The sequence below is a fragment of the Pangasianodon hypophthalmus genome, chromosome 25 (genome assembly GCF_027358585.1).
Source record: "Pangasianodon hypophthalmus isolate fPanHyp1 chromosome 25, fPanHyp1.pri, whole genome shotgun sequence".
NCBI classification, from domain to species: Eukaryota; Metazoa; Chordata; class Actinopteri; order Siluriformes; family Pangasiidae; genus Pangasianodon; species Pangasianodon hypophthalmus.
In genome coordinates, this window is record NC_069734.1 from 12,258,325 (window position 1) to 12,480,850 (window position 222,526).

A 222,526-nucleotide genomic window follows, 5' to 3' on the forward strand; every position below is an offset into this window, starting at 1 on the left:
TAATTCTCTCAGTTTTTCACCTCCTGTTCTTTCTTCATTCGTCTTTCTTTTTTCTTGTCCTTCTCTCTCTCTCTCTCTCTCTCTCTCCATTTCAGTAACTATTTTTCTGTGATCACCCCTTTCTTTCTCTCTTTGCCTTTCTTTTCCCTTTCCCCCTCGGCCCTGGCACGGTGCCACCTCGGCATGCAGCTGGCCCACATCCACCTGCCAATAAACACACATATATATGAGGAATTTTCCATGCCCATTACTAACGGGAAGCATTGTGGGGTTTTATTTAGACTTGTAAAATTCTCCCTGTGCACAGCTGTCCCCCAAATAGACATATTAATTAGCTAAAGAAAAAGGAGAGCTGTGAAGTACAATCCTTGTTAATGGCAAGTGGGGTCACATGGACATGGCTCTTCTATCTATTGTGCGCTGCTGTCCAAATGAAGAAATGATGTGATCAGTGCCTAAACAAGCATCTTAAATCTTAATTAGAGCTGAAACAATGGCTGTAAAATTCATTGTATAGCAATCATCCAACCTGAAATAAGAGTATTCTGTACCCCTGTACATTTAATGCTGTATAACACCCATAATGGTGTAAAAAGGATTTGTTGGAGTAATATTTATTTGGACTGAAGATTAGTGAGCTGTCTTGTTTTGCGAAAAATGGCTATTAATTTCTGATATCGCATATTTCAGTGTAAATTCTAGTGAATAAAAACATAAAACAATGTCCATCACACCCATAAGTGGACAAACACAAAGTTGGAAACACACAATTGTCTAGAATGACTTTGGATGCTGTAGCATTAAGATTTCTCTTCACTGGTACTAAGAGGTCCAAACGTGTTCCAGCATGGCAGTGCCCCTGTGCACAAAGTGAGCTTCATGACGACATGGTTTGCCAAGGTTGGGGTGGAAGAACTCGAGTGTCCTGCACAGAACCCTGACCTCAACCCCACTGAACACCTTTGCTGGCTGCACACCAGGCCTCCTCACCCGACATCAGCGCAAACCTCTTGCGTTCTTGTGGCTGAATGAGCACGAATCTCCACAGACACCTTCCAAAATCTAGTTGAAAGCCTTCCTAGAAGAGTGGAGGTTATTATAACAGCAAAGGGGAACAACTCAATATTAATGCCCATGGGTTTGGAATGGGATGCTCAATACTCAGGTCCACATACTTTTGGCCGTATAGTGTATTTTCCTGTTCCTATAAGAGACTACTTAGAAGTATTTATATTACCTCTACCCTTATCAGGAGAATCCTGCAGAGACAGGAGAAAGGAGCCCTGACCAAGACTAGGTGTAGGTTTTTCAATGGCTTAAATGTGAAATCTAATCTTCAGTCATAACTGACTTGGTTTCTTGGTGGGGATTTGAACTAGTTTACCTCAGCTGGATTAAACCTGTAAACATCTCATATTTCTCATAACAGTTCCGTGCAAATTAGTTGAGGTTTGTGTAGGTGAATGTAAGAGTGTGGGGCAGTAAAACATATATTTAATTTGTGTATTTCTCTTTTTTCTTTGTCAGTGATTAGTACTGTCTGTTGTATGGTTCTTACTGTCATTTCTATATGCTGTTACACAGTCTGCTTTGCTAACTAACTAACTTGAAAATTTCACAGTGATTTTCCTAGCTGGTGTTTTGTTTGGTGTTAAATATCTTCTGTAGTCATGGCATTGATAAATTAAGATATTACTACCACATGTTAACAACACAACCAGGCAGTAGGTTGACACCTCCAAACATCTTCACAAATAACAGACGATAGGAAGGACAAAAAACAGGTCAACAGTGAAAAAGCAATCAGTAAACAACAATCACCTTTGACAACATATTGTATGTGTGTAATTTTGCCACTAAGGGAACATCATACTGTGAATCGGGAATGGAGGATCTTTCATGAGCACGTGTGTGTGGATATCAGTGGACCTGGCGTCCTGGGTCAGGAGGGCTGATGCAGGGAAAATGAGTCATTTGTGGTTTTCTCGAGGTATAAAACATCAAACAAATGAAGAAATTAATTTTTAATTTAAAAAAGTTGCTCATACAAAATCTTGAACAGAAGATCCAATACAAGTGCCACTGACTTGTCATACAGTCACAAAAAGAGTCCTAAAACCTCAAGTAGACTTAAGTCACATAGCACAAACATTTATTCAGTCCCTAACAAATATACAAATCTCAAAGCAACAGTGCCTCAGAAATGAGTTAGTACAGTGCAGACTCCCAGTCTCCTCTTGTATATAAATATCAGCGTGGAGAGGGGGACCTGAGAGAAACCAGGGCCTCAAGTGTCATGGTGTGATGTGAAAGGCAAAGCTTGACCATCAGGATGTTGGGCAACAGCCAGCCTCCTTGTGTTTGGACAAAAGTGAGATTCTGGAGAATGTCTTCGAGCAGCTCCTGCACTGATACTTCTTAACGTCTGAGTGCGTCTGCAGGTGAGCGCGCAGGTTAGAGCGATCAGCAAATGCCCGGCTGCAGTGAGGACACGAGAAAGGCTTCTCACCTGAAACACAAGTACATTACAGAGAGTCAGACTGACCAACAGACAAAAAGATAGATACACATACAGACAGACAGCTGGACATACAGACTGATTAACAGACAGACAGACAGCTAGATATACAAACTGATAGACAGACAGCTAGACATACAGACTGATTAACAGACAGACAGACAGACAGACAGACAGCTAGACATTCAGACTGCTTAACAGACAGACAGACAGCTAGACATACAGACTGATTAACAGACAGACAGCTAGACATACATACAGACAGACAGACAGCTAGACATACAGACTGATTAACAGGCAGACAGAGAGCTAGACATACAGACTGATTAACAGACAGACAGACAGACAGCTAGACATACAGACTGATTAACAGACAGACAGACAGCTAGACATACAGACTGATTAACAGACAGACAGACAGAGAGCTAGACATACAGACTGATTAACAGACAGACAGAGAGACAGCTGGACATACAGACTGATTAACAGACAGACAGAGATAATTAATTTTCACAGCTGAATAGTTGAAGTGACTCTGCATTCTGTGACTGTGTGTGTGTATGTGTGTACCTGTGTGTGTGCGTATGTGTCCCTGAAGCAGCCAGGGCCTGGAGAAGGCTTTCCCACACAGCTTACACACACAGGGCAGTGTATGTGTGCGGATGTGCATCTTCAGAGCACCGAGGCTCACATACTCCTTGTCGCAGTACTTGCAGCTGAAGTATTTCTGACATGGCCACTCGCACTGGAGCTGTCTGTGTTTGGCCAGGCCAGAGAAGGTGAAATAGGTTTTATGACAGTCAAAACACTCAAAGTGCTCCTGGATGTTGCCCTTAGAGGCAAGTCCTAACAGGGAAACAGTAACGTTGGACACCACGCTGTCCTGCAAAGCTCTGTCGTTATGATGACGTTGAAGTGCTGCAGGCTCAGAGGCTCGCAGGAGGTTCTGACTCACGGGTACGGCGCAAGTGTGTCCTTCTGAAGGCAGTCTGGAGTCCTGTAAAGGCTGCGGCTCAATCACCGCACAAATGGAGCTCATCTGTGACGCTGACCTTATGGCTGGGCTCATTAGGCGCGGCCTTGGGATTAAACTTTCATCAGGATGAGGAGAGGTGAGTTTGGAGCACGTGGACAGCACAGGGATGACTTGTGTGTGAGGATCTGTAAAATTATCAACATGGTCTCAGTGACAATTTTCATGTTTCAAAAATATTTTGTAAATAAGTTAGAATATATTTAATATACGCTGGTAGATTACACTTATGGAAAAGCGCATATGTTTTTCACGTGACTGTGAGTAATATGTGAAGGCGTTATTTATATGCCGTGCACTGAAATTGTACACGTGAACTTCATCATGTGAATATTACGTTTTAAAAAATTTACTTAAACAAATTATGTAAAAAAAATTATGTGGAAATAAATGAATCATTGGAATAATCACATGAAAAAGAAGTCTATATGTGAAAATATGTGAAACATAACATGTGAAGTGTCTAAAAACCATGTCTAACTTTCACATGTGAATCATGTGATTATTCGGGAGGGACGTTCCTGTGACTTTCTGTAAGAGCAGTGGTTGTGGTTCTGTACACGTGACATGAGGGTTGTGAGTTCAAATCCCAGACCCACCAGGGACCCACTTTTGGGGCAAAAGCCCTTTTACCCTCACCCTCAGCTCTACGCTTGGGTTGGTTCATGAGTGAAATGAATAAATGTGATTAAGCAGTTATCATAGAATTTCCATAACTCGGATCCTTAATCAGAAAAACATGATTAAACTTTTAATAATATAACTTAGAAATAGGGAAATTAAGAGTAAGCACATATATTTTGCATTTCCTCATTGACAAAAAATGGTTCAGCATAAAACACAATTTCTTCCATCAGCCTGAAGGTTACTTTTGTAACAAATAAAAGATGTGCGTCTTTTCCATAAATACATCTGCAAAAATCTTTATATACCTGCATCAAACTACAACATTTTAGTTACCAGTGGGACTATATTACCACTTGCATGACTTCCAGGTTTTCAGTATAAATTCACGTTCAAATTTTAAGAGGCAAAACCTGGAGTATGGAATGATACTAAATTACCATAAGGAGAAGAGGATTGCTTTGTATCACAGTGTTCAGCTACACGATGACATTCTGCTCATTTTTCTAGAATACAGTCACACTGTGTCCTAAACTACAGCAGCAGGTTGTATGTCATCACTGATGTGTATGTCATATTTCCTGAACAGATTTTGGGTGTGATCGACTTCCATAACGTGTTACTTAAAAAAAAAATGAACATATTTTGACTGACTGAGCACATTTGGTGTAAGGACAAAAAAAAAATATATTATTATTATTATTTTTTTTTACAGTTTGCTTAACCATTCCCTTAAATACTTACCACCAAAACACCTATAAAGTGACTTCTTGCTCTAAGTGAATGTTAAAAACTTGTCTAAAACCTGTAAAATGAGTGGATTGAACTGTAGTCCAGCTATTTTGAATGGATTTTTTCAGCGAGTGTTTTCACTGAGTCAGTGTTAGGGATACAATCTAAGAGAGCTTCCCAACCATTTTTTTCTCGGCCCAGCTGCTTAATTGCAGATAAGTTCATTGCTGAATAGTAAAGTATGTCCTTTTCTCAGAGGAGGTTAAGGGGCTTGTTTGCTTACGAGAAAGCCTGTGAAAAAAACCCCACAGATTTCAGGCGAATCATGCTCTAGCGAGCCCCCTTCACCATGTTTAATGGGACCCTTCAGATCTCCAAAACAAGGGCTGACAATAAAAGCTCCTCTTTTGGGAGAGATCCTGCACCTGCTAAACTCAAACTGCGCTTGTTGGATCTGTTGCAAAGGTTTGCTTCACTTCTGTCATGACTGACTCGTCTCTGATGCAGAGCATCACCAAACTAGCAGCTCATCGATCCTATAGTCTGTTCGTATAGACAAAACAGTGCAGCTAAAACAAAGCATGCACCATGTCAGACTTTTAAAGTGTTTCAAAACTGCTTTAACAAAGTAAAAAAAGTCTTGCTTTCAAGAAATACAAAGTCGGTAATAATAATTTGTAAGGGTTATAGCAGTGGTGCCAAATTCAAGTCCCTTAGGCACAGAGTTCAGTACATTTTAGGTGATTTTCTTCAAAAATACCTGATTCAACTTCCCACTTCACTCGCAGGGACTCTAATTCCTAATTCCAGGGAATTTACCAAAATGTGCTTGACTCCAGCGGTCCAGGTCTGAACTCTGACCCCTTTGGTCTACAGTCTACAAACTAAAAAGTGTATAAATCCATTGTTCCTGCATGGCCCAGTATGGAATGTGAAAATAACTCACCACCACTCTGTGAATCCAGCGTGCCATAGTTGGGCTTCTTGTGACTGAGGTGTTTTTTCACCAAGAAAGATCGAGGCATCTTAATATCCTATGATAAGCTTTTAGAAACTTTTTTAAGCAGATGCGACTCCTGTCTCAGCATGCCAGCATGGAAAGAATCACGGTTTATGCCCAGAGACAGAGATGGCAGGTTTAAATAAGTCTAGCTGATGCTTGAGGGCTGTCTCACAGGGAGTCAGGTGCAGGGGGCAAGCTGCTAATTAGCATAAACATCCCAGACAGCCAATAAGAGTAAAAGAACAAGTGGAAGAGGGGCGGAGTCATATTTCGAGCTGCATACCCCAACAAAACAGGTGCATGTGGGCCTGTAGGATCAAAATAGCAAAACATAGCCACATGTGGCACCGTCTTATGGGAGTTTACAGTGGGAATATTAAGGCTTTTGAGGTTATACATAGATTTTGATAGATTGCTAAGGAAAATATTTAGAAAATCTGGATATAGAGATTTATTGAATGGATATATTTGTGTTATTGTTAATTTATTAATTTTCTGTTATTTACTGATGTTTTTGCCACCAAATAAATATTTAAATGAAACATTTAGAACATCCCCCATTTTTTTTTAGGCTTTTATTGATATTTATGCAGTTTAATGGCTCAATGTACTCTGAAATTAAAGCAACAAATAAACAATTGCAGATTAAAAAAAAAAATCATGGAATTGTTTTGTTCAACAAAATTTAATCTAAATTTTTGCAGACATAACAGCTGAACACACCCAAGGCATTCTTTCTACAGTGGAAATTAAACATTGTTCAGAAAGTTAGCTGTTGTCCTGTGAGCCCCCTATCACACAAGCCACAAATGTGTTGCATTCGTAGCTTGCTTTGCTTTCACCCTTCTGTCAAGTTCATCCCATACTAGCTCAGTGGGTTTTAAGTCAGTGGCCATTCCATGATTCGAAGCTCACTGTCTTGTTCTTGTCTTCTAAGGCAGTTCTGACATAGCCTGGAGATATATTTTGGCTCATTGTCTTGCTGTAGGATGGACCCCTGACAAACTAGGCATAGAGCAGGTGGTATTGAATGGCGCTATGGTAGCCCTTTTGGTTCAAGGTGCCAGTCGCTCTGTGAAAGTCACCAACACTGGATCCAGCGAAAGCTCCCCAGACCATCAAGCTTCATCCTCCATGTTTCACAGTTGGTCACTGAGTTGGTACACTGAGGAACCAACCTTTCACCTACTCAATGCCATAAATGTCAACTGCGTACAAAAACCCTGTGGAATAAACTGAAACTGAAAGTTAACTGAAGTTTAATTGAAGCTTTAACTGAAAGTCTATTAGACCTTCTTCCAGTCTTCCGTAGTCCACTGGCGATGCTGCATGGCCCAGACGAGCCTCTTTTTCTTATTTTGCCATCTTAGCTTTGGCTTTCTTTCTACCACTTGATCTGTCAAACCTGCAGCTCGAATTCTTCTCTTCATCTTTGAAACTCTGACTTGCTTACTTCAACCAGTGTTAAACTGTGTTTGAAGGTGCTGTCCTATGAGCTGCCTATCATGCAAGCTGAGCAGACTCTCAGAAACTTGTCTTCTGATTTTGTTATACCTTTTGATAGTTTAGGAAACTGTACTCATTGACACCCTGGCTTTCTTTGCAATTCCTCTGAAGGGTTTACGTTTAAGGGTTATAATGTTCTGTCTTTCTTCCTTTGTTAATTGCCTTTTTCTTGCCATTATGTTGGCAATATACTACATCCTGCAGTGCAATATTGTCCAAATACTGCCCCAGAGGGTGTAGTGACACAGTGTGCTCCAACACCACTTTTATACAGTCAGAGGGTTTGTAAGTAATCAACAAGTTGGGACATCTGTAGGAATTGTTTGTATCAACTGTCAAAGCTTAATTTACTTACACTGCAACAGAACAGCAGTAATTTATTAACCAATGGTTCCCTGAAAAAGGCATTTTTTAATAACTCTGAAATGTGCATTATTTTACAGTTTTCCATTTATTGTTCAGTTTTTTTCTTCCTTAACCTCTGGCAGTTTACCACATAACTTTTTAATATTTCAGGTTGTTCACTGGACTTGAAGTGCTTAAATGTCAATTATAAAATGAGGGTGTTCTAAAACCAGTAGTGTGTGTGTGTGTGTGTGTGTGTATACATATATATATATATATATATATATATATATATATATATATATATATATATATATATATATATATATACGTATGTATAGTAGCTGATGTGAAGTGGATTTACACACACCCACATTTCTTTCTCTCTTTATTTTCTCACCACATGAACCTCACTGGGTTCTCAGAAAGCAGATCTTATTGTTAGAAGGAGCGGTTGAGATGTATGTGTGTGAAAAGGGCAGCTTTGGTACTGATGAATTGGGTTAACAAAACATGAACTGAAACTCAAAGCATTTACATCTGAATAGATGAGCTATTTAAAAAAAAAAAAAAAAGTCAATTATTTTAATACCAAAATAACTATATGAAATATAGGTTAGGCTATTAGACTAACCCACAAATGACAATATTTCCATAACAATGAAGCACCCAGGTCAAAATTATTATTACAAAAGGGCCTTTAAAAAAATGACCATTTGCTGCTGACAAGTCAATGAAAGGCAGTTAAAAGTACATTATAAGTATGTTGAAGTAGGTGAAAGAATTTTTGTTCTCAAAACTATAATTATATAGCTTGTCTATTTTTAAAATCAAGAAAGCGGAGGATACAGTTCCTGTCTTTTTTCATTTTCTGTGAAAGCTTACAGTTTATAAATGAAGTTTATACATTATTATTATGCCTCACAGCTCCAGGGTCCTAAAGTCAATCCAGGCTCAGGTTAATGTCTGTGTATAGCATTTCTGTGCATATACTCCCTGTGTCCTTGTGGGTTTCCTCTGGGTTTTCCAGTTTCCTCCCACCTTCCAAAAATATGCCAGTAGGTGGATTGGCTAAGATAACTTGCTAGGTGTAAATGAGTGTGTGAATATATGTGTGTGCATGGTGCCCTGTGATGGACTAGCATCCCCCCCAGGGTGTGGGATCCACTACCACCAAGCTGCTCTGGCAGGAATCAGACCAAACGGTTAGAGAGGGACAGACATGTCCAACCAGCTCCACAAACTTTAGTGTTCTCCTTGCATGAGACACAGAGAAGCATCTCTGAGAAACTTATGGACATACTAAAAACTAATCAGGTTAAGAAAGTGTGTGCAAGTGTTTTAATATAGTTTATAATTTCACAAATATTTACATGTAGTATTATCTTCTACATGTTAAGTTAGTGCAAAGCATCAAACAACATACTAATTTAACAACAATTTCAAAAGCTACATGTCTAGTTTTTGACAGTCAGTGTACACATTATGATATTGAGTTTTTTTCGCAGAATGTTTCATCATGTCCTGTCTTGCCTATTTTAAAAAGAAAAAAAACCCATCATAATCTTATATATATATATATATATATATATATATATATATATATATATATATATATATAACAGACTAAGGGACTAACATTTCAAGAAGTAGAAAATAGTAAATAGTTACAGATTTTATATTAACCTCATATTCACTAGCAGAAAAAAAAGTACAATTCAACAATTAACATCCTACCACACTCCATACTGGCATGTGGCAAGATGGTTGACCTTAATATTAGACCAAGCTGGAAAGAGGGAAAGATCTGTGACTTTGAAAGAGGCTTCATTATTGGTTCACAAGACCCTCAGGTGTCATTTCAGTAGCAACAATGAATAAAGTGACATCTGCAGTTAGATCTATGGCAAAGACATCAGTAATAAGGCATAGTGCAATATGTAAGGAAGTGCAATATGTAAGGAAGTGCAATATGTAAGGAAAAACAGAAGAGCAACTGTTCTTCAGGTGACTGAAACTGTCAATTCAGGATGTCATCAAATTGTCAGTAAGAATAGTCGGGTTGCAGTGCATAAACATGCCATTACAAAGACAAAAGCATATCTGAAACTTCAGTGGTGCAAAAACTATATTATTTTAACTGATTGCCTACATGCTATGATGATAATGGCCCCGTACACAGGGCAAGAAGGCTCACTGAATGGTCTAATGAGGATGAGAATGATGTAAATCACGTGCTATGCTCTTCACAGTCACCAGATCTCACCCGTATTGAACACCTGTGAGAGATTTCGCAGCAACATGTTACACAGTGCTCTGCACCACAGTCGTTAAAAACACCAACTGAGTAAGTATCAGTTTTGCTTTTTTTTTTTTTTTAACCTTTCTGTACATCTGCATCTAAAATGCCTACAAGACTACAGATCAAACTAAAAATCAATGGCACCATCTAGTGGACCTTCTTTTCACCTTACACAAGATATTCCATACTGGGTTAAAACTATACACCTCATACTGGATATCTTATATATCACCTAGGTTAAACTCATCAACAAGAATTTAAAACACTAAAACTCAATGAGACAAACACATTTTCATTTTCTTTTTGTGACTCTTGGTCCATCGCTCACATTTCGAAACCTTGGGTTAAATCCCTATCGCTTGTAATGTGCCATACGGTAAAGAGGTGTTAAATATTTTATATGATGACCTAAAAAATGACTAAGAAGAACCAAGTAGAAAGTTCATAATATAATCTTATCTGAAACAATGGTCAACAAATATTGTGAGATTTACAAAAGAGGCAAACTGAACATTATCACTCTTAAATACCCTAGCTCTACATTTACATGTACATGTACTTATAGGCTACATGTACACTCACTGAGCACATTATTAGGAACAGTATATTAATACTGGGTAGGGCCTTCCTTTGCTCTCGAAACCACATCCCAAAGGTGTTCTATTATGTTCATGAAACCAGTTTGAGGTGACCTTTGCTTCGAGACCCGGTGCATTAACATGCTGGAAGTAGCCATTAGAAGATGGGTAAACTGTGGCCATGAAGGGATGCACATGGTCCACAACAATACTCAAGTAGGCTGTGGCATTCAAGCAACGATTGGTATTAACATTTCCCACACCATTGCACCACCTCCACCAGTCTGGACTGTTGACACAAGGCAGTTTGGGTCCATGGATTCATGCTGTTTGCACCCAATTCTCACCCCACCATCTGTGTGCCTCAGCAGAAATCAAGATTCATCAGACCAGGGTACATTTTTCCAGACTTCAACTGCCCAGTTTTGGTGAGCCTGTGCCCACTGCAGCCTCAGCTTTCAGTTCTTGGCTGACAGAAGTAAAACCCAAAGTGGTCTTCTGCTGTTGTAGCCCATCTGCCTCAAGGTTTGACATGTTGTGCATTCTGAGTTGCTTTTCTCACCACAGTTGTACAGAGTGGTTATCTGAGTTACTGTAGCTTTTTCTTTCAGCTCGAACCAGTCTGGACATTCTCCACTGACCTCTCTCATCAACAAGGCGTTTCTGTTAACAGAGCTGCTGCACTATATATATATATATATAAACACACACAAACACACATACATATATATACATACACACACACTCATGTAGAAAACTAGGTGAAATTTAAACTAAATGTCCCTCGTAACCTATAAATTAGGGGTGTAATGCAATGCAATAACACTGTATCTGTTCAGTGCTCAAAATATTCCTATCTGTATTTGGATTTCAACCCAAAGTGGGTTTTGTTTTTATTTATTTTTTAAATGAAATATGACCCTATGTCCACAGAATCAGTGGAAAAACAGAAACCCATAGGTAGAAATACCAGCACCATCTGTGAATTCTGCCTCTGACCGCTCATCACTCCAGTCCATAATTAGTCTCAACTAGAGATGTGCTTGGGACTATTACTTGTAATCCCACTTGCACAATTACTTTTGTTTGTACTTGTCCAAGATATTTTCAAATGCATTTAGTTGCTCTGTAAATGCATTGTGCAGCACCACACATTCGTGCTAATGAACGTTCTTTGTCCTGCAAGCTCCACATCATGTCCACATAAAAGTAATTACATAAAACAGCAAAACAGACAACAGCTGAATGAAACACCTACAAATCTACATTCAAAATATTACCTACATCCTGTATTTTAGTTGGGTTAAGGGGAGAGCTATGAAAATAGCAACCTCAATGCAAGTGCTAAGCAATGTTCCATTACAAGTTCCCAACCTTGGTCCTGGATTAAACTCATCAGCAGCTAATTATCAGCTCTTCCTGAGATGAAGTGGGTGTGTTTGTGCAGAACACCAACATGTGACAGGGGTAGTCCAGGACCAGGGCTGGGAAGCTGTGCATTAAAGGAATATACTACAAAGGTAGTTACTTAAAGATACCATCAGTGCAGATAGTACAACATACCCTGTGTTGTACACCAGTTTGAAGCAACATTCCAGAGTATTGTAGTGTAGGGAGTAATGTAGTGCAGTGCATGAAGTGGCCAACACATATTGAGCATTCAAGCCTTTGACTGATTACCTCTACTCATGCAGAAGATTGGCTTGGTTCTCAAATAAAAATAAAGCAACTAGATATTTTACACTCTTTTAGCCAAACTTAGGTGACAACCTGTATTTCACCATCCGTGACGCACACCCTTGCAGTGCCACAGCAATGTGAACCATTTGGTTTTTACAATACATGTTTAATAGTTTTTCACAAAAATATGATTATGCCTAACATTTGGGTCATTTATCCATCGACTTGTGCTCAAGCTTTCCTTACATGTTTTAATCATCACATTCAAAACCTATTATTCAACCTTGGGACAGGAACTCAAATGCCTGTCTCCAGGACCATTAGGATTAAGTTATTCAGTAAAGAATTCAAATACAACCTTATTGATGGCTGGCTCCAAAAGAATGTTTAATAGCACAGCCAATATCAATAGCCATACCTTTTTAAAAAGAAATTTATAAAAAAAAAAAAAAAAAAAAAAAAAAAAAAAAACACTAAATGGTGTATATAACGTTTAATATATAAAAAAGTAAAACATACAACTTAAAAATGGCTATACAGAAGGAATTGCATGGTACAGAAAATGACACATGTAAAATATTTTCATTATCTAAAGTCATTAAAACAGAAATGGGGGTACCAACACTTCATAAAATTTTTTATTGATTAAACATTGTACCTCAGTGCTTTGAAAACCATGCAGTAAAGGTCATCCATCAACAAATGATCCAGAAAAAAAATAGCAACTCTCTTAGCAAGGTCTTTTGGCGCGTTTTAGACAGTGCCGTTCCAATATTAAGCATAAGCCAACATGGAAACTAAAACTGTCCCATATTTACATCCATCCATCCTTGTGCTTCATGCCTGACAAGACTTTTCAGAAAGATCTCCTCTCTCTCAGTTCTTAGTCCTCTCCTCCTCCATACATGTCAGCTAGTTTCTTGAAGCGTGGTCCCCACTCACCAATATAGTCGTAGTCCTGATCTCCTGAGCTGGAGGAGTTCAGGGAGCTCAGGGATCCTGCCTCTGAACCACCACCCTCATAATCAAACACCAGTAGGGAGTCATAGGGGGGTGCCGTGGGATCGTTATCGGCCGCCTTCAGGTTCTACAGCACATAAAGCAAACGCAGATGTAATAGATATGGAGGCCAACTGTACAGATGCCATGTGCAATCTGAAGAGATTAATACTTTTAATGCTAATGCACAAAGCTAAATTTTACTTCACTGCCTGGATTCTGTAAAATGAGTCTATTCTGCCAGTCTTGGCCCATAGGCAATATACAGTATAGACAGACCCCCCCAAAAAAAACAAACTTCAATAAACTTACTTCAAGTTAACCTGTTATGTGGTGCAGCTACACTTCTCACACACACACACACACACAAAAAAAAAAAAAAAAAAAAAAAGTACACATCTTACGTCGTCAATGAAGGTGCCAATCTCCTCTGGATTTGCAGGCCGTGGCCGATATTGTGGAGCAGGCATAAAGGTAGGAGCCACATCATTACGGAACACGTCAGGACGGTTGTCAAGGCCCCTGTGCAGAACACTCAGGTCATAGTCCTGTTGAAAAGAATTATTGCCAAAATAGGATGAGACCACTGGTTTTAAAAAACAAAAACACCCACAAACAAGATCCACATTTAAAAGGGGAAAAAAAAAAAAAAAAACCTGATCATCCTCTCCACCACCCTCTTCATCGTAATAGTAAACGTTGTCACGGATATCATCATCATTGATCAGGGGCTGCTCCTTCTTTGTGTTTTTTCTTCTGAGGAACAGAAGCAGCAGCAGGACCAGCACTGCATAGAGAGGGGCAGGTCACACCAACATCTATGCCAAACTCGACACTAAATTCATATTACTAGTATTTAAGGAGCTGAATAGTAAAAAAAAAAATCAGCTTTGTTTATTAATTTTGCTTTTTTAGTAAACCTTTTAAATTGCTTTTGAACATATAAAAGAATAGGTGAAAAACATCTTACACAACAGAGCCAAAATAGCCCCCAAAATTCCAAGCACCCCGGAGAGGCCGAATGCTCCCGCAGCTTTGTCTATGCATTTAACGTCATCTCCTCTGCAGTCACATACACTGGCCTGGACAGTGTTGTCTTGCGACTGATGGCTGCTGTCGTACACCCTCATAACAACATTGTAAATTCCCTGCTCAAGTGGAGTCTTAAGTGAAAGTATAATCCCTGTTTCTGTTTCAACAGGAGAGAAGGAAAAAGAACAGAAAAAATGTTTAAGTACACAACCTCTACAGATAGTCACTTAAAGTCTAAAGATTTTGCTTACTTTATCACTTATGTACCATGTCCTTTATTCAAGTTATGTTCTGAGAGTTCTTTATTCAAAAGAGTCAGCAATTTTAAAAGATGTTTGATACTGCTAACTGTTCTGAAACTCAAAATCTAAACAAACGGATTCCCTCCAAAACCATACCAATTGCACCATTAATACTGGTTTATACTTCAGCATTGAAGCATGATTGTCATGACACAGAGAAGGGGTTTATGGGTAAGCTTGTGTCTTGGTTGTGGTTTAGGTCAGTACTCATTACTTGCCTGTATGATGATTTGAACATCATATCAATTTAAAATGATACATCCCATTTTAGCAATACTAGAGAAGTGCTTTATTCCTTGAATAGGTCAACACCTGCCATTTACAGATTGCACACCAATAACGTGCTCAAACAGCAAAGATCATTTTTCCATCCAATGTAACTCATCTGACTGCAAACCCAATGCTTTAAGGAGCACGAACAGGGAAAAGGCTTTGGGTACACTGATCATGGGCACAAAACATTACTTAAATTTTTTGAAAAATTAAACTACGCATCAGCCAGTCAGCTTAGAAAACTGCATAACATGGAATTTAAAACTGCATATATTCTCTTAGGTACAAAAAGAAATTTATGATGTAATTTTTCTGGTTGCTTTACAGATTAGGACTCAATATAGGAAATTATTTTGATACTTCGAAAAATGAATAAATTATTTAAGCCATGTTTGCTAATAATTGGAAATCTCCCGAACTCTATATGGTGAAATTTAATATCCATTAGCACTGTATCAGAAGTAAAGCTTAACAGTTGAGTAAAAGCCTACTTGAATCGTTCATCCTGGCAGTCCAATTGTTCTTGCCATCTCCTTGCAGCTCCACATTAAAAGGAGCAGCAAAGCCAGGCCCATCCTTATCAGTCACGGACAAGACCACTGGAGAGGAATCCTTATTACATACTGTGATGAGCCTCTCTTCAATTACTGGAACATTATCATTCACATCCTTCAACTCAATCACAAGGGTACCAGTACCAGTTGCTGGAATCTCATCTGCAAACACATGCAAGAACGTGTCAGGAGACCAAAAAAAAAAAATAATAATAATAATAATAATAAAAAAAAACCACCACAAGGGGGGTGTTTTTTTTTTTTTTTTTTTACCATTATCCACAGCAAAGATTAGGGCTCTGTATTTGTCATCTTTCACAAAATGAGATTCTCTGTCCATAGGACTCCTGACTCTGATTACCCCAGTGTCTGCGCTAATATTGAGCCAGCCAGCAGGATCATTGCCTACCCGATACCTGAAACACACAGCATAATACCAAATTATTATACCAGTGCCTGAGAGAAACCCATACATCCAACATTAAGGTGTACACTGAGGAAGCTCGTACGTCACTTTCTGGGACTTCCCAGTGTCCGGATCAGTGGCAGTGTACAGCGTCAGCTGACTACCAAGCGCTGCATTTTCTTCTGCGGTAATGACCTTCTCCACTGGGTTGAACACTGGAGCCTCGTTCACGTCAACAACATTTACAATCACCGTGGCAGTGGAGGTAGGCAAAGGTTTCGCAAACGGAACCTCATTTTCTACAGCCACCACCAGTGTGTATCTGTTGTTGCTCTCAAAGTCCAATGGCTGTGAAAATATGTATATTAAAATTATGTAAGTGTACAAAATCATTAGGGCACACATAACTGATGACATTTCAAACTAAGTTGTGCACTACCTTGACAGTAGTAATGATGCCCTCCTGTTTGTTTGGTCCTGTGCTAATGTTGAAAAATCCACCACTGTTTCCACTAACAAACTTAAACTTTGCTGCCCAGGCAGCTGACTGTGCATCGTCATCATCAGTCACTGGCATTTTCACCACCACAGCTCCCACTGAACCCTCATCAACGGTCACCTCGTACTGGAAAAACAAAGGCTTGCATTAATAGTGAAGGTGAAGACGACTTAAGTAATTTAATCAAACTTGGTAACTACTTTATCATAAGTTTGAAATACCTCTAAGAACAGAATTAATATTTAAAGATTTGGAGCAAAGATTCATTTTAAAAGCAATAATTTAAAGCAAACCATTAAAACCATAACCATTAATTTCCTTACCAAATTTTTCAGAAATTTAGGAGCATTGTCATTGCTGTCCGTTACAGTAATAACAGCTTTTCCAGTGACGGTCAGTCCATTTCCCTGCATATCTGCTGCTCGAATCTCCAAAGTATACTCACTATATTTCTTAAATACAAAACATTTTATAACTTTAAAACCACATTCAACATCAATTCTATGTATTTACATGCAAAAATACGTTAATCCAAATTAATTTAAACTCCACAATTGGAATAAATTTACAGTTACATCTACCCCAACAATTTAAATGCATGTTTTACTCCAAACCAAATTTATGTGAATACAGCGAGTAACACTTGGTGTTAACATTACCTTATTAGAAAGCGCCCTGTCCCAATTTAGAAGTAGCTAGGGTTCAAAACCTACTTTCAATGAGCCTCATTTTATCAATCTTTTACTAAAACTGTGTGCAAATGTAAGTAAAAGCCAAGCCGGACTTTTAAGACAAAAAAATAAAAAATAAATAAAATAACCACACCACATTATAGAAAAGGTGATTTAGTTGCAAATTGAGGTAAAAAGAAAATGACTCCACATGAAAACAGAGCAAGAAAATATCTACTGTATCCAAATGATCACAGACACCAAGTACATAATTAAGAAAACTACTATGTTTAATATTTATTTTAGTTTTTTCTTGAAGTGTTTTGGGATCTCTTGACCAGAAAGCTCTCCTAGACCAATGCACCCTCCCTGATGCAGTGATGGAAAAGCAGGAAGTACGTGTTATATAGAAGAAGCCAACGATGACACGCAACACACTAAGTAGTACACTGCATAGGCTCACTGCAGCTTGAGACAGTCACTTGCTAATAAAGTGTTGCACAAGATGCCGCCAAACAGAAGAGACTGGCACACTGGACACGGCAGCTTTCCCTCCTTTTATGCAACTTGAACGACTGCTCTTATTTATGTAAAAACTCTTGTGTTAAAAAAAAAAAATTTATGAAAAAAATCTTCTATTCAGCTTCATAAATGAGGCTCATTAATAAAGCCTGGAACAATCTGTACCTCACATCATTATGCACTGAATTGATTGGATGCCTATTCCATGCAGCATCCAACTTTATTATTTTACAACCTTTTAAAATGTTTAAAAAAAATTTTTTTTTTTAAAAACCCTTGTTATTTTGGTCAAAATGGACAGAATTCCAACAAACATGATTCTACAAGATTCCAATTGTGTAAATAAAAGTTTACATTATTTAGAAATAATTAAGTGTTAATAGAAATAGTATGCTAGTTAATATATTATCCATCTTGTTTGATCACACAAATTTCTGCCAGCCAGACTACTGACAATTAGAATGTATATAATTGTAGCTAGTGAGAAACCTGATTTGTGCACTCACCTCTCTGTCCAGGCCATCAGCATTCACTCGAATTGCTCCACTGACAGGGTTGATCGCAAACATGTTTGGACTTGGCTCTGGTGGAATCTGACCGAGGATGGAGTACCTGATATCAGCGTTGTCAGTATTCGGATCATCCGCATCAGTGGCACTGACTGTCATGAACTCAAATCCTTCAATCAGAAAGTAATAAGACATGAAAATCTGAGTAGTTTGAGTAACAGTAATGATGGACTATATGGACACCTGAGCAAGACACCCACATGGGTTTGTTGAACACCCTATTCCAAAAGCATGGCATTATTATGGATGGACATTATGGATAGAGAGTTATGAAGGCTTTAAAATAACTACCTATTTTTGAAGCTTCTGGTACACTGCCAACGAATGGATCTTGAGTGAAGACAGGATGGTTATCATTCTGGTCCAGCACTTGGACTATAACCTCCATGGGAGGTTCTATAATATTATCAGTAACTGAGTGAGCACTGGCTTGTAGCTGGAGTTTAAAAAAAAAACAAAACAAAACAAAACAAGGGGGGGGTTAATTATTAAAACTTGAACCAATATTCTTGTATGGGAGAATCTTTTCTGATGCTTGATGACAGATACAGACAAACTGAAAAAAGTCTCACCACATATTTATCTTTTGTTTCTCTGTCTAGAGGCATTGACACATAGAGCCAACCATTGTTCCTGTCTATTGTGAAAAGTCCTACTGGAGGCTGGTCTGCTCCTTCACCACTGATGCTGTACACCATCTTTGTTTCTTTGGCATGACTGGACTTAATCTGGGCACGAGAAGGGACAACTTGATATAAAATAAAAGATGCACATGGAAGATTCTTTCTCAAATTACAGATCAGCTCTACATACCTGCACCATCTGCTTGGGGAAAGGCCCACGATCCTTCTCAGAGATTGAGATTGGAGGAATCACCCACTCTCTTTTTCTCCTCCGCAACCCACCTGATTTTGGAAACTCAAGAAGTGGGAGAACTGAGGATGATTCAGTCTATAAAAACAATAAACAAAGAACAAATAGCACACTCAGTACCATGACTCCAGTAGTTACTCCAAAGACCCACTGTCTACAGCAAGGAAGACTGCACAAATGGGTCAGTTTAAAACATTAGCTTCAGCATCTCATAACAGCATTAACTACTCATCCAGCTGTAACTGTAACGCCAATATTAACTTTTTTTTTTTTTTTTAAACAAGAAATTGTTATTCTTGGATAAGATCTGTCAAAATGCCTTCAGTAGATATAAAAGGTCTACACGTCCTTAAAATTGCAGGTTTTTGCGATGTAAAAAAAAGAAACCCAAATAAATCCTGTCATCTTTTCCCACCTGTGATACAGCAACCAACAAAATTCACCTTCCAGCATGAAAACAACCCAAAGCACAAATCCAAGGGTATGGAAGGGGAAAGAAGAAAAAAAAAAAAAGAAAAACAGTGGCTTCAGAACAAGATAAACATTTTCACTTGAAGATGGCTGTGCACAGGACAGCCCCTTGCAATTTGACAGATCTGAAGCATCTTTACAAGGAAGAGTGGAATACAATTGGGAAATCATAAGTAGCTCGACCCTAAATAAATAAATAAATAAATACATGACCTAGCGTGTATTACAAGCAAAAGGTGCTTTAACAAAACACTAGTTAAAATGTATGCACTAGAGATAAAACATGCTGTTAGTGGTACACTTTAAGGAGAGTTATAAACTGCATACAGCAATTAGTACCAGTCCACTAATTTAATTGGACATACAGCATTCCAACACTGCTGTTATTTAGTGTAACAGCACAGGTACGTCTCCACTGTTTGTATCACTCTGCTTGTCCATGTCCGCTACACAAAATTCCAATTCTAACAATAGTTTGCTACATTACTACACTTACTATGGGCTGTCAATCAGTGCATTGCATGACAACTCAACACTCTAGCTGTGGCTTCTTTGGGAACTACGTTGGGACAGAGCTAAAATAAATAAAATACTTGGTCATATTGTGTCTGAAATGTCAGTTACTCAATTTTAATTTCTTGTTTAGAAATAGAACTGCTGTATAAACGCAATCACACTTGCAATGGTGCTTATATCAGGATATTGTTTAAAAGGGAGCCACATGAAACGTTCCTGCTTACTATGATAAGTGGCTAAAAACAGTGAACTTATGGACCTCAACTTGCACTCCCCCTCCAAGTATGGAGCCACCATTTTGTTAGCAAAACTAAATATTGATGCGTTTTGCAAAGACATCTGAGTACTGCGATTTATTTTTGCCATATGGCTCACCCATGAAGGCAAGTAAGCAAGTCCTCTTGACTATACACACATTTTTCAGTGGAAACAAATGACTGTATACTACTTTAGACAGTTCTTCAAAATACTTCAATGACATTCTGCAGTTTGTCCAGCAGAGGTCAGACTAGTTAAGAGGTGTACCTGCACAGCCTCAACCGCCCCAACGTCTTCCTGCTGCCCGTGATGGTGGCCAGCTCGACCCTGATGTTCCACTCTCACCAGCGCAGTGTGTTTCTTTCCTCTGGAGTCCCAAGCATGGACAGAGAACATCTTATGGCCATTATGAAGAGTGACCTGTCTCTTCAGCTTCACTGTGCCATCTGAGGCTACATGAAACCGCTTATCAGCGGAATCAAAGATGGTCCGCGTTCTTCCACTGCAGTCATCGAAAACAACTGAACAGGAAACAAGAATTAATGGAGTCGGTATTTAATAATAATAAAACATTTTTAGTTCAAAGTGCTGAAGAATTCTGAAATCTTTGGGCACTCATCTTGTCTAAAATACTGGTTGTATAAATTGCAGTCCAACGTTAAGACTGCAGTTAAATTTCTAGTCTGACATTAAACAGAGCAGCTAAAAAAATAAAATAAAATAGGCATGCGTAAAAACATTATATGGACTAACATGCACAACACAAACATGCACTTTGTCTAGACCTCAGTAAAACGAAACCACAGGATAACATTTTGCATAAAACACACAACAGGATTTCATGGGGATTCCACAGGGTCATAATAACCAGCAAGGTAGAGGACACCACGTTACACGTTAAGAGCTAATATAAAGGCTTGTAATGAGGACGTGGTGAGCTAAATCAACAGCAAAGCAAAAATAATTTGCCATCAGGCAGGCAGCTTAGCAAGACGTGTGGGTGTGATGGAGGATCACCTTTGTGATGGCATTCCAACTCACTGAAACAAAATCCAGTAGCTTATACCAGTGGTTCTCAAAGTGGGGTCCAGGGACCCACTGGGGGCTGTGAAGCCTAGCCAGGCAGTCCTTGAATTTTTTTTGTTTTATTTACAGCGGTGGAAATCACAACTCATCATTATCAAAAGTTAGTGTGTGTAATAAAAAGTTAATATTATTAGCCTGACCTTATAGTTATTAACCTGATTATAAACATTCTACTTGACTGGTCACTTGAAATGAATGGGTTTAGTTTAAATGTTAATAGCTCAAAATAAATAACTTCAAATAATGTCAACTTGGACTTAAATGTGTTCTGTCAGTGGAAAGTTGAAATGAAAAATAAATCTTACTTATTGAATGATAACGAAAGAATAAGCATCTCCATGATTAAGGTCAACAAGCTTCCAGTCGATATAGTACACAAAATAAAAGTGAAATGAATATTAGCCTAACCACATATGGTCAGATTAATGACAGTCTTTGGTTTTAGCCAGAAAAAAGAAACTAGCCTCTGTGGAAAGTACCTAAATATATATTTGCTGAGGCTTGAACACTGTCGCCATATAAGCTTTGCGGAAGTGAAAATTTGTACACCTGGTCTTGTTCAAGCTTGTATTTCCACACCCATAGAAGCTCAAAGGGAGCGAAAGCACAGACCATGAGCTCAACTTTCTGAACCAGCCATACACACGTTAACACCCGCAACAGCCTAAGGATGCAGTACAGTTCACAAGCACTTGATCCATTCTAATACAAATCAAGTAGCACCTCGGAGGAGACACAAAGCACACCATTTTCAGGTAATTAAGGAAAGGACCATTCTTATTCAAGCTGAACGTTAGGAATGAGCTGCTGGGTGTTTAAACACAATACAGAATCGGTAAAAGAAATCAGAAGCAGCTGTAGCAGCTGAAAATAAAATGCAGGCTATATAAGCAGCTGTAGTCTACCAAGCAAGGCTACAGTCCTTATCAAACAAAGCAGCTCAGAGTTTCAGGAACTCAAGGTAATAATACAGAGTCACTAGAACACATTTATCTAAAACTGAGTGGCCTTCAGCTACTGAGATCAAGCATACACCCCAGTGCGCTTTGGTTTGAACAAACTTCACTAAACTTAAAGACCAAAAGGTACTTTACAACTAAAAGTGGAATAAGACTGATTGATTCACCCCAGCTAATAATTTAAATGTGAAATAGAGCACACCCTAGTTTGCAAACCAAGTCGAATGAGGGAATAAAACAAGTTAAATATACAGCAAAATTATCTGAAGCACCCAAATGTAAGTTAATAATAAAGAGCAAAGCAAAACAGACGCCGCTCAAAAGCAGTCCCTAATTATGTATTAAGTTGGAAACCAATTAAAGACATACAAACAAAATGTAAGCCAAGACCACAATCTTTTTTTTAGCTTTGCTTTTTTCCATAATAAATGGGAATGTGTGGTAATGTACCTGTGCCGATCCTTGTGCCAATCTGCAGGTGTTCTCTGTGAACTCTGAGGAGGAAAAGATCAGAAGCAAAGCCAGGAGAACATGGCGTCGACTCCACGCATCCACCGCAAAGGACCTGGGTGACGAAGAAAGACTGTTTGTTTCGCTTAGCCTTTTTTTTTAAGCGAATTTAATTAAACAAGTGGTTTTATGCGTTAGAAGAGAAAACGAGGAACAATCATATTTTGAATGGTTTAACTCGTTTTCCGAACTTGTTGAAAAAAGCGACACGTTCGTAAATTCAAACTAGAGCAAATATGGCATGACGCCAAGAGAGAAACACTCAGAAAATATATGTATATATCTACCTGCAGTAAAACAAACAGAACTCCCAACCACGTATCCCATTTAGGCTCCATTCGACGCCGGGTGGAAAAAAATTCAAAATATAATCCTTTTAATCTGAGAGAGCAAAGTGCGCTGCCACTGCGTGAAGATTTTTAAACTAGTCGGCGGCGATTTGAGGAAATAAGCTTCAGCAGGTAGTTTCGGCTGTGACGCAACCGCAGCCAGGTGACCTCGCCCATCCGCTCGCGCGCGCGCGCTCCAAATATGGACACTTCTGCCGCGAAGCTCCGCCCACCGCCAGGTAAACTCTCCAGCACATCCGAGAAAACTCGCTCAGCAGCTGCAGCGAAAAAAACAAAACAAGACTACTACTAATAACAATCATAATGAAGAGAAGAATCAGGTCATAACTGCAAAACTCAACGCATGCACCGCTTCCTCTACAGACCTGCAGTTTCAGAAGTATTCAGACGCTCACCTTTCTCAAAACACAAGCAATAAGGAAATCCTGTAGCCTAATTCCACCGAGTTGTTTGTAAAAGCTGAATCATAGCTAACCTTCAGACTAGATCTACACAAACAGTCAAGCAGCTGTGTGTCATTCAGATTCCTGGAGTGGAAATTGACCAGCTATGGCTGAAACGAGTTACACTGCATTTATACTTTACTTTGCAGATGTGCAGGTCAGGCTGAGAGGCTTGATAGTGTCACTCCAGACTGTTCACATGAGAAAGAGCTGCAGTCTGCTGTAAGGTTCAGAGACGGAGTGGAGCTGAAAGAGGCGTTTATACTTAATGATGCGAATGAAGTGCCTTTACAACTACTTCAGCAAGTCACTCAGTCTGTACTACTCGCTTGTTGTAATTGTGGTTGTGTGTTATGTCAGTTCTGTTAATCAATCTTCATTTGAGCTCTTTATCAAAGAAATTTTGGTATTATAAAGGGCTATATATATATATATATATATATATATATATATATATATAATGTGTGTGTGTTTATTTATTAAAATTATGAAAACCTAAACTTGGCTGGAAGTTTAAAACAAATGGGAGGTGAGTTCCCAGCAAACACTATTGCATTATAATCTTCACTGGCAGCTTACTCAGGATTTCTTTTCTTACTCATCATCTGCAGTACAGACTGGTTAGACATGCATTAATAATGCAGTAGAGATTATGGACTGCTATCACTTCTTTACACCACCTGCAGGGAAGAAAAAACATATCTAATAGCTAGCCTTGTGTTTTAGTGATGTTCTGCCTATGCATGTATTTAGTCTATTTATTTACAATTTAAACATTAAGTGCAAATAACTAATTAGTCTGTGTGTGTCTTGCCTTTATTTTCAACAACACTAACATTAATAGGAAACTTCTCTGGTTAATTTTATATATATATATAAAGTGACACTGTAGCTTCCAAATAGCAGTGCTTATTAATACAGTCAAAGAGAGAAGTGGTTAAGATCCAAAAACCTGGCCCTGAGACAAACTGAAACATTGCTATTTTTCCTCCAGTGTGATCATGAGTTTTCAATGTGATCACACACACACACACACACACACACACAGGACTGCAGTTTATTTCTGACATTAAAGAGAAAAGAGGCACAAAACCCTACTCTCTTTCCACCCAAATAAATGGCAAGTACTTTTCCCTCAATGGAAAGTAAAATATCAAACATTAATTAAAATTTCAGCTAAGCTAACAAAGTGCGAGCCCCTTTCCCTTTTTACCTAACTAGCTAGCTACTATAGCTCATTTAGCAAAAAAACAAAACAAACAAAACAAAACAAAAAAACAAAACAAAACAAAAAACAAACAAAAACAAAACAGTTTGACTAACGTACTTTCGCCTTTTTTTTTTTTTTTTAAATCACCTCTCATTATATTTATAATTTACACACTCTGGCCCATATTTTAGATAAACTAGTTTAGCTGTGCTAGTTTGCCACCTGTTTATTTGGACATATGGATACGGCTAATATAGCTAAGGTATGCGACAGTAATATAACTAGCTAAAATTTGAACTAAAACAATTACCTTCATTGCTCTTTGTGAGCTTTAGTAAGCTTAAATAGCTTGTATTTTACTGTTATCTATCTATCTATCTATCTATTTAATTATTTATTTAAAAGTAATTGTTCTACTTAGCCGTTTCACCTGCAGCCACGAAAAGACAAATTACCTCAGGGATTTTTATGGGTTGCCAGGTCTGCATAAAAAGCCACACTGTAAGCGGTATATAATAAATAAACCTATAAACATGACAGTTACATTCATGCAGGTTTGTACAGGGCTAATGTAGGAGAGTGCCTCACATGATCCCTTGTGCACGTTTTATTTTATAGATAAAATTTAAAACACGTTAAAATCAGTTCCAAAATAAAAAAATAAAACACCAAAAAACCCTTACAGGAAAGTAAGAAATCACACCATAACCGCGGACCTGGCAACACGGAACGTACTCTATTTCCAGTTCCTTTGCAAATTTTGGACTAATATTAAGTTCTGTCATTTTACTTATTTATATATTTTGAGTTATTGTACAGTGTTATATTAGTATTATCCAAACATGATTTGTAGATACATAAATAATGATTATTGTAAAATAAAAATAATTATTCTAAAATATTTAAAAAAAATTATAAAATATGAAAAAAAGGTCAGAAGAAAGTATGTCATTTGTTTTCAGAGGTCTGTGTAAATATGTTTCTCTGAATTCAAAAATGGGTAGCATGATGATGATTCACATGGTTTCCTCATGTCTGTGTGGGTTTTCTCTGGGTACTCTGGTTTCCACCCACTGTCCAAAAACATAGCAGCAGGTGGATTGGATACACTAAATTGCCCCTCAGTGTGAGTGTGTGTGCTTAGTGCCCTGTGGGACAAGTGTCTCATCTAGGATTGTCCCCGCATTGTTCCCGTGATAGGCTCCAGATCCACTGTAAACCTGAATTGGATAAAGTGGTTACTGAAGATGGATTAATGAATGAATTAAAAGAAAAATCTAAAAATTTCCTCTGAAACGGTCTTGATAATATATTTTTGTCATTACCTCATTTCGTCTTTCAACTGCAAAATACACATCATGACATGTGGACCACTCTCAAATAAACCCTTTCCCGACAAAGCTGTCTATAAAACATGTGTACTGATAGACCAGGCTTGATGTATAATGATGTATAATAAAATCCATCAAAGCCTGCTATTGTCTTTAAGTTTAAGGGATGGTCTTACAAGAAAAGCCATCCAGCTACTGCCCAATGTAATGTAATCTCCCTGTGTCACTCCTCAGAAAAGTCTGTGATGTGTGTTAGTGTAAGTGTTTTTGTATGAAATCTGATTTTTCTGAGTGCCACTTCAAAATGGCTTTCATGTAAGCATCATAACCTCATTGCACATCCTGCACAGTTTCACTGTCACTAGAGGAGCCAGTGATAAGCTGAGTTGTGTATTTTGCCCTATTCTTAATGGGTGTTCAACAGTGTACAGTAGTTTTCTAGTGTAGGATTGCACCTTTGTAAAGACATTTTGCCTATTGTGTACCCAACATAGTAACTTAATAGTACTCCTAGAATTCTCTATTCTGCGAACATAGCGTGCTTCTCAAACTTCTCTACAACGATGGAATGAATACTAGCACCAACAATGTACTTGGCTTTGCTAATTACCAGTCTCAAATTCCTCTGACCAGCAGGGAGAGAAGAGAGAGGATTGTGTTAATCATTTGTTTGGATTCTGTGTATCTGTGGTTGTAGATTAGCCCCAGAGGACAAATACCCCAGTGGGGTTAAACAGTAAAGTTTATGCTAACATGTGACCATGAGGAGGGATTGTGAACTGTGTCTGCACAGTTTTCCCAGACTGAACCACGAGGTCAGTGAGTACACACTTGGGGTGAGATCTTCACTTCAGCATTGCAGCATAATGCCTCTTTTTAATATCTCAGCTATGTCTGACATATTTCACTGGAATTTTGATATAAAGTGAACCTTGGCTGGTTTGTTTTGGTGCCTCTTTATCAACTTGAGATGTGTAAAGACACTTTGTGTGCCAGGGAGGAATCCTGGTTTAGCCGCTACACCAACGAAGAGAATGTTCTTTCACTTAAGCACCAAATCTCAGAACTTCTTAATTTACTGTTTTTTTTTATACAGAAATAGCACATATTAATGACAAAGGTTAATAATAACATTGAACTCCAGTACAAAGTAGATACAAAACACACACAGAAATACATCTAATCATGGTTCCAGGTAGTGAAATGAATTTTGACATTTTGACATTTTAGCTGTTAAGCTGATATGATCATTTCCACTGACGTAATTGTTTAGCTGAGATAACATGCCTCACAGACAAAAAACTAATTGTTCATTTTGAAGATGCTACACATATAGATGTTTAATGTACGTATTTTTGATATTTTATGTAACATCTACAGCTTCCCTGGTTTGATCCTGAGCTTGGGTTACTGTCGCATATTCTCCCCCTGTTTGCTTGTTCATCCATCTCCCACAAACATTAGGTAAATTGGTAGGTAAATTGGCAACACTAAAAATTGCCTTTAGGTGTGAATTAATGTGTGTGCATGGTGACCTGTGATAGACTGGCATCCTATGCAAGGTGTATTCTCACCTTGTGTCCAGTGTTTCCAGTATAGGCTCTGGATCTCTACCCTGATCAGTATAAAGCAGTTACGGAAGAAAGATGAATGAATATTTAATGTTTTAGTGTAGGAAGAGAGCATTATATCATTTGGGCATGTGGTTAGACTGTTACTTCCCTGCGTTAAAAGCCATGGTGATAATTTTCTTTTTCTGAAAGAGAAACAAAGTTTTGCAGTGTAAGGCAGGGTGAAAGGTGAAAGATACCACCAGTGTTACTCATACTACATTTGACTCAAATAGAATACTCTCATGAACAGTCAACATTAAGGTGTGTCCCGTAATAAATAATAAAGCATTTCAAGATATGATGCATCGCTGTGATTACTTTTCTCTTGTTCGTAACAACGTCGGCCACATTTTATATGTATTTTGAGGGTTGGGGAAGATTGGCAATATATGCTGAAATCCATTATAGACTTAGAAATACACTGAATTGAACAAATGTATTTGACATGCATTATAAAATATATATGCTCCTGCATTTAGTGTCCCTGTGGGTTATAATTATTTAGCAGGGCTTTTGAAGTGACTGCACCACCCTACAGTGGCCTGTGTTTTTCGGCTCAGAACAAGGCAAGTGTTTTGTATACAGCAGCTAAGAAAAAGGCGTTGATTATGTGATGAAAGCCATTTTGGTTAGGAAAGGCAACAGCAACAAGCTTTTGTGAAGGACCTTGCTCTTAGCCACCGCCTTTAGTGTGGTCTAACAATGATTAACCAGCCACATTTCTTTTTCGAAAGTAAACATTCGGTACTGTATGGAGCCAGGTTAAAGAGTTAACAAAACATGAAGATTCAATTAATACACTGGACATTCGAATGACAGGCTATGCACTATATTAGTTAAAGCTACCCCTTAGAGTATTTCGCTGATTTTACTCTAAGCTTCCACTGAAGTGCCTTTACCAGCAGACAGATGGGAAACGGACTTGTTTTGACCATGAATGATAGATGTGGGCTGTATTGTGGTCGGAGAACAAGCTATGGGAGATTTCTGAGTGAGTGTTGAAAGAGTGCTGTGAACTGGGTGAGGCTCTGTAGCTGACAGTAGGGGGAAGGGAGCTTATCTCTTCATGGACAAACCAGTTCTGTATTGCGCCATCAAAGCTTCCTACTTATCCACTTCAAAGTTACACACTGTGCTTTTGACAAAACTGTCCCACTCAGAACGAAACTGCAATGAACAATCACAAGGGCAAATGTTGGCTATTACATGAGCTTTTACCAAGCATAATGCGCTGCATGGTGTATGCTCAGTAATGGGTCTGGACTCTAATGAACACTGATGATAAGGACTAAAATGCTGCCCTCAGCCAATATCCCTCCCCTTCTAGCAGCTAAAATGCAACCATAAGCCAATATCCGTCTCCTCCTTCCAATGATTGACCCATCGCCTTTAAAAGCCCATCACAGACGAAAGCTGCTTTTAGATTGCATGAAATGTTTATGCTTACGCAACTTTAAGAATCATATTAGCATGCGGTGTCAAGTTTCCGAAAAGCGTCATCATGAAAATGCATCTTAAATCATGCTCTCAGAGCAGCTGACATGAGATGGGTTTCATGGCCAGAAGACGTGTCCTATCTTGTTTTACCCCATTTCTTGATGCTTTTGTTCCATGGAATGTGTGACACCTCCCGGCTCCTGCTGATCCAAGTGTATGGCTCCATGGCTGGAGGCTAATGCTAGTCTGTGGCTGTGTAGATGAAACACTTCCCCTTGCCAGTCAGTACTGCATGCCAACTTCATTCAATCTTGTGGCTTGATGAGACACAGTTTCAGTATTGACTTTTATTCTTCTGCTATAAGCAATACCACGGTTATTATCAGGTATCAGGCAGAAACTGCAGAAATGGGCAGCGAAAGGTCTTCAGTGAAAGGTCATTACCTGGAGTCTTGCCATGTGAAATACACACACAACCCCCCCAAAAAGTCCAAGAAATTTAGTTCAATTTAATTCTATTGTGATATACAAGTAAAACAGTACCTTATGGTGGGGATGGTCAGAAAAAAAACTTGAATGACATCACTCTAGCTTTATAGGAATGTTTTTCCTGTGTTAAAGTAAATTTCTCATGTGTGTCTTTGTTTAAGTATTTGCACAGGAGTTCAACTCGTGTTGCATGTCATCACATTCTTTGCTGTCCCACCGACAGGTTTTCGCTCAACTCAAGCTTTGTTGACACTAAATATTCTCTCTTGACACCGTCTTTGTTCATCAGGACAAACTGATCTCTGTTGGTATTGTGTTTCCTGGTCAGTCGTGGACAGGAGGCAAAGAGGGGGTTGCTGATAATGGCAGCCTCAGGGTTAGATGGCCTGTGTTTAGCCCTGAACAAACCTGCCACACCCAAAATCTCTCGCCAGACCAGTCAATCTCTTACCTTAAACGCAATTGTCAACAAAGAAAGTGTGCTGTGTGAATTCCTAGTGCGTACGCCTACAATGGGCTACAGTAGATTATGCACTGTGGCAGAAATATTTAAAAAATTCAAACAGAACACAATGAGGGAAAAAGCTAATTTCTGTAATTTTGCACTAAAGCAAATTTCTGATCGTCCACAGTTTTGTTCCTAAAAGAAAACGTTTTAAACGTTTTAAAACGTCGACTGTTGCTCATAAAAGCAAAATACAAGCACAAGTATCTACCAAGACCGTGGACAGGTTGTGATCTTATAAACAGCGAGAATGCAAATTGCATGTGGAAGGTGTGTTACCAGGCTCTGTATAAGCGGGTATTTCAGGCTGAGACAGGCTTAAGGGCACAATGGAGCGTCACACGCACGACAGGTGCTGAGTTAAAACACCTTTTCACAGACATTTTGGGTTTTTTAAAATTAATCAAATGAAACAATTAAACAGCTAATTAAAAAAAAACACACTAATGGAGTGATACACTGTAGTGTCACTAATGAGGCTGCATTTTCAACTGTCTAAATGATCAATCCTGTGTTTCATAAATAAGAACCAACTGATGTTTAGTGATTGCAAAATATCTTCTACAGTTTTATTTAATATATATTGTAATTTTGATGGATCCCATATTCCAATTAAATCACCACCTGTGTATGTCCTACTGTTGATGTGTGCACTCTGCTGTTCAGGGTTTAACAATGCCTACATGTCTGACTTCCTGTCTGTGTTCATATGAAATGAATAATTTACAAGAAAAGAAACTAAAGCATAGACATGAAAGCAGTGATACACTGTAGTGTCACAAAACCTGTTCTTGGCATGTTCAAGCATGCGTAAAACACAATGACGAAAGCCAAAACACACAAGCTAGAACATGAGTGTTTAACAAAGTGCCACAAGCCAACTCACCAAACAATATTTTATAAAGGGGATTTTTAATGGGGATTTTTTTTAATGTTGCCAACAGTATTGACATTTAAATCATTTACCCTGTCAGGAAAAATAACAAAATAATTCAATTCTGTTTTATCGATTGTCCTTGTCGTCATTTTTAAATCCAGTTTAACATAGTTATATAAACCCTTTTAAACACCCATATGACAGATCATGTTTAAAGTCAACAAATCAACAAAAATGGTTATCTTTTAATAAAAAGAAAAAGTTTATTTCTCCAAATATATGTTTAATACAGGTGTTCAATACAAAATAATCTATAAAACAGGAAGGTGTTGTGTCTGCTTGATGAATAATCTACACAGTCAACCAGTGACTGTGTGTGTGTGTGTGTATGTGTGTGTGTGTGTATATGTGTGAGATAGAGAGAATGAATCACCCATTATCAGTCTAAAAGATCAAGGGACTTTCCAGCCTCTCAATAGAATTTTTTTATCAAGTGGTCTAATTTGTATTTAGCTCATTTTTTCCATTTTCATTGAAGACAGAACAGCATTTCTATGGAAAGCTAGTTTGGCTACCAGCAATATACATTGTTAAAAATCTGTTCAACTTTCCGGGGCAGCAAACACATTTGATGCCTCTCATTTTGCTTAGAATGACACAATAGACAGTCAGTTGGATCAACAAAAAAAGATGACCATTTCAAAATTTGGATGTAACTTGATGTATAACTTCACAACAAACAGAAAGGTGATGAATTAAAGGCAAACGGTGGTTCCGTTATGTTGAAGGGGCATTTTGCTGGCGTGGGTTTTGTCCATTTATCCCCTTAGAGGAAAGTGTTAATGCAAATCAGTGTAAAGTTCTTCTGACTATTCTTTATCTTTATCCTGTGATGAAATATTTCTATCCTGATAATAGTGGTCTCTTCCAGGATGCACATCCACCGGGTACAAGAGCTCATTGAATGGTTTGATGAGTAAGAAACTCTTGTAAATCATATGCTATGGCCTTTACACTCACCAGATCTCAGCCCTCATGAACACCTATGGTGTAGATTTTGAAGTGTTAGACAGCACTCTCCACCACCATCATCAAAACACCAAACTGAGGGAATATCTTTTGGAGGAATGGTGTTCATCCCTCCATTACAGTTCCAGAGTCTTGCAGAATTATGTCAAGGTTCACTGAAGCTTTTCTGGTGGCTCCTGATGGCCCAACACCTTAAGAATATGCTTTACGTTGTTTTCCCCTCTAATTTGTCATCCGTGTATATAATTTTAGGATTAGGTGATTATTATGAATTACAGGACAGAAGGAAATGCTGTCATCTAGTGGTTAGAGTTTTAAAATTATTATTCATTTCATTATGAAAAAACATTTATCTGTGTGAATTAATATCTGTGTCTTAGAAATGATCACATTTCAGAATTTTAGTTGTAAAATTGGAGCATTTTAGTGATGTTTCCAGGGCAGACCTTAAAAATTTTTGACAACGAATGAGTATCAATTACTAGATTAGATTAGTCTGTGAATTTATGTTTATATTGCATTTCAAAATGCAGTATGTTTATACTGCATCTCAAAAATGAAATTAATGATAGACATAAGATTGATAGGATAACTGTGTCGCTGTTGCAGGAAGACAGTTGGTGGATTTGCATTTTTGCATTTTCTCTCTCTCTCTATAAAGAAAGAAACATCAAATATTAGCCCACAATCTTAACTCATCAATGACAAACTGTTCTGATCTCAGATAACCATTACAGAGTAAACCTGAACACTGAGAGATTCCCAAGTTCTTTCTGGGGACTTTCCCAAAAGAATAAAGAGTGGAAACATCTACAAAGTTGAAAACTTTCATAAATATTGAACTTTTATGAATATAAAAATAAAATTAAAAACTTAAACTGAAAATGAAGAATGAGCTTGAAATTTAAAAAAAAAAAAAAAAAAGAAAAAAAAAAAGAAAATGAGATTCAAGAAGTTTAGTAATCTTTTTGTCAGAAATGCTATATGAATCCTAAACATCACATAATAAGTTCTTTTAATGTACAGTATACCAGACAGTTTATTTATTTATTTAAATTGCAGGCTGTTCCACAGTTAAGTAAAGGAGACTGTATGGCTAATATTATACATCCTATTGAATTTGAGCTTTGAATTAGTTTTTATTTAAGTATTAAGAGCACTATTATGACTTTTAAGAGAAAGAAAATTGCTGCCATCTTGTGGCTACGTTCTCACTGAACTGACTCCAAGAATGAAAGGATTAGTTCTGCCCAGACTTTTGTCCAAACTTTTCTGAAAGGCAGACTCAAACAAATGTGACATTATGTATCACAACCAAACCTTATATGCCTGAACGTAATACACTAATTACACAGATTACTAATTACTAATTACAATTAACAAACAGCTGAGACAAACAACTGTTTTGGCTTCATGAGGGAAAAAAAGGGGGACAAGAAGGCATATGAGACACATGGGCATCTCAGACTGCACTGAAAGACACATCCACTTGAATAAATGTAGAAACAATGTAAATATCCAGATTTAAAATGTGTTAAAATGTTTCATTTTCCTGAAAACCCTTATGGATATGGATAAGAAAGCAGTGACTTACTGCTAACACAAATTCATTCACAGCATGTTTCAGCGTGCATGAAAAGAAAAGATAAACAGACAAGCTGGAACAAAGCATCACAAACACAGAAGAAATGTGATTATAGGAAGAGTCGCTTGTTGAAGTTGCAGGCATTGCCGAATCAGTCATGATTAAGGGTTTGGTCAAACCTCTGAGCATTCAAAATGCCAATCTTGTCAGGGTTATTAAAAGACTTCCATTAGCTACTCTTCTGTTTCCTCCACAGTCAAGATGTATTCAAAAAAATGTATTCAGAAACAGTCCAGGTATATGACCATGTCTTTGTGAATGTGTGGGTATGTTCGCAAGAAATGTTTCTGAACCCTTTGGAATGACCTGGATTCCTGCATTAATTACTTATATTAATAATATATGGCTTGATCTTCATCTGTCATAACAACAGACAAACACATTCTACATAAAATAATACGCAAACAACTGATCCTCTAACGATTAATCATTTACTGTCCAGGCAGGAAAAAGTACATGAATCATTGTTTTTAATTACTGGTAGAACCTCCTCCAAATGTTTTTGTAGCTGCTGATTGGACTTGCACAACGTTAAGGAGGAATTTTAGACCTTTCCTCCCTTAGCTGTTTCAGGGAGGAATGATCTGTTTCAGTCATTAAAATAGTCTGCATTTTGTTTCAGTTATTTAATATTGCTTGCATTTCTTGCATAAACAGCCCTCGTCAGGTCATGCCCCAGCATCTCAGATGGGTTATGGTCTGGACTCTGACTTGGCCATGGAATGAATACATTTTGAACTCAGTTTCCCTCAGTTATTGCAGGCTGTCCATAGAACATACTCTGTATGGCTATAGGGGATTGTTGAACATTCCTTTCCAAAGTTGGTCCCAAGTTTGCTGCTACAACAGCCTCTACTCTACTCTTCTGGGAAGGCTTTCCACTAGAGTTTGAAACATGGTTGTGGGAATTTGTGCCCATTCTGCTAAAAGAGCATTAGTTCGGTTGGGCATTGATGTTGGACAGGAAGGTCTGGCATGCAGTCAGCATTCCAACTCATCCTAAAGGTATTCAGTGGGGTTGAGGTCTGGGCTGTGTGCAGGTCAGTTAAGTTCTTCCACACCAACCTTGGCATGTCTTTATCGACCTCGCTTTGTGCACAGGGGCAGTCATGCTGGAACAAATTTGGGCTATCCCTGTTAGTTCCAGTGAAAGGAAATCATAATGCTACAGCATACAAAGACATTCTAGATAATTGTGTGCTTGACAACAGTTTGGATGAAGGCCCACATGTGGGTGTGATGGTCGGGTGTCCACATACTTCTAAATATATAGTGAACAATCAGTTCTTTTCTTAGTTTGCCAGAGCAATAACTGCATTTCGGACAAAAGGACAGGAGAACCCCACCAGAAGAAGCAACTCACCTGCCTCACAGGTATGGGAAAAAGCCAACAAGATTCTTCCATGGTGTATGGCATAAAAAAAAGCTCCATGTCCAAACTTTCATTACTGCAGTACAGAGTTTAACATGCGTTTCATAATGTACAGACAAACCCACCATGGATGAACTCAACTCAGTGACCATTAGGAATAACATAAAACATGGCGGTGATGAACAACTGAGTGCACTCCACTGGAAAATGGGTATACGAAGGCATTTGAAGTTCATGTTCATCTTGGGCTGTGCTGGATGATGTACTCAAAGAACAGTTTAATGTAATGTTGCTCTTTTAAAAGTGGAACTTGTTATACAGTTGAGTTAAAGTTTTAAAATACTTGTACTATAATAGCTTGGATTGGATTCTCCCTCAAATGGGAGAGGAAATGTCTGGCATCCCCGATATGACGGCAAGAGTCCCTGGGAGCTGTTAGAGGTAGCTGGTGACAGACTTCTATGGGTGGTATAAGGAGACAGTGGCAGTGCACTTGGAGTTATCGCTGAAAGGAGAGGGGCTACGAGCACTGCTGGATGTTTGTCCCAAGGACTGCCGACACTGAAGATGGCCCTAAGACAGTGCTATGGAGAGAGTCTGCTCCTAACTCCGCCCCTGCTGTTTGCCTACCCTCGCTCTTTTGTGTGCATTACGTTCATGTTCGGTGCAGCTGTTTGTATAGTTCAAGCTAATTAAAGAGCGCCCTGTTATCATGTGCTAAGCCTTTCAGCCAGTTTTCTCTTCAGCCTGATGCTACAATATTTACTAATTTCAAGTTTAAAATTGTCTTATTCTATTGGCAGATAATTTTGCTTCTTTCCAGAAATAAGCAATAAGCAAAATTATCTGCTAAGACAATTTCATACTTCAAATTAGTAAAATCAAAAATCTAGAAATAGACTTTACAATCTTATATTTGTTTGAAAAGTATATAATAAAGAGACATATTAGTTGAATGTACCTATTTTCAAGATATATTTACTGCCAAGATATCATTTTTGTAGTGAAATAAAGGCACTTACTCATTCGCATTCATTTCCCATAATACAGCAAATGCCAATTAATAAGTCAGGCCTTAAATCAGCATCAGTAGGAGTGGAGTTGTTAGCAGCCAGGAACTCTGAGTCAACTGATAAGACATTCATAACTTGATGACTCATTAAGTCTTTTTCAACTGAGTTATCGAGTTTAATTTATTAAATTAGTGACATGAGTCTGACTTGAACCTGGAATTAAGATCCGATATTCCAGTACGAACCATTACATAATATCCATACACACAACACAAATACTTTTTAAAAGCAGCTTTGCAAGAACCCCACCCCACTCTCTTCCCTCAGATCAGGCCAACAGACCTCCGGGTACACCTTTTGACTAGCACCCACAGATGCGCAGACTCTAAATTAGGTCCCTATGTTGGAGAATCAGAAGCCTGAGTGAATGTATGAGTGCATGAGCTATAATGCAGGTTCGAATAAAACAAAATCATTCAGATATGTTTTGCTTCACAGGCAAGGCATTTCTAATTTCTGAATATTTTTAATGCAACACACAAAAGAGCTATTATATCAAAACATATTGCCACAGACATGAAAAAAGATGACATTCTTCAGTTTTGTTTCATGCATTGCTCTTTATTTCATTATAAGTAGTATGATGAAGCAAAAGTAATTAGTATGCTATTACTAGTTTTTGCAGAACTAAAAGTTCTTTAGTGTATTTGCGTAATTTGGTGTCATGCAATTCACGTGAGATAGATAACACAATTCAAACTGACCATTTCTTGAAATTCTCTCATCACCCTATGCAACTCTGGATCCCTGTGCTGTATCCTATCTATTCTACATTGAGAGTGCAGCAGTGGGAGTGTAATATAGTATAGTATATAGTATAGATATTTGTTTGGTTATGAGTAAAATATACTATAGCAATACGCTACCAACATGCCAAATATGTCAGTGAAAAACATTAGGTCTTTAGTTGCTTGCTTAGTTGCTTTCTTGCTGTTTCAAAGATCATTGAGACAGGGATGATGATATCTGCAAAGATTAACACAAGCAGTGAAATCTTGTCATCTCCTGAAGAATGCTCTTTCTCCTAAAAAAAACCCAAAATATATTAAAAATAGAAATGAACTATTATTACATTTGGAAAATATGGTTGAGTCATCCTGGGAAATAGATTGTTTTTTTTTTGTCGTCTCAGTACCCCAACAAATCATACATAAAAGGAAATAATGATTTTGAAGTAAAAGAGAAGAATGTCAGTTTTAATGTAAGGTTGTTTTATATCTGTATTACATGAAGTATCTATACTGTATGTAACTCATTCCTTTGTTTCACCAGCAAACAAGTGTGTGTGATGTGTCTTGTGACTGTATAATACTCTATAATCAAAAAACTTACCAATGAATCAACCAAAGTATCTTGAGATACCTACTGGTAGAATTATGGAAGGCAGCTATTTATCTTTATCTTTGTCTGAACTTTTTTCTGTGTTTTAAGTTACAATATTAGTTTTTATTACAGATATCGATCTGCATCTATATGAGCCATTCACTTTGAGCCAACATATATGTATGTACCATACACTTTCTAATGATCATTTCATTTCATCCTATCGTCCCAGGGTGCAGAGCCAAAACAATTATATCACTGTCCAAATATTCATAGATTCACAATTGTTATGAAAAGGAATCTGCCTTACCGAGGTTTTCTCAAACTGTTACAGTAATAACAGCCTTTCCTCTGCTTTGGAGGCCATTCCCCTGCATATCTGCTGCCTGAATCTCCAAGGTGTATTCAGGGTATTTCTGAAAGAAATAGTGTTCACTACTGAAATCTCTTCTCCACAACTCGAAATCTCTTCTCCACAACAACTCGTTTCTGCCCTCACCTTTCTGTCAAGTCCTTCAGCATTCACTTGAATCTCTCCACTGATGGGGTTGATCTCAAACATATTCGGTTGTGGCAGTGCAGGATCCTGACTGATGATGGAGTATCTGATATTTGCGTTTTCAGTCTTAGGATCATCTGCATCAGTCGCTGAGATGGTCATGAACTCAAATCCTTTAGCAAGAGGGTAATGAAGATTGTGAAACATTGCACAGTCTGGAATAAATAATAAAGCTATTAGCTTTATCAAAGCTCTCAACACAGTATTGATCTAGCTACCTATATTTGATCCTTCTGGTACACTGCCACGAAATGGATCTTGGGTGAAGACAGGCTTGTTATCATTCTGGTCAATCACGCAGATGGTGATTTCAGTAGGTTGCTCATCACGAGTTGCACGGACTTGAAGCTAGTTAGAACAAAAATAAAAACTGGAAATGTCTAGACAACGTCTTGTATGTCTTAATTTTTTTCTAGACAATATCCAGAAGCTCCCTTTTTGCCAAGTTAACTTGATGTTTTCTTATAAACAATTTAAGAAAATACAGTACTGTGCAAAAGTCTTAGGCACTCTATTTTTTTAAGTAGAAATTTTGTCTTAGATGCCTTTTGCATTATTGCGTCAGTGAAAAAAGAGTGTTTGTTTTTTAATTTGAATAGAAAATGCTTGTATTTCAGTAAAGAAAGTAGCATATTATGTAACAGACCAAAAAAACACAATGAAGGCTGTCAGGGATTATCTGCAAAAACAGAAGCAAGTATGATAATCAAAGTCTCGAGAAAAACTGTGAAAAATTTCATTCATTGCTTTACGGCGTTTCTTTATGTGCCCAAGTCCTTAGCACAGCATTGTATCTCAAGACAGACACAGACAAAGCTTTCTAAAGTTTGTGTGGCTGCAACAACAAAGACAAATTTGAAAACCTCCTCTTACCACATACTCATGTTTTGTCTCTCTGTCTAAAGGCTTTGTTACAGACAGCCAACCACTGTCTTTACTGATGGTGAAAAGTCCCACTGGGGGCTGGTCTGCTCCTTCACCACTGATGCTGTACACAATCTTAGTTTGCTTAGCATGCCTGGACTTAATCTGAAAATAAGGGTAACAATTTAACCTAAAATAAAAGATATATAGGGAAGATTATTGGCTTTAGTCTAAGGTCAGCAACACACCTGTGTTAATTGTTTAGGGAAAGGCCCTCTGTAATTCTCTGGGAAGCAGATTGGAGAAATCTCCCATGTCCGAGGGGCTGTCTGTAGGACAAACAAAATTAGACAGCATTCACATAGGAGTCAGTAAAATATAAAGAACATCATCAGACATGTTTGATGTCTGAAGTTTGCGTATTTATTTTTGGACTGGAACTATAAGGGTAATGTGGCTAACGCATAAGGGAAACCTATAGCTACCGATTGAACAGCATGCAAATTGCATGTATAAATCATCAAATCACATCTTTATAAAAACTGTTAACAGCCTTACCAAGGTTACATCCTTGCCGTCAGTTACCAAAATAACAGCAGTTCCTTTGCTTGACAAGCCATTACCCTGCATATCTGCTGCTTGGATCTCCAAGACATATTTAGAATATTTCTGAAAAAAGATGATGTTCAAGTTTAAGTGATGAGGTTTAAGTGCTGTAATTAACTGACATACACATCAACTTCAGATACCGAGAAATCTGATTTGTGCTCTTACCTCTGAGTCCAGTCCTTCAGCATTCACTCGAATCACACCAGTGACAGGGTTGATCGCAAACATGTTTGGACTTGGCTCTGATGGAGACTGACTGATGATGGAATACCTGATATCAGCGTTGTCAGTGTTCGGATCGTCTGCATCTATGGCACTGATGGTTAAAAACTCAAACCCTACAGTAAGAGCGTAATGAAGATTGTGAAACCTTGCACAGACTGGAATAGATAATAAAGATATTAGCTTTATCAAAGCTCTCAACACAGTATTGGTCTAGCTACCTATTTTAGATGCGTCTGATACACTGCCAATAAACGGATCTTGGGTGAAGACGGGTTTATTATCATTCTGGTCTATTACATCGATGGTGAACTCCACAAAGTCATTATACATATTGTCCCCAACTATGTGGGCCTGAAGCTGTAGAAAAAGGCAAACATGTTGAGAGACTAAGGCCTTGACGAGCATTCTTTTATAAGAGCAGTTTTTCTAGGGATTTGAATTTGAATGTCAGGTTTTGAGGGACCTGACACACTGAATTCACATGACTCTAATATATGCTTACAGGCTGCTAAAGAAAGCACATAAAGACAGATCCAGATGAATGTCTTTATGTATAAGAATCTCTTACCACATACTTGTCCTTTGTCTCTCTGTCTAGAGGCCGTGCTGTATAGAGCATTCCAGTGTTTTTGTCCATAAGAAAAAGTCCCACTGGAGGCAGATCTGCTCCCATACCACTGATGCTGTACTTCACCCTAGGTATTTTGGCATGACTGAACTTAATCTAGACACAAGATGAAATAACCTAAGATAAGATAGATATACAGTACAAAGTATCTTTGGGCAAACCTACTTATTATTATTTTTTTTTTTACTTTGTTTTATACTTAGCGTTTTTTGAATTATCGATAGACAAACATGAAATAGCATGTGGAATTAACATTTGGCGTGACCAAAAAGTGTTTAACAAACTGTCTTATATTTTAAATTATTCAAAGACAGCCATCAGTTACTGTTGATATAGCCCACTTTGCATTCTTTCAGTTTTTCATAAAATAGGCACTTGGAATCCTCTCCCAGCTGGTTTAAAGAGATTCCTAGATGTTTTTTCCTTTTACACTACATGGCCAAAAGTTTGTGGACACCTGACCATCACATTCATATTTGCTTTTTGAACATTCCATTTCATATTTAGTCCCCCTTTGCTGTTGTAATAACCTGCACTCTTCTGGGAAGGCTTTCCGCTAGATTTTGGAGCATGGCTTTGGGGATTTGTCCATTCAGCCATGAGAGCATTAGTGAGGTCACGCACTGATGTCAGGCGAGGAGGCCTGGGGAACAGTCAGCATCCCAATTCACCACAAAGGTGTTCAGTGGGGTTGAGGATTAGGGCTCTGTGCAGGTCACTCAAGTTCCTCCACACCAAACTTGGCAAGCCATATCTTCATGGAGCTCGCTTTGTGCACAGGGGCATTGTCATGCTAGAACAGGTTTGGGCCTCTTAGTTCCAGTGAAGGTAAAATTGCAATGCTACAGCATACAGAGACATTCTATATAATTGTGTGCTTCCAACTTTGAGGCAACAGTTTGGGGAAGACCCACACATGGGTGTAATGGTCAGGTGTCCACAAACATTTGGCCATATAGTCTAATTTCCAGTCCAAATCATCCCAAACTACCTTTATCAAATTTATTGACTGTTGAGGACAGGTTACTTTATGCTACTTCATATCTGGTTTGGGGAGAACTATAGCTATTATTATAATTAAAAGGGAAAAATAAAGGAGATACACATGGCGGTAGTTGCAAATGGAAGTAGCAAGCATATTTTTGGTATTTTCACGACCATCAGCATAACCAATATTCTCCAGTAGAAGAGCTTAATTGTACAAAGGATATGATCCCATTTAATCCCACTGGTCACAATTTTGACCAGAATTATGTTTTGATGGTGTTGGTTGTAGCATGTATCCAAAAGGTGCATGTAGCAAGTATATCAGAAGAGGCAATAACCTCCCACAGAGTGGCGTAATTGTAACAAGGGGTCAGGTTAAAATGAATGCATTATCAAGGTGTTCTGCAAAATATCCAATCATATCAGTTCCTCTCATTCTCTTTAAAACCCAGAGTGTGTACCATGAGCCCAGGGCAGTGATATTTTATAATGATATACAATATATTATTTCTATTTATATGAATTTCCCTTATAGAGTTCACATTGATTATTGGTAAAAATAATCAGTTAACTGACATAACACAACAAATATGTTTTATGTGTGTTCAAGCAACGAAAGATAGGACCTTAAGTTTATGTCATCTAATTCGTAATTTGTGTTTGGCATTTAACTGGTTTTGTTTAGAACCCAGAGAAACAAACAATCAAACAAACAAAAAAAATCCAAGCATATCAGATGTGTTCGAACTTTTGACAGGCATTTCATATTGACGATTTTCAGCTTAAGTAAGCATATACCTGCAGTATCTCCTTAGGGAAATGCCCTCGTTCATTTTCAGAGATTCGGACTGGAGAAATCGCCCACTCCGCCTTCTGCTAGATTAAATGAAAACAAATAATAATGATTCAGTAAAGATCTTATGATATGTTTCACTTCATATTCCTCCACTGTCAGTTTTGTAGACTACTCTCAAATAAAACTCTGAAGACACATTAACAACTGATAAAATAATAGGCCTATAGGCCCGAGAATGTTGTCTCACAATTTCCAGAAACAGTGCTGCAGGAGATCATCTCACAGCAGTATTATTTAGCCAGCTACCTGTAGATTATTTTCTCCACACATTGTTCTATCAACCAAGTTCATATTAATTATATTGATCAGTAGAGGATATGTTTTAATTTGAGTTTTTTAAGCAAGCAATAATGTTTCTGTTGTTGAAGCAGATTGATTTGGATTTCCTTCACTGACACTGACAGCATCAACAAGACCTTTTGATAGCTCCTAACTTCTTAAATTAATAATACAGTAATGTCATATCTGGCCAAGAAACTACTTAACAGAGACAAAAAATCACAAGTATGTAAATGTTGAAATATTCACTGCCATGCACTGTACATACATTATTTGGGAAACAAATATAATTAATTAATAATTTGTGGTTTATATGAAGACTTTTGATTTACATGAAAACTCTGCAAACCACAACTATTAACTGTCTTACCAAGTCCTTGTCACTGCTGCCTGTTACAGTAATAACAGCTTTTCCGGTGACTGAAAGACCATGTCCCTGTATATCTGCTGCTTTAATCTCCAGAGTGTATTCAGGATATGTCTGAAAGAGGTGATCATATTTCCTTTATTCATTCTACATCAACTCCAATAATTGTAAAACCTGATTTGTGCACTCACCACTCTGTCCAGGCCAGCAGCATTCACTCGAATTGCTCCACTGACAGGGTTGATCTCAAACATGTTTGGACTTGGCTCTGGTGGAATCTGACCGAGGATGGAGTACCTGATATCAGCGTTGTCAGTATTCGGATCATCCGCATCAGTGGCACTGACTGTCATGAACTCAAATCCTTCGGTGAGAAAGTAATAAGACATGAAAATCTGAGTACAGTTTGAGTAACAGCAATGGTAGACTATATGGACAAAAGTATGTGGACACCTGACCAAGACACCCTATTCCAAAAGCATGGCATTATTATGGATGGACATTATGGATAGAGAGTTATGAAGGCTTTAAAATAACTACCTATTTTTGAAGCTTCTGGTACACTGCCAACGAATGGATCTTGAGTGAAGACAGGACGGTTATCATTCTGGTCCAGCACTTGGATTATAACCTCCATGGCAGGATCTATAATATTATCAGTAACTGAGTGAGCACTGACTTGTAGCTGGAGTTTAAAAAAAAAAGAGAGGGGGGGGGGGGGGGGGGGTTGTTTAAATTATTAAAACTTGAACCAATATTCTTGTATGGGAGAATCTTTTCTGATGCTTGATGACAGATACAGACAAACTGAAAAAAGTCTCACCACATATTTATCTTTTGTTTCTCTGTCTAGAGGCCTTGACACATAGAGCCAACCAGTGTTCCTGTCTATTGTGAAAAGTCCTACTGGAGGCTGGTCTGCTCCTTCACCACTGATCCTGTACACCATCTTTGTTTCTCTGGCATGACTGGACTTAATCTGGGCACGAGATGGGACAACTTGATATAAAATAAAAGATGCACATGGAAGATTCTTTCTCAAATTACAGATCAGCTCTACATACCTGCACCATCTGCTTGGGGAAAGGCCCACGATCATTCTCAGAGATTGAGATTGGAGGAATCACCCACTCTCTTTTTCTCCTCCGCAACCCACCTGATTTTGGAAACTCAAGAAGCGGGAGAACTGAGGATGATTCAGTCTATAAAAAGCAAAGAACAAAACAGGACATCTATAGTGCTACTCTGATTTGGAATTACTCTGTGTACAAAGTTCTGGCTACTATTCATTTTCCAGCAAACAGGAAATTTTACAGTTTGTCCAGCAGAGGTCAGACTAGTTAAGAGGTGTACCTGCACAGCCTCAACTGCCCCAACGTCTTCCTGCTGCCCGTGATGGTGGCCAGCTCGACCCTGATGTTCCACTCTCACCAGCGCAGTGTGTTTCTTTCCTCTGGAGTCCCAAGCATGGACAGAGAACATCTTATGGCCATTATGAAGAGTGACCTGTCTCTTCAGCTTCACTGTGCCATCTGAGGCTACATGAACCCGCTTATCAGCGGAATCAAAGATGGTCCGCGTTCTTCCACTACAGTCATCGAAAACAACTGAAAACGAGATAGAAAACATTGATATTCTGGTATTTCTGGATCTTTATGGAGAGGATCAGCAAGCCTATTTATCAAATACAAAAAGGTGAAGCCATGCATTTTTCTAGCTCTACACTGAGATATGAAACGAGATTGTTGTGGTAATGTTGTCCTACTCGTGCCGATCCTTGTGTCCCTCTGCAGGTGTTCTCTGGGAACTCCGAATGGGAAAAGATCAGAACCAAATCCAGGGGAACATGGCTGAGACTCACCAATTCCACACCACAGAACCTGGCCAAGGAGAAAAAAATAAAAAAAAGATTGTCACTACCTGTCTGTAATTCCTGAAGTTGCAGACTACAACCCCAATGATCCTCAACCTACAACCTCTTCACATGTCCTCCAATTAAGCTCCTTCTGTTCACAGTAACCTAGAAATCCTACCAATATTAGTGCTTCTTTACTCCAAACACACCAAACTAAATAAATCAGCTGATTAACAGCCCTTCCTGAGTTGAAGGTGGGTGTGTTAGAACTGAGAAAACACTAAAATGTATACGTCTACACTTTAACTAACTCTAATGCCTGCAAATTAAAAAAAAGTCATAATCAAACTGTATGAAAACTTTTGTAAACTGAGATTGTGGCAGGGTTAGTATTCATACGTTACCTTAGGTCTTTATTCCTGTAAAATAGAATGAAGTCCAACCACAATCACCCCATAAAAGTATTTGATTGCTTTTGTAATTCGATTACATAATCCATATTAAATAAAATAGTTACCATATAGCACTACTGACAAGAGGACTATATAACTGATACACAGGAGAAATGATTTACCTTGATTAAAACAATCACAGTTACCAACTTCACACTGCTTAAGGACTCCATTCGATAACAAAAAGCCCCACAAAACTTTAACAACAACAAAAAAAATTAATCGTGTTAATCCAGGCTACAGTGCTGTTTCCAATGCATGGATTTGGTCACATCTGTGAGTTCAAGCAGTTGTTTAAGAATTTAAGATGATTATGAGCATATTTTGGGGGGTGTAACAATGGTCTTGAGGTTGTTAGAACTTGTCCTTTCTCATTTCCAGTAAAGAGCACTGACATTTCGGATAAGGAGGAGGAGGAGGGGAAGCTATAAGTTGATTAGACTTGGCCTTCTTAACATGTCTGAACCTTCCAGCATTCCTTCAAACTGAAATATTTTCAGTTTCCTTACTTATTTTAAATACTTGAGGAGTCTTCTAGCTGGTAGATAACTGTTAGTGAGTGGTGTGTACACAGGGCCGTGTGTACTAAGCTGTTTGTGTCTAATTTCAGATGGAATTAGGATGCATTCTGCTTGAAAACTGTCCGTACAAGCCTGTTATGTAAATAATGAGGCTTATGTACCATCTGTGTCACACTTTACATTTCATTTTATTATTTATTATTTTCACTGTACTCAGTATACACTATATGTATGTAGTGTAAAAGTATGTGGACATCTGATCATTACACCAATATGTGGTCCTTCCCCAAACTGTTGTCACAAAGTTTGGCTCCGCTGTGGCACAACAGTGAAGAGTTCACCTTATTGTCCACAGATCGTGAGTTTGAATCCCGACAATCCAATGCCAATAGTCCAAGTGAGCAAAACTGTCTGTGTTCTCTGGGTGGGAGGGATGGCATTATTCCAGTCACAGCAACACTAGCCAATCGTGCAGGTCTGTGAATTCAGGTATGCAGAAGAGGGAAGATAGCTCTTTCTGCCAAGTGTGTTAGGCTGCTCCGTGACACTGCATGAGCAGCAGTTTGAAAAGATGTGACTGAATGGCTTCACCTGTCATGGAGGAAGCACGTGTTAGCCTTTAATCTCCCCAGTTGGTAGCTGTCTCATCATAGGAGAGATCTGTCTGGTGGGTGGGAATTGAGGATTAAGGAATTAGGGATAAAATGGGGGGAAAAAAACAAACTAAAAAAAAACTGTTGCCACAAAGTTGGAAGCATGCAGCTGTCTTCTGCTGTAGGATTAAGTTTTCCCTTCACTGAATCTTAGGGGCTAGACCTGTGCACAAAGCAAGATCCACAAAGTCATGGCTTGCAAAGTTTGGTGTGGAAGAACTCGAGTGGCCTGCACTCAACCCCGCTGAACACCTTTGGGATGAATTGGAATGCCGACTGCGTGCCAGGCCTTCTCACCCAACATCAGTACTTGATCACACTTATGCTTTTGTGGCTGAATGAGCACAAATCCCCACAGCCATGTTCCAAAAACTAGTGGAAAGCCTTCCCAGAAGAGTGGGGATTGTTACAGCACCAAAGGGGGGAGAGGTGTACACATACTTTTGGCCATATTGTGATTTTAAACATTCATGTATGTAAATTATATATTTTGTTTACTCAGAATAAGATCTTTATCGTGTGTACATTTGCCACATAATGATGTCATTCACCCAATAATCTCATACACCAAAACAGTATTATAAAAAACACATGTCTAAAGAATTCAAAGATTTTAAAACTGTGGAAGTTTAATTAGGAACTTCATGATCATATGCAGAAATTAAATATAAATATATTTTTAATTTTATTTTATTTGTCAATATTTGTGATATTAATTTTACTTTATCATATTTTATCTTTATTTTATTCTTGCTTTATTTCATGTGTATTTGTGCCTTGTCTTTTACGTATGCTGCAGGAGCACTCTAAATTCCCCTTGGGAACAATAAAGTGTTATCTTAAACAATTTGTGAGATGTCTTTAAAATTATATGTATTTATTCAGTGTGTAGGCCTATTCAATTTGTTTTTGTATAATTGGTTATTTTATAAATTAATTTGTCATTTTGTCATTGTCAAATGATGGACACAAAAAGTGGAAAAAATTATTTCAAAATCTCAACTCAACTCAACAGTGCCCATTCATCATTTGGACCCTATAAAAGTGCCTAGGGTTGGTACTTGAAAAATATAATAGCTTCCCTATACATACATACACACACACACACACACACACACACACACACACACACACACATATATATATATATATATATATATATATATAATAATATAAAAAAAAGGATTTCTCAAGGATTCTTTGGCTGGATAATGGTTCCTATTAAAGTCTGGAACCATTATCCAGCCAAAGAACCCTTAAGAAATCCTTTTTTTAATTATTTAGGTGATTTAATTATTAAAGTGATTTTATTTATTCCATGTAAAAGGAAAAAAAATATTTCATAATATCCCAAGGATTGTGCAATAGGAATAGATTTACTACTGGAACACTAGATGGCTGTAAATATCTCTGAGATATATACTCACAGTTTGTCCAGATTGTGACCTCAAACCAAACTACATTCAAGTCTAATTTTCCATTTTTTACTTCATTTTAATCTCAACACACACACACACACACACACACACACACACACACACACCTGAATCTGTGTTTAGACTGAGATTGTGTTTAGGTCACAGTTACCTGGCAACTGCTGATTATGCCAGTGTCCTTCATGGTTTTCTGTGGTATTTGTGCTGCAATAAGAGTGAAGTGTGGTGAGGGTGAATAATCTATTCAGCATCGAAGATTCTTTAAATGCTGTTCATAATGGCCCTAAAGGCGACGTTGGTAATGAACTGTCACCACAGCAGCACACGTAACTTCAGTGGTGTAGGGCTAAAGTGCATGGCTGGATGGTTCACTGTGATGTCTGTTAAGAAAGAATGATGCGAACAGTTTGACAGCTGGAAAAAACAAGAACACATAAAACAGCATATACTTTTAAACAAGTGTTTTGCTTTGTAATACATATTGGCAATTTGGCCTAAATAGCTTGTTAAAGAGCACAAACACAAGAGGTGGGCCATTAGATTTCTTCAGTGATAGTGGTTCCTGGATGTCTAACAATTTCATCTGGCAGATGCTTTTGTTTGTAAGTGACTTACAATGAGACAAATTCTAATCCAAACAGCAAATTCCAATCCAAGCAGTGGTGTTAAAGGATTCATAATATAAACACTGGAACCATCAGGTGCTCTGGGGAAAGAAGGTGCCTTGTTTGCTCAATGAAAACAGTCCTTTTTTTTAGGCAATAATATTCAAAATAACATCTCAGGCCTATAATTGCCAATAACTAAATAAAATACATGATTTATTAATAGAAACAGCTCGACGCTATTGGTTTTTAAAGTGAGTTCACTGTGACAATTTTGAATAACATGCAAGAAAAAAATAAAGAAAATGCTTTGTAAAAAATAGTGATTTCAATAAAGTTTCAAAAACAGAAAAAATAAGTTGTATATTTTGCAATTTCACTGAATTATTGTTATGTATTTCTTTAATATGGAATCAGATCACTGTGTCATTTATAAGAAATATGAAAGCAAACTTCAGATAGTGCCGAGACATCGTGAAATTTCCTATTTCTGGAGGCAACAGATAACTTAGGCTGTCTTATAAGCCAAAATAGAATTAAACAGGTTAATTAAGAGTCAGAAGAATGGAAGGATAACATAGAGATATTTGGCATTGTGATCGATTTACTACGATATATTTCTGCAATGTGGACCTCACTAAAATTTTGCTCCTTGTTAAGGCCCTGAGTGCTAGCAGTCAGGAATACTAAGTACCAGTCACAAAGCAGACAAGATAATATTGCAGTAGAATAAAAAACTCCAAGAAACAAATGACAAAAGTAACTCATAACACTCGGTAGTACCACAAGGTGGTGATATCAGCTCATGTGTTTCACTTGCACACTACAGTGATCGGATGGAATATAGGTGATGATGAGCAACTCCATGTACGCAGATAAATTCCACCTGTAGAAACATCATGTACTTGAACTCGAGGACAGCAGATATGGGGAACCAGTGAAGTGAGATGAAGAGGCTATTGTATTCATTCACATATGTTATGCAGAGAGTACCAGGCTTAATCGAAACATTAATTCATGATTAAATGAAGTTAAACTACAAATCAGTTCAAAGTGGGCATGTGAGCGTTAATAATTGTGTATATTGTGTATATTTCAATAATCTTCTTTAATTTACAGACCAGATATGACAAACTAAAAGGCTTATTTTTTCTTTTCTCATCAATACAGTCATTTTCGTTACAATATTCTTGTTGACTGAAAAATGTACTGAAATATATAAATCAGGAAATAAATCATTAAAACTTTTCTAATCTACTTCACACAGGTTTTTTTTTTTGATTTGACATTCAGATTTTCACACCTATAACTATTAATATAGTATATATATCACAAATTGTTAAAATATATTACATTATGGTCTAAAAACACTATTGACATATATGATAAGTGCATATTTAGTATAGTTTTATGGTTAAAATGTCACTTAAACTCAAAACTACTCAAGATATTAAGAATAATCTATGTCAGAGTTTTTTTTAAGACCTATGATTTATTTAGAACCAGAGTTTATATTTAAGCTCTATGAACCAGTGTGAAATTATATAGCTGTTCTCTCCAATTCAATTCAAGTGGGTCTTATACTTGGGGCACAGCATCCAAACATCCCATTTTACCAAAACACACTAGGTCCATGAACCCTCCAGATCTGTGCCTTTAGCTGAGAAAAAAGCTATTAACAAAAGGCTTGACTAAACAAGCAGGTTTTCAAACTAGACTTAAAGACTGAGACTGTGTCTGAGTCCCGACACTAATTGGAAACCTGTTCCATAACTGTGGGGGTTTGTAAGAGAAATCATATAGTAACATTATATTTTTAGCAATATTTCATATCTTAGCAACATTATATATCTTAGCAATATTTCTGAGATGAAAGAAGGCTATCCTAGTAATATTATCTACATGAGCTTTAAATGAAAGACTGGAGTCAATAATCACACCAAGGTCTTTTACTGCTGCACATGATGAAACAGAAAGGCTATCCAGTGTTACTATGTAATCAGAAAGCTTACTTCTAGCTGCATGTGTTCCGAGTACAAGTACTTCTGTCTTGTCAGAATTATGTTGGAGGAAGTTAATAAGCCTGCAGTGTCTAATGTCCTTCACACATTCCTCAGTTTTATTAAGCTGTTGTCTCTCATCTGGCTTGTGTGTCATCAGCATAACAGTGGAAGCTAATACCATGTTTATGAATAATTTTACCCAGATTTATCATATATAGTGAAAAGATCAGTGGGCCTAGAACCGAGCCTTGTGGAACACCAAACTTTACTTTAGTATGCATAGAGAAGTCATCATTTACTTCTACAAACTGATAATGATCAGTCAAATAAGACTTTTAGATCTAATTTTATTTTAGTTAGGTTAAATAGACATTACCCTATGTAACTTGCAAACAGTGGACAGTGGAATGAATTTTGTTTCATCATGAACATGATGCAACACATAATACACAACACTGAGAGAGGAGTACAAAAATTACACAATAAATACAAAGGACAAACAATACTCAGGATGATAAATACACAGGGCAATAAATACTCAGGACAATAAATGCACAGGGCAGTAAATACAAAGGACAATAAATACACAGGGCAATAAATACAATAAACAGGACAATGAATATTCAGGTCACTAAATACACAGAATAATAAATACAGAATAAATATCCAGGACAATAAATCCTCAGAACAATAAATACAAAGAATAAAGACACAGCACAATAAATACTCAGGACAGTGCATACTAACTAAACAGGACAACAGGGCAGTATTGGATGGAAGAAACCTGTGCAAAATTGACTGTAAAACTGTAGACTGTAGACTCTACATAGTTTGGGTAAAAATAAAAATAAAAAAAAAAAAGATGGTGAAAAATGAAACAGCAAGTCCTTGAAAGCAAAACTTTTAAGTCAGTTTCCATCAGAATCCCAGGAAACAATTAATCTTTAATCATGGAATATTAGGCTACAACGGCTTATGAAATGCTCATGTACATTTCTATATATAAATGTGCAGATATAAAATATTAAATATATAATATAAAATATAAAAGACATAAAATGCCTGAAGACCTCGTCCTTGAAAATTTGAACATGCAAGAGAATTAGTCAGAGTTGGGGAAAAAATATATAAAGAAAGTATTTCTATCAATTTTAGAAAATAATGTGAAAGTATAAAAGTTTAAGGAAAAATCTGAAAATTGACAGTGGGAAGCAGAGCGTATTTAAAATGTTCAGTAAAATTCTAATAACAGTCTGAGCTACCACATTGTAAAAAAACACCGTAGATTATGGTATTATCATACTATACAGGTTCTCAACCCCGGTCCTGGTGTACTCCTGGTGTGTTGGGAGCAGGGAAAACACTAATATAATATATGGCCAAAGGTTTGTTGACACCTTACAGTGAACCCTAACCCACTCCTTGTTGAACATCCCATTCCAGATTTAGTCCCTCCTTTGCTGTTAAAATAACCTCCACTCTTCTGGGAAGGCTTTCCATTAGATTTTGGTGCATAGATGTGGGGATTTGTGTTCATTCAGCTACAAGAGCATTAGTGAGGTCAGGCACTGATGTTGTGTGAGGAGACTTGGGGTTCAGTCAGTGTTCCAGTTCAACCCAAAGGTGTTCAGTGGGGTTGAGGTCAGGGCTCTGTGCAGGCCAGTAGAGTTCTTCCACTCCAACCTTAACACACCGTGTCTTCATGGAGCTCGCTTTGTGCACAGGAGCATTGTCATGCTGGAACAGGTTTAGGCCCCTTAGTAATCCCTGCTGAAAAAAACAATAGAAACCATTGCAGAAGTTCTAATGGCTTCCACTACAAATACCATTACAAACCATCAGCTTACCATTATTGGTCCTGCTACCAAAAGAAGGCAACAAATTACCAGGAGAGACCCACAGGGGCCATTACAGTTTCCACTGAAACCAATGCAATTCCCATTATAACCATTAAAGCCGTAAATTCTATGAGGGTTTCTATTGTTTTTTTTCAGCAGGGACAACAACATCCTATACAACTGTGCGCTTCCAACAGTTTGGAGAAGGCCCACATACGGGTGTGATGCTCAGGTGTCCACACACTTTTGGCCGTATAGTGTATGTGTAGGACAGTGGTAATCTATGACCAGGGTTGGGAACCTGACCCCTAATAAACAGGCTGTGTAGTGTACACGTGGTGTAGGCTACTATCTTGACATACAATGTAGTACAGTAGTACAGTAGTAGTATAGGCTTTGGATGTAGTTATAGTTGGCTACACCACTACTACAGCCAGCTTTTATCAATAACATCATGGTCTCAGAGTTATACTTTAGTGGGAGTGTGCACAGGATGCTACATGGAAGAGGGTGTGTGTTTTAAAGACGCTCACATACACACACATACACACACACAGCCAGTGCTTGTACTATTAAGTTGCCAGTAGGCGTTCCTACTGCTGGTTGTCATAGTAACACGTCTCAGTGGGTGGAGCAACTAGTACTTCACTTTTAACAACAAACCAGTTTTCTTGCAGCTAAAATGAAACATTCTGGAGGGAGACCGTTTGTGTATAAAATTCACCAGTGTGTATATGCATCATATCACACAAGATGAAGGAGGAGCAGTGTGTCCTCTTTGCCACTGCAGCCATCTACGTGCTGCGAAAACGCCAATTAGCTTAGCTTAGCTAATAGCCTTACTGTGCGTTCAAGTGCTCCTGGGAGTTCGTGTTTATGAGTTGGGAAGTCGTAATGACGTCAGGTGCGTCACTCTGGTCGGAGCAAGATGGCGGCGTACTTTCTCTTAATTAACTACTAAAAAAGAAGGTGTTGTTTTGCTTTTTTTTATATTTTTAATCAATGTATGAAGCTGCTTTAAACTTTATCGTTACATATTATATCATAATTGTACAATGCTATCGTATTTTGTGCAGGCAATTAGCTTATTTTATTGTAAATAAAAAGCCTGACAGAGACACGTCACTGCTAAATACATTCAATTTCAGCTAATACACCCTCAGCTACAGACGCTGCATCCACCGACTCCACCATGTTTTCTTACTGACACAACACCCCCAACTCGGAAACTCGGAGCTCAAAGAAAATCCCGAGTTTCCCTCTCGTAATTACGACTTTTTGGTGGTTTTACAATGTAAATACGATCTTTCCGACGTGACTTGAATGCAGCGCGGTTAAAGCGAGGGATCACGTGCGCTCCTCTGTCTTCACTCCTATTGGTAGTCGCTGAAGTCAAGTCGCTCCAAATTTGCATAAAGTTACGTACAGAGGCGCAGGTGAGCGCGAGCGTCCACTTCCGTCACAGTGCGGGGCGGAGCGTTCTCACCTACCACACCCCTACTCACTCACTCACACACACACACACACACACACACACAGGACAGTCAGAGTTTGAAAGGAAGAAGAAAAAGACGAGTTCCGAATCAACTGCCTGGTTAAATGCGCATCTGCTGATCTCCTGGTGAACAACTTCTCACTTTCTGAATTTTAATCAAAGCCAGGTGCTGCGGTTGAAATCTCAGAAATGACGGACGCGATAATACCAAACGGATGCAAGAGCAGCGGAGTGGCTGAGAATGACTACTTCCGAAAGGTGAGAGTCACAGAGTTTCGGTGAGCGTTCGACTGTTTGGGCTTCGATAAGTGACCTGTGTGCTGAGCCACTCACCTAGTCCTGCTTTCTGCCCAGTTTCTTCAGCATTTCTCACAGAGTCTCTCTCTCTGTCTCTGTCTCTGTGTCCCTCTCTCCGTCTCTCTCTCTCTCTCTCTCTCTCTCTCTCTCTCTCTCGCTGTCACTGTGTCTTTCTCTCTGTCTCTCTCTCTGTCTCTGTCTTTACTCTGTCTCTCTCTCTGTCTCTGTGTCCCTCTCTCCGTCTCTCTCTCTCTCTCTGTCACTGTGTCTTTCTCTCTCTCTCTGTCTCTGTCTCTCTCTCTCTCTGTCTCTGTCTTTACTCTGTCTCTCTCTCTCCGTGTCTCGCTCTCTGTCTCTGTTTCTGTCTCTCTCTCTGTTTCTCTCTGTCTCTGTGTCCCTCTCTCCATCTCTCTCTCCCTCTCTCTGTTTCTCTCTCTCTGTCTGTTTCTCTGTCCCTCTCTCTCTCTCTCTCTGTCTCTGTGTCACTATCTCCGGCTCTCTCTCTTTCTCTCTCTGTCTTTCTCTCTCCCTCTCTGTCTCTCTGTGTCTGTCTCTCTCTCTCTCTCTCTCTCTCTCTCTCTGTCTCTCTCTGTCTGTCTGTCTCTCTCTCTGTTTCTCTCTCGCAGTTTTTTTCTCTCTGTCTCTGTGTCGCTCTCTCTGTTTCTCTCTGTCTGTCTCTGTGTCCCTCTCTCTCCCTCTTTCTCTTTCTCTCTCTCTCTCTCTCTCTCTCTCGCTCTGTTAAAAGGTAAAAGTAAGCTTTGCCTGGTTTCTGAAAGAGCACATGCTTTTGTAGCTGTGTGTATCACTGAAATGTTATGTTGTTATGTTATGATTGTAGCACACAACCAAAGGCAATGAGCTTTTAAAAGAAAAAAAAAACTGAATGTTTTTCTCTCACTTAGAAATGTCAAGCTTATGTTTAGTTGTATTTTATTAATTTATTTTTTATTGTGTAATCCAGCATGTAAACAACAGCAACCTGAGCTAAAGGACTGAAACTGAACTGCCATGTTTTTGAGAAACACACAAATGTGGGATAAAAACAGAAGGAGTCAGGTTTTTTGCTTTTTCTGGTTTTTATTTGATAAATAAAAATAAAAAAAGTTATTAATAGGCCTAGATTGAATAACAAGCCAATTGTTATTGGAAAACCCGTGGCCTATGACTTCAGATCAAACGCATGAAGTGAAAATAAAGCTGTTTAGAAGAAAGGAGAGTTGGCACTACTTTTGAGCGTGAAAGAGAAATGGACAACATAACTCACTGGACATCCTGAGTTATGGCTTATGAATTCCTTTGAGGTATTTATGCCCAATACACATTCCTTTAAAGTCTTTCCATTACTGCGTTCTTCCCACGAATGATGGATTTTGTCTTTGCATGAGATACAAGTCTTGGTTTGGAATTTTAACGTTAAGAATCCATGGTCCTGCCTTAAACAAGTGCAGTGAAATAGCACTTATTAGCGTATGTGTGTGTGTGTGTGTATACGTATTAAGTAAAGACTGTAATTATGTAAAACATGACGTTTGTGTGTTAGTTTAGCTGGTCCGATCTGAGCGGAGGAACCTGTGTGGTCACATATTTGCTCATTCATCCGTGTGGTGTTGTCTTTTTTGTCTAACCGCATGTGTATCCAAGTGCTGAAAAGAGTCTTTTGTCTCTGTGGAAGCACAGCTTTGCTTGTGAACTGTATCTGCCCTTCTGCTTTGTCCTGTTCTTCCTGGAACCAATAAAGTGTATCGTAGCCAGAAACTATTCGGACAATGAGATTGAAGGGTGTAACATCGCCGTCTCACATAAACTGACCGTTCTCATGAGCACTTGTCTGATCAGCAGCAGACTGTACAGGGAAACTGCCATTGCACTGGAACTTAAATATAATCAACTAATCTAGTTCTAGAGTGAATGTAGTTAAGGATATCAGTCTGATTGAATCATTTTTGAATTTTATTTTATTAATTGATCCATCTTGTAGTGTCACCAAGACTCTGACAGCTTTACATTCGGTTCCAAAAAGGTCCCATTGAGCACTTTAAGGGTTCCTTTAGTCTGAAATTTTGGGAGAAACGCCAAAATTTCTATGTAGAATCTTGCATTATGGGATTTTCCTTTCAGACACTATTCCATGTAGAACCTCTTCAAAAAGCTAGAATATCCAGCTGTGAACCCGTCCAGCTGTGAACCCATGACTGGGGTTGGTTTAGAGACAGGTGGTTGAATAATTTTGAGTTAGAGAAGGAAAAGTAGTGGCCCTGCAATGGACTGATGTCCCATTTAGGGCGTATTCTTGCCTCATGGCCAGTGTTTGAGTGAGTGAATCCATTGCAGCCATGACCAGGATAAAGCACTTACTGAAGATGAATGAAGGAGTAAAAAAAAAAACACAAAAACCCTGTTTCACTTAAGCTGAAGATTTTAGCTAAGCAGATTTTCGACTGTAGAGAACTGATCCTTGCAGTATTTATAGATAAGTTGAAACATGATAACATGAAATAAGAAAAGTTTGTGGCCAGTGGATAATGATAAGTGGGGTATGGTTTCGGACTAGTAGATCAGAATAATGCGGCATGAGCACGAACATGAAGATAACTTGCCGGAGATCATTTTGTGCCAGCTCATGAGTGGTTAATCGGGGTTAATGATTGTTTTTGATCAGATTGTTTTAGGCCAATCGATGAAGAATGAGTGGTGATTAGAGCAAATAGTTCTTTTGTATAATAATTCAAGTCCAGCATGAACTCAAGGTCGTAGCCAGGTAGAGAAAATGGATTGGGCTTGTTTATGGGATGATTGTTAGTAAGACTTGGTCTTGGTATCGTGCATGTTGCAAGATAGTTTTGTGACAGTAGATAATGCAGATTATTTTGGGTCGGTAGAGAATAAGATGTGGTTTGTTGGTTTTGGGCAAGTAAGTCAGTATTTAAGGAATGTTTTTGATTAGTAGATTGCTTTTAATCTGTGGATATTACAGAGTGGGTGGAAGGTGTTGGGACACAAAGAAATGGAAGTGGATGGGTGGTTTTGGTCATGAAGATGAAGAGAGGGTGGGGATGGTTTCAGGAAAGTATGTAATGCGGGTTAGGGGATGCAGATTTGGTTTGGTAGCTGTTGTGCTGTGACTATACTTTTGGCAGAGTAGATAATCTGTATCGAGTGAGAAAGTTTTAGGATAATAGAAGATGAGTTGAGAAGTGGGGAGTAATTTGATAATGGTAAAAGTGGCAGATTGGGGAGATGGTTTTGAATCGTTGCTTCAGCTGTCTCTGTGGCCAGAGAGTAGGAATCGCAGATTCGGCATGTTCTACTTGTCTTTCCTCTGTTGACGTCGCAACTAGCCAAAATCAGCATGCAGCCAAACCACACACACTAATGTAGCGCAGATGTTTCGGCTTCTCCCGAAGGCTGGGAAGAGTTGTATAATTGTAAAATAACCCTGCTACGTCTCAGTGTTCCAGACAGAACAGTAAACAGTAAACGATTAGCATGAGAACTAGTGAGAGAGCAATAGTTGTGGGTCTGTTCTTTGGAAATTTTCATATTGAATTTCATATTGAATTCATATTGTATTGAATGTAGCGAAAGCTGAAATCAGCTTGAAAATGGATGCATCATGCAATAATTATAGTAATGGTGTCTGTTTTTCAAGAAACTGTATAGGTGTGTAAGAAGAAAGCAAGAGAGAGAGAAAGAGCGAGAGCTAACCTATTGTTTAGCTCTCGTTACTGGTCTCCTGATACAGTTTCACTCGACTGATAATTGCTTGTGGCAGATTTTCCATAGTGATCCACAAACTCTGTGCTGTTAGAGACTCTGTGAAAAGCTGGTGAAATTATGGCATGCTTGCTACAATATTTGGGGTTGGAATCTCCTGGGTCACATTTGGCCACAGTGACCATCCCTCTCATTAGGAAAAATGAAAGTTGTCAAATGTATAGTGACAGCTTTTGTTCAAGTTCAAACACATTTTTCTTAAAAAAACACTAGTACAGTATATGTAGTTTTGAGCGTCGCCTAATTCATCAATGAAATGGGCCTCTGCTCTTTTGGTAGTTGGTAATATCTGCTTTAATGTAGACTTTGGTATCATCATTATACCTTTTGCTTTCAGAAACATTTCCTTTTAGGATGCTTTCATATTTGTTAGTCTGTTTCCCAGGTCGAAATCAGAGCAAAATTGTTGCTTTTGATTTATTTGGTCGTGTAGGGCTGAAAATGCGCTCGTAAATCTCTTTCAATCAGTGGCACAAAAAGTTAAACGATCCTTTGGCAAATGTGTAGAGATTGGAGCATGGAGCTAAATAAACGATTAGATAATTATATAACTAATAATCTTTTTGTGTATTGCATCTAGTCTTTATTTAGTTTTTTTGTTCACCTGTCCAAATATCCGGAGCACGTTGAGTTTCTGCAGCGCTACAGCTCTGTCCTTTGGCTCAGTTTCTCCTCATAGCTCAGTTTAGCAGCAGCTACAAAACAATGCTGCAACCGAAAAAACCCGGCAAAATACAGTTCCCGCAGTGGGTTTGATTCAGAGTCAAATCTCTTTCTCACTGAAATCAAACCATACTAGAGTTCAGTTGAAACTGAAAACAGACCACCTCGCTCCGATTCGCTCAGACAGCACCTGAATGTGATGTGTTGCTGAGTTCTCACCTGTCTAAACAAAGTGCACCAAGGGGGAAATACACCAGGGATTGAATCAGACACAGTAAAAGACACAGTCTGTACACGTGAAAGCTCCCTTAGAACCCCCAAAAGTTCAGTCTCGCTTTGAGAGTCTGTTCGAGCTAGAAACATGTTTAATTCCTGTGTAAGCATGATGGAAAAGGACGTCTCTGGTGGGTCAGAACGTTTCTTCTGTTCACCAACTGATGGTTTTTGTCTCTGCATTTGAAGGGTGTAATGTGCCTCCTATCTCAAGCAAACAAAGTGATAAGGATACCATTTCACTATCCTGAAGTAATCATGATAAATGTCAAGAAGGTGTAGACCAGGGATGTCCAATCTTATCCACAAAGGACCGGTGTGGGTGCAGGTTTTCACTCCAATCAAGCAGGAGCCACACCTGACTCCACCTGTTTAATCAGTTGACCCTGGGTTTCAGTAGACTCAGGTGTGGCTTCTGCTTGGTTGGAATGAAAACCCATGTATAATGTGTGTGTATGTTAGACTGCACCTGTCCTGTAGTTACTTGGCTGTTTTTGTAGCTCTTTTAGCAGGTGTGTACTTTGCGAATGTTCCCAACCCACTAAAGTAAATATTATTAACTATTTCTCCATCCACAGCAGAAACTTTCGGCAGGTTTCATGACAAATGTATCGAAGCAAGATTTTTATTTTTTTTTTTATTATTTATTTATTTATTTTTTTTAAATAATTGACTTCCTAAGTTTTTTTTTTTTTTCCTATATGCATAGATATGAGTATTAGACCCAAGACCAAGTGGTGTACCGTGCCTTTGTGTGAGATAATCGCCGGGCGCTGGGTATTGTGTGGAATGTTTGTGTACGTAAGTGTTGAGAGGGCTTTTCTAGAAAGAACCCATCCTGAGCGACAGTGATTAATGCGCCTCTCCATTCAGCAAACTTTATTTAGGTGGGGCTGAAGAATGTGATGTCATTTAGCCGGGAATGTTCCACTTTCTGTCACGTGTTCTCTCTCTGTGAGCTGGTCTTGGGTGCGACACGCTTCAGTGACACAGTGTATGAAGTATGTACACAGGATATGGATGCCATTTAGACAGTATAATATTAAAATGCCTAAGCCTTGAGTAAGAGCTGGTAGTGATAACAGTTAATGCTGTGTTATCTCAGTATGACTAACTCCAATATATTGCTTCTGTTTATGAGTCCCTCTGTGTTATTGTTTATACAGTGTATTTAGTACATATAATTAAAAAAAATTCATTTTTATTAGTGTAGTAGTCAAAATCGTATTTAGGCATCCACCAATCTGATCTTTGGACCAGTATTGGTGTAAAACACTGGATCATCATTAGATCAGCTTTAATATATATTTTCAGTCTGACACTCTGGGATGTTTTATGCCATGAACACGTAATGGTGTCTGACATAAAAGATCCTGCACGTGAGCACCAGACACACGTTGTCCATCATACCTGCGATGTATCGACGGTTTTTAGATTTGTATTAAAAATGTGAACATGGAAGACGTATCCATAATTGTATTAATTAATTAACTAAGAGTCTTAGTGCACCTGTTTTTTATTCAGCTTTTTAAAATCTCTCTCTCTCTCTCTCTCTCTCTCTCTCCCTCTCTCTCTCTCAGGGCTGTAACCCGCTGGCTCAGACCGGTCGCAGTAAGCTTCAAAACCAGAGAGCGACACTCAATCAGCAGATCATCAAACAGATGAGAATGAGAGCGGGAGCTGAGAATCTCCTCAAGTATGTAACACATGCAAACACACAAGTGCACAAAGGCAGTGGCTCTCACGTACTTACATGTACACCTGCAAACCCACACACATACATATACATACACATACACATGTACAGTTAATGCCGTGTTATCTCAGTATGACTAACTCCAAGATATTGATTCTGTGTTATTATTTGTACAGCATTTAATGAACTAGAAGGAATGTTCTTGACTTATTAGTGTATTAGTCAGAAATATTGGTGTAAAACACTGGATCAGCATTATACATATATGTACATACATATAAGCCTTTGCACCTAATTCATAACACACAAAAATTTGAAATGAAGGGAGGACAACAACCATTTGTTGACATTTACACTGGGCAGTTTAAATCCTGTCAATCACTTGTCTCTTAATCCTGTCTTAATGTTGCCATTGTCTCACATCCATCCTGTAGATGTTTTTATAACGTATGATACGTGAAAGAGTGAGTGCTGAAACATGCGAGTAATCTCATGTCTCCATCTTGAAGGCTGGCTTATATGCTGATCTCATGTTTGACAGCAAGTAATGACACACCTTGAGAGAATGCCGTGTGCGAGCGTGCGAGTGTGTGCTTATTTCAGCGCCCATACCTTAGGAAAATACAAACATAAGAGTATGTTGGATCATCTGGGTTTGTGTTCTTTGGCCTCTTGGAGTTAAACAAAGTCGAATGTGGATAACTGTGACTGTATGTGTTTATTCTAGCATTTATTTTATCCTCAAGACTAGATATATTTCATCTCGTCTTACATTTGTGCTTCAGAGTTGTTAATGTAATTTTCCTTTTCTTGGATTAGATTATATTCGGGTGTTTCCTTTAAATAGGGTGCGCTGGGATTTAAATTTCCTATGATTCATTCTTACAAGAATAACAATTTATTTCCTGATTTACTATAACATAATTGCGTGGTTTATCTGTTTTTATGACTGGGAGTCCAAAATCAATTTCCTGTCTTGATTAAACTCGAGAAGGCTGTGATAATAATTAACCTGAAAAACATAATCTTGTCATAAGGAGTTTTTGCTGTGACTATTTTCTTTGGCTTTGTACGACCCCACTGAGTAAAAGTGATGCTACCTAATATGAAATGTCTTATGCAATTTGATTTTCCAGAGCAGTAACAGAACAGCTCCTGGGGAAACAACAGAAGTAAACAATAGGGAGACACCCATCATCAGAGCAGATCATATCAGCTCACATCTGGTTCAGTCGTCTTTAAAATATGAGATGAATGATATAATGGAGAAGATGAGAGGAAGTCAGTTTATTCATTTCTGTCTTGATTCAACATTGCCAGGAGTTCTGTGGTTTTCTCCCTCCGATCCTTGCTGACTTATTAAACTTCCACTTACTCCTTTGTGCTGATCCAGAATCAGGTTTTTTGTAGTTTAACCTTAGTGTCTGAAATGGCAAGACTGCATGCAGGTCAGTGAGTGATCACAGTGCCCGAGGCTAAAGAGTTTCATTAGTGGCCTGGAAACCCTACATACCCAGATGACTGCCATAAACTTAGTTTCCTGTTGTGTCTGTCTGTGTGTGTGAGAGAGAGAGAGAGAGAGAAGCGCACACTCAAGCCTTGGACTTATCAGTTGCTATAGCAATGTTTTATGTTTTTGGTGTTCCACAGTAGTATTGCACACTTTCGCTGGGTTGGTCTTTCAGTTGAAGAATGTGATTAGTTCCTCTGATGTCCTTGTGGCCTCCAGTTTCCCATGATAGACTTCTCTTCTCTTCTCGTCTCTTCTCGTCTCTTCTCGTCTCTTCTCTTCTCACCGTGCAGCCAGAAAAGCCCCCAAAAGGACATCAACCGATTTTAAAGTCCTAAATATCCAGTCTACACTTTTTATTCTGAATTTGTGGCTGTAGTATAGGACTGCTCTCACTTGAACTGTTGGCCATTTAACAAAAAAAAAGAAGAAAAAAAACTGTGATGGTGTTAATAGTCCACTACATCTGGCTGTGCCAGTGTAAATCCACTGTTCACACTAAAAGTATGCAAACTAAGCCATTAGAGACATAACCATTGAGACTCAGCGTAGCAGAGAAAGAGATTTGCATTTCCTGTTACAGGGCTGTAATCGTGTAGGTGTACAAAAGCATAAGAGCAGGTTGTCGATTCCCCCATCTAGAATAACACACTTAACTAGGTTTCATTTCTGACCTTAACAATATTTCCTTAAGTGGGCTCTCCTTCATGTGTGTAAACAGATTACCAAAAAAGTGTCCAAGAATAAATCCTAGTGCTCACACAGGTGATGCAATATTTCACCTCTGCTGTTTTCCACATATGTTACCACACACTGGGAAAACACACTGTCATGCCCAGTATCATCAGCGCCATTATATTTCCTCTTATTCAAATAAAGCCAGATAGGCTTTAACAGCACAGTGGTGTGTATCAGTGATAGCCAGTAGCCCTGCTACTGATGGAAGTCTGTTAGACCCAGCTGTCTTTTCATAATAATGCAGAGTGAATGTGCTGGAAACAGCATGCATTTTACAGCTGTGAGAGAAAAAAAGTATGTATTATATAACACACACAAATTATTTAGTGTTATTGATGGAATATGTAAAATAAACTCTTACATTTAGTTAAATGGTAAAGCTTCCTAAATTGGCAATCACCTCAGTTCACTGTTTTCTGTAGAACATATACAGTGGGGTCCAAAAGTTTGAGACCACTAATGAAAATGCTTTTATTATGAATGCCTGTTAATAATCTTAGAATTTCTTAGTATTTGGTGTTAGTATGTCCCCCTTTTGCTTTAACGACAGCCTGCATTCGAGCTGGCATGACGCCACAATTTTGCATAAAATGCGATGATCCATGTTAGAGCAAATCCATTCGAGTGTTTTCTAAACACATGCTTCAGTTGAAGGGATAATACTGACCTTTTGTACAACAGGGTTACCATGATCAGTATCATAAATTTGTTTACATTTAAATAGTGACTAGTGCAGAATCTTGAATATTCAAGATTGGGAAAGCGTCACCTGGTCTTTTTCCAATCTACAGCTGTCCAGGTTTGGCGAACCCGTGCCCACTGTAGCCTCAGCTTCCTGTTCTTGGATTATTCCTGTTCCTCAGATTACTGTTCTTTCACTGTAGTGAAACCTGAAGTGGAGTCCATTCCATGTTGTGCATTCAGAGATGCTTTTCTGCACACCATGGCTGTAAAGAGTGGTTATTCGAGTTACTGTAGCTCAAATCAGTCTGGCTATTTTCCTCTGACCTTACTCATCAGCAAGGTATTTTCACCCGCAGAACTGCAGCTCACTGGATGTTTTTTGCTTTTTGCACCATTCTCTGTAATCTCTAGATAGTACTGTGTGTGTGAATCCCATGAGATCAGCAGTTTCTGAAACACCAACAAACTTGCCGTAGTCAAAGTCACTGAGATCACATTTTTGCCCATTCTGATGTTTTTTATGTGAACACTTAAAGAAGCTCTTGATCTTTATCTGTGTGATTTATGTCAAGGTGCTTTTGAAGCAGTTTGGGCAGCTTGTGGTGGCCCAGCTCCTTACTCAGACAATTTATGGTGGTTTTTCCTTTAATTTGTCACCTGTCTATATATAACATCACCGATAAGCCAAAGATTAACAACCTTTTTAAAGCTGCTGATCACTCCTGTGTAGTGGTTAGAAAGTTTAGCCCATTCCACTGTGCAAAACTGTTCCAGTTCACATCTGTTCTTGGGATGTTTGTTTTAATAACTTGTTTTATATTTTTCTATAGAGTTTTATTTGAGATTGAGGTCAGAGCTCTGACTCTGACTGTCATTCTCAAATACAGAATGTCTACTGTTTGTCACTCTGATTTAAAACCCAAAAGAGGTTGAGTTATGCAACACCATGGAGAGGTGATATAGATTTTTTTTTTTTTATAGATGTAGTATGCACTGATCCCTGAAAGTAAAGTAGTCTCATAATAGAATTGTTTTACATGCATACATATGCATTTCTTCTCTTTGTAAACAGTTCTGACATTAGACATTAGAAATCCTTTTCCAGTCTTCTGAAGATTTACAAGGTTTCTGTTGAGGCCCTGTGAAATCTCTTTTGATCATGTAATATTACCCTTGAAGAAAATTATTGTAAATTACAGGCAACCAATTATATGGGTTTTTTTCTGAGAGAGAAAGTTAGACGCACTAATGAACTAACTATAAAACCTTTCTCCAGTTACTCTTTTCTGAGGAGGTCATTATCCTAGACGTTCACATACGTTTTCTATCAGCGACCTTGACTATGTAAACCCTTTGCTAAGTAACAAACAGTCTGGTTCTAAGAAAAAGTTGTGTGTCTTTGATAAGCCTGACTTTATTATTAATATATGCCAAATCGGAGCCACTCGATGTAAGCAGCTTATGCAGAAACCCAGAACTCACGAACTGTAACTAGAGCTAAACTTAATATTAATCCTAACATAATCTGGCCTCAGTGTCACATCTAGAGTACCCTTCTCTTCATAACAAGGAAACTGCATGCCATTCATTTCTTCAGATAAGAGCATCCCTAATGAACCTCTTTTGAGATTATTGTTGCTGTGAGGATGGGCCTCAGGATAACAGAAGGCAACCCCTTAGAGGCCCCAGTGTCAAGGATACACTATTCTAACAGTGTGGGTACAGCCAGGGCCATGTTTATATATACACCCACTTACACAGGGTCATAATGTACATCAAAGGAGAGAGTTCTAAATGGTTCATGGGAGATATGACACCTGGAGCAAGGCTGTAGTTCAGCACTTCACCTTTGACACTTAAAGCTGTAACAAGATATAATCCTCAGAGGTCACAGTGACACAAGCCGAAGCTCGGTCAGTACATACTCTAAGCATAGTCATCCTTGTACCGAATAAAAACAGAACACACACACACACACACACACACACAAAAGAAATTTGCCAGCTGTGGAAGCATGAGTTAATGGAAGTGCTGGCTATGGTTTCTAAAAACAAAAAAAAGAAAAGGGAACTGCTAAAAATAGCATATATATATATATATATATATATATAATATGTCACTCAGAGTTATACCAAACTAGCTTACTACCTGTTCACTGACTCACTGTTTTCCTAAACTAAAATTGCCTGATTTTTGCTTGAACCCAGTGAAAACCGAGTCTTTGTTTGGAGAAAGTGAAGAAATTTACCTTCCAGTTCAATATAAAGAACGGCATACAAAAACGCTCGGAGATTTTTGATCTATTTTTATCTGAGACTTTGTACTTCTCAAAGTTCACACAGGTATACCGATCACCCAAGAGGCATTTAATTTAAAAAAAAAAGAAAAAAAAAGGTTTTGTGAAGACTTTTCAAACTGTGAAATGTGAGCTTGCTGTATAAATAATGATAATTGATCACAATAGCTCTTTCACTGTCTCTTTCTTTTCTGAATGCATGTGCTTGTAGTCATATGTCTTCGGTATGTCCGCATTCTTTCTGTGGCCTTTGTGTCAGTAGAACAGGTTCTGTTGATCTCCTGTTTTGTGTTATTTCCCACTTTCCACAGAGACACTGTGTTAGTCTCAAGACAGTTGGTTTGAATGTACAGGATAATAAACTGTCTATTAGAATATTATAGATATTCTTATTTACAATGTAGCACACCTTAGTCTGTTTGAAATACTTTCATTCTGCCATTAAAACTAATTCAGGAGTTATATATGAGCTCAGCTAGTGATGACAGGAAATGAGCTCCAGAACTCCAAATGAGGACAAGTCATGTCTGAGATTAGATGATAATGTGGTATCTGGAAACCTTTAGGCACAGAATGTGTGTGCTGTACTAGTTAGCTAACTTTGATTACTTTCTGTGATGAACAAAGTAGCTTTCATTATTATGGTGTACTCTGATAGATTTGGCTAGGTAAAGAATAAAAATGACAGGATATGCTATTCTAGGAAAATAAACCGTTGTTAAGTTGATTATTTTCTAATACCAGACCATTCTGAATAGTTTTATTCCTCTCATGCCACAACAATTAGCAAACATCTATAATTGTTTTATTTATTAAAGAATGACATACTTTACTTATCTTTTTTTTATACTCTGGAGACTCCTTCCAAAATGCTACAGAAACTTTGCAGAAAATGCCACCATATCAACATTGACACATGTTCTTATAGAAATAATAAAATGTTTTGAATAAAGCACATTAATAAAACATTTTTGATTTGTCTTGTAGCCAGCGGTACTGTCGGAGCTGTCGTGATAGAAAATTAATCAATCTTCTGACCAATCAGATTTGAGAATGCAACAGCGCTGTGGTATAATGTTTAATAAATTGCAGAAATGAGATGCAAATTGAGACTCAGGCACTGATATCCAGCTTGTTTCAACATTTGACAAATGCAAGCCTTTTTACTAGCAGTTAATTCGGAGCTAGCGAGTATTTAGAAGGTCAGAATGACATGGAGGCGTTTCCAAATACGTAGTGATTCAGAATTTGTAATATATGTAAAGATGTCGAGATTTTGCCAGACCAGTTTTAGTCATTTAGTGGCATTAAAAATAAAACGTATTAACAGTTAATTATTCTACATAGATTATTTTTGGTGGATTAAACATACTATAGTGTAAAGATGTACTTTTAATGGCTACTTTTTGTTAAATGGTTTAACCCAGAATCTAAATTCACAGTTGTATTTGTTAGCGGGACTAAAATAGGTTCTCAACAAAGAGAAATGGCTTATCTAAAACAAACAGGCCACGTCAGGCTGAATTTGAAGGTGAGGGTTGAGAGAAAGATGAATCCAGTTATTGTCTTGTTTACATAGAAACGATGGGACATCCGCCAAGATAAAAGGCTGACTCACTGGCTTTTTCTGGGCAGCTCTTGTGCTAATGGCTGGTGGAGATCGTTTGTGTGCTTTTGAGCGGACCATAGTACTTGCTGTGTAGTGCACCTGCCTTGTCGGCCATTTTTCAAATCCTGCCTCTTGGTTGCAGCTGAAAGATATCCAGTAGCCATTCTTTCTGTTTCATTCCTTTGCAGTGAACTTAATGTTTATAAGGCATCTTTAATACCCTGCCTCTGGTAAAACCAATGGGTCAACCATTATATAGAAAGTTTAACAAACTGGCCAAAAGTGTTGAGTACAGCAGATTGTAAAATCATTCTGGGGGACGATCTGCTGGAATGGACTTCTTGATCATTTCTTAAGACATCTAGATGCCCCTAATATACAGCAAATAAAGAAATGACGGGCAAGAATTTATTCTACCTACTTAAAGTGTGTGTAGAAATGCTTTGCTGATGCTGAACTTTGAGCTGGTTATGGGTACTTATGACAAGTGTGTGTCGAAAATTGCTAAGCTGCTCATTTGAAGTTGCTGAAAGTTTGACAGGTTGACACAAGTGCAAAGTTGTCTGCCATGTCAAATGTCAAAGGGGAAAAGCTGTTCAACCCACATGCTTGAACAGAGGTGCAAACATCTATTGTTTAGCCGTAGAGTATGCTATTTTTGACCCCTCGCTCTGGAGATTTTCAGCTAAAGCAGCGATCAGGCGAAGCACGAATAAAATTCACTCAGCAGAAAAGCAGGTTCCCTGAAGGGGAATGTATGCGGGATATGAAAGACACGCGTTTGTTTCCAGTAGCGGCTACTTTTCGCTTTGCACTGACTTTTATCTAGGTGAACATTGACCTGGGAAATACAGTAGCCTCAGGCTTGTGGCCAAAAGATGGTTTAAAAAACTGGAAGAGCTGCTTATTGTTAAGTAGCGCTCACACCGGACTTTTGCATGGTTATCCTGGTTATATTTTATTATTAGCAATGTTGGCACCTCTGCATAAGAAAGAGAATCATACAGGTGTGTGTGTGTGTTGCTGTGGACATACAGGTTCTTGTCAAAACTGATGACACAGCTGTTTTTGTTTGTTCCACAAAAAAGTGGCCATGAGTAAAGCTCTTGTCAGGAATCTAGGGTTTTTAAAATAATGACAGAGAAATCTTAAAAGCAAAAACTTCTAATTTTCTCTCTTTCACTGTCTCCCTCTCTCTCAGGGCTACAGCCAATAATAAAGTACGAGATATGGTACTGCTGGAGTTGAGTTACGTGAACTCCAACTTGCAGCTTCTTATGGAGCAGCTGGAAGGTCTGAACAGTTCAGTAGAGGTTTACCAGAATGTGCAGTAAGTACACACACACACACACACACACACACACACACACACACACACACACACTGATCATATTACGATCCTTGCGAGTGCCTTCCATTGACAATAATTAATGCAGCTAATTAATGCTATGCATACATGTAAATCCAACCTTAAACTTAGTAACCAAAAGGAAACATTTTGACTGTAGTTTTTATTTTATTTAAACTTATTAATTATTATTAGTAATTATTATTTATAAAGCATATTTTCAGTTTCACAGTATTAAAGTTTCATGTTCTAGTTTATGACTAGGTTGCACAAAGAAACATTTAAGCCTTCACCTGGATAAAATCCAAGCTTATCTCTTAACCCAGTTGCACCATCATTTAATCCTGGTTATATTTTTAGAATTTTATACACCTGGTATTTTAGCATTTTTGTTTGAATGACCTGACTTTTAATACTCTAAAACAGACGTGTACTTTGTACTCTTACCCATGAGGCCCACTTTCCAGTTTTTTGAGAACTAAGGTTTGGCAATGGCCAACATGTGAGATTGGGTTAAGGGTACAGGCCTTGCGGAGAGTGTCCGTTAATATCGGAGAGTTCAAAACACCTACGCAAATATCAATTGGCTCATCTGCCATTTTTATTGTGTAAAAGTATTTTGGTACTTTCCATGTCACCTCTCACCGCACCCTCCCCTTGCAATTCCTTCTCCCAGTTTGAATGCCTCTACTGTGAAATGTGAAAATCTTACCAAGGAATAGGTATAAGCGAATTGTTTATTATTGAATGTTTGAGTTGAGAAATATTAGAAATATTATTTCTAATATTCTTAGGGACACCGCATTCATATTGTACAGTTAATACTAGCACTGTCTAGTAATAGTGATTAAACTGTAATAAAGCATAAGAAAAGCCTGGTGTTCAAAACCAGTAGCTTTTAGAGTAACATTGTTGCTGTTTATTTGATTAGTCATGGTTTAGTGATTTATTCATCACAGGCCAGGTTTTAATATTTTTAATAAGTGTTTAATCACTGATTTATTAAGCCACGTGCACCATGAAAGAACCTGAAACGTAGATCAACAAATCCTTGATTAGCTCTAAATGAAGTATTGCTCTCCAAAATACTATTCCAGAGTTTAAGAGCACACAAGAAAAACTAGAAGAAAAATTTCCACTGTTTGAGTTGGAAGTGGTGTTTGGGATTTACAGTAGGCATCAACTGAGTGAAGTGGTGTGTTTGCTGAAAAGAGAGAGAACCATGATGAGTCAGCAGGAATACAGGACAGAGGAGGACTGCTCTCTGACCAGGACATTCTGTACCTCTTACTCCCCCCCTCCAATCCTTTTTATTGTCATTACGTAGGATAAACCTGGCTGGTGTTTAAGGAAAATGCTAGATGAGGCTTAATAAGCACACACAAACACACACTTGCTCTCGAAAGATTATAATCAAGGAGCCTCCCCTGCTCACTGCTTGCTGAACTGGTTCAGATGCTGCCAAACATGCCTTTTTGAGCCTGTTAGACAGGTAGACATAAACACACCTTCTATACATGTTTTTAAAAAAAAAAAAGAATGGAGAAAGGTGTTTATGAAAAATGAGAGAGACTCGTTAGTTACCTTGTCTCAAATCAACTATATGCAGGGACCTCACAAATACCAAGAAATACTTTTTGCCTCAGGAACAATGCTGCACTTGTTGCTGTTTTTTAGCATGCAGAAGATGGTTTCAGAGAAACTTTGGCACAAAGCTTTAGTGGCACACGAATGAGATATTCGTTGCCTGGTTCGATTTACAGGTCTGGGTCTGGGTTGGTCTGGGTTACACTATATACGTTAAAGTGCATTATGGCATCTTAGTAGTGTCATGTTTGGTTGAGTGAGAACGCTGACCTCTGGTCCATGTGAAAATGGTGATCTGCCTATCACTTCCAGTGACTTTGGGTGTGGTTTACAGTGTGTAAACACAGATCAAGTTTTACGCTGGTGGGAAAAGCCATGCTGTGATATGAGGAAATGCACTTCTTTCAGTATAAATTGAATAAAGAAGTGAGTGTCTGCAGCTCAGAAAGGCTGAATTATCCATGTACTGCAGTACTTTCAGGGAACTTTGTACTCTCCAAGAGTGAAGCCTTTCAACGATCACTGTTAAATAGCTAGAGCGAGTATCACACTGAACACTCTCTTTAACCGTAAGATGATCTTAGCTTTATGATGCTTTTGGGAAACTGGACGCTGATAGCCAGTGTTGTGCAGAAACAATGAAAAGTAAAGCAAATGGCTTGTAAGATTATGTGAACATGCATCCATTTTTTTTTTTCCCCCAACATGCACTATATGACCAAAAGGATCTGGACATCCGAACATGACACCCACATGTGGTTCTTCCTCAAACTGCTACCACAAAGTTAGAAGCACACAATTATCTAGAATGTCTTTGTATGCTGTAAAATTAAGTTTCACTGGAACTTCACTGGAACTAAGGGACCCAAACCTGTTCCAGCATGACCGTGCCCCTGTGCACAAAGTCAGGTCCATAAAGACATGGCTTCCGCTTGGGATGAATTGGAACACCGACTCCACCCCAGCCCTCCTCAACCGACCTCACTAATGCTCTTGTGGCTGAATGAGTGCAAATCCACACAGCCACACTCCAAAATCTACTGGAAAGCCTTCCCAGAACACTGGAGGCTGTTTGTAACAGCAAAGGGGGACCAACTGCTGGGATGTTCAGCAATCATATATTGGTGTGATGATCAGGTGACCATGTACATTCCCGGGCAAAAGAAAATAGGGCCAAGCCCAAAAATGGCAAAATATTAAGCTTTTAATGATCTTTAATGGTCAGGAACTTAACAAGAATTAAACAATTAGATAAAGGAACTTGGTATGGGAGAGCTTTTCCCTCTGATTTCTTTAAATGTTTAAGCCTTGTGGCCTTTAATGGGCTGCATCTGGTGTGGCAGATAACCAAATAATGACTAATCTTTTAAGAAAAAAAAAAAAAACATCCCAGATGATATTTTTGGAAAATTTTTACACTCACATGTATTAGTTTGAATTTTTCATCAGACATTTTAATCATTGTCATGATTTTACCTTTGCGTACAAGAATACTATATATGTGAATTTTCCTGCAGCAAAAGTATACGAGCAAATGGTGGCACAGGAGCTCTCAGGAGTGTGTTTGTTTCATTCTTGCTAATTTTCTGACCAATGATTTATTGTTAAAACCATTAAAAGCTTAGTGTTTACCATTTTGGGCTTGGCTTTATATAACACTTGCTTTGTGTTATACTCTCTCTAAACTGTATCTATTTGTAGATTTTTTTTTTTGTTGTTGTTGTCCCTCATAAGAATAACCTCACAGACTGCAAGCTTAGAGAGAGAGAGGGAGAGAGGGAGAGGGAGAGAGGGAGAGGGAGAGGGAGAGGGAGAGAGGGAGAGGGAGAGAGGGAGAGGGAGAGGGAGAGAGGGAGAGGGAGAGAGGGAGAGGGAGAGGGAGAGAGGGAGAGGGAGAGGGAGAGAGAGAGGGAGAGAGAGAGGGAGAGAGAGAGAGGGAGAGAGGGAGAGAGGGAGATTATAAGTCTGTGCTCAAGTGGTCCCTTTCTAGTAGAGATTCCTCGTCTCCAATAACAACCGAAAAACAAAAAGAGTAATTAGTGGTCAGATGGCAATGAGCTGAGACCCGTGTGTGTGTGTGTGTGTGTGTGTGTGTGTGTGTGTGTGTGTGTGTGTGTGTGTCTGTGTGTCTGTGTCTGTGTCTGTGAGTGTGTGTGAAAGCGTCCTTGAGAGGCCTGCTTTATTGCCTTTGAAAGAGATTTCTCCCAAATCTCAGGCATCTGCAAAAGGCCATTAATTCAGGATAAACCCTTCTTAAAGAGGGCCGGCTGTCTTCTGTAGCAGACTGTGCATGTAAGCGTGTTTACTAGAATAGTCTCAGCCTGTGTGCATCCAAAATAAAGCAGCCTGACAACGCACTATCACCTGCAGTCAATGTGTATCTAATCCTGAAGATAAGATTAAATAAATAGAACAGTAGATAGAGTACAGGGTCTAAAACACAAGTGTCTCACACAGCTCCGAGTGTATTTTTGACTGTAGGGCCCTTTAGTGTAAACAGCTCTGGCGGACAAATCAATGTAACACAACACTATATACAGGTCAGGAAATGGTGCTTTTGTGTGTATGGTAGGAACAAAATGGCATTGTTTCTAAATGTAGGTATATTTCTTCCTAATAACTGTCTGAAGGCTGCTCATTGTTATGTGCTTGTAATGAATAGTTTTAGCTATTTAACTAATAGCTGAATGAATATTTTATTTTTTACTTAACAGTGAGAAACCATGACAGAATGCTCATGTTATTTTTCTTAATATTGCAACTGTTAGATGCTTAGTAGTGTATTCAGAACATACAGGGATAAAAAAAATTGTGTACTTGCAGAATATCATTTGTGAAAAGGCAATATGGGGTTGCAGTATGGGCTGTGTAATATGAAGGTTTAATATCGATATCGTGAAGAATTACGTCACAATACACTTGAGATATTGTGGGTATTGTGATTTATTTATTTTTTTAACATTCGTAAAATGTTTTAAATGACCGTTATAACCTTTGATTGGAAGCGGTTGATTTAAAAATCTGAATCTAAAAATCTGTTTAATTTCTTTTCCTCCGTTTTAGTGGTAATAATTAATTTTTGTCATGAAAGTATTCTCAAATTTTGATGTATTTTTGGTTGTATTTTCGGACCCTGTATGTCGCTAAGCTCGCTAATGTCACCTTCGTTTGTGTCACAAAAAAGGCCAAAGATTTTGATCACAATTAAAACTGGATGAATTAGGAGGGTCTATTGTATATATTTATTTATTTATTACAAAAGATACTTTATATTGTCCAGCTTAGAGGCTGGAACAGTGGAACAGCACACAGAAATAGGTAGTGGATCATAGATCATCCTTAGTCATGCAGTTTTATACGCTAACATTTAACTGCTCTGTGGTTTTTCCCCATCAGGAATGAATTTCTGTCATTCTGACCAGGCAAGAAGGTGGTCTACCTTCGAGTTATGGCTGATTTTGAGAATCTGTAACTTGCCTGTCGTTTTGCCGCTCTTATATTCTTGAACTTTTTTCTTTTTACAGTGGTTCAGCCATAATCCCTCTCATTCCTTTGGGCCTGAAGGAAACAAAAGACGTGGACTTTTCTGTACCTTTCAAGGTTTGATTGTGTTTTATTTATTTATTTATTTATTTTTTTGGCAAGATAAACAGACGTGTTCTTAGGAAATATGGCATGAAGAAGGATGATAAAGTCTTAATTTGTTGTGCAGAAAGTGTGCAGTACTATGTGAAGTATGAATGTCATGTGTAAACTGGGATTTCGTGTTTTCTAATAATGAGTTTGGGTTTAGTTTGTAACCCATCATTTCTACAGTAATGACACAGTGTTGTGTGATTATGTCGACTCTGGCTTTGCACTCAGCCACTGTGTATTTAGAGTGATGGATGATGTGTGTTTGGGTGTGTGTGGGTGTATGTGTGGGTGGGTCTGTATGTGACAGTTCGTGGGAATGCCTTATAATATCTGATGGTTTCAACAAAATTTTGCGTATTTTTGGCAGGATTTCATCCTTGAGCATTACAGTGAGGACGGTACACGCTTTCAGGATGAAATTGATGATCTGATGGACCTCAGAAAGGTATTAATTGACAATAACAGTTGACTTCTAAGCATCAAGCATAAAGTCTTTCATCCTTAGACTTTCCAGTTGTCAAAGATATGACACAGTGGTATAAGAGGACTAAAACCCTTCAGGACTTTAGATTATTGATTATTTTCCTATAATAGCACACCCGGTCATGTTTTATTCTTTACAAATAACACATGTTGCAGAATTATACATGAACATCTGTAAAATCGTTTGGACATCTGATGTGTGTTTTGAGCAGGCATGCCGCACTCCAAGCCGTAACGATGCAGGGGTCGAACTACTCGCCAGCTACTTCAGCCAGCTATCCCTCCTGGAGAGTCGCTTCTTCTCCCCCAACCGCCCGATGGGCATTTTCTTCACATGGTGTGTTCCAAGTCCAACCGTATAAAGTTACACTAAGTAGCATTTCCATTTGTCATTAGCACAGCTTGTTCGTTTGTAGTGTTTGCTGGTCACATGACTTTTGAAATGACACATGATGTTCAGGGTCAGGCTGACTGATGAGTGAGTAAGTAGGAAACATTACGTAAAGTCCTTGACTTTCTTGCCAATATTTATGGTGCTTAGCATTATTAACAGTTCATCCAGTTCTGTAGTTGCATTTAACTGCAGCCTGTACTTGTAGCTGTACCTTTATTATAGAGATACTTCCTTTTAAAAGTGTGTCATCATGTGTCATCGCTCAACACACCACTGTAAGAAGCACAACAGGTCTGATGAGTTCTTGGAAATATTTAGTGATGCATGAAAACCCAGAGAAGGAAATAAGTTTTGTGTGAAATTTGGCTTGTGCAGGTACGACTCTTTCACTGGCATGCCAGTGTGCCAACAGAATATAACCCTGGAAAAGGCCAGCATCCTGTTCAACATGGCTGCCCTTTACACGCAGATTGGCACACGCAGCGACAGACACACACAGTCCGGCCTAGAGGACGCCATCACCGCCTTGCAAAAATCAGCCGGTTAGTCCTGACAGCCTGAACCATCATTTATTGAAAATTATATTTTGTATTTGTATTAATTTATGTATTTAAGACGGACAGCGTAACTATAGTTCCATCTATTTTTGCTGGTATTTAATTTTGCTGATATTTGCTTATAGAGTATTATGTTGTCAGTTTTTTTAATTCTCAGGGTTTTTTTTTTTTATTTTTATTTTTTTTTAGCTATATTGAATTTCAGTCATTTCAGTTCACTGAAGTCATGGTTGCTTGAACTGCAGCTTGATTGCTTGAATTGCAGCTATAGTTTTTCAAGTGTAAATCTCACAGAGCTGCCACAGGGTACTTTAAGTTACCAAGGCACCTGTTGCCAAGACACCAGTGCATAGAATCTCAGGTCTTAAATGAAAATGAAACGGGAGAAAATGGAGAGAGAGATAAGAGTCACAGACCACGCAAGGGAATTGGCGTTTCGGACAGTGGTGTGATTGTGAAAGCAGAATTTTTTTTCTAAATAGGAGGTTTAGGAATTTTTGGATATGGTAAATTCTAAAATAAACTCTCAGACACCATTTTTTAAATCATTCCCCACTTCCGACACCCACAGAGCTGCTCTTTTATATTCATTATAAGGAACTAAAATAAACGTGTGGTGGTCTGGGAAAACCAGTCGGATGTCGCTGCGGCTAAGTTCTGGTAATCAGTCAAAAAAGACTGGGTTTTGGCCAAAACTGGGTTATTGTGCAGAAGAAACCATACATTTCTTTCACTGAAAGAGTAGAAATGTTTCATTTTTTTTTAAATCTTGCATAGGGCATAGGCTGTCTTCCTGCAAAGATTATGCTGTGTAAGGAGCCAGTTTAACAAATGCAGCAATAAAAACGGTCAATCTGTCTAAAAATGGCAAAAATCTTGCTAGCCAAGTGTGATTTCCTCACCCACTGAACATCAGGTTGTTGGATAGCTAAGTGCCAGTGTTAAACAGACATAAGCCTAATTAATTAAGTTTGTGATCTGATAGTGGCTGACAAAATGTCTGTGCTGCAGTCAGAATGAAACCCTTAAATGCAATTTTCTCGTTTTAGTCTTCAGAACTATTATAGTACAAAGTAGTATGAGCTGAACCCATTTTTTTCTGGTCTCTTTTAAACATTAGTGCTAGAGGCAAATATTCAGTTATTGATGGCTTAAAAACAAATTTCATAGTTCACAGTTGGCTTGGTGTAACTTGTACCATAAACCATGTTTTACCTTTACCATAATATGTGTATTATGTATGTATGTATAAGTGAGGGGGAACAAGAAACTCAGATCCGTGCCATAATGTTAATGATTTGTACAGGAAGAGTTGGATGTTTATCTAGATAAAACACAGCAAAGTTTTTCCTTACTTAAACAATAGATCTTTCTGATACTCTTTATACCACCAGCATGCTTATAATAGCGTGTATGCTGATTGTCTCATCTTGAACTTATAGGTGTGCTCAATCACCTGAAGGAAACGTTTACACACACTCCCAGCTATGACATGAGCCCAGCCATGTTGAATATGCTGATAAAGATGATGTTGGCTCAGGCTCAGGAGTGCGTTTTTGAAAAGATCACTCTGCCTGGAATCCGCAACGAGTACTTCAGCCTGCTCAGGATGGCACAGGAAGCTGCCAAGGTACTGCTTTGATACCGCATGACTTCAGGCAAAACTAAACAAATCACACTTACCCATAGCTTGTACTGGAGGGTTAATTAAAAAGTTTTAGTCAACATCACTGATATATTTTGCAGACGACAATTCATTTGTCCACAGTTAACATTGCTAACAGTATTGTACATTATCGTCCTTTGTGTTTTGTACAACTTGTTCATGTGTGTTTTTATTGCTTAAATGTTGTGTTTGCAGGTAACAGATAAACTTCTTAGAAAATTTTAAACCTTTTGACGTTCACGGATCTGTATATATATTGTTTCATAGGTGGAAGAAGTGTATGAACAGGTGCACCAGTCCATGATCCAGTCCCCTGTTAAAGACAATGTGCCCTTTTTCTGGTTCACAATGGCGCAAGTGAAGGCCTATCATTATCGCGCACTCGCCCATTACTTCATTTCCACCTCCCTACTGGACCATGAGTGTAAGTCAATAAACCAATCATGCAGCCTCATTTTTAATACGTTTGTACAATAGCCGAGAAGGAACCCAGATGCTACCACCACCATGCTTCACTGTGGTGTGTTCTCAGGGTGGAAAATGTCAAGAGGGTGAATGTATGTAAAGCATTATACATACTGTATGTACATACTTGCATACATTAATTATATAGATTTTATAAATCATTTGTAGGAATTAATGATGTATCCACAATATAGAATTACTATATCCACATTTTAACATATGAGGCCCAAGGTTCTTATGTTAACTCTTGGCATCTGCTGATTGGCTGAAAGCTCAGTGTAACCTTTTAAAGAGACATTTTCAAGTTTTCAGCCCTTTCGTTTTCCACAAGGGAGCAGTGAATTGGGGTAACTAAGTTTAACAGAGTCACCTTACATTCAGAGGGATTTTAATGAGGCCAGACCGGTATACAGAACTGTTATTGAAGCCTGCTGAGCGTGAGCCAGAAGTCAAAAGGAAAAGACAGAGAAAGAGAAAGGGAGGGGAGAGCAAAAGCAAAAGCAAGAGTGCACACATGGCTGTTAGCAAAACCTTTATTCTTTTTCAAACACAGTGGGAGTTGCTTCTGGCTCAGGACTATAAACTGTTCACGTAGAGGGCAGAAATTTTATCAGTTCTCTCTGAGTGCCAGGAATGGCAGCCTCCCTGCTCAGATCTGAAAAATCACAGATGCCTTAAGGATGCGGCTTTAACATTAAACAGATCTCAGACAGTGAATCTTTGTAGAGAAGCCTTTTACAACAGGACTTGCTGGATCTTAGCAAAAAAATTGTCCTCCTTGCATCAGTTTTAGTTTATGTAGTTGTAGTTAAGATGCATTGACTGAGCAAAGTTTGCTTCTTTGGAGCTTCTTTATTGAGGAATGTTTAGTGTCATGCAGACTGCTTGTCTATATCTTGTATAAATTCATCTATAATGTCACTTTGTATTAGTGATCATTACATTTGTAGACTTTCTATAAGTACTCGTGTGTGTGTGTGTGTGTGTGTGTGTGTGTGTGTGTGTGTGTGTGTGTGTGTGTGTGTGTGTGTGCGTGCTGATATTACAAGACTGTAATGAGGGATAAATAGATGAATGAGAATGAAAACAAATAACATTGAAAGAATTAAATGAATGTATATGCGAAAGTTAAAGCAACATTGTAATGTGTGTGTGTGTGCGTGTGTGTGTGCGCGCAGTAACCCTCAATGATGATGAGGATAAACAGGAGAAGGCTCTCTCTCAGGTGTATGACACAATGCCTGATGGACGCGCTCCCCTCGAGATCCTGCGCAAGAAACAGGAGCGGCGCCGCATAGGTGAGACCCTTCACACTACTACTTTTCATTCAGCTGCTACATGAAACATCTGTTTTCCAAAATGAGCATTTCTTTCTTTCAAATCAAATGGTCCATTCACTGTTTAGAAATGGATGTACTGTTGAGCCATCTACATCACAAAAATGGCATTATAAACTGTAATAAAGGAGAGAGACACCCAAAGCCCCTTCACACCTCCCCATCTTGCTCTACCCCATAGGTAAAGCTCACCTGAAGCGTGCCATAATGAACCAAGAGGACGCTTTGCGTAACCAGAGCCTGTGCCCTCACCTCCGCAAGCTGGACATCCTCAGTACCATTCTTGAAGCCAGCCACAAGCGCTCACTTGCAAAATTTGAGCAAAACAACACAGAAGATGAGTTCACTGATTACATGGAGGCACCAGACATCATCTGTGAGTTGGTCTAAAATCCATCTGAGCTAGCAGATGGAATTTTGATTTTTCTAAACATTTAAAATATAAAATTTAAGAATGACTGTTACCACCTCGAAGACTGTTTTCTGTTTGTCCATTTATACTTGCATTTAATGTTGTTGAATGTCTGCAAAAACAAGTTAGTTCCTGTTATCACTTGTGTTACAGCAGCTATAATCAGTTGTTCCTTCATTAGCTTTCCTTCTTCCTCCTTCTGAGTTCATAAGGAAAAACATTGTTGAGAAACTGGAAAGCTGAAGTTCTCCAGCCTGAAGTCTTTGTGCTCAGAATCGCAAAGAATAACTTTGTGCTCAGAAGTTCAGAATAGTTATTGACCAGACATTCTTCCAAAAAAAGCTAAATCAGAGTCTCTGCTATACAAATGATAACGTATTAGAGCAAGCACATTAATATAAACTTGCAGCCAAATCTACTGTCAGAGCTACTGTTATAGAAAATCAACACCTTCTGACCAATCAGAATCGAGAACTCGGCAGTGCTGTGGTATAAAGTCCATTAAGCACATTAGACATCTTGTGTTAGAGAAGTCCTGAGATCACAAAGCACTTTCACTAGAGAACAAACTTATGATGATATTGATTTAAAAAAATTACTTAAAATTCAACATATATTGTAAAAGCAACAATATTTCATAATGTTTGTACAGAAAGGCAGCACATTTTTCCCATCATCTAAGCAGATGATGATGATGCCAGTCTTGTTTATAACACAAACACAAGATAACGCTCTTTTTTTTTTTTTTTTTTTTTTTTTTTTCCCTTGTGCAGCTAAAACCGAGCAGAAAGCAGAAATGGAATTTCCCGCCACCACTAAGGTGAAAGTCAAAGACTTGTTCCACCGACTGGTATGTGGGCAACTAATTTTTCTACTAGTTTTTCCACATAATCCTCAGGGTCTGTTCACAGCATAGCAATGCTTTTTTTTTTTTTTTTAAGGATTTGTATTGTTAGGAAAAAGCATCAGTTTGACTCGTGCTTGTTCGGCTTGCATGCTGTATTGAATACACCCTTACGAAAGCTTCTCCACACCGTTCAGCTATAATAAAGTGTTTCTTCTAAAGGCCTGCTTTTCTGGTCTTGTTTGATCAGTGTGAAGAAGCTTTAAACTGTTTACCAGCACTAACATGGGTAACAGTGGTGAAATACTGTTTGCACATCAAAATCTCTGTTCACACATTCACACACACTTGCACACAATTTTCACTTTCATTTATGAATTATTATGGAGTTCCTTATCTCACGAGTCAGATTTTTAGCTGTCACTTGCACTTAGCTCTGATACTTTTTGTCACTAAGCATGACCGTGAACTTTTAAATATTTTCAATCCACTCACTGTATCTTGCTCCAAGAAAAGCTCATTGTATCAGGGTGTTTTTGTTTTGACAAAGGGCAGGAAAGTGTACAAAATATACCAGCTGCACTGTAGGATGAGGGTAGAGCATCTTCAGATGAGAAAATGAAATTGCAGAAGTTGAATTAATTTTAGTTGCGATATGTAAGTTACAATCACATAAAGTGTGCGTCTGTGTGTGTGTGCGTCTGTGTGTATGTGCGTCTCAGTTCAGCAGTCCGAAAACTGTTTAAGACACTTCATCAGCTTATAATATTTCATAAATATCATAAACTTGCCCATTTCGTGTTATTTTTCTTATTCTGAACAATAGCTCACAGAAGGAATAAAGAACTGATTAGCATGTGAACTGTAATACTGCTTATTGTAACTTGCTTATTTATGTTCTATTGTAGTGAAATTGGCCCAACTGGACACTACTAAGAATTTTTTTTTTTAATCTGCTTTGGTCATTTCCTTTAATATAAAATCATTTAAAGTGTTTTAAAGATACATTTGAATTACAGTGATTCTCAGTATTGGCACGCATGCCTAGTTTCTGCATTTGAGGCTTCGCTTTACATTTTCCCTGAAAGGCACCTAAAAGAGGTATACATAGTTTTAGCCTGAAGGATGGGTTTAGTTAAGAAGATAAAGTCGTGTCATTGTTTTCTACGCATTTGCAGTGCGCCTCACAGGCAGCTGACGACTTTTGTATAGGGAATTTGAAACCAACCACTTAACGTGATAATGATTTAACTTTAGACTTTCTTTGTAAATCGGAAACAAAAAAGGTGATTTGTAGAGCCCATGACTTTCCACCCATCTCTTATTTATACTTCACTACCGCTACCAAGCATGAGAAGCATGCATTTTGTGTGATTTTCTTAAATATTGTATATATTATTTTAATAACTTTAATGATGTACTTTGCGTATTTAATATATGCTGCAGTATATTGGTATAAAATCAAGTCTGGGGCAGTGAGACAGTTTAGCTGCTGACCTCAGGCTGCATTATGTTTGGCCCTTGAAGCTGTGTGTGTTTTACACTGTTATCGTACTGTGTTCTGCGGTGCGTTGTCATGCTCAGTGTCATTTGTGTGTCGTGTGTTGCAGGGCCCCTTGTCGGTATTCTCAGCCAAACAGAGGTGGACAGCACCACGTACACTCAGGTTAAAGGCTGAGGACAGAGACATAGGTTTCACACTGAAGGGGGATGCACCTGTCCAGATCCAATCACTCGACCCCCTATGTCAGGCAGCTGTGAGTACACACACACACACACACACACACACACACACACACACACACACACACACTCATATAAACACACTTTTAAATTTATTTGCTTAGCCGTCTCCTGAGAAACGTCTGTCATTTCCTTTTCACATTATATATTTCTGAAGTCCTATTTCACAGTGCTTTCCTATTCATACAAATTTAAGCTTTATTTAATGAAGGAGCTTTGACTCGCCATGTATCTGTCTCTTTCTCTTTCTCTTTCTCTTTCAGCCTTCCATCTCATTAGTAGTTTTGTAACGTGATCAGGCATTATGGGAAAGGAAAAACAGATTAGTTGGATTATCTATCACAGGTCTCTCACATGGGCCTTTTATAGTAGACCTATCATCATTATTAGACCCTAGTCCTCTAAGCTCGCTCTCCCCTCCCCTTGGATATTCTCCTTTTCTTCCTTTTCTTTTCCTTATACATGACACCTGGTTCTGGGTTCTCATTCTCTTAAATCTTTTGAGCTGTCTAGAGCAGCTGCATTTGTTCAGAAATAGCCTGTGTGCACACACTCTCCTCTTCTAGAGTACATCACATACTCTACATGGTGTGTGTTTGTGAATCAGCCTGCACTGCTCTCGCTCTGATAAGCACTTTGTAAATATTGGCAGCGCAGAACAAAGCACCACTCTCTCAGAACATGATTTACTCTACCTGCAACCTTTTATCTTTCTCTTACTCCCCTTTTTTCTCTTTTTCTTTCTTTTTTTTTTTTTTTGCTGTTATCGCTTCATCACCAGGTGGATGGCCTGAAAGAGGGCGATTACTTGGTTGCCGTTGGCGATACTGACTGTAAATGGATGGGCGTGAGTGATGTCATGAAGTTGTTAAAGGATGTGGACGGGGAAGGCATCGACATTAAAGTCATCAGCATGATGGACAGCAGCGTCCAGGCCATGGTAACTTTCCCAACATCCTGAGGTCTTAAAGAGCAACTCCAGCAATTGTTTTTATTTCCTGAAAAGGTTGTGGATTGGAGTCAAGGACCGTTTCATCTTGTCTGCTGCACACACTGTTATGTGTTCAGACCTCTTCAATATTCATTGTTTGACCATCATATAAAACTCCATTGAACATCAACAGAAGTTCAGTGACAAAACCTAAAATGCACATCATCACAGAAATGGAGCTGTAATGTTCATTTATTGTGCAATCCAGGATTTAACAATTCTACATTCGCAGAAAAAAGGGGACTACACTGTACCTTTCCTTGTCACAGGAGTGGTGCCTTTATGTTTTCAATCTTTAATATGTCTCTTTCACCTGGACATAGTCTACCTTTTAAAAAAAAAAAAAAAAGGTTTAAGATACATAATTTTATCATAATCATAATAATACCTTTTAGAGTAAAGCTTTAAAAGTTTCTGGTGCACCTTTCTAGGTAATAGATACCCACTAAGGGTACAAAAGGTGTACGATTGAGGGTACCACCCCTTTTTTCTGAGCGTGCAGCTGCCTGTGCCTTGCAATCTTCATTCATTCATTCATTAAGAGTGGAGCTTCACTTCTATTCTTTCTCGTCATGGGTAAACACATCATGCCAATTGGATATTCGACAGATTATTATAAATGCAGTTGAGCAAAGATGAAGCTGTGAGCAGGACAACACAAACAAAGCCAAAGTTTTGCTCTGGATACATTTTCTTGAAGGCACAAACCCAGTAGGCTTTATAAAGTCGAGATCAGCGTCTGGAGACTTATCTAATCCTATCCATAAAGAGGCCGTGTGGCAGAAGGTTTGTTTTCACTCCATACCATAGGAGGAGGATGCAACTGTGTATGTATTTGCAAAGGGTCAGTGTGGCTACAGGTTTTGAAATCAGGTGTGGCTCCTGATTGGTTGGAAAGAAAAGCTACAGCCACACTGACCCTTTGCAGATAAGATTGCAGTAGTATTCCATCATGTTCTCCCTGCTTACTGGCAAGGAAATGCTCAGTTACAGCGTCCTTCTATGGTCAACCCACACAAACGTATCTGACTGAGGTGGGCATGGTGGCTGGAATAGAGAGTGTTGGAGTTGCTCTTTAATGATGTAAATGTCTGGTTTTCACTCACTAATAGAGCTGAAAGGAAATGTCTTTTTTTTTTTTCTTTCTTTTTTTCATGTTGTGTTTGCATGTGCTTTATTTGATCACTAAAATTTAGTATCTTTTTATTAATATTAGAACCTTTCTAGAGTCTTTGTTATGCATAATCTCTTCAATGTGTTTAATTTCTCCAAAAACAGCCTACAAAAAGCGCCACATTCTCGGGCGGCCTTCCAAAAACCTACTCCATGATCTGCCTGGCTGAGAATGATGACAAACACCCAAAAGCACGCAAAGTCAGCAAGATGTCGTCATTCCTCAGCTGGGGGCTGAAGAACAAGCACAAGAGTGCCAGCACACTTAGCCTCCCCACAGCTGACTTCAAACCCTCCATCCCCAAGTCCTTCAACGACAGTGGCCTGTACTAAACACACACACGCGCACACACACACACACACACACAGAGGACACTGACCTCCTGATTGTGGCACCGTGCTTTCAGGCACAGGTACAAAGTCGACCAGTCAGTGGTAAAGTAGTGAAGGGGAAAAAAACTTTTTGCACACAGTCCTTAGGACAGATTGAGCAAATGCTTGATGTTTTTCTCTCCTGGCAAAAAGTTTGTAGTCATGCAAGTCATTGTGCCCTTATAGTTACCATGGTTAAAATATAATTACCACACATGGTTTTTGAACATCGATAAATATATAAATGTGTTGTGTATCTGTTATATTGTGTCTGTGTGTGCTATATATGGGAGGAAATTTTTTATTTTTTATTTTTATTTTTTTTGAAGCCTAAACTGTCCAACAGGGAACTGATACTTAGTGACATAATCTTGCCGATAGCTATGAAGAAAACGGGAGGACTCTGTGCTTTTACCAATCAAGAACATTCAACTGCTGCTGCTGTAAATATTCTTATTTCACTGTATTTTTCTATTGAAGAGTCAGTGATTATTGTTAGGTGAAGTTACTTAGGTTAAATGTATAATATTTGTGTATGTATATATATATTTTTTTCCTTTAAGCTAGTCTGTCCACAGTTCCACAGGAATACACTAAGGAATAGAGTAAAAGATTCATCAAATACATTAAAACTCTTTAAAAATATTTAAAGATAAAAATATTACAGCAAGGTTAGTGTGAAATATATTGGAGTGTTATAGTTTGTGTAATGTGAATATCCAGTGGGTGGTTCATGTATTGTGTTAATCTACCAGTACAGTGGTTGTTTCTGTATTATAAAACGTGCTTTATTATCCTTTTTTGATGTAAATGTAGACAGGAAGATGAGTTCTGCCAGGACTCTGGTGGTGCTTGAGTTCAATATATTGCCAACCTCAAGCTTGAAGGATTAAAGACGGACCTCATTCAGTATGGAAAGACTATTCTTATTTTTATGTAGGCTATTTGCTAACACCTTCTGAAGTGTTAGACGTATTTCACTGTCTACAACGTAGATACTTGTACACATTTGATAATCAAATAAATAAAATGCACATAGAGAAAAAGATCTATAAATAGAAGTATGTATTCCTTTTGACGTATTTAGTGATATAGTCCCACTGTGGCTAGTTGCACATAGGTGATGCTGTAGGTGAGAAGTTGAAATGTTTTTATTTTTTTTATATATATGTAAAATGGTCATTTAATGTTTGTGCAATTAAGTATTTGATGTCTTTACACTATTCTCTATTCTTCAAACAACTTTTAAGTCTTTTTTTTTTTGGTATTATTATTATTATTATTATTATTATTATTATTATCTGTGTGTGTGTTGATAGTGTCCCTTTAAATTGTCTAATTCCCCTTTAAGAATCTTTAAAGTGACTTCTGAGTATTGTTGTATACATGTCATTGTCTCTGTGTACACCAGAGCTGCAATATCTAGACTTATTTTTAACACATGGATTTTTGGGATATTAATAAAAATGAGAATTAGTGTAATGTTAGACGATTTTAAGACCTCATCAAAGGTAGTGGAGGTCACATGCAGGTTGATTGTTGCGCCTTGATTATGATTATAATAGCACAATATTTTAAAAGGGCATATTTATATTTATATACTGTGGGTCAATTATTAATGTATTAGTCAATGTAAATGAGCCTTAAAGGGCAAACCTCCATAATGGTACTGTATCCATTGGGGTTTTGGCATTTTGGATTTTTTGCTCTTTGCTTTTCTGTTGCACTCTACTGTTTATTCTGAGTGGAATTGAGGCTCATTTGGTGATTTTTTTAAACATTTTTTCCCCCCTCTTCTTCCTGTCATTTTGTTGTATACAAGCCTTGAATAAAAATAAAATAATGGGTGATATTTGCTTTTGTTGAGTCAGCTGATTAATTTTATCACATGTTTGTGGCTTCAACTGCCTCAGCATAATCATCCAAGCTTAAAACATCAGAATAATAATGTGCTTTAACTGAATTTAAATTAACCAGTATTATAAAAATGTTAATACACTTGATGTCACTCACAAAAATTGTTAATAGAGATTTAAAAACTATATATATACGGCATACGGCAACGTGAACAACCTACTGTAGTGGTGTTTTCATGCCATATTTACAACACCTGTAAATGTATTCATTCTTACAGTGATTCTACGAAATGGGCAGGTTGCGTCATTTGTTCCTGAAAGCGGCAGTTCTGAGAAAGCGGTTCATGATCATAGCCCTCGAGTGTTGCATGTTGTTTATGTGAAGGAAACCTGAGCACACGATTAGAACTGTACACAGATTAATGAACCAGGGAATACCTGTCCTTCTGCGTGTCTATTTCCATATAACACACTGAATATGTGGGTCAACCGGTGTACTGAGCTCAGATCAGCTCTCCTCTGTCTGTATCACTGTATTAATTACCACAGGACTGAAAATGCTGATCTGGAATGTAATGCAAGTGCCTTTTTAATTAAAAAAAAAAAAGATCAAAATGCTACTAAGTAGGAAGAATCTGCTGTATGTTTAAAAAAATTCACAGTTCAGAAGTTGATATAGCATGTGTGAATGTAATAAAGCTTCTTTGTATGTGTACTGGTCTTTAGTAAAACTGACTAAACTGGAAAGGAGAGGTATAATGTCTTTGAGGTATAAGGTTTCCCTTAGTCTTGCTTGCAGGTTATTTCCTTTATCTAGTAGAATGACTATAGAATTCAGTTATAAGCTTATCTGAGGTCATCTTCATCACATCACGAACACGGAGACCATGCAAAACTTTCACTTACCAGACAAATAGAATAGAACAGTTAGCAAAAGAGGTGCAGAGGGTAGCATTGCTGCCTTACACCTCTAAGGTCCCTGGTTCGATCCTGAGTTCGGTGTCTGTGTGGAGTTTTGCATGTTCTCCGTGTTCATATGGGTTTCCTCCCACTGTATCCACACTGAATGAGTGTGTGTGTGTGTGTGTGTGCATGCATGTTGCCCTGTGCCAGACTGGCATCCCATCCAGGGTGCGTTCTCCTGCCATGTGCAAAAAAAAAAGCATAAATGATATTAAAGGTTTAGTCAGTGATTTTGCTAGATGTTAGTTTTGAAAGTTTCGAGTTTGAATTAATGTCTGTATGGAGTCTCACATGTTCTTCATGTCTCTGTGTGGGATTCTTATGACTACTCCAGTGACCTCTCACCTTCCAGAACCAGGGAAAGTACCAGAATCTTTAGCGACAGCTAACAGTCTAGTGCTTGTGTGAGAGCAGGAGATTTCTATCAGTCAAGGAAATATACATTAAATTATAAATAAATAAATAAATAAATAAAAGGAAGAATATATGTGGACTATTCAAATAATAATAATAATAATAATAATAATAATAATAATAATAATGATAATACTTTGTTGAAAATGTGTATGGTGTAAGTCAGTTCGAGCTCAAGACCCTGACTTTACCAATTCTTTTAGCATTACTTCTCACTGGCCTCATTTCAAATGTTGTGGGTTTTTCCAGCAGCGGTTTGGTGCAGAGTCTGAAAAGAAAATGTACATCTGTCTGCAACCTGAGCTTCAGTAGCTGCTGCCAAAAACAGTTATAAAGGAGCTCAAAGACTTGAAAAGTAAACTTTAACAGTGTTTTAGTAATAGATATAAAAGCAGTCCAGCTATCACAGGAAGACAACCAGGGAAGCTTTCTGGGCCTGGAGAAGATCCTTGTATGTGAAACAGGACTGTCTGATTAGAAATGTTACATGTTACATGGCATACCTATGTAAGAGGTTTAAAAAAAATAAGCAAATAAATAAAATTGCCTGTCTTTCAGGTACCATACATTCTTTGTCTGCTGTGAATGTGAGAATCAGGGATGCTGAACATCATGTGGCGCACTAATGCGCTTTAAATTATTCCCAGGCAGGGGAATTTTGGACTGTGGGTTGGTTATTAAAGACAGGGGCTCTTCACGCCAAAAGTGATGTCAGTGTGGTTTTGCTTGTGTGTCTGTGTATCTGTGTGTGTGTGTGTGTGAGAGAGAGAGAGACACACACAGAAAGAGGGTGAATGCATGGCCTTTTTTCTGGGAAACTTGACGAGTCTTCTGCACATGTTGGCTGAACGCCCTACACAACCTTTGTTGATGTTAAATGACTTGTGACCCGAACCCAGTTTTTATACTTTGAATATCCACATAAATATCCGCTCATCTGCTCATCTCACTGATAAGCTAGCATGTGATTATAAATCACCTTAGTGGCAATATTCTCTCAATTACATAAGTAAGACTTTGAAAATCAAATGTCAGAATGATGAATATTGTCAGAAATAAAACACATCAGTGTGTGCTCTTTTAGGAAAATAATTAACACCAATAATTAAAAGTGGTGGCTTGAAGCTTGATGGGAAGCAAAGTTAATTATTTTCCTATACAATGAACAAAATATCGTACTTTTTATCCATTTATAGTTACATTTAATGTTAAGGAATGTATGCAAGACAAGTTAGTTCCTGTCATTAGTTGTGTTATAGCAGCTAAAACAGTCATTCCCTCACCAGTCTCTCATTTTCTCTCTTGAAATTAATAAGACAAAAAAATGCAGCCTGTCATGTTATCATGAAACCCGAAGACTGTCCCATGACGAAAACCGTATGACTATTACAAAGTGCCTACACCCGAGAGTCCTTCCATAAATGCCAAATAAACCTCTCCTCACAGAAAGCTTCACCACGTCAATGGTTTTATGTTTTCCTTTATTAAATAACAACATGTGATTAATCTGTTTATTATTAGTCTTAGATTATATAGAGCGTCTGCAGTACAAGTCCTGGTCAATGAGTAGTTACCATAGAAGTGATAAAGTATTAAAATGAGCACATTAATATAAACGTGTGATTTGCCTTGCAGTCAGAACTACAGGCAGAGCTGCTGTTATAGAGAATTAATCAACACCTTCTGTTCTGATTAATCACATTTAACAGCGCTGTGGTATAAAAAGGGATGTTCTGCTGACCATAGTGTTTGTACACATTATGATTAAATGTTCTACTGAAACTCACGAATGATAAAAAAAAACAAATATGGCTAGTCTGGCAATATAAATCTGTGTTATTCTTATTAGCAGATAGTACTCACAACCTGAGATATTTTTTTAAAAAACTGATTAAAATGGAACTTTTCAGCAATTTTGCAACCTAATCTCAGTTCATCTTTCGTCATATAAGTGATTACCACAGACTTTCATCCTGTTTCCCTGCACTGAGAAACTTGATTGGGGAATTTGTTCTGCTTCAGCAGCTGTCCTTCCATTTCTGTTATAAGTGAATCGCACTTCTTAGGCAATTAGACAATTGCTTAAGATTATAAGAGTATAATAATTTTATCTTTGAGAGAATAAAACATCCATAATGCATTTTGCCATTTGTAAGGAACAGGGAATACACTGTCATTTTGGACCGGTTTCTGATTCTGTGTCTTTCACTATCTGTAGCCTGGAAATATTACACAACATTTATTCATTACATGGATAAGTCAATGATTGGGCTGCCATTTAGCTTTTATACCTCTAAAAATATTAATTGATTAATTAATTCATTTTTAAAATAAGGTTTTTTCCCTGACACAATATGATCAAAAATAAAGTTTTAAAAAATATATACATATACATACACACACACACATATATATATATATATATATATATATATATATATATATATATATATATATATATATATATATATATATATACATAATAAGAGAAATTCTTCTTATAATAATAATAATAATAATAATAATAATAATAATAATAATAATCATTAATAATGAAGTGAAACGACTTGTGGCCAAGTATAGTGACCCATACTCGGAAGTTGTGCTCTGCATTTAACCCATCCAAGTGCACACACACAGTAGTGAACACACACACGGAGCAGTGGGCAGCCTTTTTTGCTGCGGCACCCAGGGAGCAGTTGGGTTAACCCTAACCCTATATTATGCCTAATATTAAAAAGATTGTAACAGTATTGTAATGAGTACATTTCAAGGTAAGGTGTAGTTATAGTGAGCTGGGACAGGCAGAAATGCTGAACAGGTTTTATTAATGTTTTAATAGAATATCTTTACTGTCATGGTATAAGTACAACAAAATTTAACTGCAACTTCCTGCTAATGCTATTAATATACATTAACAAATCTACACTGTGGTAGTTAACAGGGTAGAGAGAAATATACTAACAGAAATAGCATGTATTTCTGTATGGCAATGCAAACAGTGATGAAGTATGAGCAGCAATTTTATTATTGTAGTGCAATAACTTTAAATGTGCAAAGTACCAGCGGTATTTCTAACAAAACTAGGAGGTTGAAGTAGTGCAAAGTACGAGTAAAGAATAGACACTGTGTGCAATATTCAGTCTGATCATTGTATAGTATTGTATAGTACTGTATAGTATATTGTATAGTATTGTATAGTACATTGTATAGTATTGTATAGTATTGTATAGTACAGAGCAGCAGACAGTAGTGATACAGGTGCCAGTGATATCACGTTGCTGTGCAGTTGGTCTGTGATTGGTGTTTATCAGTACACTGAGCAGATAGGTGAGGGATAGGCAGATGCTGTAGGACTGGTTCAATGCATCGCTGGCCCTGGTGAAGAAGCTGTTCCTTAAGCTATTTTTCTGAAATATGTACGTAGGTTGTTGGACATTTTACCTACACTACACGGCCAAAGGTTTGTGGTCACCTGACCATCACACCCATATGTGCTTGTTGAACATCCCATTCCAGATTTAGTCCTCTTTGCTGTTATAATAAGCTCCACTCTTCTGGGAAGGCTTTCCACTAGATTTTGGAGAGTGGCTTTGGGGATTTGTGATCATTCAGCCACTAGTGCATTAGTGAGGTCAGGCGCTGAAGTCAGGCGAGGAGGTCTGATGTCAGGCGAGGAGGTCTGAAGTCAGGCGAGGAGGTCTGATGTCAGGTGAGGAGGTCTGGCATGCAGTTGGCATTATAGTTCATCCCAGAGGTGTTCAGTGGGGCTGAGGTCAGGACTTTGTGAAGGACACTCGAGTTCTTCTACTCCAACCTTGTCATACCATGTCTTCATGGAGCTCGCTATGTGCACAGGGGCACTGTCATGCTGGAACAGGTTTGGACCTCTTAGTTCCAGTGAAAGGAAATCTCAATGCTACAGCATGCAAAGACATTCAAGACAGTTGTGTGCTTTAAATTTTGTGACAATAGTCTGGGTGTGGTGTTCAGGTGTCCACAAACTTTTGGCCATATAGTGTGTATTTAAAATGCACTGTTTTCTGTTTTCTGTTACTGGTTTATGTAATGCAGTGCTGTTTCCAGGGAACTGAGAGTTTCTGAACTCCCATTTCTGAAGCGTTGCAAGCGTTCATTAGAATAGTGCTGCATGGTCTTTTGTGGTGTAGCGCGCCCTCTACTGGACACTCATGACCGTCACACTCACGCGCCCTTGCTGCCCGACCGCCTGCGTTGCTAAGAGGATTCAACCTCAACCGTGATTGGCTGATTTCAGATCTCTAAGCCAATAGGATTCGCGGTTGGATGGACGTGGATAAGGCTGTAAAGCGTCTAGATACATGGACTTAGCTAGACGTTAACAAGTTGATAAGCTAAACTTGCCAAAAATAATTCTTTATATTGCACACAAAAGTGAACAGTTTTGTTTCAGTTATTATGAACCTGTATTTCCAGATGTGATTATTTGTAAAGAAATCTGGCCTTTTTTTTAAACGGCGTAAATCTCAGTGCGGCGAGGACAAACTTGGATCATGTCAAAATTCAACTTGACTTTCAGAAGAAGCGAGAGAAAGGCATTTGTGAGTTTCAGATAAACCTTTCTTTCTTATATTAACTAACTGACTAATCAAGCTGCATAAGTAGTGTCCTTTATTGGTGTTTCTGAAGTCTAATGGCGTTGCTAGCTAGTTTATATAGTGAGGAGGCTATGCTAGCTAACCTTACCGTAAATGTTATAATACAACGAAAATACAAAAAAACATTCAAAATTCAGGTATAAAACACCTTACTCTCTCAGACAAAAAGATACCAAAGTTTACCTGTTCCTGTCTCTGGGGTGGTACCATCAAGGGTCTTTTGTACTTTTATTGTGTATCTTCACAGAGGAAGGTGTTTGTGCTGTAACTTTAATTAGCTTTTAAAGCTACATCAGTCCTTAAGGTCTAGTTATGCACTTTAAATTATTTTAAAATGTATACTGTTCCGGGTGAAAGACACACAAAAGGACCACCCCAGCAACAAGGAAAAGTTGTTTTGGTACTATTGGGACCTATTTTTGAGAGTGCATTCACTATATAATGCACTATTTTTGTGTCAGTTTTGCTAAAAAAAAAAAAAAAAAGCCACAACAGACCAGTTATTAGGAAAGTTCATTCAACATTTACAAAAATGTAAATACATGTACAGCATGGGGTGTTTAGTGGTTAGCACACTTGCCTTGTACCACTGGGGTTGGGGTTCTGTTCCTGCCTCCTTCCCGTGTCCGTGGAGTTTGCATTTTCTCCCCGTGATTTGGAGTTTTTCTCCAGGTACTCCAGTTTCCTCCTCCAGTCTAAAGACACGCATTGTAGGCTGATTGGCGTTTCCAAATTGTCCATAGTGTGTGAGTGTGTATGTGATTATGCCCTGTGATGGTTAAATACAGCACCCCATTCAGCGTGTTCCTCACCTTGTGCCCCGAGTCCCCTGGGATATGCTTCAAGCTCCCTGTGTAGGATAAACGGTACAGAGGATGGATGGACATGTTCAGCATTTGGCAGCCCTTATCCACTGTGACTTACAGAAGTGCTTTGTCTTCTCTGGGATTTTATTCCTGTCAGAATCGTACATGTCAGAAATATTTACAGACTTTACCTGTTCCTGAGCTTGGAAAGATTATGCTGTAAAAAAAAAAAAAAAAGACTTGTAGAAAATAATCCCTGGTAATATAGAGTTATAAATAATATATATTTATTTCAAACTAACATGTTGGTAAGGATTCAGAATAAGAAAATGTATAGACGATGCTTAAACAGACATTGGCATGCAACATACTTGTGTGGCCACAAGCCCTAGAAAAAGTGCTTATAATAAAGGTCAGAGTAATCTGTTAGCACTTTATGGTGAAGACCATGCGTACATCAAGACGACACTCCTGTCCTGTGATTTTAACAGAGATTGCTTTTCCTGTGCGAACTGATCATAATTACTGTGTCCTCTGGCAACGTTACTTAACAGACATGTGTCCAGAAATCTTATTCCATCCAAATAGTACTTAGCTAGACCACTGTTAGGGAGAAGATAGTATGAGTTAAGCAACCAAAACAGTACAGGCTGAGTGTTTTTAGATGGTTTTTCATTCCATCACCTTTGTACCAGGACAGAGAAGAGTCTTCATGCATGTCCTTCTTGTGCCTTGAGGGACGATGGGTCAGATAGAGCCTTGTTAAAGACTCAAAGGGAATTAGAGGTAGACGGGGTTCTGTTTTTGGCTTTGTAGGCAAGCATCAGTGCTTTAAATCTGAAACAGTGAAGGGAACGCAGCAATGGGGTGGTGCGGTAGAATGTTGGGGGATCTGGATCAGTTGTAGGGGTTTGGATGACATGCAGAGAAAAACCAGCTAAGAGCAAGTTGCAGTAGTCCAGCCTTGTGATGACCGTGGACTGAACAAGCACCTGAGTGGATTCCATGGAGAAGAATGGAGAAGAAAGGAAAAGGAGAAACTTGTATAACCAAATCAGGTTAGCAGTATGAGGAGAGAATGAAAGCTGGTTGTCCAGAAATACAGAAAAACGTGGGGATGCATCTCCAGGAACGTACAGCAGCCCAGTGTTGCTGGGATTTAGTTTGAGCTGATGAGCTGCCATCTATGATGAGATGTCTTCCAGACATGCTGAGATCAGAGCAGATGAGACGTGAGTGTCTGAGGGAGAAAAGGAAAGGATGAGTTGAGTGTATGAAAACTCATGTGAGGATATAATCTCACTGAAAGAGCAGGTGTAGATGGAGAACAGAAGAGGACCCAACACTCAGCCTTGTGGGACACCACTGGACTCTGCATGGAGCACATGTGGATCCTCTCCATGTCACCTGATACAGTGTGACCACTAATTGGCTGTGCCACTAATTCCAAGGAGAAGCCTGGACAGGAGTCAGATCTTGTGGTTGAAATTAATATATAATCAATATAATCGAATATAATCGAATATGGACATAACGAATGGTAACTTGAGATTTTACATCCAGTCAGTTACTTGTTACAATCAATAACAGTACAGATATACAGCATTGACACCTGATCATATCCAGTATACTCAGAAAAGTGTGTAATGTCTGTCACAATGAGTCACTGAATTTAAATGTGTGAAATTTAGATATGTTAAAGTGATTGGTTGCTTGATGTTTATTAACAGTTGGGTTTACTGTATGTATATTTGCATGCTGTAGATACAGCACAAGCTGTGGATAAAATGTGTATAGTCGTGTATAATGTGTTGGAAGTCACTATTGCCTATTTTAAACTTTTTAGAAACTACTAAAAGTGGAAAAACATAATATTTTTCTAACCCAAAACCAACGTATACATGACTCAGCTTCTTTAATGAGCATTTATATTTATACTGCACAGCTTCTATTCATGTCTGTCAGTGTCTGTCATATTCCCTCCATCTCTGACCTCACACTCCCACCCATTTACACACTTGCCATTAGGAGGTTTTGTGTGATATACAGAATTTTGCATTTCAAAATGTTATTTTATTGCTATAAAAGTCACAAACCTATTGATAAATCGTAACAGAATAGGAGATATAGTTGTGTTTAGTTTTGAGCTAAAATCTCAATGTTTTGTTTCCGTTTTAAAGCAAATTGTAGGTTGATAGTCTCTACAGTTCCTCATAGTCACTACCACACACTCAGGTTGCATTCATTCATTCATTCATTCATTCATTCATTCATTTAACTGCAGTAAACACTTTGTCCTGGTCAGAGTCGCGGTGGATCTGGAGCCTTTCCCAGAAACACACCCTGGATTGGACACCAGTTCATCGCAGCTGTCCAAAACATTGTTGTTGAAATAAGCTATGTCATTCACAATCCACTCTCATACATGCAGTTGTGCTTCTCTGTGACTTTTGTAGAAGAACATAGCTCATGGCTTGATTCCTGCTGCCACCATTGCTCCCAAGCCTGCTGTTCCCCGCACTCCTCCCCCTCGTAGTCCCAATACCTCACCAGAGAGACCCAGGTACAAACATTCCTCATATAAAATCCTCTCCTCTGATTTTCCATCTCCAGCTCCCTGTTTCTAGTCCCTCCTTGTCCTCGGTCTGGTGATTCCTTATCCTTCTTGGTCTTCTTTGTCTCTGTTTATTTTTGTATTTCTTTGCCTCTACGTTTCAATAAAAAAAAAAACCACTTTTAGTAGCCTCTTTTGTCAAAAAGCATTTAAGGTAAAAGCTCAAACCTGCAATGCATTATCTTATATTTTTGATTTTGTAATATTATTCTTGTAAACATGGTTATCTTGATTAATTTTGATTCATTATATTCGGACACTTCCTGGTCTCTTTTGAGTGTTTATAGCCTTGGTAGATTAAATATTTGTGTGATGGTCTGGGATGTCACTGTGGCTGAATTCTGGCAGCCAAAAACAGCCAAAAAAGGACGAAAGATTTTGCTCCAAATCCTTTTTTCCCCCTCCCTATAACATACTTTGACTTTTAATAAATTTCACCAGAACGATTCACTGTCGGAGATCACTTTAGGTAAACAAGCCACTTTTAAGACAGTGGTTTCAAAAACATTCTGTACTGTTCTAACATGAACGCTCAATGCTTTGCTCAAGTATTTGGTCGTGTCCTGTAGCGAAATGGACATAACTGGATTCAGTGTGCACACTGTATAAATACCAGCTGCCAAATTATCCACCAAGCACAGTGTAGAGAGGGCAGGGAGGAAAGCTGTGATGTATGAATGCTCTTGAACAAAACTCACTAAAATAATCACAGATTATTTTAAGGCTGATGTGAGAGTGAACAGGGATCAGTCGATTAAAGAGCCGTGATGAGGCTCCTGTTCATCGAATAACGTGAATGACATTCGCTTCAGGAGATGAAAGAGACACAGTGATTACTCATTTTTCACAGTAAATGTTCATATTTATTATTTTATAGCTATTTATTATTACATATTTAATTAAATGCAAATTAACTTATTGGCTTTTAGCGTTATGTGTTAATATCTCGCAGTGGAGTGAGAATGGAATGTAATTTTCTTTTACTTTTTTTTTTTTTTTTTTTTTTAAAAACTCAGTGGTGCCAAACTCATTTAAGGTAACGGGTAGCATAACACTTACACCGGATCAAAAAACATCACATCAGCATCTCATAACACATAGGTATCTCGTCTTGATTGTATTCGTGTATTGGTATTTTTCTGAAAGGTACGTTATTGAAGTGTGTGTGTGTGTGTGTGTGTAGCATTTGCAAAATAATTTTCAAATTAAAAAAAGGTGTTTAATGTGTATATGTTTACATATTGTATGCTCGTTACTGTGTCACCCCTAATTTACAGTTCTTTTGGAAAGAGACATGTTTAAAGCAAAAAAGGTTTTAGCTTGGTAATGAAAAATGACGTATATTTGACACATTTTGTCAATAGCTGAGTTTATGGCCCTGAGTTTATCACTCTATTTTGGCACCTAGTGCAGTTTGCTCTTTTTCGACTCTTTCAATTCACAGATTCTAATTTAATTTAATGTAAAACACTAGGAAATGTCAAAATGTGATGATATGTGTTTGCCCAGACTGTCACACAAATACATTAAGCCAGTTCTTCACTGCACCCCTGGAGACCTGGGAAATTACTCTTAATTAAACAGAATTTCTAATAAAGAAGTATTAAAACATTTTCATTTAAAAAAAATCTATCTATCTATCTATCTATCTATCTAGTGGCTGTTGACACCCAGTGGAACAGATACAGTGCATACTGCACTCTCAATACTACAGTGTATTTTCTCTCAAGAAAAACAGCGTCTCCTCTTTCCTTCTTCATTCTGCATAGGTCTGCTCTTGCGGCTGCCATATTAACGTCCTCCTTAACAGGACGCACCTTCGCCATCCCTCCACCTCGCAGCAGGTCCTATTCTGAGAGCGAGTGCTCACACACGGACAGCCACACTGGCTTTGAGCCTTATGCCAGCACAGCACTTTACACCAGGTAAACTCGACAAATCATTTCATTCTCCCTTTCTCCAGACCGAGTTTATTGCCCACGCAATTACACATCGATTTGCACTGAAGGGTAATGAACTTTTAATAAGAATAATAGTCTGCTAGTTTTAATTTAAATATTACATGAGTCAAGTTGGTGAAATAGCCACATCTGCGTCTCAGACATAGAACAGAACATAGAACATGGATATTGACTGGCCATAGCCACATATGCTGTGTATTCAGTCTGGATGATGTTTTGCTAGTATATAAAAGCTTATAATACCAAGATTATCTGTGGGTTTGGAGCAAAGTTTGGAGAATTTTTTTCCCCCTAAGCTAAAATAAAATACAATAACATAAAATAACATAAAATAAAATGAAATGAAATGAAATGAAATGAAATGAAATGAAATGAAATGAAATGAAATGAAATAAAATAATAATTATTATTATTAATAATAATAATAATAATAATAAAACATGACATGAGAATGAAATCATCTCCCGAACTCATTTGCTACCTGTTGGAACCTTAAGTATAATAGACATTCAATTATCCAGAGTCAAGAAAACATTACACTGAACAACGTTGTGGCTTTACACCCAGGCATGTCCTTATTATAATCTTTCTCTCTATATCAGATTACTGTATAGCTTGATATAATATATAAAGCTTTTCATATTCAGAGCAACACCGACAAGGGACTTGATATTATCACAGTGTCACAATGACAGCTTGGTTATAAATAACGCTTCATTGTCCATCATTGTTTCAGGGATCGATGGCCAGATTCGGTGGCAGGCCGACCTCGTCTGCCTTCTCCACGACCCGATGACGCTGATGATGATAACGATGAAGATGAGGAGGAAGAGATAGAGGCAGACATGCAGAGGGAGGAAAGTCATGTGTACCAGACCATAGAGAGACAGAGCAGAGCTCCAGGGCCACTGAAGAAGGTTGTGCCACGTTTCTGTGTGCTGTGAAATCGTTTTCTTATCTGATTTCGCAAAGGGGTTTTAGATCGCCATTACCAATAAGCATCCTGCAGATGGCGCAGTTTATCCACTGGCTTTGTGTTCACAAACGCACACTCACACACACACACACACACACACACACACACACACTCACACACACACTCACACACACACACACACTCACTCACAGAGAGATGATAACACGCCATATTGGTTGAATGTCATTGCTGCATTGTTTGTCCTGTTACATGCATTCAGAAAATTCTAAATATTCTTTTGTAAGTATTTAGTTATGAAGCTATATATAGGTTTATATATCATTATATATGTCATAGCCACAACCAGATTTTAGAGAGGACTTTTAAGTCTGTTGCACCAGCCAAGTTACTTTTAGACACAGCTATGATTGGTCTTAGCTGTGGTTGTTCACATGACAAATGTGTAACAATACCGGTTGCTAAAACAGTCTGTGTTACTAAGCAGATTATGTTTCTGTGTATAAATATATGTGTATTTTTCTAGGCCTCCGCTCACTCAAAACTGGATGACGACACTGACAACTCTACGTTTGAAGTCGTCTCACCTTTAAACACTGAAGGTGTGCCCTTTGACTATGTAAATTGTTCATTTAATATTTCATAATATGTACACACTTAATGACAATGTGTTTTGGACAGTGATATATTTGAAAGTATGGATACAGTGTTCTTGGAAAAGAATTCTATAATTTCAAAACTTACATTTTAATTAATTACATATATATATTTCAGATGAAACCGAGATGGATGAAGGGACGAGTGTAAAGGTAAAAAAGGCCTTCACGACATCATCCATCCGCTTACGAAACAGAAACAGATGCTACCTTTCCTATAACAAAAAGCATTCCCATAATCCTTTTTTTTTTCCTCACAAAAATGTATTTGACAAAATTATTGACACCCCAAAGAAGATTTAAAATAAATTCAGGAAAACTGGTATCCTTCAAACTGTGGTCAGTCCCCAAAAACTATATTGTTGCCTTAGACCAAATATAAGGTTGCACTCTTCTAAAATCCCTTGGTCTTCCATCAACACACAATGCAGGCAGTAGAAAATACATGAGCAGTTAAAATAAGCTCAATCTGGGCCATAATAAAAAAACCTTTCAGAAGTCTGGAAAAGTTGAGAAATTGCCAGGAACATATGGGTCCAACAAAAATTGTGAAGGAGACAAAGAAGAACCCAAAGATAGGTTACAGAATTTCACACTGTTGCCAATTCTTGAGGTTGTAAAGTTTAAAAATCAACTATTAAGTGCAACCTTCATAACAGCAACCTATTTGAAAAGGATTGCACAAAAATAGCTCATCCTGAGAGCAATCTATAAAATGCAACTCAAGCGTCAGTTCAAATGTGCTGTGGTCAGATGAGACCTAAATTCAACTTTTGGCCATGTACACCATTGGCATGTTTAGGGGAAAAATGGGAAGTGCATACAAGGACAAGCCCCTACACCAGCTGTAAAATATGGTTGTGGATCATTGATGCATTATGTCTGTTTTGGGGCTTCTGTCATGAGTGATGATTTGAGCTTTTGTCATGATTGATGGCATCATGATTTCCACCAAGTACCTTTTTTATTTCCCCATTTCTCCATAATTTCTCCCCCCGGTAGACAGATCTTCTCTATCACACAACTGCTACCAATCAGGTAGGGAAAGTGAAGGAAAGCATTATCTGCCCTCTTCTGCATACATGAGTGCACAAATGTCCACGCCTGGCTAGTGTCGTTGTGATTGACAGTGGAGAGAGAGTATGGCCAATTTTGGCCATGGATGGCTGTGGAATCATCGGGACACAAATTCACGATCACCTGATGATAGGGAAGTACCAGATTTTAACCACAAGCCTGGTTACCTCTGCTGGGAAGTTAAGAATTGGCCATAGATAGATCTTTCAACAAGATAATGACCCCAAACATACATCCAAATCAACACAGAACTGCACGTAGGGAAACAAAGTCAGTGTTTTGGAATAGCTATCTTAGTTTCAACATTTAAACCCTGTTATAAAAATAGAATTGAGTTGAGTTGTAGAGAGAATCATACACAACATACACAAACCTAAGAAAATGAAGGAAATTGAAATGTTCTGTATGGGGGATTGGTCCAGATTGGATTGGTTCAGAGTTTACAAGAAGGGGCTTAGTACTTAGTAAAAAATGCACTACTAAAGAAAAACTTTTACCTTCGAAAAAATATTAAAACATAAACCCCAAAGAATCCCCATTTGTTTAGGCTCAAACCAATCACTCGTGTGCTATTCCTTTTATATATTAATTAGTGCTTATTTTCATGAAGGCTGCCAGTAATTGTTGCGTGTTTTTTGGAATCAGAATTCATTCCTCAAAAATGTACAAATGTAGGAATGTTGAGCCTAAGGGCTGAAGAATAAACTCTAGTAGACATACAGAGAGAGAGAGTCAGAGATAGAAACAGCAGAGAGAAACACAGATCGAAGAGAATGATGTATGTGAGGAGGATCAGAGAAAATGAGAGCGCTTTTAAGTAGAGAGAGCATTAGAAATGGACAGAAGAGTCAGGGAGGGAATGGAGAATGCTTCAGTCCTTTCTCTGCTCTCTGCAGTAGGAACACTAGGTTATTAATATCGCTGTCATCTTTGCTAGGAGACTGACTGAGTGGTGGCCTGAAACAAGAGGCACTGATGGTCCCTCTGACTCACCATTTAGCCCTCCATTAGACCTCCAATGGCATTACACTTCCACTTACACACACCAGTGTGGTGTTCCCTGCTGCCTGGATATATTACTCCACACTTGACCACCCAGAGCAGACCAGTTTAAATGGATGTTGAAAGCCATTAATGACCCTCATTTCTACCCTCTGACTTAATGAACATTAGTTTTTCGGTGAACATAGATTAAATTAGCTTTAATGACAAAACCCCTGGAGGTTATAAATATTCCATTTAGAGTGTAGCTACTCTACCACCTCAGAATACACCTTTATTATACATTTATGTTTTTCTTTCCACTGGTGGGACATTGCAAATTGTTTTTTCTGTTTCTGCAGAAGCCCCCATTGGCACTACAGACAAGATCTCCGTCTCACAGAAGCATGGCATCTCCAGGTACTAGAACTCCACAGTTCATTTCTTCCATATCTTTAGTGTGAGAGTCTAACTGTTTAACTACCGAATAGGTCATAGCCAAGGCCAATTTTTACTTCCATTGCACCAGTCATGTTACTTTCAGGCAGTCTTAGCTGTGTGTCCACATGAAAACCTAATATAACAGTTGCTACTTAGTGTTATTAAGCAAACTTTCTATGTGCTACTGCGCTACCACTGGCTAGCCCATACCTGAGAAGGGCTACAGAGAGCCACGTGACTCTGATAGCACAACTAACTAACAGCAGAATGAGAAAAACCTCATTCTGAGGGCGTGTGCATCAGACACGCCCACCTTGTGAGTCACACCACTGAAATCGTAGCCATGTTTAATTTTGTTCCATTCTGTTTTACAGCTTTTGTGTGCCGAATCAGATTCCGAGATTTGCTGGAGGTTTATTAACAGTATAATTCAGAATCCAAATCTCAATAACAATAAACAGGTCAGGGTCATACACAGAGATCACAGTGATATCAGAGCCAGAGGACAGATCCAGAGAATAATCAGCAAGCCAGGCGTGGGTCAAACACAATGATAGCAACAGTCCCAGAATCCAGAGAGTAAACCAAAAGGCAGGTGAACAGGAAGGAAAGCAAGGATCATGCACAGAATAGACAGAATGTAATCCAAGGCTCAGGATTTACACGAGAGGCAACAATTGGCAAGGCTTCGCAGTGAATGTATGTGACCCTTATATAGTTTATAAAAAAAAAAAATAATTATATATATATATATATATATATATATATATATATATATATATATATATATATATATATATATATATATATATAAAATACACTTTATAGTGATTGGACAGGAAGTAACTGTGACAACTGTTCTTAGAATTCAGGGGAAGGTGCTCTCTGGTTGCGCGGTGGCGAAATGGCCTGGACGGATGTGACATTCTGATTCGTTGTACAGTATGCTACTAAGAGTCTGAATGAATCACACAAACATTGTGTTGTTATTAATTTTCAGTTATTGATTCAATCAATTAAAAATGGAAACCTTAGGCAGGCACCACTTACATTTGCTGTTTGAAAGATGTATCATATCAAGACACCACTATATCATATCGAAAGAAATTCGAATTTTGAATTCGAATTTTTACACGCCTACAGTTTATACACTATATGGCCAAAAGTTTATGGACAAACTTTGACCATCACACCCCTATGTGAGCCTTCCTCAGACTGTTGCCGCAAAGTTGGAAGCACACAGTTGTATGGTATGTCTTTGTATGCTGTAGCATTACAATTTCTCTTCACTGGAACTAAGACGCCCAAACATGTTCTAGCATGACAGTGCCCCAGTGCACAAAGCGAGCTCCATGAAGACATGGCTTGCCAAGGTTGGAGTGATAGAACTTCAGTGGCCTGCACAGAGCCCTGACCTCAACCCCCACTGAACACCTTTGGGATGAACTGCAATGCCGACAGCAGTCCAGGCCTCCTCACCCGACATCAGTGCTCGACTTCAGTAATGCTTTTGTGCCTGAAATCCCCACAGCCGCACTCCAAAACCTAGAGGAAAGCCTTCCCAGAAGAGTGGAGATTATTATAACAGCAAAGGGCAGATTAAATCTGGAATAGGCTGTTCAAAAAGCACATAAAGATGTGATGGTCAGGTGTTCACAAACTTTACGCTATATAGTCTATATGTATAGCCCTCAAAGCACATTCATCTGCTCACTGACACATGCATATACATCCCAGTTTGTGATCAGCACTCCGAAAAATGGCAGTTGGCTGTGCAATGGAGTATTCACGTGCTAAGCACATGCTAGCACTCATGCTATAACTTAGAAATTCAGCAAAGATGAGTGAAGACAGGAGCCTGGTGTTTGATCTTCAGATTTTTGATGTTTATTTGCATGTTTAGAGTATCTTCTGATCAGCCTTTTTAACGAGCAGGATTTCAGAAAGTCCACATCAGCTCAATTTACCGATGGAACATGTTTAATTTATGTAAGAAGGAGGAGAAGAGAGTGGGAGAAGAGGAAAGGAGATGAGAAATGAGAAATATGGTGTCTGCAGAGAGAACCTAGGCATAAGTCTTTCATGAATAATATGAAATATAATGTGTATATGCAAGTAAGATAGACATAGCCAGTAATTGGGAATTGGCTATGGATTAAGGATTAAGAGTAAGGTGTAAAAATGGGTTAATATTCAAAATGAAATGTAAAGAAAGTATTATGTAGCATGTTAATTTGCAAAAATGTAGCAGTACATGTGCTAGGGAATGAATCTCCTCTGCAGACGTTAGGGTCAGTAGTTATTTTTTATGACTCTTGGGCCAAAAATAATGTAACAAATTCTTCTGATAAAGCAACTGTGAAACACCTAATAGGGGTCAAGTTCTCCTTTTAGCCTCATCTAGAGGAATGAGCACTAGAGTCTATGACACTATATCACAGTGTCAGTTTTTTTTTTCTTTTTCTTCCAATTTAGTCAATGCAACTTTCCTAACAGTTCCACTGACGTAAAGATGGCCTGCTACATTTTGCTAGTTTGTAAGGGGGAGAGGAAATGACTAGAAAACCAGGGAAGAGGAAAGAGAGCATCATCATTGCCTCCTCTCACTTACATTTGATTTCAGTGCAAATAATCCTCCCCCAACACACACACACACACACACACACTCCAGTTCCCCCTCTTTCTCCTGAGAATTCATTTTTAGAGACCATTATAAAGGCTTTAAACTAGCTGTGGGAAAGAGGAAATTATCATGCTTGGGCTTGTAAAACTGTACAACCTGTGGGAAAGACTGGTATCTTCCATAACCTGTATTATCATTTATTGCATTGCCAGATGTGCACAAAGGAGGTTATCATGGTTGGCAGTAAAAGAAACTGAATAATAAATAGCATTTTAGCAGAGCATAATGTTTTGTATCTTGTTTTTTGTGCATTTTGTACTTTTTTCAGCATATTTGCATATCACCAAAATGCCCACAGGGTATGGAGGAGAGTGTTACCTTTATCTTGATTTTTTTTTTTTTTTTATATATAAAAATCAGAACTGCCTAAAGGTGTTTTTGGATATGAAATTCAGTTCACTTGGACTTCCCCTGAGTGCTTGTTAGAGATTGTACACGAAATAGGTTGAGTCTCAGAGTAGATAAAAAAGATGCCAGGGCCGTTCGTTATCTTGTTTTAGGCAGACAAATATTTCACACATCTTAAGCTGTTGAAAAGGTTAAAAAACTTGGACATGCACAGAAGCTAAGGTGTTTTGAACTTGGGAAGGTGTGTGTGTTTGTCTCATTAAAATTATTATTGACCCATTATTATTATTATTATTATTATTATTATTATTATTACTACTACTACATACAATGGGAAATCCCATTAGATGCTATGGTTGGCCATCAACCATAAATATAAGAAACCATAAATATATTTCACTAAAACAAAATAAAAATGTTTTATTTGTTTGGTTTGTTTGACTTGTAATCTTGTTTAGGCAAACACTGCGTTGTGTAAAGAGCCAGTGTAACAAACACGGTAGTTAGATACAGTTTATCAAGTTGTTGGATAGCTACGTGCCGTACTGGACATACGCCTTATCAATTCGGTTTGTAATCAGATAGCGGTTGTTAAAATTTTCTCTCTTTTTTGCTTTTAGGGGTTACCAGATGTCTAAAAGCTATAACGTTACCTGTGGTTGAGATATGTACAAAAACAAAACATATTTCAGTTCACGAAATCGTGTAGTTTTCAGAACTACATATATTTAGTAGAAAATTGGACCGTGTGAAGGGTTTTTCCAAGCTACTACACAATTATAATCTGTATGTATGCCATAATTTGTGATACTCTCATTAATACCTCATTGTCTCTAACACCTCATTGTCTTCTCTCTCAGATGTGAATGAAGACCTGCGCACTCAGTCTCCGTCCAGCAGCACTCCGAAGAGAAAGACCTCGATGATGAAGAAGAGTCCAACAAGAGAGAGTGAGAGAGAAAAATTAGGTGAGAACATGTACAGGGGTCACCGAGCATCTCCAGCAGAAAAATTCATCTGTTTTGTTATCGTCAGTGCGAGAGTCAGGGTCAAAGTGTCTGCATTTTAGGATTTGTTCCTGTCGTAATGGACTTGCTCAAATACAGATTCAGATTCAGGTCAGGTGCTTGACTTGGCCATTGCAGAATATTTCACTTCTTTGCTGGGGTTGCTTTCGAAATATTCATCAGGTCATCGTCCATCCGCACTGAGAAGTCCTGAAGAATTTTGAAGCATTTGGCTGAATCTGAGCAGATAATATAGCTCTATAGTCTTCAGACTCTGTCAGCAATCACAGCATCAATAAATAAATAATAAAGGGAACCAGTTCCACTGGCAGCCATACACGCCCATGCTATAAGATCAGGTGGTATGCTTCAGATCATGAGCAGTTCCTTCCCTTCTCCATACTCTTCTCTTCCCATTATTCTGGTACAAGTTGGTCATTGTCTCATCTGTCCATAGGCTGTTGTTCCAGAACTACACTGGCTTTTTAGATGTTTCTGGCAAACTGTAATCTGGCACATAACAAAGTGCTGTAATTCCTACACCATTTACCCAATATCCTCGAATTATAGCTGAAAGTAATTTCCACTCCAACGTACTGTGGTAGACAGCTACAATAATGATACCTTTGTCAATGTCCAAATACTTATGGACCTGACTGTATAGGTGTCTGGCTAATTCAATGCTAATATTATGCACTTCTGGCATTTAAGCTCGGTAAATGTGCTATTGGCTGGAACACGTAAGGCTTGTGAATAGTTCTGCTCCTCTAGCAAGCTGATATCACATAGAGTGTGAACTTCACGAGCAACTTTGACATTAAAGAATGACTTGCAGTTGCTCTTCTGACATGCTGTTGGCCGCAGCAACACAACCTGTTGTCTCTTATTCTACTCACATTCAGCGTAACACAAAGCCCAGTAGACATGGGAATAAATTTTTGTGTGCCTACAGCAGTGATCTGAAAGCTTTTTAAATGATTTGAATGTTTTATTGTTTTAGGATATTGTTTGATTAACTTTATGGCATCTTCAGTAGACATATGCTGATATTAAAGTTGTATATCATGATCATTACAATGTATCATGGTTTACAGTAACAGGATATTGCATTTCAAAATTTACTGCCTGTTTCTGTGCTTTGGGCCACAATTCAAAATCCTGGCAGGCATCAAGGCAGCTTATTTGCTTCCAGTTGCTCTCTAGCTTCTGAGCACAGATAAAACCAAAACTATTTTTTTTTTAAAAAATAGGCTAGATTTTATATTGAAGCACAAGCTCACTAACATAGCAGTCTATATAAATAATAATAATAATAATAATAATAATAGGCTGATATGAGCTGTTTGTCTAAATATAATCTTTATGTAACAATCTCTGAACACAGCACAACTATGACTGAATTTTTTTTTTAATGAATCACAGAAACTGCATAAACAGAATGACAGATACTGAACTCCTGTAAAGACAAATTTGCACTCTGCAACACACACACATGCACACACAAACACAGTTATTGACACTTGCCTAATTTATCATCATTGTTTAGCTTTAGGAAAGTTAGAAAGCTTTAGTTATCAGCGGAACCAAATGCTCAGGATGGGCAAACATCATTAGCAGGACTTTTTAGTCAATGTGGAACTTAATAGGTAACCAGTGTTGTAGCTTGCGTAAGGCTGAAGTAATGTGCTCTGACTTTCCTTTTCTGGTAAGGATGTTAGCTGCTGATTTCTTTAATAATAATAATCATAATTTTGCAGTAATCTAAACCAGAAGTTATTAAAATGTGAAGGTTGTAAGATGTTCTGGGTAAATTGTTGTATTTCAGAGAAATCTAATTCTCTCTTATCTTGTTGTGTCTCCTTCATCTACTTTCTGCTCATGTCTCTGTTCTCTCACTGTGACTTACAGCTGTGTTTTTCTGTGTTTGTTTTGCATGGCATGTTGAGCTGAAATTGTTCTGATTGTGATTTTGCTTCACTGTATTATAATCTGTGGTGTTTTGCTTTGTTTTTGTCCTCTCTCTGAATGGCCTGAAGCCACAATACTCTTCTTTCTGGATCATTATGTCTGCAGGGAACCAAAGCAAATCTGTCTGGGTTTTTAGTGTTATTTCATGCTCAAAATGCTTAAAAAAAAATAATAAATTCTGGCATTGGGACTCTTTTTCATTTGAATTGAGTGCTAACATGAATTTAATCCTTGATTTTCTGCCTAAAGGGGTTGGGGATTTGACAGAGGCATTCATGCGATGTTTACCCCCTCATGCCCATGCTGTGTTGTGTTGCTTTATGTTGTGTAGAGGTGAACGAGGCATATCACCGTGCTGTGGAGTTTCAGCAGGAGTTGATGAAGGAGCTGAGAGAGCTCAGAGAACAAAATCACACTCTGACTGCACAGAAGGAGGTGCTGGAGAGGACATGCTCAGAACAGAGCCAGCAAATCCAGCAGCTACACCAGCAGCAATCACACTCGCCCCAAGAGAGAAGACACTCCGTAGGTGGGCACTACACAGGCCACGCACAGACACCTGGTCATACAGTTGAAGCCAAAAGTTTACATACACCTAGGCTTTCTTTATTTCATCTTTTATTTACTATATCAGATTTTCAGTGGGTCAGAGGTTTACATACATTTTGTAAGTATTTGGTAGCGTTGGCTTTTAAATTCCTTGAACTTGAATCAAATGCTTGGAGCAGCCTTCCACAGACTTCTCACAATACTGCTGGAATTTTTGCCCTTTCCTCCTGGCAGTACTGGTGTAACTCAGTCAGGTTTGTGGGCCTCCTTGCTTGGACACACTTTTTCAACTTTGTATGTACGCTTAGAATCACTGTCCTGCCGGAAGACCCAGTTATGACCAAGTTTTAACATTCTGGCTGATGTCTTGATGTTTCGCTTCAGTATTTCTTGATAATCCTCCTTCCTCCTGATGCCATTGATTTTCTGAAGTGCACCAGTCCCTTTTCCAGCAAAACACTCCTACAACATGATGCTGCCACCCCCATGCTTCACTGTTCACATTGTGTTCTTCAGATTTAAAGCCTCAACCTTCCTCTATGCTTTCCTCTATATCTGACCAGAGAACACTCCTCCAAAAGGCTGGTGATCAGGCTTAGAGTAGAAGTCCCTTAATGGTGGATGTACATACTTTGGTACCTGATGCCTCCAATTCCTTCACCAGTTCCTTTGTCGTTGCCGTGGGGTTCAGTTGAACCTTTTAGACCAAGGTTCCTTCATCCCTGGGAGTTAATGCGTGTCCCTTTCCTGAATGATGTCATGTCTATGTGGTTTCAAGATTTCTATATTTGCATACAGTTGTTCGTACAGATGTTTGTGGTACCTTTAATTGTTTGGAAATTGCTCCTAAGGAGGAAGCAAACTTGTGGAGGTCCACAGTTTTTTTTTACAAATTATGAATTGACCAATCAGAAGCTTCTAAAAGTCATTACATCAATTTCTGGAATCTTCCAGACTGTTGACTCCAGAAAGTCAACATGGTGTACATAAACTGCTGACCCACTGGAACTCTGATATAGTGAAATAAAGTCTGTCTATAATCGATTGTTGTAAGATTACCTATGATGTGTATAGGCGTTCCTAATGACTGCATGAAAGATTTTTTTTGTTTATTTTTTGAGTATCTGTTACCAAATGCAGCACCTGTGTGTTTCTGGGAATAGGATTATATATATTTTCTGTGCATGTCTGTTTAGGTGAGAGCTCTGAATTGCTGAGCTTGAGGCAGCAGGCGCAGGAGCTGGTGGATGAGAATGATGGATTAAAGATGACAGTGCATCGGCTAAACGTGGAGCTGAGCCGATATCAAGCCCGCTTTAGACCACTCACCAGAGATGAGGTACAACAACAGGTGGAACAGTATGATAAAATAACTGTATGATAACTGTGCAATACATCATTATTTTATTACACAATGGCACAACACAAAAATCTTCAGTGTGTATGAATTTAATTTTTCACATTGGTCAGTTGGTCTTAAATTTAAATTCATTTATTTTAGATTTTAGAATTTTAGGCTCTTATTTTGTCTGTTTCAAAAACATTTCACACCCACTGGATAATAAGGTGCCATTTGTGTGCCTGTTAATCAGAGTCTACTTCTAGCTGCCCACGATTGAACTAGCGTACACAGACATGCTGATATGGGGAAATATCAGCAAAAAAGACAAAAAAAGGCTGGAGAACAGCAAATACTCTCGCTTTTAAAAATCCATCTACCAGCGACTTCCCTGCAGACTGCAGACTATGCTGTAAAAACCTTTTTAAACATACTGTAATGCTGTAACATAGCTGTAGAAAACACATAACACAGACAGATTTTTATTATATCACAGGTGCGTTATTTTGAAGTATTTTATATTTGGTATAATTACATTACAAATTAGGTCGTAAATTACATTTGAAGTAGCATTTTTTTCCTACATATATAAATATATGGACTATACATAAATCATGTTTAAAAACCATTACCATTAAACATGAAAATGAGGAGAAAGAGGAGAAGAGAGCAGTGGTATATCCGGTTCCAACTAATTTTATCTTAAAAAAACTTTTCACGAACTGCAATCGGCAACTGAAATGTTATATGCTGCGTACACTCACTGGCTACTTTAATAGGAACACCTGTACATGTGCTCATTCATGCCATTATATATAAACAGCCACTTATATGGAAGCAGTGCAATGCATAAAATCAGACAGAATTGGGAAAAAATGTGATCTCGGTGACTTTGTGGTCTGGTTATTGGTGCCAGACGGGTTGATCTGGGTATTTCAGAAACTATTGATCTCCTGGGACTTTCACAACAATCTCTAGAGTTTACACAGGATGGTGCGAAAAACAAAAAACATCCAGTGAGCAGCAGTTCTGTAGGCCTTGTTGATGAGAGAGGTCAGAGGAGAATGACCAGACTGGTTCAAGCCAACTATAGTAACTCAAATAACCACTTTTTACATCCATGGTGAGCAGAAAAGCATCTCAGAATGCACAATATGTCAGACCTTAAGGTGGATGGGCTTCAACAGCAGAACATCAGGTTCCACTCCTGTCAGCTGAAACCCTGAATATGAGGCTACAATGGGCAGAGGCTCAATGAAACTTGATAGCTTAGCTGATGATTGGAAAAAGACCAGGTGATGACCTGAATCTGCGTTAATTTATACACTGTACTGCTGCCACGTGATTGGCTGATTGAATAACTGCATGTGTCCAGTGAGTATATACCTTTATATTTAGAAAGGATCTGCTTATGATCCAAAACATATGAGCTCATCGGTCAAGTACGGTGGAGATAGTGTCACAGAAACATCACAAAAGAAGAATGCAACAGTTTGGTGATGTCAGTGGGTCACCTGCTTGATGCAGTTTTTGCAAGCAAGGGATATGCAACCAAATATTAAGTGTTCTTTACTTTGAGACTATCTGTTCCAAGACTTTTGCTCACCTAAACCTTGGGTTTCCGGCCACCAAAGGTGCCATGTTCTAAGTTGTTTATCACAACTAGATGTAAATATCAGGAAATGAAAGCTGAAATTCTGATCTATCATCTCATATTCATCTTTTGATCTCAAACCCAAATGTCTTCAGTGTATAGCCAAAAAAAAAAAAAATAAATAAAATAATAATAATAAAAAAAAATAGAGTTGGCCCGGCTGTTCCAATATATCCGGAGGGGACTGTATAACCCAGATGCTTATAGTCTTAGACTAGGTTTTTATCCTATGAAATATCAGAAAACATATCAGAGTTTCTGTGCAAAAATTTGTCTGTGAATGTAATCGCCAGGCATTTTGCCATTTGTCTATCCAACTATCCATTCATTACCCACTGGGGTAAGCACATATGATACACATCAATCACAATTTGATTCCAGTCATTAATAAAAGCTCTCCAAGAAGCATGCACTAAAAATAGCTCATATATAATGAAAGATAATCAAAAACAGTATAATCACCATATAGCACATTTTGACAAAATGACCTTCTATTCATTAATGTAAGACAAAAAAAAAAAAAAAAAAAAAAAAGGATAATTATCAGTATTTTTTGTAGTTCATGAAATAAATTGTTAATTTGTTAAGATTTAACAAGTTTTCTTGGGCATAATCGATTTATAATGTAGTTGTGCACAGTGTAATTTAATCGGTGCAAACATATGGATGTAATAAACACCAAAGCACATTAGTGGACAATATCCTTCTCTCTTTGTTTTCACTCCTGGAGCAGCCTGGGATAATAAGAGCACATTTCTGCTGCCTGCTGTGTCATGCTGCAGCCACATAAAGGGGAAAATGTCTCTCTGGCTCAGAGCTATTTGTCTAATACAGTCTGATTTTTTTCTCAGACGAGGGGGATTGGACTGATAGCTGACATTACAGTAATGATATGCAGCTCTGCCTTTCATCTCTGTCAGCCTGATTATTGCATTATAAATGATGATTTGCCGGCATTATAATTTCAAAACAGCACGAACATGAGCGAGACATTAGGTTGATCACATTTTTTGGATGTGGATGGTTTTTTTTTGGATGATGTAAATGCAGTACATTTTATTTTAAGAGTTAAATCACCAAATTGAGCAGATTTGATTCCAAACATTTTGGTTGCAAGCACACCTGAGGAGCAACAGAGGTTGTCGTGAAATACTTTTCTTTATACTGTAACTTTATCTAGGTTATTTAAACCTATAACACACTTACTAAAGTTGTGAGGGCAATCCAGAGACACTTTGTGTATTCTTCTGTGGGGAACACGCTGATATGACTGATCAGATTGTTGAGAGCACATAGGTCTTCGGGTTTCTCGCCATTCTCGTTCTCATCACCAAGTCCGTGGTATCCCATCACCTCTTCAGAACCAGTGTTGTTACTTCCAGTTTTGGTGTTGCTTGGTTGCAAACCTCCTCCTTTGCTTGGTGGCAGCCCTCCTTTCTCAGTGCACTCTTGGTGTCTGCTATGGTATAGTAAAAAAAAAAAAAAAAATCTATGTTTTACTTATGTCCAGTAAATACCTACAGCTCTTGATTTTGAGCATAGCACTGGGTAGTATTCATGCTGATTGGCTTGTATTTTTGTTCAGAAGGATGGTGTGGATGATTCTTGGGTCATCAGAGGAAAACTCACTGTGCTGTGTTGTTGAAGAAGATCTATCTCCCTCCAGGACCTAGGTGTCCTGGATTTTTTTTTTTCTCTTGACTGCGTTTCTGTAGCTTGTTGTTTTTTATGGGCTAGGGGAGCTAGTCCCACATCTAACCCTCCTCTTTTCTCAGTGCGGTCTTGGGGCTGGCTATGGTGGGGTTTAAAAAAAAAAAAAAAAAAAAAAAAGTTACTTATATGCAGTAAACACCTACCGATCTGGATTTTAATGTTGACTGCAGTTCATGAGTAAAGACATGAGATTTGACTCAGAATTGTACGAAGTGACTTGTGGACATCTCTGCGTAGTGTTGACAACTTTGTATTATTTATATAAGTCTTCTTGTGTGCTATCGTCTACCAGTAAGTAGATAAAGCCTCACAAAGTACAGAAAAAAGAATTCTAAAATTTATTATCATATCAGGAAGGGGGAAGGCTAACATGTGCTTCCTCTGAGACAAGCAAAGCAGGCAACCACATCTTTTTGAGCTTCTGCTCATGCAGCACGACAGGGCTACATACCACACTCACTATCTGCCCTCTTCCACATACCTCAGCTCAAAGATGCACATGACTGCCTAGTGTCACTGTGATTGTCAGGGGAGAGAGAGTACGCCTTCCCTTCCACCCAGAGAGCACGGACAGTTTTGCTCTCTTGGAATCCCTCGCCGCAGATGCATGTGGCATTGCCAGGATTCGAACTTGTGATCTCCGGATGATAGGGTTTTCTGTTGGGCCACTCAGGAGCCCGAAAGGTTTGTTTTTTAGTGCATACATATTAAAATATCTGGGAAGTTTTATAAGAGTGAAGTTAGACAAACCATGCCAACAGTTCACTAATCAGACCAGACCAGACCAGATAAATAAAATGAAAATTTATTAATTAAAAAAAAAAAATTTTGAGCAAAGTTTGTGAACATGTGTGTGAATATATTTTTTGTATACATGGAGCACAAAACATCCATAAATGAACAGAGATTCCTGTGTGTATACAGGAATAAAGAAATCCATCTGTCAGCAGAGGGAATTCTTAATAATTAATCTATTATATTCTTGACATTAAATTTCCTTATTTATTTTACTAATCTTAGGATGTTACTCCAATACCTTAAACATCTATGACATCTATTGCATGTTGGAAAAACTTAAGTAAAGTCTGTCCTGAACACAAGTTAAATCCAGATCCAGGATAAAAAGGCTTTCGAATGGTAAATCCTGGTTAAGTAGTGCATGTAATTTATTGCTTAATCTGTGTGAAATAGTGGTGCACAGTGTCCGGGACTTTCTAACCGGCTGGCTGTGGTGTCACACAAGAAATACATTCAGATCCCTTGCTAACTATGGACATGACACAGCATGCTTTTATTTCACAGTTCAGAAGTGCCTACTTCCTTTCTCCTTCCCTCAGGATTCTGTCTCTCCCTCTTTTTTTGCTTTTTACCTTCTTTACTTTTTCCTCTCTGTCCCAGCAGGGAACGGATTTGAAGTTAATGGAAATTGCTTCATCTTCTCACATTGTGACTCATGGGTCTTTAGGCTTAAGCAGACAGTTCCTTGCTGTGCTACTGAATCATGGCTTCCTCTCTTTTTTGTGTGAAACCGTTGATTGCAAAACTGTCTCAAAAGGCCCAGTCAGAGACAGTCAGAATGCAATTGTGCTTTGGATATAGTTAGATCATAAACTCCTGGGCAATATGAGGCAGGAAGGATAATAGTGAAGCAGAAACCAGGGAATAAAGAGTAGGAAGGTAATAACTAGATATAATTTGTGCACCAGTAAGGAAAGGAATTTGAAACTATGAAGAATGGAATAAGAAATAAGGAAGAAGAAAACAAAGTGTAATAAGAGAGGGCGTATAGAGCATATAGCACATATAGGAAATGAATAAAATATTAGAAAGCAAATGTAAAGCAGAGAAGAAAGTGTCAATGAACTGAAAAGCACATTTTCTCACTGAGTTTCCTAGCATGCTTGTCTATTTATGTTCATATCTATATCATATCCACATATCCACCGCAGAAACGGAGTTCCTCTGAAATTTGATTTGAAGAGATTTAAGAGGTTTGTAAATCTTTCCTCTTTCTTTATGTCTTTTCTGTCTACAATGCACTGGCTTTCCAAAAAAAGAAAAAAAGACTGTTTGAAGACCTTTTATAAACTAAACTAAAACTAAAACTAACTGAACAATATATATATATATATATATATATATATATACAAATACATATATATATGTATTTGTATATATATATATATATATATATATATATATATATATATATATATATATATATATATATATATATATATATATGTATTTGTATATATATATACATCGCAGAACTGTTGCACTCTTCTTTTGTGATGTTCTTCCAGGCTTGCACTGTAGCATCTTTTAGTTGTTGTTTGTTTTGGGGGGTTTCTCCCTTCATTCTCCTCTTCAGGAGGTGAAATTCATGCTCATCATTAGATTGGATGCATTCCTCTGTAAATTGGCAGATAGAATGTCTCAGTAGACTTCTGAATCCATTCTGCTGCTACCATCATGAATTACATCAGCAATAGAGATTAGTGAACCTGTTCCAGAAGCAGCCATGCAAGCCCTAGCCATGACGCAACCTCCACCGTGCTTGAGCAGTGAGATCGTATGTTTTGGATCATGAGCAGATCCTTTCTTTCTCCACACTTTCAGTTCAATTCAATTCAGTTCAACTTTATTTGTATAGGACGTTTAACAATGGACATTGTCACAAAGCAGCTTTACAGAAATATAGAAATTCAGAAATTTCAAATTTATAAACTTATCCCTAATGAGCAAGCCAGAGGCGACAGTGGCAAGGAAAACTCCCTGAGACGATGTGAGGAAGAAACCTTGAGAGGAACCAGACTCAAAAGGGAACCTATCCTCATCTGGATGACACTTTAACTACCTTCTATAACTGTGTACTACATGGTCAAAAAGTGCAATTGTATAACCAGGAAATTCATTATAGTTTTCACATGAAGTCTATTTTGCTGAAGTTATCAACTGTTCACCGATGGGACTGATGGCAGTTGTAGTCCTAGGCCATCGTAGCAAAACTGTTCATATCAATTGCAGCCCAAAGCCATCTTCATGCTACCGTCCTCAGTAATCTCATGTATCTTTAGGCTGTCCATGTGGGGCCATCGTCAGCAGCAATGAGTGATTTCCAAGTGATAAGAATTCCAACCAGAAGTAGGGCATCAGGATGGATCAGACAGGTCCACAGTGCAGAAAGGGTCAGGATCACTGTTATCTCAGGAGTAGCATGTGTAGCTCGACACAGCGAGCGAGCGAGAGAGAGAGAGAGAGAGAGAAAGAGAGAGAAAGAAAGAGAGAGAGATTATTTGGTAGGCTAATTGTCACTTGATGGTTACGACATGGTGTGCAGTGTGCAAGCATGGACTAGCTACGACAGCATAACTAAAAGCGAGAGCCAGAAGGTAACACAGACATGACGGCACCCTGGAACATAAAGCGGCCAGCCTTGCCCTCAAAACTACTCAAATTATCTATAAAGCCCACATTGTTTTCGGTGCACGACCTGGACATCCAGCAGTTCAGTGAACATAACCTGCTGTAAGCTTCGCTAATTTACACACCTCTACAATGCTACTCTTAGCAACTTCTGACTGATGAAGGCGTATATCATTAGCTCCTACATGAAAAACTACCTAAAATCTATGCAGCTATAAAGCTATTACTAACGAAGGACGAAGTGACTAAACATCCTGCACTCAACACACTGAACAAGCAGAATGTTTGCCATGTTGAGTGTTTAACGTACCTTGCAGTCTTTAGACAAGTGGAAAACTACAACAAATGAAAACACTTTGGCCTTTCCATCACTTTGGTAGACATTAATCTTCCAGAACTTTTGTGGCTCATCTCTGTATTTCTTTGCGAATTCAGGTCCGGCCTTCCGATTCTTACTGCTGATGAATGCTTTGCATCTGATGTCACTGGTTGTTTTTTTCTTTTTTTTCTCCACAGCTCTCACAATGCTTCATCCTGTTTCAATGTGTCATCAGCTGCTGTTGTTTTTCTTGGCCGACCTGTTCGATGTCTGGTTGTTAGTACGCCAGTGGTTTCTTTCTTTTTCAGGACATTCCAAATTGTTGTATTGGCTATGCCCAATGCTTGTGCGATGGCTCTGATTGATTTTCCCTCTTTTCTCAGCTTTTCTGTATTTCTGCATAAATTTGACCTGAAGCCCTAAACTAGATAAAGAGAACCTACTTAATCAAATGATTTAAAAACATTATAGTTTTTATTTATTTATTGAGCAAAATTATCTACAACTTCACAAATTTTCTAGCGATACTGTGTAAGTATAAATATATACTTTATGGAAGCAGAATGGGATAAAACATTTTGCCTGGTGAAAGCAAAAAGAAAAAACTAAATAGGAATTTAATGTATATGGTAAGAAAAATGCATCAGTGAACATCATAAATATAAATAAGTGACAATTCACAATTAGGTCAAAAGATATTATAAATGCCAGAGCCGTTAACCTCAATTACACAAAAAAATGCTTAATGATTTAAAGAAGATTATAAAAAGATTAAAGAATAGATGATCAAAATGAAGCAAATGGTGTAAACAGGATATTTAAATAGATTTGTAAGCACTCCCCCCCTACACCCTTATGAGAGAGGAAATATGCCCCATCACCTGAGTACCTGGCCTGTGGATCACCTCATATTTAATAGCTCGATTTAATAGCTCTAATGGTGATCTGTACGCTGGAATCGTTTATGTGGTGGAGCCATTGGAGCAGGACATGACTGGAGCAGAGGATTAATGAACATCCCAGTAGGTAAAGGATAAGTTCCACTTGATGGCCAAACAATTACTTTCATTGCTTTTCAACCTGATAATGGATAATTTCTGACTAATGTCCAGCAGTGGTTAACACAGAGGAATGTGAGAGGTATGAAGAATGCAGGCCCCCACAGAGTACAGGTTTAACCTGGTTAAAAGCCTGCTTTGTCCACTGTACCAGAATGAGATCAGTCAGGGGGCTGGTGATGTCTGAGGAACTAGACACAAACCTAAAAGCAGCCAACTACAAGACCTGCATGTGTTTTAGTTGATGATGTTGGGGCTTGGACAGTTTGCCATTCCTGCAGGCTTATCAGTTTGGGTATGCACCCGAGTCACTGCCCAGATATCATACTTTCGCCTGTCTAATTACCCATAATTCTGTCCTGGAGTCATGGAAACATGGATTGGTGAAACCCAAACAGAGTACAGAAGGCAAGGTTTTCATGGAATATTGGACTGAAGCGGATCTATCTTAGTTAAATCCAGTATTGAACAATAACATGCAGTGCCTAACTGATCAAGAAGCATTGCACTGGATGTGCATCAAATTTACTCCTTGCATTGATTTTCCTAAAGCCCACACAACCAGACTGCCTAGGGCACAAACACCACAGGGCTGTTCCAGTCTTTTAACCACAAGTCAAGTATAGCCTTGAGCTCTTTTTTAACTATGGATATGGACCGGTCATACAGTACAATGTGTGTTTTTTCCAGTTAAAAATACCCTGTGTGTGTTTTTGCTGCCATTTCTCAGTGAGTTACTTCTCTGTTTTTTTTCTGCTTTGTTTTCTTTATGCCTGTTTTTGTTTGTGTTGTTTTATAGTTGTTGGTTGGGTTCATGCCATGGTTGCCAGTTGTGGCATGGTTTGCTCTCAACAACTGCTTTTAAATGACTTTGCTGACATGTCTGGTTTTTTTTATATATAACAATAATAATAATAATAATAATAATAATACAGATGTATATTTTTGCATGTCTGCCACCAGCCGGACACTTTTAGCTTGCATTTGACCTAGGGGTGTAACACAATATCACTATCTGTATCTGTTTATTGCATCTGTATAAACCAGAAATGTGCATGGTCTAGACTGAAAGGGTTTTTTTTTTTTTTTTGGAAGCCATGCCACTATACCCCCAGGGAACAGTGGAAAATAATAATAATAAAAAACAAAACAAAAAACAAAACAAAACAGGGCTGCAGGGAAGTCATTTTCAGTCACAAATTATAACAACAAATAGCAATTTGCAGAACAGAATTTTAACTCAGGAACTTTTACAGTTGCTTAGCTATATCATTCGAGTTCATAATCTGTCTCAACCAGATGCCCTGTGAACCTTTCTGTCAAGTTTCCTAAAAAACAACAAAGAAAGAAAAAAAAACAACAGTTCAGCTACTGTATTTGTATATGTTCAATAAACAGAGAAGTTCTGGTTCACAGGAGAACAGAGGTACTGAGAAGATGATGATCCAATAAACAGTCGCTCTTCCATGTGAACCCTTGTGCCATTTAAATGGGGTTATTGTTGGAGATGGAGAGGTAGTCCTTATGGAACAATTTGGGAGTTGCCCAAGGTGACTGAATGTATCAGTTGGATCTGAACTCGGGAGTTTTTGCTTATTGGTTCATGTCTAGGATTTAGGACCAGTTGGGCCAAAGGATAGGACTCTGCTCCAAAGGATAATACTCTGCTCCAAAGGATAGGACTCTGGTCATTTTTCTTCTGGCAGTAAAAGAACCACAAAACTCTCTGCTGGCTATTCTTTATTTATGACAATATCTGTAAAAATATGAGGCGATTTTAGGAATTAAGGAACTATTTAGGGAAACTGTACGTTTGCTACACGAAAATGTCTTGTGTCACGTTAATTCTAAATATTATCATACTTTTTACAATTCATAGCTGCATGATATAGTCAAAAGTTTGTGGCCACTTGGTCGTCACACTTAATGTGGGCCTTCCCCAAACTGTTGCCACAAAGTTCGTATGCTGTAGCATTACAATTTCCCTTCACTAGAACTAAGGGGCCTAAACCTGTTCCAGCATGACAATGCTCCTGTGCACAACACGAGCTACATGAAGACATGGAGTGACCTGCACAGAGCCCTGACCTAAACCCTGTTGAACACCTTCGAGATAAACTGGAATGTTGACTGTTCCCCAGGCCTCCTCGCCCAACATCAGTGCCTCACTAATGCTCTCGTAGCTGAATGGGCAAATCTCCACAGCCGTATTCCAAAATCTAGTGGAAAGCCTTCCTAGAAGAGTGGAGCTTATTATAACAGCAAGGAGGGACTAAATCTGGAATGAGATTTTTGAAAAGCAAGTATGGATGTGAAGTTCAGGTGTCCACAAACTTTTGGTCATACAGTGTATGTTGTTAGACTTTGTAGGCAAAGTACAAGGTTGGAAAAGGGCATATTTTGGCTTGTATTTGGATTGTTATTAGCCTGCTTTTAAAATACATCTGGCAACCCTGTCAAAAAGTGAACGAATAAAGAGCAGCAGTTGCGAGAGTGAAAGAGGTATAAATGTGGCAGAGAGATTTTGGCTGTAGTGTTGGTTTATTTAGTGGCCCAAACAATGTTTTCTCAATGATTGGTCCATGTTAAAATTAATCATTGTTAGTAGGAATATAAAATTGCTTAGTCATTAGGGATCTTTTGTCTCCATTTTGCAGTGTCCTCGTAACAGTGGCCTGCCAGGGAAAGGACCCGCTCCTCCATGGCTGGTGAGTGAGACTTATCTACATTCAGCTCAGAATTTGCTCTAATGCAGTACAAATGCAAAAAACAAGGTATTCAGGAAAGAAGGAGTAAAAGAAATTGAAATAAGATTGCTGATAATGGGTTATATTCAGAGTTATAACCATACATAGTGAGGAGTTTATACCAAAATTGGTATGGTCACACTTCTTGATAATTAACTAATCTTGTGCGTTTCATTAGTAACACCTGGCTGCTAATTACTCTCTTAATGATTGTGGAAGTAGGAAGGGTGTACTTATTTTTTTCCCACTTGGTTTCCGAATGTTGGTTTACTGTTTGGAAAAAATGACAACATATTGAAATCTGTTGTTATTTGGTTGTTACCTTTGGTTGGTTACTTGTTTATAGAAGTTAGTGAGGACCAGATAATTGTTATTTAGGCCCTGATAGATAAAAACATAGAATGGAAGGAGGGTGTACTTTCTTTTTCCCATGACTGTATCTTATATAATATACCTACTGAATATTTGTTCTTTTGTTTCAAGGTTTTGGCTCAATGTTCCCTCTTTTATTCTCTTGCTATTAAAAGCTGCAGATGATCAAATATTCTTCACATTAAGCACGCACTAATTGTAATTCTTCTAACTTCGTCTTTGGAATCACTTAGCGCTGTAAAAGTTTGCCATTTAGGCCTCGTAACTAAGGCTTAATAAAATAACGAAGACTAATAGTTGAACGCTTGTCACGTTATTCCATGGGGTGATGAGCCATGTGTGACACTGACAGAGTGTAAAGTATCTTTATGGATTTTGATCTGTTCTGCTCTTTCACTAAAGCACTTATGTTGTGCTCTTAATTGCCTGCAGTTGGATATGAAATATTTATCCCCACTCTTATTGGCTTATGAGGACCAGCTGACCGAGAGAGACCAGCTCCTCAAGTTCTCTGAGGTGAGTGTGTGTACATGTGTACCTACATAGTCAAGCCTCTTTTTTTTAATTGAAGTTCACATCAATAAATAAACAGAGGAATAGACAAATGGCTGTTGATTGACAGTTTGCAGTGTCAGTCTAAGGGCTGCTTGCCGTAAAGTACCCATTTTTCTTAGACATTTTTAGTGAACAAATGGACCAAACTGTCTATTCAACACTAGAAAACTGGCCTGTGAGACTACCAGCTGAGTAATATCAATCTACTAGTTCACTAAAAATCTATCTTCTTATGTAACAAAACACATACTCTTAAATATTTAGAGTGCAACCAAAAGCAGTGACTGAACCATCTAACTCCAACAACTCTGAACAACACAATATTATACTCTAATAAAGGCTCGTCATCAAATTTCGCTGGAATACCAGGATAATGGCAATCACTGAGGACCATGTGATGCTGTAGTCCATCCATTTAGGATTAATTCCACAAGAACACAATATCCAAATATCTTGTGGTAAAACTTATTATTATATTATTATAATTTATTATTCTAGTACTCTAGAACTCTTAGATTTTCTGTTTATCATGCACAAATAGACTCTTTATTTTCACAAATATCTGCCTCTGTGATGCATGAGAGCTGTAAATGTTTATAGCCTGGTCTGTATGAAGCTTACATGCAGGTTCTTACTTTTCCCCCGCTGTAAAATGTGCTTGATTTACGCAAAATAGAACAGCAGTGGAGTTCTACTTGTTTTATTTGGGTGTATCAGGTACTTTAAGCTAGTCAAATAAGTGTCATTCTGACACGATTAGACCATGATGCACTGCACAGAAGCATTTTATACACAAACATTTCACTCTATAATTTTTGTTTTTAGTGGCGAGACATCTGCTTTGTTGTCACATGGCTGGATTTGAATACTTTCCGTAACAAGCTTGTGCAGATGTCGTTTATGTGGCACTAGAGAGCCGTGGCTAAACTAAAATTCAGAACTAAAACTAAAATCTGAGGTGATTAATCACTGTAGGTGTTAGCACAGCATTTCCCTTGCATCTTTTGTGTGAATTAAATCCTAATAGTTCTGCTGGATGTATGGCATAAACTTCTTTTCATGCACTCCATCCTTCTCTAGAGCTGCAGCTGAATGCTGGTGCATGTGTACAGCTAGTGAAGTCATCCATATATTAGCAGAGTTTGTGTATTTAATGACAGAAATGTCTTGAACCAGTATATTAATCAGTAGCAACATATTTGGCAATTTCATTTTAATTGAATATTTTATTATCTTTATTTATGATGCAGAAAAATCAAAGCCTAAGCATTAGACTGCAGCATGGATCTCCCTGTAGTTTCATTAGTGATTAATTAAAGTGAAGCACAGCAAGATAAGTTATCTTAAACAATTTTTAAAAAACGAATCAGTTAGCCCATGCCTCATTAAGTGATTGAAGCTGCTTTCAGATGGTATTGATCAGGCTCATTTGGAGCAAACTGATACAAAGTGCTTTGCTTATTTCATATTAATTCATCTAAAAGGAAGGGGGTATTTGAAAAGTATCACGTGCATTTAACACAAGAGCATTTGGTTTGATTAGAAAATGTTTGTGCATGAATTAAGAGTTAAAATGGGAATGTGAGACTTGGCAGCTCTTTAGTAAATACAGAAACATCGATGCCACCATCCCACTCAGCACATTAACAGAATATTAAAATGAAATTTTGTTTCTTTATTGAATTAATTCATTTACAGTAAATTGACAAGTTTTACATTCTCTCGTTAATTCTCTCATAACTACACACACTTCCTGCTAAGTAGGCACACGACAAACTGTGCTGTTATATGAAAATAATGCACGAATAAACAGGAGGGACATTAGTAGTGTTGTGGTACTTGAGACCAGTCTTGGACTTGAGACCGGTCTTGAGACCACAAATCAGTGGTCTCAATCTTCTCATAAACTCAGGTGAAATTTTACCCGGCCTGTGAAGACTCACAATATTTTTCTGACACCACCCAAACCATAACATCATTTTCATGAGCATGTACTTTGTAATGTTTCCATTACAATACAAAATGTAAATGTCTATCTCTGCATGTGGAGTTATATAGTGCCTATAAATTTCAAGTGACTATGTTTCAAAATACTTCATCTTCAGCGCAAGGACTTGTAATGCACAGCTTTATTTGGTCTCAGGAAGTTGTATGAGCCTAAACAAATTCTAGTTTTTAATACATTTTATTTACCTGCTGTGTGCTTAAATGAAAGGAAATGTGCTTTGATTTGCAAATCTTTCCATGTCCTGTTGCAGAAAGAATCTTTTGTATAATTAGCAAACTCTGGGTCATTTCATTTAGTTCATGTATGCTGACTGACCCCCCAGTGCAGTGATATAAAATAGTGTGGTGTTGGTCTCAGCTTGGTCTTGCCCCGTCATACTTGACCTGTTCTTACCTTACAGCCATGTTGTAATGGCAGGAATATCTCTTAATAGCTTAACAAAGAAATTAATAAGGTTGAGCAATGCATTATATCACAAGGTGTCATTGATGGCATAATAAGAATGATGTGGGGCAAACTATTACACACACACACACACACACACACACACTTATGTACATTTCTGTTATGTCATTTTGTGTAATTCATACTTTGATTGGGCAATATTTGCCTAGTCTATTTTTAGTTTCTCCTCCAAAGACATTTTATGGAAAAAGGACAATAGAGTACCTCGTGCACGTTTGTTATCTAATCTACCTCGTGCACGTTCGTTACACCCATGACTATATTTCGCGTTCACCTTCTCAGTTACTGCTGACGCACAGATGTGTCACAAAGCAGCTTTACAGAAATATATAAATTCAGGATATAAGTTTTAAATTTTTAAGTTTATAAATGTATCACTAATGAGTAAGCCAGAGATGACAATGGCAAGGAAAAACTCCCCGAGATGACATGAGGAAGAAACCTTGAGAGGAACCAGACTCAAAAGGGAACCCATCTTCATCTGGGTGTCAAAGGATAATGAAATTATAAATAATTCCCCTATAACTTTGTATTACATGGTCAAATAGTACAATTGTTTAAACAGGAAAATCATTATAGTTTTCACATGAAGTCTATTTTAAGTTAACTGTACACTGATGGAGACTTGAGTGCAAACCTGTTTGTGGCAATTGCAGTCTTAAAGCTATCATAGCAGTTGTAGTCTTAAGCCATCGTAGCAAAACTGTTCATATCAATTGCAGTCCAGAGCCATTTTCATGGTTTTTAAGTGGTAGATCTCACTGACCTTTAGGCTGTCCATGTGGGGCCATCCTCAGCAGCAGTGAGTGATTTCCAAGTGATGAGAACTTTAACCAGAAGTAGGGCATCAGGATGGATCAGGCAGGTCCAGAGATCTGACCTGATCCAGAGATGGATCAGGTCAGGATCCATGTTATCTCAGGAGTAGCATGTGTAGAGAGACAGAGACAGAGAGAGAGAGAGAAAGAGCGAGAGAGAGATTTGTTAGGTATAATTGTCAAGTAATGGTTCACCGCAACACTCTTTGCCCGTGAACCCTCCAGACCTGCCCCTGTACCTAAGAAAAAACTATTTACAAAAGGCTTGACTAAACAAATATAAAAATTTCAGCCTAGACCTAAACACTGAGACTGTGTCTGAGTCCCGAACACTAATTGAAAGGCTGTTCCATAACTGTGAGGCTCTGTAAGAGAAAGCTCTGCCCCCTGCTGTAGCCTTCACTATTCGAGGTACCAACAAATAGCCTGCACCTTTTGATCGAAGTAGGCGTGGCGGATCATATCTTCTGGTTCTAGTGAAGACTCTGCTGTTGCATTCTGGACTAACTGGAGCTTGTTTAAGCACCTACTGGGACATCCAGACAGTAAAGCTTTACAATAATCCAACCTAGAGGTAACAAAAGCATGAACTAATTTTTCCTGCATCGTATAATGACATTATATTTCTTACCTTAGCAATATTTCTGAGATGAAAGAAGGCTATCCTAGAAATATTATCCACGTGAACTTCAAATGAACGACTGGAGTCAATAATCACACCAAGGTCTTTTACGGCTGCACATGATGAAACAGAAAGGCTATCCAGTGTAATCAGAAAGCTTACTTCTAGCTGCATGTGGTCCTAGTACAAGTACTTCTGTTTTGTCAGAATTAAGTAGAAGGAAGTTAATAAGCATCCAGTGTCTAATGTCCTTCACACATTCTTCAACTTTATTAAGCTGGCATCTCTCATCTGGCTTTGCTGAAACATACAACTGTGTGTCATCAGCAGAACAGTGGAAGCTAATACCATGTTTACGAATAATTTTACCCATAGGTAGCTTATATAAAGAAAAAAAAACAAATGAGCCTAAAACAGAACCTTAGAGCAGAGAAGTCACCATTTACATCTACAAACTGATAATGATCAGTCAAATAAGACCTGAGTCAGGAGAATAGTATGATCAGTGGTGTCAAAGGCTGCACTAAGGTCAAGCAACACAAGCAAGGAGCCACAACACTGATCAGAGGCCAGGACATGGTTCCACAAAAGCCCATGATAATTTTCTTATCAACCATTATGCATTCTAGTAAGAGTATCAAACAGTATTTTGCATTTAGAATACAACTGCTTCAATTTGTTTCCTGTGCTTGTAGGAGGAATTAAAGAAGTTGAGAATGCGCACAGAGGAGGTGATTCAGGAGAATGAGAAGCTTCACACAGAGCTCAGCAAGAGGAGCAGTGTCAGTAATAAAGAGTGGTATGTCTCTCTCTCTCTCTCTCTCTCTCTCTCACACACACACACACACACACTGGACAGTTTATTAGGTATACCTATCTATGAGCATATTAAGCAGTTTTTTGGATTTCAGAACAGCATAAATTTGCTGGGTATGGATAATTTGTGCAAAAATGCTATACCATGTGGAAATGATTATGTATCTGCAATTTAAACAGCTGCAGGTTTGCTATGAACAGCCCTTTCCACCTCATTGCAAAGCTGGTTGATGGATTTGAGAACAATAGGCAATGTGCAGGCCAGTGAAGCAATGAAAATTTGTTGTCATATTCCTGGGCGTGGCATGGCATGTTACGTTGGCGATATGTGTCTCCTGACATGGTGCGTTTTCGTGCTGAAAGTATGCATTCGAGGGTGGATAACCTGTAGCCATGAAGGCGTGGACTTGGGCTACAATAACATTTTAATTTGGAATGTCATTTAAACATTGTTTAATGGGTATCAGGTGTGTGTGTCAGGAAAACATTCCCTGCACCATCACACTGTTGACATCGATTGTCCTGTTCGCACCAAACTGGAATTACAATGGACTCATGTCGTTTTTGCCAAATTCTGATCCTTCCATCAAAATGATGCAAAAGAATTTCTACAACTTCAACAGTGCAGTTTTGAAGCTCCTGTGCCCACTGGAGGACCGCTTTCTTGTTCTTCCACACAACATTGGCACCTAACTTGGTTTTAAGCTGCTGTAGCTCATTCAAAACCAATAAGTGGTGTGTCCTTAGATGTCATTTTGCACACTGATGTTGACTTCAGATCCGATTTTCCCATATCTTCTTCAACCTCAAGATCTGTGTTTTTTTTTTCTCTTTTCCCCTATCAAACCCCTCAAATGGATATTCATGAAAAACTCACGCCTACACATGTTTGGGAGGTCCTAGAACCAGCACATCTATTTAGAGTCACGGCATCTTTTTCAAACTGCTGCTCATGCTGCATCACAGGGTGGCTAAACACACTGCCATTTTCCACATATGAGCTCAAAGACGCCCACAGTGGGAGATTGGAAAAATGTCACCTGGTCTTTTTCCAATCTTCGGCTGTCCATTTTGGGTGAGATTGTTCCCACTGCAGCCTCAGATTCCTGTTGTTGGCTGACAGGAGAGGAACCTGATGTGGTCTTCTGCTGTTTTAACCCATTGTCCTCAAGGTTTGATGTGTTGTGTTTTCTGAGATGCTTTTCTGCTCACCACAGTTGTAAAGTGTGGTTATTTGAGTTACTGTAGCCTTCCTGCTAGCACAGACCAGTCTGACCATTCACCTCTGATCTCTCTCATCAACAAGGCACTTCCACTTGCAGAACTGCTGTCCACTAGTTGTTGTTTTTTTTTTTTTTTTTGCACCATTCTGTTTTAACTATAGCAAATGTTGTGCGTGAAAATCTCAGGCGATCAGCTGTTTCTAAAATAAGCCTGTCTGCCACTAATAACCGTGGCACAGTCAAAGTCATGGAGATCACATTTCCTTCATACCCGAAGCTCTTAACCTGTATCTGCATGATTACATGTAATCCGCTGCTGCCACATGATTGGTTGATTCGATAACTGCATGAATGTGCAGATGTAAATGTCTTCCTAATAGAGTGTATATTAAAATATTGAGAAATAAAACTCCCACAAAAGTCTATTATTCCAAGGACACATACATAGGTTTTTTTTTTTTTTTTTGTTCGTTTGTTTTTTGTTTTTTGTTTTTTGTTTCAAAGGCAGTTTTTTTTTTCAGGAAAGTATTACTATACATTAATATTACATGATACCATTCTACTCTTGTCTGGTGTATTATAAAATATGTAGGCAAAATGAAGTCCTAGAAAAGATGAAATCAAAAAGAGAAATAAAGTTCAAATAAAGAATAACAACTCTTTGGTTTTTCCCCATGTTGATGGATGTCAAAAAGTGTTTAAATTGTAAAATATTATTAAACATAGGGGGAACAGGAAATAGTAAAGGCAACAATAGAGACTGACGTGGAAAATATGCATATTCATTTTAAACATTCTTTGGAGGTCAAAATATTTTTCCACAGATGTTTTTGAGAAAAAAAAAATACTATAAATGATTTTTGTCACAGTGAAAAACTCTGAAGATTGAATGTTAGAGTGGAAGGTTGTTGCAGATAAGTGCAAAGAGGAGCTAATGAGCTAATGAACCAGAGCATTAGCAGTGGATACTTTCATTAATAACCCCTCAGAAAGGATTACAATCTTTTTGCCCATTCATAAATTCATTGGTAAATACTGAGCAGATTGCTCCAGAATTCAGAGCTCATAATTACTGAGATCTTAAAATTAACCCTCAAAAAATGTGCTTTCAAATCCACATCTAAGTAAGTTGTGAAACATTGTTGTTTATTGTTTCATTACATGCACTTTCCTGCTTGATTAAAGTCAGGAAAGTGGCACATCAATACTTCTTTATTTTGAAGAAAAACATTTTGTGTGTGTGTGTGAGTGTGTGTGTGTGTGTGTGTGCACGGATCAGGAAAAGGCACTCAACAATTTATTTTCATATAGAATGAAGTATTTTTTGCAGTCACTTTCAAAAAAAATGGACTAATGATTTTGGATCTTATTTGAAACTGTTTTTAAAAATTAAAAAAAAAATTAAAAAATTAAAAAAGTAAAAATTAGCCTCACTGTAAGTCATGACTATAGGTGTAGCGCTCAGGCATTCAGTATAAAATTCAAGTGTTAATTGTTTCTTTACAAAAGCACTTGAACAACAACAACAACAACAACATGACAAGAATAACAACACTTTTCAAGCTAAGCAAAAAACAAGCCAATTGCCCCAAGAGGTTGCTGTAACGATGAGCTTATATACACATTCCAGGTAAGAGGTCTGTGTGTATGTAAAATGAAGAACAGGAAAAATTTGTTCAGTATGCATGGAAAGGCGAGTGTTATAGGCTATCCTCGTGGTGTCACGGTCACATGGTGATGACTTTGCCATTGGCACTCAACAAGTAAGCAAGCACACAGGAATATTTCACTACTTGAGAAGTAAAGCACCCTGGCGGTCCTCCACTCAGCTGTAAATCTTCTGTTTTGAAACGCTGTCACGCCTGCATGCACACACCGCTGCTAAACCGGTGACCTAAAAGATGATACTTTCTTATTGGAGCATACATAAAATCAATCATACTTCTCACCTGTTCCATGCTAAATAAGATTGCCCAAGTAGTTTTTCATGGGTTGCAAACTGCATCTCTCAACTCTGAAGCTAGTCTCTAGAGACAATTGTGGATTCATCCTGCCAGATGGGTCCAGGGTTCCTGGTTTGATCCTGGGCTAAGATTATTCAGAGTATGCTGATTATTTTAATAGTTATGACCCCTATTCATACAAATATTTGCAAAATTATTCCTGTCTTGTTAAGGTAAAAGACAATACATAGGGTTTCTGAAAGGGTTTCTCATTCCAAGACATTCCAAGAAGAACCCGTTTAGAAGGTTATAACGTTTAATTATCCAAAGAACCCTTGAGAAACCTTTTTATGTACACTATATAAATCCTCTATGAATTTGCACATACTGGAGGAAAACATGAATACTGTACAGTTGAAGCCAAACCCCACACATTTCATGTTACCATACATTTCCTGTTTTAAGTCAGTTAGGGTATCTGCTTTATTTCTCTAAGAGGTTATTTCAAAATAATAGCTAAGAGACAGATTTATTTCAGCTTTTATTTACTATATCAGATTTTCAGTGGGCATTGCTTTTCATTGCTTAACTTGAATCAAATGCTTGGGGTAGCCTTTCGCAGGCTTTTCACAATACTTTGCTGGAAATTTTTGCTCATTCCTCCTGACAGAACTGGTGTAACTCAGTCAGGTTTTTATGGGATTTTATGGGATTTTTATGGGATTCAGTTCAAGTCTTTGTGATGGCCATTCCAATATTTTCAATTCGTTGTCTTTAAGCCATTTTGTTACAACTTTGGAGGTATACTTTGGATCATTGTCCTACTAGAAGACCCAATTATGACCAAGTTTTAACTTTCTCGCTGATGTCTTGAGGTTTTGCTTCAGTATTTCTAGATAATCCACCATCCTCGTGATGCCATATTTTTTCACCAGTCTATTTTCCAGCAAACACCCCCACAATGTGATGCTGCCACCCCCATGCTTCACAGTTGAGATGGTGTTCTTCAGATTAAAAGCCTCACCTCTTTTCCGCCATACTTAGTCTTTATGTCTAAACAGTTCAGTTATTGTTTCACCTGACCAGAGATCACTCCTCCAAAAGGCTGGTGATCACCTGCAAAATTCAGTCTGGCCTTTTTTTTTTTTTTTTTTTTTAGGTTGGTCCTGGAGTACAGACTTCTTCCTCGTGTGACAGCCTTTCAGGCCGTGGATGTGAGATTCTCTTAATGATGGATGTACATATTTAGTACCTGATGCCTCCAACTCCTTCGCTCGTTCTTTTTTTTTGTTGTCTTGGGGTTCAGTTGAAACTTTTGGACCAAAGTTCTTTTCTGAATGCTGCAATGTCTGTGAGGTCCCAAGATTTTTTATATTTGCTTACAATTGTACAGATACTGTTGGTATCTTCAGTTGTTTTAAAATCACCTCTGATGTGAACAAAGTACATGCCCTAGTTGAGCAGCCAAAAGAAATGTACGCTAATATAAAATGTGTGGTGTTGTGAAAAACTGAGATCGAATGTCATTAACCTAGGTGTATGTAAACTTTTGGCCTCAACTGTAATTGTCAGAATTTCAAGAAAATTGCTAAAATGTTTTTCACATTTGGCTGTAGTAATAATGGTCACTGACATTTCCTAATTTACTTTACATGTAGAGGGCACTGATGTTTTTGTCATGGCAGCAGTATAGAACAAAAAAATTGGAAAAAAGTCCAGTTACATAAAATTCATTGACTATAAACAACTGACTGAATGGCAACAGTTACCTTTTAATGCTTAAATATTAACAATTGGTTCATGGCTATGAATTAAACAATTTGAAGTGGTTGAAGTGGAATGTTTTGTAGTGGCACTTCATGTAACCAGTGGCACTTCCTGTAACCAGTGGCACAGACTCTAAACAGATGAGACTCATCCATTTGGAATTTCACATGGGGAGAATAAACTTGTACATCTCTGTCCATTCCTATTTAAATATTCAGTGATACGTTCAGCTAAATAGTTTCCTTGTTAGTAGTGTTGTCTGGTTACAGATTCAGCAAAGACAATATGAGACAGTAATGTGTGTTTGTGTGTGTGTGTGTGTGTGTGTGTGTGTAGGAAGCAGTTGCAAGATCAGGCAAGGCTGGTATTGGAGGAGAATCAGGTGCTCATAGAACAGCTGGAACTGCAGCATGATAAAGCCAAGGAGACACACACCAAACACACACAAGAAGGTAAAACACACATACGCATGTGCTAAGATGCTACACATGCACACACACACACACACACACACACACACACACACACTGCAGTCTGTTTGACCTCAAATTGTGTTGCAGCAGATATTTTGATATTTTGAACACAGGACCAGAAAATGTTGTTATACATATTAGCATTTGAGATTCTCTTTACTGGTTTAATGCTTCAAGTTTTATAAAATATGTATTATTTGCCTTTTTTGTAGCTGTTTTTTTTCTTTGCAGCATCCCTTGATTTTAACTCTTTACATCTCTCTTTACAGTGTGTAAGGTGTCAAAACAGGTCATGTTGTTGGAGGCTGAGAAGCAGAACCTGGAGACTGAGTTAGAGGTGGCACGTAAAGAGCTCTGCATGCTGAAGGTGAAGCTTCAGAAAGCTAGTTCTGCCTTGGAGAACTCGGTCAGCCGTGTCGAGCACACTACCACTACAGACAAACTCAAATGGTACGGTTAAAAATGAAAAAACACTACATATTACGACCAGTAGTGTACAAAATTCAAACAAATATTCTTTAGGCACAAGTTCAGGATTATTCTTTTACAATGATGCATACATCCTTTCAACCAGCTACCATCTTGTCCAGGTAAGTCTGGGAGTTAACAGCTTGGAGGGACAGCTGCGGTGGTTTTATGATCTGCAAACTTCCATATTTTGCTTGACAGGCAAGGCAATCAAGCCATCAGTCACAGACATATAGGGTGTAAAGCGTATAAATTACCCCAGCACTGCGAGAGATTATAGATCAATCACTCAACAACTGGCTATGGAGAGTGTAGAGCCCTTAATCATGCAGGTCAACACTGACAGCAGTTACAAATGGAATAACATGAGACGCGTGCATCAGCTTTGGAATTATTGGCACCCTTTGAGAGAATGGGCCAAAATAATAAACATTACACACAATAATTCAAATGTTCTTCTCTTGTCTATAGAAACTGTATTGTTACCTCTGGAACAGATTAAAATTTCTTGTCTTGTGAAGATTGGTGACATCTTGAATTCTTCTAAATATTAGGATATTTTAGTCCAAAAACTAGTCTTGAGGCTAAGACTTGGACATAGATGGATCTTTTCCAAATCAACACGTTGCCAGAACAGCTTCAATGCACCTTGCCATAGATTCTCCAAGTGTCTGGAACAGTCCTGGAGAGATGAACACCAGTCTCTGAAACAAGTCTCTCAGTTGGTATATTTGATGATGATTGTGGAAAGTGCTGTCTAACGCATCCCTCTATAATAGATGTTCAACTGAGATGAGATTTGGTGACTTTGTAGGCCACAGCATATGATTTACAGACGTGGACAAATTTGTTGGTACCCTTCCATGAAAAAAGAAGAACCCACAATTTTCTCTGAAATAACTTGAAACTGAAAAAAGTAATTGGCATCCATCATTGTTTATTCCATATTTAATAAAAAAATCAGACATTACTTTTGATTTTTGATTCAACAGAATATTTTAAATGATAAAACAGATGAAAATGGCATGGACAAAAATGATGGGACCCTTAACCTTTAAAGTATCTGTAGCTCTCAGTGAGAATTCTGCACCTGTCGACAGGTAGTTTGTCCCACTCGTCCTGAGCAAACTGCTCCAGCTGTCTCAGGTTTGAAGTGTACCTTCTCCAGACTGCAAGTTTCAGCTCCACAGATTCCATAGATGTTCGATAGGATTCAGATCAGGGCTCATAGAAGGCCACTTCAGAATAGTCCATTGTTTTGTTCTTAGCCATTCTTGGATGCTTTTACTGTGGGTTTTGGGTCTTTATCATGTTGGAGGACTCATGACCTGTGACCGAGACAGAGCTTTCTGACACTGGGCAGTACGTTTCGCTCCAGAATGCCTTGATAGTCTTGAGATTTCATTGTGCCTGAACAGATTCAAGGCACCCCATGCCAGATGCAGCAAACTAGCCCCATAACATACCTGAGCCTCCTCCATGTTTCATAGTAGGTATGGTGTTCTTTTCTTTGAAAACTTCATTTTTTTGTCTGTGAACATAGAGCTGTTGTGACTTGCCAAAAAGCTCCAGTTTTCTCTCATTTTTCCCAGAAGCATTGTGGCTTGTAAAAAAAAATTTCCAGTCTGGCTTTTTTATGTTATTCTTTCAGCAGTAGAGTCCTCCTGGGTCTTCTTCCAGTGAGCCCACTGTCACTAGTGACGGATGGTGCGATCAGACACTGATGTACCTTGACCTTGGAGTTCAGCTTGTATCTCTTTGGAAGTTTTCCTTGGCTCTTTGTCTACCTTTTGCACTATCCTTCTGTTCAATCTGGGGATGATTTTCCTCTTGCAGCCATGACCAGGGAGGTTGGCTGCATTCCCATGGACCTAAAACTTCTTAATAATATTTGTAACTGTAGTCACAGGAACATCAAGCTCCCTGGAGATGGTCTTATAGCCTATGCCTTTAACATGCTTTTCTATAATTTTCTTTCTGATCTCCTCAGACAACAGTCTCCTTTGCTTTCTCTGGTTCGTGTTCAATGTGGTATACACGATGATACCAAACAGCAGAGTGACTACTTTTCTCCATTTAAGGCTGAAAGACTGATTACAAGATTGAAGGCATGTGTGATACTAATTAAAGAAAACAGTTAGCTTGAAATATGAGTATAATCTGAATATTTATAATCTTTTCTAGGGGTACCAACAAATCTGTCCAGGCCATTTTACAATATCTTTGTAGAATAAGCAATAATTTATCTCTTTTCACACTTTCTTTGCTTTACTCTATGACATACCAAAGGCATGCAGACAATACATGAGACAATTGCTTTTAATTTCATCACTTTTCAGGAGGAATGAAGCATTGTTTCAATGCACTGTAAGGGTACCAACAAATTTATCCACATCTGTACATCATTTTCATACTAATCCAACCATTCAGTGAACCCTCATGCCCTGTGGATGGGGGTGGGGTTGTCTTGAAAGAGATCACTCCCATCAGGATAGAGATGTTTTATCATGGGATAAAAAGTTATCAGTCAGAAATTTGGTTCAGTTTGCAGTGACCCTTACTCCTAAGGGAATGAGTGGACGCAAACCTTCAAAAAATGACATAGGCACCATTAAAAAAATGATCACCTGTCTGTATACTTATGCATTCTTTGTAGGAAGTTGGAAGAAGAAGAGAAGATGAAGTGTACCGAGGTGGAGGGGCTGCAGGATCGTGTGGCCACTCTGCAGGCTGAGAAAAAGACTCTTCTTTTAGAGAAAAATGACCTCAATGCACACATCAAACACCTGGAGAGCGAGCTCCAGCTGGCACGCCAAGCGAACAGGTGCACATGCCACTGATCCAACATACAATTTTAGTGATGTTTTCCCACAGATGTACCTTGTTTTGCAATGTTATCTGATCCTGCTTATGAGAGGTTCCTTGTTCTAGATGTTCTTTGACCATTGTTATGTTTTGGACTTGATGTGGCTTCAAATTAGTTAAACCAGCAGTGTTAGAGAAAGCACAAGATGTGCAGAGCATGGAATGAATAATAAGATTGGAGCTGATGTCATGTGTATTAACATTCATTGCTGCACTCTCCTTTGTCTCTTTTTCTAACTTGCTGTCTGTCTGTAGAAAGGCTCAGAGGCGTATCGATCTTCTGAAGCAGCAGATTGAAGATTCGTTAGAGAAAGAGCTCGTAGCCCACCAGTATCTCACCAGCGTTGTGATGCTTGCAGAGAAAACCACATATGAGAGAGACCAACTCATACACATGGTAGTACACACACACACACACACACAAGCACAACCTGTACGGAATAAAAATACACTGGTGCCCAACCTGTCACATACTGGATGTCAAGTGCTAATATTAGTAGGCATCACCAGACTCTTTCACTGGCCAAACAGGATTTATGTATTTTCAATCTTGAGCCAAGTTTTTAAAGTAGGTTGTGTGACCATGCGTACCTACTTAGAAAAGACTTGAAATAACTTGTTTCTGGTTCAGGGATGCAGAATAGCCTGAAATGTCTTGCCATTTTTAACACACAATGTTTAAAAGTGAGAGAATAGTAATAGCAAAAGGTTTAACAATCAGATCATGTACATGTACACGCTGCCTGATATGATGCCAGTGCCAGATCTTGACATCTTTTACCGCTGTGACTCCTCTCATCCCCGGATCTGGTTGAATCATTCTGATTTTCTACTTCTGCTTGGAGCTTTCTGGACTTGTGACTCACTTTTTGTTGCTGTGAATGGTCCCACGTGCATACCTTAATTATCGCACTTCATAAAAACAGTTTATACCCGGGTTTATCTCACATTTGCTTCAGTGGATAATCTCACCTCTTTAATGTAGATTTGTACCTAAGAACTAATCATAATCATATGTGCTTATTATATGTGCTTTACTCATCTACAACTGTATACTGTAATGATTTATAATCCCACTATCTGGTGTCACCTAGAAGAGTCTGGTTCCTCTCAAGGTTCCTTCCTAATGTCGTCTCAGGGAGTTTTTCCTTGCCACTGTCACCTCTGGCTTGCTCATTAGGGGTCTAAAGCTACATCTGGATATCTGTGAAGCTGCTTTGTGACAATGTCTGTTGTTAAAAAAATCACTATATAAATAAAATTGAATTGAATTTGAGGAAAAAAGTCAAATTTAGGGATCTAAAGGTAAAAGGACAATTCAAAAACTAATCAGATGAAAGTCTTTTGGGGAAAAAAAAAGATTTTTATTGTCTCTATGTACATCAAACTTCTAACAAAACGGTGTCTAACCTAAATATACCAGTTCATTTTTTATTCTTGGAAAATGAACATCAGCCCCTGTTGATTTCTGCTTGGGTTCCCCTACTACGCTTGAGTGACTGGAGGTCCTGGAAATGTAACTCACAGAGCTCTGTAATAAATCATGTCTCACTCAGTTCTGTGAACTGTATCTGCTGTCTAACAGCAATGTCTACGTGAGCAGGCCCATAGCACATAGCACAGCACACTACCAGTCATCAGTCACTCCAGCATTCTATCACTCTACCGCTGTCTCTCTACTACAATGCGTTGTCTGATATAAAATGTTTGGTTAAGGTTCCTTTAATTAATATTATGTACAGCATTAGGTCATATTAATGAATCAAAAATCTGAGCATTAATCTGCACTGATATACGTATATACAATGTAAACACAGCAACCAAGTAAGTTAAGACATGTATGATTTGACTTTCGTTCAAATGTTTGTTAAACTATTCATGCATTGGTTAATGTTTATTCCTTCTATGACTAAATACACACAAAATAGGATCAATTAAATTGCAGTATGTAACTAATTGTTGATAATCAGGTCTGCATTTGTAAATATTGGAATCCACTATTCAATCACAGTTATTAACTTTACTTATGGTTTATTTGTGGCAGTACTGTTGATTTTTAAAAAATATTTTTTATTATGATTGGCCACAAGATATTGATTTAATTTTCTGTAACAGCACAGAAGTGCCAGCTATAATTCAAACCACAGGTTTATATAAATGCACTCATTTTAATACGGTAGCGTTTCTATAATAACAGCGTTTTCTATGAGGAGACATTTATGTAGCATTTATGAAACGAGTCTCTAGCGTTTTGTAAGAGTCAGAGGTAAGCCTTTAATTTTTTTTTTTACACAGGAGAGTCTTCAAGACATCAGGATTATGCAGACTATGAGGACTGTGGTTTCTCAGTAATAAGACAGGCTTTTTTTTTGTCTTATTAAATTTAAGAGGGAGAAAAAAAGAAGCTGATGAAAGAGAGACTGTTTATAGTTGTTAGAATGTACAGTGGATATAAGAAGTCTGCACAACCCTGTTAAAATAGCAGGGTTTTGTGAAGTAAATACAAGAAAAAAGAAAAAATTCAAGTGAAAAACAAACAGAAATGTTTTGGGGGTGGGAGAGAGGAAAAAGAAAAAATGTACAATAACCTGGTTATTGTATGCACATAAGTATACACACCCCTTGACTAATACTTGGTTAAAGCACCTTTTGCTTGTAATACAGCACTCAATCTTTTTGGGTAAGATTCTACCAACACATCTTGATTTGGCAATTATATTCCACTCTTTCTTGCAAAACTTCTCCAGATCTATTAAATTTGGTTGGATGGTTACTATATCACATGAAAGATGGAAAAACATCCAACATCATTTATCAGGGTTTCATTTTTTACATCACAAGAACCTGCCATTTTAACATGGGTATGTAGAATTTTTATATCCACTGTGAGTAATTAACGTAAGTAACGTAATTAAATGTAACTATAAAAGGATGAAAAGAATGATGTGTCATTTTTTAGTAAATAAAAATGTTTAGGGTTGAGAAATTGCTGTGGTATAAGAGGAATAAAACATTTCAGGACATGCTGTTACAGGTAAAAAAAATCAACTTCAGGGTAGTAACAGTAACCCTTCAGAGTGTGTCATCTAGATAGCATTAGCAGTGAAGGTTATAAACATTTATAACACTATATACAATCTGTAAAGATGTATGTGCATTTAAGAATGCCAGTGTCTACCGTCTTTATATTCATAAAACTTTATACACTCTATGGCCAAAAGTATGTGGACGCCTGATCTTCACACCTATATGTGCTTTTAGAACAGCCCATTCCAGATGTAGTCCCCCACTTTGCTGTTATAATAACCTCCACTCTTCCACTGGATTTCAGCCACGAGAGCATTAGCGAGATTAGGCACTGATGTTGGGAGAGGAGACCTAAGGCGCAGTCAGTGTGTCTTCATGAAGATTGCTTTGTGCACGGGGGCATTGTCATGCTGGAACAGGTTTAGTTCCAGTGACGGGAAATCTCAATGCTACAGCATGCAAAGACATCCTATACAAATGTGTGCTTCCAACTTTATGGCAGCAGTTTGGTAAGGGCCCACATATGCGTGTCACGGCCAGGTGTCCACAAACCTTTAGCCACATAATGTATATTATCTTAAAGACATGCTCATATATCTATCTATGGTCTTAAAGACACCAACCAGCTGCTCTTGTGTTTATACATCAACCCAATGACACACTCACATTATGCACTCAAAGACGTGATCTGCAGACAGACCTTATTGAAAATCACAACTAATTTGAAGAGCTAATGAGATTATATTGTGCTTAATTTATTAGATTGTATTTGATCATTATTGACATCCCAGTTAATGCAATTAAACTCTCTTGAATTTAGCACAGAACACTGTATGTACAGAAACAATGCAGGCCATCTCTTGAGTGTTCTCTTTGGTTTTTGCTCATTAGGTAACTTGATATGCCATTAAACAGCAATATATCTCATTCACTATCCTAAAGCTTTAACTGAAGCAGCCCAATTTGTGTTATTAGTCTTTACTGAAAGCTCCCTTTCTTCCATTTTCTTTCCTTCCCTGCTGACCTGCAACTTTTTACCCATCTTTGTTTGTATTTTTCCCTATTCCTCTAATTAATCTTTATCTGTTTCTGTCTCATTTTCACTATTTCTCTTTATGACTTTATTTTGCTCTTGCTAAATCTTCCATTCTACTCTCTCTCCTTGTCTCTCTCTCTTTCTCTCACTCACTCACTCTGTAGCTATGTAATCCATCCTATTTCCTGTTTCCCTCTTCAGGCCTCATGTCTGGAGAAAGACAAGCAGGGCATCCTTACCCGCATCCTGGAGGGCACCGTGCATCTCGGAAAACTTCAGGAAAAGGTCAAGGTAAGGGCAGGACCCACACATTACACACACACGCACGCACACACATTACACATACAACACACAGACACACAAACAGCTTGGCAAAACCTCAGGTCATACTTCAGTTTTAGCTACAGCATGTGTGTTACAGTACAAATACGTCAAATTCCTGTAAAACTGCACTGAAAAAAAATTTAGTATTTTCATGCATTTGACTATTATTAGCTCTGAATTTTATATAGCTACAAACACTGAACATAATGCAATAATGCTACACACCGCTGATATTTAACTTAAATTTCCTGAGATCCACAAAAAAATCAGCCTTATTCAGCTTCAGACAGAAATATTTTTATTTGAGTCTCTTGCACGTAGTTACACTGAGTCCCAAATATTTACAATATTGTATGCACACCTAATAGGGTGTAACAGTGTTGGCTTTGTAGAACCTACATGGTGAATTATGAGCCCAAAATTTAAAATTTTGATTTAGCCACGGAAAAAAGAGACTCCAGTAACCACTACTTTAAAAAAAAAAATGAAGTGTAGGTAAAATGTACACAGATCATGTACATTTATGCTGATCTATTTTCCTACATGAATTGTTTACACAGTAGGTTTTAGAAATGCATGTTTCATTAGACAAGGACTAAAAACAGTACCTGAGATCTTAAACATTCAAATGCAGATTTTTTTCTTTTTATTAATCAAATATTCTCAAAAAGGTTTAAAAGGTTTAGAGCCGCTATAGCACAGTATGACGTATGAGTTCAATGTAGTGATCCCTGTGTGAGAGCAGCCTAATAAAATAGACACACAATGAGACCGAATGCTCACAGGGACACAGACGAAACTTAGTTAAATAAACCTTCCATCATCCATGTAACAATGGTTACTCCAAACACACACACACACACACACACGCATGCACGCACACAGCCTGGGATGCTCATGAGACCTCACACACAAACACCCACTTTGAGTAGTGTGTTATGGCAGGTAATATAGCAATTCTGCAGAGGCTCTTCTGCTGTTTGAAATTCCATGTGTTGCTTAAGCTGATGTGTAAATAAATCAATACTCTTGCAGTTTGACCCTGTGCTGTGTTCTTTATTTTCTTTACAGAGACATAATAGATGATAGAGAATGCATCTGGTTACTGAAAATGAATAAGCAGGATTTATATACAGTGTTTATGGTTGGGATTATGGGCCTGTTGTTCCAACATTATTTTGGAAAATACTTCGAGTCACATCTGTAACTTCTCCTTTAATTTCTAATCACTTGGGAGAAATTGGTGTGCTATAGATATTTAGAGCCTATGTTATCTGATCTAGTTTATGAAATTTCATATTCATGTGTTGAGACATTATCAGTATATGATCCCTGCAGTTTCTTAAACTTGCCCTTCCATAATAGGAGCAGAACCTATGAAAGTGTGATCTGAACTTGAATGTGCATGTGAACTCTCTCTCTCTCGCTCTCTCTCTCTCTCTCTCTCTTTGTCTGTCTGTCTTTCTCTCTCTTTCTCTATCTCTATCTCTCTCTTTTTGATTTAAACCTCCAATATGAGTTTGATCACTTGTCCTGGTCTGAATCTAACCTAGGATATGATCTTCGAAAGGTTGAATCTAGTTTAAGAACAGTTTCCTTTCACAAAAGATTCCAAAAAGAGCCTCTTTAAAAAGCCATTAACTATCCAAAGAACTCTTTTCTAAGTGTATAAGAGTATCATATTTTAAGATAAATTACATTGTGCACTGCAGGTACTAAAGTGCTTTAAAACAACAATTTTCATATTTAACTTCAAATTTCAGTGTATGCCTGGGTTCATTTACCTGTGCTTTTATTGTATTCGTATAGGATACATTCTCTAATGATTTTTTTCCTTAATTGCCTGAAGAACTTCAAGTGAATGTTTTAATCCTGTTGCTACTAAAGCAGTTTTCTCTAAGTCTGTCTCATTCTGCAGCAGTTCAAGTATGCTTTCACTTTCTTTCCTGTCTATTATACCTTCTGTTGTGCTGTCATACTAGACAGGCTTCTCCATCAGGAAAGGAGACTGAGAGGGGTAGAGAAAACCAGTGAGGGGCAGGTACCAAACACACTCGAAGTGGTTTCAAAGCAAATAATCACCTGGCTGAGACCGTTGCTGTATCCGACTCCAAAAACATTTTACCCTAACCCCTTTAAACACTGATAACAGTGCTGCATCAGGTGGCACTGAAACAGGTTAAAGTAGCACAGATGCCAGTGTAGAGGGTGCGAGCGGCACTGGGGTGGCTGTTGCAGGTGACTCCACTGACCCACAGGAGAGTAGTGTAAGGGGACAGACATCACACTGCAGTTTAAAAGACTAGGCACTAATGTGTCTCTTTGTGACACTAATGAACTTTTAAGAAGTCAACGAGGTTTGAATCGGACGCTGAATAGGCCTGACTGATGATGTTACTAATCTGAACTTGCAGGATAGCTCTGCTGCTAAAGATTTTCATCTCAGGGGAAAAATCACAGCCTTACACTGTCTATCAGATCAATAAATTCCTAGACACCACCAAAAACCAGTGAAGACCAAACCTTGAGAAATTTTTCACAAAGTCCAGACAGTTTCTTGAATGGGTTTCTATAGCAATGAAAAGGGTGAAATTAGAGGCGCATAATGATTCTTGGCATGAGTGCTGTTTAAAAAAAGGCTAAAAATTCATCAGTGAAAGGTAAAACCTGAATATGAGTTGCAAAGTAACTGGGTAGCTATACTGGGTAGCTCTGTCTTTTTTTTTTTTTTTTTTTTTTTTTTTTTAATTTATTTAAAAGACCAACCTCGTGCCATCTATTAACATCAGGGTCTCTAAATGTTAACTGATGCAGGGGCACAGATAAAAGAACTGCCTTATTTAATTCATTACAGATTGAGAAAGCATATGTGATTTTACTGCAGGAAAAACACGACTTTTATAATCAAGCATGAGTAAATAGAATAAAAATGTGCTGAACAAATGTGAGAATGAATTACAGTACATTTCATCATATCATATGGATCATATTTAAATACCTAGCCAACTGAGTTTAATAGCTGGCTAATTTTGGAGGATTCCAATTTTTCCTTTTTCAATATATATGCACTTTTTTCAAAAGACTTTCAGATTATAAGGAGATTTAACTGCACCATAGATCCTAATATTGATAGGAATCATAAAAAACCTCAGACTCACTCTTGTGAAGTTTTTTAAGTCTGTAATTAATTATCAAAAAGGATCAAAACATTCTGTGGAGAGACTGTCCAGGGTGTTCGACATGGCTGAAAGTTAATTCTAATCATGTTTCTAGGGCAAGTCTTAACCGCTTTAATGTCAAAGCTTGCAACAGAGGTAGATATTTTGGCAGTTCCAAGACACCAAATTCTCTATCAGATCATCCTTTTATCTCAGCAAAGGTCTGTGTCTTGTCAGCTGGATCTCATCACTCATACTGGCACATTAATAATAGATTACTGCAGGATCGCTTCTTTATTCACTCTTTTCATCTTTTGTGGATTTGTTGGAGAGATTTAGTTTTCCAGTGTTAAGTCACTGGTGGAGTATGAGCAGCACAATGCACACGGCACCAGAACTCTGAAAAAGATGAAGAGAAAGAAGATGAAAACCTTAGAACAAAAAATTCTTAATGCAGCTCAAACATTATTGATACCTAAAATGAGAGTGTTTCCATTAAGAAGAATAAACTTCCATTAAGGATTTTACTGAAATAATGAGGCAAGCAAGCACTTAAGGACTTGTTTCTCACAACTGAATGATATGGATGCACCTATTGCTTTTTAATTCAGACTTGAAAGATCATTGATACATTTTTAGAACCGTGGAGATCTTTGGTTTCGGTCCACTTTTTGTACCCTATATCACAATATATATGGCATGCTTTGAATTAACAGCTTATAACTAAACTTTTTTCTCTCACCAGTGACATACCTCAAGACTGTCCATTTTTCAGGACAAATATATGCTGTTTCTACTGGCCATATGGAGCCAGATGTCCAAATATGGCCATATCCTAATGTCAGTGGCCATTAGAGGAGACACTGCTGACTGACCCATGGTCTAGAGAAATGGTGAAAGGCATGCCTGTCTGTGGAAGGCGTATGGTTAGAAACATCTGTAATCCAGGCAATGGAAACATGAACATTTCATTAGAGAAATTTGGGAAACTACTATTTCGGGAAAAGGCGTCTTTTAATATTGCTCATCAGTATAGGCACACACATGTCAGTTTCCTCATGTCTAACAGCACAGGACTTTTGTGACATTTCCAATTATCCGAGTTTTATAGCAGCCAGAGTCGACCACAAGAAACATGGAAGGCAATTTAATTGCACACTTTTACACCAAGTAGCATATTCTGCGTGCAGCCAATTAGTCATCAAATGGCATTATGTTATTATCAGCCATATTAATGCCCTCCACAGTCTTTACTTGTTTTGACACGTTGTGTCTTTATGTAACAATGGCTTTACATATTATCTTTCTTACCAAACTTGCATTTCCTCTTTATTCTCAAGCTTTTTGACAGCTCTATGCTTGACCATTTCCACCATATGACTGCTTTTAAAACACAATTTGCACTTCTTCTTGTAGACGGTCCCAGGCACAGTATCCTTGATGACCTATAGCCTTAGTAAATTGAAAATTAATCTAAGGCTAAAAGGTGCACTACTACTGTGTCTGTTTGTCTGTGTGTCTGTTTGTCTGTCTGTGTGTCTGTGTATGTGGCCACATTTTTAGTGAGAAGCAAAAGCTCATAATGATAGCATAGGTTCCTCATATGTCCTCAACAGTAGAAAATTGGTTTTATTTACACATCTAAAAAAGAGACCCAAATATGAAAAAAGCTATAGTAAGAATTATATCAACAAACGTGCATTGTAAACTATACTGTTTCTCTAAACCCTGCGTGTGACCCAGCAAAGCTGATGTGCATCCTCCATGTGGTCCTGATGCAAGGTGTCTCTATGGCAACAACAGGAGTAGAGGGAATTGGTCGGTTTGACTGCTGAGACTTCTGTTAGGATGTAGACTGTAGACAAGCAGGCGAGGTGGTGTGTCTAGTGTGTGTGTGTAAAAACTTATAAGCATAATGGCTATTTTTATATTTTGCTTTCTCTTCTTATCCTTTCGTGCTTCCGGGTGATTTTAAATTTGTTTTTGGTCAAAGCCTGAAGCTATCATTAGTATATTCATTGTGTCAAATATTCAACATATGCAGTCGGAACGAGCGGAGAGATCGAGTGCACTCCGAGACATCTTTCCATGCTCTGTAATTACACACTGTGTTTTGACATTGTGTTTTTCAGCAGGGTATTTTTTTCTTTTCTGTCTTATTGAGTTTCTCTCCCGGTCTCTTTCTCCCTCCTGTGCTCATAGGGGCAGAAGTGATGTGACAGATTGAATGTGATGGATTGCATGACCTTTGAAGAAAATAAGTGCTTCATGCATGAGAATGAGGTGTGTAGATGAATTATGCCAGATGTGAGTAAAAGAAACAACCAAATAATAATAATAATAATAATAATAATAATAATAATAATAATCATCATCATCATCATCATCTGCATTTGTCTCAGAGCCGCAGCTTTGAAATCTCTTTACTTCTTCTAAAAAGCCTTTAGAGCACACTTGTTAAGATGCCTGCTCAATTTGTGCTAATCATGCTCTTAAGCACAGTGACTTGCTCTTAAGCACACACAAAAAGATTAGGAGTACTATCTACGCTAATTTACATTTCAGGCTTGTGTTGATGTTGTGACTGCCAGCTTCTGCCAGCTGTGTGTGTGTGTGTGTGTGTGTGTGTGCATGTGAGCGTGTGTGCGCGTGCGTGTTCGCGCGTGTGTTCGTGCGTGTGTGTGCGTGTGTGTGCGTGCTTATGTATTTATGCAAGAATTAGAGATATCTCTGGTCACCAGAGACCTTATAACAAAGAAAGAAAAAAAAGATGCAAGAAAGCACGAGAGATTGTAGGCCAGAGAAGAAGCAGAGCGGGAGAAAGAGACAGAAAGTGCTCACCTTGAAAAATATTGTTTCTAAATTATTCAGGCTCTATTAAAATTTATGCAGCACATTGGCCTAAAACAACTGAAAGGAAGATGTTAAATATTTGATTGTGTATATAACTATGGCCTTAAATGAAATTTTGTGAGGACATTTTCAAGGTTTTTTTTTTTAGATTAAGGAGTGTGTTGACCTCACTGTTGTGAGAAAGTCATTTTTAGTGTTGCTGGAGTGTGAAGAGGAGTGTGGCTTGTGGCAAATAAACTTTCTCAGTAAATGAGTTTTTCAGTAGGGGCTAGACCACCAGCTTTAAACACAATCCCTTGCCTTTAAGCCCAAAAGGGTGAAAATGCAGAATGAGGAAGCAGATTTTTTTTTTTTTTGCCATCAAATATAATACAATTTTCCTTAAAAGCAAAAGACAATTTTCATTCAGTCAGTCATTCATCTTGAGTAACCGCTTTGTCCTGATCAGGGTTATGGTGGATTCAGAGCCAACACTGAGCACAAGGCAAGAGACAATTGGAAAATCCAAAAGAAAAAAGACTAATAATAGACTTATAATAGCACATCATACATTTGGTATGATGATCTAGAAGTACAGAGGTAGAAAGTGTGGAGCTTAGGCAGGGGTTAAAAACACAGTATTTACTTTTGAGAGCTGCAGCCAGTGTTGTTCATAATTTTATTCATCAAAAAAAAAAAAAATTCAGACCTGGAGATAACCAGTGTAAAGGTTAAGATGATATCTCCTCTGTTGTCCTCTATGCAAAAAATCTTTCTATGGACTTTACAGGTGTAATGTGATGAATTAATTGATGAATGAATTAATTCATAGTGTCATATTTATGTATTAAATATTGGCATTCCATTAACTTTGGATGTATTTACACACAAAATATGAATTTCAAGGCTACTATTTGTAGTTGAATCAAACTGTCAGACAGTGGCACTGGATTTAATACTACTCCACACTCTTCTGTTTTCTGTACGTATTGCACTAATACATAATGTTTAAATTTTGTATCTGCATTTTACTTATTATGAGCCAATATCTGAAATTCACAGAATTGTCAGCTAGAGTCTAATAATTCATTTTTGAAAGAATTTAAACAACTATCCCAAACTGAATGACCGCAAGTTAAATATTTATAAATCTCAGATTGTGGTAGTCAGGTCATTTGATTAAAAGATAAAAGATAAGATTCAGTTGAAAAGGTTAACCTTCTCCTCAATAACAGTGTCTCCTTTCTTCTTCTTTAATGAACTGAAGTCTTTCTCAAATATTTCTCCAGCCAGTTCTCTTCTTAATGATACAGTATTCCCTCTTATCATTCCTGAGTGCATCATTGTATTCTGTGAAATATTTGTTTTTCATATTTGCCTTTTCACTATTCTTTCGAGAACTCAAGCATGGTGATTGTGCCAGGTAGGACAGATGGAACAACATTTCCTGTCATTTTATTCCATGTGGCTGTCAATGTGTGTGCACATGTGTGTGTGTGTGTGTGAGAGTGAGAGAGAGAGAGACAGAGAGAGAGAGACAGAGCCAGAGCCAGTGAGAGAAAAGATGAAAAAAGAACAAAAGACCACTGCAACTAAGCATTGACTTCCTCTCAAAAGCTACCACATCATGTTGTCCCAAGTGTTCTGTTCATGTACTTCATCTAACCCGTGGCCCTATTTACAGACACCCGTGTAATATAATGAAAGTGTGAAGGATTTGGCAAGGATACAGTATACTGAAAGCTGGCAGTGTCTCTATCAGCAGTATAAAATGTTGCCTTATTATTGGGTTATGTCTCTTGATAAAGAACATACAACCACTTAAAGTAAATCCACTTTATTTTAGAGAACTTCTTCCCATGGATGGCTGCAGCTTAGTATGTGCTCTTAACATCTATGAATCAGCACTTTGACATCACTCTTCAACAAGTCTTAACATTTCATTGATTGCTACAGCAGTTTGCTACAGTACTCAGAAAAAAAAAATTAATTAGCTCATTATGGCTACAAATACAAAGCTCAAACTTGAATACGTGTTTCATATTAAAAGCATCTGTGGCAGCCTCTGTACTGGAAATGGTTTCATCAGTTGGCTTTCCAGTTGCCTGGGCATTCTGGAGGCCATGTTGGGGATTGTTTGCCATGTTTTAAGGCTTTAATATGGTACTAACAGGAATCTACACTAGGAAGCATTCCTCTTTGACAGTGTGGACTGGTAATGCAACATGTGGTACATCCTTTATGTTAGGCATGATTTATACTTCTGCGAACACTTATTTGCAAGCATGTGAGGACCTGCCTTCATACTTCCATGTAACATGAGTGTGTAGACTAGGAAACAATGTCATATATACCAGAATTAATGAAACAGGGAAAGCAAAACAGAGCAGTGTTTCACAGAAGGAATAATATAATATAAGACAGCGAGGGTGTAACTCTGTGTTGAGAAGTGTTGCGGATGAAATGCATGATCCGTTATTAACCAAGTAATTTCACAAAAGATGAAGTCATTCATATACTGAAGCACTTCAGCTTAACTTGTGTTTAAATCCACAATTGTAACAATCACAGAATGATGGATGTTTTATAATTTAGTAAAAAATTGCTGTGGTTTACATCATCTGGTTGCCACTTTATTCTGAGTCCCTTAGAAGCAAAAAGAAAGCAAATTGTGTCAGGTTAATTAAAGTGGCCATTATAATGACAGCTACAGCCAGTGTAAAGTCTCACACTTTATATTCTCATATGCCACAATATCATGATCATAGTTTTCTGTAAATAGACAGATTATACAGTAATGTGATCATACAAGTGTGTGTGATGCAAAGACAGAAAACAGACAGATACCTTATAGCTCGATGGATATGAGAGTATTATCATAGAGGAGACATTTTATTAGACACCACCCAGTGTGAATATCAGCCAAACTGATATTTCTAGAAATTGTTTTTCATTTACTGTTACAAGCTCTTATGTATATGATTTCTAACAGACTACACTTACAAAAAAGGGGTTGGGGAACCTGTAGAGGATGGAAAGTACTGGCTGTGTTGTGTGTTTAGGGCAGTCTGAAACCCTTGATGGAACTGGCACAAGTGGGGTAATGTTTCCGAATACACAACCCCGCTTCAACCAATCAGTGTTTGCCTGAAGGCTGGTTGACTCACAGCACCCTAGATAATCATGACTCATTGTTAGATTTTGGGAGGACAACACGAGAGACCATTATTGCACCTCTTGGCCATAAACCCCCTCTGTGTGTCATGATGCACATGCACTTTAAAGCAGAAGTATAAACCAGGCCTCACACACCAGACATGACTTTTGTGTGTTTTTCTTGTTAAGGAAAGAGACGGGTTTAAATTTTTAGCTTATTATACAAGAGTTATTTCTGGTCCAGTAATTTAATAGGAAAAGCAGTGTTCTAAGAGTGCTGATATGTAGTATAAAAGCACTGGGACATTTCACTGTTTGTATCACTCCACTTGTTTGTGTTCATTACATAAAAATTCCAATTCCAGCAGAAGTTCCTTAATTGAAAACGTTACTAAACTTACTATGGACTGTCAGTCAGCCTATGTGTTGCTTAGCAACACGCAATGCTCTATCCATCTGTGGCTTCTTTGGGAACTATTTTCATTGATGGAGCAAAAATAAGCAAAGTATTTGGCCTTATTGTGTCTGAAATGTCAGATACTCAATATTAATTTCATGTTTAGAGAACTTCTGTATGAAAGCAATATGACACTCACAATCCTGCTGTTATACTGATTATCAGCACAGCTGTGATTACCTGATATTCAGTACAGCAGCACTCTTGCTCATGCGATATTGCTTAAGTGTAATAGCCCTCAACACATATATGAAGGTGTCTTTGTGTTATTCGTTTATTCTCACTCATCATTCTGAGCCACACTTTTGGGTCGTGTCCAGTCAGCTTCTGCTGGAGCAGTCGCATATGCCTTGGCAAAGGCACTGGCAGAATCCATACACGAGACACACGGTAAGGCTGGTGGGGACAAGGCTAACACATACAATGCCCAGAGTAACTCTTTGGATCACCAGTAAGTATATGCCCAGTGGCAAGGACCCAAAGTAGAAGAAGCCCAGTAGCCACACAAGAATCCGGGGTACGTGATTGCAAAACTTAGTGAATGCATCCTGGTCCATGCTGCCACCATTTGACACCACTGATACAGAGTCCAGGCTGTGTTCCCCATAGTCATCGGAGCTACCGTTGCGACTGGGCGAATGCTGTGCATCTCTCTGGACCTCCATAATTGTGATGACCAGGCAGTTAGAAGAATCGTGGTATGGACTGTCACTGGACGATAGGCTCTTGGGTGTCAACACCACCTCTTTGTTGTGGTCTGAGCTCCAGCACTTGTCCCGGACTGCCAGGAATGACATGATGTTCGAGTCGTCCGGTAGTGCTGCCACTTCATAGTCACTAACTCTTGTCTCATGCCGGCAGAAGGGACAGCAGATGCAGCCCGAACTGTCACCAATGTCCAGGATCTTGTTAAGGCAGCGGGCACAAACGCGGTGCAAGCAGTCCAGTATCTTAGGCTTACGGCTATGAATGTTGTAGCGCTGATAGCAGATCTTGCACTCCATCTCATCGCTGGTGTTTGATGTGTTGGGGTTAAAAGTAGTGCTTGGATTTGAAGGTGCATTATCATTGGGTATAAGGCTTCCAGAGACGCTAGGCTTAGTGATAGCATTGGGATTGGCGTTCGCACTGGGACTAGTGTTGTCACTGGGGTTAGCAGGCCTCTCCTCTGGTTCAGCCTGAGCACAGCTCATCTTGTCATCATACTCTGTTTTTAAAAAAAAAAAGAGAGAGAGGGACAGAAAATCAGGTAAAAAAAGTTCTTTAGCTATTATTATAACTACTTATTAAAAATGTAAAAAAAAAGATGATTATTGTTAACATGTATTCATTTATATTGCTTAGAAAAATATGACTAAAATTATTTCTCTTTTTTCACCTAAATTAGTCATATTCGGTCTTAAATGTAGGCTTGAGATTTTTCGACATTATTTGGTGCCACTTGATGGCTTTTCTATACTGAGGAAGATTAATTGCAAGTGAGAGAATAAAATGGAACAGGCTCTGGGCAAATGTTCCAGCCTTCTCCACAAACATTTCCCTATTGTTAATAACCTGGGTACAAGCATATAAATGTATTTCTGAAAGCGATTTGTTTTGGTTTTCCAGAGCGTAGTAGCATGGCATGCAAATATTGCTGATTGAATTATAACAGAGAGACAGCTTTGTGGGAAGCTGGAGTTTAGGCATATTTGTGCAGACTGACAGTCTGATTAAGCCAAGGCTGCTGCTGTCAGTCACTTGAATTAGGATGTGATAGGGAGCTTGTTCAGTGATGCTTGGCCATGAACCTGTGTTAGAACTCTCTATCTAAATATTCTCTCTTAGAATTCTCTCTCTCTCTCTCTCTCTCTAAAGTAGATAAATCTGAAATTGTGTTTTCATACTGTGGTGTGAATAAGAGAAAATGTAGCTTTTTGAAAACACTGAGGCATAGTTGTCATTTGATTGGTATGATTGTCACAAGACGGTGGAACTGCAATCCTGTTTTCAGTATTAGATCATTTCATTTTAATTTAAATTTAATCAATTTGTATTGTATACAAGCAACACTGTGGTGGCATGCAAATGCCAGAAAGCTTGTTTTCAACACGCCGGATATTGTTATCCTGGGCACTTCAAAATAGTGGCATTAATCCTATGTTTCATAGCAGTGTAACATTCAGAAGGAGTTGTTTTTTTTTTTAGGGACGCGGTTGCCAATCCTGGTCCTGAAATAGCCCTGCTCTGCATATTTTATAGCCTTCCCTGCTCTAACAAACATGATTCAGCTAATCCAATAAGTAGCAAGAGGCCTTCCTGAGTCGACATGTGTGAAAACATGACAACGTCCTGAACCGAAATCATGATTTCAAGGTACATGTACCTTTCTTGGCAAAAACAGCTTAGTTCTGATTAGAGACAAGACCAGAGAAGACTGCCATGAAAGAAAATAATCTCTGATTGTTTTGACTAGGAAGAAGTTGACTACCTTTCTTATAGCCAACAAGTTTTCCATTAGCTGTTTTAACTAGCAGTTATATTTGTGCATGTAGAATGCCAGGTTCGTTGTTCTTATGCTTAAATTTAGGAACACACTAACAAGCTCTTATTGCATTGAGTCTATCTCGTCTAAACATGTAGATTCTGATACCATTATCAGTAGTAGGTGTGCAGCTTTTTAGGTTCCCGTAAATTACATACCAGAGGCTGTATAATTTATGCGTATTATTGTATTGGTTTTATTGTTAATTTAGAAAAATAAGCTCCATAAACATGGATTTAATATAATCATCTCCTTTTGCACGGGATGTTGGACATATCACACCTTAGGATTTGTCAGAGGAAAGAGCCAATTACTGGGATTTATCACTTTTAATATAATGAAATTGCTTAAATTGTGATCCTGTTATATACTGTGTGGCTTGCTGCTGTCTCCAGAATGATGGCTCCATGTCGTAAACCTACATGGCAAATGAGTGGTTGTCTGTTGCTTTGTCGCTTGACCTGACAGGTAGTGTTCTTCATTCTTCAATACAAAACTCAATCAGGCAGACTGAGGTAAACATATAGTCATTAGTTTTCGACACTAATGTGGCAATATCATAAAACATAATAAAGCGTCAGGCAATTATTGTGAAAAGGATTAATAAGAATTAATTTGATCAGCTTATACGTAATATATACACACATAGACCCATATCTATTATCTATATTTCTCTCATACAGACACACATACTCACATTTCCCCCCCCCCCCCCCTCTCTCTCTCTCTCTCTCTCTCTCTCGCTCACTTACACACACATATACACACACTGTACCAGCAGAAACCAAAAAAATCTGCATATCAAACATATTGCCAGAAATACACTATACCTTAAAACTTCAAGCGCATCCCCAGATCCCATATAAATGTGTGGATATTGAACAATCTCCACTATATCTCTCGAAAAAAAAAACCCCCTAAATTATGTTAGTGTTGCGTTGGTTCAGCATTGTGTTGCTTAACGAAAGTCATTTTGACAGTTTCACCTGGGATGTGCTGGAATGTGGAAAAACTGATGAAACCTAGCAAAATAAAGTGCAGTGCAGAGCTGCCATATGGCTCTCCCACTAACTCAACACTCAGCCAGCTCACAGTTAAACATATCAAGGGAAAATAAAGACACTAGCCAGAGTCAAGTAAAATAATTTACTGTACGTGTGATGTGAGGAGAGAACACTACAGCTCATGGATGAAATGTTGGCCAACAACTTGCTGACTCTTTGTTGAGGGTGCAAACACAATGTGCTACATTTTCAAGGATAAGGATTATGGCAGTAATGTACTCGTTAGTTTCCCCATTGGTTAATTGGTTAGGATAGTTGGTTTTTGGGCAACCAAATCATGGGACAGGGCAAGTGTACTGGACCTTTCATTCGCTCACTGGGCTAACTAATAGATTTATGATTTTATGATTTTAGACCATCCAGTTCTAGTGTTAGATAATGCTCTGCTTCTGCATGTTTTTTTTTTCTTCATGTTTTTTGAACATTTTCCAGGGATCATGTGACAGAATCATTTGGTTAGCTAATCCTATGACTTCAGTTAAATATGTGCAAACAATAAATAGGCAAAATGTCACAAATATGTCTGTTAAAATAGACATTAAAGGATGTCAGTGAAATTTATTTAAGGTAGCCAGAAATATTTTCAGCTGCTGATATTATTAATCATGGAGAAGGTGCTACTTTGATTGAATGTGAAAAGATTTTGCAATTCTTTTCACTGTCTACTAATAATAAGAAAATTACTCATTTTTAAGATGTCTCGCTACTAATATAAGCAAGTTTCAACAGTGGTACTTTCACCTTGACCACCCTTGAGGTATAAAGCAGGATTAATCAACTGCCAGTGTATCCACACTTAATGGGCTAATAACGTGTCTTTATGCTGTGGAACAAATGATTCTGATTAAACCTGTAAAAGATACTATGGCTCCTTACACTAAACAGATGACTTACTGTGTATGAGGCTAAGCTGCCAGTTACTGCAGGAAAATATTGTTTTTTAACACCTTTCTTCTGCCTTTGCAAGTGTATATATGCAGCTGCATTTGCTTGTACCTGGTGTGTATAAGGGGGAAACGCTCCTAGACACATTGTCCATTAAGCTGCATTAAGTGCTAATCACTGTTCTCTCTTAAACCAAGCCATCTTATTTATTTCCTACTCCATTACGACACATATGCGTGTTTTAGTCTGTGCAGCAGAAAGAGCCAGCCTGGTTTAATTATTAAAATGAGCAGTGCATGCCATATAAAAGCCAGTTCATTCAAATATACGTATCATTTATTAACTCCCTATAAGAGATGAGGTGAAGAAATAGAAGCCTGTTGGCATTTAAAATGGACTGGCATGGAGCTGAATGAAGATTTCAGGAATTGTGGCATATTTACTTGAACCTGAGCTATGTGTCCACACTTGTAGACTGTTAATTTACGTCTGTTTAGACAGCACATGTCTGGCTAAATGTCTGGCTAAACGTACTCAAAAAAAAAAAAAAAACCTCTCACAAACATTATTAGCTTTTATTTTAAATAAAACATAGAACTCCATAATATTTTTTGTTAAAGATATTATTAAAAATTATGCTTTTGTAAATTAAAGTATAAAAAAATGTTCTATAATATTTTAGACCTTAAATGTTAGTGAATAACTTCACACATGCAATTATTTTTCAGCAGTATTTACCCAGTTTTACTTTATGCCTGCTAACTTCAGTTATATTCTAAAGTGAATGTTAGAAAAAGTGTAAATTCATTAGAATTTTTTGCATAATAAATCTAAAAAACTTGATATGTATTAAATGAATCGAATTTTGTTTCAGTGTGCAGTGCTAAGTTTATCTCCAGATATGTGAAACCCTCTACATACATTCACTGGCCACGTTAATTGGAACACCTGTACTCCTACTAATGCATGTAATGATCCAATCAGACAATCATGTAGCAGCAGCACAATGCATAAAATCATGGAGATACAGATTAAGAGCTTCAGATAATGTTGCTCTTAGAAAGTCAGAATGGGGAAAATTTTGATCTCAGTGACTTTGAGCATTACAGAGTTGTTGGTGCCAGATGGGCAGGTTTGAGTATTTTAGAAAAGGCTGATTGCCAGAGATTTTTACAGAGAACAGTGTCTAGAGTTTACACAGAATGGTGCGCAAACAGAAAAACATTCAGTGAGCAGCAGTTCTGCAGGTGGAAACAGCTTGTTCATGAGAAAGGTCAGAGAAAATTGGTTTAGTTTGACTGGTTTGACCTGACAGGAAGCCTACAGTAACTTGAATAACCACCCTTTACAACCACGGTGAGCAGAAAAGCATCTCAAACCTTGGGGCAGATGGGGTACAGCCAAGTTCACCTGGATATTTGAAGATTGCAAAAAACCTTGTGATGTTAAAAGGTCTAAATCCTGTACTTTAGTTCACGAAGACCCATGGAGTGAGACCTCCACTTGTGTTGCTAATTGATATTTAGTCATATCTAAACTAATATTAAATAACATTGAAAATGAGGAATATTTCTAAAAATGCGCTAGTTGATGTTTCAGTGATCTGGCACTGAATTTCAAGGTATAATTGCTTTGTTTGTGGATGTATTTCCATGGTAACAGTGTGATCATTGGCCTGTGTGTGTGTGTGTGTGTGTGTGTGTGTGAGTGACCCCACAGTGTAAGTAGTTTGTTGTGTTTCCTTCTATGTAACCTCCCCCATTCACCCATTCACAGGCTGACTTTCCTCAAATAGGAATCCAATATGTTGGTTCATTTTATGGTTATGTTTATTATTTAAAGGAACTACAGAATGTCTGCTTATATAGAAGTTACACACCTAAAACTGAACATCTACCATCAGGCAGTATCTGCACTGTGTTAAACTCTAGTTAAACACTGAGTTTGGGGTTGTAGATCTTTAGAAGTCATTCCTGTGGTTACATTTAGCTGCCTGCATAAGCTGTGTAATATATTGACGAGCTAGCCAGACTGACATCTAGCCCTTAATAGTGTGTTTCTTATTCTTTGTCTTGGAAACTGAGTAATACGCATGCAAAATCCTGTTTCTTTCTTTTCTATTTTTCCACACTGTAATAGTAATTTTATGCACAACTAGTGTTTTCATTATTTTTTTTTTCTTCTGATGTGTACGTATTTAGTGGAATTTCTTCTTTCTTCAGTACTACCATAATCCATAACAAAATTAATTAATTTTAAATAAATACCTATAGTGCACAGTGAATAGCAGTCTGACACTGCATGTGTTATGTGCTAAAGTCTGTACCAAAGATAGACTGTGTGTTCTGTGAACCAGGGTACTTGGAGTCTTATGCAATAGTACAGATTATATGACAGCACTGGTGAGTTCTCAACTCCTGTTTCTCAAAAGGTGTTGAATAATATTCAGTGACATCATAGATCTGAAAAGTGGTCTGGGCCGCAATGGTAAATTACATATTTATTCACTTGTTATCATTTTATATTAACAACCAAATTATAAGAACTTGTTTACGAAGACATGCCACTATCTCCGCTATATTCAATATAGTCCAACAATAAACTGGTTTTCTTTAACTAAGAAAAATATCTAATCTTTCAGAGGTTGCGAAGGTGAAAATAAAAACTGTGAGTCAACCTGAAATTATAATTCACAATCAGTCCTGTGTCAGGGGTATCAGGTTGGATACATCAAACACCACACCCCAGCAATAGGCAACAAAGATGTCCGACTACAGAAAGATAGGCGAGAGTCAGCAGCCAGTCAGGGGACAGAAAGCGTGAGAGAGCATGGAGTCAGAGAGTCCTTTTGGTGTTCCATTTCATCCCAGAGGTGTTCAGTGGGGTTGAGGTCAGGGCTCTGTGCAGGCCACTCAGGTTCTTCCACACCAACCTTGGTAAACAAAGTCTTCATGGACCTCACTTTGTGCACAGGGGCATTGTCAAGCTGGAACAGGTTTCAGTTATTGTTCATAAGGAATTTTATTTTAATACTAAATAATACTAATAATTTGAATGCTACAACATACAAAGACATTCTAGACAATTGTGTGTTTCCAACTTTGTGGCAACAATTTGGGGAAGGCCCACATATGGGTGTGATGATCAGGTGTCCACATACTTTTGGCCGTATAGTGTAGAGTCATGATGGAGTTTGGCTTTCTTCTTGCTGAGCAGGTAAGGCATTTATTTGATATCTAGTTTGGTGGGAACTTGTGGAATTTGTATTGTTACTCAGTTATACTTAGACAATCTCAGTTATATCAGGTGAGAGGAAGCCATCTGGGGCTTCTTCTGTATTTATTTATTGCTCTGTGTTTCAGAGTTATGAATGCTTGGGCACCATTCCAAACTGCATACTACCATACTAAATAATTTGTCAGCACAAATAATAATTTGTGCCATTACTAATTAGGCATACAACTTCTGGTGCAATATGCTGTTTGGAACACAGCCTTGAATTAACATGAGATTACATTGTACAGTGGCAAAGAGGACATTGAACCCCACATTTTGAAATGTTCTTCCACAAGCAGCTTGCTATAGCATTTTGTTTTATACCAGAAGGGGCAAAATTCCAAAATGGTCCATCCAACAGCTTTAACATTTTAATGAAGTGTCCAGTGTCACCGCTCTTTAACACTCAAATTTATAGCTGTTCTTTTAAGTTTTCTGGCACAGGGATATTCTTAGAGGGAGAGAAATAAATGTTAATGTTGGTAAATGTTGGAGTGAGATTGACAGTTCATGACAAGTGATTACACCAAAGTGTGCAGTAGTCAAGCCCACTTTGCATTTAACAAAGTCAGTCTAACAAATGAATTTTGATTAAGTGTGAGCATCTTGTCAAATTGCAAAGTAACTGTATAAGTGTTACTGTATAAGTGTGCTCTCTGAGTGTTAATAGATAGTGTCAGGGGGTGGATTCTGTCAGGAAGATGGCAAAATACTCCAGTTGCCTGTGATTAATTTTGATATATTCATGAGAGATATTTATTTCTGTGATCATACTGATGAGCATACAAATTTAGGTGAATTCTCATAGTCTAACAAGTGTAAATGAATAAATAATAATGGGAGTCATCTTTATCCAAATCATAATTGTATTACAAATGTATCACAAATTCATTACAAGCTTTTCTGTTAGCTTTCTGAACATTTATAACACAACTATTGTCTTGAGAACACTGATGCATTTGGCTTTTCCTTAGGTCTATGCTCCAGATGTTGTTCTCTTTGAGTGAACTATGTAATAATACGTGTGTAGTGCTGTTGCCATGGTTGCTCTCTACCCCCTGGTTTCCCTGTCGGAACATGGGGGACTATTTGTTCATTGCTAGCTGAAATAATTGGATTCCTCCAGCACATTAAGGCCTTGATGAGCATTTTATGGTTATACCCCTGATATTGGTTTAGGTTTACATGGTGGGAGAGTTGTATAGATGCATATAGGAAAAGGAGGGTTGTTTACAGATTAAGCACAGGCTTTAAACCGAGTTGTACTATAAGGTTGCTTGTGTAAAAATACATGTACACTTAATAACACTCGGGGGGAAAAAGTGCAAGCTTGTTAAAAAATCATCAAATACTTCTTGCATATGAGCAAAATAGTTTGTCTTGTTCATTTTTCATGTTTACCTTTATGAATATGCACTTTGATCTGTTTTTACATAAATCACATACAGGATGAAGTCCATGCAAATAGATTAAAAAAGCTCCCACAGTGTGATGTACCGCAGCCTAAAAGTCACTTCAAGGACAGTTTTTTGTGTGCAAATTAATACGAAGTGCTGGGACATTTCCTGAAGCTTATTTCTGCCATTCAACAACAAAAAATAGAAAGTGATAATCAGAAAGTTTCTCCAATTTATGACCATAATATTGAAATTATGATCATAATAATGTTGGTTTTATCAGGGTTGGTCAAGTGACTAGCCTGGTTACCCTTTTAATTTTACCCACAGCGTTCTCACAAGTGTTGATCCATATTGCATGTCTTTGTCTTTTTTTGAGCTTCTGCTGCAGTTTATACATATAATTACTTTTCTTTTTAACTAACACACACTCAGTGGGCACATTAATAGAAGCACTTATAATCTTGCTCATTCATGCAGTTATCCAATTAGCCAATCATGTGGCAGCAGCACAGTGTATAAAATTATGCAGATACAGCTTCAGTTCACTTTCACATCAAACATCAGTATGGGGAAAAATGTGATCTCAGTGACTTTGACTGTGGTAAGGTTAGTGGTGCCAGACAGGCTGATTAGATTATTGCAGAAACTGCTGATCTTGTGGAATTTTCATGCACAACAATCCCTAGAGTTTACACAGAATGGTGGGAACAAACAAAAAACATCCCATGAGTGGCTGTTCTGCAGGCCGAAATGCGTTGCTTATGAGAGAGGTCAGAGGAGAATGACCAGACTGGTTTGAGCTACAGTAACTCAGATAACCACTCTTTACAGCCATGATGAGCAGAAAAACATCTCAAAATGCACAAGATGTAAAACTCTGTGGCGGATACGGGATGCGCTACAGCAGCAGAAGACCACATCACGTTCCACTGCTGTCAGCCAAGAGCAGGAATCTGAGGCAACGATACACACAGGCTCACTGAAAATGGACAGTTAAAGATTAGAAAAAGACCAGGCAATGTTTTCCAATCTTCAGCTGTCCAGTTTTGCTGAACCTGTTTATGCATTGCTCTGCTGCTACATGATTGCCTGATTAGATATTTGCACGAATGAACAGGTAAAGTGGCTGGTGGCAGATTTCAGTTTATGTTCCTGGTGAATCACACCATGACTATCAGGAACATTCAGCGTGTAACTTTGCAACGATTCTTTGTAAATCACCCACAACAATAACTGCAGACAGACTCTGCATACAAATTAGTGCTCTTCAGTTGGGATTTTGATAAATCTTAGTAAATCAGGGCCTCAGTGTGTCAGTATAGTGAATTGCTGTTTATTTGAGGTTATTGGAGATTCAGACCTTATATGCTGTTACTCTAAGTTTCCTTGAATATTTTATTGAATATATAGGCAATACTATGCACAAAAATATTAACTGAGTTGTGAATTTGTGCTGGAATTGTGCAGGTGTTCAGTTCTGCAGGTGGTGTGGGAGAAATGTGATAGATGAGAATAATCACTCCTCATGTTTGAGTACCACCTTCTGCAGCTGAAACACAAACTGGCACCAAGTCTGCATTCTCTTCTCTCCTTTCCTCTGTTCGAAGTGCTTGTTATAAGTGTAAATGAAAGATGGTGTAAGAGAGCCTGGCCTATGTGTGTGTGTGTGTGTGTGTGTGTGTGTGTGTGAGAGAGAGAGAGAGAGAGAGAGAGAGAGAGTGTATGTGCAGCAGGCTTTACTCAGGAGACTTGGGGTCATGTTGTATAGAGGACACTGCAGCCGGTGCTGAAAATGTCAGTTTCTCGCAAACATCTCTCCATTATTTGCAGCTCATCTTAACTTCTCTCTCACTCATCAACACTCATCCACCATCAAGCTGATTTCCATCCCAGAAATGTCACTAGGTCACCCTGGCATAAAGGGGAAAATCAGCTTCCAGTTATATTAAATAATAAATAAAATGATTACACATGAAGACTGCTTTTTTTTTCTTTCTTTTTTTTTTGTGACAGCAGTGATTTGTCCCTGCATGGGAGCTGCTGTCAGAAATGATTGCTTTGGATGACTGACAGTGTCGGGTTTGTCAGCCTTTTCTCCCTGTCTGTCCGGGGCACATACTGACAGAACTCTATATTAAGACTGTAGCTAAATTTAGAGGCATCGTGCATGAGTGTGTTTTTGTGTATTTTTAATTATTACAGTTTTATTGTTTGTATGGGATTTGTGATTTTATAAGACTTCAGATTTGTTTGTGTAATTAGTTAGGCTACCTAGAGTTTGGTCCAACACTGATAATTCATGTATGTATGGTTATGCATGTTCTAACTTCTAAACAATTAGATTCGCATTTGTGTTTTCTCCCCATGTTGGTCAAACAACAAAATGGTTTCAAGGAAGACAAGAGAGGACAATTCCGGTCTATTTATACATCCTACTCCTTTTCCTTTTCATCCTTTTTCCCTGTGTTATCTTAATATAAGGAATTTGTCCAGCTGCTCCTATCATTACAGGATTAAAATCGGACTCGCTTTGACGTCTTAATTATAATGCCCCTATTGCACCTGCCTAACACGATAATAACATACTTGCGTAGCTGCAGCTTCTTAAATGCAGAATTTGTATTTGTCAAAGCTCTCTGTTGGCTGTGAAAATTCTCATAAGGTCTGTATTTTTATTTAAAAATATCTGGAACATGTGGCCTAGTGTTATGGGATATACAGTGTATGTAGTGTGTAGGCATGGTATCTAGAAATAATAAATAATTGAATACAAATGAGCATATAGCTGGAGTATTGGTGTATGGCTACAGAACAATTATTATATTTTGAAAAATTGGACTGACTCTGAGAAAATATAATATAAATCTGTACCTAGTGCAATGTGGTGGTGATTAGGATCATTCCTGTTTGTACACAATGTTCAAAATCACAGAATTTGTCTAAATCGCACAAGACATACATTTGTTTTGGCCGATGGCTGCAGTCAGCATACAGTTTAAGCTAGTACAACTCGAGTGAAGTTTCAGACGGGTTTATAGTGCCCTTACACTAGCTAATGGCCTCATACTAACTCAAAGTGGCAAGTGAGAAGAGCAATGGGAAATGCCCGGTTCTAGCTGCAGAGCGGCAAATAAATCTTTTCATTTGTTGACAAAACTCTCCATAACGACTGAGTAGAGTTCAATTTCAATTTCTGTAGAGTTCATTTTTTAACTGCACTGCCAGCTCCTTATGCTCGGAGCACAGCACATTTCTCTCAGCACAGCAGTGGAAACAAGACAAAACGACTGTAAAGTTAATGTTTCCAATGGAAACTAGGTTTGAAAGAGCAACAGGTCACAAAACACTGATTTAAAAGAAAATGTCTCTTGTATTTACATATGAAATGCTGCTTCCTTCATTGAGCATGATGCTACTTAGTCACTCTTACCAGAGTAAGATAATGTTATCTTTCAAATCCTATAATTGAGTGAGCTACTTTTTTTTTTTAATTCATCACTCTGAAACTTATGAAATGCAGTTTGGTTCTCTTGTTCCTCATATTGTATATCAGGCTTATATATGTAATTCAATTTTATTTGTATAGTACTTTGGCATAAACTGTTTTTGTGAAAATCTTTAGTGTATCTGTGTGGCTCTATAAGTACAATCGAGGAGCAGCAGCCATATTTCAGAGCTATTTAGTTCATTCGGAGCAGCTTATGCCTGTTCATATAGGCAGTATTGGTAAAAATGAGCTGTGAGTTGGAGAATTTTAAAATCACCATTTGTGTCAAGTGATGGTTGTATAAATACACCTGCATCTGGAAGTTTCCTGGCAAAAACTCCACCATGAAGGCAAAGAAATGCTCCGAACAACTCCGCAGCAAGGTTATTGAAAAGTACCAGTCAGTGGTTGGATGCAAAAAAGTCACAGAATATCGCTTAGAGTACAATGAATTCAGTGTCTGTTAGGAAAAAAATGGACTTAAAAGGCTTATGATTGGCAGTGCTTTTTACCACAAACAGTATGTGTGTATACACATTAGTATAGTCATTAATCACTGTTTAAGCTTGCTCAGTTGAATTTTATGATGAGTCATATCCACTTATCTAATGTCAGTATCTTTACAGCACCTTATTACCGCAACTTTGTGCTTGTGTTTTGTTTTATTTAGTAAATTATGTCCAAAGAAGCCTGTGATTTTACTCTATTATAATTCCTTCTAGTAAAGAATTTTATTTGTTTGAAAAAGCTCGACCATGCAATGCTGTAAATTTATTTTGAATATATAAAAAACAGCTAACGAACCAGCAGCAGATGTGACCTGACATGTCAGTTTATATCTTCTTTGTGTGCACTGACACATTAAAAGCAGTGCTTGAAGAGAGAAAGAAGTAGAGGGTAAACAGAGCACACTGGAGAAAAGTAGAACTGCTGGAGTGACAAGATATTTAACAGGAGCGAAGTTAAGGGTCACAGGAAGATTATTTATGATTTATACTCTCAATAATATAATGGTGGATTTTAAATAACTGTGTATTTGTGTTATGTTGTATATGTTACATAGCTTCATTGTTAGGCTACAGTAAACAATGAACAGAAATGGCTGGCCAGATCACGGACACAATGAGAGGGTAACTTGATACAACATCTAAGGCTGCAAAGTTTTTAACTGTTTTTCTTTTAACTTTGCATCTGTATTTCTATCTTTCTGTTCCCATATTTTCGGTGGTTTTAATTTTTTTTTTTTTTTTTTTTTTTTTTTTTTTTTTTTTTTAAATCAGAGCACCTGCTGCTATGGAAAATATCACAGTCAAGCCCTGCTAATGGACTATGTAAATACAGTCATTTAAAAATAGATCCCCTACTTCATAACACCCTTTTACACTCGCCTCTGTCAACTGCAGTGCTGAAAGTGCCAGGGTGAAAACTGAGGTGACATTGCAGGGTCATTAAAAAATAAATTAATTTAAAAAAAAAAAAAAAAAAATTTTAAATAGCATTCGAGAGGAGTGTGTAGCCGAAACTTGTAAGCTATGCCTCATACTGCGTTTTCTACCTTACAATACCAAGGCAAATTTGGAGACCCCCCACGCCCCCACACACACACCCACACACCCACACACCCACACACCCACACACACACAAACACACACCACACAACACACTCTCTGCCCAAACACACACACACACACACACACACACACACACACAACAAACATAGCTAAACACTATATACACTTATCTAGTGTATCTACCTGCATTCTCATGGCTTTATACACAAAATTGGGAAGCTATTGCCTCTTTATCAGGTAAAAAAAATAAATAAATAAAGTTCTCCCCTAGGTCTCCTCTTTTCATGCATGCTTTTGTACCATTTGTCATTGTTATTAGTTCCGTTGATCAAACACAGTCTAAGATTTGGATTCACAACCTTAAAAAAACAGAATTCTTCAGGACAGCCCTCAGACTATGACACCACTCATCTTTTGCAGATGGAACAAAAAAGCATGCTTGTCAGGAGTGAATTAAGTGACAGAATCTGTGGCAATCCTGCATGCAATTGTTCTAAATGTTCCACATGCAAATTCATTAACACGGCCACTAATATCACAGGCCTTAAAGGATCAGTTTTTATCACTCCTCATGAATCACCACAGGAGTTGTTTATTGTCTCTCTTGCACAAGATGCAATCAGCTGTACATCAGGAAAAGCAAGAAGAGACTGGCTGAGCATTATACCATCAGAATGGAGGATTTCTCCTCTCCAGTGGCGAGAAGCATCAACAGCAATAGACAAAGCATTAATGACATCCCTGTTTTTACTGCTGGTTGTTTTTATGTGAGCAATGAAGTGAGGAAGCTTAAGTAGAAAGAGCTCATCTACACTGTCAGAACTTTGGAATCCCGTGGAATGAATGTAAAGTTTTGACAACAGCTATTCTATCATTTTTGAATATCTATTGATTTCACCTCCTACATCCTCAGAAGCATGTTGCTTGCACAGCTGATGAAGGACTTTTGTCCAAAACATCCTCTGAAAACTTTGTGTATATATACTCACCAGCTACTTCAATAGGAACAACTTCTAATTCATGAAATCAGCCAGTCATGTGGTAGCAGCACAATTTGCATAAAATCATACAGATATAGGTCAAGAGTTTCAGTTACTGTCCACATCAAACATCAGAATGCTGAAAAAATGTGATCTCTGATTTTGACTTTGACCGTGGCATGGTTGTTGGTGCCAGATGGACTGATTTGAGTGTTTCAGAAACTGCCGATCTCCTGAGATTTTCGTGCACAACAGTCTCTAGAGTTTACACAGAATTCTGCAAAAACAAAAATCATCCAGTGAGTGGTAGTTCTGTTGGTGGAAATGCCTTGTTGATGTGAGAGGTCAGAGGAGAATGGCCAGATTGGTTTGAGCTGACAGGAAGGTAATGGTAATTCAAATAACCACTCGTTACAACCATGGTGAACAGAAAAGCATCTCAGAATACACAACAAAATGTTGAACCTTGAGGAGAATGGGTTACAACAGCAGAAGCCCAGATCAGGTTCCACTTTTGTCAGCCAAGAACAGGAATCTGAGGCTATACTGGGCACAGGTTCAGCAAACCTGGACAGTTGAAGACTGGAAGAAGACCAGGTGATGTTAACATGTCCAAATCCTGCACAGTTAGTTCACTAATACCCACTGAGTGAGGCCTCCACTTATGCTGCTGATTGATATTTAATCAATTAACCTCAGATTATAGTTCTTGTCTGACAGAAGTGAAAGGCGATTTGGTCTTGTGCTGTTGTAGCCCATCCACCTCAAGGTTCAACGTGTTGTGCTCTCTGAGATGCTTTCCTACTCACTGTAACTGCATGAGTTCATGCATTGTGCTTCTGCCACATGTTTGGCTGATTGGGTGATTGCATGAATGGTGTACAGGTGTTTCTATAACATGGCCAGTGAATATATCCACTTTATGGCCAAAAGTATGTCGACACCTGACCATCATGCGCATATGTTCGTGTTGACCATCCTATTTTAAAACCATTGGCAGTAATATGGAGTTGGTTCCCTTTTGCTGCAATAACAGCCTTCACTCTTCTGGGAAGGCTTTCCACTAAATTTTGGAATGTGTCTGTGGGTATTGGTGAGGTAGAGCACTGATGCTGAGCAAGAAGGCCTGGGGTGCAGTCTGCACTCCAATTCATCCCAAAGGTGTTCAGTGTGGTTGAGGACATTACTCAGGCCCCGTGCAGGCCACTGAAGTTTCTTCTACATCAAACTTGGCAAACCATGTCTTTATGGACCTCACTTTGTGCACAGGGATATTGTCATCCTGGACCATGTTTGGGCCCCTTAGTTCCAGTGAAGGGAGCTAATGCTACAGCAAAGAAAAAAGTCTAGACAATTGTGTGCTTCACACTTTGTGGCAACATTTTGGGGATGACCCACATATAGGTGTGTTGGTCAGGTCTCCACATACAGTCAGGTCCATAAGTATTTGGACAGTGACACAATTTTCGTAACATGTAGCCAAGTCAAGAACACTCTGGAGGAGATATGCGTATCATTGACAAAGTCTACAACCAAGTGATGCCTTCATGAATGTAAATATAGACAGTTTACCTCAAGATGCAAACCACTGGTAACATTCAAGAACAGAAAGGCCAGATTAGACTAGTGCTAGACCAGATTAGTGCTTCACAGTACAAATGGATAATGACCCAAAACGTAACTGCAAAAGCAACCCAAGAGCTTGGAAATGGAATGTTCTTAAATGGACAAATCAGTCACCTGACCTTAACCCAACTGAGCATGTTTTTCAGTTACTGAAGACAAAACTGAAGCCTTAAAGACCCACAAACAAGCAGCAACTGAAGGCAGCTGCAGTAAAGGCCTGGCAAAGCAGCTCAAGGGAGGAAACTCAGCATTTGGTGATGTCCATGGGTTCCAGACTTCAGACAGTCATTGACTGCAAAGGATTTGCTTCCAAGTATTAAAAATAATTCTAATATTTATTATTGTGTTAGTTTGTCCAATTACATTTGAGACTGTTAAAATGGAGGGACTCTGTAAAAAAAAAAAAAAAAAAAAAAAGGCTGTAATTCCTAAACAGTTAATGCAATATTTTTGTTAAACCCCCTGAATTAAAGCTGAAAGTCTACACTTCAATGACATCTGGATTTCTTCATTTCAGATCCATTGCAGTGGTGTACAGAGGCAAAATTACCAAAATTGTGTCACTGTCCAAATCCTTAAGGACCTGGCTGTACTTATAGCCATATACTTTATATTCTTATATTCCTTATTTAGAGGGTCATTGAGCACCCTATCAATGTTGTAAACCAGAGAACTGTAAATGTGTATATGAGCCTTGTGAGTGTGTATGTGGGCTCTGGTAGTGTGTATATGAGCTCTGGTACTGTGTGAGTTGCATGAGTTTGCGTATGGGCTCTGTGAGCATGTATATGAGCTATGTGAGTGTGTGTATATAGACGTATACCAATCAGCTATAACATTAAAACTAATATTTTGCCTAATATCGTGTAGGTCCCCCTTGTGCCGCCAAAACAGTTCTGACCCGTCGAGGCATGGACTCCACAAGAACCTCTGAAGGTGTGCTGTGGTATCTGGCACCAAGACATTAGCAGATCCTTTAAGTCCTGTAAGTTGCAAGGTGGGGCCTCAATGAATAGGACCTGTTTGTCCAGCACATCACACAGATACTCGATCGGATTGTGATCTGGGGAATTTGGAGGCCAAGTCAACACCTTCAACTTTTTCTCATGTTCCTCAAACCATTCCTGAACAATTTTTGCAGTGTGGCAGGGTGCATTATCCTCCTGAAAGAGGCCACTGCCATTAGGGAATACCATTGGCATGAAGGGGTATACTTGGTCTGCAACAATGTTTAGGTAGGTGGTACGTGTCAAAGTAACATCCACAAGAATGACAGGACCCAAGGTTCACCGGTTATCTTTCTTGGACCACTTTTGGTAAGTACTAACCACTGCATCCCAGGAACTCCCTACAAGATCTGCCATTTTGGAGATGCTCTGACCCAGTCATCTAGCCATCACAATTTGGCCCTTGTCAAAGTCGCTCAGATCCTTACACTTGCCCATTTTTCCTGCTTCCAAAACATCAACTTCGAGAACTGACTATTTACTTGCTGCCTAATATATCCCACCCCTTGACAGGAGTCACTGTAACGAGATAATCAATGTTATTCACTGCATCTGTCAGTGGTTTTAATGTAATGGCTGATCAGTGTCTGTGTGTGTAGTTATAGGAATCTTTCTTCATTGTTCCTTTGGCTAAAGTAACCAGTAAGCTTTAATATCTGGAGGGAAAGCAATTTGGTTTTGCATAAGTAATAATGTAAAGAACCCCCACCCCACCCCATCCTCCCTGTGCCTAGCTGTCTCTGTCTGTCTGTCTGTCTGTCTGATAAATGGTGTCACACAATTACATGGAAGCAGCAGATTTGTGTGTGTGTGAGTGTGTGTGGCAAGAGAGAACAGCAATATTGTGTATGTGTGTTTATGCAGGTCCTTCTCAGTTTGTTCCTGTTTTTCCAGATGAATAAATATCTCATTTTTTTCTTCTTTTCCTCACCTCTGTCACTTTCTTCTCTCCTGTTCTTTCTTCCCTCTTTTTTGTGTCTTCTCCTGCTCTTTCCTCACCGTCTCTTTTCACTTTTCTCCTCTCATCGGCTTACCTCTCAAATCCTCTCTTCTCTTCCCATTTGCCCTCATCTCCTCTCCTCCTCTTCTTTCTTGCTCCTTCCACTTCTTCTCTCCTCTACTCTACATCCCTATCTCCCCTCCTTCCTCTCTCTCACTTTCCTTTCTTTACTTTCCTCTTCTTTCACCTTTTGTCCTGACCGCTCTTCCTTTTCCCTCTCTTCTTCCTCTTCCTATTTCTTTCCATCTCTCTCTTCTTCTCTCTGCATCTTTTCTCCTCTGATTTATTTATTTATTTTTTTACTTCACTCCCATTCATCTTTATCTCACTCTCTTTTGTCCACATATTACATCTCCTTTCATACTATTTATTTTCCTGTCTTCTCCTCTTCCTACTGCTCCCATATTTCTTCTCATGTTTGTTTCTCTTCTTCTTTCCTCCTCTCCTCTTTCTTCCCCTAAAAATTCTCCTCTCTTCACTTTTCCTCTTTCCTCTTTCTCCTTCCCTCCTCTCCCCTTTCATATCCTCCTCTTTACTCTCCTGTGCCTATCTTCTCTTTTCTCTCCTTCCTTCTTTTTGCCTTCTAATTTTCTTTCTTCATATCCAGTTCTCTTTCCTATCTCCTCTCCTCTCTTCCCCTCTTCTGTCTTTTTTAAAAGGTTTAAACTCTGCCATTTAATTTATCTGGCTGACACCCCTATATCATCCAGCCTACCTGACACAGAGACACACACACACACACACACACACACACAGATACCTAACATTTTTAAAAAAATGTTACCTTAGTCCTGATGTTAGTCCTGGTGTGTGTCTCCACTGAAGGCTGTGTGTGTTCCCCTCAATGTGTGTTTGGAAAAATACTCCACTGATGTTCATATCACTGTTGCATTCACTCCCTCTGCCTCGTCTGTGCGAATTTCTATCCGCAGCTCCTCACTACTTGCCTGTGTGTGTGTGTGTGTGTGTCAGGTGTTCAAGCAGCAGGCATCAGCGAGTGTGTGTGCGCTGGGCCAGCGTTTGCAAGAACAGGAGAAGGACTTTGCAGGCAAAGCGGCAAGTTTCCAGCGGGAGATCCAACACCTGCAGGCTCAGCTCCGCGACCGACAAGAACAACTCAACGGAGCTCTGCAGCAAAAGAGGTGACTGTGCGCTTGTGTGTATCGCTCTCTCTCTCTCTCTCTCTCTCTCTCTCTCTCTCTCTCTCTCTCTGAATGGTACGATGCCGCAAGGATGAGATGAGAGAGGGGACGCAGAGGAGCAGCAGTCACCGCGGAGCAAATAACAGACCAGCTGAGAAAGCGGGATATGGAGAGTGGTGGAGAGAGAGAGAGAGAGAGAGAGAGAGGAGGGGTAGGAAGGAGGGTAAAGTGGCACATCTGCAGGTTGTCCCTGGATTTCTCTGTAGGGTTTGTCTCTGTCTGTCTGTCTGTCTGTCTGTCTGTCTCCCTCTCCTACTTTTTTTTTTTTTTTCTTTTTCTCCTTTTACCTCCCTTGCTTTTTACTATCTTTTCTGTTGACATCTCAGCACTATTGTCCTTTATGTGTGTCTTTGTTTTTTGTTTTTACATTTTCTATTGCTGTTGTTACTGTCATTGTTCTTGTTGGTTTTGGGTGGTTTAATTACTTTTCTCTAAAATATTGATTTTCAGTCAATCATAATCCTTTGCTCTATCTTAATATCTTTGCTACATCTAAATATACAGTACAGATCCCCAGAGCTGCCATGTAATGTATGCTTTAGTCATAAGATTTACGGTTTTTGCTATGGTGATACAGGAGACACCTGAAAACTACACTTTTCTGATTTTTCAGCTAAAGTGGCAGTCGGAACAAACAAAACAAATAAAATTTGCCCTCCAGTTCACCGAAGGGGAAGTGACGCGGTGCGTAAAACACGTGCATTTTCCCAGCAGCGGTTACGTTGACCAGTGAATTCAGGAGCCTTGAGCTTGTGAGCCAACCGAAACAAAGTGGGCGAGATTGTGGTTTCTTCGGTCTGTAATAAAAAAAAAAAAAAAAAAAAAAGTAGTAAAACTGGACTTTTACCTCGTTGTTTTCTTGAAAAAGCAATTGCTATCTTGTTCACCGACATACACTAGGGCTTTTGAGGTAATTTTTTCCTCTCCGTTAGTATTTTCTTGCTATTGATGTTAACACCTCTGGATTCCAAGCAGAACTGGTCAATGATATTACATCATATTATTGATATACAATAATTAATGATATACAATATTGGTACTACATATTAAGCATAGCAGCAAGTGTGTTCAAATTTCAGAGTGAGATTTTATGAAAGACGAAGGCCTAAGTCTACTAAGCAGCCGAACAGATACCACAGACAGTAAAAGTTCAGTTTGTATGCAACTCAGTAGCCCAAATAATAAATGCCCTGGCCAGTCCACCAGTTTGCTGACAGGATGCATGCATAAAATGGAGTAATATCTGGCTAGCCACATTTTAATTAGGCGAGATGTGCCTGCATTCATTTGCATGAACATTCTTATTAGAACCGCTGCTAAATTGACCAGCTTAAATGTTCACTAAAATGGCTGTGATTAGTGTCTCTCTTAATAAACATGGTCCTAAATGTGCCATAGTGCTGTAAATAGTCTGAAATACTGTTTTCTGGGTCACTGGGGTAAATAATGAACACACCAGTGCGTACCAGACAGACAGACAATCAGGGTAGGATATAAATGCCAATTGAGGACATACACACACACACACACACACACACACACACACACACTCTAGTCTCGAATTGAATATTGTTTGTCAGTTAAGAGCTAAAAAGCAGTGGCATGTGCAAAGTCAATCGTTCTGGCAGCAGGGCATAGCTGCATTGTGTTTTCATGTTTTTATATCTTGGTGGAGATCCTGAAGATGTTAAGAGAAAAAAAAAAACTTTTTTTTTTCCCTTTTTGCCTTTTTCCCACAAACAAACAACAACAAAAAACAACTATGAGTCAAATTGTTACTAAGGATTACAGTTGGGTTTAGGTGTAGCATTGATCAGCTGCATTAGTAATTATGTCATGGAAGGTCCTCACAAGGTTAGGAAAAACGTGTGTGTGTGTGTGTGTGTGTGTGTGTGTGTGTGTGTGTGTGTGAGTGAGAGAGAGAGAGAGAGAAAGTGAGAGAGAGAGAGAGAGAGGCAGAGAGAGTTGCAATATTCAGTATTAATAGTTTTACAAACTTTATTATGTTACGCTTCCTGTATTTTCTTTGCTAACTTTCTTATACTGTCTAATCAAATCTTTGGCAATACAGATGTGTTATTGTACCATTATTTGCGATCCCAACAACACAACGTATATTTGAAGAAAAACGAATGAGAACATAATCATATTTGTATTTGAAGGTACTATGTGTATCTCTGAATGGGAGAGTTGATCAAATTTTTTTTAATGTGTTTTGAATATGTCAGGAAATAACTTTCTGGGGATGTTTTAACCCAGTTAAACTGGGTTATTGTGTGACACTTTTTTCTTTTTTTCCTTCTGCTGTGACAGCTCTTCAAATGAAGCAGCAATTTGAAACTATTGAAATGATATTATATTATAAAAGAAATTTCAGATAGTTTGACAGTTCCATGTTTTGCATTGAAGAGCTGGGTACAAATGAAAGTCATTTTTGTTCTTCATGGTTTATTGTTCATTGTCCATAAATCTGTATTCATTTTTATGTATTGTGATTTCACACATCACTGGAAATATAGAGTAGAGAGTAAAGAGAGAGAGAGCTTGAGTGCAGAGCGGTTTTGGGGTCTGGCGGTTGGGTTTGGTGAATGGGATGACTTTTTAAAATGTGTGTGTCAAGCTTGCATCTTATTGATTGCATCTTAGTCATCTATTTCACTTATTGGCAAGTAATTAGGGTTGCAACAGTGTAAACCAGCAGTTCAAAAGAAACTTCATCTCACGTTTGCCAAACACCAGCTGGATGATCCAGAGTACTACTGCATCAATATTTAATGGATACATAAGAAAAACATTTTAAATGGCAAGCCTTTGAATGTTCTTTTAAACCCCCGTCTTATTTATAACCATCCATTTAATGAACAGCTGCAAAGGCCTTTTTTCCTGTTGTCACACCCTCTGTGTCACCGGCCACTGGCCCCCCTGGTGTAATCACTGGGGAGATGGGTCACCCACAGAAAGACTCTCCATAATATTTAATTGGCACTAGAAGCCATATAGAGATGTGTAGTTTGCTCAATACTCGAAAGACAATATGGGAAAATCTGTTCATTCCCAGGGGCTGATCACGACTTTATAAGCTCATCAAAACTTAAAGGCAAAAAGTCTTTAGCTGTTTTGTAACAAAGGCTGTTCTCTCATTGACACATTTTTTTTTTCACTGTGTTTAAATGCAAGGCAATGCAGCGCTGAAAAGAAATTAAACCTTTAAAGCTTATTGAAGTGTTTATAACCAGTACTGCAGTAATACATTTTAAACCTGATGTGCCAAAAGCAACTTATCTCACACTAAGATTATTTTATTATTTAATTTATTTGATTATATATAATGGTAACATATGTTTTTAATAATCAGATGGTCCAGTATAGACAAATTGAACAATATATTTGCTCATAGTGAGAAAGCATGAAAATGAAGCTCTGGCCTCCAGTGAATGAATTATATTCTAGCTAGTGTGGACTGAATGAATATGTTGCAGACAATGTGAAATAAATGAATGACTTTTGGATAGTTTGCATTGAAAAGCATGACTTACACTATAATTAAAGACTCCATTTTGTCACTTTAGTGCAGTTAATTAGAACTGCATAAAGGATAACACATGGAGAACATTCATTCGCCTGGTTTACTTTACTAAACCTGCTAATTACATATAATATGGCACATCTTCATTGCAGAGAAAATCTTAAGAATCGCTGGATGTTTCAGAAGTCCTACAATATATCCCTGTAATCAGGGACTATGGTACACAAATAACAAGCATTGATAATGCTGCTGCATCCTGCAGACACATTTCTGTATTTAACAGCACCCAGGAAATGCTAAGCATAACAACAGTATGCTAATGCTGATCAAACTAAGCAAAACTGTGAGGTCGTGTCAATTCAGTATCACTTCACAACATTCCGAAAGCTGAAATAAATAAGGGATAAATAATTAGCTAAAAATTGTGTGGGGAAAGAGTGTTGGGTAAAATAGGAGCACTTTTATATGTAGGTGTGACTGAAATACATATTTTCTCATTTTACTGGAATAGGCAATTTTCAACACTCAGAAATCTTTTACAAAAAGAGTTATAGCTACATTTACATACATGAAACAAAATATACCCAAGTCAAATTTATATTCAATCAGTGGGTAGATAGATTGTTTAGTAATACATCAAATAGATGACTCACCATGTACTCAAGCCGAGTACTTTTACATTTGGAGTCATTGTGTATGTTCTGTGCGTGTGTATCACTGTCTGACCAGCATGGTAAATCCAGAAACCGATTCTGTCAAAATAAAAAGGTTCATAATTTAATTAAGCAATATCGCAAGAACAAGAGTGCTGTTCGGCTGTAGGTTATCACAGCTGTGCTGATATTCAGTACAACAGTATGATCGTGATTGATGAGTATGAAAATGATATTAATCATATGCTCTGGGTTTAACAGTTACTATTTCTCAACCCAACTGAATACCAATGGAGATTTTGGAGCAACGTGTTAGAAAGCGCTGTCTCCAGTACAGTTCAAGACACTTGTAGAATTTATGCCAAGACACACTGATGCGGTTCAAAGACTTTCTAAGACTTTATGTTGTTCCTCCAATTTGTCACCCATCTGGATGTTTTTACTGTATGCAGTGGTTCACTGAACCTGTGTCTATCATCATAACTTTGCAGTGTGTGACTTTGCACTTTTACTGCTACCTGTGTGGATGATAAGAGTGTAGCTGTAGTAGCCTATAATTAGAAATTCCAGATCTAATGTTTTGTCCAAGTGACTGGGCACAAAGGGATGATGATCTCTGCCACAGCGCAATGAGACACAACCCTTAATTTGTGTTCAGTATGTAATTACTGTGAATCTCTCTTGTGAATACGACAATCTGTCAGAGAAGGGTATAATCAGAAACACAAGTCATACAGTGCTTGCGTGCAGACGCACGCACGTGCACGCGCACACACACACACACACACAGAGTTTAATTATATACTCCTAGCACAGCTGATCAATCTTGCTCTCTGTGACCCTAGCTGTCCAAACAATGCTTATACAGCAGACTAGTGGACTGTTCAATAGATACACCGGCATGTTTATGAGAGGACATGCGTGTGCTTTAGTTATTTTGATGCTTCATTTTGTCCTTTCTTTACTAGCTTCCTTATGGGGAAAACATTATCAGCTTAAAACTGTCTTATTTTATGTTCTCATATTCTTACCTTATACTGTAGGTATTACATGCGTCATATTTTCGGAAATGTATGTGACTTTTAATGTACAGTGTTACAAATATTGTTAATTATTCAAATACTTTTTATGAAAATTACAATATATCAGAATATCCTGTTTATACACATTTGCATATTTTTATGCGCTATTATGTTTTTCTGTGCATTTGTCCATCCGAGATTCTCGTTAGCACAATATCTCAAGAACAAGTGGTTGATTTATGTGGAATTATCATTGTAACCCGCAGATGAACTGAATCTTGCATTGAACTTGTTTGCTAATGTTTCCTATAATAATAATATAATATAATATGTTTCCTAAAACCTGTAACTTTTACTGTACTGAACACATACACCTACTGTCCACTTTATTAGGAACATCTGTACACTTGCACATTCATGCAGTCATCCAGTCAGGCAAATGTGGCAGCACTGCAATGCATAAAACCATGCTACAATAACTCAATTAACCATTCTTTACAACTGTGCTGACCTGAAAAGCATCCCTAGCTGTGTATATATATATATATATATATATATATATATATATATATATATATATATATACATATATATATACACACAAAATTCTTTTGTTTAAAGACATTTGGGTTTGAGATTGATGAGAAAGATGATGAGACAATAAATCAGAATTTTAGCTTTCATTTCATTTCAGCTTTCATATTTACATCTAGATGTGTTAAAGAACATTTGGGGGGTTGCTCCCTTCAGTCTCCTCTTCAGGAGGTGAAATTCATGCTTAATTAAGGGTTAAGGTCTGGTGATTGACTTGGCCAGTCTAAAACTTTCTACTTTTTTCCTCTGATGAAGTCCTTTGTTGTGTTGGCAGTGTGTTGTGGGTCATTGTCTTGCTGTGTGAAGTTCCTCCAAATTACATTGGATGCAATTCTCTGTAAATTGGCAGACAGAATGACTTACATTATCCTTACAGCTCACTTTAAGTTAACTCATAACTTTATCCAAAAAAGTTTGCTGCTTGAGAGCAATATATATGATAATATAACTGATATATATAATATAAAGATGTAGTCTCATCCTATATCCTCCATGCAATGGAAACCTTTTCATAATACAGTCCCCTCTGAAAGTATTGGAATGGCAAGGACAATTCTTTTGTTTTTGCTTTATATTGAAGACATATGGATTTGAGATCAAAAGGTGAATATGTGACAATAAATCAGAATTTCAGCTTTCATTTCCTGATATTTACATCTAGATATGTTAAACAACTTAGAACATGGCACCTATTGTTTGAACCCACCCATTTTTCAAGTGATTATTAATTTAAAAAATATTGGAACATGTGCTTGACAGGTGTTTCTTGTTGCCCAGGTGTGCCCTGTTAGTTCGATTGTTTAAACAATTATAGTGCTGAATGTCTCTTGGTTTGAGCCCTGGGTTTTGCCTGTGAGCACTGCATTTGTTATATTAAAAAGGATAAACCAACATGAAGACCAGAGAGCTGTCTATGGGAGAAAAGCAAGCCATTTTGAGCTGACAAAGGAGGGAAAATCAATCAGAGCCACTGCACAAGCATTGGGCATAGCCAATACAACAATTTGGAATGTCCTGAAAAAGAAAGAAACCACTGGTGTACTAACAACCAGACATCAAACAGGTCGGCCAAGGAAGCAACAACATCTGTTCATGACAGAAACATTTTGAGAGCTGTGAAGAAAAATCCCGAAACAACAGACATCACCAACAAAATCCACCATTCGAAGAAGACTTTGAGAGCAGAAATACATCAATCAGCCATAACGTTATAACCACCTGCCTAATATTGTGTGGGTCAAACAGTTCTGAACCATTGAGACATGGACTCCATAATTCCTCTGAAGGTGTGCTGTGACACCAAGACAACTTTTGGTAGGTGCTAACCACTGCATACTGGGAACACCCCACAAGCTCTGCCGTTTTGGTGATGTTCTGCCCCAGTTGTCTAGCTATTACAATTTGGTCCTTATCAAAATTGCTCAGATCCTTATGCTTGCCCATTTTTCTTGCTTCCAACACATCAACTTTGAGAGCTGACTGTTTACTTGCTGCCTAATATAACCCATCCCTTGACAGGTGCCATTGTAACGAGATAAACAATGTTATTCACTTCACCTGTCAGTGGTTTTAATGTTATGGGTGATTGGTGTAAAAACGATTTGAAATTTAACTTATAAATTACTGCCTAGTTTGTGACCCCATATAATTAAGTATAACCCTGTTTTTTTTTTTTTTTAATCTGGTAGGATCTTGCATTTATCATGTGAACTACATAAAATGCATGCTGTTAAAGAAAATTCTATACTTTTATTACATGATTCAGAAGACCAGTTGTGACCAGTTCTTCAGAAGGGTCTATAAGGACTAAAGGTACACTTGCATTAAGGAAGCGAATGTCCAAGCACGCACTCATCAGTCAAATGTACTAGACTGCTGTTCACTAAAAGTGAGAAAGCTAGCTGTAGTAATGGAAAAAATTCAGTGATCCTTACAGTTTTTTTTTTCTAATGGAAACCAATGTACTGTTAGCATGATTATGGTACATACAGGTACCATATTATCCCAACACTGTATCTCTATATCTCTATCTCTCATATTCTCTCTACACTAAAATCTTAATCTAGCCATGCACAATCTGATTTCAGATCTGCCTAAAGCCGCATTTTTATTATGCCTACAGTAGTGTCTGGAGTGTGAGACCCCCTTTATGTTTTTCTTAAATCTTGTGTAGGGTTGTTTAGTAAATCAAGTGTGCACAAAAATAGATGAATAAAGATCAGTATTTGGAGCTATTGGTCATGCTCTGAATCTTAACATTGCAATAATGCAAATGTGTATGTAATGTAAGATGTAATAACAAAGATGCAACATCCCTTAGATATGAGTTCTCCCTGTGTGTGTGTGTGTGTGTGTGTGTGTGTGTGTGTGTGTGTGTGTTAGCTGATCAGCTCCTACAGTCCCATTGATTTCCACTTCATTTAGCAACTCTTGTGGTTTTTGCTGTAATGAATAAGCTCTGCTCTGTGCATGTGGATGAGTGTACTAGCCATAGATCAGCTTGGATTTTGGTGCAGTGGAAACACAATCTCTAGAGTAAAGAGTCACATCTCACTGTCTGGATACCACTGGACATATGTTTGACTGTTGAACATCTTCATTCCAGCTGTCATAGTTACACTTGCTCATTAGCCTGTAAAATATTGCCTGATATTGACAACACCATGCTACTGAGCTACACTGACTGACATTGACTACATTGAGCCTCAGATTTTACTATTACTGCTGAGAGAACTGTAATTTGTCATAAATGCTTTATTTGTGTTTTTTTTTTTTTCTGAGACTGGAAGTGTGTCCTTGTGATGAGTCCTCAAAATTCAAACACAGTTCAGCCTTTGCCACCCTGCCTTGTGTGATCAGACAATCATCAGTTGTGGTTTAGTGGCAAAAATACCTTGGTGTAAAATGTAGACCAATGGAAGTGGTCTCTTTTATACCCATAGGGTGTGTGTTTGTAGGGTGTATGTAGACCATGTAGAGTGTGTGTGTTTGTGTATGTGTATGCCAAATGCCTTAGTGTCCACTTTTGATCGGCACACGCCAAGGAGATTGAATGGCTCTCTACAGCAAATGTTGTGGTAATAAAAAAAAAAAAAGACAAGGAGGCATGAATAAGGAAGTAGCCAGCAGCCACTGGTCAATTACTGCATCATCTGCTTTTTTGTTCTCACTCCAGTGGCTTCTGTGTGCTCAGTTGACTGGTTGCCACACTTTTTTGGGGAGCACGCATAGGAAGTGGTCCATATCCACCCACCTCACAACCTGCACAGAGCTGGTTAAGTTGCTGGGGTTATATGACCTATAAAGGAATTGGACAATTGCTGCTGCAGGGAACATTCCATTGCAACCCCCCCAAATTTATGTTTTCAATTGCTTATAATTCCTTTTCTATTTTGGTCATGATGCTATGATGACTCCTGTTCCCACTCCTTAGGATTCACTCATACATTTTAAGGAAAGCTCCTGAGCATTACTAAATAGCGAGCTTGGTTACTAATGTGCAGGTGATGTGACTGGGTTCTCCTGTCTCTTCTCACTGAACTAGCCACAAATTTTCTGTGAGGGACTTTAGGCAGAGAGCACATTTCCTGGGTTATGCACAGGTTTTACATTGACATCTCAACTTGGTCTTTTTCTCAGCTGGAGTGTGTGAGGGAGGAAATGTGCTCCAATGGGGTTTTCACCTCTGAGTAATCTGAAATGACAGAAAGAATATGTTATTGCAGCTATGCCAGGACTGAGAATTTTCTCCAATTTTCTCTTTCCCTTTTGAATAGCGCCATTTTTATTTATTTTCCTTCTTGACACCAGCCTCTAGCATTTAGGGCAACCTATGGGCTCCAGCTGTTTCAGATTCAGCCCACTCTGCACCTGCATGGGTACATCTAAGCAGTCTCCTTAGATGAGGCTTGACATTTATTATTGAGGTTCAACATGTCTTTCTGTGATGCTTGTGGTACAGCTCTTGCTTTGAGCTTTTCCTTTGGCTCAAGACAAAATATCTATGGACCTTGCCTGTTGAAGGAAGAGATTATCTAACCTCTTCTAAATCTAAAATTAGCTCAGAATTTCGTTACAGAATCACAGCATAGTACCTTCATAGGACAGCGATAATTTACTAATTTGTATTTACAGAAAAAGTCCTGAAATAAGAGACATTCAATTGTTCAATTAGATATTTACAAATTATGAGTGATAATACTTCATTGCATCATGGTCACGAAATGCCCTGAAATGTATTGCTTTTGTAAGTAAGTATTTGTGTTACATTCAATAATGTTTAAAGAAAATACACACACTTTCACAAAAATATGTATTGTTACTAGCTAACTATCGGTTAACTAATTTAGATCTCTAGTTTTAGTACTCCCACTGTCTTGTAAGCATGTAGTTGTATTTCTACCATATGTGATCTACATATCCACTGAAATGTAAACTGCCAAGGACAAACTGCAAAATCTCTAAGCAGAATGGTTTTTAATGTACCATAAGTTGCTTAATCTGGTGAGTGATGTGGTCCAGGCACCTGTATGTCTAAGTAATACCACTAACTTCCACAGAAGAAAACATCCCTCTTCCTTTAAGCTTGAGTGAATGATCATCCGTTCAAGGCAGGGAAAACCCAGTACTGTCACGGGCATTGCTGCAACTGAGGGATTTAGTCATGGAAAACTCACCGAAATAGAACATTGATACAGAGAGGTGGTTTATCAAATAAGCTGCATGGGCCACAACCTATGGAAATGGGTCATAAAATCATAAAGTTTGTACATGATGTAGGCTACTTAAATGTCATGTAATTAATACCATTGTTTTTGTTAATCCTATTTTTACTCTTGTAAAAAAAAACAAAACAACAACATACATACAGTTTGAAGAATAAGCTGACCAAGCGCTTGTCTGCTATGCTTACAGCCCACTTTCAGTGTTGTTTATAAATTGATCCAAGATAAGCAATGTCTCTGATGAAGATGCTGTCTGTCTTCCTCCATTCAGGAATGAATGAACAAATGAATGTTTGTTTGTTCGTTCGTTCATTCATTATAAACTTTTTCAGCACTTTACCAGGTTGGTATGATTGATTAATTGATAGTCATCAATTATTTGCATTGTGTCTGCATTTTTCTGGCTCTGATCTTGTTGGGATTTCAAGAACACTGCAAGTTATGTCTGATGCACAGTGTTTGTGATGCTGCAGACGTGTGTGTGTGTGTGTGTGTGTGTGAAAAGTGGAGTGATTCCAGCTCTTCTGTTGCATTTCTTTCAAGCACCATCTGTTTGGCTTTCACAGAAGGTCATAAATTATGAGTGCAATCTACAGAGCATTCATAACCACACACACACACACACACATATACATGCAGGAACAATAACGACTCATAATTGACCTCTTTTGTGTGTGTGTGTGTGTGTGTGTGTGTGTGCATGCACACTTTGGTGACTGCACTTTGGGCTCTGCTCAACAGATGGCTTGGCTAATTGATCTGTCATAATGACGGCTTATAGGCTAATTCAGCAAGCACAACAATATCACAGTTTACACACATATATCTTCCTTTGGGTCCCTGGAGGACTAGTGGTTAGGCCATGGTGCTCTCACCGTGGTGTTCCTGGCCAGGGAGATAGCCCCAGCCACTGGGGTTGCATGAGACCGTGCACTTCCAGTGGCGGTCCCAAGCCCAGATAAAATTGGGGAGGGTTGCATCAGGAAGAGCATCCGGCGTAAAAACTGTGCCAAATCAAATATGCGGACCCATGATCAGCTGTAGCGACCCCTAAAGGGAGCAGCCAAAAAAAAAAAGAACAACAACATGTATATCTTCCTTTGTTCGTATGTTTCTGAAATAAAGTTGGTTCTGTGTAAAAAAACAAAAATCAATGCAGGATTCTTCAGTCTACTGATCAACAATGACACTGGCGAGAAGAGTCAGAGGCTCATAAAATTGGACAGGATGGTCTAAAGCCACAGAGCGTACACAGCAGAGGGCATCAATATTCAGCAATCATAACTGTCTAGTCAATCACTAGGGGCCTCATGTACTTAGCTTTTTGCGCCCCACAATTAACGATGACGTGTAATAATACAGGGCCATTTTAGGACCTTGGAGAACTGTCAACCCTGGATATAGTACATACATCAAAGAAATGATGGCAGTAATGCCCTCCACAACATTTACTTGACACAAATGTCTTCATTTAAAAATAACAAATTTATTTTTTGTTACTGAACTTGCATTTCCTCTTTAACCCAAAGCTTTTTGACAGTGACACTAAGAGAACATTTAGTAGGTGTCCCAGGGGCAGTGTGCATGATGAGCCACAGAAAATTGAATGTTACCACATTGGAAGCACATATTGTAGTTTTGCAATATAAATTTTATGTTTTGTCTCCTCACATACAGTGACACCAGAAAGTATTCAACTCCCAATGATTATTTCTCTTATTGAGTATATGCAAAAGTATATTAGAATGTGATTTTTTTTCTGCTCCTTTTGAAGTGACTCTCTACAGAAATAAAATAAAGTTTAGATGTCCTCAGAATTATGTGAAAATTAAAAAAAAAAAATTTAACCGTTTAATTGATAAGTATTCACCCCCTAAGTGTGAATTGTCCTTTTGCAGTAATTATAGCTTTGAGTTGTCTGATGTGTCTCTATGAGCATTTTGGTTTTGACACTTTCTTCTATTCCTCAATGCGTATTCCCACAAACTCTACCAAACGAGATGGAGAACATTGGACAGCAATTTTCAGGTCATGCCTCAGATTTTCAGTTGGATTTAATTCTGGGCTTTGACTCGGCCATTCCAAAACACAAGCCTTCTTTTTGTCAAGACATTCCTGTGCTTTGGGTCATTGTCCTGGTGGAACATATATTTTCCATGTTGGATGGAGCCACATATAAGTTTTCCAGTTCCAGTTTTACAAGCTTTCCAGTTCCTCCTGCTGAAAAGCATCCATGGAGCATGATGCTACCACCATGTTTGATCAGAGGAAAGGTGTTACCTGGGTGTTGTTTGGTCTTCATCAAACATTACTCTTTTTCTTTAGACCAAATGGCTCAACTTTCGTCTTAAAAAATTCTTTTTCCAAAAGCTCTTAGGTTTTCTGACATGGCCTTTCTCAGAGGTGGCCTTTCTCTCTCCCAGGCCGGATCTGAGAAGAGCTGATGATGTTGAGCTCTACACAGGTTGTCCTATTTCAGCCAGTGAGCTCTGTAACTCCTTCAGTGATGTAGCTGGACTCATGAACACTTCACTGGACTTCTTGCAAAAACTGTTTTGAAGGATGGCCTGATCATGCTAGTGTCTGGGTTGTTAGATTGCTAAAAGAAAGGAGGGTGAATATTTATCAATTATTGATAAGTTTTCAGACTTTTTAATGTATTTATAATTTATTTATAATTTAATTATAATAATTAAATTTAATTCAGTTGTATTTCAAATTCAAAATAGCAACAAAAAAAAAATCCCATTCTAAGGAGGAGCAGGGGGAGGGGATACTTTCTGGAGGCCCTGTACATACAGTACTGTGCAAAAGTCATAGGCACCCTATTTTTTCCCTCCCTACATTAGTCTTGGCCAATTCCCACCCACCAGTTAGATCTCGCCTGTCATAACACAGCCAGCAACTGGGGATGGTGAAGACTAAGACTTGCATCCTTTGAGATATGTGAAGGAATCCAACTGCATCTTTTTGAACTGCTGCTCATGGTGCATCACAGGGCGGCATAACACACTTGGAGGAAAATGGTATCCTCCTCTTCTGCATGCAGGAGCTCACAGACGCCCATGACTGACTAGTTTCACTGTCATTGGCAGGGGAGAGAACAGCACCCCTCCCTCCCTGAGAGCATGGCCAGTGTTTCTCTCTTGGACTCCTGGCCATGGATGGTTGTACCCTAATTTTTTAAAATGTTAATTTTGTCTTAGATGTTCATATGACTTCTGCATTATTGCATCAGTAAAAAAATAGATTCCCAAACATTACTTTTTCCAAGTAAAATTAAATGTTACAGAAAAATGTTTGTATGTCAGTTAAGAAGCCGTAACATTAAAACCACTGACAGGTGAAGTGTTGTTAAATCTTGTTAAAGTGGCACCTGTCAAAGGGTAGGATATATTAGGCAGCAAGTGAACAGTCAGTTCTTGAAGTTGATGTGTTGGAAGCAGGAAAAATGGGCAAGTGTAAGGATCTGAGCTACTCTGACAAGGGCTAAATTGTGATGGCTAGACAACTGAGTCAGAGGATCTCCAAAATGGCAGGTCTTGTAGGGTGTTCCTGGTATGCAATGGCTAGTACCTACAAAAAGTAGTCTAAGGAATGACAACCGGTGAACAGGCAACAGGGTCATGGGCACCCAAGCCTCACTGATGCATGTGGAGAGCAAAGGCTAGCCCGTCTGGTCCGATCCCACAGAAGAGCTACTGTAGCACAAATTGCTGAAAAAGTTAATGCTGGCTAGGATAGAAAGTTGTCAGAAGACACAGTGCATCGCAGCTTGCTGCTTATAGGGCTGCGTAGCTGCAGACCATTCAGAGTGCCCATGTTTACCCCTGTCCACTGACGAAAGCTCCTACAATGGACACATGAGCATCAGAACTGGACCATGGCGCAATGGGAGAAGGTGGCCTGGTCTGATGAATCACATTTTCTTTTACATCATATGGACAGCCAGGTGTGGGTGCATCACATACCTGGGGAAGAGATGGCACCAGGATGCACTATGGGAAGAAGACAAGCCAACTGAGGCAGTGTGATGCTCTGGGCAATGTTCTGCTGGGAAATCTTGGGTCCTGGCATTCATGTGGATGTTACTTTGACACATATCACCTACCTAAACACTGTTTCAGACCAAGTACACCCCTTCATGGCAACGGTATTCCCTAATGGCAGTGGCCTCTTTCAGGAGCATAATGCGCCCTGCCACACTGCAAATATTGTTCAGGAATGGTTTGAGGAACATGACAAAGAGTTGAAGTTGTTGACTTGGCCTCCAGATTACCCAGAACTCAGTCTGATCAAGAATCTGTGGGATGTGCTGTACAAACAAGTCCGATCCATGGAGGCCCCACCTCGCAGCTTACAGGACTTAAAGGATCTGCTGCTGACGTCGTGGTGCCAGATACCACAGCACACCTTCAGAGGTCTTGTGGAGTCCATGCCTCGAAGGGTCAGTGTTTTGGGGCACAAGCGGGACCTACACAATATTAGGCATGTGGTATTAATGTTATAGCTGATTGGTGTATTACATAATAGACCACTTTTCAGACAAAAAAAAAAAAAAACGATGTGAAAACAGAAGCAAATGTGACAGTCAACGTCTCCAGATGAACTGTGGCAGATTCTCCAAGATGCTTAGAAAAACTTACCAGCCAATTCCTTTTAAAACTCCACAAAACATACATGAGACTACTGATGCATTTTTAAGGGCAAAGGTTTGTCACACCAGATATTGACTGTTTATTTTAGTGCTGTTTATTGCTCTTTATAGAGGTTTTTTTTTAATGAAAAAGGGTTAATTTTGTTATTTTTAAAGCATCTTTGCTTTACAGCATTTCTTTACATGTGCTTAAGGCTTTGGCACAATAATATATATCTGACCCTGAAATTGTGGAATGTGGACTTAACTGCTTTCTTCCTTTCCTTGTTTCCTTTTCCCCCTTCCTTTACTTCCATTCTTTTCTTTCCATGTTTCCTTTCTATCTGTATAGCTGTCATTCACAGTAATCATACCTTTTCACAAAAACTCATTCCTGTGGGATTTGATCATCACTGATGATTGGGTATAAGTCTGGAGTACATGGTCATTATGGTTAAAGTAGCTGGAAGATTTCTTTCACACTCCCCCCCATTGTCTCTCTCAGATGACGTCCATGCCTTGCCTCATTTACAGATAATGACGGGTATTGTAACCCAGCTGTGGCTTACAGAGGCTTTACATCTACCACCTCCTACTCTTTTACCTGTCTTTGTCCTCCTCATCTCTTTTGCATCATCACCTCTCCCTACACATTTAAGCTTAGAATTTGGCATGTACGTCATTGTGTACATGTGTGTATTTGCTATCTTCTGTACTTAGATTGTCTTTATAGTAAAGTGTTTGGGTGTCTGGCATAAGTGTTCTTCATCATAGTCAATTGAGGCTTAACTACCTGTGATTAAAAAGCTAAATAAAAGTCATTACTGGTCTGTGCCTCTGGTGGATGTAGATGTAAGCGTACTTGTATTTACATCTCTTTATGGTTCTCTCTCTCTGTGTTTCTCTCTCTCTCTCACCGACAGAGAGGTGGAGAATGAACTGGAGGTGGTATGGGAAGCTGCTGCAAGAGAAAACCAGCATTTGCAGGACATTGTGATGGGCAAGGTCGATGTTTTGTTGAGCCCTCATGACTCACGCCTCTCTCTGGCCTGGAAGCCACAGGAAAACCTCAACCAAGCATGCCATCCGAACAGCACAATGTCTCCTACCTTTATCATGATACCAAAACAGAGCAGTGCCACGTTCAAACCTGATTCTCTACAGCACCACTACCTGTCGTCTGATGAGAGTCTAATGATGCTTTAGACTTTTATTCCTGATATGACACGTGAAACTGATGTCCCTAATAAAGAATGGGATCATTTAAAAAATAAATTGAGTAAGCACTTCACAAGGCCTAAACATGATTAGATATGCTATATGTGCCAAATAATGGATTCTCTTTCATTCTGGTCTATTTATTCTGTAAAACTGTAGTGAGCCCCTCTACACCAAACAGTATCACTCATGTTGAACCATTTCCACTTTCCATAACAAATCTTTTGGCCCAAAATTCAGTCATTTTTATTGTTACCACTGTAAGTTGAAAAATAATTTTCCACCATAGATGGTGCTAATTTCTTTACTTCTCTGTGACACCAACAAACATTATCCATCCAACAAATGACTTTTTAGGAAACCAAAAATATTTTTTTTCTGTGGAAGCACTCTGAAGAGTTCTTTTTGGAATTCTTTTTTCTTAACTGTTGAATGCATTTGCTTGACAATAATTTAAAATTCACAGTTCTTTCTTAACCCTAAATGTAAGACAAGCTCTGCATTTGATTTTAGATTATGTAGGTGAAACCCAGTTCCATATGTTAAGCTTGATCTACTTAATTCCACCCATTCATCAGTCTTTAATGATTATTTTTGCTCTTATACACTGATTCACTCTTGCGTTGTAATTAAATGCCTTTCAGGTGCTGATTATCTGATTATCTAGTTTTATGTATAACTTAACAAAACACATCAAAACATCACTAAACAATTTAGCTATGTTAAAAAATAGTGCATAGCAGCTCAATTTTTTAGGACTTACATACAGAGAGTGTACTTGTGATCTCTCCATGGTTGGAATTAGTAGACTGAGATAATACAGAGTGTCCTTGAGAGAGACTCAGACAGTAACTGATTAGAAGATTCTTCTCAGATACGTACAGAGGTCCAGATTATTGCATTAATGTGTAATCTTAATTACTGATCATGTCTGAAGAACATGATGTTTTTCTTGACTACAAGGAATTGAACTGGGTGATAAATTAATTGCCTTTTTTGAAGTTTTGCCAAAATAGTTTTAATCAAAAGAGCCTCTTCTGTCGTTTTAATGAGACCAAAGTTACACATTTTTGATATTCTGAACATGAGTAAACTGATGTGCAGTTTGTCATTAATGTATTATCAAAGAATTTCTTTAAATTATTTAAGTATATAAGTACTACTCAGATGCTTGTTAATAAATAATGTCCACTCCATCTGAAGTTTAACACAAGATGTATAATCACAATTTCCTAGGAAAATGCAGAAGGCTTTTTATCACATGCACGTACAGTATATTTTAGATATACCAGTAGTAATTGAAAATACTTACAATCATACAGTAAATTGTCATTTTTAACACTTTGTTGTAAAGCTTTTGCAGTCAATGGCTGCCTGAAGTCTGGAACTCACAGTCACCACCAGATGCTGGGTTTCTTCCCTGGTGATGCTCTGTCAGGCCTTTACTGCAGCTTGTTCTTAAGGCATTTTGCCTTCAGTTTTTGGCTTCAGCAAGTGAAATGCATGCTCAATTGGATTCAGGTTAGGTGAATGACTTGGCCAAGAGCATAAGCTTAACTTGTATAGCATACACTTTAAAAAGTATTGGGTTGCTTTCAAAGTATGCTTCAGGTCCTTGTCCATCTGCTCTGTGAAACAACATCAAATGAGTTTTGAAGCATTCGGCTGTATCTGAGGAGATCATATAGCCCTACACATTTCAATATTCATCCTGCTGAGTGACTTTCAAGTAATAAGGCTTCAAGCAGAAATAGTGCATCAGGATGGATCAGGCAGATCTGGATGGCAGAAGGAGTCAAGATCACTGGTATCTTAGGACATGTGTAGCATGAGAGAGAGAGAGAGAACACAGATTATTAGGAATGTGCATTGTGTGCAGGGTGCAAGCAGGGACTCCGGCAAGACTAGCTATTACAGCATAACTAAGATGGAGAGCCAGATGGTAACACAGACATGAGGGCACCTTTGGACATAAAGCAACCAGCCACTACACCATCAATAAACTTGAGTAATAGTGGGGGGGGTGATGGCATTCAAACATCACAGTTCACCAAACACTCTATGCCTAAACACATGAGCTGCACCATTACCTAAGAGAAATGCTATTAACAAAAGGCTTGACTAAACAAATAGGTTTGTAGCCTAGACTTAAAGACTGAGACTGTGTCTGAGTCCCGAATACTAATTGGAAGGCTGTTCCATAACTGGGGGGCTTTGTAAAAACAATCTCTTTCCTCTGCCTTCATTATTCAAGATGCCAATAAAGAACCTGCACCTTTTGATCGAAGTAGGCATGGCTAGAGTCAGTAATAACACCAAGGTCTTTTACTGCTGCACATGATGCCACTGAAAGCTTATCCAGAGTTAGTATGTAATCAGAAAGCTTGCTTCTAGCTGTCTGTGTTCCTAGTGGAAGTACTTGTTAGAATTAAGTAGGAGGAAGTTACTCAGCATCCAGTGTCTAATGTCTTTTACACATTTCTCAACTTTATTAAGCTGGTGTCTCTCATCTGGCTTACGGAAGCTAATATCATGTTTATGAATAACTGTATCCAGAGGTAACATGTATAGAGAAAAAAGCAGTGGGCCTAAAATAGAACCATGTATAAAACCAAACTTTACCTTAGGGTGCATTGAGAAGTCATCCTTTACATCTTCAAACTGATAATGATCAGTCAAATAAGACCTGAGCCAGGAGAGGGCCGTTGCATTAATGCCAACATTTTCTAGTCCATCAAGGAGAGTAATATGATTAGTGGTGCCAAAAACTGCACTAAAGTCAAGCAACACAAGCACAGAGACAAAACACTAATCAGAGGCCAGCAGTAGATCATTTACCATTTTGACCAGCGCTGTCTCAGTACTGTGATGAGGCCTAAATTCTGACTGATAGATTTCATAAATGATATTCCTATGCATCTTTTCCCCATTCAGTTTATTGGCTGATGAGATTAAATTCTCCTCTAATATGTCCCAGTATATCGTTCCATTCATATTTCCTTTCATGATGTGTAATGCCCCAGTTTGCAAAGAAGCAACCTTCATACTGCACTGTGTGTATGATGTTCTAGGGATCACATGCACAACCCTTCTTTCTTCAAACAGTATAAGCTGAATTATTGCCGAACAGTTCTGTTTTTGTTAAGTCTGACCAGAGTATATTGTTCCAGCAATTGTTTTGATTTGTCTAAATGCTTTAAACATGCATCTCTGTGTTTTTTAACAGAGCAGAGGAGCTTTGTGTGGATTGTAATAGAGATGATTGTAGTGCAGTTTATTGCTTATTGTTCTCTGTGTCACTGTTGTTCCTGCTGCTTTCAGGACAAACTCTTTTCGAGTGACTGCTAGCTTCTCTTTCACCCTTTTTATTACTAGTCTGAGAGCACATTGTGAAATCTTGCATAGTTCACCTGTACAGGGATGATTAGCTGTGGTTCCATGAACTTTCCAAAAATGTTATTTCCCCTCACTTTGTATATACCTGCACATTTAATTATCCAGTTATCCAATTATCCAATCAGCAGCACAATGCAGATACAAATGTTCAGCTTCAGTAATGTTTACATCAAATACTGGGATTGGGGACGAATGTGATCTCAGTGATCTCAGCGGCATGGTTGCTGGTGCCAGACTACCAGGTTTGAGTGTTTCAGAAACTGCTGATCTCCTCTGATTTTCACACACAACTGTCTCTAGAGTCTCATAAACACATGAAAAAACACCCAGTTAGTAGCAATTCTGTGTGCGGAAATGCCTTGTTGATGAGAGAGGTCAGAGGAGAATGGCCAGACTGGTTTGAGCTAACAGGAAGGCTACAATAACTCAAACAACCACTCTACAACAGCAGAAGGCCACACCGTTCCATTCCTGTCAGCCAAGAACAGGAATCTGAGGCTACAGTGGGCACGATCTCACCCAAACTGGACAGCTGAAAATTGGAAAAAAGGTCGCCTGTTTTTTCCCAACTCATGGCTGATCTATCTTTAATCAAGTTTAACTCACTCATTATTCTGTCACAAAGATCAATCAGTGTATCTGACAGTCCTAAGGAGCCTACAGTTGAGGCCAACAGTTTACATACACCTAGGCTTATACATTAAATTTTTCACAGCTCCACACATTTCATGTTGCCATACATTCCTGTGTTAATTCAGTTAGTGTATTTTAGGTACTGTGCATCCACAGATAGGGGGTACACCTTTATTAAAGCACTTTTACAGCAACTGGAAGTACCTAAATGGGTATATGTCACCCCTGTGAACCATCAAAAGGACTTCACCAGTCTTCATTCAGTCTCTCTGCTGATTCAACTTCACAGAATGGACGGTAAAGCGAGGAACTCTCATCTCTCTTATGTTGATTGCCTGCAGTCTGGCTGCAAAGAGATGGGTCCCACTTATCATCCTGGTTTGCCCCTCTCAACGGTGTAAAATCAATCAGTGCTAGCCAGTAGCATTACTTAATTTCATCCAATAAATGGAAAAGATTAAAATGGGTGAAATAACAGATGCTGGACAGAGAATGTTTGGTGAAAAAAGTGTTGGACAGATGAATGGACAGATGAATCTAGGTTTGAGGTGTTTGGATGAAAAAAGAACAGTTCTAAAGCACAGAACAAATGAAAAGATGCTGGAGGAGTCCTTGATACCATCTGTCAAGCATGGTGGAAGAAATGTGAAGGTCTGGGTTGCTTTGGTGCTTGTAAAGTGGGAAATTTGTACAGGATTAAAGGAATTTTGAATAAGGAAGGCTATCACTCCATTTTGCAACACCATGCTTTACCCTGTGGATGGCTCTTGATTGGAGCTAATTTCACCCAACAGGACAACGACCCAAAGCACTGCTCCAAATTATGCAAAACCTATTTAGGGAAGAAACAGTCAGCTGGAATTCTGTTTGTAGTGGATTGGCCAGCGCAATCACCAGGCCTCAACCCTACTGAACTGTTGTGGGAGCAGCTTGACAGGATGGTATGAAAGAAGTGCCCATCAAACCAACCCAAATTGTGGGAAATGCTTCAGGAAGCATGGAGTGAAATTGATGCAGATTACCTCAACAAATTGACAGCTAGAATGCCAAAGGTCTGCAAGGTTATAATTGGTGCAAATGTAGGATTCTTTGATGAAAATGTTCGAAGCACTAAATTGTTATTTCAAGCAGAAATCATTATTTCTAACCTTGTCAATGTCTTGACTATATTTTTTATTCATTTTGCAAATAATTTAATGAATAAAAGTATGAGTTTTCATTGAAAATGTGAAACTTTCTGAGTGATTCCAAACTTTTGAATGGTAGTGTATTTATCTGAAGTATTTATTTATTATTTTTTATCCTTGGTTTTATGTTAATTTTTAATTACTCTCCATGTGTGTTTGAAGAGGATACAAACAGGAGCCATTCAACTTCTTATGCTTGCTTGTACACAGTATTCATCATTTTTATAGCCGTGTGTTACTCTGCTACTTTGTATTTTGTTGGTTCTGGGTGTCTCTTCTACCTTTGTTTTGTTTTTGATTTTTAACCTTCCACCACTGAGTAGATCGACACTAGCCCAGTGGTGTCCCATCCAGGGAGCATTCCCACATTACACCTGGTGTTTCCAGGACAGGCACCAGATCTACCATGAAGCTGACCAGGATAAAGTGGTCACTGATGATGAATGAACCATATCTAGAGTTGGTGATCTGAGTTTAACAGTTTAAAAGATAGACAGGGGAAAGGTATCTGTATACAGATATGTTCTATCTGAGTGCTTAACTTGATTTTTTGGACAGCCCATTGAGTTTATTGACATTCCTTGTGTACAGTACACACAAGGTTGCCTGTTCTTTTTTCACAAGTTTAATTGACATTTGGTATTCAGTTGCATCTAGGCCACCTCACTTACAACAATGACTAGCCTATCACCCTACAAAAAAGAACATCACGCATTTAATTTTGTGAGCATATAATACTCATTACCTACAATCGGCAATTGAAAAGCCAAGACTACAGTTTTTGACAATGTTTTAGTGTATGTATAATAAAATCTTACAATTTTATAAATAGAAAAATGACAAAAGTAATCTGATCTTGCTGATCAGCTCTGGCAAAACTCATGGCCCTAAATGGTTAATAAGCTGCTCACCACCATGTGATAGAGAGTTAGATGAAAGCATAGTAAAGCTTATTTTAATCCATTTCATTAAACCAATTGTGACTGATCTGATTTTGCCACTTTCTGAGAGCACTATGCCACTATAAATATCAACAAAACATACAAAAACATCATGCACCGTTCATGACTTGCGTGAAAACAAAAGCGTTGTACTAGCACTGCAGTCTGGCACAGTTCTGAGCAGTGGCATGTCTAGACCAATTTTAGAAGTGGTGCCCAGGAAGGCATCAATAATTATAATTAATGATCTGTCAGTGTATAAGTACATGGTAATGCAGCAATTTCTATTAACATTATTTTAAAGGGTACTGTTTACACAAAAAGACACTACACTCCCCACATATGAGACATTCCTCACATGACATTAAATTTTTAACAGAACAAAAAGTGCAAAACTGTGCAAAAATGCTCCTTCAATCAAATGCACACAAAATCACACATAAAGTCAAGAAGTTTAATGATTTAAAATCTTTAAAGTGTAAAACTAAGCAATGGCCCTTTATTCAAATGCACACAAAAAAGCAGTTAATCAGAGTCAGACATCAGTTAGTGTCCATCAGTTAAAGCAGGGCAATTCTTCAGTTCTCTTTCGAACATTTGGTTCGGTCGGTATCTCACTTCATTTGTTTGGTATCTCACTATGGTAATGCCTCAGGCATGACTGAAGCACCAATGACACCATGTCTGCTGATATGGCAGATCTATTGCTGCAGCTGAACCGCAGCTGCCTGCCGTTTCCTCATTCTCACTCTCTTCCCTGTGGAAGATTTTGGAAGCTGTCCTCAGCAGACTTTAGGAAATTACTGCTCAACAGTTTGCAGACAGAGCCTCACAGTAACATCCCAAACACAATATATTCCTTCCTTGGGTCTGATGAGTGATTTTTGCTTAGAATAAGCTAAAAAAAGGAGAGTTCGCTACTCTCAGCACAGCTCCGTACTAGTTTTCACATTATGTTGGACTTACCATACGAAGAGGGTGCAGGCTGTATCATGGTCACTGCAAAAGAGCCAGAGAGCCCTGCGGGAAAAGACCATCTTCCTCACCCATGTGTGTGTAGCGTGTGGATCTCTGCTAAGGATTCGCATAGTCTCTGCATCTCTTGCTTGGGTGCTAAACATGCCCAGGCTGCACTATCTAATCCTGACAGTTGCCCCACTGTGCTTCTTTCTTACCTAAAATCCAGAAAAGAAGGGGGGACTTCAGCTCCAGCTGTGGAATGTGGGAGTCAAAGTCTCATCTAGAAAATTTGCTTGACTGTGCAATTGTGTCAGTGGCAAGCAGAGAGAGATACGAACACACTTAACACATTTGGTGAAGTTGGGTTTCAACATAAACCAAATGAAGGGCTGTCTACGTGGGTCTCAGGCTAAACTCGGTGGTGTTTCAAGCTTTTCTATCAGACGAGCACATCAAAACATTTCACAGTTGCATCTCCATCTTTCAATGAGGGAGATCAGTCTCTCTCGGGATGTTCCTTCGGCTACTAGGCTTAATGGCCTCAATGGTGTCAGTGGTTCCCCTGGGGTTACTGCAGATGAGTGAATTTCAGCACTGGGTGGCGTTGCATGGCATACACCCCAGGAGCCGTCTCAGCCATAGAGTGCTTGTCTCACCAGAATGCATGAGTGCTCTCTGTCATTGGAGAGCCCTGTCTTTTCTCAAAACAGGATGCCCACTTGGTTCTATTTTATTGTGGAAAGTAGTGACAACAGATACAGCTCTCACAGGCTGGGGAGTGCTGCTCAAGGACAGAGTAGTGAGAGGAGTTTGGACTCCTGCACTGAGAAAAATCATCACATATTGGTCAGAACGGACAATACAACAGTGATACCCTATATAAATCAGCAGGGAGGGTACGCTCGCACCAGCTGCACAAGATAGCAAAGAAGCAGACTATATGGAGCAGCGTGAACGTTCTGTCAGTGTGCTCAACGCATGTTCCAGGAATAATGAACAGGGGAGCAGACTTATTGTCCGCTCTATAAGGGGAATGGAAACTGGTTATCCTGTGTGGCAGAGATTCAGGCAGGCTGCCGTAGATCTCTTCAAATCACGTGAAAACGGGCAGTGTCCTCTGTTCTTCTCACTAGCGGGTGACGATGCACCCTTGGGTGTGGATGCACTAACCCATGAGTGACCAGATGTGTTACTGTATGCATTCCCTCCCCTGAGCCTAATCGGCCCACCACTGCTGAGAGTACAGGAATGCGGCCATACGATGATTCTGATCGCCCCATATTGGCTGGGGAGACTATGGGTGGCGGAGATAGTCCAACTGCTCTATGACCAGCCCTGGGCATTATCGGTGTGCAAGGATCTCCTCTCACAAGCAAGGGGGAAAATATTCCACCCCTCTCCTCAGAAACAGCCCCCAGGAGGTCTATGAGCTCACTCCACCAGGGTTATGGCTACGTCTTGAGCACTGTTTAAGGGCATTTCTATCCAGGAAATATGTGCTGCGGCTAGATGGTCTTCCCCACACACGTTTTTGAGATTTTATAGACTGCATGTGACAGAGCCCTTTCTAGCTCACTCGGTCCTGGGAGTGAACAGAGATAAGGTACATTAAGCACTAACATATGCTGTATTTTTCTTTATAAAGGGGTGAATTTACATATCATACCTATCGTTTAGTCTGCTTCAACAGCATATCTGCAATACGGGAGTTGTCTATATCCCATAGTGAGATGCAGAACAAGTGTTAGAAAGAGAACTTTAGGTTAATAAAGTAACCCCAGTTCTCTGATAACATGATGTGAGGAATCTCACAACATTGCCCTCCTTGCAGTTAGCACAGAGAAGAGGCATGCGAAGAATAACCAAGTGGCAGGCAGCTGTGGTGTAGGCAGCAATCAGGAGGCGGGACTCCCTGATTGCTGCAGTGATTGGTCTGCCATATCAATGGTGTCATTGGTGATTCTGCAATCGGTCACGCCTGAGGTGTTCCAATAGTGAGATCCCTCACTTCATGTTATCAGAGAACCAGGGTTACATTAGTAACCTAAATTTTTTGTGGCTACTTGCAAATCGTTTAATGATTTCCCAATCTTTTCTTTCAGCTAATGTGCATTAGTTAAGTAAACATAACTCAGTTAATGGAATCTGATGTGGTGGGCCATGAGGCTATGTTTGCTAGCTAACTAACTTACACCTGCACTCAACTATTTTTGCTACATAGCTGGCAGCATGATTAAGACGATGTCACACAGATTATCCATCATGTCAATATGTCAATATGTGTTGACTGGATGGACATACACTGTACCTTTTTTTCTTCGGTGACAGCTCTGTGCAAGCTTTGCAGAGTCACCATCAACAGGACAGCTTTTCTTTTCAGTAATTCAGAGAAACCGTGTTTTGGTCAGACTGTTGTGGATTGTTATCATAGAGTTACAGTATAGAGAGAGCACGATTCCACAGTTGTCTATTATCCAGTCTGTGCCATCATGGAATGATCAATATGGTGTTAAAAATGTTACTGTTATTGTTCTTTTAAAGTTTCAGATGCCATGATGTATCCATGTAAGTCCACAGTTTTCTATTTTATACTTTATAGGATTTATATTATCATTTCTGATTTATGGCTCTTAAGGTAATATCTTGGAATTTCAATGGTTTAAATGGCGCCGTTAAGAGAACTAAATGTTTGGATTATTTAAGATCTAAACAGGCTGCAGTTGCAGTTTTCAGAATAGGCATTATAAATTAGTTTCTTTTTCTTCATCTGCTAAGAAAACTATGTACACTTAAATCTGAACTAAAAGGATTACTTTTCCATAGAGCTGACTTTATTATACATGGCACAAGGCAATCTTATTACTCCAACAGTGAGAAACCAAGTAAATTATTAGCATTACGGATCAAACAGATGGAATCTAAAGCAAATATACACACCGTAAGGAGAGAAGGCGTTTTATGCACCCAACCCGAGGATATAAACCAGACCTTTAAAAGTCATTATACTACTAGTTATCAACAGCATATATCTTTTCTTCAGCAGTTTCATCTTCCTAAACTTGATTAACATTATCAGGAGATGTTGGATTGCCCCATGTCCCTCGAAGAACTGAAACTTGATGCCCTGGACTTGATGCCAAAGAACAAAGCTCCAGGCACTGACGGAATTCCCCCTGAACTGATTTCTGCCATTTGGGATATAGTATCACCACTCATTCTTAATTCATTTAATTTTGCGATTGAAAATGGAGCCCTACTCCATTACTTAAGAAAGGCAAGGATCCCTTAGAATGCGCCAGCTATCGACCTATTAGTTTAATCACCACTGATGCTAAACTTTTCGCTAAAACTCTAGCTCTCAGATTGAATAAATGCATAGATAAGATTATTAACTATGATCAGTCCGGTTTTCTCAAAGATCGCCTTGCATCTGATAACATCAGACGACTATTACATATCATCCATAGGTCCGACTCTTAGTCATTTCTTTGGACACGGAGAAGGCTTTCGATAGAATCGAATGGAGCTTTCTTTGGGTAGTGCTTGAATATGTAGGGGTTGGGAAAGGATTTATTAAAATCCCCCCTATCGCTTCTGCTTTTTATTCTATCAGTGGAGCTGTTGGTTCAAGCAGTACACCAGTCATCAACAATACAACCTATTATTTGTGTAAATACCTCTCATAAAATCTCTCTTTACGCTGATGATATTTTGCTCTATGTCTCCAATATTTCTGTGTCCGTTCCTGAATGCTTAAATCTTTTTAACATTTTTGGTACTCTCTCAGGTTACAAAATTAATTGGAATAAATCAGCTTTAATGCCTCTTAATGATGCAGCGAAAAAGGAATGCAATAGTCTACTTTCCATGATCCCCATAGCTAAACAATTGACGTATATAGGCATTACTATAGTTTCTCCAATTCATCTTATCCCCAAGTGCAATTATTTAACGCTCCTGAATAAGATCAAAGAAGATTTGGATAGGTGGTCCCCCTTGTGTCTTGCTCTTCATGGAAGGATATCTACTATTAAAATGAATGTGATTCCAAGGGTCAATTTTCTGTTTTCTATGTTACCACTAGCACCACCTGAATGTTTTTTCAAAGAACTTAATTCGGCTATTTCTAGATTTATATGGGATAAGAAAAAACCCAGAATTCGACTTAAGACAATGCAGCGCAAGAAACTTGACGGAAGTTTGTCTCTTCCTGATTTTAAATTATATAATTTAGCTTTTCAAATAAGACCACTTAAAACCTGGGTCAATTCTGACTCTTTGGTTCCATGGCATGATTTAGAAGTAAATATTACTCATCCAGCTCGCTTACAATATCTCCCCTTTTCAGATGTTTCTAAATATTCCAAGAAAAATTATGGACCAATTATTGAATCTCCCTTGATGTATGGAAAAGGGTTGAGAAAATGATGGGAGGCCCTTTCTTATTCACCAAAACAACACCAATATGGCACAATAATTGCTTTTGTACTGGTAATAAACCCTTTGTTTCTGAAGCCTGGTCTAATTGTGGTATTCATAATTGTGGTATTCAAAGATATTTTTGGAGAAAAGGGGCTCAAATCATTTCAGGAACTAAGTACAGAGTTTTCTCTACCTGTATTTTCTTTCTTTCCATATTTAAGATTGAGATCAGCTCTAAAAGCCTATGGTGTTCCCTGGGCCACTAACATACTACCACACCCCTTGTGGGAGTGCCTGGACTCTAATACCCCTTTTAGTGGCCTGGTTTCTAAGGTCTATAACTCTGTTCTTTTAATGCAGTACTCTTATATTCCAGCTACTTACTCCTGGGAAAGGGAAGGTTTAACTAAACCTGATTGGGATGTGGTATGGGCCAGATGTTTCATGGCATCCAAGAACCTGGCACATCAGATGATCCATTATAAATGTATTAATAGGGCTTATTTTACTCCTAGTGTATTGTGTAAGATGAAGATTAGACCGGATCCATACTGTCATCTCTGTAATAAATCTGCAGTAGGTTCTTATTTTCACATGTTCTGGGAATGCCCAGTGGTGTTTTCTTTTTGGACTTTTGTAAGTACTGCTCTTTCAGATATACTACATATGGCTATACCTCAAGAAGCTTTTCTTTTTCTACTGTTAGGTGACTCTGCTCGAAATTTGAACTCTCACCAAAAAAGGATTTTATTAGCAGCAGGTACTGCTGCTAAGAAGACTATTTTAAAACTATGGATAGAACTATCCACCCCTACATCCCTCACATGGTTATCCTATTTCAGAGACATTGTCTTGCTGGAAGTCTTCTTCAAACAGTGGATTGTGATGCCTTCACTCCTGGTTTTTGGTGATGTCACTGACTGTTGTTTTGGGGTTTTTCTTCACAGCTCTCACAATGTTTCTGTCATCAACTGCTGTTGTTTTCCTGGGTGACCTGTTTGATGTCTGGGTGTTAGTATACCAGTGAATTCTTTCTGTTTCAGGACATTCCAAATTGTTGTATTGGCTATGCCCATTGCTTGTGCTTGTTTCCCTGTTTCCTCAGCTTCAAAATGGCTTGATTTTCTCCTACAATCTATTGCACATTTAAATGCCAGAAGCAGCTGTTCGGATTGTGTCTGATTCAGTTTTAGTGACATAGGAGGCCTCTGCATTTGCCTACCAATAATTTTTGGGGTTTAGCACATGTTTTTTTTAATGTTAAAGGTTAAATGGTCAAGGACCATGTTTTGGCTGTTTGCTTAGGGACATTGTCGAGTTGAAAGGTGAACTCTCAACCCAGTCTGAGTTTGTGTACGGTCTGGAGGTTTTCTTCAAGGATATTCATGTATTTGGCTGCATTCATCCGTCCCTCAATTGTTATCAGTCTCCCTGTCTCTGCTGCAGAGAAACACCTCCACTGCATGATGCTGCCACCACCATGTTTCACCATAGGAATGGTATTAGCCAGGTGATATGCAGTGCCAGTTTATTGCCAGACATAGTGCTTGCTGTTCTGCCCAAAAAGTTAAATTTTTATCAGACCAGTGAATCTTTTTCCACATGTTGCCAGAGTCCTTTATGCTGACATATGCCTTTTACTCAGCAGTGGCTTCCATCTTGCCACTCTGCCAGGAAGGCCTGATTTATGGAGTGCTGCAGAGATGGTTATTCCACCAACAGGTTCTCCCATCTCTGCACAGGACTTTTGGAGCTCTTTTAGAGTGACTGTTGGGTTCTTACCTCCCTGACCAAGGCACTTCTTTCCCGGATGCCCAATTTTGCCAGATGGCCAGCTCTAGGAAGGTTCAAGATTGTGCCTAGCTTCTTCCATTTCACAATTATTGAGGCCACTGTGGTCCTGGGAAAACTCAAAGCCTTGCCACAATTTGATCGTGGAGATTCACAGACAGTTCCTTGGACTTCATTACATAGCAGTGTAAATTGTGAGCCCTTATAGACCATGGTGTGTGCCTTTCCAAACAGGTGGACTGGGTCCAACTGGGTTCTAGACACATCTCAAGGATAATTAAAGCAAACAGTATGCACCTGACCACATTTTGGAGTGCCACAGCAAAGAGTCTGAATACTTTTGTGAATAGGAGATTTCAGTTTTTGATTTTTAATTAATTTAAAAATCTCTAAAAACATGTTTTCACTTCATTATGGGCGATTAAGTGTAGATTGATGTGTAAAAATGGCAATTATATCCATTCAAATTCAAATTCACAACACAATACAATGTGCAACAAATAAAGGGGTCTGAATTCACTGTATACTGTTCAAAATTAGACAAAAAAGTATTTGGACACTATAGCCTTAACCAGTAGTCTTCTTTCATCTCAGAAATATTAGTAGGTGCATAAACAAGCTCCAGTTAGTTCAGAATGCAGCAGCCAGAGTCCATACTAGAACTAAAAGATATGATTGCATCACCTCTATCTTATCCACACTGCATTGGCTCCCAGTAAAATTTCACATTGATTATAAAATACTACTATTAAAGCACTGAATGGTCTTGTGCTGCAGTACCTGAGTGAACTTCTGGTCTTTTATGATCCGCCTAACACCTACTTTGATCAAAAGGTGCAGCCTCTTTGTTGGTACCTCGAATAATGAAGCCTACAGCAGGGGGCAGAGTTTTCTCTTACAAAGCCCCACAGTTATGGAACAGCCTTCCAATTAGTGTTCGGGACTCAGATACAGTCTCAGTCTTTAAGTCCCCCCACATGGATAGCCCCCCCCAATTTGCATGTTTGTTGACAGTGGAGTGGTTATCGCTTCATGTCCTAGGGCACCCTGATCTCTCTGTTACTTTCTGCGCACACTCTACATTCTCTTAAACCATTACAAGGCAAGAGCACATCTAAAATCTGTGTTTTCTCTCCCTCTCCCTCTCTCTCTCTCTGGCTCTTTTCCCTCTCTTTCTCTCTCTCTCTATTGAGCTGATCCATCGTGATGCTACACTTTTGCTTGGAGTTTTTGTCACCTGAATATTACTTACTGCTGCTAAGGATGGCCCCACATGGATAGCCTAAAGATGATCACCGTGGGATTACTGTGGATGGTACCACATAGAAACAATAAAGATGAGTATGGATGCTCTTTCTTGGATAGCCTTAGGACTACAATTGCTAAGAACAGTTTGGACTCCAGTCTCCATCACTGTACAGTTAATAACTTCAGTTTGATGCAATAGACTTAAAGTTAAACCCATAATGAATTCAGAAATGACTCAGATGCTTATACTCAAGTTCCTGTTAACATAGTTAGCACTTTTTGACCACGGTATACAGTTATAGTTAAATTATTTATAATCACACTATCCGGTGTCACCCAGATGAGGATGGGTTCCCTTTTGAGTCTGGTTTCTCTCAAGGTTTCTTCCTCATATCATCTCTGGCTTGCTCATTGGGGACAAATTTATAAATTTCACATTAATAGCTGGATCTCTGTAAAGCTGCTTTGTGACAATGTTAAAATGTCCATTTTTAAAAGGGCTATATAAATAAAATTGAATTGAATTAAACTGTTAGATCATCCATGAATACCCTGATGGGAAACAAGTGCTTGTCAGTCTTGGTCTTGGGCCCTCTGCACTCGGTCTCCGCTGATTTGACAAGCATGTTAATGGCTAGTGAAAACAGGGTCACCGAGATAGTACAGACTGTGATTATTCCAACTTTGATCTTGTGCCAGCACAAACGTTGCTGCCTCAGAGGAGACTGTAATCCTGAAGTTGTTGTAGTAGTCAGCAATGAGCATTCTCATTCTAAAGGGGACATGGTGTTTGATCTGTGTGAATTGTACCAGCTTGTGTGGTATGGAGCAATATGCATTTGCAAAGTCAAGCCTCAGCACTGACAGGTTGCCCTGGTGTTCTCTGACCTCTATGATGAGCTGAGTTACCATGTCTGTGTGTTCCAGACACTCTGACATTCCTGAGATGCCCCCTTTCTGAACTGAAGTGTCAATGAAACTGTTGTTTGTGAGGAAGGTGCTAAGCCGGTTGTAAACTATGCTGAAGAAGATCTTGGCTTTGATGCTCAACAGGGAGATGATGCTGAACTGATCAATCCCTTTGGAGTTCTCCTCCTTTGGGATCCAAATCCCCTCTGCCATTCTCCACTGTTCTGGAATCTGGTCCCTACTCTAGATAACTCATAGGATCTTCCACAGACATAGCAGGAGTTTAGGACAGACCTTTTCCTGATTCCTGTTACATCCACCTAAGAAAGCATATGTATGAATACAAATAAAGCTGCATTCTCATATATTCTGGAAGTTTCTATGATTTGTTCCTGCAGGCAAATGCCATCTCAAATTGGGCGGAGACCTGTCTTGATAAAAGCAGACATGCTGTACGTGGCAATTAATTTACGGAAAGAAGAATGCATAATTCTGGTCTTTGTTACACAAAGGGCTTTATGGGTGCGGTTTTATGTAATGCCCATTTCTATCGGTTCAAATGGTCATGTGATTATGCCTTTTATGCTTAAGATTGTGGTTTGTGGAATTTTTTTCATGCACTGAAGATGGTCTAACTGACTGAAAACTTAAAAAAATTTTTTTTTTTTGTAGCTCAAACATTTTTGTAACTCATTGTTCTAAAATCATCTTTTGCTTGTAATGCAGTACTCAGTCTTTTTGGTTAGGAGTCTACCAACTTAGCACATCTTGATTTGGCACTTTTACGTCTATGCAAAAATGCTCCAGATCTATCAAATTGTAATGGTATCTCCTGTGCACAGCCTCTTCAAGTCATTCCACAGCTTTTCTATAGGCTTTAAGGCTGGCCTCTGACTGGGCCATTCCAAAACGTCTTCTTCTTGTGAAGCCATTCCTTGGATGACTTAGATTTTTGTGCTTGGGGTCTTTATCATGCTGGAAGGTGAACATTTTCTTCAAGGATAGATAGATTTATTTTATAATTCATAAATATGATTGTTTACAATTTAAAAAGTCTAAATAAATTACAGTATCAGTGTATCATAAATATTTTAATTACTAAATATGAATATTAAGTTCAATTCAATTCAATTTTATTTGTATAGTGATTTTAACAATGGACACTGTCACAAAGCAGCTTTACAGAAATAAATACATTCAAATTACATTATATCAAAATAAATTGTAAATATGTTAATTTATCCCTAATGCGCAAGCCAGAGGCGACGGTGGCAAGAAAAAACTCCCTGAGACGATATGAGGAAGAAACCTTGAGAGGAACCATTTTCAAAAGAGAACCCATCCTCATCTGGGTGATAACAGATAGTGCAATTATAAATAAATCCCTTCTATAACTGTGTACTATATGGACAAATAGTGCAATTGTGCAACCAGAAAATTCATCACAGTTTTCACATGAAGTCCGGTTTGTTGAACCTATCCACTGTCCAACTGAGTGCAAAACTGCTCATGGCAACTGCCACCACAGCAGTCGCACTCCCAAGCCATCACAGTACAGCTCCCCATATGAGACCCCAAGCCATCTCCACGGCCCCCATGAGGCACCATCCCCAGCAATCCCACTGATCTTCAGGCCGTTCATGTGGGGCCACCCCCAGCAGAAGCAAGTAATCTCAACTGAGGAGAACTCCATCCAGACCTCGCTGAAGGTGGCAACTCGACATCGGTCATTCACAAGTGCAGATGATTCCCATATGGGTAGTGGTACCGCCTTGCCAAAAAAAATGCCATCACATGACCAGCATGCCAATATGTATTTTTTGTGTCTTCCTCTTCTTCTTTGCACTTTTTGGCAGACTGCAATACCAACTTAAGGTGCAGACCGCCACCTAGTGTGCTAGATTATGAGTTGAGACAATTGAAATACCCTATCAAATGCAATCTTCAGATGATTAACCACAGTTTTAAAAAGTATATTAATATTTCTTTAAAGCTTTAAAAAAAAAATAACAGCAGTAATTTCTTATAAAAATTTTCAGCACAGTCAAACCAGACATTTAAAAAAAAATCTGTTGGCATACATATGCATTATATGACATATTCATTTTTAAATAGATAAAATTAATGAAAAAAAAATAGTAGAGATATGAGAAGAAAGATGTCTTAGAAAAAAAGATAAGAATAAAAAGGACCTCAAAATGTATAGTTTTAATAAGGTATTTACAACAACCTGTGTAATATTTATACATATATTTTAACATTTATAGCCTGCAGGTGGTGGTAATGAACATTTAGACCTTTAGATCAGTGGGCCTCATTTATAAAGCTGGATACAAACAGATTTTTTTGTAAATCATTCGCATAAGTGTTTTCCAAAGAAATTTCATATTCAAGAAAATCCAGTAATTTTGGAAAAAACATTTGTATCCTACTTGTGCTCCTGAGTGTGTGTAAATTTACGCATAGGAAGACTAACTAATGTAAACCTCAACTTGATCAATTTCAAATCATATAATTTGCACTGATTACAGCATTTTTATATATATGGACTATACTGTCTAGTTCTACTTTTTTATTGTGTTTACAGCATTTAGCAGATGCCCTTAGCCAGAGCAACAGATGCCCTTAGCCAGAGCAACTTAAAGAAGAGCTTTGGAGTCTCTATCAAAAGCATATCCTCATGCTAGCTCACCAAGACAGGGACTAACAGTACCATTAGAAAAATTTGTGAAAAGCAGTCATTTTATAGTATTGGCATTTCATTAAATATGAAAAATAAAGAAACACAAACCCATAAATTAAGACAAAAAGCCTCTGTATAAGCGGGGGTTATGCTGGTCTGTCTGCGCATAGCCATAAGTCGTAAACAAATGCCACATCTGACAGAAGATTTAGCACGTCTTTCTTTCTGTGCAACACTTTCAGCAGACTGGCTGAGACAATTTTAAAATTTTAAAGCAGTTTTCCTGTGTCACATTCTTGGTGTCCATGATCATCTGGGTACAGTGTAGATCCTGTTTTCTCGTCCATTTTTTTTTTCACCTCATTTAATTGACACCTAATTCACCTTTTTTGAAATTTGTCTCTAGATTTTGACCTGTTCTGGTGCTGTTGCATTGCTTTTTTTTGGCATTAAAAAGTCAGAATAACTTCCACTTCTGCATTTCTGCTTTATCTTTCCCTGTTTAGTAGTCTTCTCGTGTCTCCAGCCCTCTGTGCACTTGAACTTTTTTGGAGTTTTATGGGCATCACTAAATTTAGGCAATTTCCCCCTGGGATTAATAAAGTTCTTTGAATCTTGAATCTTGAAATGCAAATGAGCTTTGCACCTTATGTATGATCAACATAAAACAAATATTAAAAAATCTGTGTTTCTGAAACTTCTGTAAATCCAGTGGAAAATCTTTCTTCAGTTTAGCCTATGCAAACATTTACACACAAATTTACTAAAAGATTGATAAATAAGGCCCATGAATCTAATCAGAAAAATGCCTTGGCAGTTAGCGTCATAACTTTTTAAATGATTCCCTTTTAAAAGTCTGAAACAATATTATTACTAATCAGTCATCGGATGATAGTATCTGGTCCTTTTATTGATGATATTCTTCACTCTATCTTCTCTGGTGGTACAACTTCCATTAGCAGCTGAAGATGCATGGTGAGGGGAGCTGAGAATATTGCAGGTGAATATTTAAAGATTAAAAACATGTGCTATACATTCGCAATTTCCATTTTACCTTACAGTACAATACAATGCTTCAGAATAATTAGCTAAGTCATACTGTATAAAGAGAAGTGAGCTGACAAAATGTACTACTTTTGTGTACAATAAATAATATAAATACATTTATATTAAATAAATAATATGCTAGCATATTATTACTTATTAATTTTATTTTATGGGATTGTTGAGATGTTTGCTGCTCTCATCTTCAGCACCACTCACACAATTTGTGTAGTAGACATTTAAAGCCAAGCAAATCTAATATTCTGCTTATAAAATCATTTATTTATTTCTACATTAAAGGTGCAATTGTTGATTTTTTATTTCTTACTTGTACAAATAGCCTGGAAAATACGTAGAATATGATTTAAAAAATTGTTTAAGCCATGGCCTCAGCACAAGTATATCATATGGCTGAAAGGTTTTCCAAGATGGAGTAATTTATTACTGGTAAAAGGAATGAAGCTGGGTGCAGAATTAGTGATGCTGCTCCTGGTCAGGTCTGTAAACTGTCTGTATCTGTATAAAGCTCGATCTGTATAAAGCTTGGAACTGTTTGAATGGCCTGCTTTATATAATGAATCAAGTAAATACATTTTTATCATTTGGAGAGCCAGGAAAGGCAATGCTTTGGAGGAACCACCTTTAACTGTATATAATGTTAGATAACTCCCATGTAGTTATGCTAACGGTGTTATGCTAACAATGCTAACATCATTAGGTTCAGCTGAAAACAAGGTGAAAACTCATTATGAACAAAAACAGGCAGCAAAGGGATTCTTGACCATCCTCATTAATCAATACGACCCGATTTTTTCGCATGTTTATAGTGTTATAACTTTCAAGCGAATGGTGAATGGTGGAGTGGGTTAAAGTGAAATGCATAAAATGCTAACATCTGCCAGCAACACACTGGAGACGCCAGTACTCGCCTCTGTAACAAGCAAAGTACCTATGTAACGATAATAATTATAGATAGATGATTTATCCTTTGTGAGGTCTATTTTTGTGCAACATACATTAGCTACTTTTATCATCTATATCTAAATACAGAAGTAGGCGAATGCTTTAATAAATAAACAGCCTAGCTCAAAAGTGATGTCATGCTAATCATGCTAGTTGATGTCTACTCTACAGGCCACTGTAGATCCTGGGGCCCAAGCTTTGTGGACATGGGCAGGACCACTTTACGGTTAGAGAACTAATCTTGATAAACTTTGCCTAATCTTGTCTAATGAACCTTTAAAGAAGAAATTAATACTTGGTGTTATATAAATAGCGTTATGTCTACTCACTCATGATTTTGCGGGTCCAGCCAAACTTGTAGTACACAAAGGGAAAGTAAATAATCAGTCCACTCAAGATGAACACTGCGCAGTACAGATACTCAATCTCAGGTTTCTCAATGATTGGAGCCAAAACCAGGTAACAGGCAACAACCACCACCACAGCAGGGATAACTATGGGCACCTGTGAGGGACAAACATCTGGAACTATCTGGTTTCATTTATCAGGCACTTTTGATAAGACAGTTTGGTTATCACTTTAGCCTGCCTATGGATCATTATGCTGCTAATGTGACCATTTTTAACTAATATGTTATTTCTTATTATAATTACTATAAACCATACATTTCTAAAGTAAGTTAGAAAAGGGAGAATCTACTTATGAAACCATGAAATGTACTTACGTACATCTCAAATATCAAAACAAAAGACAGCATCCAACATTACAAAGTGAATTAGAGATTATAATAAGTAAAAAAATATAATAAATAAAATTATTAGAATATAATAAATAAAAACTTTGAAAAAGGTTTATAGGGCTTTGTATCACAAAACAGAGAATTATAGGTGATATGGACTTCATAGAATATGTTACCCAGTATTCACAAAGTTCTTTCTGTTTCTTACACCTCTTTAGCTTTACCTCTTTCTGTTTGTACCAGTTGTGTCATGTAGGAACTGACAATAAAGGACCTAGACTAAACAAAGCCATAAACTGAACCACTATGAGTGGGGAAAAAAGCTTATGTCTAGGACTGAAAATGTACATTGAAAATCACTCTTACCTTCACAGGTCTGTGTAACTCTTTTTTTGTGAAGCGCATGACGATGAGAGAGAGGGCAGTAAGCCCATAGAAAGCCCACTGAGCAAAGCTGAAGTAGTTAATGAGAGAGTTGATGTCTGCTGGAATTACATAGCAGACACTCAAAAGTGCCTAGATTTGGATACAAGAGCAACACATACACAAACACACATTTATATATTTATAATATATAAATATGCCTAAGTGCAGTGCTATCTCATTGGTTAAGATGTTGAACTACTATACTGGAAAGTTGTGATTTCTAAACCCACTATAGCCAAGCTGCCACTGCTGGGCCCTTAACCAGCTGCTCAGTTGTACAAATTAGATAAATATATTTTTATAATTAATTTCTGGATAAGAGTGTCTGCCAAATGCCAAAGATATAATGTATAAATGTCTACATATGGTAGGTTATGCATGCATCTTTGCAAAAGCAAATAAATATAAACAAAATATATAGAGAGCAAAAAATCAATTTGGCAATATAAAATGCATCCCTTATATCATTGACTTACATTAAAGATGAGTGCTGGTGCAGGGGTATAATGTTTCAGACTGATATAGGAAAGAATCTTCACCATGTGTCCTTCACGTCCAGCCACATAAGTCAGCCTTACCAATACACACACACACACACCAAAGAACATCAATTTGCTATAATGGTCCTGAAACTGTAAGACATTAAGGCACTGATATGTTGTTTTATATAACAGAAACACTGTGTAACTGAACTGTGCATCATATTTTAACTCTTGAGATCAAATGAACAGAGCTAGCCAGATGATCACATATACAGTCATTATTTGTTACAGATGGAGAAATTTGATTAGTAATTAAATTTGTGATTAAAAAAGTATGATAAGTTTATGATTACCAGAAATGCCTTTATGAGCTCTGCATTATTAGTCAATTGCAGAACTGAGCACAGAAGATCATGGACACACTTTCCTGTCTAAGTGCTGCCAATTTTCATGACTTTTAACAGTTTGAGACACATCTGAAACACTCCTAAATACTCACCCCTTTAAAAGTACTCTTAAGGCTAAAGGTTTTTTATACAAGTGCTCATGTTGAGAATGATGGAGATACTTGGAAGGGCATGATTGAGTGGAACAGCAGTGAAATGTATGTAAGCGACTTCCGTGCAAGCCACAGATTTGTCAGTAACAAACACTATTTGAAAACTAGATTGCTCATAAGTGTAGTTGGTGCCCAAGCACCTTGGGCCAAAGGTAAGTGATCAATTTTGTGATAGCATCTTCAGACCTGAGGCCATACAGTTTGGACAGTCGGGTAAAGCAAGGGCAGAGCTGACAACTAATCGCCACAAGTTTAACTGGTTGGGGACATTGAGTCTGAATGGGCCATGTTCAAATCCTCCACCACAGAGGCAGCTGCAGAAAGCTGTGGCCAGAAGACTGTGCCTGTCATGGAGGCAACCCTAGTGGATCACAGTGGTGAGCGAAGCCTTCAAGCTGAGGAAGGGGGCCTTCAGAGTTATGATCACAGAGGAATCTCCTGATTCAATTGAGAAGTATAAAGGAGCCAGAAGGGTTGTTGCAGAAGCAAATGCTCAGGCATGGGAGGAGTTTGGAGAGACATTGGAAAAAGACTTTCAGGTAGCCTCATAGATGTTCTGGCAAACCATTCAGTGCCCCCTTTTTTAAGAAAGGGGACCAGAGGGTGTGTATCAGTTAAAAAGGAATCACACTCCTAATCCTCCCAGGAAAAGTCTATGCCAGGATTCTGGAGAGAAGACTCGATCCAATAGTTGAACCTAGGTTTCAGCAAGAGCAATTCGGTTTCTGCACAGGCTGTGAAACAGTGGACCAACTCTTTACTATTGCACAGCATTGCGAGGGGTCATGGAAGTATGCTAATCCAGTTTACATTTGTTTTGTGGATTTGGAGAAGTTTATGTTCATGTGCCTCGACAGTTGTTGTGTGAGGTACAGGGTATCTGGGTTTCTACTTCATACAATCCAGTGTCTGTATCAGTGCAGTGAGAATTGTGTCCATAAGAATGGGATGCTTCCTTCACATGAGGGGAGAAACCTTGCACCTGGTGGAGAAGTTTTTGCCTTGGGATCTTATTCATGAGTGAAGGATCAAGAGAACTTGAGATTGACAAATGGATCAGGTGTGATGGTGAAATTGGAGCTCAGTTTTCGGACAAAGCTCTCTGTTTACCAGTCAATCTGTGTCCCTATCCTCACCCATGGATGCGAGCTGTGGGTAGTGACCAAAAGATTATGATTTCCTGCCAGTAGGAGGGCTGGACTTACGCTCTGTGATAGGAAGAGGATCTTGGCAAACTGAGATAGCCTTGATTTATAGCTGGTGCTCCTTCAAGTCAAGAGGAGCCAGTTGAGGTGGTTCGGACATCTTACAAGGATGTTTCCCTGGTCAGCTCACTCTGGAGCTGTATCAAGTACGTCAAGGACAGAGACCCCAGGGCAGGGGAGAAATTGGAGATATTTTATTGGAGATATTTTATTTCACAGTAGGCTTGAGTATGTCTGGGAATACCCAAGGAGGAGCTGGAATCTGTGGCCGGGGATAGAGTTGTCTAGGCTGACCTTCTAAGCCTGGTGCCACCACAACCCTCAACAGGAACAAAGGAAGGAAAATGAATGAATAAATAAATGCACTTTAGTCACTGATATTTGTTCTGTATCTCATTCCAAAATGCTGAACATTTCATATCTCGACATATAGAGACTGTGAAAGAAGTGTGTTTGGTTAACTTGTTAAGTGACTGGAAGAATCAGGAGAAACACATACCTGACTAACACAGAAATACCTAAATACACATAAATGCAAAGAAAATGTGGTCTACCCAAATGGAAAAAAGTAAAACATGAAGTAGAATAATTATCCAAATAATGTTTTTGTCTGCATAAATTTGGAAAGTGATATAAAATGGCCTCAAAGTAATAGTGTATTATAGATATTTATGCTGTAGTGAAAATGTATAAATGGCACAGAAATCTGACACTCTCATGGCCAGAATGGCAGCCTATCAGACTTTAAGTCTTCTCAAGTCTTCCAAATTATTTTGAATTTTAATAAAATTTATAGATGCATAATCAAATTTACCTTCCAGCTGTAAAGCAGCTTCCATTAGCAGCTCCGAAAGTGGAGAAGACCACAAACAACGGCACCACCCATGACAATGGGTACAGCACTCTGTCCCCAAAGGTCTGTGTAGCACACAATGCTTTTAAAAATAGTTTGCTTAAGTGACATTAAGGAGGATTATACACAGATTCTTGATAAATAGGAGGCTAGAAGTGTGCAAAGCTGATGACTGACTTCTGCTGACTGTTTTTCTGGAAACTTTTAGTACTAAACCACGCTTTTTCCAGCTTCTCCAATAATTACGTTACAGTCAAAATCAGATTGCTTCGTAAACTGTTTATCTCTTTAATAACTATACTCACCACAGCAACAGCAGAAGACTGAAGTAGTTCTGTAGGTGTCAATACACTAAAGTATGCAATATTGACCAACACATAGCACACTGACACTAAAGGAATCCCGATGACAATGGCCAAGGGAAGGTTCCTGTCAAGATGGCAGAAGAGTTTTATCATTATAACCAAAAATGCAAAGGCGATAATTTTATAAAAATCCCACACATGGTGCAGAATGATCAGCCTACAGCTTTAATAAATGCTCAATTGAAAAAATAAGAAAACAATATGATCACACAATTTATGGATATGACACTAGTGTGCACTGTTAGTGTTTCACCTAATTAATCTGTGAAGATGAATACACTACAATGTCCTCTAGGTCACAAAAATGAATAAAAATGATGGATGTCTGCATTATAAATCAGGTGTACAGTATATGCAAAATACATATGTGTAGTGCAGAACAAAGCACTGATATGACCTTCACCTATATGGATCTTTGAGCTCTTCTGTAATGAAGTTCAGCTGATTCCTGTAGAAGGCAGAAGGTAAAGAATTGATTCTGCTACCAGCCCAGTAGTTAGAATGTAACATCTGTGTCTAGTTTCTATTTATTATAATAGAGGGTATCCCAAAAGTCTCCATACATAGGGGAAATAAAACACTTTTTAGCAAAATGTCTTCTAAAATATTTCATACTTATATTATATTACATATTTTTTTTCAGATAGCCTTCAACAATGCCTTTGACAAAAGAGCAACGTATTGAAATCATTCTCATGGCTGGATCGGGAATCTGTCTCAAGTTTGCGATGGACTCTAACAGGAAACATGGCACGCACACATGACACTGTTGCCAAACTGGGAGCCACAGATGGGAGAGACGACTCTGTGTGTGTTTACAAAGAAATGTCAATCATGTAGGGGAAGTTGTGTAAATAAATTTACATTTTGCTAAAAAGTGTTAATTTCCTCTATGTATGGAGACTTTTGAGACACCCTATATAGTTCATTTAATTTTTAATTGGAGAAATTCTTGTGAGAATCAAAAATGAAATACATCTGAATATTCAATTCAAAACATTTAATTTAAATTGTTGTGATGTCACGCATTTTTTATTCAAATCGTGACACATCAATGTTCCTAAAACACTTGTAATCGTGAATTCTGAATGTAAATTATGTATTCTCGTGCCTATTTAATTTTACCTAGCAAAATAAAATGAACTAATAGTAGCTCTATAGAAATGAACTCAACTAGACATTTGAAATAGACATACAAATTTGGACAGTATTGTATATTGTATTGATGGCATCTATTTGGTGTGTATGGTGGTGATAGGCACATGATGGTTGCTTGAATGTAATAAATCGACTCACCATCCATCATACGCCCAAAGACCATTGTAAAATGCAAGTCCGATTGCCCCAAATGAAGTTGTTCCTCCTTCAAATGCATTTTGCAGATTCTGTGTGTTTCCTGAAAACAAGAACATGAAAGAGAAGACATTGACAGATATTTATATCAGCAAAGGTTTAATCTACTGCAAACTACCCATTAATTTACGCTACAAAAAAGAAGTAAAAAAATACCATTTGTTGCAATATTATGTCTAGTGTTTATTGATTGAGGACTAATCACTTTTCATTTAATCACAGTTCATTTGTGTCATTTGTAGCACAGTGCAAACCTTTGGCCAGCATAACGATGCCTGAAACCACTATGATGACAATGATAAGTAGTTTGGCTGCAGTGAAGAAATTCTGCACATAGCTAGACAGCTTCACACTTAAGCAGTTCACAACTGTAAGCAACACTGTTAAATAGATAAAGAGAGAGAGAGAGAGGTCACACAAGAACATAAATATGCGGAACCACTGTTTTGTTTAGAATAATATTATGCTCATTAAATTTCATCCCGAAAGTTGATGATACAAAGAAAAAGAAACAACATTAATTATTCATCAAAAAAGCAGTGAAACAAGGATAGAGTGTTGGGATCAAACTATGACCTGTTCCCTGTTGGGTTTATGAAACTGTTGTGTAATGCACAATGCAAGCTCAGATTTGCACATCGTTTACATGAAACACTAGTTTATTCTGTGTACGCATATTATTTGCATGAGACACATGCTAATTTATGCAATTCTGGAAGAAGTTTCTGTGCCATTAAAATGAAGTATATTTTGACCTAAATGAAAAAAAAATCTATTTGCTTGTTCTCCATGTGTCTGCATGGGTTCCTTCCAGGTTCTCTGATTTCTACTTAGCAAGTGGTGGCTCATCCATAACTCCATATATCTATCAGCTGTTCAACAAATGTTCCATAATCTCCATAAATCTCCATAATATTCCATATTCTCCATAAGGTCCTCATTCAAAAGTATCTACATTTTAAATTCAGTCGAAATACTAATTACTTCTTTTTTAGTGACCAAATATTTTTTAAAAATTTTATTTGAAAGATATAAGCAGATGTTCTATTGATTTGCTTGCCTTTCTTGATATTGCACAATCATGAGAACACATGCTCACTGCCCCAGTTATTATTGCACCTAATGGTCAACAATGGGAACTGCAACTAGCGCTAATAGAGGCCCATTGGGGCGGGAATCATGGTGCCCCATGTTAGGGGGAGGAGCAGAGGACAAGACAGTTAATGACAGGGTTGCCTGTCTGTTTGTTTTCAGGGTTGCCAATTCTGATTGTTTGCTACATTTTATAGCAAACAATCAGAATTAAATCAAATAAATTTCTGCAAACAAAGGCGAAGAGTAAGTGCATGCAGTGTGTCTATGATTTGCAGAAGTATTTTTATTGTGAGATATATTGCAAAGTTAGGGAGAGGGAAAGGGGGATTATGGAGTGGATAATGCCAGTATATCAACTTTGTTTCCTACACAGAGAGCAAGAAAAAGAAGAAAAATGTGTCTCCTTTTTCTAAGATCTGAGTTAATTTGGGCTCTTTTCAGACCTGAAAGGCTCTGGCTTCATCATGACCCTGATTCAGCATAAAGCACTTTCTGAAGATGAATGAATGAATAAAAGGTTTAATACATTAAGAAATAAAGTCTTAATTTTTACTACAAGGATGAACTGATATTATTTTAAGAAACAATGACTAATATTATGAGACAGAAGTTTGAATTATGGGTATATGTAACAGCAGACTATCATTATGCATCAAAATGAGGAATATAGAGCACAAATAAGGAAATACAAAAAGATTACTGATATGTACTGCTATTCTTCCCATAACATCCTCATGCAGATAGCCTAATACTACAACTTTATTACTGAAATATTACATCTTTATCCTTATACAACTTTATTATACAATTAATGTTATCTTTAATTCATGCTGTATATTCTGTGAACCACGTGGTCCATCATTTTAGGACATCACTTTAAATTAATATGATTTTAATATGATGACATGTTTACTTGGTTGTACACCATTTGCAAATTGTACTTCATTATAACAAATAAGTTCAAATAAAATATAGGCTATTATAATAAATATAACTGCTTATTTATACTATATATATTATTCTTTGCATTTATTATTATTATTATTATTATTATTATTAATGTAACTTTAGCAGTGAATAAAGTAGCACTCTTGATTCTCACATACAGATGGAGGCAGCAGCCAGGCATTTGCTGATAATCACAGGCGGGGTGCACCCTGGGTAAAAAGGCGTAGAGGCATATTCTCCACAGCTGAGGGCAATGATGGCCAATGATGAAGGCTTCAGTATTAAGATGGTCGTCCAGGAGTAAAGGTAGGCAAGAATGGGTCCAAAACTCTCCATCAGGTACGGGTACTCACCACCTGACTTTGTTATCATGGTGCCAAGCTCAGCATAGCAAAGAGCCCCTGTACACACATGCACGTTAGCACAGAAACACATACATCCACTGTGTACCATTTAGAGTGCATATTGGGTTCAAAGAGTGCATTATGGTAAGGCTTTAATGTATTAAACTAAAGAGGATTTTTCTCAGGGCTGCAGTAGGATTTTTCACCTCGGCGACTTTTGTGGAGTGCTTGAATGCTTCTGAATAACTGAACATAAGTGATTAACGTCTGTACAATGTTCCTCTACTCTATAATCCCATGACCAAGTTTGGCTACAGTGTAAAGCTTCTAACAAGCTGCACCAGCTCCCTCCATCTCTGCAGCTTAGCGACTATTTGAAGAAAGTGGGTTAACTGTGCCCTTGCAGTTATTCAAACTTTGGCTTTTTAAACTAACAAATGCAACATACACGAACATTATATTACTGCCAAAACTACCACATAATATGATCAGTAACAATAATTAATTGAAGTTGTGAAACTAAAGAATAGGTTGGGTAATATTGCAGCTGGGATTTGTGTGATTTCATGCAATGATTGCATCTAAATGCCAAATGCACACTTTATGCACACTTAATGTATGTTAAAGTAGCTACTGTTTTGTAGAACTGTAGTTATTTTGAAAGGGCTTTATTCAAAGATGGGTTAAGCAAAGCAAAGTTATACTGCAATAGTGAAAGCACACACATAGGTATTCAGGCCTCAGATGTACCTGTCGTGATATTCAGACAGTTGCAGGGAGTAACGCACACATAGTGGCATTACCTACAGCAGAGGCTTGTCTCAGTTACATGCCATTCTTACCTCGAATGTAAGCTTGTTTCACTTGAACAGTATTAGCTCAAGCGAGGACCAGTAAGTCCAACATGTCTGACAGTTTGTTGCAACCACAGTAGTTCTCTCTGTCAGTTTCATCAATATCAGAAAACTCTTAATAGGCAGACCAGTTTGTATATTAAGTACTGGCAGCCATAGGACTTTGGATACAATTCTGAAGCTCATATTTTTTATTTGGTTTATATCAGTACAAGAGGCTGGAAACAGTATTTAATTATATTTAATCACTATTTAATCTAACTATATTACAACATAGTTTCATTTATATAAGGAAGTAACATGGGGACAAAGTATAATGCACTTGGCTGTGATTTGATTCACACTGCTTGCATGGCTGCTTTGATTTGCTGGAACATCACTTTGCTGTGCCAGTCTGTTACTGTATCCATATCTGGATCTGTATTTGGGTTTAATCCTGAAGTGGGCATGGTCTAATAGGGTGTCTTTTCATTTACCAGGAACACAGGAAAACACTGGAAAAAGATCCCAGAGGTAGAAATGCCAGCAGTGTCATGTGGCATGGTCTGTGTTTTCTGGCTCTAACAGTTCCTCAGCATCACTCGATTTCATATGATCTCAACTAGAGACCTGGACTGTATTTGTACCTGCACACAATATTTTTTTTTTAAATTTAGGTGGTTCCCAAAATATAAACTAGTAGCTTAATTGAACTGGCTAAGTACTTACTAAGGATGAATGAATGTACAGTGAAAATTCAATGCCACACTTTTAGTTTAATGAACATTATCATTCTTTGTCCTGCAAGCTTCATAACTGACCTTTCTTGTGCCCAAGTAAAAACCTACTGCTCATGAGATTTTTTGTTGTATCCTGTGGGATCTCAGTCCCGATGTACACCTCTAGACTCAACCCAAGAAAAAAAGAAAAAGAAAAACTAATAGTGCACCTCCTATTCACCTCCTATTCTCTATTTGTATCTGTTTTGATCGCATTATGTGTGCAATCTGTATATGTATTTAATAGCTTTCTATCTGTTTTCTACCTCTGTACACTGGAGCTGGAACCCTTGACTCGAAGGTAAAAATGACTTCGGAGATTAATTTATTGATTTGTATTACTGGTATACAACTAATATTAAGCAACTTGGTTAATTATTGGTTTAACTATCTTGGTTAAAAAAAAAAAGGCTAAATTATTACTTTTAATCCCTCTCACAATAGAAAGATAATTTTTTTTTCTCATGGCTTGTATTAGCAAGATCTTCTCATGTATAAACAGAATAAATGCATTAAGTGGAATGAAAGTGGAACCTTCAAGCCTCTGCCATAGTGACTGGAATGCTTTTAGTTCAAACCCCAGAACTGCCATTGGGTTACCCCTCCAGAGCCGTACAACCTTTCTCATGTTAAAAAATAAGCTAGGGAGCAAGAAAGAGAGGAGAGAGGATTTGGAAATAGGACAAAGAAGAACATTCAAGGAGAGCTAAGGACTTTAAGGTGAGTAGACTGGGTCCATGTCTATTTACGAACCAAGAGTAGCCAGCACACCACATGCTGCCCACACACACAGGCATGGTCCCACTGCTCCTGTTTCCTCCAGCACAGCCTTGGGAGAGATGAAGATTCCCGAGCCAATCATTGTCCCCACGATCAAGCAGATCCCACTTACTAGACCCACCTAAATACAGTTAAAGTTACAGATACAGAAAGTAAAATAAATAAATAAAATCGATCCTAAAATACAAGAGAAGATAATATAATGGAATACACACAGATCCTTCAAAGTGTATAAGTATAGCAGTTGTTTATTATATTCAAGCTAAATAAGTTGTACTGTATTAGTATTTGTTTTAATGGTTTTATAGAACACAGACTTTAAGTGTCACTGTGACACTTTTAAGAAGTGCTGTTATCAGCAAAATGGACATCCTGAAACAGATAAAATTCAACAGGAGGAGGTAAAATGTGTGGCAAATAAGTAACGGCTATGAGAAAATATTTAACATTCCACTGTGTAGCAAGGTCGCATTCTCTCTCCCTCCACTGCACACCTACCCAACAACATACTCACATCCTTTTGTAGAACAGTAGCTTTGACTTCCGTGTTCAGTTTGTTTTGGGAATCTGTATTATCTGTGATGCCACCATTGTCCATTTTATCCATCGCGTATGCTGTGTAGAAATTGCAGATATGTGTCTTATTTTTCATCACATATTCAGCAAATATACAAATCCAACTTTGTGTGCTAATCAAACAGTATATACTGTACTACAGATATGTGTCTTCTTTTATCTGTCCTTGAAACCAATTTGTTGATGTTATATAAAGTAGTGCTCTTTCCTGGAAAGCAATATTTTGCAGGTACTTTTGACTGACATAAAGTAAAATGTTAATGGTGTGTTAGCAAATGTGCATCAAAGCGGTCAGCATTGCCTCCTGTGTCAATATATCTTGCCTAATTGCCATTCAGTTATGACTTTATAACCACTCTCACCCCATCTGTTATCGTACAATGTGCCTTTAAATGACTATCATTAAACTCTAAAAACAAAATTCTTAGTGTGGTTTTGTTGGCATGATGCATACAGGTTACAGGTTTTAACCAACTGCTATTATTGAAATAAAATGAAATATTGAGAGCTTCACACAACAAAAAGGATTGTATTGCTTCTATAAGATTTTTCCCTCCAAAATCCAAACAAATATGAGCTCCAGGAAAATAACAATTTCTTACAATTAGTGTAAAGTTATTCAATAAATGCAAAATAGATTAAAATGATAGAAAACAGACAATTCCAAAGCAAATCTTTTTTTTTTTTTTTGCGTCAAAAGCAAATTGTCAGATTGAAATTTAACTAAAAAAAAAACTTTAACAGAACTCAACTTCAGTCTAGCACTCATTAACCTATGTCTTTGCATCTTTACTCTTTATTAACAATTTAATTTATTACATACTTACCTCTGTGACAGATGAAATGTCTATGTTATGGTTAAAGGTGCAGAAATAAGCCTTTTATAAATGACTGCAGATGAATCTGGAACAAAATAAAGACCTAAATAAACTACTAAAGGAAACCTAGTATTTAATCATTTCACTTGGCTTCACATTGTATTTCATGAATGGTAAATTAGGGAAACAGAGTGTTTCTGACACAATTTCTAAGAAAAAAAAAAAAGACTTTTTATGCTTACTCAAATGCTATTTAAATGTAACCTACTTTTTCTATAGTATAAAATAAAATCCAAACCTTAGAGCAGACTTCATTAAATTGTGCACTTTGATGGTCCGCACATGTACGGGTTTGTCATCTCCTTAGTTCTGATCCATCCTCCTCTTTATGTCTGATAAAAAGAGGTGGAGTTTAGGCTGCTCACGTTAAGACTTGTTCTTGATTGGAGCATGTGAGTACGAATGAGGAGGAGAGTGGCCGGGACTAGCTGGAGATGAAAAGTGCACAGATCCACACAATACCTCTTTGACTGAGACACTTGATACCATATGGACTGAAAGAGTGGACTGAGAAAGAGAATGAAAAAACAACTAGAACCAGCTGAGAACAGGCCAATACACAAAAGTTTATGTCCAGTCACAGCACCGCCGTTAAAATAGTAGTGTCCAACCTTGTAAAAGAAAAGTGCATTTACTTAGAGTATATTTAATATTAAGTACATACTTTTAGTGTTAACACTTTATGCACAGTTTAATACAATACCTAATAACTTCATTGTATTTAAATTGTAATTAAGCTATGTTTAAATATACTGTATATATAGATAAACTATTTCATTCGCTGTAATAACACTGCATTTTTTTCAGTCTGTATAATGACATTGCAAAACAAACTCAGGAACAAAGTGTACAATTACTTGGTCGTTTCAGTACAGTACTTTTGAAAAGTTGCTCCAAAGTAATTGTTTTTCAAGATTGTTTTAGTGACCCTATAAAAAATATCTTCCTTCAGAATCAGTGCCCTTGACCTGCTTGGCAATCTCTGTACTTTTATCGAACATTCCAGCAATGTTTAACAACAATGTCTTCTGTGCTTATAAAATAAGTCCTCTGGACAGAAAGCCTGGTTCATATCACCTTAGCTCATCAGATGGTTTATCTAAAATCCAGTTCTCTGTCAGATTTATAGGTCTGCTTCAATCTATTTTTAAATAAGCCTGACTTAAGTTATTAAGTTGTTCTTCTGAGATTTGAATGACAAGAAATGCAGTAAAACCGGAATAATTGGCAGCAATTTTCATGATGGAGAACACAGAATTAGTGACAATACTTCTGGACAGGTATGTAAGGGCATCTGTATCAAGTTTTGAATTGTTTTAATGGCTGGCATGACATAATAAATCAGTATATATATTTTTTTCATTACAAAGATAAAAGGACAGTGACTACTCTGGTGAACATCCTCATAAATCATGATGAGCTTAATTTTTCATGTTTATAGTTTTATAACTTGAGTGTAATTAAAATGATGTTATAACATTCTTTGCTATTCCTTACTCTAGGTAGCATGCTAACTCTAGTTGAACCATCTTGGTTATGGGAGTGTTGCTTTGTGTGGGCGGGAACAGGGGCAGGCACAGGAAGTAAAAAATTCATTCAAGTCTGATTTTCCACCTATTTAATCGTTAGAGACCTAATCTTGCCAAATATTGACAAATCTTACCTAATACACTCTTAACCTTTTAGCTGTGTATAATCATAGTCTCACAGAAAAGAGAAAACCCTGGAGCAAATTATTTACTTTCTAAGTGCAGATTCTCCAAATCAGTTCAGGGTTATTAATTTATGTCATGCATATAAACAAAGCTGGCTGCCTAATGACACAGTGTTGGTTGTTAGCAAGCTAGCAAGGTATTCAGTTAGCCAACTAGCAAAGCATATTGGTTCTAGGTTCTAGGTTATTATTCTAATGTAATAAAAATACAGATGACAGGTTAGAAAATTAACCGTGGTTCTACACCTAGGTGGACGACCGCAAGGGCGGGTTCTTTCAGAACTAGTGGAGTCTTTCTGTGCACTTGCTCCTTTGCCAATACAAATATAAAAATCATCACCTCACATCCGTGGTTTCATGTGGGTAGCTCAGAAAACTACGTCACGCTTGTCCTGTAAACATTGTGAACCCAAGTGTCCCAGGTGGCTTGGTGGACCTCCACATTCGTAGAACCATACTTACATGCATACCTTCCATTCTGCTTCTTTACGTTCTGGTCTGCCAGGGTAGTTTCCTTTGGAACTAATGGAGGCCGCATATGATAGTCATAACAAAGGTTTGTGATACTTCCTGAGAGTGCACCTTGCCAGGAAATAACAGGCAGCACTAACGGTGCTGATACTATTCCTTATTGAGGATAACATTTGTTCAAAGTGTTGATACTGCTCACTGTTGAGGATGAAAATCACTCAAAATGCAGCTACCACTCTACTTGTAGATGTCTCCAAAGCACTAATGGGGGTGTGATGAACCAATATTAAGTCTGTAATATCTGGTGTAGGTGAAAGTGAGCTAGAGGATGGTACATGGTAGATGATATCACTGCTTCACAAATGTCCCAATGTGACACTCCTATTAGTGCTGTCCATGTAGCCATAGCACACATCGAATGGTATTTAATGGAAAAGTACCACAGTTATTGTAAAATGTTATACTGCGTTTCCACCGAATCAACACTGGGTTGCCTGTTGTAAACAAAAATGATCATTTGTTTTAAAATACTCAGACTTATTTTTGTTACTCTTTTTATTACTTAATTTAGTTTGTGGGCCACTGTTGTCATGTTAGTCTTTGTACATGTTGTACAGTGTTCTGCTCTTCTATTTCTATCTTCTCATCCTTCTAGCTTTCTTCATTAGACATGTGCATTAGTTCCTCCATCTCTGGTGTTCTCCTAAAGCCTTCTGATTGGCCAAGGTGACTAAATCTGGTGCAGCAGGTAGCGTTGCTGCCTCACAGCTCCAGGTTTCCCAGTTCCCACCTCTCAAAAATACGCCGGTAGGTGAATTGGTGTCTAAATTGGAGTGAATCAGTGCCGTGCGATGGACTGGCATCATATCCAGGGCCTACGCCCAGGGTTTTCTTTGGAATAGGCTCTGGATCCAGCACAACCCTGACCAGGAAAAAAGTGGTCACTGAAGATAAATGAATGAATGATTGAACTGAGGAAAAGTAAAAGTAGTGATCAAGAAACTTACTCAAGTAAGAGTAAATAAGTAGTCGAGTGAAAAACTACAAATTCTTTTTTCATATGTCGTACTTTCGTACTCAGGACTCCATCAGTGGACAGTAGATAGATTTTAACCAACCGGACTTCTTGCGAAAACTGTGATGAATTTACTGATTGCACAATTGCACTATTTGTCCATATAGTACACAATAATAGAAGGGAATTGTTTATAATTGCACTATCCGTTGCACCCAGATGAGGATGGGTTCCCTTTTGAGCCTGGTTCCTCTCAAGGTTTCTTCCTCATATTGTCTCAGGGAGTTTTTCCTTGCCACCGTTGCCTCTGGCTTGCTCATTATGGATAAATTCACATATTTACAATATATTTTTTGAATCCATTTATTTCTGTAAAGCTGCTTTGTGACAATGTCCATTGTTAAAAGTGCTATACAAATAAATTTGAATTGAATTGAATTGAATCTCAAAGAAATGACCCTTGATCACAAATCCAGGATTAGAGGAGTATTAAGAACAGCTTCACTTAAAATGGAAAAAGCAGTCCTACTTTAATGGGTTCAGCTAATTCACTGCAGGTTCATTACATCCTGTGACTTAGATCGGGTTAGAATTATGTGCTGTTCAATTGTGGTGCTTGTAGTGTCTGTAAAACTGTCTGTCTAACTAGTGTCTGTAAAATATATGGCAACCTATTTAGAACTTCCATAGAGCAGGTGCATGTACCCATTAAAGTTATAACTAATTGCAAGTCTACTACAAATCAGATCACAAATATAATATATGATATAAATATTACATTGTACAGCAATCAATACATTTTGACTTTAAATAAAGTCAAAAATAAAATTGATTAATAGTTATATCTTAACTATAATTTTAAGACCTGGTTTAACTTTTTTTTATTTATTTTGCATTTGTTTTGATGTGGGTATGTAGAAACAAGGAAACATTGCTATGGATAAATTTTTTAAAATCTGAAAATGTAAAGTTTTTTTGACTGTAGGTTTCATTGCATTACACATTTATAAAATATATACAATTTTACCGTATTGAATGTCATGGCAGTTGAGGGTAGCATTAATAGGTCTAATAAGCCATCTCCTAGCTCCAGGATCCCTGGTTCAGTCCTGAGCATGGGTTACTGTCTGTGTGGAGTTTTGCATGTTCTCCCTGTGTTCCTGTGGGCCTCCTCAGGGTTCTCTGGTTTCCTCCCACCCCCAAAAAATATCCATGCCCATAAGTGTGAATGAGTGTGTGAATGCATGCGTACAGGCTTCCCTGCAATGAACTGGCATCTTGTCTGCGGTGAATTCTCCCACCTTGTGCTCAGTGTGACTGGGATTTGCGCCCGGTGCTGCAACCCTGACTAAAATAAAGGGGTGACTTGAGATGAATGAATGTTATTCCAGTGTTAGCCATTATAGAATGTTACTTAGTCCAACATCTTAATATGTAGTCATTTTTCCCGTGTTCATACAATATTAGAATATGATAAAGATGATTTTGGAGAAGATTTTTCCCCAAATTTTAGAACTGAAATTTTATGCCACTGAAGATGAAAGTATAGGTCTAAGCCAATGAATATGTATGTGCCAAATGATTAAACATGATTTTGTCAATCTTGAAAAAAAAAAAACACATGCTTCTTTATGACAAATACATTTTTCCTTCACGTGTAGATAGTCAACACTTTGCGGATTTCAGAAACGTGTCTTGTGCT

General features: G+C 38.2%; 6 protein-coding genes across 13 annotated transcripts; 2 read left to right on the forward strand and 4 right to left on the reverse strand.

Moving 5' to 3' along the window:
- Window positions 1-2,018: 2,018 nt before the first annotated feature.
- On the reverse strand, window positions 2,019-6,048 carry snai3 (snail family zinc finger 3). The gene is made up of 3 exons (XM_026946752.3): window positions 5,854-6,048; window positions 3,089-3,679; window positions 2,019-2,509 (listed from the first exon to the last, which is right to left on the reverse strand). The coding sequence occupies exons 1-3, from the start codon at window positions 5,930-5,932 to the stop codon at window positions 2,328-2,330; spliced, it is 852 nt and encodes a 283-aa protein (XP_026802553.3). The 5' UTR covers window positions 5,933-6,048; the 3' UTR covers window positions 2,019-2,327.
- Window positions 6,049-12,799: 6,751 nt separating this feature from the next.
- cdh31 (cadherin 31) lies at window positions 12,800-45,527 on the reverse strand. 5 transcript variants are annotated; one of them, XM_034299540.2, is made up of 19 exons: window positions 45,322-45,527; window positions 44,658-44,772; window positions 44,246-44,499; window positions 43,957-44,094; window positions 43,716-43,871; window positions 43,433-43,577; window positions 43,084-43,256; window positions 42,896-43,006; window positions 42,189-42,263; window positions 40,344-40,499; window positions 39,994-40,132; window positions 39,716-39,888; window positions 39,500-39,610; window positions 39,190-39,270; window positions 38,951-39,106; window positions 38,296-38,425; window positions 38,018-38,190; window positions 37,829-37,934; window positions 36,736-37,161 (listed from the first exon to the last, which is right to left on the reverse strand). In XM_034299540.2, exons 1-18 carry the CDS (start codon window positions 45,370-45,372, stop codon window positions 37,839-37,841), a joined length of 2,433 nt encoding a protein of 810 aa, XP_034155431.2. In that variant the 5' UTR covers window positions 45,373-45,527; the 3' UTR covers window positions 36,736-37,161; window positions 37,829-37,838. The 5 variants fall into 5 exon arrangements, with proteins under 5 accessions (XP_053085419.1, XP_026802544.3, XP_034155431.2 ...); XM_026946749.3 differs by having other exon boundaries at window positions 42,189-42,266; XM_026946748.3 differs by having other exon boundaries at window positions 36,736-37,219; window positions 42,189-42,266.
- An 8,163-nt stretch (window positions 45,528-53,690) lies between these two features.
- Window positions 53,691-86,150, forward strand: rhpn2 (rhophilin, Rho GTPase binding protein 2). Of its 2 annotated transcripts, none has more exons than XM_034299725.2 (15): window positions 53,691-54,008; window positions 60,338-60,453; window positions 68,492-68,620; window positions 73,750-73,825; window positions 74,229-74,306; window positions 74,557-74,681; window positions 75,114-75,280; window positions 76,738-76,925; window positions 77,229-77,385; window positions 78,605-78,724; window positions 78,945-79,139; window positions 79,949-79,995; window positions 81,630-81,776; window positions 82,544-82,702; window positions 84,032-86,150. In XM_034299725.2, exons 1-15 carry the CDS (start codon window positions 53,940-53,942, stop codon window positions 84,257-84,259), a joined length of 2,001 nt encoding a protein of 666 aa, XP_034155616.1. In that variant the 5' UTR covers window positions 53,691-53,939; the 3' UTR covers window positions 84,260-86,150. The 2 variants fall into 2 exon arrangements, with proteins under 2 accessions (XP_034155616.1, XP_034155615.1); XM_034299724.2 differs by having other exon boundaries at window positions 53,692-54,008; window positions 79,949-80,025.
- Window positions 86,151-91,759: 5,609 nt separating this feature from the next.
- cep89 (centrosomal protein 89) lies at window positions 91,760-190,378 on the forward strand. Of its 3 annotated transcripts, none has more exons than XM_026946804.3 (20): window positions 91,760-92,111; window positions 95,431-95,537; window positions 97,358-97,513; window positions 98,286-98,466; window positions 99,010-99,085; window positions 99,258-99,292; window positions 101,560-101,617; window positions 105,530-105,637; window positions 107,976-108,173; window positions 109,390-109,532; window positions 120,363-120,413; window positions 121,257-121,340; window positions 125,988-126,091; window positions 131,378-131,493; window positions 131,784-131,964; window positions 134,639-134,806; window positions 135,103-135,244; window positions 139,112-139,201; window positions 168,630-168,799; window positions 184,942-185,154. In XM_026946804.3, exons 1-20 carry the CDS (start codon window positions 92,064-92,066, stop codon window positions 185,009-185,011), a joined length of 2,286 nt encoding a protein of 761 aa, XP_026802605.3. In that variant the 5' UTR covers window positions 91,760-92,063; the 3' UTR covers window positions 185,012-185,154. The 3 variants fall into 3 exon arrangements, with proteins under 3 accessions (XP_026802605.3, XP_026802604.3, XP_053085423.1); XM_026946803.3 differs by having other exon boundaries at window positions 91,768-92,111; window positions 184,938-190,373; XM_053229448.1 differs by lacking the exon at window positions 95,431-95,537 and having other exon boundaries at window positions 91,770-92,111; window positions 184,938-190,378.
- Window positions 146,770-168,638, reverse strand: zgc:165481 (uncharacterized protein LOC100073327 homolog). The gene is made up of 2 exons (XM_026946806.3): window positions 168,442-168,638; window positions 146,770-150,044 (listed from the first exon to the last, which is right to left on the reverse strand). The coding sequence occupies exon 2, from the start codon at window positions 150,028-150,030 to the stop codon at window positions 149,158-149,160; it is 873 nt and encodes a 290-aa protein (XP_026802607.1). The 5' UTR covers window positions 150,031-150,044; window positions 168,442-168,638; the 3' UTR covers window positions 146,770-149,157.
- Window positions 190,379-203,690: 13,312 nt separating the features above from the next.
- On the reverse strand, window positions 203,691-218,001 carry slc7a9 (solute carrier family 7 member 9). Its single transcript, XM_026946724.3, has 14 exons — window positions 217,863-218,001; window positions 217,574-217,649; window positions 216,685-216,785; window positions 216,144-216,291; window positions 213,593-213,835; window positions 211,646-211,771; window positions 211,335-211,434; window positions 210,442-210,486; window positions 209,979-210,102; window positions 209,635-209,738; window positions 207,051-207,147; window positions 206,515-206,664; window positions 205,739-205,913; window positions 203,691-204,387 (listed from the first exon to the last, which is right to left on the reverse strand). The coding sequence occupies exons 3-14, from the start codon at window positions 216,775-216,777 to the stop codon at window positions 204,326-204,328; spliced, it is 1,467 nt and encodes a 488-aa protein (XP_026802525.1). The 5' UTR covers window positions 216,778-216,785; window positions 217,574-217,649; window positions 217,863-218,001; the 3' UTR covers window positions 203,691-204,325.
- Window positions 218,002-222,526: the final 4,525 nt, after the last annotated feature.

What these genes read in the sequence shown, in the direction of transcription:
- cep89 (XM_026946803.3), top strand. Translation starts at nt 92,064, where the DNA reads ATGTCAAAATTCAACTTGACTTTCAGAAGAAGCGAGAGAAAGGCATTT. An exon ending in CTCCAGGGCCACTGAAGAAG is followed by an intron (nt 98,467 to 99,009) that starts GTTGTGCCACGT and finishes GTATTTTTCTAG; the next exon opens with GCCTCCGCTCACTCAAAACT. An exon ending in GACCCGCTCCTCCATGGCTG is followed by an intron (nt 120,414 to 121,256) that starts GTGAGTGAGACT and finishes AATTGCCTGCAG; the next exon opens with TTGGATATGAAATATTTATC.
- cdh31 (XM_053229444.1), bottom strand. Translation starts at nt 45,372, where the DNA reads ATGGAGTCCTTAAGCAGTGTGAAGTTGGTAACTGTGATTGTTTTAATC. An exon ending in GGGCGGTTGAGGCTGTGCAG is followed by an intron (nt 19,100 to 20,533) that starts GTACACCTCTTA and finishes TTGTTTTTATAG; the next exon opens with ACTGAATCATCCTCAGTTCT. An exon ending in TGCCAGGATGAACGATTCAA is followed by an intron (nt 14,510 to 15,418) that starts GTAGGCTTTTAC and finishes CTGTTGAAACAG; the next exon opens with AAACAGGGATTATACTTTCA.
- snai3 (XM_026946752.3), bottom strand. Translation starts at nt 5,932, where the DNA reads ATGCCTCGATCTTTCTTGGTGAAAAAACACCTCAGTCACAAGAAGCCC. An exon ending in GCTGGATTCACAGAGTGGTG is followed by an intron (nt 3,680 to 5,853) that starts GTGAGTTATTTT and finishes ATAATTTTACAG; the next exon opens with ATCCTCACACACAAGTCATC. An exon ending in ACACATACGCACACACACAG is followed by an intron (nt 2,510 to 3,088) that starts GTACACACATAC and finishes CTTGTGTTTCAG; the next exon opens with GTGAGAAGCCTTTCTCGTGT.
- rhpn2 (XM_034299724.2), top strand. Translation starts at nt 53,940, where the DNA reads ATGACGGACGCGATAATACCAAACGGATGCAAGAGCAGCGGAGTGGCT. An exon ending in CGCCTTGCAAAAATCAGCCG is followed by an intron (nt 75,281 to 76,737) that starts GTTAGTCCTGAC and finishes TTGAACTTATAG; the next exon opens with GTGTGCTCAATCACCTGAAG. An exon ending in TGGCACAGGAAGCTGCCAAG is followed by an intron (nt 76,926 to 77,228) that starts GTACTGCTTTGA and finishes ATTGTTTCATAG; the next exon opens with GTGGAAGAAGTGTATGAACA.
- zgc:165481 (XM_026946806.3), bottom strand. Translation starts at nt 150,030, where the DNA reads ATGAGCTGTGCTCAGGCTGAACCAGAGGAGAGGCCTGCTAACCCCAGT.
- slc7a9 (XM_026946724.3), bottom strand. Translation starts at nt 216,777, where the DNA reads ATGGATAAAATGGACAATGGTGGCATCACAGATAATACAGATTCCCAA. An exon ending in CATCGTTATGCTGGCCAAAG is followed by an intron (nt 211,435 to 211,645) that starts GTTTGCACTGTG and finishes TCTTGTTTTCAG; the next exon opens with GAAACACACAGAATCTGCAA. An exon ending in AGTTACACAGACCTGTGAAG is followed by an intron (nt 205,914 to 206,514) that starts GTAAGAGTGATT and finishes TGTCCCTCACAG; the next exon opens with GTGCCCATAGTTATCCCTGC.